The 288,358-nt window shown below is 42.0% G+C and overlaps 4 protein-coding genes, 2 long non-coding RNA genes and 1 other non-coding gene across 33 annotated transcripts; 4 read left to right on the top strand and 3 right to left on the bottom strand.

The window, feature by feature from the left end:
• Positions 1–13,354: 13,354 nt before the first annotated feature.
• LOC134807501 (uncharacterized) lies at positions 13,355–73,973 on the bottom strand. Its single transcript, XR_010148119.1, has 3 exons — positions 73,872–73,973; positions 25,248–25,345; positions 13,355–13,666 (listed from the first exon to the last, which is right to left on the bottom strand). It is a non-coding gene; the product is annotated as an uncharacterized LOC134807501 (long non-coding RNA).
• On the top strand, positions 36,085–36,185 carry LOC112205177 (small nucleolar RNA U13). Its single transcript, XR_002939024.1, has one exon. It is a non-coding gene; the product is annotated as a small nucleolar RNA U13 (small nucleolar RNA).
• A 308-nt stretch (positions 73,974–74,281) lies between the features above and the next one.
• On the top strand, positions 74,282–98,230 carry NUDT4 (nudix hydrolase 4). Of its 6 annotated transcripts, none has more exons than XM_001136251.7 (5): positions 74,282–74,853; positions 90,612–90,722; positions 91,489–91,533; positions 94,778–94,865; positions 95,130–98,230. In XM_001136251.7, the coding sequence occupies exons 1-5, from the start codon at positions 74,755–74,757 to the stop codon at positions 95,330–95,332; spliced, it is 546 nt and encodes a 181-aa protein (XP_001136251.2). In that variant the 5' UTR covers positions 74,282–74,754; the 3' UTR covers positions 95,333–98,230. The 6 variants fall into 6 exon arrangements, with proteins under 6 accessions (XP_001136251.2, XP_016779468.1, XP_009424269.1 ...); XM_016923979.4 differs by having other exon boundaries at positions 74,292–74,853; positions 94,781–94,865; XM_009425994.5 differs by lacking the exon at positions 74,282–74,853 and adding an exon at positions 74,930–75,125 and having other exon boundaries at positions 94,781–94,865.
• A 6,105-nt stretch (positions 98,231–104,335) lies between these two features.
• Positions 104,336–140,259, bottom strand: UBE2N (ubiquitin conjugating enzyme E2 N). Of its 3 annotated transcripts, none has more exons than XM_063785993.1 (5): positions 137,785–140,259; positions 120,185–120,305; positions 107,016–107,262; positions 106,697–106,837; positions 104,336–106,042 (listed from the first exon to the last, which is right to left on the bottom strand). In XM_063785993.1, the coding sequence occupies exons 1-5, from the start codon at positions 138,249–138,251 to the stop codon at positions 106,002–106,004; spliced, it is 1,017 nt and encodes a 338-aa protein (XP_063642063.1). In that variant the 5' UTR covers positions 138,252–140,259; the 3' UTR covers positions 104,336–106,001. The 3 variants fall into 3 exon arrangements, with proteins under 3 accessions (XP_063642063.1, XP_063642064.1, XP_001139171.1); XM_063785994.1 differs by lacking the exon at positions 120,185–120,305 and adding an exon at positions 110,590–110,688 and having other exon boundaries at positions 137,785–138,161; XM_001139171.7 differs by lacking the exon at positions 120,185–120,305 and having other exon boundaries at positions 137,785–138,206.
• A 21,304-nt stretch (positions 140,260–161,563) lies between these two features.
• On the bottom strand, positions 161,564–163,335 carry LOC129136674 (uncharacterized). The gene is made up of 3 exons (XR_008538552.2): positions 163,230–163,335; positions 162,877–162,977; positions 161,564–161,958 (listed from the first exon to the last, which is right to left on the bottom strand). It is a non-coding gene; the product is annotated as an uncharacterized LOC129136674 (long non-coding RNA).
• On the top strand, positions 163,335–212,488 carry MRPL42 (mitochondrial ribosomal protein L42). Of its 6 annotated transcripts, none has more exons than XR_673546.5 (7): positions 163,362–163,432; positions 165,063–165,229; positions 173,304–173,367; positions 175,730–175,814; positions 183,810–183,973; positions 197,501–197,636; positions 199,031–200,091. XR_673546.5 is itself a non-coding variant. In XM_509266.8 (6 exons), the coding sequence occupies exons 2-6, from the start codon at positions 165,160–165,162 to the stop codon at positions 197,544–197,546; spliced, it is 429 nt and encodes a 142-aa protein (XP_509266.2). In that variant the 5' UTR covers positions 163,335–163,432; positions 165,066–165,159; the 3' UTR covers positions 197,547–198,981. The 6 variants fall into 6 exon arrangements, 3 of the variants coding, with proteins under 3 accessions (XP_509266.2, XP_009424270.1, XP_054520580.1); XR_673545.5 differs by having other exon boundaries at positions 163,366–163,432; positions 165,066–165,229; XM_509266.8 differs by lacking the exon at positions 199,031–200,091 and having other exon boundaries at positions 163,335–163,432; positions 165,066–165,229; positions 197,501–198,981.
• A 53,361-nt stretch (positions 212,489–265,849) lies between these two features.
• SOCS2 (suppressor of cytokine signaling 2) lies at positions 265,850–282,221 on the top strand. Of its 15 annotated transcripts, none has more exons than XM_016923987.4 (4): positions 265,850–266,138; positions 268,627–268,978; positions 270,666–271,117; positions 271,448–272,141. In XM_016923987.4, exons 2-4 carry the CDS (start codon positions 268,840–268,842, stop codon positions 271,586–271,588), a joined length of 732 nt encoding a protein of 243 aa, XP_016779476.1. In that variant the 5' UTR covers positions 265,850–266,138; positions 268,627–268,839; the 3' UTR covers positions 271,589–272,141. The 15 variants fall into 15 exon arrangements, 10 of the variants coding, with proteins under 10 accessions (XP_016779476.1, XP_009424272.3, XP_016779480.1 ...); XM_009425997.4 differs by lacking the exon at positions 265,850–266,138 and adding an exon at positions 267,015–267,155; XM_016923991.4 differs by lacking the exon at positions 265,850–266,138 and adding an exon at positions 267,243–267,365.
• Positions 282,222–288,358: the final 6,137 nt, after the last annotated feature.

The following is a 288,358-nucleotide window of genomic DNA, read 5'->3' on the forward strand; positions in this document are numbered from 1 at the left end:
AAGTGGGATGACAAAGATACCTATCTTGTAGGCTTGTTGTGAGGATGAATTGAGTTAGCTTATGTAAAACGCTCAGAAAAACACATAGCATGTTGTAAGAAGGCAGAAGTGCCTGCGGCTACCATCAAAATCTCACAACCTTGGTAATACACATTTTTACATCTGAGGAAAACATCTGAGGCTTAGACCTAAACTTGCCCCAGGTAACTCATTAGAATGTGGCTGGGGCGGGGGACAGTGGTGAAGGTTCCAACCCAGGTGTGGCAGATTCCAGAGCCTGCGGTCTGAACCAGCCCCTGGTGACCTTTACCCCGAGAGCAGAAGAAAGGCAAACAGGCGGAAGCCCATAGCCGAGGCCATCGCGCTGCGCATGATCCGTGGCAACCGTCCTTCCTTGACCTTTGCCCACTGGAAAAGCCAATCCCAAGTCAGCCTGGGGTAAAGGGGCGGGGCCTTGTGGTTGGCATAGCAACAGACATGGGTCAAACTCACCTGGGGGTTAGGGCGGGGTTGTTTGTCACTAAGGAATCATTGCTGAATGACACTACAGTGGAGAACCAGAGCCCCGGGCTTTTCTAAACAAACAGCCCTGGTCACTGCTGAATTCAAAGTGTACCGCCGGAGCCGGGCGCAGTGGCTCACGCCTGTAATCCCAACACTTTGGGAGGCTGAGGCAGGCGGATCACGAGGTCAGGAGATAGAGACCATCCTGGCCAACATGGTGAAACCGAAACCCCGTCTCTACTAAAAATACAAAAATTAGCTGGGCATGATGGCGGACGCCTGTAATCCCAGCTACTCAGGAGGCTGAGGCAGGAGAATCACTTGAACCCAGGAAGCGGAGGTTACAGTGAGCCGAGATGGTGCCACTGAACTGCAGCCTGTCAACAGAGCAAGACTTGTCTAGAAAAAAAAAAAATGCGCACCGCCGGGCCCCCCTCCCTCAGCACCCAATGCTGGTCGGAGCCCTCGGGCAAACAAACTACCTCCTGCATCCGGGAACTTACCCTCCAGGCGGAAGGAAAGAATGCGGGGACAGAGACCTGTCCTGGGAGAAGCTCCTTAGGAGATGAAGGAGCACCGAAAGATGCCTGACGTTTTTACGACTCCTCTTTGATGTTTGTGTCCCATCTCTTCTCAGAAGAATTAGCCATGTTTTGTGAATTCCAGGTGCCATCTTCAAAAACACCCTTGGATTCTAGCCAATCACCAAAATGGCAGAGACGGCCACCTGAGACCAATTAGAATATCCACACCAGTGGAAGAGAGCTCCAGTGGTAAATTTCCTAGATGTACAACTATTGATTTCATGATGTATTGTTCCATAAGGTGACTTTAAAACAAGACAAAAGTCATGATTCGTATCTTTGTTTCATCTTGTCGTTAATATTATATCTGGTAATTTTCTTGAAAACATAAGCACTTATTTTACAAATTTGTATGCTTTCCTAAGTACTTCATTGTAACTTTAATAGTAAATAAACTTTGGCTTTATTAGGGTGTAGGAGAGAAAACCCTACAAACAGAAATAAAACAATTGTGATGAATCATTCATTAATCCCTGGGAGAAGCAGAGTGGGCATACTGTGGGCTTAGGCTCACTAAGAAGGACCTGGATTCACATCCTAGCTTTGTCCATTGTATGTGGCCTTGGGCAGGTCTCATAAGCCACACTCCTTTGCAAAATGAAGATAACAATATCTACTTCTGAGAGCTGTTTTCAGAGGATGAAAGTGCATAACAAGTGCCTTATCTTACACATGGCCCAGTCTTGGCTCAAAAATGTTACTTTTCTTTCTTGAATATCCCCACTTCCTCTTGAACAGCCTCCCCCAAGGCAGTTAGTTGCTCATCTTTCTCCCTAATCCCCAGATAATTTGTTCTGAGCAGAATAATTTTTATCCCGGTAGCTTAGAACAGTGGCCAGCCCACAACAAGTACTTGGTAAGTGTCTGTTTATCTGGACTTGGTTGTGCTGTAATTTATGTGCTGACTGAGAGCTCCCAGGGATAGGAACCACATCAGCTAGCATCTAGCATAGTACCTAGTACATAGTGCCTACTACATAGGCTATGCTCAGTAACATAGTTGTGTTACTATGCATTGCACTCCTCATTTTTGCAAGGTACACAAACATATCTGTCTTCAGCAGCCAGGCAGGTGAATTAAGATAAGAGCGATAAAGTCTGTGACAAACTGGAGGCATTCCCATTCAACTAAACAAAAAACACTTTTCTGGCCAAACACAACAATCTGTCCACAGGATTTACCCCTCTACCATAAAACTGCCACCATAAACAAAGCTTTGTAATTAACAAGTTCTTTTTCTTTTTTTTTTTTTTTTTTTTTGGGCAGGGTGTCAATCTGTCTCCCAGGCTGGAAGGCAGGAGTGAAGTGAAGTGGCATGTGGTTCACAGTAGCTTCAACCTCCTGGGCTCAAGTGATACTCTCATCTCAGCCTCCCAAGTAGCTGGGACCACAATCACATGCCACCATGCCGGGCTAGGTTTTTAATTTTTTGTAGAGATGAGGTTTTGCCATGTTACCCAGGCTGGTCTTGAACTCCTGGCCTCAAGCGATCCTCCCACTCCAGCCTCCCAAAGTATTGGGATTATAGGTGTGAGCCACCATGCCCAGCCCACAATTACTTTCTTATATGTTATCTCATTTGATACTTGAGCAATTTTCTGAAGAAAGTGTTTTTGAGTTCATTTTACAGGCATCTGATAGAGAAACTGAGGCTCAAATACAGAGATTTATCCAAATCAAACTAAGTTAATAGCCAGCCAGGGATTTGCATTCATGTCTTCTAACATCGACCCAGGACTCCCGCTTCTCTTTACACCATACTGTTCTTTATGTGCCGCTGTTTTTCTCTTTATAGTTTTTCTAGGACAAAAACCAAGCTCCATCAGAAGGTTAAACCTGTGTCAGGTTTACAGTTCAATGACCACCATGGGTCATAATCCATCTAGAGCTCTGAGACAGGTGCCTTTAGAAACAATGCCTTCTTTGCAACCAGAGGAGCGTGTTTTCCTCGAGTCATCAGCATAGAGAGTCCTGGCAGCAAGGTATGATGAGCATGATGAGTGGGCTGACAGGAAGAACTCTGCACCCAAATGGCAATGAGGAAGCAGGCTCCTTATATCAACATGAAGAATCTTTAAAGGAACTTGAGTTTGTAAAGAGAGCAAGAAAAACAAGATAGAGTCTTAGCAACTAGAGGAAACAAGCATCTCATTTCTGTAGGCCAGTGTTGTCCAACAGAAACAAAATGTGAGCTACATATAACTTTAAATCTTCTAAAGAGTAAAATTTAAAAAGTAAAAAGAAACAAAAGAAATTAATTTGAATAATACATTATATTTAATCTAATATATACAATATATTTTTAACATGTGACCAATATAAAAATTATTAATGAGCTATTTTATTTATTTATTTTTGAGACAGTCTCACTCTGTCGCCTAGGCTGTAGTGCAGTGGCTCAATCTTGGCTCAGTGCAACCTTGCCTCCCGGGTTCAAGTGATTCTCCTGCCTCAGCCACCTGAGTAGCTGGGATTAATTAGCATGTGCCACCATGTCCGGCTAATTTTTGTATTTAGTAGAGGCAGGATTTCACCATGTTGGCCAGGCTGGTTTTGAACTCCTGACCTCAAATGATCTGCCTTCCTCGACCTACCAAAGTGTTGGGATTACAGGCGTGAGCCACTGCGCATGTAATTCTTTTTTTAATTTATATTTCTTTTTTTTTTGGACAAAGTCTTTGACATCCAGTGTGCATTTTATATTTACACTCAGTGGCACTGGCCATATTTCAAGTATTCAGTAGCAGCTGGGCACAGTGGCTCACACCTATAATCCCAGCACTTTGGGAGACTGAGGTGGGCGGATCACCTGAGGTCAGGAGTTCGGGACCAGCCTGGCCAACGTCGTGAAACCTTGTCTCTACCACAAAAAAAAAAACAAAAAAATTAGCCAGGCATGGTGGTGGGCACCTGTAATCCCAGCTACTCGGGAGGCTGAGGCAGGAGAATCGCTTGAACCTGGGGCAGAGATTGCATTGAGCCAAGATCGCGCCACTGCACTCCAGCCTGGGCGACAGAGCGAGACTCTGTCAAAAAAAAAAAAAAAAAAGAAGTACTCAGTAGCCACACGTGGCTAGTGGCTGCCATCTTGGACAGCACAGATCTAAGCCAAAGAAATTCCTAAAGGTCTATATTTCTGGCATAGTAAAAATGAGTGACAATGGCTCTCTTCAAGGCCACTGAGAGGTCTCATTTCCAATCCTGCTAGTCCAGTTTGAAGACTGATCTTTTAGGGTCAACTTCAAACTTTGCCGCCATTTAGAGGGCAGCCGTGTCAATTTCCAGCCAGTTGCTCTGCAAAGCCAATCAGAGCCCATTATGTTTGGCTCCCTGTTTTTGCCTTGCAAGAGTGCAGTCCTCAGCATGTCCCCTTTCAAATACCTATTATTCTGGTGCTGTCTTCAGTGGTGCCATGACTGGCAGTGATTAGGGTGACATTTTTTATGTGCCTGAGTTCACAGAGCAAATTACATAGCGTGAGTGGCATGGTGATTAAGTGGCTATGTGTAAAGACTAGAATCGCTACATTTGCATGTCTCTGAATAATGAGATTCTTATCTCCATTATGTGGCAATGAGGTCGAAATTGATAGCGCTATTAACTGTTTACACAGTAAGCACAATTTTCTATTCTCTCTCTCTCTCACTGGTTTCAAAGCACCCAAAAGCTTTGAGCCCCCCAGCAACCCTCCCAAATAAGTTTTCCATAAAAAGAGATTTCCACAACCCCTCAATAAATTTTCTGGCTGCCTTCCAGAGCCCACAGATAATCCAATCCACCCTCTTGGTTTCACAGGGAAGAAGCTGCAGTGTAGAAAGGTGAGATTTGTCCAAGGTCACACAGAAAGAAAGAGGGCTGGAAAACAGAGGACTCCAACAATACCCATTCCTTCTCTGATTTGTGTCCTCTGGTACCCGGCTGCAGCTTTGGAATAATGAAGTCCCACCTTCCAGCCTACATACATATTGTGCATTCTGGTCACACACCCATTTTGCTGCTGAAGAGATGATGAAACTGGCTGAAATTATAATTTGATTCTCCAAACACAGAGACCTTTTCAGTTGACCCTAGAGATGAGCCCTAACTATACTTTGAATCAACAAATATCAATTTTCGCAGCAATGAAATAAATATATGGAGAGATAGTTATAGTTACAGTGGGTTATAAAACAGGGCAAGGGAAAGCTGTGACTATTTATTTGGCTCTGCTCCTAGCAATGAAGTATTTATCCATCAGCCATGTGGCAGTGACATTTTTTATATGAAGGGCAAGTTTGAATTAATAACTAAAGAGACCATTTTTAAAAATAGATCATCAGTGTAGCAACCCAAAAATGTATCCAATAAAGTGCTTCACTAGCAATATTGCAAAACATGAGGAGGAAAAAAACTCTCTCCAATTAAATTCTCACTCACCAGTGCTTTCGTGGTGGAACAACCACAACAGCATGAAGGTTAACTGCCTTGGCATAAAAGAGGAGACGGAGTAACAGGATTTGTCAAGTAGATCGTGGCATCAGCTTAACATTTGTGGGAGTTAAATGTATACATGAACAGTTGTAATGCTGAGTTCCATTAAAAAATATGATGGTGAAATGGCCTGGAGTGAAGCATTATTATTTATTATGAACTAAAACGGACTATTTGTTTGTGATATATCTTAAAAGTACTGAGTGCCTTGAAATCACTAGAAGGGTTCATTACCTCTGTGTCCCATCAATAACCAAAAATCTTGTCCTAGGAGTCAAAACTGAAGGAGATTCCAGATAGCATAAAGCACAAGAAAACTGGTTCCTATTTAGCAGTGGGTAAAGAAGTTGTGAAATCCTTCAGGACTCCACTTAAACTTTGTGGGGTTGAAAGAGGCCCTCCCTGGAACCCATAGCCTAAATTACACTTCTTTGGTATAAGTCACCATATTTCTTTTTTTTTTTTGAGATGGTGTTTCACTCTTGTTGCCCAGGCTGGAGTGCAATGGTGCAATCTTGGCTCACTGCAACCTCCGCCTCCCAGGTTCAAGTGATTCTCCTGCCCCAGCCTCCCAAGTAGATGAGATTACAGGCAAGTGCCACCATGCCTGGCTAATGTTGTATTTTTAGTAGCGACAGAGTTTCACCATGTTGGTCAGGCTGGTCTCCAACTCCAGACCTCAAGTGATCTGCCCTCCTCGGCCTCCCAAAGTGCTGGGATTACAGGTGTGAGCCACCATGCCCAGCTAAGTCACAATATTTCCACATGCGCTGTTTCATTTATTATATTTGTTACACGAAGGTACTTACTACCTGTCTTCTCCACAAAGTCTGTGAACTCTAGCAAGGCAGGTGCCTATGCACCTAACAGCATATTCATCCGTTCAAAATGTACCTACAGAGCACCTACTAAGAGTTAGCCAACACAATTCTGCCCTCATATGTTTACATCCAGATAGGGGGACATAGACCATAAACAATTAAACAAGCGAGTTGATTTGCTTTTTTTTTTTTTTTTTTTTTTAGGCAAGGTCTCACTCTATTGGCCAGGCTGAAGTACAGTGGCATGAACATAGTTCAGTGCAACCTCAAATGCCTGGGCTCAAGCAATTCTCCTGCCTCAGCTTTGCAAATACTTGAGACTACAGACTCACCATCACACCCAGCTAATTTTTTTCTTTTTTAGATGGAGTCTCACTCTGTCGCCAGGCTGGAGTTCAATGGCACGATCTCGGCTCACTGCAACCTCCACCTCCCGGATTCAAGTGATTCTCCTGCCTCAGCCTCCCAAGCATCTGGGACTACAAGTGCTTGCCACCACACCCAGCTAATTTTTGTATTTTTAGCAGAGACAGGGTTTCACCATGTTGGCCAGGATGGTCTTGATCTATTGACCTCGTGATCTGCCTGCTTCGGCCTCCCAAAGTACTGGAATTACAGGTGTGAGCCACCATGCCCAGCCACACCCAGCTAATTTTTATATTTTTTTGTAGAGACAGGGTCTCACTATGTTGCCCAGACTGGTCTCAAACTTCTGGCTTCAAACAATCCTCCTGCCTTGGCCTCCCAAAGCATTAGATTACATTTGTGGGCCACCACACCTGGCTTGATTTTAGATAATAATATGGGAGACTGATCAGAGAAGGTTTCCCTGAGGAAATGAGATTAAGGAAACCTGATACTGAAAGTTCTGGGCTGGACATAGCAGCTCACACCTGTAAGCCCAGCATTTTGGGAGACCAAGGTGGGCAGATCGCTTGAGCTCAGGAGTTCAAGACCAGCCCAGGCAACATGGCGAAACCCTGTCTCTACTAAAAATACAAAAATTAGCCAGGTGTGGTGTTGCATGTCTGTAGTCCCAGCTACTCGGGAGGCTGAGGTGGGAGGATGGCTTGAGCCTGGTAGGCGGAGGTTGTATTGAGCTAAGATCACACCGCTGCACTCCAGCCTTGACAACAGAGTGAGACCCCGTCTCAAAAAATAAAAATAAAAATAAGTTCTGGATAGATATGAGCTGAGAGGAGTGAAAAATAAAAATAAAAGAAAAACAATTTTTTAAAAAGAAGAAAGTTCTGGGTAAGGGGCATTCCAGGCAACCAGAAGAGCAGGTGGAAGGACCCCAAGGTGGAAATAAGTGGCTATGGCTGGACCCTAGTGGGTGAGGAGAAGATGAAGTCAAGGAGGCAGACTGGGGCTGGATTATGTGCTTGGCACAGAGTAGACACTCAGTAAACATATGTTTCATGAACAAGTGAGCCCATATCAGCTATAATTGCAGGCGGAATGTAATTCTTGCTACCCTGGGCAAGACTGCAGGTGACCAAAATACGAAAGTAAAGCGTAGATATTAAGTGTTGTCTCCACAAAAATAACTACATGATGTATATTGCGTTTGTTAATTAGCTAGATTTAACCATTCCATAGTGTATATACACTTCAAAACATCATGCTGTACACAAAAAATACATACAATTTTATCTGTCAATTTAAAGAAATAGTGGTTGTTCTAGGGTTTACAATGTTCATATTTTATGTATCATAGTCTCCCTTCAAAGAATATTACACTACTCCACATGTAGTTTAAGAACCTTATGATAGTATAGTTACAATTCCTCCACCCTTTGGTCTTTTAATCCTCACAATACACTTATTGTATATTTGTTTACACTGCTAAATATCATTGATTGGTTCTTTAAAAATCCTCTGTTAAAAAAAAAAAAAAGCTGGGAACAGTGTTTCTCATGTCTGTAATCCCTGTAATCCCAGAGTTTTGAGAGGCTGGGGCAAAAGGATTGCTTGAGCCCAGGAGTTCAAGGCTGCAGTGAGCTATGATCGCGCCATTGCACTCCAGCCTGGGCAACAGAGATAGGCTCTGTCTGTAAAAAAAAAAAAAAAAAAAAAAATAGAGAGAGAGAGAAAGGTAGAAGCTAGAAACTTGAAATTTCAAGAGAACCACAACAGGTAAATAAGATAAGTCCTGGGACTCAGAGAAAATGAAAATGAGATATTTGAGGCAGCCTATAATAAACCCCAAATTGCTGCAGAGGAAGTCAGGGCAAGGGAGCTAAATGCAGGCTGACATCATATGGGGCAGGTTCCTGAAGGCAGGATGTGAACTAGGCCTTGAATCACACACAGGAATTTATTGGGCAGAACAAATAAGGAAGGTAGGGCACTCCAGGAAAATCGGTCTTATCACATTATCCCAATGGAACTACCACATTTATTTCTAGGACGTTATGTAAATCCATACTATGCTCATTACACAGAGGGACAATTGATTATATGCATGGAGTATAGAAGTTGGATCAAATTTATTGGCCAGGCACCGTGGCTCACGCCTGTAATCCCAGCACTTTGGGAGACTGAGGCAGGCGAATCACCAGGTCAGGAGATCGAGACCATCCTGGCCAACATGGTGAAACCCCATCTCTACTAAAAATACAAAAATTAGCCGGGCATGGTGCCCGTAGTCCCAGCTACTCGGGAGGCTGAGGCAGGAGAATTGCTTGGCCCGGGAGGTGGAGGTTGCAGTGAGCAGAGATCGTGCCACTGCTTTCCAGCCTGGCGACACAGCGAGACTCTGTCAAAAAAAAAAAGAAGTTGGATCAAATTTGCTTTAAGTTTTAGGCTTAAATTGTCTCCCTTGAAATTCATAGACTCCTCATCTAGTGGAGAATTGCCTATCTTCAGCTCATGCATAGTGAAATTGATGAGTTATGGATCTATAAGGGATGTTCTAATTCTCTCATTTGCTGGAAACTCAGTAGCCTGCTATTCTTGTTGTAATGGTTTAGTTCTTTTTAGCACTTTGTTAATCAAACTGTGTTGGAGATTGTGCCAGGGTGATCCAACCTCCTATTATAAGGTCTGTGAGACATGAGTCACAGCACAACCAAGAGGCCTCACCAGAAACTAGGGTAGCATCCTTGATACCACCCTTTCTCTCATGACCCCCAGTCAATCTAACCAGTGAAGTGCTATCAATTCTACCTCTCAAGTAACTCTCAAATCTGTCGTTTTTGCTCCTTGCTTACCACACTGCCTTATTCAGCCCCTTAACATTTCTTACTAAATCCCACCCTTTAATTTCCACCTCACCTCCAGCTATTTTTAAACATTCCTTTCCAATCCCCATAACCTCCCTGTGACTGCTTGAACACTCACCATAATATACATACACACCCTTCACGATTTGCCTACTCTTTCATCCTCGTCTTACTTCATGCCTCCCAAACAGCCCGAGTTCAAGAAAACAGCCATTTATGGTTTCCCCAAAGCCACATGCTGCTGGTAGTCTCCACTCCTTTGTGCTTGCAATTTCCTCTGCCTAGAATTTCTTTGCCCAGCCCTGTGTGGTCTCTTTTATTCGTCCTTTAAGACTCAGCTTGGGCCAGGCATGGTGGCTCACGCCTGTAATCCCAGCATTTTGGGAGGCCGAGGCAGGTGGATCACCTGAGGTCGAGAGTTTGAGAGCAGCCTGGCCAATATTGTGAAACCCCAACTCTACTAAAAATACAAAATTAGCCAGGCGTGGTGGTGCATGCCTGCAGTCACAGCTACTCTAGAGGCTGATGCAGGAGAATCACTTGAACCTGGGAGGTGGAGGTTGCAGTGAGCCGAGATCATGCCACTGCTCTCCAGCCTAGACAACAGAGCAAGATTCCATCTGATTTCTATAAGCAAGATTAGGGGTTTTTCTTAATTTTTTTTTTTTATTTTCCGAGACAGCCTTGCTCTACTGCCCAGGCTGGAGTGCAGTGGCATGATCTTAGCTCACTGCAACCTCCGCCTCCTGGGTTCACACTGTTCTCCTGCCTCAGCCTCCTGAATAGCTGGGATTACAGGCGCCCGCCACCACGCCCGGCTAATTTTTGTATTTTTAGTACAGACGGGGTTTCACCATGTTGGCCAGACTGGTCTCAAACTCCTGACCTCGTGATCCACCCACCTCAGCCTCCCAAAGTGCTGGGATTACAGGCGTGAGCCGCTGTGCCTGGCCAAGATTAGGGGTTTTTCTTCTGTAGGTTCTGCAGCATCCTATTTTAGCATTCCTACATTGCTGTAATTAATACTAGGCATATCCGTCCCACCTGACATGGATAGGAACTATGTGCCAGCCATATTTTTATCCCTTTTTTTCTCTCTCTCTTTTTTAAGAGGCAAGACCTCGCTCTGTCACCCAGGCTGGAGTACAGTGGCATAATCATAACTCACTGCAGCCTTGAACTCCCATGCTCAAGGGATCTTCCTGCCTTAGCCACCTAAGTAGCTAGAACTACAGGTGCGTACCACCACACTCGGCTAATTTTTTTATTTTTGTGTAGAGACAAAGTCTCACTGTGTTCCTCAGACTGGTCTCAAACTCCTGGTCTCAAGCGGTCCTCCTGCGTTGGCCTCAAAGAACTCTGGGATTACAGGTGTAGGTCACCCTGCCCAGCCTATTCCCATTCATAGTACACCATCAGTAAATACTTGTCAAAGTAATGACCAAGTAAATGCATTTTTATATTTTTAGGACACTATTATACATGCCTAGTCCTTACAACTACTACTAGACCAGGGAATTATTGTTAGCATCCCAGGAAAGAAATAAAGTTAGAGTACAGGCTGGGTGCAGTGACCCACACCTGTAATCCCAGCAATTTGGGAAGCTGAGGCCGGAGGATCACTTGAGGCTAGGAATTCGAGACCAGCCTGGGCAACATAGGGAGACCCCTCTCTACAAAAAAATTTAAAAATTAGCTGGACATCATGGCGTGTGCCTCTGGTCCCAGCTATTCGGAAGGCTGAGGTAGGAGGATCACTTGATGCTAGGGGTTTGAGGCTGCAGTGAGCCGTGATCATGCCACTACACTACAGTCTGGATGACAGAGCAAGACTCCATCTCAAAAAAAAAAAAAAAATTAGAGTACAAAGAAGCCATCAACCCCACTTCCCGCTAAGAGACTACAAGCGCTGAGTTTCATTTGGAACCTTTGCCCCTTGGTTTATGGGGCACAAAAGATGGCCTGGCTCCCTTAAGCCTTCTTTGGCAGTGAATGAATGGTCCTGCTCATGACTATCCCAGCTCCTACAGCCACTGACCAAGAGGCAGTTCCTGACAGCCATCTGGACTTACACCTCACTCCGTGACTCACCTATTCATAAGTGTCTCGGGAACTTTCCTCCGAGTGTGTGTGGTATAGTAACACTCAAGAGAACATAATTCTGAGCACGTGTCATAAACTAACTAGAACAAATTCCTCCCTTTAATTAATTACTTTATTTATTTATTTATTTATTTTTGAGACAGAGTCTCACTCTGTCACCCAGGCTGGAGTGCAGTGGCACGATCTCGGCTCACTGCAACCTCCACCTCCCAGGTTCAAGCGATTCTCCTGCCTCAGCCTCCCGAGTAGTTGGGATTACAGGGGCCCACCACCACGCCTGGCTAATTTTTGTATTTTTAGTAGAGATAGGATTTTGCCATGTTGGTCAGGCTGGTCTCAAACACCTGACTTCGTGATCCACCTGCCTCAGCCTCCCAAAGTGCTGGGATTACAGGCATGAGCCACCGCACCAGGACAATGGGACACTTTTTTTTTTTTTGAGACGGAGTTTCACTCTCGTTGCCCAGGCTGGAATGCAATGGCACGATCTCGGCTCACTGCAACCTCTACGTCCCAGGTTCAAGCGATTCTCCTGCCTCAGCCTCCCTAGTAGCTGGGATTATAGGCATGTGCCACCATGCCTAGCTGATTTTGTATTTTTAGTAGAGGCAGGGTTTCTGCATGTTGGTCATGCCAGTCTCGAACTCCTGACCTCAGGTGATCTGCCCACCTTGGCCCCCCAAAGTGCTGAGATTACAGGCATGAGCCACCACGTCCGGCCAATGGGACACTTTTAAGAGAGTCTCAAAAGAATCTCTAAGATTTTGGCCAGACTCAGTGGCTCACGCCTGTAATCCCTGCACTTTGGGAGGCCAAGGCAGGTGGATGACCTGAGGTCAGGAGTTCAAGACCAGCCTAGCCTACATGATGAAACCCTGTCTCTACTAAAAATACAAAAAACTAACTGGGTGCGGTGGCGTGCGCCTGTAATCCCAGCTACCTGGGAGGCTGAGGCAGGAGAATCGCCTCAACTCGGGAGGCGGAGGTTGCAGTGAGCTGAGATCGTGCCACTGCACTCCAGCCTGGGCAACAAGACCAAAACTCCGTCTCAAAAAAAAAAAAAGAATCTATAGGATTTCATCAAAAATTGATGTCCCTGTGACATCTTCTCTCCCAACAAATTAAGAAGGCCCCTAGACTTCTCTAGCTAAACTAAGAGGCTCCAAGGACCAAGCCCGAATGACCTCTGAAGTTTTCCTTTCTCACTTTCCTAGCTCTCAGCCCAAATACTAGTTATCATGTGGTACCTGGGTAACTTTCGGAGATATTTTTTGTTTGTTTGTTTGTTTGTTTTTGAGATGGAGTCTCGCTCTGTCGCCCAGGCTGGAGTGCAGTGGCGCTATCTCGGCTCACTGCAAGCTCCGCCTCCCGGGTTCACGCCATTCTCTTGCCTCAGCCTCCCGAGTAGCTGGGACTACAACAGGTGCCTGCCACCACACCCGGCTAATTTTTTGTATTTTAGTAGAGACGGGGTTTCACCGTGTTAGTGCAGGATAGTCTCAATCTCCTGACCTTGTGATCCACCTGCCTCGGCCTCCCAAAGTACTGGGATTACAGGCGTGAGCCACCGCGCCTGGCTTTTTTTTTTTTTTTAAACTTTCAGAGATATTTAAAGTTTCTAAAGCAAGACTCTTGACACTGCTCTAAGATGAACTTAATCATGATGCACTATTAAAAACAATGTCTGGGTGTGGTCCAGCTTTGGGTTTATAAACATGCTATCTATTTTTCTTCATATTTTTATAAGTAATTCTGCATCATTGCTAAACCATGCAAACGAGCTTTTCATGATTCTTAATGAGCAGCCTCTCAATCACAGCACAAGACATCCTTCATGATAACAAATGTGGAAGGAACTTGTTTCCGTCTTGAATACAGATCTTTCTTCTGTCCTAAGGATAGAAAGTGGAAAATCAGAGAAACATGCCTTGTGTAATGTCCCATTTATTCTTCTTTCTGAAAGAGAGAAGGTAGGAACTACATTAGATGCATTCTGAGGTTTCCAATTCCGCAATACCAAACAAATGTTACAGGCTAAATTGTGTCACCCAAAATCCATATGTTGAAGTCCTAACCCCCAGTACTTCAGAGTGTGACATTATTTGGAGATACGGCCTTTAAACAGTTGATCAAGTTAAAATGACATCCTTCAGGGTGGGTCATAATCCAACCTTACTGCTGTCCTTATAAGAAGAGATCAGGACCCAAACTGGACACAAAGGGAAGACCATGTGAGGACACAGCCAGATGGTGGCAAGCCAAGGAGAGGGGCCTCAGCGGAAACCAGGCCTACAGACACCTTGACCTTCCATTCCAGCCTCCACAACCATCAGAAAATAAATTTCTATTGTTCAAGCTGACGAGCCTCTGGTATATTGTTATAGCAGCCTGTGGTATCTTGTTATGGCAGCCTGGCAAACTAATACAACAAATGATTTTTAAATGTTAGAGCAATTTTACAATCCTAGTGCATGATGCATTTTGTTTGTTTCTTTGGGTTTTTGTTTTTTGTTTTGTTTTGTTTTGTTGAAATAGGGTCTCATTCTGTTGCCCAGGCTGGAGTGTAGTGGCATGATTTCAGCTCACTGCAACCTCTGCCTCCCCAGCTCAGGCGATCCTCTTGCCTCAAGCCTCTTGAGGAGCTGGGACTACAGGTATGTGCCACCATGCTCAGCTACTTTTTAAATTTTTTGTAGCGATGAGGTCTCACTATATTGCCCAGGCCAATCTCAAACTCCTAAACTCAAGCGATCCTCCTGCCTCTGCCTCCCAAAATGCTGGGATTACAGAAGTGAGCCCAGCCATGATGTGTTTTATCTGCCATTTTGGCTAACAATGTTTTGGCTCAACATCTATAATACAAATATTTTAAGTAAAATAACACCATTACTAATTAATTTGGGTTAAGAAATAATTTTTGGTGTGAATGCCATTAAGCCAATTTAAATTTTTAGTCCATTTTCTATGGAGAACAATGAAACCATTTTCAGCTTTTTCCATTTTAGGTTTTATTCAGCCACAGTAACTGTCACTGAATCAATTTTTATGAATATACATTTCATGACAAAGATATGATTCATCAATGAATGTTTTGCTCAACTACAATTTGATCAATTGTGGCCTTTTATAATCTTTCTGCTGCAGTTAGTATTTATATTATATGGAAAAATTTATCAAATTTTTCAGGTCAAATTTTACAGGCAAAATTTTATTCTTTGGTCATTTCTTAAAAATAATAGTTGTATTGAGACATAATTCCCTAACCATAAAGTTTATCCTTTTAAAGTGTACAGCTAACTGTTTTTAAGTATATACAAAGGTTTATGCACCCATCACCACTATCAATTTCCAGAATATTTTCTTTTTTCTTTTTTTATTTTTTTTGAGACAGAGTCTTGCTCTGTTGCCCAGGTTGGAATGCAATGGCGTGATCTCGGCTCACTGCAACCTTCACCTGCTGGGTTCAAGCGATTCTTCTGCCTCAGCCTCCGGAGTAGCTGGGATTACAGGCACGCACCAGCACTCCTGGCTAATTTTTGTATTTTTAGTAGAGATGGGGTTTCACCATATTGGCCAGGCTAGTCTTGAACTCCTGACCTCAAGTGATCCACCCTCCTTGGACTCCCAAAGTGCTAGGATTACAGGCGTGAGCCACTGCACCTGGCCAAATTCCAGAACATTTTCATCATTCTTAAAACATACTTCCCATTTCTCCTTCCATGTCTCCTGGCCTCTGGCAACTACCAATCTACTCTCTATGGACTCACCTATTCTGGGCATTGCACATTCAGTCATGTGTTACTTAACAACAGGGATACCTTCAGAGAAATGTGTCGCCGGGTGGTTTTTGTTGTTGTGTGAACCTCATAGGTGCATTTATACAAACCTAGAAGGAATAGTCTACTGCTTACCTAGGCTATTGTAACACAATGGTAAGTATTTGTGTATCTAAACATAGAAAAGATATAGTGAAAATGGCCGGACATGGTGGCTCACGCCTGTAATCCCAGCACCTTGGGAGGCCAAGGCAGGTGGATCGCTTGAGGCCAGGAGTTCAAGACCAGCCTGGCCAACATGGCAAAACCCCATCTCTACTAAAAATACAAAAATTAGCTGGGCGTGGTGGCACACACCTGTAATCCCAGCTACTCGGGGGGCTGAGGCAGGAAAATTGCTTGAACCTGGGGGTCGGAGCTTGCAGTGAGCCGAGATTGCATCACTGCACTCCAACCTGGGTGACAGAGCAAGACTGTCACAAAAAAAAAAAAAAAAAAAGAATTTTTAAAATATTGATAGATTGTTGAAAAACTCAAAAGAGGCATAATATTTTTGTAATTCATGAAAATTATGTAAAATTCAAATTCACTAACTATAAATAAGGTTATATTGGAACATCACCACACTCAGCCACACCTACTCATCTAGGTACCATCTATTACTGCTTTCTCACTGCAATGACAGAGTTAAGTAGTTGTGACAGAAATCATTCGAGCCACAGAGCCTAAAATATTTACTAGCTGGTTCTTTACAGAAAAAGGTCTGTCATACGGCTGAACCAATTCATCTTTATCTTTCAGATCATATGGTATGATGGGCACTAACTGTCCAAATAGTTGGCAGAAAGAGCAAATGGAAGCTACCCAAAGTATGGGTCTCAGGCTGTTGCCAGTTGAACTGTTAGGATCATAATGAGATAAATACAAAAATTGAGAGTAAGCCTTAGAAAGTTATAGAAAATTGACAAAGTAATTTTATGTCTATTTGAATATAATACTTGAAAAATGAGGTTTAGGCCAGGCATGGTGGCTCACGCTTATAATCCCAGCACTTTGGGAGGCTGAGACGGGAGGATCTCTTGAGCTCAGGATTTCGAGACCAGCCTGGATAACATAGTCTCTACCAAAAATATAAAAAATGAACCAGGTATGATGGCATGTACCTGTAGTCCCAGCTACTCAGGAGGCTGAAGTGAGAGAATGGCTTGAGCCTGGGAGGCAGAGGTTGCAATGAGCTGAGATCACGCCATTGCACTCCAGCCTGGGTGACAGAGCAATACCCTGTAGAAAAAGAAAGAAAGACAGACAGAAAGACAGACAGACAGACAGAAAGAAAGAAAGAGAGAGAGAGAGAAAGAAAGAAAGGAAGGGAGAGAGAAAAAAAGAAAGAAAGAGAAAGAAAGAAAGAAAGAAGAAAGAAAGAAAGAAAGAGAAAGAAAGAAAGAGAGAAAGAAAAAGAAAGGGAAAAGTGAAGTTTCTATTTTGTATGTCTTTGGGATTTTTTAAATTTCATCTTTCTAGCCATTGATTTTTAGACTAATTGAATTTTTAAGACTGACCCTTTAATACAGTTTGAGACACACTGAAATAGAAGATCAGTATCTTTAGAATCAAAGAAGTGGATCTACTAGGACATGAGCATGCTGAGGGCAGGTGATTCATCTGCCTTGTGCACCTGTTTCCCCAGCACCTACGACAGTGCCTGGTACACTATAATAGGTGCTCAATAAACACTGGAAGAATGTACAGATCCAAAACAACTCACTTCTTAACTCTAGTATCATTGTCAAGGATTATCATTTTCTAGGTTTGTTTTTGTTTCTAATTTATTTTCAGATGTAATAGCATAGAAGCTAGCAGCAAGCCTGTGTTCATATCCCAGCTTATTTAATTAATTCATTCATTTATTTTCAAGATGGAGTTTCGCTCTTGCTGCCCAGGCTGGAGTGCAAGGGCACAATCTCATCTCACTGCAACCTCTTCCTCCCAGGTTCAAGCAATTCTCCTTCCTCAACTTCCCAAGGAGCTGGGAATACAGGCACCTGCCACCACACCTGGCTAATTTTTGTATTTTTGGTAGAGACAGGGTTTTACCATGTTGGCCAAGCTCATCTCGAACTCCTGACCTCAGGTGAGCCGCCTGCCTGGGCCTCCCAAAGTGCTGGGATTACAGGCATGAACCACCGTGCCCGGCCTGAGTCCTAGCCTTTTAAAACAGTCCCTCCAGGTTAAGATCACCAGATATTTTGGCAAATTGTAAGATATCTATTTGTATATGATTTTTCATGAATTCATAAAGTAGTTCTCGTAATTTTTTTTTTTTAAACGGAGCCTAGCACTGTTGCCCAGGCTGGAGTACAGTGGTGCCATCACAGCTCACTGCAACCTCGACCTCCTCGGCTCAAGCGATTCCACCATCTCAGCCTCCCGAGTAGCTGGGACTACAGTGTGAGCCACCACACCTGACTAATTTTTGTATTTTTTGGAGAGATAGGGTTTCACCTTGTTGCCCAGACTGGTTTTCAACTCCTGGGCTCAAGTGATCCACCTGCCTTGGCCTCCCAAATTGCTGGGATTACGGGCATGAGCCACCATACTCAGCCCATAAATTTGATCAATACAGTCCAAAGACCTAACTTCAGGTATATAAAGTACAGCTCATGAGTTGATGCAAGTAATGTGCAGAAGTTTCCATTCTGACATCCTGCACACAATTCCACCCCAATCCCAAACAACCTTTACAAAAAACAAAATTTTTTCAGAGTGAATCTCCCTAAGTCTGTGGTAGCCCTTTCTTAGGAAGGTCCCCAGGCATTGTGAGGGTGGCAGAAATACTGAGTGGCTGTCCGAGGAATGACCCTCTTTATTCTTACATACTAGCACAATATTCAGGGTTACTGGAAGACATAGCAGAACCAGAAAATGTCTGTGTCTCCATGAATCTTGCTGCCTTGTTGCCTGGCTGTGTTCTTCCTTGAGCCTGGAATAAATCTTTTTTTTTTTTTTTTTTTTGAGATGGGAGTCTCGCTCTGTCTCCCAGGCTGGAGTGCAATGGCACTATTTCGGCTCACTGCAACCTCCGCCTCCCAGGTTCAAGCGATTCTCCTGCCTCAGCCTCCCAAATAGCTGGGACCACAGGTGCACACCACCATGTCTGGCTAATTTTTGTGTTTTTAGTAGAGATGGGGTTTCGCCATGTTGGCCGGGCTAGTCTCCAACTCCTGGCCTCAAGGGATCCGCCCACCTCAGCCTCCCAAAGTGCTGGGATTACAGGCTTGAGCCACTGCAAGCCTGGAATAAACCTTCCCCCAGTCTCTGCCTACTGAGAACTAGACATCCTTCAAGAACATCTATGTCTTCACCTCACTTATTTATTTATAGTGTCACAGTCACTAAAGTTCCAGGAAGTCACAGAATCATAGCTATGAATGCTAGAAGGAACCATAGAGAGTCGAATCCAGGGGCTGCAAACTCAAAGGCCTATAGTAGCTGCACAGGTTATTTGATAGAAAGAAGACTGGCAGGTGGGGGCTGGGGAGAAGAGCAAAGAATAGAGCCATTTAGAGAGGGCAGATACTCAGCTCAAGTGGGCTGTTGCCAGCTGGTACATGTGGCCCAATATGCCAGATTTGTTTTAATATACTTTTTAAGTCGACTATTCAGGTTTTCATGAGTTACCACTCTTTATTTTAATTGTGGTAAAATATACATAACATAAAAACTTACCATGTAAGGATTTTTATGTGTCCAGCTGAGAAGTGTTAAATACACTCACATTGCTGTGCAACAATAATTCCCCTCTTCCCCGCCATCCCTGGCATCCACCATTCCATTTTCTGTTTCTGATTTTAACTATTCTAGGTACCTCATAAAAAATAAATCAGGTCAGGCACAATGGCTCATGCCTGTAATCCTAGCAGTTTGAGAGGCCGAGGTGGGAGGACCACTTGAGCCGAGGGGTTTGAGACCAGCTTGGGCAACACAGCAGACCCCATCTCTACAAAAAAATATATTAATAATAAATTAAAATTGGGTGTGGTGTCATGTGCCTATAGTCCTAACTGCTTTGGAGGCTAAGGCAGGAGGATGACTTGAGGCCAGGATATCAAAGGACATCAAAGCTGCTGCAGTGAGCCATAATCTTATCACAGCACTCCAGAAGAAAGGAAGTGGAATCATACAGAATTTGTCTTTTTATGACTGGCTTATTTCACTCTATGTAATGTCCTCAAGACTCATTCATGTTGTAGCATGTGTCTGAATTTCCTTTTTTTTTTTTTTTTTTTTTTTGAGACAGGGTCTCACTCTGTCACCCAGGCTGGAGTGCGCTGGCACAATCTCAACTCACTGCAGCCTCGACTTCTGGGGTTTTGACAATCCTCCCACCTCAGCCTCCCAAGTAGCTGGGACCATAGGTATGCTCCATCACTCCTGGCTAATTTTCATATTTTTGGTAGAGACGGTGTTTTGCCATGTTGCCTAGGTTGGTCTCCAACTCCTGACCTCAATTGATCCACCTGCCTCAGCCTCCCAAAGTGCTGGAGTTACAGGCATGAGCCACCATGCCCAGCCTCCATCTTTTTAAGGCTGAATAATATTTTATTGTATATATAGTCCACATTTTTTTCCATTCATCCATCAATAGACTCTTGGTTGCTTCTACCTTTGGCTATGTGAATGATGCTGCTACCAGCATGAGTATACAAATAATGTATCTTTTTTTTTTATTTTGAGACAGAGTTTCACTCTTATTGCCCAAGATGGAGTGCAATGGCACGATCTTGGCTCACAGCAACCTCCGCCTCCTGGGTTCAAGCGATTCTCCTGCCTCAGTCTCCCAAGTAGCTGGGATTATAGGCATGCGCCACCACACCTAGCTAATTTTGTATTTTTAGTAGAGACGGGGTTTCTCCATGTTGGTCAGGCTGGTCTCAAACTCCCAACCTCAGGTGATCCACCCACCTCAGCCTCCCAAAGTGCTAGGATTGCAGAAGTGAGCCACCATGCCTGGCGAAGTATACAAATAATATATCTTTTGAGTTCCTGCTTTCAATTCTTTTGGGCGTATATCCAGAAGCGGAATTGTTGGATCATGTGGTGATTCTATTTTTACTTTTTTTTAGGAACCACCATACTGTCTTCCATAGCAGCTGCACCATTTCACATTAATACTAACAGTACACAGCATTCCAATTTTTCCACATCCTCACCAGCATTTGTTGTTTTTTGTTCTTTTGATAATACCCATCCTAGTGGGTATGAGGCAGTAGTATCTCACTGTGGTTTTGATTTGTATTTCTCTAATGATTAGTGATGTCAAGCATATTTTGATGTGCTTGTTGGCCATTTTTTAAATTAGATTGTTTTACTATTGTTGAGTCCTTTTTTAAATGACGAACACTAGTTTAAATTTTATAAAAACAAAAACAAACAAAAAATGGCCAGGTGCAGTGGCTCACACCTGTAATCCTAGCACTTCGGGAGGCTGAAGTGGGCAGATCGTTTGAGTTCAGGAGTTTGAGACCAGCCTGAGTGACATGGGAAAACCTCATCTCTACAAAAAAATACAAAAATTAGCCAATTTAGTGGCATGCGCCTGTAGTCCCAGCTACTCAGGAGGCTGAGGTGGGAGGATCACTTGAGCCCAGGAGGCAGAGGTTGCAGTGAGCAGAGATCGTGCTACTGCACTCCAGCCTGGGTTACAGAGCAAGACCCTGTCTCAAACAACAACAAAAAACAAACTAACAAAAAAAACCGCCGTAACACCATATGGATAAAATACATGATTTCAGGCAGTATACGGCCCGGAGACCTCCATTTGGTGACCTCATCTAGGCCCAACAAACTCATCTTCCAAACAGGGAAACCAAAGCCTAGATCATAAAGCCAACAGTTGCACATGGCTATCTGATATCTGAGCCAGCATTAGAGCTGAGGTCCTCTAGTGTACAAGGCATTGAGACATTTCTTAGAACACTCACCAGAGCCAACGCGTCTGATTTGTAAGGAGTTGCAATTTGCTAAAAATTCGTAACTGGGCTTAATGACTTGTGGGTGAAAGTGCAAAAGTCAGGCAAGGCGCAGTGGCTCGTGCCTGTAGTCCCAGCACTTTGGGAAGTTGAGTGGGTGGATCACTTGAGCTCAGGAGTTTGAGACCAGCCTAGGCAACATGATGAAACCCCATCTCTACCAAAAATACAAAAAATTAGCTGGACATGATGGCACTTGCCCATAATCACAGCTACTCAGGATACTGAGGCAAGAGGATCACTTGAGCTCAGGAGGTCGAGGCTTCAGTGAGCCATGCTGGCGCCACTGCCCTCCAGCCTGGGAGACAGAGAGAGACCCTGTCTAAAGAAAAAAGAAAGAAAGAAGGAAAGAAAGTGCAAAAGGCAGCAGCACAAGACAGAGTCAGGAACTTTTTGAAAGGAACTCTCTCTGGCAGCTGCTTCAATCTTCTTTCTCTAGAGGTAGTAAGAGGGGGCTGGAGATCTATTCATTATCTTTTAACAATGGACAAAGAGAAGCCTGTCTGCTGCATTAGTCATTGCTTGGAGGTCCCCGACTTCTGCTTCCACTACTGCTCTCTACCCCCAAAGTGACTTCTCTTTGATGCTATTTATAAAATGGAATGTGACCCTCCAGCTAGGCAGGGCTGGGGGCATGGGGCGGGGGGACATGAGTGAGATATTAAAGCCGTATTTCTGCTTGGGTCTGGTATGTGGCTTCTCAAGAGTACATGAGGCAACGAGAAACTGGAATGATTGTTATTTGGGGTATAGCTCTCTAGGGAGGAAAACTGAGCAACTTTCTTGAGAAGGAATAGTGAACATGTGAAGGTGTCCAATTTAGAAAAGGGGATGGGCTTCCTCTTTCTGGGAAAGACTCACCCCTGACTTGTGGATTACTAAGGAACGGAGTATTTCTGCCTCTAACTTGCTGTGCATCCTAAAGTGAGATCCTGTACTTCCTTCTACCTCAATTTCTCTCTTCATAATATTGAGGAAAAGTTACATAAATGCAGGGTTTCCTGCCTTGCTGACTGTGGCACTTAATTACACTAAATAGACATAAGTCGCATATCCATGCCACCTGCCTTGACTGGTGTCTTCTGCTCAACTGGCCCCTTGACCAACTTCAGCTGCCTTTGGTAGTTCAAGAATTGAGAGCTTGAGGAGACATAAGAGCAACTGTAATAAACTGAGGGACCTCATTCAAACTCATTTGTTGCTAAAGACCATCTTAGAATTTCTGGTCACCTGGAGCAAGCCATCAGCCAGCAACTCCCAGATCTGATCATATTTGATGTCGCTGTGAGAAGTGCCACTCCCCACTTCCATCATGGCTGGAGGCTAGGAATGTGCAGGGGAATGTCTAAAGGGGTAGTTGATATTTGAAACTGCATTTGGGGGATCTGGGCCGGGCGCGGTAGCTCACGCCTGTAATCCCAGCACTTTGGGAGGCCAAGGTGGATGGATCACGAGGTCAGGAGTTCGAGACCAGCCTGGCCAACATGGTGAAACCCCGTCTCTACTAAAAATACAAAAATTAGCTGGGCGTAGAGGCGCGCGCCTGTAATCCCAGATACTCGGGAAGCTGAGGCAGGAGAATCGCTTGAACCCAGGAGGCGGAGGTTGCAGTGAGCCGAGATTGCGCCATTGCACTCCAGCCTGGCGATGGGGCAAGACTGTATCTCAAAAAAAAAAAAGAAAAAGAAAAAGAAAATGCATTTGGGGGATCCTCAGAAAAAGCTACTAATTACATCTAACAGCTGGCAACCAGCTGTGTTATCCACATTCTAGGGTTGAGTATCATGACACAACCATAGTTTAAGACCATCTGGGCTGGGCACAGTGCCTCACGCCTGTTCTCCCAGCATTTTGGGAGGCCAAGGCAGAAGGATCACTTAAATCTAGGAGCTGGAGACCAGCCTGAGCAATGTAGGGAGAGTCCAGCTCTACAAAAAATAAAAACAAATTAGCTGGGCATAGTGGCGTACGCCTGTAGTCCCAGTTACTCGGGAGGCCGAGATGAGTTTGAAGACCAGCCTGAGCAACATAGTGAGATCAAGATGGGATCATAGGCTGTACCTGTCATCGCACCACAGCACTCCAGCCTAGGCAACAGAGCAAGACGCTGTTTCAAGAAAAAAACAAGACCATTTGAATGATGCCTTTTATACCAGGGCTGGAACTTGTGATGCTCAGTTGTCTACTTCTTTAACCTCCAAATTCCATAGTATAAACTCAGGAGAGTAGGTTTAACAAATGTTTGACATAGGCAGTAAATGGCCCAGGGTGGAGCACCACTTATTGAAGAAGTGTGCCCAGGTTTGTGAGTGCATTAATATACATTGCCTGATAACATTATATGCTATCTGGATTTAGCCAAAAATGAGGCTTTATTATAATCTCCTATAATCCCCTTTTCAGGGCAAAGGCCATGTCTTACTCATTTTTATATTCCCAGCACGTATAATAGTACAAGGCCTGGCCCAGAGTAGAGCCTCTCAACCCCTGATTAACTCCTAATCATCCTGCAGTTTATTCACTCAAGTCTGAATGCTGATTGAGTACACATGTGTGCAAGGCAGTGTCCTCGGAACTGGGGGACAGCAGCACAGGACAGCGAGGTCCCTCCCTCAGGTCACTTGCAGCCTACAGGAACTTCACCTCCTGCAGGAAGGTTCCCTTTCCCCCCATCCCTCCTTGATGCTCCCCGAAGACCCTGCACCTATCCCAAAACCACACTAACTATACGGCACTATAATTACCTGTATGGATTTCATTAGTACAGGGCTGTGAATTATTAATCCTTGGAACCTCAGAGTCTAGAACGAAGCGCAGTTCTCTGTAGATGCTACTCAAATGCTCATTAATCACTGAATCCACACCTTCCTTCTGGCTTCCAAGACAGGAAAAGGAGGCTCAGAGTGGAATATGCAATGCTGCTGTCTTGACTTATTATTCCTCATGCTAATCAGCTGCTTCGTAACTGCCCGCTTACTAACCTGGTTGCCCCACTAGAGTGTAAGTTCTCCAAGATCGAGGGCCGTACCTTATTCACCATTGTATCCCAACATGCAGCACGAGCAGGCACTCCATAAATGTTTGTTAGATCATTGAATAAACAAGTGAATTATGAATAAAATGAAAGAGGCTTAGATATAAAAATGATGCCCAGTCATACTTACAATGATAGAGCCCTAAAGAGTAAAATAAGACTATTCTGTTTTTGTTTTTGTTTTTGTTTTTGTTTTTGAGACAGGGTCTTGCTCTGCAGCCAGGCTGGAGTGCAGTGGCACGATCATGACTCATTTCAGCCTCGATCTCCTGGGCTCAGGTGATCCTCTCATCTCAGCCTCCTGAGTAGCTGGGACTACAGACGTGCACTACCATGCCCAGCAAATTAATTTTTTTGGTAGAGATGGGATCTCACTGTGTAGCCCAGGCTGGTCTTGAACTGCCGGGCTTAATCCTCCTGCCTGTGACTCCCCAAATGCTGGGATTACAGACATGAGCCACCAAACCCAGTCTATTCTGATATTTCTAACCTGTTATTGGAGACCCATTAGGTTTGCTCCTTACTTAGAACAAAACCTAACCAACCAGGCGCGGTGGCTCACACTTGTAATCCCAGCAGTTTGGGAGGCTGAGGCGGGCAGATCACCTGAGGTCGGGAGTTCGAGACTAGCCTGACCAACACGGAGAAACCCCATCTCTACTAAAAATGCAAAATTAGCCTGGCGTGGTGGTACATACCTGTAATCCCAGCTACTCCGGAGGCTGAGGCAGGAGAATCGCTTGAACCCGGGAGGCAGAGGTTGCAGTGAGCTGAGATGGCACCATTGCACACCAGCCTAGGCAACAGGAGCAAAATTCCATCTCAGAACAAACAGACACACAAAACAGCCTAACCCAAGATAGACAGAAATCTGTGAACAGTTGAACTATTATGGTTTCTATTATCGGAGCATGCAGTGAAACACTTTAACCCTTCTTCACTTAACCAACTCACTCAATTAATATAGGTCTCTGTTTCCTCTCTAAAACACACTGACCTGTCACCAGACACCCACTGAAGGGATGCAGCGGGAAGGGTCTTGATTTGCATGTCTGAGTGCTTCTGTTCCTATCTGCTGAAATGTATGCTTTCCAGTTCCAGTGGAGATTGTGCCCACTCCCATTGATGTCCATTGTTATTATCATTTTACAATTTAATTAAATATTACATAAGTGCTGAAATAGGAATGCAAAACAAGAGTTGTTATTTTTGTAAAAATTAAGTTGAATGTTTTGGGGAAAGTTGATAGAATAAATCATTAAAAATATTGTCATACAGGTGCAAGCTAATCAACTCTAAAAGTTTAGGGCAGAAAAGCCTACTAAGATTCTGCCCTCAAAACCAGAAAATGTAAGTCGGGCACGGTGGCTCATGCCTGTAATCCCAGCACTTTGGGAGGTCAAGGTGGGCAGATCACTTGAGGTCAGGAGTTCAAGACCGGCCTGGCCAACATGGCAAAACCCCATCTCTACTAAAAATACAAAAATTAGCTGAGCATGGTGGTGGACACCTTTAATCCTAGCTACTCGGGAGGCTGAAGTGGGAGAGTCACGTAGAACCTGAGAGGCAGAGGTTGCAGTGAGCTCCAGCCTAGGTGATAAAGTGAGACTCAGTCTCAAAAAAAAAAAAATAAACAATAAAATAAATTTTTAAAAATTGGGAAATGTGGATAATATTTTATGAAAATAGTTTGTGCAAAAAAAGACAGAGTAGAACCTGAATCAGCAGGTCCATCTTGAAAGGAAAAGCCTTGAGGTCTAAACCAAAAATAGACAAATGAATCTATAGTATATGCTGTGAACTGTATAAAAATATTTAAGGCTTATAGGTATCATACCATATCTTTTTTTTTTTTTTTCTGTCTCACTCTGTCACCCAGGCTGGAGTGCAGTGGCACAATATCAGCTCACTGCAACCTCCACATCCTGGGCCCAAGTGATCCTCCCACCACAGCCTCCCAAGTAGCTGGGACTACAGGCATGCACCACCATGCCCAGCTAATTGTATGTGTGTGTGTGTGTGTGTGTAGAGATGGGGGTTTCACCATGCTGTCCAGGCTGGTCTTGAACTTCTGGACTGAAACAATCCTCCAGCCTGGCCTCCCAAAGTGCTGCAATTACAGGCATGAGCCACTGTGCCCGGCCTGTCATATCATTCTTTATGATTATAAACACTTCCAGAGTTTTTTTCAGTTTACTAATTTACTGGTTCCTGGTCTATGGATCTGGCAGATTTTCTACTGTACATTGGATTATTCAAAAGCTCTATCTGAAAGTGGTATCTCTCCAGGAAGGTCCCTGTAATTCCATCCTCCTGGCCCGCTACCCTACTAATTAGAGTGATATGGGATGGCCATAGCCACATTTCCATCTTGCCATTTTCTCTAACGTCACGTCCTGAATAAGGTAGGAGAGTCTAACCAACCGTAAGGCATTTAGATATCCATCATCATAATCTTTCTAAAAGGAAATTTTACTTTAACATTATAGTGAAAACAAGAAACTCTTTTCTGAAACAGAAGCCCTCTCTGGAGAGCTTATTTTCAGAATGGTAAAATGGGGAACTAACTTTAGTTAAGTATCTTCTGAGAGCAGATGCTTTCATATCTAATTTTCTGTAATCTTTGCAAACATTCTGTGAGTTCAAAATCACTGGCCCCATTTTATAGATGAGGAAACTGAGCTCCAGAGAGGTTAAGCAAGGTCACACACAGCCAGTACCAGAGAGGTGGCATGTGACCCATTGTGAGCCAATATACTTCCCAAGTCACCAAATTACATCTGATGATTTGCCCCAAATGTGACATCCCAGTTTTTTTCAGAAGTAAAGTAGTATGGTGGCTACGTATTATGTTTCTTAAGTTCCAGCTACTTCGAAGGGATTGCCCTTGTTTCATTATTGGCATGTGTCCAAACTGAGCAGCTCCCCTGCCCTCCTTCGACACTGGCTAAGGATGGATGCAGAGGCCCTATAAAAAGCCCTTTGCTACATGCTACGCTACGCTAAGCTATGCTGTGCTCCAGTTATTCTAGAAATTCTCCAGGCTATCCCCTACCCCTCTACTTTCAACTCTGTCTCTCTCTCTGTCCCTCTTTGTCCTTTCTCTCTCTGTTATGGGTTAGTTTCTCCCCAAAAGATATTGAAATCCTGTGACTATGACCTTATTTGGAAATAGGTCCTTGCAAGTGATCATGTTAAAATGTTAAAATGGGTCCTGGCCAGGTATGGTGGCTCATGCCTATAATCCCAGCACTTTGGGAGGCCGAGGTTGAGGGATCACTTGAGGTCAGGAGTTTGAGACCAGCCTGGCCAACTTGATGAAACGCCATCTCTACTAAAAATACACAAATTAGCCAGGCACGGTGGCACATGCCTGTAATCCTAGCTACTCGGGAGGCTGAGGTAAGAGGACAGCTTGAGCCTGGGAAGCAGAGGTTGCAGTGAGCCAAGATCGCGCCATTGCACTCCAGCCTGGGTGACAGAGTGAGACCCTGTTTCAAAGAGATAGGCAAGAGGGAAGATGATGTCAGGACACAGGGAAGGAGGATGCCACCTACAAGCCAAAGATACCAGAAGCCAGGATGGAAGCAAGGAAGAGATTCTCCCTCACAGCCCTTAGAAGGAACCAACCTCTGCAGACACCTCAATTTTGTACTTTTTTTTTTTTTTGGTGACGGGGTCTCGCTCTATTGCCCAGGCTGGAGTGCACTGGTGCGATCTTGGCTCACTGCAACCTCCACCTCCTGGGTTCAAGCGATTCTCCTGCCTCGGCCTCCCGAGTAGCCGGGATTACAGGCATGCACCGCCAGGCCCTGCTAATTTTTTGTATTTTTAATAGAGACGGGGTTTCACCATGTTGGCCAGGCTGGTTTTGAACTCCTGAACTCAAGTGATCCGCCCGCCTCGGCATCCCAAAGTGTTAGGATTACAGGCGTGAGCTACTGCGCCCAGCCAGGGAAGAGCACGTTAATGAATTTAATTTCCTTGGGAATCCCCAAATTTAATTGTGCCCTTATCAGTAATGTTCATTTTGTTAATGTAAAAGAAATATATACACCCTGCAGAAAATATAGAAATTAGAGGAGCTATAAAGAGTAAAAGGCCAGGCGAGGTGGCTCACACGTGTAATCCCAGAACTTCGGGAGGCCAAGGCGGGCAGATCATCTGAGGTCAGGAGTTCAAGACCAGCCTGGCCAACATGGCAAAACCCTGTCTCTACTAAAAATACAAAAATTAGCTAGGTGTGGTGGCACACGCCTATAAGCGCAGTTACTCGGGAAGCTGAAGTAGGAGAATCGCTTGAACCCAGGGCTCGTAGGTTGTAGTGAGCTGGGATCACACCACTGTACTCCAGCCTGGGCTACAGAGTGAGACTTCATCTCAAAAAGAAATAAAATAAAATAAAAGAGTAAAATTTAATGACAGTAAATCAATCATGTAGCGAGAACTATTGTGAATATTCTGGAGTATTTCCTTCTTGTCTTTTTTTCTATGAGCACACACACGCACACACACACACACACACACACACACACATAAATTCATATACTCAGCACCCTCTGCAGTGTCTGAAACATCTGTGTGCTCAATAAAGTTCAAAGAATAAATGAATGAAGAAAATTTTATTTTTGCACATAGTCAAACTTACGTACAGTAGGAAATTCATTTTTAAAAATCTTACTCAACACATTATGTGTATTTTTCTATGTATTATATAGATTTTTAAAGCATTTTTTATGAAAGCATAAGTGCTATAGAATAATGCTGACCTAAACGAACATCCAGTACATAACCCTACATTTGTATCTCTGAAGATTCCCTTTGGCTAAATTCTTTTTTTTTTTTTGGTGAGATGGAGATTTACTCTTGTTGCCCAGGCTGGAGTGCAATGGCACGATCTCAGCTCACAGCAACCTCCGCCTCCCAGGTTCAAGTGATTCTCCTGTCTCAGCCTCCCGAGTAGCTGGGATTACAGGCATATGCTACCATGCCCAGCTAATTTTGTATTTTTAGTAGAGATGGGATTTCACCGTGTTGCCCAGGCTGATCTCGAACTCCTGACCTCAGTTGATCCGCCCACCTCTGCCTCCCAAAGTGCTGGGATTACAGGCATGAGCCACTGCTCCCGGCCAATCCTTAGGCTAAATTCTTAGCCATGAAATTAATAGGTGAAAAAGAATAAACTATTTAAGGTCCTTGGTGTCATTCAATGTTCACAAACGTCCCGAATTGAAGTGATACTTCACATGAAAACCCAAGCAAGTCTTTGCAAGCTCCCTGGCAGCCCATAGGCACAGATTCTCCATCTGTGGGGTGATCCTCTTATATAGACTGTAGCTCCATTATCCCCTCAGACCAGGGATAACCCTCCTTCTCCAGCATCTTTAGGTCATCCCTGGAATGACCTCAGCTGGATTAAGATCCAGCTCAGCTGCCCTGGTCCTCCACAAAGGCTCAAAGGAGAGATCTAACTTTTGGTGTTACATTCCATTTATTTATTTATTTATTTATCAATTTATTTTTCTTTTTGAGATGAAGTCTTGCTCTGTTGCCCAGGCTGGAGTACAATAGCGTGATCTCAGCTCACTGCAACCTCCGCCTCCCGGCTTCAACCGACTGTCCTGCCTCAGCCTCCCGAGTAGCTAGGACTACAGGCACTCACCACCACACCCAACTAAATTTTGTATTTTTAGTAGAAATGAGGTTTCATCATGTTGGCCAGGCTGGTCATGAACTCCTGACCTCAGGTGATCCACCTGCCTCAGCCTCCCAAAGTGTTAGGATTATAGGCATAAGCCACAGTGCCCGGCCTTGCATTCCATTTAATTCTCACTTCAGCATGTCTTTAATATCTTTCTACTTTCTCTAACCATATCTATTGCAAGGAAATTCTGTGTCACGAGCTATTTCTTTTTTTATTAGGTTTTTTTTTTTTCATATTGTGTGCAGTGTGAGATGGAATGTAAGTGGGTGGCTTTGTCCTTCCTTGAAACATAACTTGTACCAAAAATAACATCATTTGAATTGTGTGTCTTTGGTAACAACATGACATATGCCACTGCAAGTAAATTCATCCAATATGTGCATGTTACAGGGCTATGCACTGCAAAGTCTTGTTTGCTTGTTTGTTTGTTTTTTGAGATGAAGTCTCGCTCTGTCGCCCAGGCTGGAGTGCAGTGGCGCAATCTCAGCTCACTGCAACCTCCGCCTCCCAGGTTCACGCCATTCTCCTGCCTCAGCCTCCTTAGCAGCTGGGACTACAGGCGTCCGCCATCACGCCTGGCTAATTTTTGTATTTTTAGTAGAGACGGGGTTTCACCATATTGACCAGGCTGGTCTCAAACTCCTGACCTTGTGGTCTGCCTGCCTCAGCCTCCCAAAGTGCTGGGATTACAGGTGTGAGCCACCGTGCCCAGCTTGTTTGTTTTTTAATAACTAAAACTCTGCCTTTCAGAATTCAGATTCACCATATAACATCTTCACCCAAATGTTACTCCCCTGGAAGCCTTTCCTGACCATCTTTTTTCCACTTGCAACGCCCTTTCCTCCTATGCTTAATTCTTTTCATAGCAGTTATCACCACCTCATCTACTATATATTTTACTCATTTGTCTTGCTAACTATTTTTCTCACCCACTAGAAGCATAACCATGACAGAACCGTTCATTCATTCGTTCACTGTGTATGTAGTGAACACCTACAGGTGCCCAGGAATGTGCTAAGCATGAGAGTACGGCTGCTTTCCAGCAGCTTACAATTAGAAATACCAAACAGCTAAACAAAGATCAGAGTGTAATCTTTTTTTTTTTTTTTTTTTTGACACAGCGTCTTGTTCTGTTGTCCAGGCTGGAATGCAGTGGCACAATCTCGGCTCACTGCAGCTTCAACCTTTCAAGCTCAAGTGATCCTCCCACCTCAGCCTCCCAAATAGATGGGACCACAGGGATGCGTCACTACACCCGGCTAATTGTTTATTTTTAGTAGAGATGAAGTCTCACTATGTTGCCCAGGCTGGTCTTGAACTCCTGGGCTCAAGGGATCCGCCCACCTTGGCCTCCCAAAGTGCTGGGATTACAGGTATGAGCCACTGCGCCTGGCCTCAGAGTGTAATCTTTCAACACTAAAATAAGTGGGGCAGGACAAGTTAGGTTTCCAGAAGAAGAGAAGAGCTCAGACTGTCTCAAATGAGGGTCAAGCTATAGGAAGTAGGTGAGAGTTAAAGGCAGGTCAGAACTTGATGGAGGAATTTGAGGTAGAAACATTTGGCTCATCCCATAAGCAGGGCAGATTTGTGAGCAGGAGAATGGCATGATAAAAATGATTTATTTAGATTAAGCCACAGTGGCTCACACCTGTAATCCCAGCACTTTGGAAGGCCGAGGCAGGCAGATCAATGGAGGCCAGGAGTTTGAGACCAGCCTGGCCAACATGGTGAAAACCCATCTCTACTAAAAATACAAAAATTAGCTGGGTGTGGTGGCACGTTCCTGCAATCCCAGCTACTTAGTAGGCTGAGGCAGGAGAATCGCTTGAACCCGGGAGGCGGAGGTTGCAGTGAGCTGAGATTGCGCCACTGCACTCTAGCCTGGGCAACAGAGCAAAACTCTGTCTCAAAAAAAAAACAAAAAACAAAAAAACAACAAAAAAGAGAATGGGTGAAACTCTAGTCTGAGAGTCAATTTGGCCCTGAGATGGGGAGACACTAAAGGAAGGTGATAAATAAGAATGGACAAAGAGGGTGGAGGCTAGCACTCAGTCAAAACACATTCACCTCAAAGCAGGCAGTTCTCAAAATAAGATGTTTAAGATCATCAACCATTAAAGAGGGCCTCGTTAGTGGGTTACAGGAGACTGAGTTTTGCTGCCTGAATTGGGAGAGAAGGAGTGAGAGAAACAAAAAAGCAGAGGGTAAAGTCAGCTCGGTTATTCTATGCAAAGTTAAACCCATTTAAAGAGCCCAGATGAAGAGGAAAAAAAAAATGAGAGGAGGGGAAAAAATGAGAATCGCTATTTTAGACAAATCCCATATGGGTTATACTCTTAATTTACTTAAGCCAGATGGCTAGGCTGGGGACCGACTAATTTATTACCATCCTGCCATTCAGAGCCAGAGCCTTCCTTAGGTTCCTAAGCAACTCTGAGGGGGAAATGTCAGATTGCATGAAATTTCCTGATTAGGTCACATGACCCAAGCACAGCCCACTGAAATGATTCGAATCCTCCAAATCGCATATTCCAGATCACAGCTGTCAGCTCTGCCCTCTCCTGCTTGCGGCAGATGCACGGGCCTTCCCCTCTTTGCAGGCAGTATGGTGGCAGTTCTAGGAATAAGAAACACCAAAATAAAGGCTGGGGGAGGACTGACAAAAAAAACTTTAGAATTTGGCATTTCAGATTCTCCCTTTGTACCATGTACATCCCAAAATTTTCTATAAAAGAAGGAAAGTAGCAAAGTGTTTTTAAAAGGAGCATTTAAACTACTGTGGCAATTAAGCAGCAATCTCTGAGTCAGCAAATCCCATCCAGCAAACTGAGTAACATTTGAGATAACATGAGAGGATTAAAAAAGTAGGGACACTAGCCGGGTGCAGCGGCTGAGGCTGGTAATCTCACCACTTTGAGAGGCTGAGGAAGGAGGATTGCTTGAGCCCCGGAGTTTGAGACCAGCCTGGGCAATATGGCAAAACCCTATCTCTACAAAAAATACAAAAAATTAGCTAGGCGTTGTGGTGTGCACCTGTAGTCCTAGCTACTCAGGAGGCTGAGGTAGAAGGATCATTTGAGCCCAGGACGTTGAGGCTGCAGTGAGCCAAGATCACACCACTGCACTCCAGCCTGGCCAACATAGTGATACACCATCTCTACTAAAACTACAAAAATTAGCTGGGTGTGGTGGCAGCTGCCTGTAATCCCAGCTACTCAGGAGGCTGAGGCAGGAAAATCGGTTGAACCCGGGAGGCAGACGTTGCAGTGAGCCAAGATCGTGCCATTGCTCTCCAGCCTGGGCAGCAAGAGCAAAACATCTTCTCAACAAAAAATTAAATAAAAAAATTGGGAAAAAATAAGCAGCTAGGCTGGTTTATAATCTGAAGAGGAAAGCATAATGATATAACAAAAGCAACAATGAACATGTTTTAAGATGGAGTCATTATGTACCAAGCCATGTAGAAACTATTGTTTCCCACATTTTATATTATGGATGAGAAAACTGAGGATTTCTAAAGGACTTAAGTTAGGTCTCACCGCTAGTAAGTACCACTGTTAGGGGTCAATTCTATTCATTCGTCAGAGAGTAAGAAAATGATTGGCCAGAAAAACTGAAGGGCAGGCCGGGCATGGTGGCTCACACCTGTAATCCCAGCACTTTGGGAGGCTGAGGTGGGTAGATCACCTGAGGTCAGGAGTTCAAGACCAGCCTGGTCAACATGACAAAACCCCGTCTCTACTAAAAATACAAAAATAAGCCGGACATGGTGGTGGGTACCTGTAATCCCAGCTACTCAGGAGGCTGAGGCAGAAGAATCGCTTGGGCCCGGGAGGCGGAGGTTGCAGTGAGTCAAGATCACGCCACTGCACTCCAGCCTGGGCAACTCTGTCTCAAAAAAAAAAAAAAAAAAGCGAAGGGCAGCAGGCTGCAAATGCCAAAATGAGAGCATAACTAGTGATTCCTGGGGCCTGTCTATGAGCAGAGGTGGCTAGAAAGCTAACAGAACAGTGACTGCCAAATGCGGAATGGAGCATGTGCCAAATTCAACGGGGATTGAATCCTGGAACAGAAAAAGGATATTAGTGAAATCTGAATAAAGTCTGGGGTTTAGTTAATAGTAATGTACCAATGTTGGCTTCTTGGTGGTGACAAATGTACCACTGTCATGTGAGATGCAGGTAAGGGACACAGGGGAACTCTCTGTACTCTCCTGCAACTTTTCTGTAAATCTAAAATTATTCTAAAATTAAAAGTTTTAAATAAATTTAAATGAAATTAAAAGTTTATTTTTAAATTATTTAAGAGAAGAGAGTATTGGTGACATGTTTACAAATATTCTTCAGAAGAGTAACATTTTAAATGGCAATGGCGAGGGTAACGCTGCATTTTTGTAGCCAGTCATATTTCTTGGCAGACAAGATGACTAATGACAATCACAAGGACTAACATTATTGAATACCTATAATATTTCAGCTTCCGCCCTAAGGATGTTACATGCATGCCCAAGCATCTTCAAGATTATATTCCCAATTTACAGATGAGAAAAGTTCTTAGAATAGTGCCTGGAATCTGGCAGGTGCTCAAAAATTAGATCTTTTTTTGTTTTTTTAACAGAGGCTAAGAAATGTACCCAGCTTTTGAACAAGAGTCACAATTCAAGTCCAAACCCTAAAAGGTTTTTTTTTTCCTTGTGATGGAGTCTCACTCTGTCACCCAGGCTGGAGTGCAATGACATGATCTCAGCTCCCTGCAACCTCTGCCTCCTGGGTTCAAGCGATTCTCCAGCCTCAGCCTCCTGAGTAGCTGGAACTACAGGCACCCACCACCACGCCCAGCTAACTTTTATATTTATATTTTTTAGTAGAGATGGGGTTTCACCATGTTGGCCAGGCTGGTCTCAATCTCCTGACCTCAAGTGATCCGCCCACCTCGTCCTCCCAAAGTCCTGGGATTACAAGTGTGAGCCACCGCGCCCAGTCCCTTCAAGGCTTTTAAATCTCAGCCTTGCCACTTACTAACTCTATGACCTTGGGCAAGTTTCAAAGCCAAAACAAAGCTAACTGATATCATAGAATGGATTTTAAAAGTATGTTGAAAGTTGCATAATATCAACCTAAATTTCTAAACAGACAAATTATTTATAAAATATTTCAAAATTGTCAAATTGAATAACTGGAAAATAATCAGGCTGTATCGTTCTGCATTGAAATCAATAAAAACAGGGCTCAAAATAACAGTTCTGAAGAATCCTTGGGCACACCTCTGGATATAAGAACCAAACAAGAGACAACTAAGGAAATTGTTAACTCCTGGTAACTACCAGAGCCTCGAGGAAAAACGTGTTTTCAGCTGTCCTCTGGGGTCAAATGACTACAGCTCACTGGGCCAGACAGGGTCCATGATGAGATTTTCTCAAGAGGGGAAGGTGGTAAGGGCAAATTATAAAGATACACCTTCTGGCTGGGTGCAGTGGCTCACACCTGTAATCCCAACACTTTGGGAGGCCAAGGGAGGCAGATCACTTGAGGTCAGGAGTTCAAAACCAGCCTGGCCAACATGGTGAAACCCCATCTCTACTAAACAATATAGAAATATAAAAATTAGCCAGGCATGGTGGCATACGCCTGTGATCCCAGCTACTCAGGAGGCTGAGGCGGGAGAATCTCTTGAACCCGGGAGGCAGAGGTTGCAGTGAGCCGAGATCATGCCACTGCACTCTAGCCTGGGCAACAGAACATGACTTTGCCTCAAAAAGTAAAATAAAATAAAGATAGGCCTTCTGATGACTGATGCTCAGTCATCTCTACTAAAAAATAAAAAAAAAAAAAATCCTCTCGTAGTTCACGAGCATGATGATTGTGTTCACACACATGTGTGAAACGTACCACCACAAATCTTATTACAACGTTGGTACATTACCTGCCCGGCATGAAAAAAAAAAAAAAAAAAAAGAGTGAGAGAGAAATCCCTGAGTCACACCTCTGTTCACACATCTGTTCATTTTAAACTAGATCTTGGCCTCAACTGTTGCAGCAAAAGGGAGGTCACAGCAGAAAAACTAAAGTTTTTTTTGGCTTCCAGGTAGGCAGAAATCCAGATTCAACCAATATAAAGACTATTGAGGGAGGGTTTCAAGAACTAACTTTAGAGGGCTACCACATCATTAACCATACCCATCCCTGCCAACCTAGGTACAAAGATGGGGGTGCTGAAGTCCAATTCATACCTTGCTGATACAAAGCTGCTTAGAGCCTGAGAAGGCTGAAGCCCTCTTCCAATACATCTGCCCAGATCTCCAGCCATTCTAACACAAAAGCAAGAAACATGCCTCACCCTTCCCCATCCCCATACCCCCCCTAAAATGTGACACCCTTGCACATCTTGATCCAAAATAGATTGCCCAAACAATAACAAAACCCTAAGCCTGGAGTCACATATTTATTTTTTTAACAAATACTTGTTCAGCCCCTGCCAAGACCAGCTTGGTCAGGGAGACCCTAACCCAGCAGCGCTAGAGGAATTAAAGACACACACACAGAAATATAGAGGTGTAAAGTGGGAAATCAGGGGTCTCACAGCCTTCAGAGCTGAGAGCCCCGAACAGAGATTTACCCACATATTTATTAACAGCAAACCAGTCATTAGCATTGTTTTTATAGATATTCGATTAACTAAAAGTACCCCTTATGGGAAATGGGATTAACTATAAGTATCCCTTATGGGAAACGAAGGGACAGGCCTAATTAAAGGAATAGGTTGGGCTAGTTAACTGCAGCAGGAGCATGTCCTTAAGGCACAGATCGCTTGTGCTATTGTCTGTGGCTTAAGAATGCCTTTCAGCAGTTTTCCGCCCTGGGCAGGCCAGGTATTCCTTGCTCTCATTCCGGTAAACTCACAATCTTCCAGTGCGGGCATTATGGCCATCATGAACATGTCACAGTGCTGCAGAGATTTTGTTTATGGCCAGTTTTGGGGCCAGTTTATGACCAGATTTTGGGGGGCTTGTCCCCAACAAGCCCCTACTCTGTGCCCTGGCCCATTTTCTTCTCCCTGGATCCCTGGGCTGCCTTTAATCTCCCTATTATACCCTTGCTTGCCCTGCAGGTCTCCAGTTCATAATCTATTTACTGTTCCTTCTCCAGGGCCCCACCTTCTGGTGTGCAGATCTGCCATCCCTTTTCTCCAGCATGGATTATTGTTCTACACTCTTCTCTGCCCCAGGCTTTACCTCTTTCCTCCTGGCTTAATTTCATCACCCTTAATCTCTTCACTGTTCAGCCCTTCTTGCAGCTCTTTCCCAGTCTCCTGCCACTAATATCTGATCTCAACCAACCCACACAACAGCCCCTGAATACAGCAAATGGGGCTGAAAGAACGTAATTCATTTGCCTGTGCTAATCCCACAAGTGAGTGGTCCCATTCAACAAATTCTGTAAATTAGTAATGGTAACAATAATAGCTGGCACTTGAAATTGAGCTGATGGACAGGTTGCAGTTATTAGTAATGATGAAGTCTAAGGATTGACTTTGGGTGTGAGTGGCATGAGGCATGGGAGGGTGCAAGGCCATTTGAAGAGGGGAAGCCTAAGAACACTAAGACTAGATACCGTATTGAAAAAAATCATCTGTAGGGATAAAACAATCATCAAAAAGGATGACAGAAACCACGTGGGTGAGAGGAAGCTTGAAGGAATGAGGGCGTGTGTGGGAAGGAGGAGGCGTTAGAGGACAGCAACACGGTGGGGTAGAGTTTGATGATGTGACAGTCAGAGGTGGTAGTGGGAGCTACAGAGTGGGAGGGAAAATGGCCTGGACGCAGGAACGAGAACACTCACCCCATTTGCAGGCCTGTGGTCTGAGGAGTGTGGGAGAGAAAACGGCCATCAACAGCAAGGGGAGCAATGTGCTCAAGAGAACCTGGTCTAGCAAGCAGGCAAAGAGAGCATTCAGATAAGTGAGGAAGTGAGGTTTTTGAAAGAATACAGCTGAGGTCCCTGTGGAAGAGTTGCAGAAGTTGGGGAGTGGGCCGGTGCAGTGGCTGATGCCTGTAATGCCAGCACTTTGGGAGGCTGAGGAAGGTGGATCAAATGAGATCAGGAGTTCGAGACCAGTCTGGCCAACATAGTGAAACCACGCCTCTACTAAAAATGCAAAAATTGGACAGGTGTGGTGGTGCGCACCTGTAGTCCCAGCTACTCGGGAGACTGAAGCAGGAGAATCATTTGAATGTGAGAGGTGGAGGTTGCAGTGAGCCGAGATCATGCCACTGCACTCTAGCCTGGGTGAGAGAGCAAGACTTTGTCTCAAAAAAATAAAAATTAAAAAAGTTTTTTTTAAAAAGAAGAAGTTGGAGAAGGGTAAGACATGGGATCAGAAAAGGGGATATCCAAGGCCATGTGGATATCAGAGCCTAAAGGATGAGTGATGACCTGGGAGACTGGGCTGACATAAACAGGGAGGAACAGGAAGGACATGATGGGATTAGTCCCAGGATCCCAGAGCAGATTGCAGTGGCACAGCTGTGAGTGCCGGGGGCAGGATAGTAAGGGTTGTCAGGAACATGAGGAGTTCTTGCCCGCTGCAAATTAATAATCTCTTGGGGGAGCCCCATATACATGACAGAACCATACATCCCAGATGCCTTTGGAAATTGCAGATATGGAAACCTACAGAAGAGGGACCCAAATCCAACAGGGAGGGCCATAAAAAACTTCGAGGGAGAGAGAGAGAATAACAGAATTCCATAAAATGATTGCAACCACTAGAAAAAAAAATTTTTTTTTTTTTTGAGATGGAGTCTCACTCTGTCGCCCAGGCTGGAGTGCAGTGGCATGATCTTGGCTCACTGCAACCTCCACCTCCCGGTTTCAAGCGATTCTCCTGCTTCAGCCTCCCAAGTAGCTGGGACTGCAGGCATGTGCCACTAAACCTGGCTAATTTTTTTTGTATTTTTAGTAGAGACAGGGTTTCACCATATTGGCCAGGCTGCTCTCGGACTCCTGACCTCGTGATCCACCGGCCTCGGCCTCCCAAAGTGCTGAGATTTCAGGCGTGAGCCACCGCGCCCAGCTGGAAAATAATTGAGATGCTTCTCCTATGGCAATGAGTCTTTGTATAAATGAACCATAAGTTGAAAAAAGTTGTATAATATTTTATATTCACATTATTTGAATAGTCTTTAGTCTTGTCAGAGTGAAATGTATTGCATTTGGCTAGAGAACTTTGCAAGATTTACACAGCACAAGATGAGTATATTACCTTTAAAGTAAGTTGTAAAATTCTAAATAGATGTAGGTTAGAGATTTTTTGAGTCTAAGATTCTAATTCTTTCCCTATCCCTTTATTACCTGAAATCTCTGAAATTACCTCCAGTATTTGGGGTGATGGCTAGAGACAGAAAATTAAATTGATGGAACCTTCCCTGACTCCCTTGTCTAAATTAGCTAAACTACCTTTATGTCAACATGTGTTGATTGCCTGAATGTATCTCATATAATCCTCATAACAACCAGCAAGGTAATAATTTCTATTTTATAAACAAGAAATCTAATGTTCAGAGAGCCAAGATAAGTTGCTCCCACAGCTAATGAACAGCTGAAGCGGGACTCATGATTGTCTGTTAACTGCCCTTTCCTGTAGACCATAATGCAATCACATTTTCAGTGTTGTTAAAATGCAAAAAAAAAAAAAAAAAAAAAAAAACCGATTGCGTTGTCCACGCTAGATGGTAATTCACTTACCTCTTCTAGTAGTTTCAAGGGAGAATACTAGTTGATTAGACCTTAAAGCCTTTTATATGGTCATTGATAACATAAAACAAATTAAAATAGAATGTGAAAGAATCCACCTAGGGAATTCTAAAGATTACAAGCTAGTTTTCCAAGAGGAAATTGGCTTGTGTTTAGTAGAAGCAATAGATTGGAGACAGACTGATAGATCTGGACAGCCAGAAAGTCCAAATGGGACCACTCATTATATCATAACCAGACAGGTAGTGTTGAAAGTGGGCTCAATCTACAGAGCATCCTCATTTCATTTCATTTTATTGTAAGGCAGAGTCTCACTCTGTCACCCAGACTGGAATGCAGTGGTGCAGTCATGGCTCACTGCAGCCTCAACCTCCTGGGCTCAAGCGATCCTCCCACCACAGCCTCCCAAGTAGCTGGCCCTCATTTTTAAAAACAGACAAAAAAGGCATCTGTCAACCCACATAGATGGACTACTATTCAAATGTAGAGCATTTACTCATCTTAAAACAAATCTGTGGCTGGTTGCAGTGGCTCACACCTGTAATCCCAGCACACAGGGAGGCTGTGGCAGGAAGATCGCCCAGGAGTTCAAGACCAACCTGAGCAACAAAGTGAGACACCAACTCTATAGAACATAAAAAAATCAGCCAGGCATGGTAGTGCACTCCTGCAGTCCCAGATACTCAGGAGGCTGAGGTGGGAGGATTGCTTTGGCCCATGAAGTCGAGGCTGCAGTGAGCAGTGATTATACCACTGCACTTCTAGGGCAACACTTTCTCAAAAAGTGAGACCCTGGCCAGGCGCAGTGGCTCATGCCTGTAATCCCAGCACTTTGGGAGACCGAGGCGGGCAGATCACGAGGTCGGGAGATCGAGACCATCCTGGCTAACGCAGTGAAACCCCGTCTCTACTAAAAATACAGAAAAATTAGCCGGACATGGTGGCAGGCATCTGCAGTCCCAGCTACTGGGGAGGCTGAGGCGGGAGAATGGCATGAACCAGGAGGCAGAGCTTGCAGTGAGCCGAATCGTGCCACTGCACTCCAGCCTGGGCGACAGAGCGAGACTCCGTCTCAAAAAAAAAAAAAAAAAAAAAAAAAAGTGAGACCCTTTCTCAAAAAAAAGAAAAAAAAGGAAAAGAAAAGAAAAAGAAATAGATTTAGATTCAGGATCAGAATCCTGGGTTTACCATTATTAGCTGTGCAACCTTGGGTTACCTAACCTTGGGTTCCTCATTACCTTACCTATAAATTGGGTATAATATTGGCACTCACCTCACAGGGGTGCTGTAAGAATTAAATGGATTAATGTTTGTAAGTTCTTAGCATAGGCCTGGCTCATAGTAAACCTTTCATAAATGTTCACTATTACAATTATCCCTGCTTCTTAGACTTTTTTTTTTTCTTTTTTCTTTGTTTCTTTTTTTTTTGAGACAGGCTCTTGCTATGTTGCCCAGGCTGGTCTTAAATGCCTGGGCTCAAACAATACTCCTGCCTCTCGGGCAGTATCCCAGTACTCCCAATGTACTGGGATTACAGGTTTGAGCCACCTCACTTAGCTGGTTCTTAGACTTTCAAACTTCCAAAATCAGTGTTTAAAAGAAGAATTAGGAAATCAATATGGGTTTGTCTTCTTTGCTTTTTTGTTTTTTTAACTTTTCCCAAATCAAAACAGTTTTTAAAAGCCAGTACTTTCTATAATAATCAATATTTCATAGAAAAAAATAATACTTTAATAACAAAATTTAGGCAGAAGATAATGTCAAAATAAATGACTTCTATTATTACATTTAGCTTTGAGAGAAACTTAAAATTTTTTTTTTTAGAGATGGGGTCTCATTCTGTCATCCAGGGTGGAGTGCAGTGGTACAATCCTAGCTCACTGCAGCCTCGAACTCCAGGGCTCAAGAGATCCTCTAGTGTCAGCCCCCCACGTAGCAGGGACTAGAGGCCGTGCCACTACACGTGGTAATGAGAGACATTTTTTATGCTATACATATTTTTCTCAGTTCTCCTTGGAATAGTAAGCATATTTTTTGTTCACTGTATTTGAGGATGACTTAGTCATATTTTCCAACACCCTTACATGTATAGTTTTTACTAATTAGTAGTTAAATGTTTTTAATTTTAAAAAAACTAATCATAGACTATAGACAGTAGTGTTTGTAAACGGTGAATGAAAGAACAGGATCATAAGGTCAGTTACTGGCTTTGCACATTGCAAATAACAGACAAAAAAAGAAATATTTTTCTGTAAGACACTGGAAAAAAATAAAAGTGGAGTTAAAACCTATTCTTTGGACAAGAAACTTGGCATTCCTACTTTTACTGTGATAGAGGAGTCCCTAAAAGCAGTTGAAGTGAAAATGAAATTCCCAAGCACCCACGTGCCAACTCATTTGTGGAAGAGCAAAGAATCTAATTAACTCGAAGCAAGACCTGAAAGGGGACAGAATGCTCAGGAAAGCCACATGAACTGCCCAAACTATTGATTGAGCAATTTGCAATCATTTCTAGTTTAAAAACAAATAGTTTGGGTAAATGAATGAATATTCCTATTGCATTATTTATTTAATATTGCTATTGCATTACTTCTTGCAAAGTTTTCCAAGGAATTTCCTAGTTGTCAGGCATATATATATACACATATATATACATATATGTGTATATATATATGTGTGTGTATATATATATATACATATATATATATTTTAAAGACAGAGTTTCACTCTTTTTGCCCACACTGGAGTATAATGGCACGATCTTGGCTAACTGCTACCTCCCCCTTTCAGGTTCAAGAGATTCTTCTGCCTCAGCCTCCCGAGTAGCTGGGATTACAGGCGCCAGCCACCACTCCCGGCTAATGTTTGTATTTTTAGTAGAGACAGGGTTTCACTATGTTGGTCAGGCTGGTCTTGAACTCCTGACCTCAGGTGATCCACCCGCCTTGGCCTCCCAAAGTGCTGGGATTACAGGCATGAGCCATGGCGCCCAGCCATCAGGCATATATTTAACAAGTATATAATAATAATAAAATTAAACTACCACTTGATGAGAGCTTACTATGTGCCTTGCCCTGTGCTGTTATCTCATTTCATCATCACAGCCATTCTTAGTGATAAGGGAGTATTGTTATAATGTCCATTTCAAAGATAAGGAAACTGAGACTTATGCAAGTTAAATAATCTGCTCAAAGTTTACACAGGTGGAACCAGAACAAAAACCCAGACTGGCTGACTCCAGAAGTCTTACTCTTTTGTTTGTTTGTTTGTTTGTCTGTTCGTTTTGAGACAGGGTCTGGCTCTGTCACCCAGGCTGGAGTGCAGTGGTGTGATCTCGGCTGGCTGCAACCTTCGCCTCTGGACTCAAGGGGTTCTCATCTCCCAAGTAGCTGAAACTACAGGTGGACACCACCACACCCGGCTAATTTTTTGTATTTTTTGTAGAACTGGAGCTTCACCATGTTGGCCAGGCTGGTCTCGAACTCCTGACCTCAAGTGATCCACATGCCTCAGCTTCCCAAAGTGCTGGAATTACAGGTGTGAGCCACCACACCTGGCCCACTAATTTACTCTTGACCAGTGTGCCACACTACCATCCTAGGCCCTATTTTATCATTTGTATTTTTTCTTTTATATATATATTTTTAAAAATTATAAATAGAGATGGGGGCTTCACCATGTTGGCCAGGCTGGTCTGGAACTCCTGACCTCAGGTGATCCACCCGCCTCAGCCTCCCAAAGTGGTGCTGGGATTACAGGCATAAGCCACCATACACAGCTGATATTTTATCTTTTTTTTTTTTTTTTTTTTTTGAGATGGAGTTCCGCTCTTGTTGCCCAGGCTGGAGTGCAATGGCATGATCTCGGCTCGCTGCAACCTCTGCCTCACAGGTTCAAGCGATTCTCCTGCCTCAGCCTCCTGAGTAGCTGGGATTACAGGCATATGCCACCACGACCAGCTAACTTTGTATTTTTAGTAGAGAGAGGGTTTCTCCATGTTAGTCAGGCTGGTCTTGAACTCCTGACCTCAGGTGATCCGCCCACCTCGGCCTCCCAAAGTGCTGGGATTACAGGCGTGAGCCACCGTGCCTGGCCAATATTTTACTATTTTTAAAAGTTAAGGAGAGGTCAGGTGTAGTGGCTCACACCTGTTATCCTGGTACTTTGGGAGGCTGAGGCAGGAGGATCGCTTGTGGCCAGCAGTTTGAGACCAGCCTGGGCAAGATAGAGAGACCCTGTCTCTACAAAAAAAAAAAAAAAAAAAAAAAGTTAAGGAGAAAACAGAATGCTTCAGCCAGGTGCGGTGGCTCACTCCTGTAATCCCAGCACCTTGGGAGGCTGAGGCTGGTGGATCACCTAAGGTCAGGAGTTCGAGACCAGCCTGGCCAACATGGTGAAACCCCGTCTCTACTAAAAATACAAAATTAGCCAGGTGTGGTGGGCGTGCCTGTAATCCCAGCTACTCAGGAGGCTGAGACAGGAGAATCACTTGAACCTGGGAGGCGGAGGTTGCAGGGAGCTGAGATCGTGCCATTGCACTCCTGCCTGGGCAAAAAGAGCAAAACTCCATCTCAAAAAAAAAAAAAAAAAAGACACCAGCCTGGGCAACATAGCAAGACCCTGTCTCAAAAAATAAAAAAAATAGATTGGGCAAAGTGGCTCACTCCTGTAATCCCAGCACTTTGGGAGGCTGAGGTGGACAGATCACTTAAGGTCAGGAGTTCGCGACCAGCCTGGCCAACATGGTGAAACCCTATCTCTACTAAAAATACAAAACTTAGCTGGGCATGATGGTGGGCACCTGTAATCCCAGCTACTCAGGTAGCTGAGGCAGGAGAATCGCTTGAACCCAGGAGGCAGAGGTTGCATCGCACCACTGCACTCCAGCCTGGGCAACACAGCAAGACCCTGTCTCAAAAATAAAATAAATAAATATTTTAAAAAAATTTTTTTAAAGAAAATATAATGCTTCTACCGAACAAGAAAAGAAAACATGATACGAGCCATCTTTAACAAGCATCTTGGAAGACACCTGAATTACAAGAAATCTTCCAGCCAGGCAAGGTGGTTCACACCTGTAATCCCAGCATTTTGGGAGACCGAGGCGGGTGGATCACCTGAGGTCAGGAATTCGAGACCAGCCTGGCCAGCATGGTGAAACCCTATCTCTACTAAAAATACAAAACTTAGCTGGGCATGATGGTGGGCACCTGTAATCCCAGCTACTCAGGTGGCTGAGGCAGTAGAATCGCTTGAACCCAGGAGGCAGAGGTTGCATCGCACTACTGCACTCCAGCCTAGGCAACAGGGCAAGACTCTGTCTCAAAAATAAAATAAAATAAATATTTTTAAAAAATTTTTTTGAAGAAAATATAATGCTTCTACCGAACAAGAAAAGAAAATATGATACGAGCCATCTTTAACAAGCATCTTGGAAGACACCTGAATTATAAGAAATCTTCTGGCCAGGCAAGGTGGTTCACACCTGTAATCCCAGCATTTTGGGAGACTGAGGCAGGTGGATCACCTGAGGTCAGGAATTCAAGACCAGCCTGGCCAACATGGTGAAACTCCGTCTCTACTAAAATTATAAAAAATTACCCGGGCGTGGTGGCGAGTGCCTATAATCCCAGCTACTTGGGAGGCTGAGGCAGGAGAATCCCTTGAACCCAGGAGGCAGAGGTTGCAGTGAGCAGAGATCGCGCCATTGCACTCCAATCTGGGCAACAAGAATGACACTCAAGAAAAAAAAAAAAGAAAGAAAGAAATCTTCCATTCCAGGCCAGGCTCCCAATTCACTCCATAGCCCTCAGCAGGTCCCAGCAGCCTTGGCTTGCTCATCTCTTTTTTTGAAATCGGCGATGTCTAGTTCTGGACAACCAAGGAATTTATAGGGATAAATTATTCCACTGATTTCTTCTTTTCTTAAAGAGTTGGCTTCTAGTCAACAACTTATTTATTTATTTAAATTACAACCTGTTTTTGTTTTTTTTTTTTTACTTTATAGCCAATAGTCAACAATTTAAATGGGATGGGGGTAGTGTGGAAAAGAAAGAAGACCCTACTTTTTACTGTTTTTTGTTGTTGTTGTTGTTTGTTTTTTTTGTTTTTTTGGTTGAGATGAGTCTTGCTCTGCCACCTAGGCTGGAATACAGTGGTGTGATCATCTCTCTGTAATCCTGAAAATCTCAAATTCCTGGGCTCAAGTGATTCTCTTGCCTCAGCTTCCCAAAGTGCTGGGAATTACAGGTGTGAGCCACCATGCCCAGCCTTTTTTTTGTTGTTGGGGGAGGGGGTTCCTAGCCACTAGACCATCAGGGAGGAATCTTAAGAATTATTATTTTAGAAGACTAGCAGTCACTTTTCTTTCTTTTACTAGTTATACATCTAGCAAGGCCATATTAGTTACAAGCACACATAAAGTTATATACCAGGATCTTGGAATATTCATTTTACCAAAAAAAGTCAGTAAAGTCAGTTGTGCTGCTACAGTTTTCGTATTTTCCACAGATTCCAATGAGCCAACACAAGTTCTACTAATAAAATCCACACAAAATAAAATGCAGTCAGTGGAAACACTATATGTACATTGTAGTCATTTATACTAAGACTGTTGAATACAATACTCCAGAGTAAAATGATCTCAATAACAGCTATGAGGCTTCTTTTTTTTTTTAAGAGATGGAGTTTCCCTACGTTTCCTAAGTTGGACTTGAACTCCTGGACTCAAGAGATCTGCCTGACATGGCCTCCCAAAATGCTGGGATTACAGGCATGAGCCATTGTGCTGGGCCTGTGAGGCTATTTTTAAAGTCTGAATCTTAATGTCTAGGTTGGATGATATTAAATTCCCATTTACTCATTCATTAGCTCTTCTGAGAGAGATTTTTCTTTCTTAGAACCAGTTTTCTTTTTTCTTTTTTCTTTTTTTGAGACGGAGTCTCACTCTGTCGCCCAGGCTGGAGTGCAGTGGCGCGATCTTGGCTCACTGCAACCTCTACCTCCTGGGTTCAAGCAATTCTCTGCCTCAGCCTCATGAGTAGCTGAGATTACTGGCACCCACCACCATGCCTGGCTAATTTTTTTGTATTTTTAGTAGAGATGAGGTTTCACCATCTTGGCCAGGCTGGTCACGAACTCCTGACCTCAGGTGATCCACCCGCCTCAGCCTCCCAAAGTGCTGAGATTACAGGCGTGAGCCACCGTGCCTAGCAGGACCAGTTTTCTTATAAGAATACCCAATTTTGGAATTATAAGATGTATACCCCTTGAATGGGAAATTAGATTTGCATTTTACAATCATCACACATAGTACTCTTGAAATAAAAGCTAAATATATTGTTCTTTTTATAGACCAAAATTATAAGCTCATACACATTTGCCCTATTGAATAAAATAATGGTGATTCCTAATTGCATCCAAATCAAACTAAATTTTGTGCATAGTACATTCATATTAAAATGGAATGAAATGGGATCTGTAAAATATGTAGTCATATACTAAGATATATTCCGTTGACACTCACATTCTTGTAGACTTATCACAGTCCAGCATTAAGCAATGTGCCTGGCACAGAGTAGATGCCCAATAGTTGTTGAATGAATGAATGAATGAATGAACAAATGTACACACTTCTCTGTAATTTACACCTTTTTAAGTCCATTTTCCCCAAGAAATACTGTTTCCTTTTCCTCTAATCCACCTTGCTCATGTAACTACACTAGACCCTTCTTCCCAATGGCTGACATGAGTTTGAATCTTCACAGAATCACTTTCTGATCATTAAAAGCTAATATAATGAGACTCAGAGATCTATGATCAGAAAACGCCTTTTAAGTATTTCTTTTTCTCTTGGTTGCTTTTAGGTAGTAGCCCCCAAATTGCAAAAATTAAAACAACCAACCCAGTTAAAATGGTTTTTATCCAAAACACAGGCAATAATGAACACTGGCAAAGATATAGAAAAAAAAGGGAACCCATAGACCAGGTGCGGTGGCTCAAGCCTGTAATCCCAGCACTTTGGGAGGCCAAGATGGGTGGATCATGAAGTCAGGAGTTTGAGACCAGCCTGGCCAATATGGTGAAACCCCGTCTCTACGAAAAATACAAAAATTAGCCAGGCGTGGTGGCATGTGCCTGTAGTCCCAGCTACGTGGGAGGCTGAGGTAGAAGAATTGCTTGAACCCGGGAGGCAGAAGTTGCAGTGAACTGAGATCACACCACTGCACTTCAGCCTGGGCGACACAGAGAGACTCCATCTCAAAAAAAAAGAAAGAAAGAAATGATAAATGCTTGAGGTGATGGATACCCCATTTACTCTAATGTGATTACTGGATTTTGTATGTCTGTATCAAAATATCTCACGTACACTTGGCCAGGTGCGGTGGCTCACGCCTGCAATCCTGGCACTTTGGGAGGCCGAGGTGGGCAGATCACTTGAGGTTGGGAGTTTGAGACCAGCCTGGTGAAACCCCGTTTCTACTAAGAATACAAAAATGAGGTGGGTGTGAGGTGCATGTGGTGGCACACACCTGTAATTCCAGCTACTCAGGAGGCTGAGGCAGGGGAATCACTTGAACCCGGGAGGTGGAGGCTACAGTGAGCTGAGATTGTGCCACTGCACTCTAGCCTGGGCAACAGAGCGAGACTCCGTCTGAAAAACAAAACAAAACAAACAAAATCTCAGGTACCCCATAAATACATATATCTACTACGTACCCATAAAAATTAAACATTTTTAAATAATAATAAAAATAAATAAGTTGACAGTCAAAAAAATAAAAATAAAACAACCAATGAAGCTTAAAAGCAAATAGTTCTGTTCCCCATATCTATGGGTTTATGGTTAAACTCCATGCCAAGTATTTTCCTTGTTTTTCCCCTAGATCCTTTGAATGTTACTTTAGCTAAGTCTTTTTTTTTCTTTTTTTTTTTTTTTTTTGAGATGGAGTCTCACTCTTGTTGCCCAGGCAGGAGTATGGTGGCATGATCTCAGCTCATTGCAAACTCCACCTCCCAGATTCAAGTGATCCTTGTGCCTCAGCCTCCTGAGTAGCTGGGATTACAGGTACATGCCACCAGGCCCAGCTAACTTTTGTATTTTTAGTAGAGACAGGGTTTCACCATGTTGACCAGGCTGGTCTCACACTCTTGACCTCAACCAATCCGCTCGCCTCAGCCTCCCAAAGCGCTGGGATTACAGGCGTGAGCCACTGTGCCTGGCCTAGCTAAATCTTTATAGTACCCATTTACTCCCACACTCCACCTCCATGCACCATTCACAAATTGATGCAGCATCAAAGGTTTGCTGCTTCAAAATGAGGACACACTGACTTTTCCCCAAATTCATTTCACACAAATAAAAAACAACCAAACACTGACCAAATGACATAAGAAAATGCAGCAAGACTGAAAACTGCACCACATATGTTGCTTGTATAAGTTTGTGTGGCAGACTGCAATATATCTGTGTTTTTATGGTTTTGAAAAAACAGCCCTAGGAAATGTGAAATATAATTATGTCTCCTAATTTCAATAAGGCTTGCTTTGGCAACTGGCTAGAAATAAACCCAAAATGTGATTGAAAGCCAATTTTTGCCATTTTAAAGGACGTAACATTCAATCAAATCAGAGGTTGGTTTCAAAAGAGATGTCATTCTCCTTCCTTGAATCTCATTTAAAAAAAAATACTAAAATATACCCACTGGAGAACACTTAACGAGAACTAGGCTCTAAATTAATTCAAGACTCTGTAGAAGATACAGTGGTGCACCTGAAAATAGTTTTTATTCTTTCCTTTGTGTGAAATTCAGTTACATAGAAAGCAAACAAATGGAGCAAACAGTGAAAATGACACATGGGTTTTTTTTTTCAATTACTATAAACTGTACTCTCTAAAACAAAAAGACCATTTATGCAGCAATTGCATCTAATGATGTGCATTGTTCTCCCATCAGGCTATTTCTGATTTTAAAAATGCTTTTGCTTAGAGCCTCATACCACTAAACCCAGTTATTAACTCCTTTAGAACAAGAAATTACCTCTCCCCATAAATGCAAACTAAATAATAATCTTGCTTTTGTCTTGATCTTTCTGTCAAAAAACTTAAAAACTTAGACAATATTAAGAAAGACTCAATAAGGTGTTTATGTCTATCTAGAAATATTTCACTGAGCCTACTGTGACCATTCCAAAGCAGGAAAAATGGAAACTATGGCATCTTTTTGCATTTACTTAACTACTACTAATATATTATTTTAGAACAAGAAAAAAAATCTACTATATTATACAGGTGTAAACCTAAAAATACTAAATCATACATCTACCAGATTGTCTTTGTTTTTCTTGCTGCTATAAGAGAACATCACAGATTGGGTAATTTATTGACTTATTTTATGTATTTATTGATTTATTTTGAAAGAGGGTCTTGCACTGTTGCTGAGGCTGGAGTGCAGAGGTGCAATCATGGCTCACTGCAACCTCAACCTCCCAAGCCCAGGTAATCCTTCCACAGAGTGGATGGAACCACAGGCTCAAGCCACCACACCTGGCTAATTTTTTCTAATTTTTGTAGAGACAGAGTCTCACTATATTGCCTAGGCTAGTCTTGAACTCCTGGGCGAGACCTCTCAAGAGGTCAAGGCTACAGTGAGTTGTGATCACATCACTGCACTCCAGCCTGGATGACAGGGTGAGACACTGTCTCAAAATAAATAAATAAATAAATAAAATAAAATAAAACACTAAAATTCTTCTTTTCATTTCTTAAAATAGCAATCTCTTATATTTAAAATACAACTCATAAACAATTAAAATTTGGCTCCACAGCTGGGTGCAGTGGCTTATATCTGTAATCTCAGCACTTTGGGAGGCCAAGGTGGAAGGATCATTTGAGGCCAGGAGTTCAAGACCAGCCTGGGCAACATAGCAAGACTCCATTTCTACAAGTAAAAATATTTCATATTAGTTGGGCACAGTGGCATGCACCTGTAGTTTCAGGTACTCAGGGGGCTGAGGGGAGAGGATCGCTTGACCCCAGGAGATTAAGGATGAAGTGAGGAATGATCATGCCGTTGCACTCCAGCCTGGGTGACAGAGCAAGACCCTGTCTGAAAATAAGCAAATAAGAGATAAAATTTAGCTCCAAAAGACAAAAAACAGATACTGTAACACATTTCTGTGAATAACACATGTCTAGGAGAATAATACCAAGAGAGGTTGTCTGAATTTAAAATACATTTATATAAATATATTACTAGTATATATATTATATATAGTGTGTATATATAGTATATACATATATTACTAGTATATCTGTGTGTATACATTATATTACTATATAATGTATACTGCATATTACTAGTATATATGTGTTTGTGGATAAACAAACATACATATACAGGTAATATATGTATATACTATAAATATACTACATATATGCATACACACACATACATGTACTAGTAATATATGTCTTACTAGCAGATACTAGCAAAAATCTGGGATGATTTCTACATTAAATGATTGGAAAGATGTTACAACCTTGCCCTGTGCCTTCCCACCCACCCCCCACCCCAACCCTGGAGCATAGATTCAAGTTGCACTTTGAATACACTCCCCCAATGTTTTTATTATTATTATTTTTATGTCTTTTATTTTATTCTATTTTATTTTTGAGACAAGGTCTGGCTCTATTGCCCAGGCTGGAGAGCAGTGGTGCCCCGTCTCAACTCGCTGCAACCTCAACCCCCTAGGCTCAAGCCATCCTCCCACCTCAGCCTCCTGAGTAGCTAGGACTACCGACACGCACCACTATGCCCTTCTGATTTTTGTATTTTTCGTACAGATGGGGTTTCATCGTGTCACCTAGGCTCATCTCGAATTTGTGAGCTCAAGCGACCCACCTTCCTGGGCCTCCCAAAGTGCTGGAATTACAGGCGTGAGCCACCTGGACTGTGCCCAGCCTCCCCCTCTTTCATTTAAACGTATATTTGATGTTTCATTTTAAAGTAATGGCTCCTAGGCCGGGCGCAGTGGCTCACGCCTGTAATCCCAGCACTTTGGGAGACTGAGGTGTGCAGATCTCCTGAGGTCAGGAGTTCGAGACCAGCCTAGCCAACATGGAGAAACCCTGTCTCTACTAAATATACAAAATTAGCTGGGCATGGTGGTGAATGCCTGTAATCCCAGCTCCTTGGGAGGCTGAGGCAGGAGAATCGCTTGAACTAGGGAGGTGGAGGTTTCGGTGAACCAAGATTGCCCATTGCACTCCAGCCTGGCTAACAAGAGCGAAACTCAGTCTCAAAAAAAAAAAAAAAAAAAAAAGTAATGGTTCCTCTGTAAGGCATCCAGGAATTCTACTGAGCCTTTCTTTCATGTTTACTCCAGGTGAAGCTGGAAGTTGCTATTCTCAGAGTACGAGTTGCGTTGCAAAGTTAGAATCACAAATAATGTGTATCACTATTGAGGCAGATTTTTAGTGCCTATCTGAACTCATCCTCCCGCCTTGGCCTCATAAAATGCTGGGATTACAGGCGTGAGCCACCGCGTCTGGCAGAACATCACTATAAGGTTGAGAATTGTCTTGTTCATGCATTCATGTATCCACTGAGTACACTTTTACTAAGCTCCTCACCTAGGGCCAGCAAGGAAGACAGACCCATACATAACCAACCATAATGCACACGTGCTATTGCTCCTAAGGAAGAGTGAAGGGAGGGCAGGAGATGACAATCGGCAAGGTCCCATATAAGAGGGGATGTTCCATGTTGAGGCACATATGGTCAGAGAGGGATTCTTGGAAGGAATGCAGAGGACTGTCAGGGCCACATACAAGTGGTTCATACAGGTCTCTCCACGAATAAGTAGTAAGGAGCAATTGCATCCCCTCTGGAGACTTGCAAAGTGGTGATCTCCATTGTCATTGTGGAAGGGACTCAGAAAGAGTGTGGTCTAAGAAGTGGGTGCATTCAGGCCACAAGGGGCTCCAGACTGGCTGGATCATCAGTGTGTAAGTAGTTTTAAGGACCACCTACTTGGGCTGGCCATAGTGGCTCACACCTGTAATCCCAGCATTTTACGAGGCCAAGGCAGGAGGATCACCTGAGGCTAGGAGTTTAAGACCAGCCTGGACAACATGGCAAGACCCATCTCTAAAAATAAAAATAAAAATAAAAATAGCTGGGCATGCTGGTGCACACCTGAAATCTAACTATTTGCGAGGCTGAGGCAGGATTGTTTCAGCACAGGCGTTTGAGGCTGCAATGATTTATGATGGTGCCATTTTATTCCAGCCTGGGCAATAGAGCAACACCTGTTTCTTAAAAACAAAACAAAACAAAAAACCTCACCAACTTGAGAGGGCAGTTTAGTTAGAAGCAAGAATCTGCAGGGAGAAGACAAAGTTCTCTGTTAATACATCCTTCCAGATGGGATGAGAAAATCAGATTTGTTGTATATTTGATAATCTAAATAACCACTGTAAAAGTTTCAAATATAAATTAGAATAGGTTAATGAATAATAAAGTGATGGCTGCTTCTGTTTGATTCTATATATTCCTTTTTTTTTTTTTTTTTTTTTTTTTTTTTTTTTTTTTGAGATGGAGTCTTGCTCTGTCGCCCAGGCTGCAGTGGTGCAATCTTGGCTCCCTGCAACCTCCGTCTCCCAGGTTCAAGCAATTCTCCTGCCTCAGCCTCCTGAGTAGCTGGGATTACATGCGCGCACCACCATGCCTGGCTAATTTTTGTATTTTTAGTAAAGACAGGGTTTCAACATATTGGCCAGGCTGGTCTCAAACTCCTGACCTCAAGTGATCTGCCTGCCTCGGCCTCCCAAAGTGCTGGGATTACAGGTGTGAGCCACCATGCCCGGACTGATTCTATATATTCCTGATTGTGTTGTTGATAACAACAATAATAGCAGCTACTACATATTGGGTATTTCCTATGTTTCAGGCAATTATTTCAGTGCTTTACATTAATTTTTTACAATAACCCTACAAAATAGACAGTGTTTGCAAATCTCCACTTTACAAATGAGCAAACAGAAACTGAAAGGTTAAATAACTAGCTAAAGGCCACACAGTAAGTAGTGAAGCTGGGTTTCAGACCCTGAACTGTCTATAACTCCTGAACCTGAATTCTACCCTATGGCCTACATGCTTATGGAATCTCTAAATGGCTCTATGGACATTCGAAAGAAGAACTCATCAAAGTGCTCTCTCCTTTTTACTAACTTCTATTATAATAAACATATTACTAACATTTACTAGAACAATGATAAATTTTTAAATCTTAAGAGTTTTAGGTCTCAAAGGGACCTTTGAGGTATTTAATCAATGCCCACAATTCTACAAATAAGGAACTGAGCTATCTCAAGTTCAACTGAGCTACAACTAAAACACCAACGATTCTCTTAAAAATGTTACACAATGGCCAGGCGCGGTGGCTCATGCCTGTAATCCCAGCACTTTGGGAGGCCGAGGCAGGCGGATCATGAGGCCAGGAGATCGAGACTATCCTGGCTAACACGGTGAAACCCCATCTCTACTAAAAATACAAAAAATTAGCCGGGCGTGGTGGCGGGTGCCTGTAGTCCCAGCTACTTGGGAGGCTGAGGCAGGAGAATGGGGTGAACCCGGGAGGCAGAGCTTGCAGTGAGCCAAGATGGCGCCACTGCACTCCAGCCTGGGCGACAGAGATTCCATCTTAAAAAAAAAAAAAAAAGTTACACAATATAGACCTCATTGTATGTATACATGTTGTTGATGATAACTACAGTTTGAAATTAAATGACCATGTACTAGGAAGATGGTATCAGCCTAGCCAAGGATTTGACACAAAAGACTGGAATGTTTTCAAACCTTACTTAGTAACTTTGTTGCTGGACTACAAGGCCAAAAGCAAGTGGCTGCTTGGACACTGGCTATTCAGCTCTCCTTTAATCTTTCTTAAAATATCAAAGGTATGTTTATTTTAAAGATGTCCTCAGTGGATGCATTTTTATTTAAAAACCTGGTCATCCAAAACTGAATTTACTTTTCCCCTAAAGCAAAAGCAAAACCTTTCTAGAAGTAATTGAAAATAAAAGCATTGCCTAAAAAACAAACACTATTCAAAAATCAAGATTATACAATAAGGCCATTGGCTAAAAATAACAGAGACAGAAAGTTCAGCTTGTGGTTTTTTACACTGTTTATTTTTTATCCTCCTATCCTTAATAGGATCAGTTTTTTTCCATGAACAGTTTATTGATCATTTGGTAAGTTTGTTTTTTTTAAATAAAAGACCATTTTTTCCACTGTAAAATGAGAAAATAAAATTTTCCTCAGAAGAAAAAATGTTCAACTTCATTAATAACCTGAGTGATACTGATTAAAATGAGATACCATGTTATAAACAATGAAATTGACTGAGATCAAAGACTCCCCCCACCCCACCCCAATTCACAATGTTGGTCATGGTGTGAGAAAACAAGCTTATATGGTGTTTTGATAATATTAAGAAATAAACTAAGGCAGTCTTTCTAGAGGCCATTTGGCAAAATCCCTTAAAAAGTGCATTTTTGGCTGGGTGCAGTGGCTCACACCTGTAAACCCAGCACTTTGGGAGGCTGAGGTGGATAGATCACCTGAGGTCAGGAGTTCGAGACCAGCCTGGCCAACAAGGTGAAACCCTGTCTCTACTGAAAATACAAAAATTAGCCTTAGCCAGGTGTGGTGGCACGTGCCTGTAATCTCAGCTACTCCGGAGGCTGAGGCAGGAGAATCGCTTGAACCCGGGAAATGGAGGTTGCAATGAGCCGAGATCACTGCACTCCAGCCTGGGTGACAGAGTGAAATTCCATCTCAAAGAAAAAAAAAAAAGTGCATTTTTTGGACATAGCAATTTCACTTCTACGAATGTAAACTACAAAAGCAATTAAGCTTTATGTGCAAAGGCTTACCTATAATGATATTAATAACAGGGTTATTTGTAATAAGATGGAAGGAAGGAAGGTTAGAGGGGGAGGGAGAGAATAAAGGAAATCAGAATTTCCATCAATAGGAACTGGTTAAATAAACAAATGTGGTACAGTGCATGCATCAAAAGCAGTATTATTTTTCCATTGAAAGTGATGCTGTGGATAAATATTATTGAAATGGGAATTGTTCACATAGGTTACTAGATTTAAAAAACAGATTACAAAACTCTATGTAACTGTATGTTTCTATTTATATGAAGGTCAAGATCAGGCAAAGCCAATCTGCAGTGATAGAAATCTAAACAATGGTGCAGGGAAACTGGGTAGAGCAGAGGCTGATTTGGAAAGAAGTAAAGGAACTTTCTGGAGTGACGGAAATGCTCTAAGATGATATTCTTGCCATATGGCTTGTGGAGGGGTGGGAAGTACGGAGTAGGTGGACATTTGTCAGAATTCATCAAAATGGTCAGTTAGCATCTATACATTTCATTTCATGTGAGTGATACCTCAATTTTAATAAGAAACAAAATCCTCAAATGTACAACATGATCTTAAGTTTATAATAAAAACAACAGTTTCTATTTGTACAGACAGAAAAGGATTTGGAGACTGTCTTAGTCCATTCTGTGCTACTATAACAGAATATCACAGAATGGGTAATTTACAATAAACAGAAATGTATTGGCTCACAGTTCTGCCAGTATCTGGCAAAGACCTTCTTGCTGCATCATAACACAGCAAAAGGCATCACATGGCAGAAAAGTGATAGAGAGAGAAGGGGTGTGGGGAGAGAGAGGGAGAATGAGCAAGACAGCAAGAGGAGACCAAACTCATCCTTTTATAAGGGACCCACTCATGCAATAATGTAATAATGGCTTTAATCTGTTTGTGATGGATCCACCCCCATGACTAAATTCCTCCATTAGGCCCCATCACCATCAAGTTTCTAACCCGTGGACTTTGGGGAACACATTTAAACTATAGCAGAAAGGATTTAGAGGTAGTGGGATTATGGGCATTTTTAAAGTCTTTTTTTTCCCCACTTGTCTCAACAAATGTTGTAATAATTTAATCATAACAATTAAACACAAAATGCAAATGTATCCAAATGTGTTTCAGTGAGCCTCTCTTGCTCTTAATCTGAATATTTCCTAACACCGCATTAAAGGGTACTGTGCAGATTACCCAGTGCATCACCGACTTGCTTGAAATTCCTTGGAAGGATACCAATGGCGTCCCACCCCTTGTGGAGGTCTTTCACCATAGGCACTTCGGCCATTTGTTTTACTCTTTCAAACAGCTCAAAATGCCAAAATTAAATCAAGAATTTTATCATTTAGAGGCATGCTTGAAGTAGATTTTATTTCTGGTGCCCAAACCCCTCTCAGGTCCAGAGTAAAAAGCTTCAAATTCCTGAAGGTAATGCAAATACTTTACGGGCTGAGAAGTAGCTGTTTCTTTGCATGTGTCCTGCCAAGCTTCTAAGAATGGTTTTGCCATTAGTTCCAAACCCACAAGCAGCCTGGTCTGAGCTCCACCACCTCCAGCAGGCTTATTACAGATAAGTCAGCTGGTCTTCATGTGACAGAGAAGCCTTCTGTGCCAGGTGTGCTCACAGCCAAGACTGGGTGTCTGCCACCTCATGCTGATGGCAGCTCATGTTCACATGCAGCCCACAGATCTCAGCACAGGCTGCTGGGTGGTTAACGATGCAGGCACAATTACCTCCTAACAATAATAGTGCAAACAACTATGGGCAGTTGGTTGAAGGATGGGAGAGAGGAGGAATAGTAAAAAGCAGATGAAACGTCATTACACTTCTCTAAACTCCTGCAGGATGCAGCCCAGCATGGTGGCTCACATCTGTAATACCAGCACTTTGGGGGGCCAAGGTGGGCGGATCACTTGAGTTCAGAAGTTTGAGACCAGCCTGGGCAACATGGCAAAACCCCATCTCTACTAAAAATACAAAAATTAGCCAGTCATGGTGGCGTGGGCCTGTAATCCCAGCTACTCGGGAGGCTGAGGCGGAAGAATAGTTTGAATCCGGGAGGCAGAGGTTGCAGTGAGCCAAGATCGTGCCACTGCACTCCAGCCTAGGTGACAGAGCGAGACTCCATCTCAAAATAATAATAATAATAATAATAATAATAATAATAAACTCCTGCAGGATGGATACAAATTGAGAACTGAAGTAGGTGGGAATAAGTGAGAACTGAAATCTAGTTTTTTCTTGGGATATAGCCAAAGAAACTAATGGACGAACAGTGCCAAAAGAAACTCACCTCCAACAACCTGGCCTGGATCTGGTGCAGAGAGGAAGACATATGTCCATGGATCTGTATCTCTAGTCTACTGGATAGCTAGACAAAAACGTCCCACAGGGCCATCACAATTACCTGGTCTAACATCCCTGAACTGAACTCAACATCCCTTCCTTGCCTCCAACCTGCTATGTCTTTTGCAAAGACATATAACAACCAGTGTATAACACAGGCTGCTGGGTGTGTAATAACCAGTGACCCCTTTACAAGAGCGAGAACTTACAAGCCCTTTAGACCTCCTCCTTCTTCATCTTCCACATATGATTAGTTCCAGTTCCTAGTTAGGACACTATCATCCTAATATCTTTCTGACTAGCCCTTCCTTCTTGTTGTGCTGCCAACTGTCACAAAATCTAATTTCCACCTCACTGCCTGAATGATCTGTCTACACTGCAAATCTGATCATGCCTCTGGCCTATGCCAGTCTTTCCACAGTTCTCCATTATCTACCCAGCATATTCTTGAGAAGATCTCAAATGCCTTCACTACCAGGCACTCAAATGTGTGAAGCCATGGGGTTTAATGTGGCCAAGAAGGAAGTTGTATGGACCTGGAGAAGATCTGTCCTACCTAAAGTTATTCAAATCAAAAATTATTTTAAAACAGCTGCACTGGCCTGGGAAAACTTTCTGAGGTCACTTTGATACTCTTGGTCTACAATAGAGTCAAATTCCTTAGCCTGTGATGTAGCTGAAGCCTGCTTCTCTAGCCTTGTCTTCACCTATTTTCAATTAAGCAGCCTGCATTTTCCTGACGGTTCTCTTTCACACAGTGATGCCTTTGAACGTGATCTTTTCTGCTTGGGTCTGTCTCCTTCTTTCCCCATCTTGCCTAGAAACTTATGTCAAGACCTCATCTGCCAGCCTTTGTGGAGCCCCGGGAAGAGTTATACCCTGGACATGCATCTGTTATTGTTGTTCTTTCCAAGCTTGCAAATATTTATTTTCCTTCTCTGCAAGTAGTACTTAGGGGGCCTGTCTTATAATGGCACAAATTGTATGTTACAAAATAAACGGCAAAGGCTAGAGACAGTTTTCCTCCCCAACATTTTAAATAAGATTGAGAAATTATTGTTTACATCACAAAATGTCATTTAAAAAAAAATTCAGAGTGTCCTTTAGGAGCTAATAGAGATTTTATGAGGACCTCCAAATGTGCCCTGTGTCCCTAGCTAGCCTTCACCAATAAACCTGTATTGAATGTGATAGTACAACAATCCTAGGCCAGAAAAACTGCTTCAGGCCTTGATCAGGTTCCCAAAATATTAGAGGTGATATTAATCATTATCATAAAATTTTAGTTGTTCAAAAAAAAAAAGAAAGAAAAAAGAAATGGTTACATGCTCCAGTGCATTTTTAAAAATCACTTAAAGAAATAAAAGAGAACTCAACTCCACTCCCACAACTGGGTCACAAGCTCCATTGGCTAAGGTAGTTGAGTTCCCAGCCACATGAAATAGTTCTATTTCTCAGAACTTGTCCAAAAGACCTCTCCTGCCTGCAGAGATAGAAGTAAGGAAAAGAGAATCTTTCCTACGCCTTTAAGTTTGACCTGCCTCATTTTTTTTCCCTCCCTTTCTGTCCATTGATTTAGGCCATCAAGGAACTGTAGAAGTAGAATAGGAAGTGGGAAAGGGAAGAGATAGTGAAGGATGAAGGGGTGGGCCAATCGTGGGGGGCTTTCAAGGGATCTATGTCTATAGTGGCTGAGGTTAAATGAAGTTAACCACAAAGCTAGAGTCACCTCACCACTTCCTACTTTGTAGACTAATAGGCTGAGCTCTGGTTTAACTTAAACTTGAGTGGTCTGGAGTGAACTCATTGGTTCTACACCAGTTCCTCAAAGAATATTATATATTTTTTATCATTATTATTGAGATTTTACGTGTTTTTATTCTTTCCTTTTTTTTTTTTTTTTTTTTTTTTTGAGACAGGGTCTTGCTCAGTTGCCCGGACTAGAGTGTAGTGGCGTGATCATGGCACACTGTAGCCCTGACCTTGACCTCCCAGGGTCAAGCAGTCCTCCAGCCTCAGCCTCCCAAGCAGTTGGGACTATAGGTGCACACCACAACACCCAGCTAATTTTTTTTCTTTTTTTTGAAGAGATGGGGTTTTGCCATGTTACCCAGGCTGGTTTCGAACTCCTGAGTTCAAATAATCTGCCTGCCTTGGCCTCCCAAAGTGCTGGGATTACTGGCGCGAGCCACCACACCTGACTGTTTTTATTCTTATTAACCAATCTGAAAGCAATTTACTTAATGTCTGGCTGAACACACACACACACACAGACGATATTCTAATACAAATGAACATGCACATGACATGATTTTGAGAAATACAGGAAAGCATAAGGAAAAAAAACTATAGTTAACCCAAAAATAAAAATTATTAACTATTTTGTCAATTCTGCTGTTAAGATCTTTATATAGTTGGGACTGTATTGTATTCACAACTTTTTTTTTTTTTTTTTTTTTTTTGAGACAGAATCTCATTCACTCTGTCACTCAGGCTGGAGTGCAGTGGCACAATCAGGCTCACTGCCTCCTGGGTTCAAGGGATCCTCCCACGTCAGCCTCCAGAGTAGCTGGGACTACAGGCATATGCCACCATGCCCACATAATTTTTGTATGTTTTTTTAGAGATGGGTTTTGGGTTTGGCCATGTTGCTCCAGGTGATACAACCTTTAATACTTAGAAATCTAACTTTGTAACAAGCTCTTGCCTTGCTTTTAGAAACTATGTAAGCATTGTTATTTATAGCTACATAGAACTCCTTGAAGTGTATATATTGTAATTTATATAACCATTTTTCTTTTTTCTTTTTTTCTTTTTTTTTTTTTTGAGACAGAGTCTTGCTCTGTCGCCCAGGCTGGAGTGCAGTGGCATGACCTTGGCTCACTGCAAGCTCCACCTCCCGGGTTCATGCCATTCTCCTGCCTCAGCCTCCTGAGTAGCTGGGACCACAGGCGCCCGCCACCATGCCCGGCTAATTTTTTATATTTTTAGTAGAGACGGGGTTTCACCATGTTAGCCAGGATGGTCTCAATCTCCTGACCTTGTGATCCGCCTGCCTCGGCCTCCCAAAGTGCTGGGATTACAGGCGTAAGCCACCATGCCTGGCCTACTTATATGACCATTTTTCTACTACTAGGCATTTAGTTTTTAACTAAACATATTTTGGAATAATAATATGGATTTCGACCTTTTAAAAGCTCTCACTACCAGCAATGAGAAAATAAGACCTCTTTAAAGAAGGTATAGGCAGCAGTAGTTTAAAAGTATTTTAGTCATTGGTTTCCTTCAGCCAAGAAAAACAGGTACAATATCACTGAATTATGGACAAAAGCAGGAAATACCCTGAAATTTTCCCAAGAATAATATATTTCTTAAACACATGCTGATGTGAAGGTTGGACTTGTTCTAGGAAGGCTTTAGGAAAGAAAGGAGTCTTGAATAGGAGAATAAATATACAAGAGGTGGTATAAAGACATGAAGTTGGGGGTAAGAGAAAAAACATGGCAAATGTCGTGAGGTGAAGAACTCAGGCTCTTAACGTGGTGCCTGGCAGAGTTCCTCTGCCATCATTGCCTTTGGTGGTGACTGGATTCTGGTAAGCTTACCACAAATCCTTAAATTCTAGGCAGAACACTTGCTTAAACAAAGAATTTAAACAACCATTTGCTAATGGTAATCTCCTGCCTACTCTAAGTGTCTTTTCACCAAATCGTTCCTCTTTTTCTACGCTATTTAGACTTTGCCAGCAATAGAGTGGGCAGCCAGATGTTATTTCACAGAATTCACACGGCTGGAATCGCTGCTGTGAGAATTCTTTTAAAGGGATGTAGAACTTATAGTCTTCCTAAAGCCCCATGTCTCTGAACTTTTGTAGCAATCTGGGGAAGATAGAATGCTGCATTATTATATTACATTTGATTTTCATTTAAATCAATTCTTTTCTTAGAAAGTTATCTAAAAATTTTGATTCATTCTACGTTTTGCCCAATATGTTTCCCATTATTTATCACAGTGTGTCTTCACAACACCCTGAGAGATGGGTAGGCCAGATGTTGCTACTTCCATTTTCTTCAAAGAGAAGAAAACCGATGAAGAGACTGAAGGCATTGCCACCAGAACCCAGGTGTCTCATCTTTTTGGCCCAGGGTGTGTTCCTCTGACACATTAAACTGTCACCGTGGCTTTGACAGATGGCATTGGCAGAGAGTCTGTAGAGACATGGGTTGTGTCTCTGCTATTGGATATCTCAGGGAAGTTTTATACTTCAGTTTTTCAAACCTGCCATAAACCCTGAGTATTTCTTTAAGCACATATCAAAGTAGTCTATCTTAAAGTATCTCCAAGTTTTTTCCAGATTTGGATTTTTTAATTTTTTAATTTATTTCATTTTATCTTATCTGAGACAGAGTCTCACTCTGTCACCCAGGCTGGAGTGCAGTGGCGTGATCTCAGCTCACTGTGACCTCTGCCTCCTGGGTTCAAGAAATTCTTGTGCCTCAGCCTTCTGAGTAGCTGGGATTACAGGTACACGCCACCACCAGGCCCAGGTGATTTTAAAAAATTTCTTATCTAATTAACCTACATAGGCCAAGCGAGGTGGTTCACACCTGTAATGCCAGCACTTTGGGAGGCCAAGGTAGGCAGATTGCCTGAGCTCAGGAGTTTGAGACCAGCCTGAGCAACACGGCAAAATCCCGTCTTTACAAAAAACACAAAAATTAGCTGGACTTTTGGAGGTTAGGGGTGGAGGGTGCTGAGGCAGGAGGATTGCTTGAGCCTGAGAGGTTGAGGCTGCAGTGAGCAGAGATCAAGCCACCGCACTCCAGCCTGGGTGATAGGGCAAGACCATGTCTCTTAAAAGGAAAAAAAAAAAACCTACATAGAAGTAGGAATAAAAGATGACTTTAGCATTCATTTTCCAAGTATATATAAGCAAAATTAAGATGAATATTTACATAAAGTAACATATTTGAAAATCTGTTGAGATTTAAATGACAAAATTAGGAAAAGCCAGTATCTCTTTTTTATTTTTTATTTATTTTTATTTTTTGAGATGGGGTTTCACTCTGTCACCCAGGCTGGAGTGCAGTGGCGCCATCTCGGCTCACTGCAAACTTCGCCTCCTGGGTTCAAGCAATTCTTCTGCCTCAGCCTCCCAAGTAGCTGGGACTACAGGCGCGTGCCACCACACCCACGTAATTTTTGTATTTTTTTTAGTAGATACGGGGTTTCGCCACGTTGGCCAGGCTGGTCTCAAAATCCTGACCTCAGGTGATCCACCCGCCTCAGCCTCCCAAAGTGCTGGGATTAGAGGCGTCACCCACCACGCTTGGCCTTTTTTTTTTTTTTTTTGAGACAGAATCTTGCTCTGTCACCCAGTGGCATGATGTTGGCTCACTGCAGCCTCCTGGGTTCAAGAAATTCTCCTGCCTCAGTGCCCCAAATAGCTGGGACTACAGGCATGCGCCACCACGCCCGACTAATTTTTTGTATTTTTAGTAGAGACCGTGTTTCACCGTGTTAGCCAGGATGGTCTCAATCTCCTGACCTCGTGATCCACCCTCCTCGGCCTCCCAAAGTGCTGGGATTACAGGCGTGAGCCACCGCGCCCAACCAGAACAATGCTTCTTTAAAAATGACTAAAAATACAAAGGGCTGGATGTGGTGGCTCATACCTGTAATCCCAGCACTTTGGGAGGCCAAGACAGGAGGACTGCTTGAGCCCAGGAGTTTGATACCAGCCTGGGCAACATGACAAAACCCTGTTTCTACAAAAAATACAAAAATTAGCCAGGCATGATGGTGTGTGGGTCTGTAATCCCAGTTACTTGGGAGGCTTAGGTGGGAGGATGGATAGAGCCCACGAGGTTGAGACTGCAGTGAGCTGTGATCACACTACTGTACTCCAGCTTGGGCAACAGAGTGAGACCCTATCTCAAAAAATATAAATAAATGAATAAATAAATAAAAATTTTAAAAAATTATATAGATAATTTTTTCAAGCTGAGCCTTATATAAAATGCATTTCTGTATGTAGGTCTCCCTTTGTAAATAATATGACTTTTCTATAAACCTATAATATAAAAGACTCTTGGAGAACATACAACAGAAAAAGGACATGTCCACTCTATATCATACTTGAAAGTATTATTGATTTTCTTTTTAAGATAGAAAGGAAAAGTCATATTAAAAGCTACTTTTGGCTGGGCACTGTGGCTCACGCCTATAATCCCAACACTTTGGGAGGCCGAGGCGGGTGGATCATGAGGTCAAGAGATTGAGACCATCCTGGCCAATACGGTGAAACGTCGTCTCTACTAAAAACACAACAATTAGCTGGGCGTGGTGGCGCACACCTGCTACTCGGGAGGCTGAGGCGGGAGAATCGCTTGAACCCAGGAGACAGAGGTTGCAGTGAGCCAAGATTGCGCCATTGCACTTCAGCCTGGTGACAAAGCGAGACCCGGTCTCAAAAAAAAAAAAAAAAAAAAGCTACTTTCACTTGGGATGTGTGTGTGCACACATGTGTTATTGTTGTCGAAGAGCAGTTTCCAAGAACCCTCAACTAGCCTGTGAACGTGGCTGCAAGTTGACACTTGACAATACTCAGTTCAAGACTACACCTGATACTGCCGTACTCCCTTATATTATTTCCTGTTTCCCCAAAAGATAGCAAGTGTCTTGAGGTTAATAACTGTCTTTTATGTCTGTTATGTCCTTCATAGTGTTTCCCATCATATTTGTGTTGAAATGAACATTCATCTGATGTTCCAGGAGACCCAGTCCCACTAATTTATCCAATCTTTGAAATAAATTGCTCTTATTCTCTGAACTGTAAAATTGAATGTTAATATTACTATTTTTTGGAATATCTTGACTCTACAATAATCTACATTTGTATGATATGGTTGCAAGCATTACTATCATGTGAAAAAGAATAGTTTTTTTGTGCTTATTCCCTAAAAATTTTGAAGCTTTGGACATAATTTTATCAATATAGTGAGTAAGTCTGTGTGCGCGCGCTCTCTCTCTCTCTCTGGCTCACTCCCACCTTCTCTTGCCTTCCCTCACCCTCCCTCCCTTTCCTTACCTCTCTCCCTTGCCTCTCCCTCTCTCTGGCTCACTCCCACCTTCTCTTGCCTTCCCTCACCCTCCCTCCCTTTCCTTACCTCTCTCCCTTGCCTCTCCCTCTCTCTTACCTCTCTTCCTTTCTCCCTCTCTCCTTCTCTCCCTGTCTTTCCCTCTCCCTCTCCTTCCTCTCTCCCTCTCTCCTTCTGTCCCTTTCTCCTTCTCCTTCTGCCATAAAATGAAAAATAAAAAAAGTAGTGAATAAGAGTAAGTAAATAATAGAAAAGCAAGAGCCCATCACTCCCTGAATCTCTTGTAGATTGTTTTTAAGGTATGAGGAAACCTCTTAGGTTTCTAGGTTTCTCTTAATTTCTCCCATTAGAATTCAACTGACCAGCATTAACATTAAAACAGAGATCTTGAGACTGACAAAACAGACTCTTCTGATAGAAGATACCAAATCTCAACCTGGCTGTATATACTGACTGTAGTATAGCATCACATGACAAATAGCAAGGCCTTAAAGAAATCCAAGTATTTTACCCCAAAATACATTTCTTTGACATATTTTGGAATGGCCCTGCAAAGCTGTCTCTTGTGAGGAAAATCTACCTTCTGTAGAAAATCTCCTTTCCTTTCCAAATCTTTTCTTCATCCAGGAGAGATTATCTGTCCCCCTAAAATGTATAACATCAAGCTGCAACCAACTACCTTGGGCACCTGTTCTCAGGACCTCTTGAGGCTGTCTTAAGCCCTAGTCACTCATATTTGGCTCAGAATAAACCTCTTCAAATATGTTACAGTGTTTGAATCTTTTCATTGACAATTTCAAGAGGTTCATGATCTTTCAGAGGCCCCTTATTTATTTATTTATTTTATTTTTACTGAAAAAGCATCTTGCCATGTTGCCCAGGCTGGTCTCAAACTTCTGGGTTCAAGTGATCCTCCCCCATCAGCTTCCCAAAGTGCTGGCATTACAGGTGTGAGCCACTGTGCCCAGACTAAAACTGTTTTTTAACATCATTTATTAATTAATTTATTTTCGAGACAGGGTCACACTCTGTCACCCAGGCTGGAGTGCAGTGGCACAATTACAGCTCACTGCAGCCTCGACTTCCCAGGCTCGAGATCCTCCTGCCTCAGCCTCCCAATTAGCTGAGACTATAGGCACATGACACCATGTCAAGCTAATTTTTTGTATTTTTTTGTAGGGATGGGGTTTCACCATGTTGTCCCACCTGGTCTTGAATTCCTGGGCTCAAACAATACACTCCACCTGCCTAGCCTCCCAAGTGCTGGAGTTACAGGGGTGAGCCACTGTGCCCAGCCCTCAGAGACCCCTTTTGAGGGATTCCTGCTGGTAGTAACCTACAGCATTTTTTATTTTTTTTTATTTTATTTTTTGAGACCAAGTCTTGCTCTGTCACCCAGGCTGGGGTGCAGTGGTATGATCTTGGATCTTGGCTTACTGCAACCTCCACTTCTCGGGTTCAAGCAATTCTCATTCCTCAGCCTCCCGAGCAGCTGGGACTATAGTTGTCTGCCACCACCCTGACTAATTTTTGTATTTTTAATAGAGAAGGTGTTTCACCATGTTGGTCAGACTGGTCTCGAATTCCTGACCTCAAGTGATCCGCCCACCTCGGCTTCCCAAAGTGCTGGAATTACAGGCGTGAGCCACTGTGCCTGGTGATAGTATTTTTTAAAACTACAAAAAAAAAATGCACATATGTTTCAGAAAATCCTCAAATTGTGTTTTTCTTCTGCTCTGACACAACAGTCATAAATACAGAAGACTTCTGTGACCAAATATTGGGGCTTCTCCTCACCACCAATTCTGCAGTAGATACCAGCTGGGTGTCCTCGAATTCAATTCTGGGGTTATCTACCTAGAGATACTGTGAGATCCCACAGTTGAGGGCTCAGCCCCTAAGGCTGGACCCCATCCCCCACCAGTCACAAGGTCAGGACTCTGGAACTTCTGACTGACCAGCTTCAAGTTGGGGTTTCCATGACCCTCTCTTTGGGTTCGATTAATTTGCTGGGGGCAGATCACAGAATTCAGGGAAACACTTACATTTACTGGTTTATTATGAAGGATATTAGAAAGGATACAGACAAAGAGATGCCGGGAGCAGTGCCCAGGGAAGGAGCACAGAGCTTCCGTGCCCTCTCTGGGTACACCACCCTCTAAGAACCTCCCTGTGTTCAGCTATCTGGAAGCTCTCTGAACCCAGTGTGTTTACGGAATCTTCATAGTGTTAGCATTCCTTCCCCCAGGGTATGGGGCGGAACCCTCTCTGGAATGAGGGTCTTAGGAATCACAATCGGAAAGGTGGAGAAAGATTACAGTCCTACCTTGGAGCAGGTGAAAGGAGGGAGAAGGTCAAAGAGTTTCTGTTTCCTGAGGTTGGCCAGGCCCAACATAGCAACAAAATGACTGTAACATAATCTAGGATTTTTTTTTTTATACCTGCCAGTGAAGATGTTCCTTTCAGTTTTGGGGGGTTTTTGTTGTTGTTCTTGTTGTTGTTGTTTGTTTGTTTGTTTTTTTGAGACGGAGTCTCCCTCTGTCACCCAGGCTGGAGTGCAGTGGCACGATCTCAGCTCACTGCAACCTCCACCTCCTGGGTTCAGGCAATTCCCCTGCCTCAGCCTCCCGAGTAGCTGGGATTACAGGCGCCCGCCACCAGGCCCAGCTAATTTTTGTATTTTTAGTAGAGATGGGTTTCACCGTGTTGGCCAGGTTGATCTGGAACTCCTGACCTCAGGTGATCCATCCGCCTCTGCCTCCCAGAGTGCTGGGATTACAGGCGTGAACCACTGCGCCTGGCTGTCCTTTCATCTTTTAGATAGAAAGGAGAAAGAGGTCAACTCAGATATCCAGAACCAAACTAATGAAGTTATATTGTTCTTTTCTATTTCTGATCAAATACGTTTCTAAACAGCCATTCCAGGCTCTACTATAACAAGTGTAACACAACTTGTATTCTAGCAGTGTGGGGATTCATGTCCATGTCTACAAAACATTCTTCCTCTCCCCAATTTTCCTAATGGCTTACAACTTAATATTTTAAACACTTATAGAAAATTTCAAAAAATGCAAAAAAAAAAAAAAAAAAGAATGCAACCATATCTCAACTATGACAATAATCAACTAATTGCCAATCTAGCTTCCTTCACACTCCTATACTCATTTTCCTTGCCCCCAACAACCTAGATTTTTCTCCATCATAGTACTGCAGCTGCAAATATTTTTGTACATATGCTTAAAAGATAAGGACTCCTTTTTTGAACATCATCACACTGCCCCAAAAGCAACAATAGATGCTTAATATCATCACATATTCAGTGTTCACATTCCCTAATTGTCCTTATAAATGTCCTCTTAAAAATCTTTGCTTGCCTATTGGGAAAAATTAGTCATATTAAAAAATTGTTTGAAAGTTTGTTGTTTGGGGCTGGGTGTGGTGGCTCACACCTGTAATCCCAGCACTTTGGGAGGCTGAGGCAGGAGAATCGCTTGAACCTGGGAGGCAGAGGTTGCGGTGAGCCGAGATCATGCCATTGCACTCCAGCCTGGGTAACACAGTGAGACTCTGTCTCAAAAAAAAAAAGGTGTGTTTGAATCTGCATCAAAACAAGGTCCCAGGTGGGCATAGTGGCTCACACCTGTAATCCCAGAACTTTGGGAGCCTGAGGCAGGAGGACCACTAGAGCCCAGGAGTTTGAGACCAGCTTGGGCAACATGGCGAAACCCCATCTCTACCAAAAATACAAAAATTAGCCAGGCAGGCTGGTGCATGCCTGTAGTCCCAGCTACCTGGAGGCTGAGATGGAAGGATTGCTTGAGCCTGGGAGGCAAAGGTTGCAGTGAGGCATGATCAAGACTATTGCTCCATCCAGCCTGGGCAACAGAGTGAGACCCTGTCTCAAAAACAAACACACAAGGGCAGGGTGTAGTGGCTCACGCTTGTAATCTCAACACTTTGGGAGGCCGAGGTGGGTGGACCACCTGAGGTCAGGAGTTCGAGACCAGCCTGGCCAACATGGTGAAACCCCCATCTCTACTAAAAAAAATAAAAAATAAATTAGCCAGGCATGGTGGTGGGCACCGGTAATCCCAGCTACTCAGGAGGCTGAGGCAGGAGAATCGCTTGAACCCAGGAGCTGGAGGTTGCAGAGAGCTGAGATCGTACCATTGCACTCCAGCCTGGGCAACAAGAGTGAAACTCCGTCTCAAACAAACAAACAAACAAACCTCCAAAAAACCAATGTCAATTTATTGTGATAATTAACATGTCTCTTATGGGCAACATTGTCCTTTTTTAGCCTTTGCCCTCAAATAAAAAAATTGTTATGTAGCAAAAACAACCATTTCCAGATGATGCAAGAGTTCAAAATGCTGGCCTGAAGAAGTCTATGAAAATGTCAAGTCATGCCTTTGCGAGGAGATAACTACTCGGCATATACCTTTCCCTGAATGATAAAGAAGGAAAGAAAAAATGTACTTCCAGTAAACATATTCATTAGCCACAGAGAGCTGCATATAAACATGATGCTTGTAAAACAAATGCTCTGCAGTAAATGGGAATTGAGAAAATAGGTAATAAGTTGCAAATCTGAAAATCATTTCTTTATTTCAATGTAAGATAAGTTTATAAACAGTCGGACCAAAAGGTCTGCTTTTAAAGTTTTGCAAATGCTGGTCAGATTGATTAGTCCTTTTTTGAATTTTTAATCCTAAAGCTTTTTAATTTAAGGCTTTTTAATTTTCAGTTTGCTTACTCCATTCTTTTGTAAAAGAAAAAAATCACTTTAGATTAAATGAAATTGTAATTAAGGCTTCTACTTCCATTTCTCACCTTACGAGCTTATCTTCTGGATCCCCCACTTAAAAAACAAAGTTCCCTTTTCATTTAAAAATTAAAGAAACTCCTGGGTTAGTACCTAACACAAACAAACTAATAATTACCATGTAATAGAAGCAACAGGACAAGCTCACAGTAATATTACAATGCAGGAGGTAAAAACTTGGGCAACATAGAAAGAAGGCTCCGTTTCTTAGTCTGTAAATGGGGACAATAAATAGCTGCCTCATAAGGCTGATGCTGGGATCAGTCAAATGAGATCATGCAAAGCACCCAGCACTGGCTAACACTCAATAAAGAATAGCCATTATGATCATTAGGAAGATATAGGAAGAGACTTTTGTCATTGTCACAGTTTAATCTTGAAAAGGAACTTACTGTATGGTAGCATTCTGAGTCAGTTACAAGAGAAAGCAACAAGTGACCTGCATTGCTGAGGATCCTGCCCCCTCCAAGCTACCCTGCTACATTGTTAAAACACCCTGGGGGAGAAAAGTATCCTATTCAGCCAATGTTAAACTGTTTCCTTTTCTGAAAGTTAGAAATAGATGAAAATAGCATAAGAAATAACTCCATATATAGTAAGTTCTGGGTAAGACAATATTGTGGTAAGTGAACTAAACAAAGATGAATCTGAAATTGGACTCTGATCCCCAAGTGAACCAGCCGGTGTAGCCCAGTCTTTACTGGACCTGAGGAGGAAAAACAAGCCTGTGTCTATCTCAAGCGTGATCTGGCTAGATATGATCTAAACTTTGAAAAGTGCCTAAGCGTGTTTCAGATGCATATTATGTGTTAAATACTAAGCAGGGAGCTCTGAGCTGGGGCAGTGCACCCTGATACTGAGGAACTGACATAGGAAAATGAACACCTAGCATTGTAATTTGGCCTTTTGCTATTCTTTTATTTATTTATTTATTTATTTATTTATTTAGAGATGGAGTCTCTCTCTGTGGCCCAGGTTAGAGTGCAGCGGTGCAATCTCGGCTCACTGCAACCTCCGGCTCCTGGTTCGAGCGATTCTCCTGCTTCAGCCTCCTCAGTACCTGGGATTACAGGCACACGCCCCCACGCCCAGCTGATTTTTGTATTTTTAGTAGAGATGGGGTTTCACCATGTTGGCCAGGCTGGTCTCGAACTCCTGACCTGGGGTGATCCACCTGCCTCGGCCTCCCAAATTGCTGAGATTACAGGCATGAGCCACCATGCCCAGCCTATTCTCTCATTTTAGTCAGACAAGTTTTCTTTTTCTGTTAGATCTCTCCCCAATAATTGTAAAAACCAACCAAACAAATAAGTATGGGAGAGAGGTGGTTATTTATATTATGAAAGCATTCTTCAGTTTAATTCATTGCAGAATCTAAGATCCTTTCCCCCACAGTGTTAAAATCCATAGCCCTCTCAATTACTCTTCCACGCTTTGAGGAAAAGGAAGAGAGGGAGGAGAGATCTCCAATGGAAATTTCCTTGTTAATAACATCTTACGTGTCTCTAAATGTTTTACAGTTTCAAAGCACTTTCAGACTCACTCTGGTATGTTAGTTAAGCCTTGTGCAAGATACCATAAATCATATTATACTCAATTAAGAGGTGAGAAAAGACAAGGCTCAGAGGTGAAGCAAATATAAATAGTAGTAATTAGTTATATATATATATATAACTAATATATATAACATACATATATATATATATAGAGAGAGAGAGAGAGAGAGAGAAAGGGTGCAATTGGTACATGTGAGACCTGAAGCCAAGATTTTTAAACTAAGTCCAGTGGCCAAGAAGCTGAAGTAAGTAGCTCACACTCACTGCCTTGGTGCTGCTGTTTTTCCTCCCTTCCGTGATTTGGTTCTAAGCATCTTCCCTTTTTTTTTCTCAGTTAATTCTGATTCATGACTTCCCTCATGTAATTAATAAATGGGAAAGACTTGAGTGAACAAATATTCAGCCAACTAGTATTTATTGAGCAACAACTAGAAACCAGAACTTTGAAGGGTTTTAAACAAAGGAAATGGAATCTCTTTGTCATTTAAAAAGACCACAATAAAACAAATAAAAATAAAAAAGACCACAGTGAGGACGGTGCAGTGGCTCACGCCTGTAATCCCAGCACGTTGGGCGGCTGAGGTGGGCAGATCGCCTGAGCTCAGGAGTTCGAGACCAGCCTGGGCAACATGGTGAAACTCCATCTCTACTAAAAAATCCACAAATTAACCAGACATGGTGGCATGCAACTGTGGTGGTTACAGGTACTCAGGAGGCTGAGGCAGGAGAATCCCTTGAGCCTGGGAGATGGAGGCTGCAGTGAGCTGAAACAGCGCCATTGCACTCTAGCCTGTGCAACCAAGCTAGGATTAATAACTTTATTGATGTGAACCAATTATCCAAAAATAATAATCACATATTAGCCATAGCAGACTCCCCAGCTAGATGTTTTCTGCCTGTGTTTGTAAATCCTGGACATAGTTAAATTTCAAGTGCCTTCAATAAGAAATCAATGGCTTGGAAAACATCTCTGCGCAGTCTTGATAAGATTTCTAATTGTGGTGAAGCCTCATTCCTTAAATTATTTATTCAACACTAACCCATTCCACAAACTTACATCTTCTGGGCTCTGGAAGTAACAAGATGAGTTAGATGCAGCAGTCCCAAATCTAAAGGAGGTTGGAGACTAGAAAGACCAGTGCCTGCTCTGAGCTCTCCAGTCGTCCCCAGCCTCTCAGTCAGGCCTCACAGGCCCCTCTGCCAGAGGCGGAACCAGCTTCCCTCCGCTCTGCAGCCACACTGGCCTTTTCTTTCATTTCTGAGAACTCTCCTCACTCCCTCCCACTTTGGGCTCTGCAGAAATCCCAGTTCCCTTTGCCTTGAAAGCTCTTGGTCAATTTAGCTCCTCCTCCTTCAGCCCTCAGCTCCTGCCTTGCTGCCCCAATAACCTTTTTCTGACTGCAGATCTGGTCAAATCTTTGTCTGAAACCTTAGAGCCCATTACATTTGTAGTTTTACGTGTACACGTGTGATCATTTAATATTTGACGGTTTGCTCTCAGGTGCCTACGCTCCTGGAGAGGCAGGGGCTGACTGGTTTTGTTAGATGCCAGTGCCTGACACACAATAGGCCCTCAAGGGGTGAAAAACCAACCAACCAAGTCAGGACCCAAGCAACCTGGGCCTCTGTGGAAGGGCAGAATGGCCTGAGTTTGGGTTTCTCGAGCTACCTCAAGATCAGGCCTCCTGGCTCCTATCTTAGCCCTTCTAACACTCTGAAGTGTAGAGGTTGTTTGTTCCAAGTCCCCAAGGTACTGTAAGCTCCCAGATAGCAGAAATCCCATTATATTTTAGTGCTGGGGCCCCAGCATCCAGCTGTGCTGTTACTTAGCATGAGATCCACATGAAAACCATTTCGCAACTATTAGCCATTGCCAGTATTAATACTTTCCGGAAGGTGGCACAAAGTGGGGGATGTTACAGACAGCTTCAAAGAAATGTTTAAGCTAGAGTTGACTCTTTAAAAAATACAAGCCATCCCCAACCAAAGATTAAAAATTTAAATACAAAAAAAAAAAAAAGGAAATTTGCCTACCCCCCATTTGTGAAAACAAAGAAAAAAAAAAAAAAACACTTAACGTCTTAACTTTTCTAGGCCTTCACTCTCGCCTCTCCCCGCGCTACACGGGCGAACTCTGGACGTATCTACACAGTCACCGCGGAGTCTGCAATCGCCGCGACGTCCCCTGGCATTTCTTGGCCAGGCTGCAACTTTGGTGACGGTGTATGTAGTTACATCCCCTGTAGTGCAGCTGGTATTTAGGGTCCTCATTGGCAAAGTTGAGGGTATAAGCAGGGAGGGAGGGGACCTTGGCTTCTTTCCATTCACTGGCACGTTTTCGGGGCACGGTCATCCCACGCTGGGCTCCAGCGCCAGTCCCAAGGCCTCGCCGAACTCCAGCCCGGGAGTGCGCGCGGCCCCGCCCACCAGGCGGCCGAGGTCCCGCCCCTACCTCCCCCGCCGCACCTACCCACCCACCCCATTGCAACGGTCTCTGCACGCAGGCGCAGTGGCGCGCGGGGGAGGCGGGGCGCGTGTGGGCTTCACTTAAACAGAGCAGAGGGGGCGGCGCGCGGTCGCCGCGGTGCTGCTGCTCAGTGGGAGCGGGTCTTCGCAACTGTCTACGCGTGGCGCGCGCCTCTAGCCGCCCTTCCCCTGGCGGCTACGGCCGGAGGGAGCGGAGGCGAGCGGGAGTCGGGCTCCATGGAGAGCGGCGGACAACTGGGCAGAGGCGGAGCTTTCATCTCGGCACCCTGGTTCCAGTGACCCGCGCTAGCGTCCCGTCCCGCCCGCGTCGGAGCGGCCGCCGGCCCCGGGACTGACCGGCCTCGCCGCACCTCCCGCACCGAGTAGCGCTCCCGGGCGCCCCTGCGCCCGACTCGCCCTCGCCCCCACTCCCCGGCGGGGTGGCGGCGGCCGGGCCCCCACGGCGGCGGCCGGAGCAGCAGCAGCAGCAGGAGCCCGCCTCTATGATGAAGTTCAAGCCCAACCAGACGCGGACCTACGACCGCGAGGGCTTCAAGAAGCGGGCGGCGTGCCTGTGCTTCCGGAGCGAGCAGGAGGACGAGGTAGGGCGCCCGGCGCCGCACGCTGCCCTCCGGGGCGCCGGGGTCTAGGGCCCGGGTGCTTCCCCTCGCTCCCCGCCCCTGCGCAGGCTGCGGGGCTGGGAGGGATTAGCCCTCTTCCTCCCTCCCTCCTTTCCTCCCTCACTCCTTTCCTCCCTCACTTCTTCCTTCCTTTCTCTGGGCTGATAGATGAGACAAAGGGGGCTCGCCCAGCCCCAGTTTCTCCATCTGGGCACTCGAGAAGGCTCCTGGTCCCCGGGAAGGTCCCGGGCCGTGTAAGTCTCGCCTAGCGGGAGTCACCATCTTAACGTGCGAATTGAGTTGAAAGCCGGATAAACCTCGAGTGCTCAGCGAGAGGAGGGTGGAAATGGCGTGAGTGTTGCAGCAGAGCCCTTGTGCCTCTTTTACATATTTTCCTTCCATGTTACAGCCGTTTGCGGTCTCGGATTCGATCTAAGCATGTTTGTGGAGTAACAGACAGTCCTCGTGCTTGGAATTGAGTGTAGTCTTGGTAATTCTTGTGGGTCCATGAACCCGCAAGCTGTTGGCATAATTATGCCTCATTTTTAAAACGGCCTTCCCTTCTTAAAGTTTTCTGACTGCAGAAAAATGGTTAGTGAAAAATGTGGAATAATGCCAAAAGGGAGACGATGGACTAGAGATGGGCAAAGCTGCCATTTTCAGACAGTAATCTCCAGCTCTCAGCTTATGTGTAAAGGGTTCTTTGCGTCTGGCTTGACATCTGGAAAGGAGTAGCCTTTCTCGTTCTAAGAGCAGTCGTTCTTGGATAATTTACCCATCTGCATTGGGCTGAGAATGAGACCCTTGGGGTTTCCCTGGAGAGCGATTTTTACTTAATTCAGTCGTATTTATTTAAAATGGCTAACTGTTGAAGTTTGCTTAGAGCAATAGCAGCCTTTTGGTATTGCCACTCTTAAGATAAATTACATAGGTGAAAAAAATTAACATTCTGAGTTCTGCTTTCATAACCAACCGTGTATAAAATACTAGGCTAAGGCTGGAGATGGGAATTTAATGGCTTCCTTACTGCTAGTCCCTGTAGTTGTGATGAGTATGACACAGAATACACTCAGCGGCTTAGTTCTTGTTATGTTAACGAAAAGTTCTCGAAATTTGCCCTTCAGACCCTTGTTTTGCCTTCATTTTTTTTGAAAAGAAACCAAGCCCTTTAAATGGGTTGTTCTGTGCTCACTCATAACCTTTACGTATCAGACTTGAATCCCAAACGAGTGTGCAGAGAAATACGGCCCCAGCCTTTGAGATGGGTCTGCTTAGGAGAGCTAGAAACTGCAAAGGGAAAGGTTATTAACTTTTACAAAATGAACAAGTCAACAAGCATTAAGTGTGTTCTGTAAAAAAGATAAAGCCTTAGCGGAAAGGGGCCATGTTGAGGCAAAGTAGTAAACTTTAAATATAAAAGAAATGATAGCCAAAAGGGATCAAGATAGATCAAGTATCTTGTCTGGTTTCCTCAATATTGTGTAATGATATTCTTAATTGAGTGCTTACAATGTGCCAGGCGCTGCCAGAAGAAAACTTGTTATACATTTAATCCTTTTAACACTGGGAGGTAGTGAAGTTACTCCCATTTTATAGGTGAGGAGACAGTTGCAGAGCATAAGTACCTTCCCAAATGACACAATTAGGAAGTGGTAGAGTCAGGATTCAGGGTCCAGTCCTTACTCCTGATGTTGGGCTCTGTTTGTTGAATGAGTGAGATTTTTGTGAGGCTAAGTTTGGAAGCCTTTCTGAAAGTGGTGACTGAAGTGTTGCCATAATGTGAACTTGGAATTCAGGCTTTGTAAAAATGCTAGACTCTAGGGGAAAATATGAGTGATGGAAATTGAAATGATGATCTATATTGTGCTTATGGTAAAGCAAAGACTGATAGAAGCTTTAGGAATTACTTTAGCAATAAAAATAAATGATTATTTTTATGCTTGGATATTATTTCTACTGAAATAAATACTAAATTCATAGCCTCTAGTTGAGTCAAGAGACCAGTGTCATTAGGTAAGGTGAAGTAGGGAGCAAGTTTTGGAGAATGTATTAGAAAAATCCATTGTATAAAACTTTGTAAATCTGATAACCTGTAGGTTGAGAATCGAAGAGAGTGAGTCATATTGTTAGAGGATATGATCTGAGGGAAGACTCTAGAATTCTCCTTAAGTGAAATGCACAGCCAATTTTAACATCTGGTTTAGCTCTTCAGAATTTTCATTTCTGTGATTGTGTGTAGTTGAGGCTATATCTATTACATGATGATTACAGAATAAACTGTTAGCTTTCCTGGAGATTCTATTGTTTCTCTATGAATTTGCCTTCACTCTGTTGAAATTGCATTGCCAGACTTCCCAGGACAGTCTAGAAAACCAGCTTGAGCCCACCTCTCTAGTTAATAGGTGAGAAATGTTTCCCTCTACTGGATGAAAAACACCTAGATCCTGGTTAGAAGATTTAAATGTATGTTTTGTTTGAGGATGAAATGTTTATATAGAGTACAAATGGAAGTAAAAGAGTAATTGCAATTTGACCCCAAAAAAGCCACGTGGCGCTCCCATCTGGCTGTTCCTGTACTGAAGTTCTCAGTAAGTTTCTACTTTAAAACAGATTGTTCTAGGAAAGAAGGTTGTTCTAAGAGCAGAGTTATTCTTTTAAGGTGGCTTTATATATTAAATATTTTCCATTTTACCTTTTTCTGTTCTGTAGGGTAAATAAGTATTAGTATTTGTTTAGGAAGAAATTAGGTAGCAGAAGTAACCTATCCCAAGGTCACAGAAGCTGGCAGATCCTTTTGAGCTCTGGTCCTTTGTTTCTAAATGTTTTGTTTATTTGACCTACCTCCCCAGCTAGTTATTTCTGTGGGGAAGCACCCTCAGTTTTGGCAGCTGGGCTTCTAGACAGGCCCACAGCTAATTGCCCTGTAGAGTAGCTGGGTACTGTGCTTGTACAGTGAAAGATGACAATGCTTTTACAAATAGGTAATCAGAAATGGATTCTGTTGAATGTATTTGCATATATGATAGTTTAAAAGGGGATGAAGAGATGAGGTCTTAGCTCCTAAGAAACATTCTGTAGGGAAAGGTTGGACAAGGGATCAATGGAAAGGGAAATAAAGTAAGGGAAAAGTGCGGTCGTGTATTCTGGGGTTCAGATCCAATGTGAGTCATTTGGAGTTGGATGTGGGTGACTGGGGGAGGAGGGACCAGGCGTCCCAAATAGAGCAAGACTTGGGGCTGTGATAGATTTGGCTGCAGCTTAGGGATAGCATAGAATCAGTAATAGTTGAAAAATTTGCAACACTTCAAATGTAAGGTTGAGAAGTTGCTACGCAAGAACAAAGTTTTGTTTTGAACTTAGTTTTGAACAAAGAACATTTAGATATTAGATGTGTTCAAGCTTGAGAGTGATCTGGCAGCAAAATAGGTTTAGACTGCTAAGGGGAGAAGTAGAATGACTTGATCCTGGGTGAAATCCAGACATAGTTGCAAGAGAGGCATTAACAAATCAGTCTGAAGGACTAACCACTACAGGCCAGGCGGGTGGCTCACACCTGTCATCCCAGCACTTTGGGAGGCGGAGGTGGGTGGATCACCTGAAGTCAAGTGTTTGAGACCAGCCTGGCCAACATGGCGAAACCCTGTCTCTACTAAAAATACAAAATACAAAAAGCAGCCGGGCGTGGTGGCATGTGCCTGTAATCCCAGCTACTCAGGAGGCTGAGGCATGAGAATCCCTTGAATCTGGGAGGCAGAGGCTGCAGTGAGCCGAGATCATGCCATTGCACTCCAGCCTGGGCAACAGAGCAAGACCCTGCCTGCAAAAACAACAACAACAAAAAAAACCACTACTCTTCCATAGGACTTGCTGCCCTAATTAGCTTTTAAGCTCTATGAGCCAGGGGCTGTCTTCTACAGATGGTCTGCTATAATGCTGAATATGTATTCCTGAAAAATCTTGAGCTGCACAAAATCATGCAGTAAAGCTTCGGTGGGAAAGGTCGAGTCTGAAAACCTAAAACCAGAGCTCCGATGAGCAACAATACTAATTCAAAATATTACTAGAGTTAAATCTCAACTAGCATTTTTATACTTAGAATCAACAGTCAGTCCACCCTTTTCACACATACTCTGGGGCTCATAGTTCTTCAGAGTTAAGTCCTTGAAGGTATTTCTTTCAAATGGAGACCACTTTCATCAAAAATAAGTACTATCCAAAGGTAGCCCTTTTTTTTTTTTTTTTTTGGAGACAGAGTCTCGCTCTGTCCTCCAGGCTGGAGTGCAGTGACGCGATGTCAGCTCACTGCAAGCTCCGCCTTCCAGGTTCACGCCATTCTCAAGTAGCTGGGACTACTGGCGGCCGCCACCATACCTGGCTAATTTTTTGTATTTTTAGTAGAGAAGGGGTTTCACTGTGTTAGCCAGGATGGTCTTGATCTCCTGACCTCGTGATTTACCCGCCTCAGCCTCCCAAAGTGCTGGGATTACAGGCATGAGCCACCGCGCCCGGCTTGGAAGCCTTTTTTAAACACAGGGAAGTGTCACCAACTTCTTCATCTGTGCCTCCAGCTCTCCCAGAAGGTTTCCCGTCATTAAACCAGGCATTAACGTAGAATTTGCATTGGATTGTTTTCTTTTTTTTTTTCTTAGGGTCTTGGTATAGCTCAAGCCTTTCTCTAATTGAAAAAAAGCTTATACCCCGTCACTTTAAAACATTGACCTGCTAGGTAAAAAATCCATGGTCAACCTGACTTACCACATTATTGATAATACTTATCTACCAATCCCATATAAGTTAGAGCTAAACATAGTTTAGAAGAAAGAACTGTTATTTCTGGTCTACTCTGCCTCTGTGGTCCAAAAAGAAGTACTAATTTTCTTAATAGTAGGTAGCTGTTTAGCATGTATCAAACCATTTTCATAACCTATGTTCTTTTAAAATGTCTATGTGCATAGTGGGTGTTTCTAATAACACGGCTGGCCTAATTTTGGCTAAATTTTGGTTAAGTGTAGTAGAATTAGGTTAACATGTAGTTTCAACCATTCATGATACCCTGATTTATGATAATTTGGAAAGAAAGAACAGCAACCTCGAAACAGTTTCTGAGTAGGCCAGGTGCAGTGGCTCACGCCTGTAATCCCAGCCCTTTGGGAGGCCAAGGTGGGTGGATCACCTGAGGTCAGGGGTTCAAGACCAGCCTGGGCAACATGGCAAAACCTCGTCTCTACTAAAAATACAATAATTAGCCAGGCGTGGTGGTGTGTGCCTGTAGTGCTGGCTACTCCGGAGGCTGAGGTAGGAGAATCCCTTGAACCCAGGAGGCGGGGCTTTCAGTGAGCTGAGATTGCGCCACTGCACTCCAGCCTGGGCGACAGAGTGAGACAGCGTCTCAGAAACAGCAACAACAACAAACAGTTTCTGAATAGCTACAATTTTCATAATAAACCTCTTCATTCTTAGGGGTCACTTGAGGTTCTCTGGATGGCTCCTCCGCTCCCCTTCCCGGGAACAGAAGTGGTATCTATAGTGGTTGGAGTTCCTAGAGCCAAGCCATGACAATTGCATCTTTAAGGGTAAAAGCTGAAACACAAATGGGAATTCGAGGCCCAGGGACCTACAGCCTCTGAAGGCATAAATGCATTACATAGCCCTTGAACAGCACCCTTTTATACATCACCAGCGAGGAGGACCTGTCAGGTGATAAAGGGTATAGATTCTATAAAATAGATCAGGGGTGCCCAAGCTTTTTTTTTTTTCTCGCTCTGTCACCAGGCTGGAGTGCAGTGGTGCAATCTCAGCTCACTGCAAACTCTGCCTCCTGGATTCAAGCGATTCTCCTGCCTCAGCCTGCCGAGTAGCTGAGACTACAGGCATGTGCTACCACGCCCAGCTAATTTTTTGTATTTTTAGTAGAGACGGTGTTTCACTATGTTGGCCAGGATGGTCTTGATCTCCTGACCTCGTGATCTGCCCACCTCAGCCTCCCAAAGTGCTGGGATTACAGGCGTGAGCCACCGTGCCTGGCCTGGGGTGTCCTATCTTATAGCTTCACTGGGCCTCATTGGAAGAATTGTCTTGGGCCACACATAAAATACACTAACATTAATGATAGCTGGTAAGCTAAAAAAGTAATAATTGCAAAAATATTTTATAATCTTTTAAGAAAGTTTACAAATTTGTGTTTGTCTGCATTCAAAACCATCTTGGGCTGCATGCAGTCCACGGGCCACAGGTTGAGCAGGCTTGCAATAGATCATTCTAATTCACAGACTTTTATCCAATAAGATTTAGGGTTGGTTTCCTGTTGACTACTGTCAATACACTATTCTTTTTTTTTTTTAAGAGTCTCACTGTGTCACCCAGGCTGGAGTGCAGTGGCGTGACCTCAGCTCACTGCAACCTCCGCCTCCCAGGTTCAAGCCATTCTCCTGCCTCAGCCTTCCAAGTAGCTGGGATTACAGGCGCATGCCATCACGCCTGGCTAATTTTTGTATTTTTAGTTGAATTTTGTATTTAAATTTTAGTTAAGTTTTGTATTTTTAGTCACCATGTTGGCCAAGCTGGTCTCTTACTCCTGACCTCGGCCTCCCAAAGTGCTGGGATTACAGGCGTGAGCCACCATGGCCGGCCAATACACTATTCTTAAAGTAGTGATAAATGCTTCTCTCCAAATGCTTAAAACCTTAGGTATCTAGGAAAAGACAAAATAACTCTTCAACAGTGCCAGGTGAGTGGTGTTTTTTTCTGGTAATTATCTAATACATGGGAAGAGGGAGTAAGATTTAGTAGTGTAGTAGGAAGAATGCTTATGCGAAGATAGGTTGAATAGAGTAGGAAGAGATGTCTTCACTTTTCACCACACTAATAGCGTTGGCTTTGGGGTCTGAGTGTGCTCCAGGTCTGGCTCTGCAACCTGGTAGAATGAGTAGCCTCCTTTTCGTAAATCTTTCATATGGTCACAGCTCTGATTTATCTGGAAGGTTGAATGCATCTTCCTTCATCTCTGTCATCGCTAATGTAACAGACCAGCATCTTGATGGATACAGAAAATCTAGTCTACTCAAGAGAAGGGAATTTCAGACCTATGAATGACCATGTGTGGCTCTGTCAACTGTTGGTGTGTCTTTGTAGAATGAGCTTTTATAACCCATCTTTAGAGCATTAATTAGCATGCTAACTATACTAGTAGATTTGGGGGTGTGATAGAAATGTGTAGATGGCTGTTGTGTGCGTTTAGAGTGAGTGTTGAAGAATAATGCATTGTAATAGGGTTCTAGAGATTGAGATTCTTCCACTTTTGTAGGAGGGGCTTAGGAGCAGCTGCCTATTATTTGAAATCAATATTATTGCAAGAAAAGCAACCATTATGGTTATGTTGCTGTGATTCAGCAAATGGCGCCCCCAAAACAAGCCAAAAAAAAAATAACCTTACAATAAATTGTGCTGAAATTTGATTTTAGATTTCTGCATGTATAGATTTTATATATATATAGTAAATCTTTTAAAATATATATATATATATATACACATAATTTTTTTTTTCTTTTTGAGACAGAATCTCACTTCTGTTACCCAGGCTGGAGTGCAGTGGCACAATCATGGCTCACTGCAGCCTTGACTTCCCAGGCTCAGATGATTCTCCCACCTCAGCCCCCCGAGTAGCTTGGACTACAGGTACATGCCACCATGCCTGGCTAATTTATTGAGTTTTTTGTAGAGACAGGGTCTTCCTATGTTGCCTAGGCTGGTCTTGAGCTCCTAGACTCAGTCCGCCTGCCTTGGCTTCCCAAAGCACCGGGATTACAGGTGTGAGCCATTGTGCCTGGCCTATAGAAGATATTAATAGTTCAGGCTGGGCACAGTGGCTCACACCTGTAATCTCAGCACTTTGGGAGGCCGAGGTGGGTGGATCATTTGAGGTCAGGAGTTCAAAACCAGCCTGGCCAACATGGTGAAACTCAGTCTCCACTAAAAATACAAAAAAAATGAGCCGAGCATGGTGGTGTGTACCTGTAATCCCAGCTACTCAGGAGGCTTACGCACGAGAATTGCTTGAACCCAGGAGGCAAAGGTTGCAGTGAGCCGAGATCACGCCATTGCACTCCAACCTGGGTGACAGAGTGAGACCCTGTTTCAAAAAAAAAAAAAAAAGCTATTAATAGTTGAGTTTTCCCACAGAGTTTTAGTAGAAAAGATATAATGAAGCTGAAAAATGTGAGTATATAACTAGTAAAAACATGGACTGTTCAGAACTAGTATCTCCAAAATTTATGTAAGAAACAAAATTTCCATTATTGACTATACTAGATATTTTCATCATTCTCAAATTTTTGTGGAACACTTAAAATTTGTATTAGCAGATATGTCAAATCTTTTGTCTAGGTTGGAAAACTCTTAACTGGAAGAACATAGCTAAATCTTTGATAATGAAAGTACACCTTCTTATTAATTTTGGCCTCTGGAAAACAATACTGAATGAACTCTGATTTTTATTATTATTTTTGAGACAGTCTCACTGTGTTGCCCAGGCTGGAATGCAGTTGCGCTATCTCAGCTCACTGCAAACTGCCTCCTGGATTCAAGTGATTCTCCTGCCTCAGCCTCCCGAGTAGCTGGGATTACAGGCGTGCACCACCATGCCCAGCTACTTTTTATGTTTTTGGTAGAGATGAGGTTTCACCATGTTGGCCAGGCTGGTCTCGAACTCCTGACCTCAAGTGATCCTCTTGCCTCGGCCTCCCAAAGTGCTGGGATTACAGGTATGAGCCACTGCACCCGGCTAGACTGTTTTATTTGCATGCTCTTTACAAAACGTGTTTTTTCAAGCTGAATTGCTTTAGTAGTTCCATAAAAATGTAGTCCAGAAAAATCTACATTGATGATTTTCATCTTCAACAGATTCCAAGTGAATTCAACAGAAAAGCTGTAATTCTTGAGTTCCTGGTAGTTCTGGAGTGACAATACTCCACTACGGTGCAACTCCTCACCACCATCCCCAGTTTCTCTTTTGTAATCTCAGGCTTTTTAACTTGGTGAAATGTTTTTCTGGAAACAGAAATGGTCATATAGCACTGAACAATAGAGCAGGTGTGGCGGTTCTTAGGAAACACTGAGTTATGTTTTCATCTTAATCTCAACCCCTTGCCTAAAAAGTTGTGAGTGTCCTCTGTTGTCTGCCTAATTAAAATATAAACATGCTCCAATGTGATACCAACTTTTTTTCATCTGTACTGGTCTAGATCTAGTGCTGGGGACCGCTTCCAAGTGCATGACAGACCCCAGGTGATCACAGGATGGCCTAGCTATCACACTAGTTGGCCTTAAGTTAAAAAACTTTTCACTGTTAGTGGGGTTGGGGGCAGGCAGGGGACTGTTTTAATTGTCCTTCTCTCTACTAATGCTGTTCATATTTCTCCACCCTGGCAGACATACGCCATCATCCAGTCTATTCTCTTATCTGGAGTGTATCCCTCAGTTCTTGCTCACTCTTAGTCACTGCCTTCTCGCCACCACCCCCCCCCCAGATGTGGCCTTGCCCTCATTTGAACACCCAAATGAACTATTCAAGATGAGTAGACAAGTACTTAATGAAACAGACAGACTTTCAAATCTGTCACCATGACATCTGTGTGAGACCTCTTTTCATAAGCTAGTTGTTTAGATGGCCAGTCATTTCTATATCACAGATATTAAGTACTCATTTAAAGCGATCATTTTATGGAAAGATAATTTGAAGTTATTGGTCTGACCAAATTTATTCTTCCTGAGATGTCAAGGGACTCTTGGATGATAAGTTACTGGATTAGGCTAAATCGTTTGTCCACAATTTATAATGATATAGATTTATATAGATGTATGTGTTCTTGCAGTTTTTAGACACAAAATATTGAGCATTCTATGTGACTTTATTCCAGCCCCACCTCCAAGAATATAAGCTCTTTGAGGGAAAGATGTATATTCAGTATCTTTTCATCACATACAATTCTTGTTGAGTATCACACAATTAGTAGATAAGGAACAAAATCAGCAACTTCTTTCTCCACAGTGCTTCTCTTTAAGGTGGAGAACTTGTGCTGAATTGTCACTTTTTGACAGGAGTCAGTCTGTTCTCTATCCTTCTAGAGGCTGAAGATTGTAAAGACAAAAGTGAATGGATTTAGTTTGGATACCATGTGCATGATGCTTCTTTCCTGCTAGCCCATTTTCATGATGCTGATTTTCTTTCGAAAAGCGTTTTAAAGTGGTAAGGTTTTGCATGAAAATTGAAGTGGATAAATAACAGTTACATATTTTACCTGTTCTGTAAAGGATATACCATTAATTGGCTGTAGCTGTCCAATATGTGACCCTTGAGATGAGCACTTGAAATATGACTGGACTAAGGAATTGCATTTTAAATTTTATTTAATCTTAAATTTAGCCATATGATGCTAGTGGTGACTGTGTTAGCTGTAGACCCTCAAAAGCATGAAAGCTTCAAAAGTAGCAGAGTTTAGGACAGACTGGAATTAATTGGCAGATCAAGGGCCCAGAGGAGCCCAATTCTATCTGCAGGTTTGTCAATTTAGATGAGTAGACAAGTGCTTAATGAAACATGCTGGATTTCAAAACTACCATCACCAAAAGCTGGATATTAGCAAATCTGCCTTAAGCTAGTAGTTTAGATGTGAATCATTTCTGGACCATAGATAATTACTCATTTAAATTTATCAGCTTTTTTTTTTGAAAGATACATTTGGCTGGGTGTGGTGGCTCATGCCTGTAATCCCAGCAGTTTGAGAGGCTGAGGTGGGCAGATCACCTGAGGTCTGGAGTTCAAGACAGCCTGACCAGCATGGAGAAACCCCGTCTCTACTAAAAATACAAAATTAGCTGGGCGTGGTGGCGCATGTCTGTAATCCCAGCTACTTGGGAGGCTGAGGCAGGAGAATCGCTTGAACCGGGGAGGCGGAGGTTGCAGTGAGCCGAGATTCTTATATCATAAATTACTGGATTGTGCCAAATCACTTATCAAATTTATATACTATTTTCATGAGGCTTTCTAAAAAGTAATTTATGAAAGAGAGATGTTGAGACACAAGGGTTCCATATTACTCATTTTTGGAAGAAAAGTTTAGTCATGCTGATGTCTTGTAGATGCAGGATTGGTTTTAAATCTGAAGCATAGACCGGGCACGGTGGCTGACACCTGTAACCCCAGCACTTTGGGAGGCTGAGGCAGGTGGATCACGAGGTCAGGAGTTCAAGACCAGCCTGGCCAAGATGGTGAAACCCCATCTCTACTAAAAGTACCAAAATGAGCTGGGCGTGGTGGTGGGAGCCTGTAATCCCAGCTACTCGGGAGGCTGAGGGAGGGAATTGCTTGAACCAAGGAGGCGGAGGTTGCAGTGAGCCGAGATGGCACCACTAGACTCAAGTCTGAATGACAGAGCAAGATTCTGTCTCAAAAAAAAAAAAAAATCTGAAGCATAAAATGTTTCTTCAGAAAAGCAGACACATCTTATACTAATGGTTTTTCAACATTATTAATCTCCTGTAATTTAGCTCTGTCTTGGAGAACTGGAAACAGTTCTATGGAAACATCATAGTCAATGACCTAGATACATGAGACTTTGCATTTCATTTATTCAGGACTGCAACATTTTGAATATGGATGATTTTGAATTCCCTATTTACTATTTACTAAGTGATGATGTACTTTTCAGGCGGCTAGCCACCTGCGTTATGTCCCATTATTAACGTAATCCAGGAAGTTGCTTAGAGAGCATAGAATTGTGTAACAAGAATTTCATCTAGGCAATAGAAACCAGTTTATTCCTAACCCATACCTAGTGACCAGAAAAAGAGGCCTGTAACTCTGCAGTCCGGACCAGTAGTTGCTGTTTACTTTTCCAGTGATGCGAGACAAACTCTTAACATTTTTATTTAACTTAAAAACTAACATTCACTTGCCAGTCTTGATAGAGGGCCAGTGCCTTTGGTTGCCATAGATCCTCTGTAAGCCTCCAATTTTGAATAAAATACAAAGGTTTTGAAATCTGATTTGTAGTTTCTCTGTTTAAAGTAGAATTTGAACTTAGAGACCCTTGCATGCACTTTTGGATTTTTAATTTTCTTTTTCTAATTTTCTATAAAGTCTCATCTGGGTATAATTTGATAATGTAATAACCCCCCCCCCCCCCTTTTTTTTTGAGACAGTCTCATTCCGTCGCCCAGGCTGGAGTGCAGTGGCATGATCACAGCTCACTGTAGCCTCGACCTCCTGGGCTCAGGTGATCCTTTCCACCACAGCCTCCTGAGTAGCTGGTATTATGGGCACATGTCACCATGCATGGCTGATTTCTGTATTTTTTTGTAGAGGGAGTTTTGCCATGTTGCCCAGGCTGTTCTCAAACCTGCCCGCCTTGGCCTCCCAAAGTGCTGGGATGGGATTACAGGTGTGAGCCACCATGCCTGGCCTGGAATGCTGCTTTTCTAAGAGGGGGTTCTATGCCTAAATAGATATTCTCTTTTAACTCAGCATTTTGGGGGCTTGAGAGAAAGGTGGGAGTTGCTGAATTGTCAGCTTGAAACTTTCCAATTTGGAAAAGTTCCTGGTAACTTAGTCAAATGAGAGAGGACTCCTGTGCTGGCTGTGACCTCTTAAAGGCCAGCAGCTCCTGGCAGCAGGGAGGGAGCAGGGCAGATAGAAGTGCTGGCATGCATTTAAAAGAAAAAGAAATCAGTCATGGCTCTTGCCTGTAATCCCAGTTGGGAGGCCAAGGTGAGAAGATCACTTGAGCCCATGGTTTTGAGACCTGTCTAGGCAACATGGCAAGACCCCACCTCTACAAAATAATACAAAAATCAGACTGGGCATGGTGGCTTACTCCTGTAATCCCAGCACTTTGGGAGGCCAAGGCAGGCAGATCACTTGAAGTCAGGAGTTTGAGATCAGTCTGGCCAACATGGCGAAACCCCGTCTCTACTCAAAATACAAAAATTAGCTGGTCGTGGTGGCAGGTGCCTGTGATCCCAGCTACTTTGGAGGCTGAGGTGGGAGAATCACTTGAACCCAGGAGGCAGAGGTTGCTGTGAGCCAAGACCATGCCACTGCCCTCCAGCCTGGATGATAGGACGAGACTCCATTTCAAAAAAAAAAAAAGTACAAAAACTGGCCAGGCCTGGTGGTGGGTGCCTGTACTCCCAACTGCTCGGGAAGCTGGAGTGAGAGGATCACTTGAGCCCGGGAAGTGAAGGCTGCAGTCAGCAGAGGTTGTGTCACTGCACTCCAACGTGGATGTCCAAGTGAGACCCTGTCTTAGTTATCATCATCATCTCTATCCACACTGGGAATTAAACTTCGTGATAAACCCTATGTGTTTTCGAGGGAGAACTGTTTAAATTTACTTGAAGGTAGTATACTAAGATAATTTTGTGGACACTTTTGTTCAAATTGACTTATTTATTTTTATTTTTTATTTTTTTGAGACAGAGTCTCACTCTGTTGCCCAGGCTGAAGTGCAGTGGTGCAGTCTCGGCTCACTGCAACCTTCGCTTCCTGAATTCAAACAATTCTTGTGCCTCAGCCTCCTGAGTAGCTGGGACTACAGGAATGTGCTACCACACCCAGCTAATTTTTGTATTTTTAGTAGAGATGAGGTTTCACCATGTTGGCCAGGCTGGTCTTGAACCCCTGACCTCAGATGTCCACCCACTTCAGCCTCCCAAAGTGCTGGGATTATAGGCGTCAGCCACCACGCTCACCTCGAGTTGATTTTAACTTAAGTGAAGTTCAACCTAAGCTAGCCCACAAATATTCCTTTTTTTTTTTTTCCTTTTTTTGAGACAGAATCTAGCTCTGTTGCCCAGGCTGGAGTGTAGTGGCATGATCTCGGCTCACTGCAACCTCTGCCTCCCAGGTTCAAGTGATTCTCCTGCCACAGCCTCCTAAGTAGCTGGGATTACAGGTGCCTTCCACCACGCCCGGCTAATTTTTTGTAATTTTAGTAGAGATGGGGTTTCACCATGTTGGCCAGGCTGGTCTTGAACTCCTGACCTCAGGTGATCTGCCCACCTCAGCCTCCCAAAGTGCTAGGATTACAGGCATGAGCCACTGCACCCGGCCAGATATTCATTTAAAAGATGGGTATGTAATACCTGTTACCTGTTAAATAAAATCTAGGATACTTGTCTAAGGTAATATAGGGTATTTTTGTAACAATTTGTAGATTTCAGTCTTTTTTTTTTTTTCCGAGATGGAGTCTTGCTCTGTTGCCCAGGCTGGAGTGCAGTGGTGCAATCTCTGCTCACTGCAACCTCCGCCTCCCAGGTTCAAGTGATTCTCATGCCTCAGTCTCCCGATTAGCTGGGATTACAGGCATGCACCACCACGCCTGGCTAATTTTTGTATTTTTAGTAAAGATGGGGTTTCACCATGTTTTGTCCAGGCTGGTCTGGAACTCCTGACCTCAGGTGATCGCCCACCTCGGCCTCCTGAAGTGCTGGGATTATAGATGTGAGCCACCATGCCCGGCCACATTTCAATCTTAATGCTATTCTTGGTAAGGGGTCCATAGACTTTTCCAAATTAAGGGCCAGACAAACATTTTAAGTTTTGAGGGCCACACAGTCTCTGTCACAGCTGCTTTGACTCTGCTGTTGCATCATTAAAACAACCATAGACAATATGTAAAAATGAGTAAGTGACTCGATTCTAATAATTCCATCTGTGGACACTGAAATTTGAATTTCACATAATTTTAAAATGTAAAAATACTTCTGGCTCACAGACTGTACAGGTGGTGAACTGCAGACTGCCAGTCCTGTTCTAGATCATAAATGATAGCTGCCTGTTAGAAGAATGAAGTGACTTTTGCCCATGTATGCAGGTTTAAAATATGAAGGATGCTTCTTGCCACCTAATCATAACAGTAACAAGCACTCTGTATCAAGAATCGGCTTTATGTGCATTTCCCTATTTCTTTCTCACACATCTGTTATCTTCTTAGTATTCTTATTTTTTAGGTGAGGAAACAAGGTAACCTACCTATGGTCATTTCCTTAAATTTGGAATATTCCATAACTAAATAAACTTATGTGACCATAGACCTCAGTGCATACAACTCTGGCTAATAAGCCAAGTTTCTGTTTTTTGTTTTTTTGAGATGGAGTCTCTGTCACCCATGCTGGAGTACGGTGGCACGATCTTGGTTCACTGCAACCTCCACCTCCTGGGTTCAAGCGATTCTTCTGCTTCAGCCTCCCAAGTAGCTGGGACTATAGGCGCCCGCCACCACGCCTGGCTAATTTTTTTAGTAGAGACGGGGTTTGGGGTTTCACCGTGTTAGCCAGGATGATCTCGATCTCCTGACCTTTTGATCCACCCGCCTCGGCCTCCCAGAGTGCTGGGATTACAGGCATGAGCCACCGCGCCCGGCCAAGTTTCTGTTTTTATCCTTTGTTATTATCCAATAATTTGAGAGTTTTACCAGTTGAATCTGGTAATGTAAATTATTTTATTAGATACAGGTGATTTGGTAGTGTGACCATGTTAATGTTAATTCTGATTTCAGAAAGATGGTGTTTAGCAAAGGTTGTCAATTGCATTTTTGTGGTATAATGCGTACCCCCTAATTTTAATTAAATTTTAAAATAGATTAATCTAGAATAGAGTTACAACCTTGCAGAGGTTTGAGAATGTTGTTTATATACGAAGTGCTTCTCAGGCTGGAAGTATACAGTTACGGTTCACCTTACAGGTGCTGCTGGTGAGTAGCAGCCGGTACCCAGACCAGTGGATTGTCCCAGGAGGAGGAATGGAACCCGAGGAGGAACCTGGCGGTGCTGCCGTGAGGGAAGTTTATGAGGAGGTGAGATGTTCTTTCACACAAATTCTGTTTCGGAGTAAAAACAAGGCCCTTTGCTACATAACACTAAGACAGCAAGACGGGTCCAGGAGTGCTTTTTGCCTGATGCAACTTTATTTTTAATTTTAATTTTTTTTTTTTTTTTTGAGATGGAGTCTCGCTCTGTTGCCAGGCCTGGAGTACAGTGGAGCGATCTTGGCTCACTGCCACCTCCGCCTCCCAGGTTCAAGTGATTCTCCAGCTTCAGCCTCCCGAGTAGCTGGGATTACAGGCACGTGCCACCGCGTCTGGCTAGTTTTTGTATTTTTAGTAGAGACAGGGTTTCACCATGTTGGCCAGACTGGTCTCGAACCCCTGACCTCAGGTGATCTGCCAGCCTCAGCCTCCCAAAGTGCTGGGATTACAGGCGTGAGCCACTACACCTGGCCTTAATTTTTGTATTTTTAGTAGGGACAGGGTTTCACCATGTTGGCCAGGCTGGTCTCGAACTCCTGACCTCAAGTGATCCTTCTGCCTCGGCCTCCCAAAGTGCTGGGATTACAGGCGTGAGCCACAGCGCCCAGCCAGAAATACTAATTTTTGATCAGTCCTTGCCGCTTATGAAGTAAATGACAATAAAAACTTCACAGAAGCAGGAAGATAGTGAGTTGGTATGGGGAGGGGTATTGTATTTAATTAGATTTAAGTAAATAGCCAGAGTGTAACTTGTATTTATATACATTTTGTTATAAAAAGGTAAACATTTTATATTTCATCTTTTTTTTAATAGGCTGGAGTCAAAGGAAAACTAGGCAGACTTCTGGGCATATTTGAGGTGAGTTAAAAAGTAATCTTCACTTTGCTGATAATAGAATTAATGATTTCTTCCTAACCAACCAAATAATGTGGCAGCAGCCTGAACCAGACATTTCTCTCAGACTAGCAGTAGGCAGTCAGTCCAGGATTAGGTAGGGAGGGAAGTAAAAGCCACTTTTTCATATGCCACCACTTTTATTTATTTTATTTATTTTTAATTAATTTTTTTTAAGACAGAGTCTCGCTCTGTCGCCAGGCTGGAGTGCAGTGGTGCAATCTTGGCTCACTACAACCTCTGCCTCCCGGATTCAAGCAATTCTCCTGCCTCATCCTCCCAAGTAGCTGGGACTACAGGCACGCGCCACCACGCCCAGCGAAGTTTTGTATTTTTAATAGAGATGGGGTTTCACCATGTTGGCCAGGATGGTCTCCATCTCTTGACCTAGTGATCTGCCCACCTCGGCCTCCCAAAGTGCTGGGATTACAGGCGTGAGCCACCGTGCCCGGCTGCCATCACTTTTATACAGCATTATTATGGTAGTGATTACTTCTGTTTGACAATACAGTGGAGCTGATACTGAAATGTTTATCTTAATCCACTGTAGACTGTTTAGGGTATAGATCTTTTAGGAGGTACAATATTTTTAGTATGACCTAAGAGCTTAGGTCTCATGTATTTTATCTGGAAATGTCCCCATTGCCCTTAGCAAATAATATTAGATGATATACCTAGTGACTTAAAGGATTGTACGAAGATATAAATCTCAGGTACATAGAACAGATGCTAAAAGAATAGAATTCTCTTTCATATATTCTCTTATTACTGAAGGCAGAATAGAATTTTCAGGGAGGGAATTTGAATGTGATAGGCACTCTCTGGAAGCCAGGGAGAAAGGAGGTCCAGATGTATCTTCATCCAAGATTCAGACCTAGATACACAGTATACCAGAAACATGGTCACTTTCCTTTTTTCAGGGTGCTGTTTATAGGTTAGTACAGCCTTTTATAGTAGAACCATATAAATTTTATTTTTAAGCCTTAGGAATTCAGAAAAAATCCTGATTTTGTAGCACTTGGTAGAATTGATGATGACTTTTACCGGAATACAGTAATTAAGAGTAAAGTTGGCCGGGCGTGGTGGCTCATGCCTGTAATCCCAGAACTTTGGGTTGGCCAAGGCAGGAGGATCACGAGGTCAGGAATTCAAGACCAGCTTGGCCAATATGGTGAAACCCTGTCTCTACTAAAAATATAAAAATTAACCGGGCGTGGTGACGCACGCCTGTAGTCCCAGCTACTTGGGAGGCTGAGGCAGAATGGCTTGAACCCGGGAGGTGGAGGTTGCAGAGCGACACTCCATCTCAAAAAAAACAAAAAAAGAGAAAAGTCGTTCAAGTAGAATTCAGTCTTTTCCAGAATTCAGCAGTTGCTTCACCCAGTTAAATAGCACCATCTCCTGGTTAAACTGAAAAACATACTGAGGTTTTTACAAATAACACATTTGTCAATATGCTGACAAGGTGTTTGAAGAAAATGTCTCACATTATAAATAAAGCTTAAATAATATGGGAAGGTAACAGTATTAAGTGCTTTACAAATACTGTTTAACAGCACATGTCAATCAAAAAATACCTTTCCCCTTAGAAAATATAAGGGAAAATTGGATTGCCCTGCCCATTCATCCCAGTGATTTTTATGAATTTGTGAATATAGCATAATAAATGTATTGATTTGTGAGACATAGAAATAAAACAACTGATTCTTAAAAATAATGAATGATGTGTTAAGTGACAGTTGCCTCTAATTTATTGTTGTTTTTATTCCTTCTCAGGTGTAAAAAGATAATCCTTCTCAGCTGTAAAAACCCACTGTTTTGAGTAGATTATTCAGGTTGGTTGTGGCCAAAATCAGGACAATTATCTAAAGTCGTGGACTATGGCAAAGAAGGCTAACTTTAATCAGGATGAAGGAAGGCCAACTTGTTTAAATTTTAACCCAGAAACAAGCTCAGTTGCCTGTTTTATTTAATTTATGTGTTTTTTTTTAGATGGGGTATCATTCTGTCATCCAGGCTTTAGTGCAGTGGCATGATCTGGGCTCATTGCCACGTCCGCCTCCTGGGCTCAAGCGATCCTTCACTTCAGCCTCCCAAGTAGCTGAATTACAGGCATACAACCACGCCCGGCTAATATTTTCGTATTTTTAGTAGAGACGGGGTTTCACCATGTTGGACAGGCTGGGCTCGAACTCCTGACCTCAAGTGATCTGCCCGCCTTGGCCTCCCAAAGTACTGGGATTACAGACGTGAGCTTCTGCTCCAGGCCATGGGCTATTCTTTATGTGCACCTTGATAGGCCTGCAGGAGGAGTGCTTAAAGGAACTGGTGCTGTTTGCTCTTACAAAGGTCCTAAAGGAAGCAGTTTTCCATGTCATTGAAAGGTTGTCAGGATTAGCCCCAGGGAAGAGGGGATAGGATAAAAACTATGGGAATGCAAGTCTATTATTTTAATAAGATTCTATTCAACTCTTAAGATTTTCTTTATGAAAATAACATCAGATAGGCCAGGTAAGGTGGCTCACACCTGTAATCCCAGCACTTTGGGAGGCCAAGGCGGGTGGATCATGAGGTCAGGGTTTAAGACCATCCTGACCAACATGGTGAAACCCCATCTGTACTAAAAATACAAAAATTAGCCAGGCGTGGTGGCGCACACCTGTAATTCCAGCTACTCGGGAGGCTGAGGCAGGAGAATCACTTGAACCTGGGAGGCAGAGATTGTGGGGAGCTGAGATCATGCCACTGTACTCCTGGGCGACAAAGCGAGACTCCCTGTCTGAAAAAAAAAAAAAAAAAAGAAAATAACATCAGATATATAGAAATAGGTGTTAAAAGTTTAGTACTGGAGGCTGGGTCCTCATACTTGTAAGCTCAGTTTTTGGGAAGGCCAAAGCAGGAGGTTCCCTTGAGGGCAGGAGTGGACCAGCCTGGGCAACATCTCCAGACTTCTACAAAAAAAGTAGTATTGAGAGCCAATTTCACCACCAGTAATGATGAAGCTCTAGTTCTAGTCTTCTGTTTAACTTCTAAATGTTTTGTCTTATATAAAGTCACTTTTGTGTTGGACTGTACAACTGAATATACTTGCCTGTGCTGGGAAATATGCTATGCTAATCAGCAGTATGCCAGACTAATTTTTTTCCCTTGGAAAATGTGTCCATGGCTAGCTCCTGTAGATTAAAATGCATTTCTTTTTATATTCAAGCAGAACCAAGACCGAAAGCACAGAACATATGTTTATGTTCTAACAGTCACTGAAATATTAGAAGATTGGGAAGATTCTGTTAATATTGGTAAGTTCCCTTTTGTTATCTGAATACTCTTAAATATATGCTTATATTCCTGTGTCCAGTTTCCATCTTAGTTTTTTTTTTTTTTTTTGGTCACTTTTCATTTAGAGCAGGGAAGATAATTCAAATGTAGAGATGCATATTCATCTTAATTCTTCCCCAACATATTGTTGTCTAAGTCATTTATTGGGGAGTAAGGGGACATTACTTATATGGCTTACTTTTTAAAATGGACTGTCTTGTAACCAATGTCATTCTTTTCTCTAGGAAGGAAGAGAGAGTGGTTCAAAGTAGAAGATGCTATCAAAGTTCTCCAGTGTCATAAACCTGTACATGCAGAGTATCTGGAAAAGCTAAAGCTGGGTTGTTCCCCAGCCAATGGAAATTCTACAGTCCCTTCCCTTCCAGATAATAATGCCTTGTTTGTAACCGCTGCACAGACCTCTGGGTTGCCATCTAGTGTAAGATAGAGAGAACTGGGTAGGCCTCTCCCACCATGTGCAGTCTCATGGGGAGAGGCTTCTTTCGTTTCCTCGTCAAACATCTGATTGACGCTTGCAAACTGTCTGAATTTGCCATGCAAGGTTTTCAAACAATTTGCATGTTTTTCAGATGCTTTCAAATCTTTTTTTAAAAAAATAGTGTAAAATATTTTAATAAGCCAAAGCCATGTGGAATTTTTGTTTAGATGCCTTAACTGTGCCACACCCCACAACCCCCTATATTATTTTGGTTGTCTATTTCTCACAGCATATTTTCAGTTTTTTGTCCATTTGACATCAGTCTGTGGTTTATTTTGTCATCAGATTACTTGTGGGTATACCTCCCCCAAAATTGTTTTCTCATTCACAGCATTAGTATATTCAGCAAATCCATCTGTGGTGGGAATTAAAAAATTATTGGTATTAAAGAAATCCGTTCACCCCAAACTTGTTTTACAGAATTACAATTTTAATTCAAAATTTCCAGATTTGGGCTATTTCTGTATGATCCAATAACTTATTTTGTCACAGGGCTTAATTTGCCATTTTTGGGGATTTGTCGACTCATTTGTCTGAATTTTCACAACTGGTATTATGTCACTAGCTACCTGATATGGCTATTTCCCTTATAACTCAATAGTACCTTAACACAAAGTATAACTCTGTAGAGTTGGTGAATATTTTAGGGAAATATTAGCAAAATGCATGTAGTAAAGACATCTTATCAAAACTGTATTCATGGAATTTGATTTAGCATGCTCAGTTGCCAGTTCCCATTATCGATACTCTTTCTATGCAGAATACCTTAGAACCGTTATTTCCCTCAGTGTAGATTGCTCTTAAAATGTATTCAGTTATTTAGTGGCCCCCACAGGAGTGGAGTCTTGAAATCTAATTCTAAATGCCAGTCAGTGATGATCGCATCACAGTTGAGTGAAATGGCCTTCCTGTTCAGCTGTTAGAGACTGAAGATTGTTAGGGCACCTTAGAATGTCTCATCTTTTCTAGGTTGTCAACAGGTACTATTTGTCACATAACTAACTTTCGAGGCACTGGAACATACCTGAACTAAGAATTAAATCTTTTACTTTATACTCACTTAAAATCAAGAATCCCATCTAAAACACATAGGTACCTTATCTGAAACTCTTGCACTTCCCCAACCAGGGCAGAAATGAGGTGGGAGAAGTTTGACTAAAATGAGGGATGGGGGAAAGTAAAAGATTTTTTTTTTTTTTTTTTTGAGACTCGCTTTGTCACCCAGGCTGGAGTGCAATGGCACAATCTCAACTCACCGCAACCTCCGCCTCCCGGGTTCAAGCGATTCTCCTGCCTCAGCCTCCCGAGTAGTTGGGATTACAGGCGCCTGCCTCCATGCCTGGCTAATTTTGTATTTTTAGTAGAGACAGGGTTTCTTCATGTTGGTCAGGCTGGTCTCAAACTCCTAACCTCGTGATCCGCCCGCCTCGACCTCGCAAAGTGCTGGGATTACAGGCATGAGCCACCATGCCCAGCCAAAGATCATTTTTTTATATAGACTTCAGCCCTTTGTAAATATTGTAACTGGGGAGTATAGAGTAGAAAAAAGTATAGTTAAAACATTTGTTCTACAAATTAACCTTTAAAAATATAATTACTGCTAAAAATAGAGTGCTGTTACACTTAAGGAAAATTAGTGCCATTTTGAAAATGAGATCTTGTGCCATAAATACAGCTGAACTGAATATAAATGTTCACAAATTAATGCTGTCAAAGGAATGAGTAAAGCAGAAAAACTTTTAACCAGCAACATTTCAAGTACGTAGTGTGATCAAACATGATCATCCAGAATTTTTATATTTTTTTCTTTGTACAGAGGTTACATATTCTGGGTGTTCTTTTATAAAGGAAACATTTTAAATCCCACAAATTGACACTTTCTATCTTCAATGGACTAAGATTTTTTTGGTCAGTAATCTCTGAAATTTCCTTAAATTATATACTTAACATAGCAGAGAAACTGGATTGTTTTTGTATATAAGACTGCTTCCACCTGAAATGCTGTCATAAGTACTGGGGGGTGGGGGAGTGCCTATCTTGTACATGATATTCTTAGAGGTAATAAGGTAATGATGCATGAATTTATTTTATAAACTCTTGGACTATGTATTTGACATGTAAAATATGTACAGTATTAATGTCAACCATCTCTTTAAAGTTAGCCTATAAATATTGTTGTATAATTTTCTTTGGTCAGAAACACTTGGACTGAATAGTGACACTCGGTAAGGATTTTCAGTGCCATTTAGCAAAACGTCTTTAGTCTATGCAACTAGCAAAAATCTGCATAATGCAACAATACAGTTTTCACACTTCAAATTTTACATGAGGGGTTCTTCACGATTCTCCTGGAACCCAGTCTAGCAGAATGAGAGGAAAGGCCCTAGGGAGATTTATTTCTGTTAAATAGTTAACTCTACTGAGTATAACAAATAGTGTCTACTATCTCAACCCTCCAAAATTTGCAGAGTGTTGGGACTGTCATTTGTGATTTTTTTTTTTTTTTTTTTTGGTGGGGTAGTTGAATAAAATTGGGCAGCTAAATTTTTCAGTTCCATGTGCCTCCCAAATAAAAAACAGAAAATAAGTAGTTTTTGTGAATTGACTTGCAGACGAAGTAGAAACTGTGCTGCATGATGTTATTTTATAAACAGATGACATTTTCCAACCAGGCACATGCCATCCAATTTTCTGTCAATCACACTGTTGTATAAAGCAGCAGAACTGAAGGGGAAAAATGATTGTTGTATACACTGAATTGCTTTGCATGGTCTCATTTGAGATAATTGATGTAAGAATCCTGACTTTTTTATATTTGGAAACATCAAATAAAAATGGAAAAAATGATCATGGCTTTAAAAAAACACACACACACACATGAACTCAGATTTGCAAACCAGATTTCTGAAACTTTGGGTAAGGTGTATGCTTTTAACTTTGAAATGTATAAACACCCAGCGGAAACGTATACCTTTCAGTGCATAGTGCATTGTGTGCTCACCATGGGTTGTTTAAACTGTGTTCAAATATTCCCCCTCCAAGTGAAAGCCTGTCGGGAATTCCACAGTAACACCTTTACTGTTCTCCCATTGATGATCATATACGTTACCTCTTCCTAGCGGTACATTTGTATGATCCTTACTACTGGAATTACTGGGTTAAAAGGAAATGCTTACCACTAAGATGTCAGTATTCTCCTCATGGATATTTTCAATCTCCATGTTGCCAGTCTAATAGTATAGTATGTGGTTGCTTTACTGCTGTTCTCCCCACCCCCATGGAGTTGTGTCATTATTTTAATGAATGTGAGCTCTTGACTTACTCTAGAATTCTAATACAGATACTTTCTGCACTAGTATCACTTTTTTTATTGCAATTCCATTTAAAAGCATAACTGGCTAAGGCACCTCCCCCCCCCCACCGCCATTACATTTCCTAAAACATACTGCTGCCGAAGACCAACTGTAGAATCCTTAAGTCCTGTTCAAGTGTCATTTCATTTTTTATTAGGGATTTATTAGTTGGAGGGGATGAGAAACTTGGCCCTTTCCAATGTTGTCTTCACATTGGAGTATAAGAATTCTCTACAGGACTCTTTAATTTTTTTTTTTGGTAGAGATGGGGTCTTGCTGTGTTGCCCAGGCTGGTCTCAAACTCCTAGGCTTAAGCAATCCTCCAGCCTCAGCTTTCTCAAAGTGCTAGGATGATTGGCATGAGCCACCTCGTCTGGCCTGCAGGTCTTTTTAAGCATTTGCTGTTCAATAACAAGCATCTTCTTTATGCCTAGTATTTGTGATAAGAGCACAAAACAATTTTCTAATCTCAAAGAGCTTATATTGTAGTGGGGTAGAGATAAGTGATTTATCTTGGTGTAGTTTTGGCTTTTTTGTTTGTTTTTTTTGAGACAGCGTCTCACACTGTCGCCCAGGCTGGAGTGCAGTGGTGCAATCTCAGCTTACTGTAACCTCCGCCTCCCAGGTTCAAGCGATTCTCCTGCCTCATCCTCCCGAGTAGCTGGGATCACAGGCGCCTGCCACCATGCCCGGCTAATTTTTTTGTATTTTTAGTAGAGACGGGGTTTCACCATATTGGCCAGGCTGGTCTCAAACTCCTGACCTCGTGATCCGCCTGCCTCGGCCTCCCTAAGTGCTGGGATTATGGGCGTGAACCACCGCACCTGGCCTATCTTGGTGTTTTTACATCCTTCAGTATTTTTCAAGGTTTTACAGCTTTTTTATCTATAGACTTATACCATCTTCAAAAGCAATACGATTTTATTTGTAGATGTGATTTCCCCCACCAAATGCACATTTTATGGAGCTCTAGGACAAAAGTCAGGATGAAAAGCAATCTATCGCTGGTGCTACTTTAATACCTTCCTGACTGGTGCCACTGGCTAAATTCTAGCAGTACGATGAGAGGGCCATTAAGGCCTATCTTAGCAAGCAAGACATTATAGCAAAGACCTAAACACTCAAAGGTTCAACGTCTTCTAGCCAGGGAACTATTCTCTAATTCTTTCACCTTGATATGATTTCAGCAAATTCTGATAACCCGGTATTACTCTTAATGCATTTTTGTAACATTTGACAAACATCTCCCAATATGTAGACTGCCACTCTCCTGATGCTAATCAGTATCAGACAATGGAAGTAAATTTTCCTGCTTTTCTCAACTTTTCCTCAAATTCATTCCTTAAGTTAGTGAAGTACTTTCACTTGGCCATCATTATTTATCAACCTTAAGAAACATGCCTATTGACGAAGTAAATACACTAGGATTTCAACTTATCTACGGGAATGTGGACAAAGACTTATATACCAAGACAAGGCACTAGAGTGGAAAGCCATTAAAATAAAATGCTCAGCAGCAAAGGATTTGTAATGGTTAACTTACAATATATCCATATAGTGTAATATTACAGTCATTAGAAATGACATTTGCGTAAGGATCTGAGTGTGGAAACTGATACAGCCTGTCGGAGAGCTACTGAGTAGTATTTATCACAGCTGCATACATACCCTTTCACCCAACAGTTCCACTTCTGGGAGTCTAGTCAACAAATGGACAAGTTGCACAACCAAGCTATGGTCAAATATGTGTGTTGTAGGATTTATGAAACTGGTACCAATTTAATATTCAAATGTGATTAAGTCATGGCAATCTATTTACTGGATACTTTGTGGTTACCAAAGAGCTATGTGCTGCCACAGGGAGTCCTTTCAATAGTGATTGAAAAAGGCAAGAACACTACTAGACAGAACTACCTGTTTTATGCACGTATTGGCATACACTGAAAAAGCTTAGTCACTTAAAATGAGGTTGTACAGATTGTAGATTTTGTTTTTAAACGCCTGTATGGTTTAAAAAATGTTTTGGGAAATAGACATGAGCAGGGCAGAGAACTACAACCTACAGGCCAAACCCCACCCCACTGCCTGTTTGTACGACCAACAAGTTTAAATTTTTTTTAATGTTTTAGGGTTTTTTTTTTTTTTTAATACTATGCCCATTTGTTTACAAATCGTCTGTGGGTGCTTTCTCACTACAATGGCAGAATTCAGTAGTTGAGACAGACCTATGGTCCACAAAGGCCGAAATATTTACTGTTTTAGGAGAAAAAAACAACATGAATTGTAATAACTTGGACCTACTTGGTTGCTCAGTCCTGATGTGTCCTGTTAAAACCTAAGAGAAACAGCACCAAGTTCAATCTAGTGCAATCAACCTATCACATCTAAGCTGCTTTTGCCAGATCTGATATCTACTCCTGACCTTAAGCCAGGAGACTTTGTAAACTTTTACTAGGTTATAATAAAACTTAAGAACTATCGATATTTACTAATCTACATCATGGAACTATTTCAAAAGCAGTCATATGGTAAGATGGATCAGGAGTCTTTAAAAATAAAACTGAGAAAGAAAAATCATGTGATCAATTCAGTAGTAGAGACAGAGCTTGGTATCAAGTCTATGTTCATACACTTACCAGTGCCACCCAGCAGGGCCATACAAGACACATGAAACGAGATCAGCTCAAGGGTTGACAAGATGAAACTGGGAGAGGGCCGGGGAGACCCGAACTCTTAATATTGGATTCCACACAACAGGAAAAATTTCAGTCCAGCTCCCAGCATGGCAGCTAATGGCAAGTTACTCAGTACCATAAAGCCAACTCTTGGAATATACCTGATTTCCATGATAAAATGGAGATGAGTGCAGGGGTGAGTGTATAGTTAAGAAAACAAACAATATATTACTAGTCCAGGTGGTAGATTACAGATTTTTATTATTTACACTTCTCTCAAATTATTACATTCAGCATGTTTTGCTTTTTATGTTATTTAAAGTATAAACCCTCATATAATTCCCTAAGATGGGTGGCATGCCAAGTAGCTAAATGAAATATCATCCCAGCCCAAAAGTACTTATTCAAATGAAATATTACATTTTTCTTAAATAAAGCAATAAATTAGGTACCCTATTATCATGGTATTTTCTTTTTTGGCCAGCTTTTCTAGATAAGGTTGTATTGCTACTGCAACTAACAAAAAAGATGTGGCAGGGCCGGGCGCGGTGGCTCACGCCTGTAATCCCAGCACTCTGGGAGGCCGAGGCGGGCAGATCACGAGGTCAGGAGATGGAGACCATCCTGGCCCAACATGGTGAAACCCCGTCTCTACTAAAAATACAAAAAATTAGCCAGGCGTGGTGGCAGGTGTCTGTAGTCCCAGCTACTCAGGAGGCTGAGGCAGGAGAATCACTTGAACGCGGGAGGCAGAACCTGCAGTGAGCCGAGATCATGCCACAGCACTCCAGCCTAAACTACAGAGCTAGACTGCCTCGGAAAAAAAAAAAAGTGGCTAGAGCGCCAAAAAAAAAAAAAAAAGGTTCCTGAACCATTCAACAGAAAAATGAGGCCTATTCCTATCATTTCCACGATCCAATTTAGTTCCACTTAGGTCACTGTGTTTATAATGTCTTTTAGGACAGATTTCCTTCCCCATTCTCCATAAAACAACCATAGCACCTGTGACTTTTATCTGTTGGTTTGTATTTAATCTTATTTTTAAGTGCTTCTTTGAAATTGTTTTACAAGTACATTCTTGGTCTAGAGTAAGGTTCTATATAGTTGGCCCTCCATATCCATGGGTTCCACTTCCATGGATTCAAACAACCAGACAAAATATTCCAAAAAACATTGTGTCTGTAGTCAACATGTATATTTTTGTCATTATTCCTTAAACAATAGTGTAACTATTTACATAGCACTTACATTATAATAGGTATTATAAGTAATCTAAATATTAACATAAGCGGGAGGATTTGTGTAGATTGTATGCATATACAACATCATTTTATTCCAGAGACTTAAGCATCTGCGAATTTGGATATCCAAAGGAAGTCCTAGAACCAGTTCCCGACAAATACCAAGAGATGACTTTACTTTAGACCTAAGATCTTGCTAGACAGCCTTTGAGAGGACGAAGGATAACTAGAGCAGAAGCAAATCGCAGCGAAGTAGACTACAACAATCAAGTCAAAAAACATAAAGCTCCTATCAACACCTCAAGATTTTAGAAAAGCCTCTTAACGGGCAATTTTCTTTTAAATAGAGACTGGGTCCCACTATGTTAGCCAGGCTGGTCACAAACTCCTGGACTCAAGTGATCCTCCTGCCTTGGCCTCCTAAAGTGCTGGGATTACAGGCATGAGCCACTGTGCCCGGACTGGGCAGTCGATTTTCAGGAAGCCACTTAATGTTCAGATTCTTTTCTTCTCTCCCAGGACTTTGCAGATGCTGCTGTTCCCTCTGCCTGGAGATGTTCATCTGGCCTGAATCCAAAAGTCTATCCAAGTTACTTCTCTTTTCCATGACAGAGTTACAACTATTTGTCTGTCCCCCTTCCCCATTAGAGTATATGGCCCCCAAAGGAAAGCTCCATGCCATTCACTCACCACCTAATCATCCCCAACAACTAGTGGGCAAACATGAAACACTTTTGTTGAATAATTTGTTTCCTTTAGCCCAGGGATTACAAAGTCAAAGGCTTACAAGGGGGAAGGACTAGCAGGTGTGCTCGGAGGGGACTCTAGCCAACTGGAGAGTAACTGGTGAGAAGACAATGACATACTCTTAGGGTGTTTGCTACTCAGATCCTCTCAGTAAGTCCCGTGCACAAAGGTGGGTCAGGTCTACTGTTGCCAGATCTTCAGATCATTCAAAAGTTACCAGAATTCTGGATTTTCATGCAAATCTCTCAATTTTTAAAAATGTTGGCATCAAATTCAGAATGTTTTAACCAGCCACACTGTGTGGGCCAGGGAAAACAGGCCCAAAGGCCAGGTGAAGCTGCAGTTTTCAACTGCTGCCTTGGCCTCTCCCAGAGCCCCTTAAGTCCTAAGAAGGCTCAGTCAACACACTGGCACTCGTTTCATCCCACTGGTTGAGAAGGCAAGTCTTAGCAAAGTAATGGGGGAGTCTTACCAAAACTGCAAAGGAAAAAAATATGATACCATGAAATTAGAAATTCACTGCATTTGAAATGAAAATGACTTATTTCTGTACTTCTATAACTCACAAATTTAGCAGATATCATTTAGGCATATTTTTGTAGTGCAACAGATTTAAATCTGGAATTTCATGGTTTGTAAATCACTATGTGATACTAGCTATAACCATGAGCAATATTACGGGCAGTAAATGTTGATCTCTATTTCGTTTCTTGAAGTTTTGTGTGGTTCATTTTTAAAGTGAGATTCGATTTCCTTAGCTATAGTCAAATGTACCCTTTAAACAGCCCAAGAATTGTTATAAATGACAGCTGCTGTTATCAGTTTTCAAATTTTACAATATTAGGGTTGTTAACTATTTTATTCTGAATTAAGCTAACATTTGTTACCAAGCAATGCATTTATTTGGAAGGATACCAGTTACCAATAATCAAAAGCTTTTGTATGTTGAAAATGTAATTTTAATAGTTAATTCTTCATCTTACATAGGAGCACAATAAAATACACCACAATCTGAAGAAACTCCAGAATTACGAGAATAAGAGTGAAGAAAATTCAAATGGGCTACAATATCCATTACCTTAAACTGCAAGAGACAAGGTTGCAACCCGAAGGTTAACATTTATGTATTTATGACTGGCTACATTTATGACTTAAAAATAACAAGAATCAGGAATTAGATATGGAGAGAGGTGGGAAAGAACAGTTTTGTGAGGGGAGGAATTCTGTCAATAAAGAAGAAAAATTACTGAATTCCAAATTAAAGAATAAAACGAGCTCCCACAGCAAATACTGGAGGGATGAAAGCAAGAATCATTAATTGAGGACTTGATACTCTCAAAGGGATAAACCTTTCTGATGACACGCAAGCTGGATACTTGAGATCTGCTCATCAGGTTTATAAGGAAGACTCACAAATGCCTCAGCAAATCCCAAATGATTATCAGATCAGTGTTTCTTAACACACATGAAAGGTTACAGATGAAATTTTCAGACAAGAACCAAGAAAAATGTCATAACCCAAATTTTAGGCAAAAATGTGGCACAACTGTGAAAGTCCTACATGTCAGTCACAACTGCTATCTTTGCTGTGACTTTCCTGTACAGTGATTTTTAAACATTGTGGCAAGACACCAATGATCATCTAATCAGACAACACAAACACATTTATTTCAAATTCCTAGAAGGTTAAAAAAAGGTCAGATACTGATGCTTTATGCATGCTCAGGGCCAGTTTATAAATACTCCATTCAGTACTATCTTAACACAAATCTGCATCAGTGAAAAGAAACTGGCAAAATCCACCTCTTGCCATTCAATTTGTCAGATGGTGAAGACCAAGAAAGAATGTTCCATCAGTTTCAATTTTAAAATACGATTGTCAAATTGGGAAAATGAAATAAACACAGTAAAATAAACTGTACAAAGGCAAAGTAGAATAACAAAAAATATTTTACTAAAACATAAGATTTACAGAAGTTTCCAGACAAGCCATACAAAATGGTCACAAGCTTTTTTTGAAGGGGGGAATCTACACTTGACAGCAATATTAGTGAGGGCTGTGATGTTTGTTTAATGTTCCCATTTTGGTTCCAACAATCAAGCTTGTCCATCTACAGCGTCTAAATAAAGTTAGACTTGGCTAGAGCATATTCTAAAGACCTGGTTAGCTGCTTTTAACCAATGCAATTAGATCACCAAAAAAGGGGGAAAGGAGCCCATAAAATTAAACTACCTCCCCCCCTCAAAAATAAAATAAAATAAAAACACCCACACCCCTGCAGCTAACCTGACAACTACCTTCATTCACAGTGCTTTATACTTAAACCAGGATGGGGGAAATGAATAAAAGCAGGGAGGGGCCACTGCTTTTAAACGTTTCACAACAATCCAGATGATACTTCTAGCCTCTGCTCATGCTTTATGACAGTGAATCAGGACAAGACATAGATTTGCTAATGTGCATTTAATCACCAAAGGACTGAAGATGTCTGGGCTTTTTTATTCTGTAATGTTTCTAAGACTGTGTCCATTAAATGCAAACAAAAAGGAAGAAGTCTTGGCAGAACAGGAGAAGTGATGCACACTTGATGATCGGATCAATTTAAATATTATTCATGGCATATAGCCTAGTCCATGCTCTAGCTGTAGACAGAAACAAACATACAATTATTATTTTACTTAGTTCAATATGTTACTTTCCAAACTATAAATGACAAACAACCACTATTAATTATGGAAATGTCATGCTGTAATCTCTTAAATTCACGCCTTTTTCTATAAATTGGATCACGGCTGAAAGATTTTGTAAATGTCCAATTACCAAAACACTACAATAAAATTAAGAAGTTCTAGAAAATTCAAGAGGATGAATCAAGTTGTCCATTTCTAGATACACAATTCTCCCCACTAATTTTCTTAAAATTTGTAGCAGAAGCTTCTTGACTCCAAATTCCGTAGCCATAAACAGCTGAATACTTTAATCAAATGGGTTACAAAAACAGTTCAAGTTTTCCAGTATTCTTTACATATAACTAGATAAATGGTACGCACTCAGTATTTGTTAAACCAGGTGTAGTTACAAGAGACTCCAAGATCTTTCAATTACAGGTTGTCTTTAAATTTGGGGGGTCCCATAACAGGCCATTTTGTTAAGAGGTATTTATATACTATAAGCAGGATCTCACTTATTATACTTTTTTCTATTTCTTTTCCTTGCCAAGAGCTTTAGAAAAGTTTAAGTGGTAATACAAATTTGTAAAAGTGGAAGTGGTGTGAAGGAGAATGAATATTAGATACCTGTTTCTATGGCTTGGGCTTCGTTGGTCTTCCACTGCTCCGCTACATCATTTGCTAATGGATCATCTGGATTGGGAGCACTTAACAAGGCCTGGATCGATAGCAGAACTGTGCGGATCTGCAGTGCTGGGGACCACTTATCTATGAAGGCAACAGGCCCAGTATGATAAAGCATGAAAAAAACAGGCCCAGAACTGCTTCACTTCCCTCCCACAGACCTCTCTGATCTTTGTATAATGTTTACATTCTAAACATGGAATGCTTAAGAGAAAAAGGAGAAAGCTTAATAATAGCATACGCTGATAAAGATAACACTTACCTTTCAAAATATCTAAACATATTCTTCCCAACTTGTCTACATTAGGATGATAAATTTTGGTCATGAAACGTACTTTAGGGGCTGCCATTGGGTATTCTTCTGGAAGGAATAGTTCAAGTTTAAAAGTCCCTCCCTCAAAGGGGGAATCCTGAGGGCCAGCAATGACCACATGAAAATAACGGGCGTTGCTCTCATCTGGTTCGGCTTTGATGCCAGGAACTGGTTCTGCCAGCAAACGCTGGGTTTCCTATGACAGAAAAACAAACACATTTGTGAAACAAATGTCATTTTGCTAGACACCAAAAGTAAAATTAGAAAGTTCATCTCTTAGAACTACGCATAATAGAACATCTCCAATCTCCCAACAGGATTTATTTAGCTTATAAAATGCAAAATTCAAAAAAATACCATTTAAATAATTACAACCAGCTGAATGAAACTGCAAGCGAATACCAATGATGTTATCATACATTTTGGCTACAAATGTCTACAAATATGTTAATAAAATTAGCTTAATAAAACTGATTTTTTACTCAAGTGAAATAAAGTAACACTAGGATTACATAAGTAAGGCAACTTGCTCTAAACTCAACCAAAACCAAGCTATTTAAAAAGTAAAATTAGCTTTTTTGGTGGTTTTTTTTTTTGGTTTGTTTTTGAGACAAGGTCTCACTCTGTCACTCACGCTGGAGTGCAGTGGCAAGATCTTGGCTCACTGCAGCCTCGACCTCCCTGGGCCCAGGTGATCCTCCCAACTCGGCCTCCTGAGTAGCTGGGATTACAGGTGTGCACCACCACACCTAGCTAATTTTTGTATTTTTAGTAGAGACGGTATCACCCTGTTGGCCAGGCTGGTCTTGAACTCCTGGCCTCAAGTGATTTGCTTGCCTTGGCTTCCCAAAGTGCTGAGATTACAGGTATGGGCCAACACACTCGGCCAAAAATTAGTTTTTAAACCCACTGAAAACCTCCCCTCTGAAAAATGTAATGGACTAAAGAAAGGAGATAAGAAGAGGCCCAGGTACCTGAACAGGACTAAAGAAATATATTTAACAATGCTGATTACTCTAAAATTGACAATTAACTTCAGAGGAACCCTTAATACTCCCAACAATCATACCATTAGTTCTCTTTTTCATCATTCTCCCTCTCCCCTAAATAATTGTATTATTATTCTTTCTCTTCTCTCTTCAAACCTCCAGCATCTCCATCCCCATCCTCACTTGTGGCTGATGTCCTGCTTCCTATATCATGACAAGTTAGATACTTCCATCAGTTCCCACTGTAGCATTTGGACATTTCCCTGCATCTGCGCCCATACACTCTGGCTTTTCTCCTGTATAGATGAAATGTCACGTACTCTTGGCTGGGGCCAATTGGTCTTGAGCACTAGATCTCTGTTTGAAATGTTTGTTCTTTGGTGCCATAAAGAAATAGCTCTTGAACATAAATTTAATTTATTTAGTAAAGCCATTTTTACTCCCTGCAGAAAGGGTACACTCGCCAGGAGTTTTGCCACAAGAGTATACTGAACAAAGGAGACAGGGTCATTTATAACCTGACGCGTCCACCCTACTGCTGTGTCCGGTTTCCACTGGCTGGAACGGGACCTCACATTCTGTATTTGTCCTGATTGGCTAGCAACTTAGAACTTTTTAAAAGAGGTAAAGGTAGAGGGGAACAAAGGAAGGAGGAAGTAACTTGTGGAATGCTGAGAAAGGTAAAAACACTTTTAAATAAGGAAGAGGAACAGGCTATGACCTAATGCTTGCTTGGACCAGTATAAGCATGCCAGGGCAAATACTTAGGCTAAATTGTGGGAGCTAAGAATATAAAGTATATTGATTTCTTTATTATGGCTAGCAAATATTTAAGAATGTTTGCACAGGTCTTCGAATAAATTTTGCTTCTAAGAGAAGTTACTATTTATTCCTAATTAGATGGGGAGGAAAGTCTTTGAAGAGGAACCTCTACTTTGCTTGTCTCCAATTTCTCTCCTCCTCTTCTGTCTTGAACATACCCTCCAATCAAGCTGTAGTTATCGCTAACTTGTTTGTTAAGGTCACCAATGATTTCCACAAGGTTAAATCAAATGTCCAGTGCTTAATCTTTATCTTACCTAAATGCGACATCTTATCCAGCTGGTCTCCTCCCTCTTTGCAAAGCTTTATCTAACTTCCTATAAACATTCTCATGGCTCTCTTCCTCCTTGTCTGGCAGCAGCTTCCTTTAGTTTCCTTGTTGGTTTCTTCCATCTCCCAACATCGCAACACTGAAGTGCACTGGGGCTCTATTCTAGGGCTTCCTCTCTGTTTATACATTTCCACAGTGATCTCATGTAATGCAATGAATTTAAATACTAAATACACTCTATAAGCTGAAGCCTCCCCTAATTCATATCTAGCCCAGAACTCTCCCCTCATCGTGCCTCTTGCCTCTATAACTACCTGCTTGATATACGCTCTTGAATGTCTAATAAGCATCCCAAACTTAACATGACCTCCCTATCCCCAACCTTTGCTCCTCCCATAAAGTCTTCCCCACGTCAGTTACTGGCAAACCCATCTTTCCAAATGATCCACCTTTTCCTTCATATGCCACACACACCTAGCCTGATTGGCAAATTGGTTTTTTTAATACTTCAAATTCTACTCATGATTGGACTGTTTCTCACCATTCCACTGCTACACCTCTGATCCAAGCAACCATCAGCTCTGACCTGGCATACTACAACAGCCTCCTAACCTGTTCTTCCTGCCTCTGACCTCACTACCTTCCTCGCAGGTCTATTATCCACAGACCCTTTAAAAGTCATAGTCCTGAGCCGGGTGCGGTGGCTCATGCCTGTAATCCCAGCACTTTGGGAGGCTGAGGCGGGTGGATCGCCTCAAGTCAGGAGTTCGAGACCAGCCTGATCAACATGGAGAAATCCCATCTCTACTAAAAATACAAAATCAGCCGGGCATGGTGGCACGTGCCTGTAATCCCAGCTACTGGGGAGGCCGAGGCAGGAGAATCATTTGAAGCCAGGAGGCGGAGGTTGCAGTGAGCTGAGATCGTGCCATTGCACTCCAGCCTGGGTGACAGGGCGAGACTCCATCTCAAAAAAAGTCTGGGCATGGTGGCTCACACCTATAATCCCAGCAATTTGGGAGGCCGAGGCGGGTGGATCGGCTCAGGTCAGGAGTTCGAGACCAGCCTGATCAACATGGAGAAATCCCACCTCTACTAAAAATATAAAATTAGCCAGGCATGGTGGCACATGCCTGTAATCCCAGCTACTTGGGAGGCTGAGGCAGGAGAATCGCTTGAACCCGGGAGGTGGAGGTTGCGGTGAGCCCAGATCATGCCACTGCACTCCAGCCTAGGCAAAAGAGCGAAACTCTGTCTCAAAAAAAAAAAAAAAAGTCATAGTCCTTGTAATGGGCCCCCAAAAGACGCTCTATATGATGCCCTCACTCCACCTACCTCTCTGACTTATCTTCAGCTATTCTCTCTCCATCCCCTAACCTTCTCTGTTCCAGACAAAAATTAGCTTCCTTGTAGTTCTTCAACGTGCCAGGCATCCGCTCACCTCAAGGGCTTTGCACTTCCTCTTCTTCCGCAAGATATCCATATGGCTTGCTCCCTCAGCTCCTAAGATCTTCATGTTTTCTCAGTGAAGCCATCATAACTGAAATTGCAAACCCCATTCAACCCTACCCTGCACACTCCCTATCCCCACTCCCTGGCTTTATCTCCACAGCACTACTAACAAATCTCATTTCTACTTATTTTGTTCAGAATTTAAGCTCCATGAGAGGATGGATTTGAGTCTATTTTATGGACTGCTATATCCTCAGCATTTGGAACACTGCCTGGCACAATAGATATTCAATTAATATTTACTGAATTCTGAATCTATTTGATGTTATGAAAAGAGGGAAATAAACGATCAGAATTTCATCGTTAACATCAAGGCAGGGTTATTTTCAAGGCAGGATGTGCACATTATGGAAGGAAAACAAAAGGAGCCACTCAGGTATGGGGAAAAATAGTCTAACTTCTACTCATATTTATTTTTAACCAGAAAAATGTTCATATTTAAATAAGCTTTTAGGTATGAAAAACAATAAATGAGAACATTTTATTTACACTGCCTTCACCTAAAAAAAAAAATACATCATAAACTGTTTCATTCCACAAGCTATAGGGCATGCGTTAAAAACAACAACAACAACAAATAACTTCTTTCTCAGCACAGTAATATACTGAAATAGTCATAAGATGTAAATACAAATCAAATGCTTCCCCAAAATGTGTTAATTAAACCCATGGCCATTTTAGGTAATGTCTCTGGTATTTTAAGACTAGTTTTTTGTTTTGATCTGGCGATGTAAGAGCAAGTGAGAAACTGACATGTTCTTTAGGTTCAAACTAAAACACTTGTAGAGTATTAAAAAGCTCAAGAGGCAATAATGAAGCCTCTGACCTTGGGAAGTCCTTTAACATGTGACCAGAACAAAAGAGGCTGGTCTTCATTTTTTAGGAAAAAAGTTAAGACATTAGGGATGAATAGCAGGAGTAGAAAAATGAGAAAATAACTGGATGGTAAAATTCCTTGAATTCTGGGCTCTCCTCACCTCCATCCTTTAATTTTACCCCAGGTCTTCATGTTTTTAGAAAGCCATAAATTGGGTGACTGGAAAAAAAAGAAAGCCAGGGCCCAAGAGTCCCAATCCACCACTCACCAGTTACACAAAGTAGTAGCAGCTCTGTATCTACTATAAAAAGCTACAGAAAGGCCTCCAAAAGCGTATCCCAAAATAGCTTCAAAATCACTCTCAATACACAGTGGCAGAGATAGGTATGGCATTTACTTTCTCATCTTCAGTTCACCCTCAAAATCAGATATTCTTTGTAAAGAATGTACATATTAAGCACATCCTGTGACCTGATCAAGCCTAGATTTAATTGGAACACATTCTAAAATAAGCTTTCGTGTGTAGAAAACATTTTGAAATAGTCCTTATAATATATGCTGCTCTCAAGTTCTAATGGACTGACACAAAAACATGCATAATTATTTCACTAAACTGTGTTGGTTTCCCTAACAAACCCACAGCATAAACTGTGGGAGGGGAAAAAAGGAATAAAATCCAAACTAAATGAAACAAGTCTGAAATGGCAGCATCTGAAAAAGTCTCAACCACAGAAACTGATGTCAACTTTTTTCCTAAAAAGGCAAAAACTGGCTAGGAAATAAAATCTTTCCGGCCACTATTCAACACATGACTAACTAAAATACCTTCTGGTTTTACACTATTCTTTGGTGGAAAGACAGAGTACAGTATGATTTCTTTAAGTGAAGAAGTAAAGGGCTAAAATTCCTACTGTTTCACTTATCTTTTTTTTTTTTTTGAGACAAGTCTCGCTCTCTTGCCCAGGCTGCAGTGCAGTGGCACGATCTCGGCTCACTGCAACCTCTGCCTCCTGGGTCCAAGTGAGCACCTGGCTAATTTTTGTACTTTTAGCAGAGACAGGGTTTCACCATGTTAGCCAGGCAGGTCTCGAACTCCTGACTTAAAGTGATCTGCCCGCCTCAGCCTCCCAAAGTCCTGGGATTGTTAGCGTGAGGCACCACGCCCGGCCTTATCTATCTTTTGGCACAAGTAATTTACATTGCAGGTGGGATGCCATGGTTCACACCTGTAATCTCTGCACTTTGGGAAGCTGAGGCAGGCAGGGGAATCACTTGAGGCTAGGAGTTCCAGACCAAGCTGGGCAAGCATAGTGAGACCCCATCACTACCAAAAAAAAAAAAAAAAAAAAAAAAAAAAAAAGGTTGACAAATGAAATCACATAGGAAGGCCATAGTTGTTTACAGAAAAACAGAATAACCCTTAAATGCATTTTGTGATTCTATTATGTTTAAAAGCAGTCCAAGGATTGAATCCCAAACAGAAGTGAGTTTAGGGCCATGCATAATAGAAAGCACTGTAGACTACGTTCAGGAAATTAGTTACTAAAATAGACAGGGAAGTTGGTAAAGGAATAGGGTATGGATTTAAATGTCGACAAAATTAAGTCTAAAGGAAGGAATCTCATCTTATAGAACGCATACAATAGTTAATGATACAAATATTTTTAAAAGGAATCAAATATCACATCAAATTGATCTAATTATCAATAGATCTACTGGGACTTGAAGAGCAAACCCTAGACTCACACTACAGTAAACTATACTGTAGTTAGTAAATTATAACAACTGACATTCTGTCAACCTATCTCTATTAACCAGGACTCTTATTTTTAAGTTGAAAAATAATTTGTGCTCAGTACGAAGCAATGCCAGGTCTTAGATGCTCTTCTGCAAGGCAATGATTGAAGTATGTACAGTAAAATTTTGGGGTAATAAACAGTATTCTTAGAAAGAGTGCTAATTTGTGTGTGAGAAAAGTTGGTCCAGTTAGTAACTATCTATATCCCAGTGCATCCTGTCTACAGTGATTAGGTTTTTTAGAATATTCTTTGAAACACAAAATTGCAATATATGACCAGTAATATTAACTGTAGATCTTTTAGCTCATCTCAAACAAGAGCTGTCTGATAACTCAATAACTGCCAATTTCATTACTGAAAAATAAGTGTTAAAAAACTGAGTGATGCTTCAATGATACCTACTCTGTAAACTCCAACCTGTCACTACATCTTTAAGCGATTCTAAAATATTAACAAACAGGGTTCTGGACAAAGTTGTGTGTTATAGAAAAAAAATTTAAATAAAGAAAAAAATTATGAAAAATTTGTAAGATAAAACAAACGGGCTCCTTTTTTGGGATCACTAATAAAGCAAGTCAATTCTTCATTATGTACACAACTGTAAATTACTTATGAGAATCTGCAAGTTCACCCTCTATATATATAAGTGGGCATTTTTATTTATCACATTTTTGTAGAGATGGGTTTCTCTATGTTGCCCAGGCTGGTCTCCTGCCTCAAGCAATCTTCCCGCCCTGGCCTCCCAAAGCAATGGGATGACAGACGTGAGCCACCACACTTGGCCCCATAAGTGAGCATTTAAAAAATGTTACCACCAGCCTGGGCAACATAGCAAGACCCCATCTCTCCAAACCAAAAAACTAAAAAAATTAGCTGGGCATGCTGGCATATGACTATAGTCCTAGCGTACTTGGGAGGTTGAGGTGGGAGTACTGCCTGAGCCCAGGAGTTCAAGGTTACAGTTAGCTGTGATCATACCACTGCACCCCAGCCTGGGCGATAGTGAGACCTTGTCTCTTAAAAACAAAACAAAACAAAACAAAACAAAAAGTTAATTATCATCAATGGACATTTTCAAGTGCATACCCCTTGCTTCATTTTATCTGTAAGGCCTGTGAATTTTACTACATGATTTTGTATAACATAACATTCTTAGGAACATATAATGTCTCATTATAGTAAAACTGACTGCCTATTTTCTAGCTGGGAGTAGAAATAGAACCAAAGTTTTGCTCAAGCTCCCCACTACACTACTTCCTTACAAATCATAAGGCCACCTAGAGATACACTAAGATAAAAATGGCTGATGAGTACTTTTCTCCACAGCACTGCTGTCCAACAGAAATATAATACAAGCCACATAAGTATTTTAAAATTTTCTAGTAGCCAAATAAAAAAGTAAAAAGAAACAAGTAAAATTAATTTTAATATATTTTATCTAAAAATGTATTCAAAATATTATTTCAACATGAAATCAGTATGAAATTAATGATGTATTTTATCTTTTATCATAGCCTTCAATGCCCACTGTGCAAATTACACTTGTAGCACATGTTAATTTAAACTATTCATATTTCAACTACTTAACAGCCACATGGAATGATTAGTGGCTCCCAAATTAGTCTGGAGAGTGAAACACAAGACAATCATGTTATAATGTTACTGCCTAGTCATTATGAATAATTTAATTTATTTCATATAATAGGTAAAATTTTGTACAGAAACTTAAAAGCATCACTATTTTCCCCTCAAAAAATTCTATACAAAAAGTAATGTCAGGCCGGGCGTGGTGGCTCATGCCTATAATCCCAGCACTTTGGGAGGCCGAGGCGGGCAGATCACCTGAGGTCAGGAGTTCGAGACCAACATGGAGAAACCCTGTCTCTACTAAAAATATAAAATTAGCCGGGCCTCGTGCTGCATGCCTGTAATCCCAGCTACTCGGGAGGCTGAGGCAGGAGAATCACTTGACCTGGGAGACGGAGGTTGCAGTGAGCCGAGATCGTGCCACTGCACTTCAGCCTGGGCAACAAGAGTGAAACTCCGTCTCAAAAAAAAAAAAAAAGTAATGTCAGAACATTTGACATCACTAATAACAGGAATGCATGTAACAAGAGTTGCTGTTTGCTACAGTCACAAGATTGTGTTTGAAAAAAATTTATGGCAATTTCAAAACACATTAAATAAACAAAAATTAATTCAAACAAGCTAACTGCATGATGAAGTACAGTTCACTGAGGAACTATTTTAATTTTTACAGTACACACTACCCCCTAGTGGACATAAGACATCATCTACTTATTTCACCACCTTTCCTTCGCAAATGAAAAAACTGATGCTCTTAAAAGTTACTGTACCCAAGTTTGCTAAGCTTTTTAAACTTACATTATATGATCACTCCTTGCTTTGGTAAAACCAAACCAAAGTTAGCACCCACCTAAACACGTCCTTGAAAAAGACCTATAGATTCCAACAGTAAATAAAATGAAAATAGCTGAAGAAAACTAATAAAAGCAAACCAAGCAAAGCTAAGACAATTTTGTATTCCCTTTATGCTTTCACCTCTCGTGCCTATCTTGCTCCTAACCACTTAGACTCCCCCAGATAAGCTAACTGGGTCCATGAGAATTTCCTGAAAATGCCTATCCTAAAGTCAAATGGAGAATAATGATTCTCAAGACACACCCCTCCCTTGTTCTTTCTTTTCCCTTCTACTCCCACAAATTTAAATCTCACAATTTCTTAGGTGGCAGATTCAGAGAAGGAAAAACGGAAGAAAAATCTATTTCTAAGATTCTGCGTACCAAAGACTAAATCTCAGAGTACTTTAGACCAGAGCATTCCTTTTTTGGGAAAAGCTTTATTTATGGGTTGATAGGTAACAAATAGGTAAGTACTCTCTATTCCACTTGAAGTAATAATGAACAGATGGGGCCAGATGACTTGGGCTAGAAATCTCTACATCCTAATTTTTTCCCTCAAACCTAGACCAGATCAATATTTCTGTGAAGCTCAGTGAAAAGGAATGGAGACTTGGGAGCTGGAGGGACTTCTGAAAGGCAAAGTATATATAATCTGAGATACATCAGAATGTATCTCAGGTCTGAATTGGTCTAAAAGTTTCTCCCTTGTACTTCCAGTTTCCTGTTCATTACCACCTCTCCACTTACTGTAACTACGCACAATAACTGGTGGTTTACTTCTCAGACCCTAAACTATTTGAAGAGAGGAACCCCAGCTAGTAAATGGTGGTAAATTCTAAATAAATGCTTGCTCGGTGAACGAACATCTGCAATGCTTAGGTACCACCCAGAGCTGATGAGGAATACTGTATCTGCTGTGTTCATTGGTAAATTCCATCTCAGGAACAGCATTTAAGATTATTCCAATCACTGACAATGACAATGGACAAAAATCAGAATAATCCTACTAACAAATTGTCCCACCAAGAAGAAAAACTGTTAAGCTGAATTCCTTTATTTCTTGTCTATCTTGCCTCCCCAATTCTTCTGCCCACTAAACACATCAGGTTGTATTATAGTCTGTGTATATTTTCCTCCCCACCAGTCTGTAAGCCCCATAAAAGCAGGGACCACATGCAATTATCAAGCACTGCTCCCAGATATACAGAGAATCAATAAAAGAAAATCTCGGGTAACAGTTAAGAACAAACTATGCCAAATACTGACTTAAGTGCTACATATGTATTAGCTCATTTAATCCTCATACTCATTTTACAACTGAGAAACAAAGAGTAATCAACCAAAGCTAGTGAATGACAGAGCGAAGATTCAAATCCAAGCTGTTGGGCTCTATTCAGTCTGGTTTCAGGGTGTGTTTCTTAATCTTTTTCTTTTGGAGGGGGGTGCGGATTCTCACTCTGTCACCCAGGCTGGAGTGCAGTGATACAATCTCGGCTCACTGCAAGCTCCACCTCCCGGGTTCACACCATTCTCCTGCCTCAGCCTCCAGAGTAGCTGGGACTACAGGCACCCACCACCTCGCCCAGCTAATTTTTTGTATTTTTAGTAGAGACGGAGTTTCACCGTGTTAGCCAGGATGGTCTCGATCTCCTGACCTCGTGATCTGCCGGGCCCGGCCCATGTTTCCTAATCTTGATGGTATACAATAAAGACAATTAACTACATAAGCAGTAAATGTCTAATGTTTGGCAGGGACAGTAAACAGCACGGTAGTTAAAAGGGCTATTTTCAACCCTTCATAATCGTGAAGTGGTGCTTCATGAAAAAGGTAAATTTAAGCCATAATGTCATAAATTTTTTTTTCTTTTTGAACTGGTAACCAGAAAAGTATAGTCTTATTAAGATAAAAATAGGGAAAAAACTGCTTTATTTGATTGAAAAATTGGTATATACTATTTTGACTTGGAATTATCAGATGGTAAACCATTTTGCCTATCTTTGATAGTGCATGAAATCAACATGCTCTAAAATGTTTCGTGACTCTGAAATACAAATTTACTTACAAATGTTTACTCATTGCTATTTTGTTCATGGCATTGTGGTATTAAATAACTGGAAGGAAGAGTAAAACTTCTTGGCATCCAGCAGTTTATTTCATTGTGAGCAGTCAAGGTCTTAAGGTACAGGAGGTGTGAGTTAGGATACTATTAATATATGAAGAGCAGAACCAGATTACAGGGCTGTTATGTTCTTGTTTATTTCTAAAGACATTTTTAAAGTTTTCTGGAAAGATTAAAAACCTCGTCTCCATCTTTTTTCCCTCTTTGTTTTTTCAAAGATTTCCAAATATTGGCATCACAGCTAAAGATGGTGTCAACTATTCCTTCATTAAAAACTCATGAAGTTCTTGGTGGTAAAAATGACCTTTGAATATTCAGCACTATAATTAGTAGACTCATGGCAGTCAAGCATCTCCATTTTCTATGGTTCCTGATTTGATGAATGACATAACACTTCATTGCCTGAACTTTTAGCACCAGCTCAAAAAATAAAAATAAGACTTTAGTGATTTAAATAATGTAGCTGTCTATCTTAATGAACTCTGTATCTCAGGAATGATTTGACAGAGATGTCTCAGAATGCTGAATGAAAAGAAAGGACCTAGCTTAGTAACACAGTTCATTGGGACTGCTGTGTGCCATGGTCCTCAAGGCACTATTAACAAACCTATTGCATATTTTAGGTTCTGGGAGTGGGTATATAACTTAGTAGGTGAGGTAGGAAATGTTCTTCTGTATTCATCTTGAATTAAAATTAGGGAAACTTTTTAAAAGCCTGTTTTATGTGGTGAACACTAAAATCATAAGATTTATTAGCAAAAACCAGTGAACTTGGTTTTTTTCTTTGATCCAGCTTTTATGTAAAAAATGATGTCGATTGTGGGTTCTTTCATAAAATTTTACTTTTTTTTTCAAGTTGGTAATTCATTTCAGGCCCTTATGTGTAATTTTAGTCATTTGTCTACGTTAACTATTAAACAATGTTAAAAATTCCCCCACTCATTCATATGTTCCTTTAGCTCCCACTCTTTAGTATAATGTTGGAGCTGGGAGATAAGAAAATTGTAAAAATTTTAAGTAACTTGTAGAAAAAGAAAAACTTACCCGTGGTCACACAAAAGGACTGCCTGGAAGCATTTAGGGCAAAATGAGGTTGGTAGTATGTATCCAGCACTTCTTGCGCATCACAAACAAAGAAATAACCCATTCTGTAGAGAACTGCAGTAGTTACCACTAAGATAGCAGCAGAGTTCTAGTGGTAACATTCTGCGCTTGACATCAATAATCACACCGCACACACTGTAGAATGTGTTGCACACAGTGTGAGCACTGAAATCATCGTGATGTGATTCTGAAGTTTGTTCCTGGCTCCCTCTTTTCTTTGGCCCTCCTGAAGAATGTGTGAGGTAACTAATAACTCTTAATATCATTTCTGCTTAAACTAGCCAAAGCTGGCTTCTGTTGGTTGCTAAAATAAAGTCTAAACTCAATAGGAAAGGAAGTGAAGAAAAGGTTAAGAGTTAGCAGACCAAGGCAGGAGGGGGTTGGGGGCTGGTAAATACGTTAAGAAGCTAAATATCTCTTTGGGATTAAATGAAGTCAAAAGAGGAGAGCATACAAGTCAACCAATCTCTTTATCAAAGAACTTCTACTTAAAACCTTTTAAAGGAGGAGCTAATTTCACATTAGACAGTTAAATTCAACTAAGCAGCCTGGTGTACCTAGCGTGGGGAGGGGGAAGAGGCTCAAGAGTTAGCACATCTGAATTTAATTCCAATTTTAATTGTACCAATGTGATATGTGACCACAGACAAATCATTTACCTCTCCAGCCTTCTAAAATGTCCCTTGAACATTTAAAAGGTTCTCTATAGCACCAAAATTGTCTGAACACTTTATTATTATTAGAATGAGTTGAATCTTATTGCTATATGCTTCTTTCTACTGGAAGGTCCCCTTTTGTAATAACATTCTTTAGGCCTATAATTACTGTTTTAGTCTTCCCTGCTGAAGGAGAAGGATATTATGAACTGTAATCCTGGTATTTAGGCCAACGTTCAATATCTAAATAAAGAGAAAATTTGTTGCTAAGGGCACCTGCTTTTTTCCCAAGTTTTTTTCACTTGCTCATTAAAGAAATACATAAAATTAATCTAAATAAAATTAGCCATTCTCCTAATAACCAAAATCCAATTAACATTCTAGAATGTTTTTTTTTGTTGTTGTTCTGATAAAGACAAAAGCCCTTAAAAACAGTTTAATATGTTTACATTTTTTCACTCCTGTGTCACTGCAGCCACTTTCCTCAAGGCTGGTTGATTTACAGACAAATCAATATTCTTTAAAAACCATATGGCATAAACAGGTACTTTTCCTGGCCTACAAGCTAGTGACTATACTAGTATAGCTACCATGTATTTACTTACTCGACCCTTTTTCTTCAGGTTCTTTCTGGTTTCAAATGCAGCAATCACAACAAAATTTAATGCCTGAGGACTCCATAATAGGTAAGGCAAGACAAGAACAGATGGAAGCAGAGCAGTTGAACTTTTCAGCGAAGCAAACAAAAAAACAAGTTACATTTCGCTCAGATTTGCATTCTCAATCCAATTGTACCAGTAACACAATTTTGTATAAAATCCAAACCATCAGGAAAGAAAAATTAAAACAGTCTTTCACACTCTGCATACTAACTCTGAGATAAATTAGGAAACATGAAGGCATGCAGATATTGGAGGGTTGTCTCCCACCCAGTAAGCATCCTCTCTCAGGGCTAACCATACCGCACAGCTTCAGGAGAGGACCATTCATATGACAGTCTGCATAAATGGCGCCTCTTGAAGTTATACAGTGAAATACTTTGGATTAAAAAATAAAACTTCAATTTAGCAGTTGCAAAGATCAACTTTATTACCTAACCCATGGAAAATGGATTACACATATGACAATTTTAATTAAATCAAAATGTTATTTACCCAAAACATCCCATTTTGCTATCCACTGTCAGTAAATGAACATTCATTGTGCTTTCACAAAATCTATGCCTCACTTCAGAGTTATATTTAATGTTATCTATTTTGTGAAACAAATACATAAATGAACTTTGTTTCATTTATGAAACAAATGAGCAAACCATTTTCCCACACACTAGGAAGACATTCAATCTTTATGTTTATGGTGAAGCAGCATCTTTGCAAAGTCAGAAAACAGTAATAACCAACACTATATAAGGCTCAGTATTATGTTAGGGTCTGTTCTTTACACTCTAATCCTTCCAATTACCATAGAGCTAGATTAGTATATTAAGCAGATAAAGAAGCAGAGAGGTCAAATGAGGTTGCCCAAGCTAATATTTGGCAGAGCTAGAAATCAAACTCAAGAGTCTGGCCTCAGATTCTTTGTTCCTGCCATACATAAACATACATTTCATATTCCCTAAATCAGTGTTTTGCTCTAGAGAATTAGGAAGTAAGGCTCTCTGAGCCATAAAACATTATTTTAGTCATGAAAAGCAGCATTTCTACCATCTTGAAAGTCAATTGTCAATTAAGAGGTCAGCAAAAGACTACAGTAGGAATGAACCTTCTGTAAGCCATCCCTTACACACTTTGCTACCTTACTGTCTCTCCAACTAAACTAGTTCCTAGAGATCAAGGCCTGTGTCTAACATTTGCAGACCCAATGCTGGACACCAGTGTGTCTTGCATTTCTTACTGGTTAATGAACAGATCAACTGCAGAACTACCTGAGACCAACCCCACAGAGTAAGGAAAACCACTGACTGGGTTAAAAGGAAATTCAAGAACTTCCAAAAATAGTAGGCCTAGCCAAGCAGTGACTGCAAAGAGCAGGAGTATGCAGAAAAAAAGACTTGCAAGACTCCAAACCGAATCTTTACAAACTATTTCACACGTCTGTCCAAAAGCCTTAGCTTTGACACTATTCCTACAGGTCATACACTTAAATGGACCAATTACGAAGCACCAGAGATACCAGCCTTATCACTTCTTTTGCCCCTCTAGGCAGCTTCAACAATCTAATAAGCATTTTCCTCAATTTAAAAAAGTGATCATTGCCTCAATAATCACAAGTTGACATATTAAAGATGATTCTTCCCCCTACCTCAAGGTTTTGGGAAGAATCTGAAATGAAACAGCTTGGTTAGAGAATTTAATATTTCACAGATTATCAATTAGGTCTGAAATTTGAACAGTCTTAAGAGATCCAGCTGGAGTAAATAACTCAGCAGATTTTTTACTCTTCTGTGATTTCAGATTATCTCGTCCTGCACTACTAAGCCAGAGGAGGAAATGATCCAGACAACTCAGATTTTAATGTAACTGAAATAAGCACAGACTTACACACTAGGGCTGATGTATTACAATAGAGTACGATGGACAATAATACTGGGTCAAATTCATCTACTTCATGTGGACAGCTTGAGTCTCCGAAAGAATGCGACAATACATTCAAAGAACATAAATGCTGGAATCAGTTCTTGCTAGCAACACGAGCCAGCAATGTATTATGTGAAACTGCATCCAAAAAAAAAAAAAAAGCTACAAAGTCATAAAAATAGCCCTGAGAATAACTAATTTGAATAGTATTAAGTAAACAGTTTTCTTGAGGAAGGAAATCGGGTGGCTGGAACACAGGTAGGAGACACCCTGCAAGTCAAACAAGCTTAATCAAAACAAGAGCAAAAAACCCTATAAAACCCCTAATCCGACAAGTCTGAAGTCAAGCCACATACTGCCACATCTCAAGGGCTTCTTACCCATCCCTATCTATCCTGGGCTGGGCCAGGCCAGGCAGTTTTCTAAAAAAATCTCTGCCTTAGGAAACTAGTAAGTCAGATATAAAGTCAATCAATGTCTCTCACTTTCCTTCTACACTTTTGTGATTCTGGAGGTAGGACTCTGCCAGGGGCTCCTAGTTTAAGTCTGCAGATAAGGGGGTGTTAAGGGAAAACTGCGAGAGAGGACAGTGCTGTCTCCCCTCTCATGGGTGCATCAGCAGATTTTTTTTTTTAAGCTCATCGGCTATCATTAGTGTTAGTGTATTTTATGTGTGGCCTAAGACAATTCTTTTTTTTTTTTTCTTTTGTCGCCCAGACTGGAGTGCAGTGGCACGACCTCGGCTCACTGCAGCCTCTGCTTCCCAGGTTGAAGCAATTCTCCCACCTCAGCCTCCCAAGTAGCTGGGATTACAGGCGTGTGCCACCACACCCAACTAATTTTTGTATTTTTAGTAGAGACAGGGTTTCACCATGTTGGCCAGGCTGGTCTCGAGCTCCTGACCTCAAGGGATCGGCCTGCCTCGGCCTCCCAAAGGGCTGGGATTACAGGTGTGAGCCACCGTGCCCAGCCACGAGACAATTCTTATTCCAATGTGGCCCAGGGAAGCCAAAAGGTTGGAAACCCCTGTTCTAAAGCAATGCAGGCTTCACATGTGACTAGTTTTATGAGAGCCAATACAGATTACCTATCTCCTAAAAATTCTACCTTGCTTCCCTTCAGCACTATCACTTTTTAAAAGGTTTTATTTAGAAAACACTTCAGCTAAAATATTTACAAACGAATGAAGTACTAATACATGCTACAATATACATGAACCTTGAAAACATGCTAAATGAAAGAAGCCAGAAAGAAAAGGCCACATATTGTATAATTCCATTTATATGAAGTGTGTACAATAGGAAAATCCATAGAATTGGAAAGCAGATAAATGGTTGCCTGGGGTTGAAGGTAGAGTGACTGCTAATGAGCACAGGGTTTTTCTTTTTGGGGTGACAAAAATCTTCTGGAATTAGCAAGTGATGATGTTGTACTACTTTGTGAATATATGAAAAAACCACTAAACTGTACACTTTGAGTGGGTGAATTTTATGGTATGAGAATTATCCCTCAAAAAAATAAATGAAGCATTTGAGTTTTCCTTCAATATTCAGTGAGATTTTGGAATCTTACCGATGAATTAGAGATTGGAATAGTAAAAGTAAGTGAAGGGAAAATAAATATCTATTACTTGACTATTTAGTATATAACATATTCACAGCATGTTAACAGAGTTTTCAGTTTTTTGAGATAGGATCTTGCTCTGTCGCCCAGGCTAGAGTATAGTGACACAATCTTGGCTCACTGCCGCCTCAACCTCCCAGGCTCAAGTGATCTTCCCATTTCACCCTCCCAACTAGTAGCTGGGACTACAGACATGTGCCACCACAACTGGCTAATTTTTGTATTTTTTTGTAGACATGGGGCTTCTTCATGTTGCCCAGGCTGTTCTCGAATTCTTGGGCTCAAGCAACCTACTTGCTTCAGCCTCCCAAAGTGCTGGGATCACAGACATGAGCCACTGCACCCAGCCAACAGAAATTTTAGTAATGAATATATATTCATGGACTACAACTTCTGAAGAAAAGAAACTTCAAGTTAAAAGATTACTTTTGAAGCTAAGTATCTGTGATCCAAGCATAGACATGCTGATTCAAGTTACACAGTCTTAGTTGAAATATCTCCTGGGTCTGATATGTCGACATTCTACTCCCCCTTTTCTACTTATGCTTCAAAATTCAGCTCAAATATCATCCTCTAAAAACCTTTCCCTAAACCAACCTTGAGGGTTTTCCAGGCCAGTCTGTCACTTCTTTGGTGTTCCCATTGATGCCTTTGTATTCAATATACAAAGCAGTGCTAGCTGTATGATTTTACTTTTGTCTCCCATTCTACCCATCTTTGCATTGAAGCCAAGAACACATATGACCAGTGTTTCTGCAAAGTGTACACTAAAATCATAAGCAGCTCTTAAAACAACAAAAATATGTTGTGCTGGCAATGTTAAATTTACAAACTTCCCCAGATAATTCCAATGTATAACCATGAACTAAGTACTCAGACTAGAAACAAGTGTTCAGAGAAAATAGCCCATAGATTCTTGTCTTGGCATCCTTGCCAATACATCAGCAGCCCTGCCAATTAAACTAGGAGAAGAAATAGGCAAGGTCTGGCCAAGTACTTCTCTAATCACAGTCAGTGCTGGCCCCTGAACAGAACTTGCAGCACTTTTAGTTTAACCCTTACCTGAACCACAACAATAAAGACAGGGTCCTGGACAGTGTGCTTTATTTGAAAAAGTGTAGGCTAGGCACAGTGGCTCATGCCTGTAATCCCAGCACTTTCGGAGGCTGAGGCAGGCGGATCACGAGGTCAGGAGTTCAAGACCAGCCTGACCAACATGGTGAAACCCCGTCTCTACTAAAAATACCAAAATTAGCTGGGCGTGGTGGTGCACGCCTGTAGTCCCAGCTACTCAGGAGGCTGAGGAAGTAGAGCTGCTTGAACCCAGGAGGCGGAGGTTGCAGTGAGCCAAGATCATGCCATTGCACTCCAGCCTGGGCGACAGAGGGAGACTCTGTCTCAAAAAAAAAACAAAGAAAAAAAAAAAGAAAAAAAGAAAAAGAAAACACAAAACTCAACTTGATATATAAATGAATGCAAGATAACTCTTAACATATTTTTAGGCTTACTGAGAAAAAAATTCTTGTTTAAAATTAGTCTGATTCAGTGGTACTTTAAATACAGTCATGCGCTGTATGAGTTTCAGTCAATGATCAACTGCACAAAAGACAGTGGTCCCACAACATTATAATGGAACTGAAAAATTCCTATTGCCTAGTATTTACTATACTATACTTTCATTGATTATTTTAGAGTGTATTCCTTCTGCTTGTTAAAAAAAAAAAGTTGACTGTAAAACAGGTTCAGGCAGGTCCTTCAGGAGGTATTCCAGAAGGCATTGTTGTCATAGGAGATGACAGCTCCATGTGTGTTACTGCCCCTGAAGACCTTCGAGTAGGACAAGAGGAGCTGGAAGACAGTGATACTGATGATCCTGAATAGGCCTAATATGTGTGTGTATGTCTTAGTTTTTCACAAAAAGTTTTTTTAAAAAAGATTGTAACAGAGAAAAAAGCTTATAGAATATAAAGAAAATATATTTTTGCACAGCTGTATGATGTGTGTTTTAAGCTAAATGTTAATACAAAAAAATCAAAAGTTTAAAAATATAAACTTATAAAATATAAAAGTTACAGTAAGCCAAGGCTTATTATTGAAGAAACATTTTAAAAAATAATTTTTTGGTGTAGCCTAAGTGTACAATGCTTATAAAGTCTATCGTAGTGCACAGTAATGTCCTAGCCCTTCAAATCCACTCACCACTCACCCAGGGCAACTTCCAGTCCTGCAAGCTTCCTTCATGGTAAGTGCCCTATACAGGTATACCATTTTTTATCTTTTATACTAGATTTTTACTGTACCTTTCCTATTTTGATACACACATACTTACCACTGCATTAAACTGCCTACAGTATTAAGTACAGTAACATACTAAACAGGTTTGTAGCCTAGGATCAACAGACTATACAACATAGCCTAGGTGTGTAGCATGCTACACTATCTAGGTTTGTATAAATATATTCTATGATGTTCACACAATGATGAAATTGCCTATGGTGCATTTCTCAGAAAGTAACTCCATCGTTAAGTGATTCAAGACTGTATATTTTGCTGGTAAGAAAGAGCAGCAAAGAGTCCCTTCTCACCAGAACCACAAAATTCCTCAAATCCAGGACTGGCTGGGTGGGGAGGGGGAGGAAAAGAATATGCTATCCAGACCAGAGGCATTCCATCTTAAGGTGAACTATGTTACTAAACAGGGTCTCATGTTTGTAAGAAAGCCTCTAATTAAATTACAATAAACAGACTTCTGATTAAAAAAAACCAAGAAAAGCGGCAGGCTCAGTGGCTCATGCCTGTAATCCCAACACTGTGGGAGGCTGAGACAGGAGGATCACTTGAGCCCAGGAGTTCAAAACCAGCCTGAGCAACATAGGGAGACCCTGTCTCTATGTAACATATATTATATATGTATATATATTTTATATTGTACATAATATATATTTTATATATATATAAAAAATTTTTTTAAATTAGTTGGGGATGGTAGTGCATGCCTGTGATCCCAGCTACTCGGGACGCTGAGGCTGCAGTGAGCCATGATCGTGCCTGGGCAACACAGTGAGACCCTATCTTAAAAAAAAAACACGGCCAGGCGCAGTGGCTCATGCCTGTAATCCCAGCACTTTGGGAGGCCAAGGCGGGCGAATCACAAGGTCAGGAGTTCGAGACCAGCCTGGCCAACATGGTGAAACCCCGTCTCTACTAAAAATACAAAAATTAGCCGGGTGTGGTGGCGGGCACCTGTAATCCCAGCTACTCACAAGGCTGAGGCAGGAGAATTGCTTGAACCTGGGAGGCGGAGATTGCAGTGAGCCGAGATCGTGCCACTGCACTCCCAGCCTGGGCAACAAGAGCAAAACTCCGTCTCAAAAAAAGCCAACCAACCAAACAAACAAAACACAACCCAAAACAAGTAAGCTAAGCACTTAGATCCTGTTCTTAAACATGTTTCCACTTCAGATGTCCAAATGATACAGTATAAAAATACATGCACTGCCAGTTATTATCTAGGAATAGATATGTTCTTCAGTACCCACAGTCTACAGAATCAGACCACCTGGGTTCAAATCATAGCTCTACAAACTAATAAATCCCTCTGTGCAGGTTCCCATAGCTATAAAATAGGAATGATACTAATATCCACACATCATAAAACTGCAATTAGAATTAAGTAAATTAATGCACGTAACATGCTTAGAACAGTGCCTGGTACACAATGCCAATGAAAGATGTCTATTTTTACATAATAAAAACTATATGACCAACCTCACTTCAGGAACAGCTGCCACACTGCATGCTGGTGAATAGTTCACAGACTAAATATGAATTTCATAATTAGAAACACTTTGTTTGCCTAACAATTCTTGATGCCAACTCTTTGAACACAGTCATTAAACAGTAATAATTATTTTTGATGAGACCCTGATTCTATTATCCATCACATACTATATTTCTAGATGATGCCATGCTTTCTGTCTCTCCTTCCAGCTTTCATATCTGCTGCCCCATGTGCCAAAAACTCACTCACACTCCCTCCTTCTCTTGGCCCGGCAAACTCTTACTCTTCAAGTTTAAAAACACTTCCTCGGCTGGGCGCGGTGGCTCCTGCCTGTAATCCCAGCACTCTGGGAGGCTGAGGCGGGCGGATCACGAGGTCAGGAGTTTGAGACCAGCCTGACCAACATGGTGAAACCCTGTCTCTACTAAAAATACCAAAATTAGCCGGGTGTGGTGGCGTGCACCTGTAATCCCAGCTACTCAGGAGGCTGAGGCAGGAGAATTGCTTGAACCCGGGAGGCGGAGGTTGCAGTGAGCCAAGATCGCGTCACTGCATTCCAGCCTGGGCCACAGAAATTTCTTGTTTCATGACTGTGTTTTCCATTACACAGGGATGCCTTTCCTGTTCACCTGGCTTACTGGTAAATGCATATTATGCATTCAATGAATGTACAATTAATTGAACTGAAAAAAAATCTCATGAATGGATAATAAAGAGACATACAAATCACAAGGTTACAGAAAACTGAAATTTGGCCTTGGGATCAGCCTATGTTACTAAAACCACTTTGTCCCTGCCTCATAGTAAGATGGTAATCTAGTTGTCTTTAAGAGTCACACACACACACACAAAAAAAACAGCTACTTACTAACATTCTGAGTATAAGCTATAAAGTAATCTTAAGAAAGTTACAGAGCAATAAAAAAATCACCAACGGTTTCATGATATAAATTTGTTAGTTCTTTCTAGTGTTTCCTTAACTACAATGCCTTCAATCCCTAGAACTGTAAAGACTTTCAAAATATAAATTCATTTGCCCAAAATTAACCAAACTGACAGAGACATAATGTGAAGGTATTGAAAACTAAAAAAAAATTTGAAAATCTAAAGACAACATAGCCAATTGTTTTAATGCAAAATATGTCAACCTTAGATTCTGAAACCAGTATCTAAAATTACTTTAAATTACAGTAGAATCCTAATTATTCAGAAGCATCTCAGTTACTGGCCAATTCAAAACCAAAAATGTCTGTGCCTAAGTACTCAAGAAATTTTAGAATAGCTTCATCCAGGATTTTTTTTTTTTTTGAGACGGAGTCTTGCTCTGTTGCCCAGGCTGGAGTGCAGTGGGGTGATCTCCGCTCACTGCAAGCTCTGCCGCTCCTGGGTTCACGCCATTCTCCTGCCTCAGCCTCCCGACTAGCTGGGACTACAGGCGCCCACCACCACGCCCAGCTAATTTTTTTGTATTTTTAGTAGAGACGGGGTTTCACCGTGTTAGCCAGGATGGTCTCGATCTCCTGACCGTGTGATCCTCCTGCCTCGGCCTCCCAAAGTGCTGGGATTACAGGCGTGAGCCACCGCGCCTGGCTAGGATTTTTAAAAAATATAACATGCCCCCAATGGTGTCACGTAGCCCTTGAAAGAACGAATAATAATGAAGTATTTCTGTTGATTCTGAGGGCTCTTAACCAATTATCCAGTTCTTCCAACCACACAGTCATGTTTCTGCCACAGAAGACCCTAGGGCCATCAGTCACTTCACTTGGGAAGAAATTTTAAAAGCTGCTAAGATTTTAGCTGAAGTTAAAAGATTCCCTATTATTTCATTGCCTAATTGGTATATCCACATTGATTCCTTCATATATTACATTTGCAAAGAAAATTTCAACTCTATAATGAAACAACAGTCCAACTCGTTTTTCGCATACGCACATAAGAATTCTTTTTCTTGATATAATATTATTACATATACTATGCCTCTCAGATTTATTTTGTTTTTAGAAAGCAGCACTGTATAAGATACGAATTTGGCACCTAAATCAGAACTATGATTACTATAATTGTGATGTCAAAAGCCCCTGCTGGATGCTGCTGTCCTCATTTCCTTGTTTCTAGTATTTATTTCTATAGCACATATGCATCCATAGTTCATTATAACAGAAAATATAATGTGTGTTCAGAATCCATACAACTTGAATCTGTAGCATATTTTCTTCTTAAATCAATTTACACAGGTAAACTATCCTATAAGGTATAGGGAAAAAAGAAGAAGAACCGAATTGTACATCAGGAATCTGGTCATCCAACTTCTTTGGCCTACAAATTCCTCACCAGAGAAAGAAAAGGACAGAACAGATGTTCTCTAATGTGTAAAACTCTGGTGGCTCACTCCCGTAGTCCCAGCACTTTAGGAGGCCGAGGTGGGTGGATCACGAGGTCAGGAGATTGAAGCCATCCTGGCCAACATGGTGAAACCCGTCTCTACTAAAAAAAAAAAAAAAAATAGCTGGGTGTGGTGGCGCGTGCCTGTAATTCCAGCTACTCGGGAGGCTGAGGCAGGAGAATCGCCTAAACCTGGGAGGTGGAGATTGCAGTAAGCCGAGTTCATGCCACTGCACTCCAGTCTGGCGACAGAGCGAGACTCTGTCTCAACAAAAAAAACTCTGGTTTTAAGAGTGGTCATTAACACGTGTGGAAAAAATTCCAAACTTCAGCAAAGCAAATGCATAACATTTCCAGTCACAGTCATTTAGCACAGTGAATACTAAAGTACTTGATAATTTGACACAACTTAATTTCACTTGTGCAGGAGTTGATCAATCTGGACTAAAGGAACTGCTTGACACAGAGGAGCTTAAAAAAGAATACTGAACTGACTGCTATTTTTAACTTTCAGTTATGCTCACATTTCATAATCAAAACATTAGATAGTATATTAAAACAGTATCTTTAGAGCCTGAAAGTTTAATCACTATCAAAAGCAGTCCAGGGATTCTTAACATGGAGCACATGGAGACCTAGGGAATCCACAAATAAACTTGGCAAGAATCTGAATCCCCAGAAGTCATACGTTAAAAAAAATAGCTTTTTTTCCTAGGAAGAGGTCAGAAAATTCTTAAGTGAGACAACTGAAAGAACTAAAGAACCACTGTTCCTGGTCAAATTTTTTACAAGTTTTTTTTAAAATTCCAAAGGTGATTTTAATTACAACTTATAACAAATCTGTCTTCATCATAATGAGTTTTTATTTATTTATTTATTTACTTAAGAGACAGGGTCTTGCCTCTATTACCCAGGCTGGGGTGCAGTGGTGCCACTAATAGCTCACTGCAGCCTCGGCCTCCTGGATTCAAGGGATCTTCCTGCCTCAGTCTTCTGTTAGGATTACTGCATGAACCACCATACCTGGCTAAGTTTCCCTGCCCCCACCTGGAGGTACATATATTTCTGAAACATCATGGTAACTTTTCCATGCCTTTTTTTAGTTGGAAAAAAACATTATCAGACAAGTATTTTCAGAGCTTAAAACAACAGGTAGGACAGGCGCGGTGACTCACACCTGTAGTTCCAGCACTTTGGGAGGCCGAGGTGGGCAGATCACCAAAGGTCAGGAGTTCGAGACCAGCCTGACCAACATGGTGAAACCCTGCCTCTACTAAAAATACAAAAATCAGCTGGGCGTGGTGGCATACACCTGTAGTCCCAGCTACTAGGGAGGCTGAGGCAGGAGAATCGCTTGAACCCAGGGGGCAGAGGTTGCAGTGAGCCGAGATCACGCCATTGCACTCCAGCCTGGGCAACAAAAGCAAAACTTCATCTCAAAAAAAGAAAAAAAAAAAATGTCCAAGGCAGAGAGTAAAGCTACTCCAGTGGCTGAGGCAGGAGAACTGCTTGAACCTGGGAGGCAGAGGTTGCAGTAAGCCGAGATTGTGCCATTGCACTCCAGGCTGGGCAACAAAGCAAGACTCCCGTCTCAAATAAATAAAAGGTGAGTTTTCTAAATCACTTTTCTTACAAAAAAAAAATATCTTATGCACTAGAATACCTATCAAATGAGTGGCTTTTAAACAGTAATAGGAAAAAATAATGTGTGTACTTCAAAAAATCCTATTAAAAAAGTAAACTCAAGTCTCAATGTAAAATCAGACTGTATCTGATTTTTAAGAATTTGAGGCTAAATCACACCAAATAGAAGAGTAAATTTTTCCACTGCACTTCAGCCTGGGTGACAGAGACCCTGTCTCAAAAAATTTAATTAAATGTATTTTTTTAAGTAAATTTTTCAGCACCATAGACAAGGGACCAGTGGGGAAGGGAGACATAAAGTAAATTCTGCGAAAGACTGGTAAAATTCTAATTCCAGAAGGTTGACTCACTAGGTTTTAATCAAATAAGTCAACCCTTAGGGTAAGTTAACTACTTTTTCCCAAGACTGTATTTTATCATTTTCATTATTATCATTATTACTATTTTGAGACAGGGTTTCACTCTGTCGCCCAGGCTGGAGTGCAGTGGCGCGATCTAGGCTCACTGCAGCCTCAACTTCCTGGGCCAAACCAATCCTCCCACCTGTCTCCTGAGTAGCTGGGACTACAGATGTGTGCCACAACACCTGGCTAATTTTCATTTTATTTTTTTGTAGAGACAAGGTCTCATTATGTTGTACAGCCCAGTCTTGAAACCTTGGGCTCAAGGGATCCTCCCGCCTCAGCCTCCCAAAGTACTGAGATTATACGCATGAGCCACAGTGCTCAGCCCTCATGATTAATTCTGAAAAGACCATTAAAGGAATGTCAGTCACTGTATCAATGTAACATGTAAAGCTGAAACAGATTTGGTTTTGACCAAGGCCATAACTATAGATCTCACTTATCGGTTCCCGAAAGTGATTCTTCTTTATGACAGGATTATGCAGAACCTCTCATTTGAGGGACATTTTAGGTACCTCTTAACCTTTATGACTTTAAGCTTTAACTGCTCACTTTTTTTTTGGTGGAGATGGAGATCTCACTATGTTCCTCAGGCTGGTCTCAACTCCTGGCTTCAAGCAGTCCTTGGGCCTCAGTCTCCCAAAGAGCTGTTATTACAGGTGTGAACCACCATGCCCAGCTTCAGTCACTTTTATTGGCTAAAAGAGCTTTGGTCCAGAAGATAAGGCAGAAAAACGAAACTAAAGATTCTAGCTTAAAACAGAACTACTAAGACTCAATATCACTCACACTTGTGCAAAATGCCATACATACAAAACTTCGTTACAGCATTTTTTATATAGTACAATTTAGGAAACATTCTGAAAGTTATGAATAAGCAATTAGTTACAATAAAGTCTAGGCCAGGCACGGTGGTTCATGCCTGTTAACCCTAGCACTTTGGGAGGCCGAGGTGGAAGAATCACTTGAGCCTAGCCTAGGAGCTCGAGAACAGCCTAGGCAACATGGCAAGACCCCATCTCTACTGAAAAAGTATTACATTTCCAATATTTGAAAAAATAAAATAAAGTCTAACCATAAGGTTCCATTAAACAGCCCTTTGAGAAAAAAAAAGAGCCAAAGCGGAACACTATGATGCATGCCTGTAATCCCAGATACTGGAGGCTGAAGGTAGAGATCACCTGATATTAGGAATCTGAGGCTGTATGTATATAGTGTACTATGATCACGCCTGTGAAAAGCCACTGCACTCCAGCCTGGGTAACAAAGCAGCAGTCTGTCTCTTTAAAAAAAAAAAAAAAAAAAGTCAACTTGAAGATACATAGGTGGTTAGAGGGGAAGAGAAGGGAATCAAGGTATTTGCATGAGAAGGAGAAGACGCCTAACTTATAGCAGAAAGTTGCTCTGGTCTTCTTGTAAGGATACACAATAAAAATAGTGGTTGAAGTCGGGTGCAGTGGCTCACACCTGTAATCCTAGCACTTTGGGAGGCTGAGGCAGGTGGATCACTTGAGAAGAGGAGTTTGAGACCAGCATGGCCAACATGGTGAAACCCCATCTCTACTAAAAATTAGCCAGGTGTGGTGGCACGTGCCTGCAGTCTCAGCTACTTAAGAGACTGAGGCAGGAGAATCACTTGAATCTGGGAGGTGGAGTTTGCAGTGAGCCAAAATTGCACCACTGCACTCCAGCCTGGGCAACAGGGGGAGACTCCGTCTCAACAAACAAACAAACAAACAAAAACAGTGGTTTTCTAAGCAGGGGAACTGGAATGCTGAAGGACAGATGAGGGATTCTCTATGTATCCTTCAGAGCCTTTCAAATGTGCTCTACGTGTGCATTTCCTAGTTAATAAAAAAAGATACATAAGCAGAGTAGGCACACAAAAAAGAAATAATGCAGAAGATTGATGTCCTTTTTAAGTGAGCTTATGGGTGGAAAACGAGACTAGCTTTAACTTTTAGCTCAGACATTGGTTCAGACAGAATATACCAAGGAGTAACAATGTCAAATTATTGCTCATTGAGATTAAGGCTCATCTATTCAGTTAGTCTATTAATATTTCAGTACCTACTATGTGCCGAGGATTGGTCTAGGCACGAATGAGCAATGCCCGGGATATCCAAGAGTCCCTAACTTCATGAAGGTTTAATGGGGAATAGAGAGAAATAAACAGTAAATAACATAACTTCGAACAGTAATAAGCACTTATACAGAAGAAAGGGAGATAGGAGGATAAAATTGTGGGGGAGGAAAAAGGGAAACTGGTTTATACGGGACAGGTTAGGTAGAGGGTATGACATATGAGCTAAGAACGGAACAACTGGACAAAGCAAGCAACGCAACAAACTGGAGGAAAGTCCTGTGACTGGAATAAGCTCAACCACTTATTGTTCAGGGTACAGCAAAGCAACAGTGTGGCTACAGTGGAGTGACCCAAAGAGAGAAGTGCAGATGCGCTCAGAAGTAGGCATCCCAGATGAATGTAGGGCCTTATAGCTAAGGGGGGGAAAAGGCAAGATTCTAACGTAAGTGTGATGGAGAACCTCTACAGTTTTTAGCAGGGGGGTAACATGGTCTATATTTTAAGAAGATAACACTAGCTGCTGCTCCAAAGTAGGCTAATACAGGAGGCCAGGCAGTAAATGATGGAAGTGAACAGAGGTTTGAAAGACAGGGGGGAAAGTGTCTGATTTAGTACATATATTGAAAGCAGAACCTACAGAATTTGCTACTGGATTAGATACAGGAATCTAAATGAGATAGCAACTGGGTGAATAGTAGTCCAGAAAATCATCTTGTATTTGTAGTTAGTCATTTTACAGTAACAAGAGACAGGGGAATGTTACACTAATCAAGATCCAAATTCTGCCTCTTACCAGCTTTACCTTAGGAAAGTCATTTAAGTCAGTTTCTAGACTGCAAAATATATTGTCTAGTTCACAAAAATGTCTGTAAGAATCAAATGGTTAAGAAATCTACAAATGTAAATAGTGATCATTGTAAGTTAGAAAGCATCATATTAACAGTCATGCAAATCAAGCCACCTTATTTTAACATTTTCATTAGATGAGAATGCTAACACTGATGTTATATCAACACTAAATTTCATCCTTTCAAAGTCAAAGGTCAGGCGGGGCACAGTGGCTCACGCCTGTGATCCCAGCACTGTGGGAGGCTGAAATGGGTGGACTGTGTGAGGTCAAGAGTTTGAGACCAGCCTGGGCAACATGGCGAAACCCAGTCCCTACAAAAATTAGCTGGGTGTGGTGGCATGCACCTTGCAGTCCCAGCTATTCAAGAGGCTTAAGTGGGAGGATCATCTAAGACCAGGAGATCAAGGCTGTGGTAAGCCATGATCCTGCCACTGCACTGCAGCCTGGAAGCGGAGTGAGACGAGTCTCAAGAAAAGAAAACAAAAAGAAAAGAAGAAAGTCAAAGATCACCCAGAAATAAAACAAATTAACAGTCCAATCAACAAAGTCATGTCCCTATTGCCTCAGGACAATACCGTTACCCCCATCCACCACACAGAAGTTTGTATAGTGATTGACAGAAAAGAGGCAACTTTTAAAAATAAATTCTGATTTTTTTTTTAAAGCATTGTCACTGATTATGGAACAACCTACATAACACAAGCATGGACACTTTTAAAAATCTAGTCTTTTAGTCTTCTGTTTAAGGATTAGAGAAAACCATCCTTTTAAGCTATAAATGACATTAAACTAATAAGATAAAACCCAAATCAAGGTGCCATTCATTAGATAGATGTTGTCAACAAGATACCGTAAAATTAAGATTATATATCACAGTATGAGTTACTACTGTCTTAGTTTGAACAGCAAAATGTAAATGCCCAGTGTAAATTAAATTACTGTGTGCCAAATGAATTGAATCATGAGGACTTCAACTTATTGCCTTAAACCATTTCTGTAAATTTATAAACAAGGTTCCACAGAATTTATTTTTTCATCCAAGACTTTCATATTACCGGGCATATCTTCATAATCAAAAATAGAAAAATGCGTGTTAAATGTTTAGTTCACTATGTATTTCAGAGAATCATCATGAATGTCAACTTGCATTATGTACTTGGTCAATAACCTAAGTAACAACGAAAACAAGGATATTTGATGTATGGCTCTATCACTCCCTATTCATTTTTCAACTGGGGCCTCAATAAACATGATCTTTGGGGACCATGTGACTGCATTATAACTAAAACCACGTTGTAAGGACCTGCCAATACATATGACAATTAAAACTCCTTGGACGGAATCCTAGATAAATCCACACACAACAAATTTCGTACTATGAAGATTCACATTGTTAGACTCCAGTGCTCCCTGACAATCTGTTCTACTTCTCTCATTTCTAAGAATTTCTACCATACAAAAACGTCTTATTTCTCTACATCAGCACCCTTAGGTCAGTGACATCTCCCTCATCTCAGATATATTTAAATGCAATTGGATGAAGCAGTATACAGTACATCATCCTCGAAGCCTAACAGGTCTTCCACTTAGTATGCATCTCCCCATAGATTTCACAAGAATGAACAAGATTAACATACACGTTCACCAGGTTATATCAAGCAAAATGATGCTGCAATTGAGTCACTTTAACTGGCGCATTTAGTCACATAAATGTGCAACTAATTTCCTTCATAAAAACCGACACAAAAATTTAAGGTTTAGTTGTTGTGATGACAAGGAATATCTCACGTCTGAAGACTTGTCGGTATTTCCTTAAGACTTTACAAAATCAAAGAATCGAAAATGTCATGGTTCCATATATACTTGTCAAAACACAGTATTCATAAACAGCCAATTAATAATTAAAACGCACAAAATTGAGGGGCAAAAGATTTCACGAGATCCCCCACAGAGGCCAAGGTAGGAAGATCTCTGAAGCCAGGAGTTTTGGAATCCGCCTGGGCACTATAGCGAGGCCTCATATCTACGAAAAAGAGAGGAGAGGAGAGAGAGAAAAGAGGAGAGAGAAAGAGAATCCCCCATAACTGCGGCCCTCCCCCAGCCTTGTGTTAAAACTATTTCCTCGGAACAGGTCTGAGTTTGCCAACCAGAGTAAAATCACTTCGCAGAGATAAACGAGCGGAAACGTATTCAGAAGAGAGAGATCGCGGAAGCAAGGGCAGCGGGGCGCGGGGCCCCCACGTCCCGGGACCCAGGCAGCCGCGGCAACCAGGGGCGAGCATGTGCTGACCGCGGCAGGACGCGCGGGCCTCCCAGAGCCACTTCCCGGGGCGCAGGGCCCCGCCCGGCCTGACCCTCCCGGTTCATTCATTCTGCACCCGCGGCTGCCGCACCTCCGCGACCCCGTCGGGGCGGAGAAGAGGGGCTCGGCTGCCGAGGGACCTTGTCGGGCACAATCCCCACCAGGAGCCCGAGCCCCGCCACGATTCCCGCGCGCCCGCGGCCTCCGGCGGGGGGTGGTCTCAGAAGCTATGGAGGCCCGCGCCCAAGCCCAGAGACCCGCAGCCTTGCCGCCCCACCCTCCGCCGGGGCGTGGGACAGCACTCCCTAGCCCGCCGGGCAGCCGCCTGGAAGCCCCGGGTCCCCGCTGTCCGGCTGCCCCGCCGCGGCCGGAAGTCTCCCCGGCGCCCCCTCCTCAGCACCCGACTTCCCTCGCCGCCGCGGCCAACCCCTCTCCGCGCCGCCTCGGGCCTCCCAGAGCGGGCCGCGGGCCGAAGGAGGCGAGAGGCCGCGCTGCCTGCCCAGCTGAGCCGACGAGAGCAGAGCGAAGAGCTGGAGGCCGGCCTGGGCGGTTACCTTGATGATCCTGCGGGGCAGCCCGGCCATCTTGTCAGAACCCGAGTTCGGCCTCTGGTCTCGTCTCCGGCTCCTCTCGCCTCACGCACGAGTGGAAGTCCCGGGCTCCACTTCCGGGGGACGTTGCCGCGCCCGTCGCCGCAGCCGCCGCCGAGGCCCCTCGGGAAATGTAGTCCCTGTTCAGGCGCGGGCTCGGGCACGGGCGGGCTTCCCTCCGACCTGGCCCCCTCCCCCGTGCGCCCCGCCCCAACCGCGGCCGGGGATGGCGGAAGTGACGCTCTGCGGCGGGGCAGGGACTTGGGAGAGGCCGCGAGGGGAGGCGCGGGGCTCTGGCGCTCGTGGCCGAGCCTGCCTGCGACGGTGGTACGGCACGGCCCGCGCCCGACCGCGCGCGCGTCTCTCTTAACCGTGGCCACGCCCGCGCCGGTGGACGACGTAACAGAGGCCTGGCCTACGACGTATCCCATTCATTCATTCACGCGTTCGTTCTTTCAGTTCAGCCTGCATTGCGCGCGTTCCCTGCTGGCTCTGCAGTGAACTACTGAGGTGGGGCTCATCGTCTTGCTCCTTCCTCAAAGGGAGGGCAAGACCGAAACTCGGTGGCAAAGCTCTGACTGGGGGTCTCTCCAGTTATTCACACGCTGTTGGGGGAGTTTTGATGTTTAAATTGTATAAATCGGACCTCTGACACACCCCTAGGCCCAGGGTAGGCTGAAGGAAAAGGGTTTGGAGCGAGTTGGAGGCGGGAAGAATGGTTCTGAACGCCTAGACCTAAAGGTTGAGACTCAGAATTGTTAACAGGACGAATGACCAAGGAGAGGTTTAAAGAACCCAGAGTAATCCGTAAACCAGAGATTACCTATAGAGTGCGAGGTCCTATGAGAGAATTAGAGTGGGGGTGCCCGAAAATTGAATTCTTGGGGAAGCATTTTATCCTGATGACGGATGGTTTGCTGTGTGATGGACTGTTTGCAAGCACTTTACTTCATCTTCACAGCAATCGTGAGGAGGTGTTGTTTCCATTTTACAAATGAGGCTTAGATAGTTAATCTTTTCCAAGGAGCTGTTTTGTCCCCAGGCAGATCCGCCAAGACCTGGCCCTTAACTACTTAACCACAGTGTTTCCTAGCACACTAACAGACAGTAGATGGTGAATAAATGAAGACAAGACTGACCATGCTTTCCAGGAACTTAGATTCCAATGGAGAAGAGAGACCAGTAAACAATTAGTTACAATCCAATGTGTTAAGGGCTGTCTGTAATACAGGTTCCTCCAAGGTGCTATTTTAGCAGAGAGGCATTAACTGCTTGAGAACTCAGGGAAGCCTTCTTAAATAAGTGAAGTCCTAAATGATGAGTAAGAACCTACCTGACCTTGTAGGGAAGAGTATGCCAAGCATAGGAAATGGCCTGTGAAATGGCATTGAGCTATGAGAGAGAAAAAATAGTGCACTAAAGAACTCTGAATACAAGAAACCTACTAAGAACAATAAGAAATATTTTGTGCTGGCACGATGCTAAATGGTTAATAAATTTAATACATCATTCAATTATGAAACAGATGAAGTAGTCTCTATTATTAACAGAACGTTTTAGATGAGAAGCCAAGGTTCAGAGGTAATAATGAGAATTTCAAATAACCAGAAGTCTGCAATAGGTGGTTCTGTGACTAGAAGAATCTGCAAAAGTAAATGAAACTGGACAAAGATACTTTTCAGAATATTTTATAGAGGACCCAGGATAATTCATGCTGGTAGGCAGAAAGGCAGAGTGGTATTGTGTTGGGAGTGTGTAGGTCTGCAGTCTGGGCAGGGCTTGGCAGGAAGGCACACTCTGCTTGTGCTGCATCAGCCTGTGCAACCAGAAGATTGGCTTCCATGATGGTTCACAAGGCGGGCAAGTTGGTGCTGGCTGTTAGTTTCACTCCAAATGGGCCTCTCCCTGGGGCATCTTGGGCTTCCCCATTGCATGGTGGCTGGGCTCCAAGAGTAAGTGTTCTAGCAAGCTGAAATGGACACTAAATCGCCTTTTTTGACCCAGCCGTGGAAATCACATGGCCTCGTGGAAGTCACATGGCATCACAATAACCATAATCCATCAGTCAATCAGCCACAAAACCCACACTGTCTCAAGGGCAGGGAACATGGACACCACCTCTTGAAAGGGGAGCTGCAAGACTCTAGGAACTAGCAGCATATATGTAATGGAAAGTATGGTTGTGGCCAATTTTGGGAAAGAAACTGCCACATGTATAATATTTGTCAGAGTATGCTTACCAGCCACCCGCCTTGGAATCATCTAGGGCACTGTTTTCTGTTTTTTGTTTTTTGTTTTTAAAAAAGCATTCCTGCAGCTTGAGCCCTTCCCCCAGGGATTCTAATTCTCTAGGTCAGTGCTGAGACCTGGGAATCTGCATTTAAACATCAGGGGTAATTTTGATGGATACTAACACTTGAAGACAAAAAATTCTGAACAAACGAGAACAAAAAAAAACAATAAGCAAAACAAAAAGAGGTGCCAGGTGCTTTTTTTTTTTTATGTTTTTGAGACAGGGTCTCTCACTGTCACCCAGGCTGGAGTGCAGTGACATGATCTCAGCTCACTGCAACCTCTCCCTCTGAGATTCAAGCAGTTCTTCTGCCTCAGCCTCCAGAGTAGCTGAGATTACAGGCGTGTGCCACCGCCCCCTGCTAATTTTTGTATTTTTAGTAGAGATGGAGTTTCACCATGTTGGCTAAGCTGGTCTTCAATTCCTGGCCTCAAGTGATCCGCCTGCCTCGGCCTTCCAAAATTCTGGGATTACAGGTGTGAGCCACTCCACCTGGCCTCCTTTTGTCTATTTTCTATCAGAACAGACAATAAGTATCATTTAGGTTAAGAGTGAGAGCTCTGGAGCTCCCAGTCTGGGTTTGAAAACACACTTTGCTTAATTTCTCTGTCCTTTGTTTTCTTCACCTATTAAATATACTTACCTTCATGTGCTTGTTGGGAAGTTTAAATGATGTAATTTGTATAAGGTACTTAGAACAGTACACAGCACTTAGCAATCACTTATTTTTTGTAATTTGATAGAACCATGTGTAGTTTTCTTTAGGAAACCAGATTTTTAAAACTTGATAGTATAACCTTGTTTGGTAGAGATTGGTCTGATGGCATAAAATTCTCTGAGAGTATTAACACTTTAACATATACATTTTTCCTGTCTCTCCAAATTGTTTTTTCTGTTTTTTTCCCCTCTTGAGGACAGCTCGCACTAAACTCATCTGGAAACGAAAATCTGAACTTCCGATTCATATAAATCCTGTGGAACAGGATATACTCTAGAACAGGTTGTCACAGGGCTGAGATACAGTTCTCAAATTAGAGGGCTAGTTAAGAATCCTATTTACTATATCTAATACAGAGATAGACAACAAAACAGTGGTTACCCGGAGCAGGTTGTGGGGTGGAGTGATGGAGAATCAGAGATGTAGATCAGAGGGTACAAAGTAGCAGATATTTAGGACAAGTCTAGAGAGCTAATGTACATGAGAACAAGCCTAGAGAGCTAATGTATATGAGAGCTATAGGTAATAAGTTTACGCTATGTATGAGATTCATGCTAAATAAGTAGATTTTAGCTACTGTTGTCACAAAAACATAGGTAACTATGTGAGACGATGGATATGTTAATTTGTTTCACAATAGTAACCTATTTACTATTGATACGACATATTCCATAACATCATGTTGTATACCTTCAATATAAACAATAAAATAATTTTGTTTGGCCACGCACAGTAGCTCACCCCTATAATTCCAGCACTTTGGGAGGCTGAGGCAGGTGGATCACTCGAGGTCAGGAGTTCGAGACCAGCCTGACCAACACGGTGAAACCCTGTCTCTACTAAAAATACAAAATTAGCTGGGTGTGGTGGTGCATGCCTGTAATCTCAGCTACTTGGGAGACTGAGACAGGAGAATCACTTAAACCCAGGAGGCAGAGTTTGCAGTTAGCCGAGATGGCACCATTGCACTCCAGCCTGGACAACAAGAGCTAAACTAGGTCTCAAAAAATAAATAAAATAAAATAAAATGTTTTGAGGCAAGGTCTCACTTGTTGCCCAGTCTGGAGTGCAGTGGTACAAACATGGCTTACTGCAGCCTCAGCCTCAACCTCCTGGGCTCAAGTGGGCCTCAGCCTCCTGAGAAGCTGGGACTACAGATGCACACCACCATGCCTGGCTAATTTTTAAATTTTTTAGAAACAGGGTTTCACCATGTTGCCTAGGATGGTCTCGAACTCCTGGGCTTAAGCGACCCCTCCCACCTCAGCCTCCTGAAGTGCTGGATTACAAGTGTGAGCCACCATTCCTGGCCAAAACTTATTTTTAAAAATCCTATTTACTATACCCATAAAATATGGATAAAATAGGATATCTAAAAAACTGATCATGTACCTCATAAATATATATACCTACTATGTACCCACAAAACATTTTTTTAACAAACTAACTGGATTCCTTCAGAGGTGGGATATTGAGCAGCTAGAGAACAAATGTAAAAGGGAGGCTTTTTACTGTGTACTCTTATACTTTTTGAATTACGAACCACGTGAATGTTTTACCTATTCAAAATGTGAAATATGTATTCAGTTCACTAATTTCAATAGACTGCTCAAGAGGTATTCAAAGCTCTAACAGTGCTGATCAGGAATTATATAATACACTCAAAACTCAGCAAAAAGATGCTGGTCCAGGTCCATGGTACTGAATAAATGATGACAGTGGCCAGATAGCTTCACTAAGCTGAGCAGTGCTAGCCATAACTCTTTTTTTTTTTTTAAGAGACAGGGTCTTGCTCTGTTGCCCCAGACTGAAGTGCAGTGGCGCAATCATAATTCAATGTAGTTTCCAACTCCTCCCCACTCAGCCTCCACCATGCCTGGGTAATTTTTAATTTTTTTGTAGAGACTGGGTCTGGCTATGTTGTGCAGGCTGGTCTCAAGCTCCTGGCCTCGAGAAATTCTCCTGCCTCTGCCTCCCAAAATGCTGGACTTACAGGTGTGAGCCACCATGCCTGGCCCAGAACTCTTTTTTCTTTCTTTTTTTCTGTTTTTTTCTTTTTTGAGATAGAGTCTCTCGCTTTGTTGCCCAGGCTGGAGTGCAGTGGTGCGATCACAGCTCACTGCAACCTCCGCCTCTCGGGTTCAAGCAATTCTTCTGCCTCAGCCTTCTGAGTAGCTGGGACTAGAGGCACACATCACCACACTCGGCTAATTTTTGTATTTTTTAGTATAGACGGGATTTCGCCATGTTGGTCAGGCTGGTCTCGAACTCATGACCTCAGGTGATCCACCCACCTCAGCCTCCCAAAATGCTGAGATTACAGACATGAGCCACCACGCCCAGACCAGAACTCTTAGCTAATTAGTCTTTTTTTGGTTCTTTGTCAGGCCGCACTCTTCTTGTTTTTTTCCAGTCTCTGCTCCTTCTGGGACTGAAAGTGCAAGTGCCTTTGCATTATCTTACAGGGCACAAGCAAATAAGAATGAATGCTATGTTGGAGGCATTAGAGGAGTCCCAACTCCCCCAAACAATATTTTACTGCCCCTTGCTGCTTCCTCATTACCCACCCCCAAATATTCCAGGTTTTCTACTTTGGTCTCGTAATGGCAGAGACCTAAGTACTATTTACCCTATAGACAATAACTTAGGACATATGTGCCTGATCTTCTCAGAGTCAGGGATCTTCTCTGTCTTGGTTACCACTGTATCTTGGGCCCAAGTGCAGGGACTGCTACATATATGCTCTCAAAAAATACTTGTCAAGGGAATAAATCAATCGGTGCAGGCTGAATATAAACACCTGTTTGAGAATGGTTGCCATAGATTCATGATCCGTAAGTGAACACTTACAGAAAGCACAGGATGTTTACGTCAATCTCTAAACCTTTCAACTTGACCTTCTGGAGAGCAACAGAGTTTTTCTACAAACTAATGCTTTGCAGAAAAAGAATAGAGTAGTTCAGTTTGGAAAATGGTATATCAGTCACCTTTAACAGAGGTCCTATTTCAATTCATATACAATTGTCATCAGGCAGAAGTATTTGTTTGCAAGTTCCCTTATTGTTTCTTGCAGCGTAGGGAAACTGTTTCGTGGGTGATCAAGACAGAAGAATCTGTGAGAGGAAGGTTCATGAACACTGACTCAAACAGGCAGTGGGTGGGGTAGGGGTGTGGGAAGAAAAGACTGCTCACTGATTTTAAAAAAGGAAGAAAAATTGCATGGTGGCTTATATTCATGCCTTCATCATAAGACATTGAGCACTTACAAACTCTTAACCAGCACAAGACCAGCCTGTAAGAAGGACCTGAGTGGGATCTTCCAGGGTCATAGGCAGTCCCTAAGGAGTGCTGTCTCACATGGAAGACCCTGGGAAACATGAGACCCAGGAGAATCAGAGTAATACAGCTTTGCTTTGTTTAGTGTTTTATGCTTTACAAAGTGTTTGTGAATGTTATCTCACCTAGCGACAGCTTTAAGTACCTTTAAGTGCATGCACCACTAGAGTGATTTTGTAGGATCCATCATTGATTCTGCAATGTTCCTATAAAAGTAAATGGAGCCGGGTGGGGTGGCTCATGCCTGTAATCCCAGCACTTTGGAGGCCGAGGTGGGCGGATCACTTGAGGTCAGGAGTTCGAGACCAGCCTGGTCAACATGGTGAAACCCCATCTCTACTAAAAATACAAAAAAAAAAAAAAAAATTAGCTGGGCGTAGTAGTACGTGCCTGTAATCCCAGCTACTTGGGAGGCTGAGGCAGGAGAATCGCTTGAACCCAGGAGGTGGAGGTTGCAGTGAGCCGAGATTGCGCCATTGCATTCCAGCCTAGGTGACAGAGCAAGACTCTGTCTCAAATAAATAAATAAATAAATAAATAAAAGTGGATGGAGGAGGGTGTTCCACACGTATATTCGTCTCCTTTGTCTGGGCCAGTTCCCAGTGGAAACAGGATTCCAGAGGTTGGTGACTCAAGACGTTTGGCCAGAAGCCTGGCTGGAACAGGAACTCTGCAAAGCAGGGCTCACTTCTCCGCCTGTGTGCCACCCTTTCAGGGTCCCAGGAGAACTATTTGCTTTCCACGTCCCTGGGCTTCAGTCACTTCGTAACTCTGCCAGTGATTGCATACTCAGCCCCTACCCAGCCTAAACTGTTCTCCCACTTCCTCCCACCTGGTGTGCCCCACCCAAGTTTCTTTTTAATTCACTCCCATCACCTTTCTTCCTCCTTCACCATCACCTGTCTGTCTCAAGTCTGATTGATTTCTCCCATGTTTCTCTATTATGTCACTTGCTATCTGCAAAAAAAAAAAAAAAAAAAAAAATTCATCTGCTTCTAGTATGATTAGAAATGTTTTTGAAATTGTTATTTTTCTTCTGAGTGCATTGATTTGGGATCCGATATACCCTGGAACAGATGTTTTCAAACTTTAGACTGCTTGCTCACCTTAGAGACTAGTTGAACATACCAGTGAAGGGGCCCTGCCCAAGGTCTTCTGAGTTCAAGTCATAGTCCTCATGTCTCTGTGTTTTTAACAAGCTCCCTAGGGGCCACTGAAGGGTCTAAAGCTTGAGAGTCAATGTCATATAATGTGATCTTTTCAAGAAAAGCAAAACAGTTGCAACAGGAACCTTGACTTATAATTTACTTACTCCTGCTTTTCTAAACTCTTCTGACCCAATACCTATATCTTTCCTGCTGCCTGTTCAAATTCTTTTGGTCCAAGTGTGAGATATTTCAGATTGTTCAAGTTTAAGTTGGCCCCAGGTGTTCAGTATTCCAGGTTGTTGGGTTTTGGGTGTTCAGCATTGTTCACCTCTTTCCACTCCTGAATTTTTTTTTTTCTTTTGAGACAGTCTCGCTCTGTGGCCCAGGCTGGAGTGCATTGGTGCGATCTCAGCTCACTGCACCCTCCGCCTCCCCAGTTCAAGCAATTCTCCTGCCTCAGCCTCCCGAGTAGCTGGGACTACAGGCGTGCACCACCACGCCCAGCTAATTTTTGTATTTTCAGTAGAGACGGGGTTTCACCATGTTGGCCAAGATGGTCTTGACTTCCTGACCTCGTGATCTGCCCACCTTGGCCTCCCAAAGTGCTGGGATTACAGGCGTGAGCCACCATACCTGGCGTTCCACTCCTGAAATTATGACCAGTTGAAAAACACAACAGACAGAAATTAAAATATTGCTTTCATTATCAATAAATCTGATTGGAGAATATAGCTCTAAATCAGCAGTCAGTTGGGCTTACTAATGTTCCCCCATTAGCCCCATAATTGCAATTATAGCTACATAGTCACTTAGCACAGCTAGACAACTGCAAGCTCCTTAACCCAAGACAGCAAATGGGAATGCATGAGGCCAGAGGCAGGGACAAAAAAAAAAAAAAATAGGAGAGAGAAAAAATGGGAGGAGGGAAAGATAAAAGGCTGAGCAGACTGAGTTCATTAGTATGAAATTCACCAATCAGAAAACTTATTCCTCTTGTAATCACAAAATCACAAAACCACTTGACTTTTTCTTTTTCTTTTTTTTTTTTTTTTTTTTGAGAAGGAGTCTCGCTCTGTCTCCCAGGCTGGAGTGCAGTGGCGCAATCTCAGCTCACTGCAAGCTCTGCCTCCCGGGGTCACGCCATTCTCCTGCCTCAGCCTCCCGAGTAGCTGGGACTGTAGGCGCCCGCCACCATGCCTGGCTAATTTTTTGTATTTTTAGTAGAGATGGGGTTTCACCATGTTAGCCAGCATGGTCTCGACCTCCTAACCTCGTGATCCGCCCGTCTCAGCCTCCCAAAATGCTGGGATTACAGGCGTGAGCCACTGCGCCCGGCCCCAACTTTTTCTTATGCTTCTGCTTACTTCTTGTTGTTGTTGTTGTTAATAGAGATGCTGTTGTAACATCCCTATTAACAACAACAACAAAAAGTAAGCAGAAGCATAAGAAAGATGTTATGTGTTCAAGACCAGGCTAGGCAACATGTTGTTAATAGAGAACATGTTGCCTCACCTGGTCTTGAACTCCTGGCCTTAAGTGATCCTCCCGCCTCCGCCACCCAAAGTGCTGGAATTATAGGCATGAGCCACCACGCCAGGCCCCGACTGCTTACTTTCTATGACAACTCCCTGAAAGCAACCCCAGATCACATCCTGGGCAATCTCTTCATTGTTTTGAATGTCCTATAATGGGCCATACTTGCACTCCCTCTAACACCATAATTTTCACATCTGGTTGCCTTTTCACAAGTGGTTCTCCACCCCATCTGCCTGATGGTTTCTTGCCCTCCTCCATGAATGTTATATGTAAAATGTTTATTTAAAAACAGAATGCTTGTTCCTTGGTACCACAAGGAAAAATTAGTATTCAGACAAAAAGTTCTCTCAACAAGGCAATTTTACTTTCTGCAGAAAGGGTGCTCCTCGCAGATGGAACAATGGTGATAGCACATCTGAACAAAGGAGGGAAGCAATTTTTATTCCTTACGCAGCTTGTCCTTGCTACTGTGTCCTGTCTCCATTGGCTGGAGGCAGACCTCACAGTCTAAACTGCACCCGATTGGTAACAGCTTAAAAACTTTTAAAAATAGGTAAAAGCAATGGAGAACAGAGGAAAAGAGGAAGTTGCTTACCAAAGGACTTAGAAAAGTAATAATATTCCCAAATAAGGAAGGGGCATAGGCTGCGAGCTGGGACATGCCTGTGAGCACGTCCAGCACAAATATCTTGGTTAAAGTACAAGGACATAGAAAGTACTATGTGCCTGTGAGCATGTCTAACAGCTACATAGGATAGGGCTTAACAGAGAGTTATTTGCACAAAGCAAGGAGGCTTAAAGGAAGTTAGTCTTTAAAAGAAATTATTATTTCTAACACTTGTGATTTATTCTTTAACAAGAAGGGAAACTTTGAAGAGGAAACTTTTTACTTTCTACAGTGAAGTTTTCTCCATGTTCTCCAAAACACCTTGTTCATCATGTTCTAACAACGGTCACTTGTAATAATCTGTTTACCTGTCTCCTTCACCATATTGTGCACCCCTTTAAGGCAGGGAACACCATATTCTTCTTTGTTATGTGTTCAGCAGTAACATAATGGCTGCACACATTCCCTCCTTCCTGCCTTCACTCATTCTCTGCCTATGATGTATTATACTAGACCATCTATAGGAACTTTTTTTTTTTTTTGAGACAGGGTCTTACTCTGCTGCCCAGGCTGGAGGGCAGTGGTGTCATCATGGTTCAGTGCAACCCTGACTTCTTGGGTTCAAGCTATCCTCCCATCTCAGCCTCCTGAATAGCTGAAACCATAGGCACATACCACCATGACTGGCTAATTTTTGTATTTTTTTTTGAGCCACCAGCCACCACACCTGGTTTAGGAACTAAATTTTTTTTTAATTTTTTTTTTTTTAAAGATGGAGATGGGGTCTTACTATGTTGCCCAGGCTGGTCTCGAACTCCTAAGCTCAAGCGATCCTCTGGCCTTGGCCTCCCAAAGTGCTGGGTTCACAGGCATAAGCCACCATGCCTGGTCTAGGAAGTAAATTTTTTTTTAATGAACAAGGTAGGATCTCTGATCTTGAATTTGCATTTTTTTTTTTTTTTTTGAGATGGAGTTTTGCCCTTGTTGCCCAGGCTGGAGTGCGATAGTGCGATCGCGGCTCACTGCAACCTCCGCCTCCCAGGCTCAAGCAATTCTCCTGCCTTAGCCTCCCAAGTAGCTGGGATTATAGGCATGCGCCACCACACCTGGCTAATTTTGTATTTTTAGTAGAGATGGGGTTGCACCATGTTGGTCAGGCTGGTCTGAAACTCCTGACCTCAGGTGATCCACCCGCCTCAGCCTCCCAAAGTGCTGGGATTACAGGCATGAGCCACCGCACCTGGCTTGAGCTTACATTCTAATAGGGGAAACAGACATTAAAAACTAATACAATTTGATGTGACAAGTTGTTAAACTGAGATATAGAAGATGCAATGAGGAGTATATAGAAGACACAGAGAAGGCTTCTTCATCCATCCAACATTTATCCCAGGCTCGGTGGCTCACACCTGTAACCCCAGCACTTTGGGAGGCCGAGGCAGGTGGATCACCTAAGTTCAGGAGTTCGAGACCAGCCTGACCAACATAGTGAAACCCCATTTCTACCAAAAATACAAAAATTAGTCAGGTGTGGTGGCAGGCACCTGTAATCCCAGCCACTCAGGAGGCTGAGACAGGAGAATTGCTTGACTCCAGGAGGGGGAGGTTGCAGTAAGCTGAGATCACGCCATTGCACTCTGGCTTAGGTGACAGAGCGAGACTCTGTCTCAAAAAAACAAAACAAAAACAAAACAAAAACAAAAACATTTATTTGGTTAGTGCCCACTAAGTGCCAGACACTATAGTAGACTCTGCAAGTAAAATTATGAGCAAAATCAGATGAAGAACTACTCTTATGGGGCCAGGCACGGTGGCTCACGCCTGTAATCCCAGCACTTTGGGAGGCCGAGACGGGTGAATTACTTTAAGTCAGGAGTTCAAGACCAGTCTGGCCAACACAGTGAAACCCCATCTCTACTTAAAATACAAAAACGAGCTGGCCACGTCCCTGTAATCCCAGCTACTCAGGAGGCTGAGGCACGAGAATCGCTTGAACCCGGGAGGCAGAGGTTGCAGGAAAAAAAACTACCCTTATGGGCTTACGGGGAATGGAAACATAATAGAATTGTCACCGAGTAAGTGCAAAATATTATGTTAGTCAGGGTTCTTGGTTACAGGCATGGAAACTGACTCAGGCTGACTTAAACAGAAAAGGAATTCACTGGGAGGACATGGGGTGGTTCACACGATCACAGGAAAGGCTGCAGACCAGGCTCAAAAAACAGACCTGGCATTCCTCCTCCCAAGTTTTCTTTTTTCTTTTTTTCCTTTGTTTGGAGACAGGGTCTTGCTCTGTCACCCAGGCTGGAATGCAGTGGTAAGATCATAGCTCATTGAACCCTCAAACTCCTGGGCTTAAGCAATCCTGCAACCTCAGCTTCAGCCTCCTGAGTAGCTGGGACTACAGATGCACCACCACAGCCGGCTAATTTTTCTTTTTCTTTTTTGTACAGATGGCACCTCGCTATGCTACCCAGGCTAGTATCTAACTCCTGGCCTCAAACAATCCTCTCGCTTGGACCTCCAAAGTGTTGGTATTACAGGCATGAACCACCATCCCAGCCACCTCCCCAGTTTTCCATTGGGCTCTTCTCCTCTGCCCTCTTCTAGGTATAACTTTCCTAAATCCAGAATCTTTGGGATTTGTATTTCCATTTCCAACTGGGGTAGGCTGTTAGATATGGGAGTCTGAGGTCTAATTGTGCTTCATGCTGATTTTCAAATATTCCATCACTTTTCAGCCCCCTCATCCCTCCTGCCTTCCTAAATACTTGATGCCACCAATTCCTGAGCCTTGGTGCAACTTGCATGCTTGACGTTGCTCTACCAAGTCAGGTATTCCAGTTTCTGTCGGCTTCCATTTTTGTTCTCATTGTTGTTTGGATGTGATTTTTGAGAGATGAGGGCAAAAACAACTTTGAGTTGATGTATTTTGTTGTCTTTGAGGCACAAGATTATTCACATAATTTTTTTTTTGAGATGGGGGTCTCACTCTGTCACCCAGGCTGGAGTGCAGTGGCACAGTCTCGGCTCACTGCAACCTCCGCCTCCCAGGTTCCCAGTTTGAAACGATTCTCCTGCCTCAGCCTCCTGAGTAGCTGGGATTACAGGCACCTGCCACCATGCCAGGCTGATTTTTGTATTTTTTAGTAGAGATGGGGTTTCACCATATTGGCCAGGCTGGTCTGGAACTCCCAACCTCAAATGATCCACCTCCCTTGGCCTCCCAAAGTGCTGGGATTATAGGCATGAGCCACTGTGCCTGCTCTAATTTTTATATTTTTAGTAGAGATGGGGTTTCACCATGTTGGCCAGGTTGGTCTTGAACTTTTGACCTCAGGTGATCTGCCTGCCTCGGCCTCCCAAAGTGCTGGGATTACAGGCGTGAGCCACCATGCCTGGTCATTTACAGATTTTTAAAAAATTAACATTAAATTGATTGAAGTAACAGTAAAGTATAGTTTTTCCTCAAGTCTTCAAGTTTGATTTATAGTTCTTATTATTCTTTTTTTTTTTTTTAATTTAAGTTCTGGTATATATGTGTAGAACGCGCAGGTTTGTTACATAGGAATACATGTGCCATGGTGGTTTGCGGCACCTATCAACTGGTCATCTGGGTTTTAAACCCCACATGCATTAGGTATTTTTCCTAATGCTCTCCCTCCCCTTGCCCCCCACCCCCGACAGGCCCTGGTGTGTGATGTTCCCCTCTCTGTGTCCATGTGTTCTCAATGTCCAGCTCCCACTTATGAGTGAGAACATGAGGTGTTTGGTTTTCTGTTCCTGTGTTAGTTTGCTGAGAATGATGGCTTCCAGCTTCATCTATGTACCTGCAAAGGACATGAACTCATTCTTTTTGATGACTGCAATAGTTCTTATTATTCTATTTGTAGACTAGCAGCTAAAATAATACTTGAGTAAGTTAAATACATTTAAATATTAATTTTTTTTCTTTTTTCTAAGACAGGGTCTCATCATGTTGCCTAGGCTGGTCATGAACTCCTGGGATCAAGTGATCCTCCTGTGTCAGCCTCCCAATGTGCTGGGATTATAGGCATGAGTCACCATGCCTGGCCATTTAAACATTTTAAATTGCATTCATAAATCTAGCGTATATGATTTTCTTTTCCAGCCCTTCAATTTTCTGACTGATAAATATTCTCAAGTACTAAAATAATTCTCATAAATTAAAAAAATCTAAATATGGCAACTCACCTGTGAAATACTCTAATAGTGCTTCCAAACCTAATACAATTTTTTACACCCTCCAACATAGACTTATAAGTCTAAATTGGCTACCTAAAGATAAATTTTTAAAATTTATTTAAAATTTAATTTAGTTTTAGATTCAAGGAGTACATGTGTATGCCTGCTACATGACTGTATTTCACACTGGTGGGGATGGATTGGGGTTCTAGTGTATCCCTTATCCAAATAGTGAACATCGTACCTGATAGGTAATTTTTCAACCCTAGTCCCCCTGCAAACTTCCTCCCTTTGGGTGTCTATTATTTCCATCTTTATGTCCATGTATGCCATTGTCAAGCTACCACTTCTAAGTGAGAGCACATGGTATTTGATTTCCTGTTTCTGAATTAGATCACTTAGAATAATAGCCTCCAGCCCTATCCACGTTGCTGCAAAGGACATGATTTCATTCTTTTTTATGGCTGCATAGTGTTCCATGAGATATCTATCTGTCTGTCTGTCTATCTATCTATCTATCTATCTATCTCACATTTTCTTTATGCAGCCAACTGTTGATGGGCACTTAGGTTGGTTTCATGACTTTGCTATTGTGACTAGTGCTGTGATAAACGTATGAGTGCAATTGTCCTTTTTAATATAATGATTTCTAAGGAAATCATTTTTTTAAAAAATTGGGATCACAAATTACAGAAGACACAAAGGACCTGGGAACATGTTAAAGTTTGCCCCAAGGATGCACTCAGCAAAGTCCAGACTGTGAGAATCTTTTCAGGGCAAACAACCCGGTTTATTTGACAAATAAATGCAAGGAAAAAAAAAAGAGAGAGAGAGAGGAATTGAGGAGGAACGTGTAAATTAAAGAAACTTAAAAGTGATCTCAAACAGTTAAAATGCATGCATCTAATTTGGATTCTGATTCAAACAAGCAAAGCAAATTTAAAATATGACATTTATGAACCATCTGGAAAGCTGTATATTCACTGGATATTCGAGAATGTTAAATAATCCTTGTCAATTTTTAAAAATTGTATAATGACATATGGTTACGTTAGAAGAAAGGAGTTCTTACCTATTAGTGTTTCTTACTGAGATAGTTATAGATGAAATTACAGGCTACGTGTGATTCGCTTCAAAATAATATAGGAGAAGGTACAAGGTGGGAGTACAGATGAAATAAAATTGGCCATGAGTTATCATTGTTGAAGCTGAATGAGAGGTACCTAGTGGTTTATTGTACTATTCTTCCTAATTTTTTATATGTTTGAAATTTTCTGTAATAAGAAGTCTTTAAAAATTAGAATCATAGGTCAGGCACGGTGGCTCATACCTGTACTTTCAGCATTTGAGGAGAATAAGGTGGGAGGATGGCTTGAGCCCAGGAGTTTGAGACAAGCCTGAGCAACATGGTGAGACCCCCCCATCTCCACATTAAAAAAAAAATAGCTGGGCATGGTGGCACACCTGTAGTTCCAGCTACTTGGGAGGCTGAGGTGGGGGGATCACTTGAGTCCAGGATGTCAAGGCTGCAGTGAGCCGTGATAGTACTACTGCCCTCCAGCCTGGGTGACAGAGTGAGACCCCATGTAAGAAAAAAATTAGAATTACAAAGATAAACTAATAGGCCACAAGGTGAATATAATACATTCTAAGGACTTACATATAGAATACATGCACACAAATCACATATATAGTAATATATGATGTGTATATATGTACACACCATATATATGATGTGTACACACATATACACACACAGACAAATATACACACATATATATATCTGTAATGAAATAAACCAGATCCACCTACAGTGCTATTTTCCAGTATACACACACACCATACACACACACACACACACACACACACATACAGGCATGTCTACATCACAGATTGACATCTGCAGTGGTAGAGGGCAGTCTTGTGTCTTATGAGACTGGGCCCTTAACCCATGGGAGGTGGGAAGAATGGAGAGGTCAGGGTAATTATTACTCTGGGTTACTCCTTCAAGGTCACCTCAGGCTGGCTATGCCCTTCAGTTGAAGGTTACTTCCCCTCTCAAGGTAGCTGCTGCAGGACTCTCTTTTTCTGGGCTCTGATAACTGCTCCCTCTCTTTGTACCTTCAGGCCTGGAGGGGCATGAAGGAACAGCCAGTTTTACTAAGCCCAAATTCTTCTTCTACTACTACTACTGCTACTACTATTACTACTACTACCTGTGATTCTGTGATTCCCTACATACAACTCACACTTCTGTGAAGATACTTTCTGTAAACAAACCCTCATGAAACCATCCCGATTTGAGTAAGTCATCTGTTCTCTTCTGGGACCCTAACAGATATACCAACCTTTTTGTTTTTATTTTTGTTTAGACAGAGTCTCCCTCTATTGCCCAGGCTGGAGTGCAGTGGCATGATCTTGGCTCATTGCAACCTCCACTTCCTGGATTCAAGCGATTCTTCTGCTTCAGCCTCCCAAGTAGCTGGGACTACAGGTGCGTGCCATCACACCCAGCTAATTTTTGTATTTTTAGTAGAGATGGGATTTTGCCATGTTGGCCAGGCTGGTCTCGAACTCCTGATCTCAGGTGATCCACCCACCTCAGCCTCCCAAAGTGCTGAAATTACAGGCATGAGCCACTGCGCCTGGCCATTATTGTTCATTTTAGACCAGATTTATTTTTTCATTTTTAGTTACATTTATTAGATTATTCCTGGTAGTCAAAAGGGACGGCTTTTATTTCTTTTCTTAATGCCTAAGAAATAAGTCATCTCCTTGGTATAGATTTTCACAAATAATTATTAGACAAGATTTTGTTAAGCATCTATAAGATATGATTATGGTTAGCATTGATTGAGTGCTTACTACCTGCGAGGTACTTTGCTAAGCTTTTTGCTCACTTTCTGTTATTTATTCCACTCAACAATTCTATAGATTACAGGTGTGAGCCACCGCACCCAGCCAGAAAACATATTATCTTACTTTTACAAAGGATAAACTGAGACTCAAAAATATTAAGTAGTTAAATTACCCCAAATAACATAGTTAAGAAGCAAGGGGAGATTCAAATTTAGGCAGCTAGATTCTCAGACTCCATTTCTTAACCTCTACACTCTACTGCCTACCTAACATTATGCTGGACCTCCAGGAGCTATAAAGAAATAATTAAGATGGTCCTGGCTAGGCACAGTGACTCATGCCTGTAATCCAAGCACTTTGAGAGGCTGAGGTGGGTGGATCACTTGAGGCCAGGAGTTCGAGACCAGCCTGGGCAACATGACGAAACTGTCTTTACAAAAAATAACAAAAAATTAGCCGGGGGTAGTGGTTTGTGCCTGTAGTCCCAGTCACTAGGGAGGCTGAGGCGGGAGGATTGCTTAGGCATGGGAAGCAGAGGTTGCAGCGAGCTGAGATCACACCAATGCATTCCAGCCTGGGTGACAGCACAGGACCCTGTCTCGAAAATGAAAATAAATAAATAAATAAATAAATAAATAAATAAATAAATAAATTTCTATTTAAAAAAAGAAATAAGATGGTCCTACACATGGGGAGCCCTTTAAGATGTTAAGGATAGAGAAGATATTAAGTGTAAAATTCATTTTGAATGGTCATAAGAAAACTTTTGAAGGAAAAGCAGTTTATAACTCGTGATCTGTATTGTACTCAGTAGAATAGAGGACCTTATATTTTTATCAATACTAATCCTTTATAGATATTTTTCTTGAATTATTTCTGATTTGAATTATTTTGATTTTGTCATTTCAGATAGGATTAGTTTCCACTGTTAGTAAAAGACAAAGTATTAGGTTGTTGCACAGCAGCCTAATACTTTGTCTTTTACTAACAGAGCAGCAGTTTGTCTTCACAGATTATATGGCAAATTCAATTCACTTCCTCAGGAAAGCCTCTCCTGTCCTGAGTACACTAGTCAGATGTTCCTGATATGTGCTCCATGACATCCCTTTCCTCTGAGACACTCAACATAATTGTCATAAAATAATTAATCCCATCATTATATATTTAATATCTGTCACGCTCTGACTATATAATCTGTGAAGACTGCTGCTCTGGTGTCTGGCAAAAATTGGTGCAATTACTTTTGCACTAACTTTTGCCATTACTGTAAATGGCAAAAACTGCAATTACTATAACAGCAGATTAAACAAGATAAAAGTCTACTTCTCTCTTTTGTAAAAATCTGTAGTAGGAAGTCTCAGGAACCTTGTCTACAAAGCCATCAAAAATCCAGACTCTTTCCAGCTGACTGCTCCATCATTCCAAGGTCAAGGCCATCCTGGGATTCTACAATAATGATCATTAAATCCACATGCCAAGAGGAAGGATGAAGTAGGAAGCAAAGAGGGTGCATACCAGTTGGCTTTAAGGAAGTCACATGACCACACCTAGGATTGCAAGGGAAGCTGAAAAATGTAAATTTTTTTTTTTTTTTTTTTTTTGAGACAGGCTCTCGGTCTGTCATCTGGGCTGGAGTGCAGTGGCACAATCTTGGCTCACTGCAATGTCTGCCTCGCAGGTTCAGGTGGTTCTCGTGCCTCAGCCTCCTGAGTAGCTGGGATTACAGGCACATGCCACCGTGCCAGGCTAGTTTTTTGTAAAAAAAAAAAAAAAAAGTGTGAATTGTATAATTGTGAGTAACCATATACCCCTGAATTAGGGGTTCTGTTAATACAGAGAAAGAGAAGAAACATCTGTTAGGGGATAGCTTGCAGTTTCTGCTATAGATTTCTCAGTTTCTGGTGGGGACATTTATTCCTATGATTTAAGGTATAACATTTATCTTAACAAGGCAAAGCAAACACTTCTTAAAGAGAACAGTTAGTGCTTACTAGAAAAACAGGGTCTTGATTTTTGGTTAAGTTTGAAATAATGTGGTCTCCTAGAAAGCTTTATTTGTTAATTTTTTTTTAGGCCAGTCAAGTGAAGCAGCGGGAGTGGAGAAGGAACAAAGAAATCTGTAACTGGTTATGATCAATGAGTTGTAAACACTGCTGCACTTGAACCAGCCAGTTTTTGGCTGTCAGGAATAACATTAAAATAAATCTGCCTTTTCCATCAGCCTCATTGCTTTTGCTAGCACCCTATATTCTAGTCACACAGGCCTCATTTATTTATTTATTTAGAGACAGGGTCTTGCTATGCTTCCCAGGCTGGTCTTGAACTCCTGGCCTCAAGTGATCCTCCTGCCTCACCACGCCCCCAGCCCTACCACCAGTTGCTGGGATTATAGGCTGAGCTACTACACTGTCTCTTTTGTTTCTTAAAAGAATCATACTACTTCCTATTTTAGCGCCTTCACACCGGCTGTTCCCTCCGGCCCTCTTCCTCTACCTAACTTCTACTCTTCCTTCACGTTTCTGCTTAAATTCGCTTCCTCAGGAAAGCCTTTCCTGTCCTGAGCACACTAGTCAGATGTTCCTGGTATGTGCTCCATGACATCCCTTTCCTCTGAGAAACTGTCATACAGTAATTAATCCCATCAGTATATATTTAGTATCTGTCACCCTCTGATGATATAATCTGTGAAGACAAACTGCTGCTCTGGTGTCTGGTACATATAATAGGTCCTCAATAAATATTTATTGGATAAGTAAATAAATTAGAATAAATTAAAAATCTAGGAGTTGCAGGAAAGCACCTAATAATGAATTAACTTTAAAATGAAAAATATCATCTTGAGAGGCTGAGGAAGGAGAATCGCTTGAGCCCAGGAGTTTGAGTCCAGGCTGGACAAAACAACAAGATCCCATCTCAGAAAAAAAGATGAAAGCTATATTGTAAGGATTTCTCTCTCTCTCTCTTTTTTTTCTCTTTTTTTTTTTTTGAGACAGGGTCTTGCTATGTCACCCAAGCTGGAGTGCAGTGGCGCAACCATGACTCACTGCAGCCTCAACCTTCTGGGCTCAAGTGATCCTCCCACGTCAGCCTCCTGAGTAGGTGGGACTAGAGGCATATGCCATCACACCTGGCTAATTTTTTTTATTTTTTGTAGAAACAGGGGTCTCACTATGTCACCCAGGCTGGTCTCAAACTCCTGGGCTCAAGTAATTCTCCTGACTTGGCCTCCCAAAGTGCTGGGATTATAGGTGTGAGCCACCATGCCCAGACTTCATTTTTTTTTTTTTTGAGACGGAGTCTCACCCTGTTGCCCAGGCTGGAGTGCAATGGCACAATCTCGGCTCACTGCAACCTCCACCTCCCGGCTTCAAATGATTCTCCTGCCTCAGCCTCCCGAGTAGCTGGGATTACAGGCACCCACCACCACGCCCAGCTAATTTTGTATTTTTAGTAGAGACGGGGTTTCACCATGTTGGCCAGGCTGGTCTTGAACTCCTGACCTCATGATCTGCCTGCCTTGGGCTCCCAAAGTGCTGGGATTACAGGCATGAGCCACTGCACCTGGCCCCAGACTTCATTTTTAAAAAACAAAATTTAAAATTTTTTGTACAGATGGGGTCTCACTATGTGGCCCAGGCTGGTCTTAAACTCCTGGGCTCAATAGATCCTCCTGCCTTGGCCTCTGATAGTGCTGGGATTACAGGCATGAGCCACCATACCCAATGTAAAGATCTTTAATAATCAAAATAACCCTTTAAGTCCTGATGATCTCTAGGAGGCTTGTGGTTCTACACTGACAATTTTAGGGTGTTCATAGGAAAAAATATGTGCATACGTGTATATGTATATTTATATATGCATATTAACAGTAATAGGAGAAAACCTAAAAATAATATGTTTGTGTGAAAGAAAGGGAGATTGAAGGAGAATCGGGCTATCTAGTTCCTATCTCAGCTCCACTTGCCATAGAACTTTAGAATAGTACACATAATGTGCTCAATAAATGTTAGCTATTATCATAATATAGATATAAGAAGAGAGCCGGGTGCTGTGGCTCAAGCCTGTAATCCCAATTACTCAGGAGGATGAGGCAGAAGGATTGCCTGAGGCCAGGAGTTTGAGACCAACCTGGGCACTATAGCAAGACCCTGTCTCAAAGAAAAAAAAGAAAAGAAATGTAAAGTGAAAAGTTATATATCAAAATGTTAGCAGTGATTATCTCTTGGGTTTTTAAAATCTGCATTCATTTTTTAAAAATCTGTTTTATTTGTTGTTGAGATGGGATCTTGCTGTGTTGCTCAGGCTGGTTTTGAACTCATTGGCTCAGTCAATCCTCCTCACTCAGTCTCTTGAGTAGCAGGGATTACAGGTGCACTCCACAGCACCTAGTCTAATCTATATTTTGTATTTTGAAATATACACACACAGTGTATATTTCACTAGCACAGTGGTTAAGTTCACGAGCACTGGTAATAGTAGTTCCTGGGTTCAAAGCACAGTAACTTGTGTGACTTTGAACAAGTTGTTAACCTCTCTGTGCCTCTGTTACTTCTGTTTGTAAAATGACAGTAACAATAATTGTTTAAGTGTTTAGAAAGATCATTCCTTTTTTTTTTTTTCCTGAGACAGAGTTTTACTCTGTCGCCCAGGCTGGAGTGCAGTGGTGTGATCTTGGTTCACTGCAACCTCTGCCTCCCGGGTACAAGTGATTCTCCTGCCTCAGCCTACTGAGTAGCTGGAATTACAGGCGTGTGCCACCACGCCCGGCTAATTTTTGTATTTTTAGTAGAGACGGGGTTTCACCGTGTTGGTCAGGCTGGTCTGGAACTCCTGACCTCGTGATCCGCCTGCCTTGGCCTCCCAAAGTGTTGAGATTACAGGCGTGAGCCACCGTGCCCCGCCAGAAAGATCATTCCTAATAGTTTGGTCGTAAGATTGCTCTGGAGTCTTTGCTCTCTGATTGATACAAAGAATGACTTTTTTTCTGGGAAGTTACAGAAGAAAAGGCAATCCTCTTTTAAATGGAAGCCATTTGATGCCAATTCCAAAGTTCTAGAATTTTGTCTGTTTGTCATTTTACTAGCATGAATTTAAAGCATTTGTAGCTGAGCACAATGGCTCATGCCTATAATCCCAGCACTTTGGGAGGGTGAAGTGTGCGGATCACTTGAGGTGGGCGGATCACTTGAGGTCAGGAGATCGAGACCAGTCTGGCCAACATGGTGAAACTCCGTCTCTACTAAAAATACAAAAATTAGCTGCGCATTGTGGTGGGCACCTGTAATCCCAGCTACTCAGGAGGCTGAGGCGGGAGAATCACTCGTACCCAGGAGGTGGAGGTTGCAGTGAGCCGAGATCACATCACTGTACTCCAGCCTGGGTGACAGAGCAAGACTCCGTCTTAAATAAATAAATAAATAAAATAAAATAAAGCACTTTTATGTAGGCCAATATAAGTTATTTGCTGGTATTTCAAGTTTGTATTTTTGGAAATTATACTTTTTAAGTTGCTAGCACTGACCTCTTAAGTTAGGAACACTTTGTGACATGGCCTCTCTTAACTACTCTTACATCACAGTATTTGTTTTCCTTCTACCTTTCCCACTGCCACTCGTGGGAGGCCCTTGCTAAAGGTTATCCTCCTCCATCTGATTTCTAAGCCTTCGAATTCCCTGGGGCCAGCTTCTAGGCCCTTTATCTTTTTTTTTCTATACCTAGTCCAACCTCTACTTTCCAAACACACCTCTTCAAGTACCTGTTTTTTGTTTTTTTGGAGATGGGGCTCTCACTCTGTTACTCAGGCTGGAGTGCAGTGGCATGACCATAGCTCACTGCAGCCTCAACCTCCAGGGCTCAAACGATCCTCCTACCTCAGCCTCCTTAGTAGCTGGGATCACAGGTGTGCACCATCAACCTGACTAATTCTGTTTATTTTTTGTAGAGACAAGGCCTCACTCACTATATTGCCCAGGCTGCTGACTTGTTTTGTATCTCCACTGGAGTGTCTCAGAGCCATCTCAAACTCAACAACTCCCAAACGGAAGTATGCATTTCCACCCTCATCAGACTCCCCAAACCTGTTCCTCTTTCAGTCTTCCTTGTCTTATGAAGGGCGCCACTGTCAACTAGTCATCAAAGCATCACCTGAAGTATCTTCCTCCCTCTCAATCAATCCATCAGCAAGTTAAGTCATCACTTCCAATTTCAAAATACATCTGGACTCTTCCTGTCTCTCCATCTCCACTGCCACCACCCTCCATCACATGATTTCTTGACTGCAGTACTGCAGTAGCTTCCTTGCTAGACTTGCCTGCGGTCTTGCCACTCTCCAAACCACTCCTCCCAGGGCAGCCAGAGTAACCTTTTAAAAATAGAAATCAAATTATGTCACTTCTTTCATGTAAAAATCTCAAGAGACAGGGCTCACTCTGTCACCCAGGCTGGAGTGCACGGCACGATCATAGCTTACTACCGCCTTGACCTCCTGGGCTCAAGCAATCCTCCCACTTCAGCCTCCCATTCCCAGGGTAACTAGGACTACAGGCACACAGCACCACCTACTCTATTTAATCTCTACATATGTCCTGTGTCCTAACTCCATGTTAACCCCTCCAAGGCTTATGAAGCCCAACATGACCTGGCTCCAAATCTCATCTCCTGCCGCTCTCATCCACACTATCCACCCTACTCCAGTATATGGTAAGCTATTTCCACCACATTAAACCTTTGTGTAAGTTGTTCCCTCACTCAGCGTAAACCTGTCTCTCCCCTCTCTTCCCCCAAAAATGTTGGTTTCTTTTCTGGTCTCAGCTTTGTGAGACCTTCCCTGGTCCCACTAAGTGAGTCTCCCTGTTGGGGACTGGTCCCACTCTGCTCACAGCCATCAAGACTCGACATCTGGAATTATCTTTGATCCATTCTTCTTACACTTTACGCAGGGAATGTTCAACCAGTCCAGTTGACTGCTCATTCAAATCTGTTTCTCCTCTCTGTCCCTTCCTATTGCACAGTCCAGAAAGACATCATGGGTGGCTTTGGAGGATGGACACGACTGGAAAGGACACAGATGGGCCCTCTGTGGGCTTCTATAAGAGCAAAGATTAGCCTCCTGATATTCCGTGGGAAATGAGGAGACACACTACACAGCCCGTATTTAGTTTTCTTTACTATGTGATGTGTGTTCACTTACTTTCAATACTAGTCACTTCAGGAATATGGTTCTTAACTTGTTGAGGGGTTTATCAATTCCCTGGAATACATAATAAAAGCTATAGATTCTTTCTTAGAAAAATATACAAAAGCAAAATTTTGCAAATCATGGGAGAAGGGAATTTCTAGGCGACCGCTTCTGCTTTACCAGCCAATCATCTACTGTCTTGGATACTTGCAGCGTTATCTAGTCTTTTCATTCATTCAGCAAACACTTCCTGGAGACCTATAATGAGACCAAGCACAGTCTGAGATGCTGGGTTTGCATACAGTGAAGAACAAGATAGACATATGTCTCTGTCTTCATGGAGCTTACATTATCCAGCATGAGAGACATTAAACGAGGTTGGGTGTGGTGGCTCACGCCTGTAATCCTAGCCCTTTGAGAGGCCGAGGTGGGCAGATCACCTGAGGTAAGGAGTTTGAGATCAGCCTGGCAAACATGGCGAAACCCCATCTCTACTAAAAATACATAAATTAGCTGGGCGTGGTGGTGGCCACCTGTAATCCCAGCTAATTAGGAGGCTGAGGCAGGAGAATCGCTTGAAGCTGAGAGGCGGAGGTTGCAGTGAGCTGAGATCATGCCACTGCACTCCGACCTGGGCGATAGAGCAAGACTCCGTCTCAAAAAAAAAAAAAAAAAAAAAAAAAAAGAAAGAGACATTAAACGAGCAAACAATCAATATAAAGTCAGGTAATGGTAAATATTCTGAAGGAAAATAAAGCGGGGCATGGAATAAGGGTGGGTGAGGCTATTTTAATGGTGTGGTCCTTTCTAAGATGATATTTGAGAAAGACCTGTAAGGTCATGAGAAGAGGTCAGAGAAGCACATTGCTGGCAATGGGAACAGAGAGTGCAAAGGCCCAGAGGTCTTTCCTTCCTCCTAAGATGGAAAGCGAGGTCCAGGATTCTGCATATTTACTTCCTCCCATAATAGGTAGCCAGCACAGTTCTGAGGGCACAGTGCCAGGTTTTCCGAGTGGAGGTTCTCTTTAGGTTCTGATTTCAAACGTCCAAATCCTAGCCTCCACATTTCAGGGCTTCTCTGGAATGTCTCTTCCCCTGGGAAACTTTAACTCATCTACTAAAGAGCAATCTACGATTTCTCTGAATATTAACATAATTTTTTAAAAAAGTACTTACAGGTTTGCATGGTGGCTCATGCCTGTAATTCCAGCACTTTGGGACGCCGAGGCGGGAGGATTGCTTGACACAAGCCTGGGCAACATAGCGAGACCTCGTCTCTACAAAAATATTAAAAAATTAGCTGGGTGTGGTGGTGTGCGCCTGTAGTACCAGCTACTCAGGAGGCTGAGGTTGGAGGCTCTCTTGGGCCCAGGAGGTAGAGGCTGCAGTGAGCCGTGAGGGAGCCATTGCACTCCAGTCTGGGTGACAGAATGAGACTGCCTCACAAAAAAAAAAAAAAAAAAAAAAAAAAAAGCTTGTTACTTTCTAAGGGTGTGTGTTTGGGGCAGTGATTTTGTTTTTCTGGGCACCTTAGTAACACTGCGGCCACGCTTCCGCAACTAAAGGCGAAAGTCCATAGCAACGATCCTCCCTTTCTCTCTGCACCCGGGCCGCTTTCCCGCGGAGACTACATTTCCCAGAATGCCCCGTGGGCCGGGACGGCGCGCGCAGCGCTGTTTCGTGGGACCAGGATTGAAACAAGATGGCGGGCTCGTGGTGAGAAGCCGTCAAGGTAACCGCTTCCCTCTACTCCTCCTGTCGAGGACTTCCTCGAAACTGGGCAGTCCCACAGTGTTTGTCGACAGTTGTCGAGGTCTCCCGCCTGTCGTTCCCGGCAGGGCGAGGTTGCCTGCATCCCCAGCCTTTCTCCTTCCTGCAGAAGAGCCGGCATGTGGCTGCGCGCTTCCTATAGCGCCCCCTTTGTTCCCTGGCGGACGCCCGTTGGGGAGGTGATGCAGCTTGTGGCTCTAGGGACTCCTTTAGGTCGAAGAGTTCCGGTGCTCCTGGTACCCTGTTCCTCAAACCTCTGGCCCTCAGAGGCTCTGTAGCTTTTGTTTTGGGGTTGAATTCCGGGCTAAGGGACTTGACCTCTGAAATGATCTTCCTGGGGTGAATAATCTGACTCCCAGCAGGGCGTGCTTTTCTCTGGGCTTCGGACAGAGGGGACCTAATTTCCCCCAAGATGTTTTATTCGTGGTCAGAGGTCATGGGTTTACGTCCCACGGATGTATTAAGCAGCGATATACTGAGCAAGTAATCGATTGACCTCTCTGAGCCTTTGTTCTTAATCTGAAATGGAGTTGCCTGCTTCACACACTTGTGAAAGTCAGAGCACATATTGTATATGAAAGTGGGTTGTAAACTAAAAAGCACACCTATGAGCTCAGGGTTAACGGTGTTAATGTACTGGCAGTGCAAGGTATCAGTGTGAGTGGTTTAGACTAGCAAATAAGAGGGCCTGTATCCTAATTCTCTTTTATCACTATTGGGGGAAGGCAACGGATACTCATTGAAGACTATTAAAAACAAGGTTTAACAATGGTTATTTGTCATTTATTCACAACAGGCCATGAAGATTGTGGTTTTCCCCATTTTGTCATTGGAGAAACTGAGGATCGTTTAGTTAATGACTTGTTTAAAGTTTCCCAATTTGGCAGTGACTGACTCTAAAGTCCTTGGAAGCAAGACGTTTAAATTTTGTACTTTAGTTTCTTCATGAATCAGAATAAAGATACCTCACATGATTAATACGAGAGCAAAATGAAATGGTGGTGAAAGTACGTTAGAAAGTTAAAGACTTTATACACATATAAAATGGTGAAATTTTATCTGGGACTTGAGGGCATTTATGAGTTCCTCCAATTGAGTAATAGGCTAAGGATAGGCCTTGTTTGATATTTGTTTATTATTATTATTATTAATGGCTCAGGGCAGACAAATATTTCATTTAATCAGAAACAGGATAGTACTGTAAATGATGTAGTATCTTGTGTATGGAACCTTGGAGGTTGTACACAGCCACACTAGCATTAAAAGAATGAATACTCTGTACCATTTGTGAGTGACTGTTTCAAGAGTAATTACACATTTACTGAGTATTCATTAAGTGGAAGGAGCTGCACTGGGTCCTGCAGAGAAGTTTGCATCTAAGATAAATAGTAATGGACATAGTTCCAGTGGTTCTGATCTTATATTCTGTCCATGTTGCTCTTCGTCCTGTTGTTCAATCATGTGGAATTGCCAAGTTGTTTAAAAGCATTGCTTCAGTTGACTTCTAGGCAGTGATTCTTACCTTGTTCTTGTGGTGTTTAATATAACTTAAATTTACCATAGGTAGCACTGATTTTTCTTTATCTCTTCAGCAGGAGTAGAAATTGGTATTTTTAGAAGCAGATTCTAAAAGCAGTTTCTCTTCGAAACATCTTTTTTCATACCACTTGATAAGCATCTTGAAACACCATGGCTGTAACTGCAGTAAAATGGGTGATGTCAAAGAGAACTATCTTGAAACATTTATTTCCAGTCCAAAGTAAGTGAAATTTTTTTTAATGTTTAAAAGGTTTTAAACTTTTAAGAATTAAGAAAATTTAAAGCATTTAGTTATTGTATATGCCTGTAATTTGCAGGAGTGTTTGCAACAATGGAAAGTGGGAGAAAACCTAAATGTCAGTCAGAAGGGGAATGGATAGGTCAGATGTGGTGTCTCATGCCTGTAATCCCAGCACTTTGGGAGGCTGAGGTGGGAGGATTGCTTGAGGCCAGGGGTTTGAGACCAGCCTGGGCAACATAGCAAGACCCCCATCTCTAAAAAAAAAAATGTGGGTCGGGGAGGGGAATGGATAAATTATGGTACATCTGAACTGTGACTGTCATGTAGCTGTTACTGACATGGAAAGATCTCCAAATAGAAACAAAAAAAGCATGTCAGAACCACATCTATATATATCTATCATATGATCTTATTTGTATGTTTAAAAGATGATCCATCATATGCATATGTGCATATGCATAAATGCAGAGGTAAAAGGTCTGGACCAAACAGTGGTTATCTGTGTAGCCCACTCTTGGGATTTGGCTGAGGGCAGGAGTAAGGGACTGGTCAAGGGTAACTTTCTCTTGTTCGATTACATGTATTACTTTTTTAGTATATCTCTTTTTTTTTTTTTTTGACGGAGTCTGGCTCTGTCGCCCAGGCTGGAGTGCAGTGGCATGATTACTTTTTTAGTATTTCTTAAAATGTGCGAATAAAGGGTAAATTCACAGTCCCATCTTCCAAAGATAATCATTGTTAATATTTTGGTGGATTGTCATTGTGTTTTTTCTATGTACTTAGCCATTTTAAAAAAAATGAAATGTAATTTCTGCCTTTCTTTTCTAAAGAACTGTATATAGTTAGTATTTTCTCGAAAGCTTGTTAATACATGTTTGACAGTCAAAGCATGGACCCAAATAAGTAAATAGAGTATTAAAGTCTTTTTTCTCAGCCAACTGTGCTTTCTTTTTCCTTTTCCTGTCTGTAAACAGAGTTTATAGCTCTTATAAACAGCTCTTATAGGAAGCTTTCCATTTCTAAAGTAGACATGTATAGAAGGCTACAGTAGGTTTGCCTTTTTATATTAAACTATGTCAGCCAACTTTTTATTTTTATTTTTTATTTTAGATTCGGGGGTACATGTGCAGGTTTGTTACGTGGATGTATTACATATACTGAGGTTTGGGCTTCAACTGAACCCGTCACCCAAATAGTGAACATAGTACCCAATAGGTAGTTTTTCAACTCTTCCCTCCATCCCTCCATTCTGTTTTGAGTCCCCAGTGTTTATTGTTCCCATCTTTGTGTCCATATGTACCCAATGTTTACCTCCTACTTGTAAGTTAGAACATGTAGTATTGGCTGTTTTTGCATTAATTCACTTAGGATAATGGCCTCCAGCTGCATCTGTGTTGCTGTAAAGGACATGATTTTATTTGTTTTAATGTCTGTGTAATAATCCATGGTATGCATATACACCACATATTCTTCCAGTCCACCATTGATGGGCTTGTTTCCATGTCTTCGCTATTGTGAATAGTGCTCTGATAAACATGCAAGTGCAGCTGACTTTTTAAATACAACTCTGCTTGACCTTGACCTTTGTCTCTTCTTTCTTATTTCCTATTTACCACCATTTGTAATTGAAAGTTTGCTTATTGAATTAGGGAGAAAAGAGCTATTTGAAGAATGGAGTAAAAGTAAAGTAATAAATAGGCAATTTGTTATGCTTGAGACGAGGAAAATATTTTACTCAGTAAACACCTTTGTTGAATAGAATGCTCAAAAGTTTGCCAGATCCTACTCTATTTTATTTTATTTTATTTTTTGAGACTGGATCTTGCTCCATTGTTCAGGCTGGAGTGCAGAGGCATGATCTTGGCACACTGCAACTTCTGCCTCCCAGGTTCAAGTGATTCTCCTGCCTCAGCCTCCCGAGTAGCTGGGATTATAGGCACCTACCACCAGGCCTGGTTAATATTTGTATTTTTAGTAGAGGTAAAGTTTCACCATGTTGGCCAGGCTGGTCTCAAACTCCCAACCTTAAATGATCCTCCTGCCTTGGCCTCCCGAAGTGCTGAGATTACAGGTGTGAGCCATTGCGCCTGGCCTAATTTTTGTATTTTTAGTAGGGGAGGGGTTTCACCATGTTGGCCAAAACTGGTCTCAAACTCCTGACCTCAAGTGATCTGCCCACCTCAGCCTCCCAGAGTGCTGGGATTATAGGCATGAGCCACCGCACCTGGCCACCAAATCCTGCTCTTATAGGAAGCTTTCCATCCCTGCTTCTTTGCTTGCCCCACTCTCCCATTTTTTAGGGCCCTAAACATAGAAACATTTATTACATTATATTCAAAGTAAAATCAACTTAGAATTCAGTAAATAGAACAGGACATTGCTTAAGAGACTTTGGATATAAACCAAAATAAGTCACAACAAAACTACAATCAGCTTTTGATTATCTAGGAGCATTTTTGTTGTTGAGAATTGGGAGAAAGACCCTTACTCTTACTTCTTAGATTCCTCTTTGCCTTGCAGGAACCCAGCTCCTAGGCTAATGAGAAGTCACATCCAATCAGTTTTTACATAGACTATGTTTTGAAACAATTAGTCCTCACACAGGCCCATCAGAAAACCAATTAATGTGTCCCTGAATAATTGAAAATTATTTATATATCTTTTTCCCCACTGGATTTCCCACTAAGTTTGTACTGTATCTAATTCATTTTGGTGTCCCTGGGGCCTCTCATTCATGATAGGAGATCTATCAGTGTTTGTTCAAGTAATCTGAATGGTTTAGAGTTAACTCTCAAAATATCTAGTTAACTAAGAATTAGGTTACCCTAGAAAATCATTCCGTTATCAGTTATCCTAATACTCAGTGACCTAACTTCTTATATCCTAAAAGTCCCTTATACTGCAAAGTTCCTGTTGCTACTATTACTGAAAGTAAAGGGCTGGGCAGGGTGGCTCACACCTGTAATACCAGCACTTTGGGAGGCTGAGGCAGGCTCTGAAGTTTGAGACCAGGCTGGGCAACATACGAAACCTCATTTCTACAAAAGTTACAAAAATTAGCTGGGCGAGGTGGTACACGCCTGTGGTCCCAGGAGGGAGCCAGCTTACTCAGGAGGCTGAGATAGGAAGATTGCTTGAGCCCAGGAGTTCGAGGCTGTGATTGTGCCATTGTACTCCAGCCTGGGAGACAGAGTGAGACCCTGTCTCAAAAATAAAAAATTAAAATTAAAGAAAGTTTCATTACTGTTATTATTGATGTTTAATAAAAAAGGGAAGGACAGTAAGATTGGAGGCAAAGCGAAATCATGATTAAGGAAGAAAGTTCAGTGAGCAAAAATAAAAAGCCTTCCTTATATCCTAGAAGGAATATTTTAAAATTTCCCAAATGGTCAGTCAGCCCGGGAATGTAGAACACTTCACAGTTTTCAAAGCATGTTAAGCCATTTGATCCTTATAACAGCTTTGATTTTGGTAGCCCATGTAGTATTATCCTCTTTATGAAGGTAAAGAAACTTGAGTTCTGTGGCCCTCATAAGTTCACCCAGGGTCACATATTTGGTAAACAAAAACTGTGACCAAAATCTGGATCTCCCCACCTTACTTTGTCCTGTATACTTTCTACTGTACTTCCTTTTCTGTAGCAAGGTAAAATACTGAGCATTTGAAGATGGGACAACTTTTAGCTTTCATAGCTCTTTCAAAATGCAATTAGATATATATATGTAACAAGAATAACTCATAAATTACAGAAATTATTGTTAATTGAAATTCTTTTGGCACATTGAGCTTAATTGCTGTTAACTTTGGCATTGGTCCTAATTATATATTTAGAGCTTCTGCTACTTCTATATCCAGAATTACTTCCATTGGTAAAATATCAGGTAATGAATGTTTCCTTATTTTTTTTTCAAGGTGAAGTCTCACTCTGTTGCCCAGGCTGGAGTGCAGTGGTGCAGTCTTGGCCCACTGCAGCTTCGACCTCCCTGGGCTCAGGTGATCCTGCTATCTCAGTCTCCCAAGTAAGCAAGACTACAGATATGTACTACCATGTCTGGTTATTTATTTATTTATTTATTTTTCAGATGGAGTTTCACTCTTGTTGCCCAGGCTGGAGTGCAATGGCATGATCTTGGCCCACTGCAACCTCCGCCTCCCAGATTCAAGTGATTTTCCTACCTCAGCCTCCCAAGTAGCTGGGATTATAGGCATGTACCACCATGCCCGGCTAATTTTGTATTTTTAGTAGAGACGGGGTTCCACCATGTTGATCAGGCTGGTCTCGATCTCCTGACCTCAGGTGATCTACCCACCTCAGCCTCCCAAAGTGCTGGGATTACAGACGTGAGCCACTACGCTTGGCCTATGTTTTGTATTTCTTTGTAGAGATGGAGTTTTGCCATGTTGCCCAGGCTGGTCTTGAACTCCTGGGTTCAAGTGATCCACCTGCCTCAGCCTCCCAAAGTTCTGGTATTACAGGCGTGAGCCACCATGCCCAGTCCTTATGAATTTTTCAAACTTCAGTTATGCAGAAACATTTGAGAGGCAGTTCGGCAATCACTTTTTAATGTGTAGGCACTATAGGGGACACAGTAATGAACAAGGTGCAGTTCCTGGCCTTAAGGAACTTATTTAGACTTGTAGGTGAAACAGACATCTAGCAACACTAAGAATGCCCAGAATATGAGGCAGAATGTGATAAGTGTGTCATGAGGGCACAAACAAATGTCTGTGTAAACACAGAGTAGAAATTTTACTGAGTTTCTTGTTAACTAAAATACTGTTGTCTTGAGTTTTCTTGTCTGCATATTTCAGAACACTTAATTCTGTCACCCAGTCATGTTTCTTTCAGTGAAAATGTATATCATCTAGTTGGTTTATATTCAGAGATACAAAATTGTATTTTTTTAATTTAAATTTTTTATTATTAATTTTTTTTTAATAGAGATGGGGTCTCACTATATGACCCAACTATGTTGCCCAGGCTGGTCTTGAACTGCTGGATCAAGCGATCCTGCTGCCTTGGCCTCACAAAGCACTGAGATTACAGGAGTGAGCCACCACACCCCACCAGTTTTAATTTTTTTAGAAACGATTTTGCTCTGTTGCCCAGGCTAGAATTCAGTGGCACAATCATAGTTCATTGCAGCCTCACCCTCCTAGGTTCAAGTGATCCTTCAGCTTCAGCCACCTGAGTAGCTGGGATTATAGGTGCATGCCACCATGCCCAGCTAATTTTTAAAAATATTTTTTAAAGATAATATCTCACTGTGTTGCCCAGGCTGGTCTCAAACTCCTGGCCTTGAGCAGTGTTGGCCTCCCAAAGTGTTGAGATTACAGGCGTGAGCTACCATGCCTAGCTTTATAATCTTCTTTTAATATTAACCCAATCCATGCATAATTAGGAAGGTCCCAGTGATGTCAAACAAGAAAATAAAATATGGCCAGGTGCAGTGGCTCACACTGGTAATCGCAGCACTTTGGGAGGCCAAGGCGGGCTGATCACCCAAGGTCAGGAGTTCAGGACCAGCCTGGCCAATATGGTGAAACCCCGTCTCTACCAAAAATACAAAAATTAGCCGGACATGGTGGGCGCCTGTAATCTCAGCTACTCGAGGGGCTGAGGTAGGAGAATTGCTTGAACATGGGAGGCGGAGGTTGCAATGAGCTGAGATCGTGCCACTGCACTCCAGCCTGGGCGACAGAGCGAGGCTCTGTCTCAAAAAAAAAATAAAATAAAAAAATAATAAAATGGTATAAATGATTTGTCTTACGGAATGCTCCTGTTTATAAGCACAGATAATTGAGAATTAATCTTTTCAGAGATGAAATTAAGTTTTGAATTTGTATTTTATCTTGTATCAATGGAATTTTGGGGCTCACATTTTGCTGAATAGTCTTTTTTATGATAATCATGGATTTAATAGCAGCTTAACCTCTCTAGGGCAAAAAAAAATAATGAATTTAGTTAAGGGACTTTTTAATGCCTTGGGGTAAGGATTTAGAGCATATGTATATGCAGTTATTGGGGAGAGGAGATGTGTACAAAGGTGGAAAACACAGATACATGTAAATAATGCAAAACAAAAAATGACTATAAAGAAGGTATATCAATGTCATATGAGGCACCGATTGTGGGACATGTAAAATAGACAACTCTTTCTTCTGTGGAGAACCTTAGGGGCAGGGAGAGTAAAAAGGATTTCATGGAAGAAGAGTGTTTGACCTTTTTTTTTTTGAGATGAAGTCTCACTCTCGCCCAGGCTGGAGTGCAATGGCACGATCTTGTCTCACGGCAACTTCTGCCTCCCGGGTTCAAGTGATTCTCCTGTCTTAGCCTCCCGAGTAGCTGGGATTACAGGCATGCACCACCACACCCGGCTAATTTTTTGTATTTTTAATAGAGAGGGGGTTTCACCATGTTGGCCAGGCTGGTCTTGAACTCCTGACCTCAAGTGATCCACCTGCCCTGGCCTCCCAAAGTGCTGGGATTACAGGCATGAGCCACTGCGCCTGGCGAATATTTGACTTTTAAGGATGAGGGGTATTTGAACAAAATGGGGCTGGAATTCCATACTGAGGACGTGGTAAAGGCATGGAGATAGGGAAGGCAGGATAGGTTACAGTTCTATATCACAGGAACAAGAGGCTCTGTTGAGACTTTGATTCTTGGCATTGACCAAGGTGCATTCAAAACTTGCTTTTAACTATATTGAGCTACTTTTAAATTTTTTTCTTTATATTAAAAGAATACCCTTTTTTGAACATAGGAGAATCTTTCACAAGCTTTTAAAAAAGCAATTATAGCTGAGCACGGTGGCTCACACCTGTAATCCCAGCACTTTGGGAGGCCGAGGCAGGTGGATCACGAGGTCAGGAGATCGAGACCATCCTGGCTAACACGGCGAACCCCGTCTCTACTAAAAATACAAAAAAATTAGCCAGGCGTGGTGGGGGCCTGTAGTCCCAGCTACTTGGGAGGCTGAGGCAGGAGAATGGCGTGAACCTGGGAGGCGGAGCTTGCAGTGAGCAGAGATCGCACCACTGCACTCCAGCCTGGGAGACAGAGCAAGACTCCGTCTCAAAAACAAAACAAAACAACAACAACAAAAAAAGAAAAACAATTTTGGCTCTTGAATTTGCAGGTATTCTAAAAAAGGAAAATATGCTTTAAAATGTAAGCATTTTGATTAAGAAAAGTTAATTTTAAACAAATCATTTCATATTTCATCACTTCACCACCACCACCCCCCCTTTATAAACTATGCACCTTGGAAAACCCAAATACTTTATTTTTATTTATTTTTTTGAGACAGAGTTTCGCTTTTGCACAGGCTGGAGTGCAATAGCATGATCTCAGCTCACTGCAAACTCCGCCTCCCGGGTTCGAGCAATTCTCCTGCCTCAGTCTCCCGAGTAGCTGACCATGCCTGGCTAATTTTGTATTTTTAGTAGAGACAAAGTTTCACCATGTTAGTCAGGCTGGTCTCGAACTCCTTGACCTCAGGTGATCTGCCCACCTTGGCCTCCCAAAGTGTTGGGATTACAGGCGTGAGCCACTGTGCCTGGCCCCAGATACTTCAAGTTCTTTCTTGGAAAGGCTGGAGTACCCAAACACTTTTATTTTTTTTCTTACCTGGAGTCCTTGTGCCTGTTACTCACTCTGCTAGAAACATTGTTTTCATCTCTTATCAATCCTTACTTATTTTCTCATTCTTCAGAGCACCTTGGACATCATCTCCACTGAAAAGGCTTTCTTGAACCTGCACAATTTGTTTGGTAGCCTTTCTGTGTGGCCCATCTTTGCCAATGTTTACCATTCCTAACAGTGCTTATCCTCTATGTTGTAATTGTTTGTCTGTCTCTCTCACAAGCAGACTATACCCTTTTGAGGGTAGGGACTGAGTCTTGTTTGTTGTTGAATCCCTAGCCCCTAGCACAGGCCTGTTTCATACTAAACAGTAATGTTGGTTGAATGAGTAAAACTAGCTTTAAATTTATGGAGAAAATATGCTCAAATTAACCAAATCTGTTTTACTGTTTGGGGTTTTTGCAGATGGAGCTTTATATTGTGTTTGTCGTAAATCTACGTATTCTCCTCTACCAGATGACTATAATTGGTATGTATTAAAATTCAATTGAAGAAATAATAGTCTTAGCTATAGCTGAAATGATTTAATTTTATTTCTTGTTTTGATGTCTGATGCTTTCTTTTCTCATTATTCTTTCCTTAATTTTGTTTTTAAAAATTATTTTAATGATTTTATTTACCCAGTATCTGGGCTTATAAACATTTTAAATAAAAATCATTGTCATTGTGTTTCATTGAATATTTAATTTGTTATAAGACAGACATGCTGTTTAGAACTGCTATCTTTTCTTCCTAAAGCATGCTTTAGCTTTTTGGAAAAGTTAATTAGTTTTTATAGGGTTCATATCTATTAGCTTAATCCATTATTATCTTTTCTTTTGTTTGATATTGAATAATCCTAAATTATACATACTTAATTTAGCCACCATTTATTTGGTACTTATTCAATTTAGTCACTATGATAAGAACTAGGAATAACATATGACATTGTCTTTTTTCTCTGCAGCAGAGTCTGATATGCAGAAACTGCAACCTATTTTCTTAATCTATGTTGTTTTTATTACAAATTATAATAAAAATATTTTTTCTTCTCTCTTGACACTAGTTTTATTTTTATTTTGTTTTCGAGATGGGGTCTTGTTCTCTCGCTCAGGCTGGAGAGCAGTGGTGTGATCTTGGCTCACTGCAACCTGAGATGGGGTCTTGTTCTGTCACCCAGGCTGGAGAGCAGTGGTGTGATCTTGGCTCACTGCAACCTCCACCTCCTGTGTTCAGGAGATTTTCCAGCCTCAGCCTCCTGAGTAGCTGAGACTACAGGCGCATGCCACCATGCCTGGCTAATTTTTGTATTTTTAGTAGAGATGGGGTTTCACCATGTTAGCCAGGCTGGTCTCAAACTCCTGACCTCAGGTAATCTGCCCACCTGGGCCTCCCAAAATGCTGGAATTACAGGCATGAGGCACTGCACCTGACCTTTTATTTTTGTGAGACAGAGACTCACTTTGTCACCCAGGCTGGAATGCAGTGGCACAATCTCAGCTCACTGCAGCCTCAACTTCTGAGGTTCAAGTAATACTCTTGCCTCAGCCCCCCAAGTAGCTGGGACTATAGGCGTGTGCCACCACACCCAGCTAATTGTGTATTTTTTGTAGAAACGGGGTTTCACCATGTTGCCCAGGCTGGTCTTAAACTCCTGAGCTCAAGCAATCTGCCTCCCTCGGCCTCCCAGCGTACAAGGATTACAGGTGTGAGCCATCATGGTTGGCCTTTTATTTTTGAGACAGGGTCTCGCTTTGTCACCCAGACTGGAGTGCAGTGGCACTATGTCAGCTCATTGCAGCCTCAGCCTCCCAGGTTCAAGCTGTCCTCCTGCCTCAGTCTGCCCAAGTAACTGGAACTACAGGTGTGTGCCACCACACCTGGCTAATTTTTTTAATTTTTTGTAGAGACAGGATTTTTCCATGTTACCCAGGCTGGTCTCAAACTCCTGAGCTCAAGTGATCCGCCTTGGCCTCCCAAAGTGTAAGGATTACAGATGTGAGCTACCACGCCTGGCCTTGATACTAGTTTTAATTGTACATCTAATGAGTACTATAATAGCGATGAAATTGGAATAGGTAACAGTTTTTGAACCTGGAAAGACTGAGTCGTATAAGTGTTTTGCATTATATAAAACTATCTTCTCGTGAAGAAATCGTTTGACAGATTAAATGTTCATTGTAGCCATGTTATGGTATTCAATCTTGAAACCACGGTGAAACAATCTAATGCCTATTCTTTGTTAGCTACAAATGTATTTTGTTGTGGTATTTAAGCTGACATATTCTGTGGGATGGTCTTCATTTGTCTCCTGTGTTATGGGTACCAGGTTTGCCAATCCAGTGATGTAGTATCTTCAGCAATTTGTGATTAATTTTAGCTTTTATTTATTTATTTATTTATTTATTTTGAGATGGAGTCTCATTCTTTTGCCCAGGCTGGAGTGCAGTGGCGTGATCTTGACTTCCTTCAGCCTCTGCCTCCTGGGTTCAAGTGATTCTCCTGCCTCAGCCTCCTGAGTAGCTGGGACTACAGGTGTGTGCCACCACACCTGGCTAATATTTGTATTTTTAGTAGAGACGGGGTTTTGCCAGGCTGGTCTTGAACTCCTGACCTCAAGCAATCTGCCCACCTCGGCCTTACAAAGTGCTGGGATTACAGGCATGAGCCACCACGCTGGGCCCAGAATGATTATTAGGCCGGGCACTAATTTTAGCTTTAGGCTGGAGTGCCCACTGCACTCCAGCCTGGGTGACATAGTGAGAGTCCATCTCAAAAAAAAAAAAAAAAAAGGTAATCATTTTGCCTTGAATACAGTATAACTTTATTTCTAAAACATTCTTTTTTTTTAGCAACGTAGAGCTTGCTCTGACTTCTGATGGCAGGACAATAGTATGCTACCACCCTTCTGTGGACATTCCATATGAACACACAAAAGTATGTATGAGAAAATTTCTTGCAGTTTTTAATTTGCTGTTAGAAATGTTTGCACTTCTTTATAGTATCCAAAAAGAAGGGAGTCATCTGATTTTCTTTGTTTTAGATTTTCTTTTGGCTTTTTAATTTTACTATTTTGATTTTTCTCTTATTTATTTTTCATCTGCTTTCTTTACAGTCTTTTTTCAGAATACAAAATGAACCATTTAAACACAATTATGGCATCAGTTTTCTGGTCTAAAAAATTTGGTAGATTTCTGGTTAAGGATCAAATACATCTAGTATAAAATTATAAAATGCGTTATCCCATACTACCCCATATTATAATCTAGACAATTATGAAAAAGTTGTATTTTAGAGTGCTGGGATTACAGCTACTTTTTTACTATTGGTTCTGACAGTTTTTTTTTTTTTTTTAACATTTGGTGAATTTCTTTATTTTTATGTTTTAATGGGCCAACATAGGTATATATTTTGAATGGCCCAGTTAGATTTTTTTCCCTATTTTTTAAAAAGCCAAGTACTAGATAGAAGAGGATTTTGTATTTTTTTAATATAATTTATTTTTAGTTTGACCCAAGTCTTTTTATTGTTTTGTATTTGAAATGCTTTTTCCTATTTCTTTAAGCCTCCTTCTACTAGGTAATGTTTGATTAGTTTTTTTTTGAGACAGGGTCTCACTCTGTCACCCAGGCAGGAGTGCAGTGGCGTGATCCGGCTCACTGCAACCTCCACCTCCTGGGTTCAAGCTATTCTCCTGTCTCAGCCTCCCGAGTACCTGGGACTACAGGCACCTGCCACCACGCCCGGCTAATTTTTGTATTTTTAGTAGAGACGGCGTTTCACCATGTTGCCCAGGCTGATCTCGAACTCCTAAGCTCAGGTGATCCGCCTGCCTCGGCCTCCCAAAGTGCCGGGATTACAGGCATGAGCCACCGTGCCCGGCCTTGATTTGCTTTTTGAGGAGAAAATTAGATGGTTTAAGTCATCACATGATGTATTTAGTGGTACTTATTTTGAAAAATCATCATTAGGGTCAGGGTGCTGGTTGATTTGACAAATAATTTCTTTTTTTTTTTTTTTGAGACCGAGTCTCACTCTGTTGCCCAGGCTGGAGTGCAATGGCGCAATCTCGGCTCACAGCAGCCTCTGCCTCCTGGGTTCAAGCGATTCTCCTGTCTCAGCCTCCCAAGTAGCTGGGACTACAGGCGTGCACTACCACACCCGGCTAATTTTTGTATTTTTAGTAGAGACAGGGTTTCACCATGTTGGGCAGGATGGTCTCGATCTCTTGACCTCATGATCCGCCTGCCTCAGCCTCCCAAAGCGCTGGGATTACAGGTATGAGCCACCGCGCCCGACAAATAATTTCTATATTCCTTTTTAAACTCACCATTTTGTCTCCCTGCTTTGTTAGGAAACAAAAGCCAGGTATCATAGGTACTAATTCAGTGCCTCTTTTTTATCACTTATTTGGGCAACGTTTAGAAAAATAGGCCTACATCACTGAGTTTTGGCCTATAAACCCTCCAGGTCACACTATGTTGTGCCTTTGTCCATTGTTATTTTGTTAAATATCTTCGGTTTATTTGCCGTGTTTTAGCAATTATACTAAGAATGCCAGGTCATTTCATAGCATCCAGACTCTTATCCCCAAATGGCTCTTTATATCTCTGAATCTGACCCTCCTCAACTGTCAAAACTTTCCCACTGTACTTGTAGAACTTACCACCCTTGGCAAAATCTCTTACAATCTTAGCCTATTCCAGAATGTTGCCTTCACCTTCTGACTCTAATAGAAACCTGCCTGTACCCTGGAGACGTTACTTCCCCAGCAGTTCTTTTAAGTAGTTGCTGTTTTCTCTCCCATACTCTTTTACCACTGGGTCTAAAGATGGGGAAGGTATCTCTGTAGCTCTTCACTGTCAAATCTAGATCATTTCTCTTCCTTCCTAACAATTTCTAGCTTTGTAGCTTGTATCATTAAACTGCATCATTTACTATCTTTTTTTGTTGCTGTTATCTACCAACTGCCAGGTTATTTCTCCTCCTCCACCACTCTGCACTTCCTTGAATATTCTAAGCTTGCTGTCACACTTTCTCCAATACTGTTTTACCCTCATTCTTTTACTTCAGTATCCATGTAGGTGATCTAATACCGTGGTGTCTCACTTCTTGATCTCTCTCTACATCAGCTACCCACTTCCATGGGAGGATTCCCTATGATTCCCTAGAGATATTCTAATTACCAATAATTGCTACTCCTCTTTCCCAGTCTAAATTTTAAGAAATCCAATAGTTAACTACCAGTCCCTCTTGGTCTCCCAGCTCCAAGAATTATTCATTCCCTCTTTGTAACCTACATCGATTGATCCAACCACTTTTTCACAGTCCCTCATGTATCTCACACATTCTCACTCCCTACTTAACCCAGCACAGACTGATATCATGGTTTATCATTATCATCATTCCTCTGTACACATGACCACCTCCCCTGCATCCTCTTTCTTTGTTGTGTTTCCTTTGTTTTGACAATTATCTTCTCTGCCACATCATCAATATTCATCTCTCTAGTTTAGGTAAGTAATCACTCCTACAAGTTTTCAAGTAATCACTCCACTGCCACCATACTGACCACAACCCCAGCTGTTCTTCAGCTGTATTAGGTGAGCTCTCCACTCAGAGCTTTTGTATTTCCTGCTTCCGTTGCCTGGAATGCTTTTACTTCATAGTTTACTCTCTTTCCTTAAGGTCTTTTTCCTTATTTGTTATCTTGTGTGGCCTTCCTTGGCTACTGCATTTAAAGTTGTACCTCTGCTCCTGCACTCCTTGTTGTCCTTTGATTTACTTTTCTCAATAGCATTTATCATTTCTAGCATACTGGATGTTTTCTGGCTATCTCCCATCACTAAAATGTAAGCTTGATGAGGACAGGGCCTTGTGTGTTTTTTTCCCCTGCTTGGTCTTCAGCACCTGGAATAACGCTTTGAACTTGGTAGGTGCACAATAAATATTTTTCTATTAAGTGAATGAAGTTGTTCCTTCCTCTTCATGCTTCAGGGTTTTTTGTTTTAGGGCTAAGAGACATTCACATCAGAAAGCATGGAAAGTTTTTGTTTGTCAAGCAATAAATTGTAGATTGGGCTGCAAAATAAGAAACACTCTTGAGAACATGTTACTATTAGTAGAATAATAGTAACATGGGCTCAAGCAATCCTCCCACTTTAGCCTCATGAGTAGCTCGGACTATAGGCACACACCACCATGCCCAGCTAATTTTTTAAATTTTTGTAGAGACAGGGTCTCACTATGTTGTCCAAACTGATCTTGAATTCCTGGACTCAAGCAGTCCTCTCACCTTGGCTTCTCAAAGTGCTGGGCTTACAAGCATGAACCACTGTACCTTGCCCAATCTGGTTCTTTTTTTTTTTTTTTGAGACAGAGTCTCGCTCTGTCAACCAGGCTAGAATGCAGTGGTGTGATCTTGTCTCATTGCAACCTCCATGCCTCCCCAGGTTCAAGCGATTCTTATGCCTCAGCCACCCAAATAGCTGGGATTACAGGCACTCGTGACCACGCCTGGCTAATTTTTGTATTTTCAGTGGAGAGGGGGTTTCGCCATGTTGGCCAGGCTGGTGTCTAACTCCTGGCCTCAAGTGATCTGCCTGCCTTGGCCTCCCAAAGTGCTGGGATTACCAGGCATGAGCCACCACACCTGGCCCCATTCTGGTTTTTGTGACAAGGCTCTGGCTTGTCTCCCTTTCTACTTTTCACTGATATCTTTGTTACTTTGCATTTCTGTAGTACAGTCATGCATTGCTTACTGATGGGGATATGTTCTGAGAAATGCATCGTTAGGCAATTTCATTGTTACGTGAACATCATAGAGTGTCACTTACGCAAACCTAGATGGTGTAGCCTACTACACACCCAGACTTTATGGTATAGCCTATTGCTCCCAGGCTGCAAACGTATACAGCATATTACTGTAGTGAATACTATAGGCAATTGTAACACAATGGTCAATATTTATGTATCTAAACGTATTTAAACATAGAAAAGGCACAATAAAAATGTGCTATAAAAGATAAAATGTAATATACCTGTATAGGGTACTTAACCAAAAATGGAGCTTATAGGACTGGAAGTTGCCCTGGGTGAGTCAGTGAGTGTAAAGGCCTAGTCCATTATTGTACACTGCTGTATACTTTATAAACACTGTATGCTTAGGCTACACCAAATTTTTAAAAAAATATTTTTCTTTCTTTAATAATAAATTAACCTTAGGTTACTGTCACTGTTAAACTTAATAAACTTAAAAAAAATTTTAATACTTTTTTACTCTTTTGTAATAACACTTAGCTTAAAATATCGTGTACAGCTATACAAAAATATTTTCTTTATATCCTTATTCTATAAGCTTTTTTGTATTAAAATTTTTGTTTGCACTTTTTAAACTTTTTTTGTGAGAACTAAGACACAAACACAGTCTAGGCCCACACAGGGTCAGGATGATCAATATTACTGTCTTCTACCTCCACATTTTGTCCCACTGGAAGGTCTTCAGGTACAGTAACATGCCTGGAGCTGTCATCTCCTATGATAACAGTGTCTTCTTCTGGAATACCTCCTGAAGGGCTTGCCTGAGGCTGTTTTACAATTGACTTTTTTTAACAAGTAGGAGTACGCTCTAAAATAATGATACAAAGTATATAGTATAGTAAATGCATAAACCAGTTGCCTAGTCATTTATTATTATTTTTATTATTTAATTATTTTGGTTGAGACGGGGTCTCACTACATGTTACTCTGGCTGGTTTTGAACTCCTGAGCTCAAGCCTCACAAAGTGCTGGAATTACAGCCATGAGCCACTGTAGCCTGCCGTTATTTATTATTATTATCAAGTATTATGTGCTATACATAATTGTATGTGCTATACTTTTATACAGCTGGCAGTGCAGTTGGTTTGTTTACATTGGCACCACCACAAACATGTAAGCAATGCATTGCACTATGGCGTTCTGCACCATCACTAGGTGACAGGAATTTTTTTAGCTTCATGATAATCTTATGGGACCACTGTAGTATACACTGTCCTTCATCACTGTACATTATTGACTAAAACATTGTTATTTCAGGCAGAATCTTGCCCTGTCACCCAGGGTGGAATGCGGTGGCATGATCTCAGCTCACTGAAACCTCTGCCTCCTGGGTTCAAACGATTCTTCTGCCTCAGCCTCCTGAGTAGCTGAGGTTACAGGCATGCACCACCACACCTGGCTAATTTTTTGTATTTTCAGTAGAGACAGAGTTTCAACATGTTGGCCAGGCTGGTCATGAACTCTTGACCTCATGTGATCCGCCCACCGTGGCCTCCCAAAGTGCTGGGATTACAGGCGTGAGTCACTGCGCCCGGCCTCAAAACATTCTTATGCAGCCCATGACTTTACTTAATTGTGCCACCTCCATTGCTTTTTAAAAAACACACACACATATATATATATATATATATATATAAACAGAGATGGGGGGTCTTACCATGGTGCCTAGGCTGGTCTCGAACTCCTAGGCTCAAGCATTCCTTTGCCACTTTGACCTTCCTAAGTGCTGGGATTACAGGTGTGAGCCACTGCACGTGGCCCACATTGCCTTTTTTTTTTTTTTTAATTGACACAGGGTCTGTCTGTGTCACCAAGACTGGAATGCAGTGGCGCGATCTTGGCTCACTGCAGCCTCCGCTTCCCAGGCTTAAGTGATCCTCCCATTTCAGCCTCCTGAGTAGCCGGGACTGCAGGTGTGAGCTACCATGCCTGGCTAATTTTTTGTATTTTTTGTAGAGACAGCGTCTCCAACTCCTGAGCTCAAAGTGATCTGCCTGTCTCAGCCTCCCAAAGTGCTAGGATTAACACATGTGAGCCACCGCACCTGGCCACATTGCCTTTTAAAGTGGTCTTGTTTCATGTGCATAAACTAGATATAAATATATGCTATAATATTTAATACAGTGGTAGAATGTAGTTGTCACTAATAGCGTATGAATGTAAAGAAAATATCTGTGTTTGAATTGTTTCTTACTGGTTGTAAATTCAGATTTTCATTGTATTATAATACATACATATTGTTATTTTAAAGCAAGGCAGTGTTACAATCTTGTTACATATATATTATTATTATTGAATATGTTACTTTCATTATGATAGCGTTATATAGTATTGAATGTTACAATCTTTGTTACATACCTTAATATCACTTAATATTTAAAATATAGGTAACTTGACCCTCCAAGATAGTGATTCCTTTTGTTTTCCATTTTGTTTTGTTTTGATAGAGGGTCTCACTCTTGCTCAGGCAGGAGGGTACTGTGCAGTCATGGCTCACTGCAGCCTTGAACTCCTGGGCTCAAAGGATCATCCTGCCTCAGACCCCAAGTAGCTGGGACTGCAGCCATGCACCACCACACCTGGCTAATTTATTTTTTGTTTTTAAATTTTTTGTAGAGATGAGGTTTTTAAATTTTTTGTAGAGATGTTGCCCAGGCTGGTCTCAAACTCCTGGGCTCAAGTGGTTCTGCCACCTTGACCTCCGAAAGTGCTGGGATTACAGATGTGAGCCACATGGCTGGCCAAGACACTGATTCTTAAAGTCTTTAGTGAGTCACTATTACTGGTGGAATATGTTGTATATCATTCATGTGTGTTGAGGAGATAAGATTTTTAGTAATCATTAACTTTGGGGGAAAGCTATTTAAATTACAATAAAGCACTGTTTGGTGGCATTTTAGTCACCTGAAATGAAAATGTTGAAAATTTTTCTGCTTCCATTGGATGTAAGAAATGTCATTTTCTTTCTTTTTTTTTTTTTTGAGACAGTCTTGCTCTTTCGCCCAGGCTGGAGTGCAATGGTGCAATCTTGGCTCACTGCAACCTCTGCCTCCTGGGCTACAGCGATTCTCCTTCCTCAGCCTCCTGAGTAGCTGGGATTACAGGCATGCGCTACCGCACCAAGCTAATTTTTAAGTAGAGATGGGGTTTCACCATGTTGGCCAGGCTAGTCTTGAACTCCTGACCTCAGGTGATCCACCTGCCTTGGCCTCCCAAAGTGCTGGGATTACAGGTGTAAGCCACCGCACCCGGCCAAAAAATGTCATTTTCAATGAAAAGTTTTTAATTGTTTCTCATCTTAATGATATAAAAGGTAAATGGTAAACTTTTAAGTTAAAAAATAATAATAGGCATAATTTATACCTTTGAGAAACAGAAACTAAAGTAATAAGTACTTTATTACTGCAGAAAATAAGAACATTAAATGAGGGCTTTCTTTTTTTCTTTTTTTTTATTTGTAGTAGAGACACGGTCTCGCTGTGTTGCCCAGGCTGGTCTTGAACTCTTGAACTGAAGTGATCCTCCCACCTTGGCCTCCCAAAGTGCTGGAATTACAGGCATGAGCCACCACACCCGGCGTTTCTATTTTTCTTTCTCTTTTTTGAGACAGGGTTTCACTCTCTCACCCAGGCTGGAGCGCAGTAGTGTGATCACAGGTAGCCTCGACCTCCTGGTCTCAAGTGATCCTCCCACTTCAGCCTCTTGAGTAGCTGGGACTGCAGGTGCATGCCATCACACCTAGATAGTTTTAAAATTTTTTTTGTCTGACCATGTTGTCCAAGCTGGTCCCATGCTTTGGAACTCCTGGGCTCAAGTGATTCTCCTGCCTTGGTTTCCCAAAGTGCTGGGATTACAGGCATGAGCCACTCACTGCACCTGGCCTAAATAAGAACTTTATTATTGGAAAAGAAACCTAAAATTTGCTGTGAGAAGAAAAATATTTCTGACTAATGAATAATGCAACTAAGTGAAACTTTGTTTTGATAACTTATTTGCCCACCCTAAAGTACTATAGTGAATTACTGAATATGGTAATTGTTTTATTGTAATCTCAAACAAATGCTGGCTAACATTCCCACATCTTCATGATGTTTGTTACTGATTATTTTGTAGCCTATCCCTCGGCCAGATCCTGTGCATAATAATGAAGAAACACATGATCAAGTGCTGAAAACCAGATTGGAAGAAAAAGTTGAACACCTTGAGGAAGGACCTATGATAGAACAACTTAGCAAAATGTTCTTTACTACTAAGCACCGTTGGTATCCTCATGGACGGTAAGTTTTCTTTTCTTTTCTTCAATCTCTACTACATAGAGTAAAGGAACACATGGATTTTCTTGCAATAACAAACTTCTGAAGTGGTGTTTTGCATGAGGAAATTAACCCCAAGTAGAATCACCTACTATGTTGTACTTTTTTTTTCTTTCCTGAGACAGGATCTCGCTGTGTCACCCAGGCTGGAGTGCAGTGCCACAGTCTCAGCTCACTGCAGCCTCAACTTCCAGTGCTCAAGTGATCTTCACACTTTAGCCTTCCGAGTAGCTAGTACTACAGGCATGTGCCACCACACCTGGCTAATTTTGTTCTTTTTTGTTTTTTGAGACAAAGAGTCTTGCTCTGTCACCCAGGCTGGAGTGCAGTGGCGCGATCTCGTTTCACTGCAACCTCCACCTCCCAGGTTCAAGCGATTCTCCTGCCTCAGCCTCCTGAGTAGCTGGGACTACAGGCGCATGCCAGTATGCCCGGCTAATTTTTTGTATTTTCATTAGAGGCGGGGTTTTACCGTGTTAGCCAGGTCTCGAACTCCTGACCTTGTGATCCACCCACCTTGGCCTCCCAAAGTGCTGGGATTACAGGCGTGAGCCACCGAGCCTGGCTCTTTTTTTTTCTTTTGTAGAGGCAAGGTCTCACTCACTGTGTTGCGCAGGCTGATTTTAAACTCCTGGACTCAAGTGATCCTCCTCCCTCAGCTGGGATTGTAAGAATGAGCCACTGCCACTGTACTTTTAAATTTACATATAATTTAGCTAAAATGAAATAGTACTTCTTTTTTTCTTTATTTTAATGGGGGAATTTAACCAGAGCTTTCAGTGAATTTTGTAAGAGTTCTTGAAAATTTTTACATTCTATGAGGTATTCATTTAATATGTTGTTTTTGTTCATTTTCCTGTTAAGTAATTGATTGTGTCTTCAGCCCTTTATCAATTTCTTTATCATATTTTGAGTTATCGAAAAAAACATTGGGGTACAGAAAATGATTGGGCAGCGTATGTTGTTCTCAGTTCCCTTGGAAACTAATTGCCCTGATGTTTGCAAATACTCACATTTTCCATCGATTCTTACCTGCCATTTGACTCTGGCATTAATTAGTTTTCCTCTTTTGGATTTTTTTCTTTTGTATCTATCTTCTTCCATACCAAACTATAAGATGTTTTTGTTGTTTATATTTGAACAAACTTTTTTTCTTTTTTTTTTTTTTGTGAGAAGGAGGTCTCATTATGTTACCCAGGCTGATCTTGAACTCGTGGGCTCAAGCAATCCTCCTTCCTCAGCCTCCTAAGTAGCTGGGATTACAGGCACACTCTGCCACGCCCAGCTAGTTTGAACAAAACTTTGTTCTTACTTGTTTAACTCAGTAACTAGCACTGGCTGGCATATTTATGGCAGGGTACATTTATAGAATTAATGAATATACATTTATCAAGTGGCTCTAAGTGCTGGTTAATGTAAAACATAATCCCCACTTACAAATTGTTTATAGTCAAGGAGGGAAGATAGTAGAGTAAATAAACGGTTAAATCAAGTGTGATAGAGCCTTGAAGGAGGGTTAGGAGTTAACCCATGGAGAATGAAGGGTAAACTTCACAGGCAGAGGAAACAGCATTTCGGATAAAGTGTGTGGGGGAAATTACTAATAGGTCGGATTATGGCACCCAGAATATTAATTTATTATAACAAAACATAGCCCATCGTTTCCTGTCTTAAGAAGCCCCTTTCTTAATAATCTCTATAATAAAAGTGATTTTTTTGTATCATTTTCCCAAGGAAAAATATTGATTTTTTGGGGGGGCAGGCAACATAGTCTTTCAATTCCTGCTTCTCTTTTGTATCTCCTTCCTTGATTTTTCCTTCTTATTTATTTTATTTTATTTATTTATTTATTGAGACATAGTCTTGCTCTGTCACCTAGGCTGGAGTGCGGTGGTGTGATCTCAGCTCACTGCAACTTCCGCCTCCCAGGTTCGAGTGATTCTCCTGCCTCAGCCTCCCAAGTAACTGGGACTACAAGCATGTTGCCACCATACCTGGCTAATTTTTTGTATTTTTAGTAGAGACAAGGTTTCACCATGTTGGCCAGGCTGGTCTCGAACTCCTGACCTCAGGTGATCTGCCCACCTTGGCCTCCCAAAGTGCTGGGATTACAGGCATGAGCCACTGCTCCCGGCCTTCCTTCTTATTTAATACCCACTTTGTTTATGCATGCTATCTGGATTTTTCTCTATATTTTTAATTGTAAGGTTAGGATATGTGCAAACAAATTAGGAAACCATCTCATAGCCCTGTGTCTTAAATCATTAAATCTCATTATATTCTGAGATTTCTTTTTATGATTCTTAACATCTCAGGTTTATTTTTGATTTATATCACATTATCCAGGTATTTGAGTTCAAACCTTGTTTCAACTTCTTCTGTAATGGCTTTCAGTACCTGTTTCTTTCCTGCATGTTCCATATTGCTACAATCTGTTTTAAGCATTCATAACCAAATCACTCTAAAGGTATGTAACTTGACGGAGACAAGACTGAAGACAGGGAGACTAGGAGTCTTAAAACCGAGCATGTTGTCTTTAGACATTTGTGTCTAGTACCCTATGTTTAATCTTATTTACTTAATCTTACTGCTAATCAGCTTTTGACTGCTAGTTAATTTAATCTCCTGATATTTTTTCCCATCAAAATTACTAGGCGTTTTTTAATTGTAAAGTGACTTTAATTAGATTATCCCAATATATATCCTAATAAAGAGCTTGGCAGAAAAACCCCAGAGACTAGTTTATGTGTATAAAGAGAAATTTTATCTGTAGGCCTTGTCCTTGTAGATGTATCATCTTGCTGAATTTTAAATATGCCTATGTGTAATCACTTATCATTCAACACATATTTATTTGATATCTACATATGTATTTTGGATTAATGTGAGTCATTTTCAAGTGTTGGTTTCTGGATGTCAGTGGCCATTTCTTTCTTTTTGTCTATCTATCTGTCCGTCTGTCCATTCATCCATTGATTCATTCATTCATTCTCAGCTTGTTTTCCCTAGTCAGACCATTTCATTTTAAACCTCATTTAGTATATAGAAGGATGATTTACTAAATATTTCACAGTTCTTAAGTTACAGCAGTCAAAAGAACGGGACTCATTATGAATTTAATAACTGGGGGTATATAACTTCTTCTTAAATAAGTTTTTATTAAAAGGTATAAAACACATTTTATTTTTATTTTTATTTTTTATTTTTCTGAGACAGAGTCTTGCTGTGTCGCCCAGGCTGGAGTGCAGTGGTGCCATCTCGGCTCACTGCAACCTCCGCCTCCCGGATTCAAGCGATTCTAGTGCCTCAGCCTCCCAAGTAACTGGGACTACAGGTGCACATCACCATGCCTGGCTGTTTTTTGTATTTTTAGTAGAGACGGGGTTTCACCATGTTGGCCAGGCTGGTCTCAAACTCCAGACTTCAAGTGATCCCACTGCCTTGGGCTCCCAAAGTGCTGGGATTACAGGTGTGAGCCACCATGCCTGGCCAAAACACACATTTTTAAAAAGTATTTTTAAACTATGCAGAAGTATTTAAAATATAAAATAGAAGTGTTCTCTATTTCTATGTTCTCCATAGGGAATTGGGTATAATATGAGGTAGGACTATTCATAGAGGTAGAGGTTAACCTACCTAGATGTTGAACATCTTTTCATGTGCTTATTGGCCATTCATATGTTTGGGTTTTGGTTTTTGTTTGTTTTCAGTTAAGTATCTGTAGAAATATTTTGCCTATTTTTTAAAAAGCAAATTGGTTGTCTTACTAAGGTATAAAACTTACAGACCAAAGTGCTATATGAGCTATATGCTTTGTAAATTTTTTTATCTAAGCTTGCCTTTCACTATGTATATATGTATGTATGTATTTTAATAGATGCTGTCTTAGATGTGGTTTCCTAGGAGACCCTAAGATAAGGATTTTTTGGTTGTTGTTTTATTTCAATTTTTAGCTTCAGAGGGTACACAAGGGTATATTGTGTGATGCTGAGGTTTGGAGTATGATTGAACCCATCACCCAGGCAGTGAGGTAGTGCCCAATAGGTAGTTCTTCAGCTTTCTCTCACCTCTTTCCCTCCTGTCTGTTGTCCCCAGTGTTTTTTGTTTCCATCTTTGTGTCCGTGTGTACCCAGTGTTTGGCTCCCACTTACACGTGAGAACGTGTGGTATTTGGTTTTCTGTTTCTGTGTTAATTCGCTTAGGATAATGGCTTCCAGCTGCATCTGTGCTGCTGCAAAGGACATGATTTTGTTCTTTTTTTATGTCTGTATAGTATTCCATGGTGTATGTGTACCACATTTTCTTTATCCAGTTCACCATTGACAGGCACCTGGATTGATTCCATGTCTTTGCTGTTGTGAGTAGTGCTACAGTGAACATACAATTACATGTGTCTTTTTGGTGGAACAGTTTCTGTTCCTTTGGGTATTTACCTAGTAATGGGATTGATGGGTCGAATGGGAGTTCTGTTTTTAGTTCTTTGAGAAATCTCCAAATTGCTTTCCACAGTGGCTGAACTAATTTACATTCCCACCAATAGTATGTAAGCATTTGCTTTTCTTTGCAGCCTTGCCAACATTTATTATTTTTATCTGTTTTTAATAATAGCCATTCTAACTAGTATCAGCTGGTATCACACTGTGATTTTTTTTAAAATTTGCATTTCTCTGATGATTAGTGATGTTGAGCATTTTTTCATATGTTTGTTGGCTGCTTGTATGTCTTCTTTTGAGAAGTGTCTGTTCATGTTCCCTAGCCCACTTTTTAATGGAATTACTTATTTTTGCTTGTTGATTTAAGTTCCTTACAGATTCTGGTTCTAGAAGGGGTTTGGGAAGTCATTAACCTCTTGAAATTATTTGTAAAAATTTTGAATAGGTGTTTTTCTGGGCAGTGCATTCAAAACTTTTATCAGACTCTCAATGAAGTATGAGACCTTCAGAATGCTAAGAACTATCCATTAAAAGTGTCATTCAGCATACACTGTTCAACTATATTTACTACTCAAGACTGAAAATGTTTGAGACTCTGATAGCCATAAACTGAACAAAGTCAAGTTCTAAAATATGCTCAATAAATGTCAAATAGCATTTACACATATCTTATCATGCATGATTTTTAATGTGCACTACAATCACTAGCCAAAAGCAAGCACCTTAATTTTACGATGACCTTATTCTATCATCCAGATTGGGAACCTTGCAGACACTATTAATTAATATAAGAGTTAAATTGAGATTGCTCCTGGCAAACCAAGTTATATTGTTACACTTCTTAGATTACACAATGACTCAGTGACATCTGGAACACTGGTCTACAGCTCTTAACCCAGAAAACTTTTACCTCCTGGTTCATACTAAGCTAGGTAATCAAATCTGTTTCCTACTGATGGAAGTAGCTAATTTTTGTTGTCTCCATGGGAAAATATTAAAGTAGTTTCTTAAATAAAGTGGTACTATTATTCATGCATTTGTAAGATTGCCCTATATTTCAGAAATTTAGAATTATTTTCTCCTTCCTGCCTGCCTGCCTGCCTCCCTCCCTCCCCCCACCCCCTCTCTTTTTCTCTCCTCCTTTCTTTCTTAGAGTCACGGTCTTGCTCTAACACCCAGGATGGAGTGTAATGACACAATCATAGCTCATTGCACCCTCAAGCTCCTGGGCTCAAGTGATCCTCCCATCTCAGTCTTCTGAGTAGGTAGGACTACAGGCATGCACCACCATGCCCAGCTAATTTCTAAAAATCGTGGGGGCTGGGCACAGTGGCTCATCCCTGTAATTCCAGCACTCTGGTAGGCCAAGGTGGGCAGATCAACTGAGCCCAGGAGTTTGAGACCAGCCTGGGCAACATGGTGAAACCGCATCTCTACAAAAAATTTAAAAAGTAGCCAGGCATGGTGGTATGCATCTGTAGTCCCAGCTACTCAGGAGGCTGAGGCAGGAGAATCTCTTGAACCTGGGAGGTGAAGGTTGTAGTGAGCCGAGATCAGGTCACTGCATTCCAGTTTGGGTGACAGGGCAAGACCCTGTCTCAAAAGAAAAAAAAAAAAAGTTATTATGAGAATCAGAATCATTTATCCATTTTAAAATGTGTGAGCACCTACTATGTGTAGATCCTAATGATTCTGTAGTACACAAAACAAGATAAAAATCCCGACTTTCATGGATCTTACATTCCAATACAGGAGATAGGAAAATAAGATGAATAAGCTGGTCAGGGAAGCCTTCATTGAGTAAAAACCTGAAGGAAGGAAGAGAGCTAGCTTTACTGATAACTGTGAGAAAGAGTGTTCTATGCAGACAAACAGCAAGTATAAAAGCCCTGAGGTGGAGGGAAGGACATGTTCAAAAGCAAAAAAGAGGCCATGTAGCCAGAATACATGAACAAGGAAAAGACAGTAGGGCATGAGAGCAGAGAGGTAATGCAGGACCAAATCATGTAGGCAGTTGTAGGCCTAGAGTGTTTCTGAGTGAGATAGGAAGCTGTTTGAGGATTTTCAACAGAAAAATTACAAGAACCAAGGGAGGTGTTAACAGTAGGTTACTCTGGCTGCTACGCTACAAACAGACTGCAGCAAAGCAAAGGAAGCAGCTGGGAGACCAGTTAGGAAGTTATTTCAACAAAACAGGCAAGAGTGGTGATTTGGACTAGGATAGCGGCAGAGGGAATGGTGACAAGTGGTCAAATCTAGATACATTTTGGAGATAGAGCTAACAAGATTCGCTAATAGACCAGATGTTGAGTATGAGACAGAGAGAGGAGTCAAGAGTGGTACCAAGGTTTTTGGCCCAAGCACCTAGAAGAATAGAACTGGCATTAACTGAGAGAGCAGGCTGCAGGAGAAGCTGGTTTGTGGAGGACCATCAGAAGCGCAGTTAGACACATACCAAGTTAAGGATACCTACTACACATGTCAAGTAGGCAGTTGGATATGTAAGTCTAGAGGTCAAGGGACAGGTCTTGACCACAGATGGATTTGGAAGTCATCATCACACAGATGGTATTTAATGCCATGGGACTGGACGAGATTCCTGTCCTAGAGAATGGAACAGAAAAGTGGAGAGGTCCAAGGACTGATTCTTGGGGCACTCCAAAATCTAGAGACAAGGGAGATGAAAAGGAAGCACCAAGATAAATCAAGATAGTATATTAACTTTAGATATGTAAAAAGAATTTCAACCGTTACTAAGGTCGAATTATTGAGAAAAGTAACAGACACACCATCAGGAACTCTATAGAGATATAGTGATACAGGGGTCCCCAGAGAAACTCCGACCAGCTTGTGCACTGGGAAAATGGGGTGGAGCTTCATGAAGTTCGCGCTGTTTGCAGGGAAAAGGAGCCTGGCCTCTGTGATCTGGTGTGGTAACCTGGGGATTCAATCTGTGAGATGTGGGCCTGTTAACAGGAACCTCTCTTGCTTTGCTGAGTTTTTTCCTTTTCACCCAATAAACCCTGTCCTTCCTCACCCTTCAAATTGTCTGTGAGCCTAATTTTTTGTGGTTATGTGTCTTTAGCTGACCTAAGAAAAAAGTCCTACAATAATAATATTGCTCAAATGATGTGTTCTAGGAAGATTATATTAGAAGGAATACTTTATGACTTGATTTTTTTTCATGCCAACTAAGGAAGACTAAAGACTCAGCCTCCTAAGTAGCTGGGACTACAGAAGCATACTACCATACCTGGCTGATTTTTTTGTTGTTGTTTGTATTTTTTGGAGAGATAGGGTTTGCCATGTTGCCCATGCTGGTCTCCAACTGCTGGGCTCAAGCAATCTGTCCACCTTGGCCTCCCAAAGTGCTGGGATTACAAGCTTGTAATCCTGGCCCACACATTTAATAGTAAACACTTCAGATTTTCAGACATGAGATAATCTAATCAACGATACTTATTAGCCACTGGCCTATTCAGCATTGATTCTTTAGAGTCATACAACTTACACTCCCAGTTCACCCACCTTGGGTGAGGCCAATAATTAGACTCAGGTAGCTTCAAAACTGAATGAAGTGGGGCAACACTTCTGGATCATTAAGGATCTGCTGACCTTGATTAAGAATCTGATAATGAGGAACATCTTAACCCACCTGTGACCCACCTAGATAAAATGGATAAACCCATGTAACCTGGTAGCTGAACTCTGGAAATAAAACTTCCAAGAATCACTGGGAAATTTACCAGTGCATCCTCAAAACTTCCATAAAGTACCATTTCAAAGAGGAACTGAACACCTTAAAGAAGCTGTGAAGACAATTAGGTGAGATAGTATTCCATCAGACAATCATTTAATACCCATACATTGTATTAAGGATACTGTGTTAGAATTATTGTGGAAAATTACAAAACAGATGTTTGGGTTTTTTGTTTTTGTTTTTGTTTGACACGGAGTCTTGCTTTGTCACCTAGGCTGGAGCGCAGTTGCACAATCTCAGCTAACTGCAGCCACGACCTCCTGAGTTCAAGCAATTCTCCTGCCTCAGCCTCCCGAGTACCTGGGATTACAGGCAGTTACCACCACACCCGGCTAATTTTTGTATTTTTAGTAAAGGCAGGATTTCGCCATGTTGGCCAGGCTGGTCTTGAACTCCTGACCTCAAGCGATCCACCCACCTCGGGCTCCCAAAGTGCTAAGATTACAAGCATGAGCCACCACGCCCAGACAACATCCTTAACAAAGAGAAAATACTCCAGAGAAGATTTAACCAAAAAAAGTCACCTAAAAATGTAAATATAACATTAACAGATACCTAATAAACTATAATTATATGCAGTTGTGCTAAGAGGGACAGTAGATACTCAAAGTGAATATAAAAAAGTAAAATGTCATGAAGAAAGTAAGATAAGAGCAAATAGCAGAGGAAGAGTAAAAGTGCTGAAAACTGAGGGATAAAGCATTTGAAATAGCTTGATGTTGAAATGAGATAGGGCACTGAGGTCAGATTAGGTAAAAAAAAAAAAAAAAAAAAAAGGCAAGCTCCAACTATATGCTGCCTATAAGAAATCCACTTTAAAAATAAAGACAGCCAGGTTAAAAGTAATACAGAAATGACAAAGGTGACATCACAACCAATCCCAGAGAAATACAACAGATTCTCAGAGACTATTTTTTTGGGGGGGGGTTTGGGGGCGGGTGGGGACGGAGTTCTGCTCTTGTCCCCCAGCCTGGAGTGCAATGGCACAATCTAGGCTCACTGTAACCTCCGTCTCCCAGGTTCAAGTGATTCCTCAGAGACTATTATTAGGAACACTTCAAGCACACAACTAGAAAATCTAGAGGCAATGGACAAATTCCTGAAGACATACAACCTCGCATGTTTGAATCAGGAAGAAACTGAAACCCTGAACAGATGAATAATGAATTCTGAAACTGAATCAGTAATAAAAAAACAACAACCAAAAAGCTCTGGACCAGACAGATCCACAGCTGAATTCTACCAGATGTGCAAAGAGCCAGTACCAATCCTACTGAAACTATTCCCCCAACAACAACAACAACAAAAAATCGAGGAGGAAGGACTCCTCCCCAACTCATTCTACAAAAACGGCATCATCCTGATACCCAAATCTGACAGAGACATAACAAAAAAACAAAACTATGGGCCAGTATCCCTGATAAACATGGATGCTAAAATCCTCAACAAAATACGAGCAAACCAAATCTAGCAGCACATCAAAAAATTAATTCACCATGATCAAGCAGGCTTTCTGCCTGAGATGCAAGGCTGATTCAAGATACGCAAATAAATAAATGTGATACATCACATAAACAGAATTAAAAACAAAAAACATATGATCATTTCAGTAAACACAGAAAAAAACTTTCAATAAAATCCAACATCCCTTCATGATGAAAATCCTCAACAAACTAGGCATTGAGGGAACATACTCCAAAATAATAAGAGCCATTTATGACAAACCCACAGCCAACATACTGAACAAGCAAAAGCTGAGATCATTTCCTTTAAGAACAGAAACAAGACAAGGATGCCCACTCTCACTACTCCTATTCAACATAGTACTGGGGAAGTCCTAGCCAGAGCAATCAGGCAAGAAAAAAAAAAAAAAGGCGTCCACTCAGGAAAAGAAAAAGTCAAATAATCTCTCTTCACTGGTTCTTGTAATTTTTCTGTTGAAAATCCTCAAATAACTTCCTATCTCACTCAGAAACACTCTAGGCCTACAACTACCTACATGATTTGGTCCTGCATTACTTCTCTGCTCTCATGCCCTACTGTCTTTTCCTTGTTCATGTATTCTGGCTACATGGCCTCTTTTTTGCTTTTGAACATGTCCTTCCCTCCACCTCAGGGCTTTTATACTTGCTGTTTGTCTGCATAGAACACTCTTTCTCACAGTTATCAGTAAAGCTAGCTCTCTTCCTTCCTTCAGGTTTTTACTCAATGAAGGCTTCCCTGACCAGCTTATTCATCTTATTTTCCTATCTCCTGTATTGGAATGTAAGATCCATGAAAGTCGGGATTTTTATCTTGTTTTGTGTACTACAGAATCATTAGGATCTACACATAGTAGGTGCTCACACATTTTAAAATGGATAAATGATTCTGATTCTCATAATAACTTTTTTTTTTTTTTTTTTTTCTTTTGAGACAGGGTCTTGCCCTGTCACCCAAACTGGAATGCAGTGACCTGATCTCGGCTCACTACAACCTTCGCCTCCCAGGTTCAAGAGATTCTCCTGCCTCAGCCTCCTGAGTAGCTGGGACTACAGATGCATACCACCATGCCTGGCTACTTTTTAAATTTTTTGTAGAGATGCGGTTTCACCATGTTGCCCAGGCTGGTCTCAAACTCCTGGGCTCAATTGATCTGCCCACCTTGGCCTACCAGAGTGCTGGAATTACAGGGATGAGCCACTGTGCCCAGCCCCCACGATTTTTAGAAATTAGCTGGGCATGGTGGTGCATGCCTGTAGTCCTACCTACTCAGAAGACTGAGATGGGAGGATCACTTGAGCCCAGGAGCTTGAGGGTGCAATGAGCTATGATTGTGTCATTACACTCCATCCTGGGTGTTAGAGCAAGACCGTGACTCTAAGAAAGAAAGGAGGAGAGAAAAAGAGAGGGGGTGGGGGGAGGGAGGGAGGCAGGCAGGCAGGCAGGAAGGAGAAAATAATTCTAAATTTCTGAAATATAGGGCAATCTTACAAATGCATGAATAATAGTACCACTTTATTTAAGAAACTACTTTAATATTTTCCCATGGAGACAACAAAAATTAGCTACTTCCATCAGTAGGAAACAGATTTGATTACCTAGCTTAGTATGAACCAGGAGGTAAAAGTTTTCTGGGTTAAGAGCTGTAGACCAGTGTTCCAGATGTCACTGAGTCATTGTGTAATCTAAGAAGTGTAACAATATAACTTGGTTTGCCAGGAGCAATCTCAATTTAACTCTTATATTAATTAATAGTGTCTGCAAGGTTCCCAATCTGGATGATAGAATAAGGTCATCGTAAAATTAAGGTGCTTGCTTTTGGCTAGTGATTGTAGTGCACATTAAAAATCATGCATGATAAGATATGTGTAAATGCTATTTGACATTTATTGAGCATATTTTAGAACTTGACTTTGTTCAGTTTATGGCTATCAGAGTCTCAAACATTTTCAGTCTTGAGTAGTAAATATAGTTGAACAGTGTATGCTGAATGACACTTTTAATGGATAGTTCTTAGCATTCTGAAGGTCTCATACTTCATTGAGAGTCTGATAAAAGTTTTGAATGCACTGCCCAGAAAAACACCTATTCAAAATTTTTACAAATAATTTCAAGAGGTTAGTGACTTCCCAAACTCCTTCTAGAACCGCTATTCTGATGACCGTTCTCCCTGCTTTGAGAGAATGCCTTTCAGAGACACTATTGTACTAGTACAACCTTGATTATCTGGTATGTCAATGGAACCTTTTAGAAAAAAACAGAATTTTCTCTATGCCAACATAAGTACATGTAGAAATGTTTATGCAGATGGTATTTTACTGTGTGTATTTTTTGACAGCTTACTGTTCCATGTTAGTATAGACAGCTGTACTTCATTCATTTCAACTTAATTCCTGTATTTTGCAAATTTTCAAAAATAAAATCAGTGTATCAGGAAGTTGCCTATATGAAACCTGAAGCAAAAAAATGCTTTAGATATCTTAATCACAACAACTAAAGATCACAGGGTACATGTCTTACCATTTATAGTATAAAACTGAATTTCCACATTAGCAAAAAATTGAAAACAAAAATTAACTTGTGACCAACTTGCCAAAATCTGACCAGAAGGAAATTTTTGAAGGTAACTCATCACAAAAACACATGTACTCTGTGCAGAAATGTTTCTTAAATCAGTAAAGAAAATAAGGAAATGCAGAGGAGCAAAAAGAATTCTCCATGGTGAAATCTCTCAAAAACTATCACTGCTGACAATGCATTTCATTTCTCTATATCTATACATAAGTTTTGTTAGTTTGCCTATTTTTACATGGTTATCATCATACTGTATATGTAAATTTTCTCCTGTGTTCTTCCTTAATATTTTAACTACTTTTTCTATATTCCTTTGGGACAGAGTGCTAGAAGAGGAATTATTAGGTCAAAAATTATGAATATTTCTTGATACATCTTACCATACTGCTTTTCAAAAGTATTTTGAAGTAAAAGTTTATACTTTTAACCAGTCGGGTCTCATACTGCTAATTTCACCACACCTGTGCTTGGATTGGGCATTATGATTTTTAACATGTTTGTGATCTCAAAAACAAAAGGTTCCTCACTGTTCTGATTTGCAGTCCCTCCATTTTGCATGACATTACACATTTTTCCACAGACATATTACTAGTTTTATTTTATATTAAAACATGATTTTGCATTTATAGAGACCTCCATTTAGAGGACAATAGCCCCTTGTAAATAAAACTTTTAACAGAACACGTTCATGTTCACGATGTGATGTTTCTTTATGTTTTGGAAGCCTAAATGTCACCAGATGTGATATTTCTTCACTACTAAGACAAAAAACCATTAGTTTTTATCAAAATCAGTCATCTGGGTTACCATGTTGAAATTATCCTCAAGATATGAAAGAAAACTGTTTCAAATGCTTAATTTAATTAATAGTCAACAACTTAGCCACGTGTGGTGGTGTGCCTGTAGTCCCAGCTACTAGGCAGGGTAAGGTAGGAGGAGCCCTTGTGCCAGGAGTTTGAGGCTGTAGTACACTATTATTGAGCTTATGAATAACCTCTGCACTTCAGCCTGGGCAATAAAGCAAGACCCAGTCTCTAGAAAAAAAAAATGATTAGGTAAAGAAAAGAAAACAAATTTTCACAATGGGAGAATGTGGTTTATTACTAAGAAATGACTGATACGTAGTTTCATTGATTTTTTAAAAAAATAGTTCCAATAGCAAAATAATCATAGAAGTTAGATTTTTATCAGGAATAATTTTTATTAAAATCATCTTATTCCAAGTATTTTCTTCTTTTCAAGGTATCACAGATGTCGTAAGAATCTGAATCCCCCAAAAGACAGATGATGCGGAGGTTCCTGGGGGAATCAAAGAGAAATGTGCCTCATTTGCCATTTGAGAAAATGCAGTCTGGTGTATTCAGTAATATATAGTAAAGTAATAATGATAAAATATCTTTTCATATATTAGAATGTGTACTTTTATATAAAGTAATTCTGGATTTGACATTCTCATTTAGAGAAACCTATTTTCTTTCTTCTTTTTCGATTTTAGTGTTTCATTTATGTGCGGTCTCCAATTTAGGACTTTTCCATAGTGCCAAAGCCATACATATTCAGTAGAACATCAATAAATTACATCAGAAATTCAACACTTTATTATAAAACGGGCTTCGTGTTAGATAATTTTGCTAAACAGTAGGCTACTGTAAGTGTTCTGAGCATATTTAAGACAGGCTAGCATTTTCAATTTACAATATTTTCAACTGATAGTAGGTTTATTGGGATGTAACCCTACGATAAGTTGAGAAACATCTCTTTTTGTGTGTCTACTGTGATTTAAGTATTTTTAATCATCAGCCAAGCATTGTTAGTAGTATAAATATGATTAATAAAAATGTGCATGGCTTTCCTGAAGGAGATTTTTTAATTGCCTTTGAGAATAAACTCGTAAGGTCTACCAAGAAAATAAATGTTATGATGTTTCAGTTGGCTTCTAGGAAATAATTAAATTAGTGATATTTTAATCAGGTTTTACTATCTGCTAGGCCCCTTCCATCGATTCTTATTAAATTCTCAAAATAATCCTTTGAAAAGGGAGTATAATTACATTTTACAGTGACTCGAACCTTACCCAAACAAGTGGGAGAGCCAGGAGCCAAACTATCAGGCTCCAAAGCTTTTTTTCAGTGCATCACAATGACAAAGGGGTGGTTTTCTTTCACCCAAGAATGTGCTTTCCTGGAAATTTTTCTAGATAGAATATTATGTAATTTGTTTTGAAGGTTTTTTTTCCTGACTGTCTTAAAGATTATGCTAGCTTTAGAACACATGCAAACAGCTGCAGCTCTGTGATTAAAATGTTAAGGTCACTAGAATAGTGTTAGGAAAATGTTAATAGATAATTCTGCTGCCTCTATTAGCTTATGTATGATCCTTAATAGCGTTGCTTCCCCTTCAGTTTCTATTTAGGAGGTGAAGAATCTTTTAATAAGGTAGAAAGTTGCTTTATTTAAATTTGTACTGTAGAATGTTTGTGATACAGTATTTGTAAAATTGATATGAAAAATAATTTCTCAAAGTCTATTGTTTGATCTAGTTATTTTAATGAAGGAACTCTAGAAGTTTCAAGTGGCCAGTGAAGTGTGAGGAATAGAGAGTAAAGGAAATAATTAATAATGGTGACCCTCTGTTAAGTGGTTTACTTTTTCCATTAATATAAATTTCATTTGGAAAGATTAAAAAAACAAGTTTGATTGAACTTGATAAATCAGAAATATTTACCAGCTTTGTCGATGGTGTATTCTTGAAAAATGTTTGGTTTTCTTTCAGGTTGACTTATATCCAAAATTCTACAAATTCTTAGCTATGTTATAAATGTAGAAAGAAGAGAAAAATCAAAATATGATGATGAAGATTTTCTTCCGAGTACAAAGCTCTGCTAAATAAGGATTTACCCAAGATGCCCACATCCACATACTTATGTGTCAGTGCTTTGGAGAATTAACTTTGACTTTATTCTACTGGAAGTATAGATTAACACTGTGCTTTCTGGGATTTTGCTTTTCATGGGTTGCTGATTTTTAATTTTGCTAAATAAGCACATAGTCCATCACCAGCATCACCTGCCCTCTGTTCCTCCCCCGTCCCCCAGGGATAAGAACCTGTTATCCACCATCAGTAACATTTTATGAAAGATCTACTTATTTGTCTGTTTTGCAGACATTTTAAAATTCGTAAAGTGGGATGCTTCTTTAATTTAAATACATTTAGCTTCATGAAAAACTCACTACACAGTTCTTGTTCAAGCATTATTGGGAAACCACCAGAGGGCACTCTCACCCAGGGCTTAATTTGAACATCTCGCCCAAGAGTGAGTTTTAAAAGCACTTAATTAGCAGAGAATTTGGATGTTCATTAGTTGAGAATGACTAGTAGAATAAATGGTAATAGTGAAATTAAGTGCTGGAATATTCTGAGTAGACCAATAGCAAAAACTGATTTTTTTTTTTTTTTTTTTTAAAGAAAAGGTCTTGCTGTGTCGCCCAGGATGGAGTGCAGTGGCACAATCACATTGCACTGCAACCTCAATATCCTGGGCTCAAGCAATCCTCCCACCGCAGCCTCCCGAATTGCTGAGACTACACATGTGTGCTACCATGCCTGGCTAATTGTTTTAATTTTTTTTATAGAGACGGGGTTTCGCCATGTTGCCCAGGCTGGTCTTGAACTCCTGGGCTCAAAGCGATCCACCCACCTTGGCCTCCAAAAGTATGGGATTACAGGTGTGAGCCACTGTGCCCAGCCTTATTTTTTTTTTTAAGATAATATTGTTAACATTTTGTATTTCTCTGCATAAATATATTTCAAAAATAAAAATAGAGCTCATAATATATGCTGTTTTGTAATGCTTTTTTCACTTAATAGGAATTTTTTCCGTATCATTAAGTACTCTGATTTAATGGGTGCATATTGTTCTATAATCTGGCTTGTCATAATTTAATTAACTCCCTGCTGTTAGACAAAATCATTGTTTCTGTTTGTTCCATCTTGTAAATAATGCTGTTATTAACATCCTGGTGGATTATTACCATTTTCTTTTTTTATTTTTTTTTAAAATTTATTTCTTCTTTTTTTTTCTTATAATTTCATCAGAAGCTGGCAAGATCATTACTATTTTCTTAGATTTGTTTCTGTAAGTGCAATCGTTGAATCACCATGTCCGGCATCCATGTTTATGTACATTTTTAAAGTCAGTGGTTTAAACTGTATACTTTTTGGGTTTTGGAGATGGAGGTTTGCTCTGCCCAAGCTGGAATGCAATGGTGCGATCTTGGCTCACTGCAGCCTCCACCTCCCGGGTTCAAGTGATTCTCCTGCCTCAGCCTCCTTAAGTAGTTGGGATTACAAGTGTGCACCACTATACTCAAGTAATTTTGCATTTTTAGTAGAGACAGGGTTTCACCATGTTGGTCAGGCTGGTCTCGAACTCCTGACCTCAAGTGTCCACCCACCTTGGCCTCCCAAAGTGCTGGGTGGGATTATAGGTGTGAGCCTCCATGCCTGGCCTAAACTGCATACTCCTAACATCAGTATATGGAAATATTTTCTCTTTAGTTCTACTAAAATTTTAAAAAGTCTTTATCAATTTAGTAGGCAAAGACTGGAAAATGTTTTAATTTGATCAGCCACTTTAATATATGTCTCATTTCAAAGCATATAAAGTATACAAGTTTCAGGTCCTAGCTTAAACCTATAAGAGGCCTTATTATGGGCTTATTTCCTTGCAGCCCTTTACCATAATGTGTTTCTTCTACCTCCCCTGCACAACATTGTTTATATGCCCCCTAAAATGTAACTTCTTTAGATTCTATTGTTACGTGCAACACTGTATATCTCTCCATAGCACTTAATCAGAGTTTGTAATTAGGCATCTTTTTGTGTGATTATTTGGTAAATGTCCATATCCCCTACTAGCCTATAAGCTCCATGACTTCTAGGGACCCTGACTACGTGTATCACTGTTCCTACCGCCTAACATTGCCTAGCACATTCATTGCTTCACAGGCATCTGAATATGGTTTTATAAAATACATTGCTCTAGTGCACAGGATTTTAAGCTAAGGATTTCATGAATGGGATTTGGGGTAGGGGCATCTATGAAATTCCTGAAATTGTGTAGAATTTTGAGAATATGTGTTTTCCTGGGGATAGAGTATGTAGTTTCTCAGCAACTCATTACAGTCTGTCACATCATGCCCTAATTCTACTTGCCTGTAGCTAAACACCTAATAGCATTAGAACTGAAATGATAGTGATATGCAAGATAGCACGTGTGGTTTCCACATATTCTAAGAGGCATCTTCAATTAGATTCCAAAAATTTTTAAGAAAAAAACAAAGATATAATGTGCCATCATTTTGGATGGTTCTGGGCACTTCAGGTAAACCCTTACTCAAAGAATACTTTTTCAGTTTCAATGTGTATTTTTAAAATTTCCAGAAGATAAGTTGAATATCAGCCCACAAACACTGGTAGTAAGCAAACTATTTTATTTGCTAAAGGCATAAATAAATGTCTCCTTTGCTTTTAGGCAAAGGGAATGCTTCTTCAGATTTTTTTTTTCCCCAGAAGTTCAAAATAACTTGCTCATAGTCTTCCCAAAATAATTTTCAAACATTCTAACACCAAAGAAAGATACTCCCAATTGAGCTCAGCCATCAGCCTCCTACTATTTTTTAATGTGCTGTTTAACCTTGTGAATGTGAGAATATTTTGAATGCACTGGGAAGGAATACTCAGGAACAATATGTAATGTGCTTTCTAGTTTTGCACAAAGGCATTCATTTTGATTTAGTAACAACCTCATACTTATATAGCATATCCTTCTGCAGAAATGCTTCACAGCCATGACTGCTTGAATTCTTGTCATGTTGTTTGTAAATGAGCTCCTGTTTTTAGATGGAGAAATGGAGGCAGAGTCTCACAATTACATGTGAGAATAGCAAGTAGAACCTTATGATTACTTCTGAGTCTTTTTTTTTTTTTTTTTTTTTGAGATGGAGTTTCACTTTTGTCACCCAGGCTGGAGTGCAGTACAGTGGCCAGTGGCATGATCTCAGCCCACTGCAACCTCCGCCTCATAGGCTCAAGCGATTCTCCTGCCTCAGCCTCCCGAGTAGCTGGGATTATAAGCATGCACCAGCATGCCTGGCTGATTTTTTGTATTTTCAGTAGAGATGGGGTTTCACCACGTTGGCCAGGCTGGTCTTGAACTCCTGACCTCAGGTGATCTGCCCACCTTGGCCCCCCAAAATACTGGGATTACAAGGGTAAGCCACTGTGCCCAGCCTCTTCTGAGTCTTCAATTCAGCAAGAATGTCTCTCTTTTTTTTTTTTGGGACAGAGTCTTGCTCTTGTTTCCTTGGCTGGAGTGTAGTGGCACATTCTCAGCTCACTGCAACCTCCACCTCCCGGGTTCAAGCGATTCTCCTGTCTCAGCCTCCCAAGTAGCTGGGACTATAGGCATGCAACACCATGTCCAGCTAATTTTTTGTATTTAGTAGAGATGGGGTTTCTCCATGTTGGTCAGGCTGGTCTCAAACTCCTGACCTCAGGTGATCCACCCGCTTTGGCCTCCTGAAGTGCTGGGATTACAGGCATGAGCCACCACGCCCGGCCAAGAATGTCTTTTCTTTATAATGTTGTCTCTAAGCATGTAATCTTTTCGGCAAATTTTATTAAGCACCTATAGAGTTCAAGCCACTGTGGGTTCAAAGATAGCCCTCATTCCTGATTGACAAAGTATCTTGCTATGACCATCCCTTCTTTCCCCTCTAGTCAAAATTAGTCTCTTCTTCACTCATAATGCAAAGTACATTGGATTACTATTATGCCACTTACTTGAATAATTGTCTTGATGAGTAATATATGTAGTCAGTAACATGGTTAAGTGTGGCAATTTGGATTGATCCCATTGGACTTTTCAATTGCTGCATCCAGGTGTAATTACCATAAGAGCATAGAAGATAGAATCATAAAGCTGAAAGACATCTTTAAGATGATTTTTGGGGACTGATTTGGGAAACAGATCCAAAGAGACTAATTGACTTGCCCAAGATCACAGATTGTGGCAGAACCAACCAATGTCTTTTTTTAAACATTAAGGACATCTTATATGTATATTTATGCATATACATACTGATGAAATGTGCCTTTAGCAATAGATGTGTCCAGTGATGTACTAATGAAGATTTAACAACTGGTTCTAACTTGTAATGTTTGCCAGTTTCCATGACTGGGTCTTTACAAGTTGTTGTGCACTGACTCCATCATTCCACTGGATGTGCCCCTGAAATCATATATTTACTACTAAAACCATTAGATTGTTTCCTTGTTCTAGTTATGCATTCAGAGACACTCCACCTTATTTTCTGATTACATTTGCAGGGAGAAATAACTCCTTACTTGTCAGTTTCAGCCTTCACTTTTAGTTTCTTTTTCTTTTCCTTTTTCCAACCCAGTATACCTTAGAAACTTTCAGTTTCTTTTAAGGATTTAATAACTTGCTTATAAGTGTTTAAAATGACTTAATGGGTTCTATCTTTTAAGGGAACTTTGGATGAATCCTTGAATATCAGTTATCTATTGCCAATTAACAAATCACCCCAAAGCTCATTGGCTTAAAACAACAATCTTTCATTAGTTTGCGTTCTTCCAGGTAATTCTTATAGTCTGGATCCAGCTCAGCTTATCTTGGCTGGACTTGCCCATGCAGCTGAGGTCACTAGTTGGGTTGTTGAGGCTGGCTAGTCCTAGATGGTGTCACTCATATGTCTGGTATTGAGTGACTGTCACCTGGGGCATTAGGGGGACTGTGTCTCTCATCATCCAGCAAGCTAGGCCTGGATTATTCACATGGCTTTAGGATTTCAAGAGTACAAGATTGGGGCTGGGCATGATGACTCACACCTGTAATCCCAGCACTTTGGGAGGCCAAGGTTGGGGGATTGCTTGAGCCCAGGAGTTCAAGACCAGCCTGGGCAACATAGTGAGAGCCCATCTGTAAAAAAAAAAAATTTTTGAGATGGAGTTTCGCCCTTGTTGCCCAGGCTGGAGTGCAATGGCGCAATCTCAGCTCACCAGAACCTTCGCCTCTTGGGTTCAAGCGATTCTCCTGCCTCAGTCTCCTGAGTAGCTGAGATTACAGGCATGAGTCACCACGCCCAGCTAATTTTGTATTTTTAGTAGAGATGGGTTTCTCCGTGTTGGTCAGGCTGGTCTTGAATTCCCCACCTCAGGTGATCCGCCTGCCTCAGCCTCCCAAAGTGCTGGGATTACAGGTGTGAGCCACCACGCCTGGTCTTCTACAAAAAAATTTTAAAAAATTAGCTGGGGGTGGGGAGGGTGGGGTGGTGGTGCTGCATGCCTGTAGTCCCAGCTATTTGGGAGGCTGAGATGGGAGGATTGCTTGAGCCCATGAGATTGAGGCTGTAGTGAGCCATGATTGTGCCACTGCACTCTAGGCTGGGCAACAGAACAAGCACCTGTATCAAAACAAAAAAGTGCAAGATTGGAAGCTTCAAGGCTTCTTGAGGCCTAGTCTCAGAACTGACACAATATCACTTCATAAGGCTATCTCAGATTCAAGGGAGTGAGAGGAGAGATGCTACCTATTAAAAGGAGAAGCAGCAAATACTATGGCCATTCTCTTCACAATAGTTGTCACCAAAACGTAATCGATTTGTTTATGGGTTTACATTGTCATGTCTCCACAGGACAATGCACATGGTATGTTTGTCAGAACCCAGTTGGAGTTTTGTTTCCCAGCATCCAAAGGAAATCCCTAACTTTCATTTTTTCTTCCCGTAAGCAGCCCCGAACACTTTTACTTACAAGCCATCTCTACCTGAATTAGCAATCATGGATAAGCTCAACAACTGATCATTTCCTTATCAGTTTAAACCATATATATTTTAACACTGTCCCTTTTTCACACACACTAGTTAGCTAAGAATGAGCTGGGGGGCTGGGCGTGGTAGCTCACACCTGTAATCCCAGCACTTTAGGAGGCGGAGGTGGGCGGATCACTTGAGGTCTGGAGTTTGAGACCAGCCTAGCTAACATGGTGAAACTCCGTCTCTACTAAAAATGCAAAAATTAGCTGGGTGTGGTGGCAGGCATCTGTAATCCTAGCTACTCAGGAGGCTGAGGCAGGAGAATCCCTTGAACCCAGGAGGCAGAGGTTGCAGTGGGCCAAGATCACACCACTGCACTCCAGTCTGGGTGACAAAACGAGATTCCGTCTCAAAAAAAAAAAAAAAAAAAAAAAACTGCCAAACCGCTTTTTGCAAAGTGGTTGTACCATTTTATATTCTCACCACCATGAATGAAAGTTCCAATTGCTATATTCTTGCCCTCATTTGATAATATTTTTAGTTTTAGCCATTCTAATGGATATATAGTAATAATTTGATGGTTTTAATTTGCATTTCTCTGATGATCAATAACATTAAGTTTTGATTCAGGTACTTGTTGGGCACTCATATCTTTGGTGAAATATCTGTTCAAATCATTTGCTCTTTTTTTTTTCTTAGCACTTAAAAAAGACTTTTTGCCAGGCACAGTGGCACATGCCTGTAGACCTAGCTACTCAGGAGGCTAAGACAGGAGGATCACTTGAGTCCAGAAGTTCTGGGTTGTAGTGAGCTATGTCAATCAGGTGTTTGCACTAAGTTCAGCATAAATGTAGTGACCTCCTGGGTCACTGGGACCCAGGGTTGCCTAAGGAGTGTCAGAAGTGGAGCAGGTCAAAACTCCTGTGCTGATCAGTAGTGAGATCACACCTGTGAATAGCCACTGCACTCCAGCCTGGGCAACATAGATCCTCATCTCCTGAAAAAAAAAAAAAAAAAAAAACTTTAGTTTTTAAAAGTAGTTTTAGGTTCTGAGCAAAATTGAGAGGAGGGTACAGAAATAACTTATATATCCTCAGTGCTCCCCTCCCCCATGCCTCCCTCATCACCATACCCCAGCAGAGTGGCACATTCGTTACAATTGATAAACCTACACTGACACATCATTATCACCCAAAGCCTATTGTTTCCATTAGGGTTCACTCTTGTTGCTGTACAATCTATGGGTTTGAACAAAGGTATAATGACATGTATCCCTCTTTATAGTCATGCAGAGTCTACACTGTCCTAAAAACCCTTGGCTCTGCCTCTTCGTCGTGTCCTCCCCACTAACCCCCGGCTACCACTGGTCTTTTCACTGTCTCCGTAAGTTTTTCCTTTTTCAGAACACCATATAGTTGGAATCATAAAGTATATAGCCTTTTCACATTGGTTTCTTTCACTGGATAATATGCATTTGTTTCCTCTATGTCTTTTCACAGTTTGATAGCTCATTTCTTTTTAGCATCGAGTAATACTCCATTGTCTGGGTGTACAACAGTTTATCCATTCACCTGCTGAAGGACATCTTGGTTGATTGCTTCCAAGTTTTGGCAATTATGAATAAAATTGCTATAGATATCCATGTGTAGGTTTTTGTGTCCATTTAAGCTTTCAACTCCTTTGGGTAAATACCAAAGAGCACAATTGTTGGATTGAATGGTAAGAGAATGTTTCGTTTTGTAAAAAACCACCAAACCGTCCTACAGAGAGGCTGTACCATTTTGCATTCCCACCAGCAGTGAATAAGGGTTCCTATTGCTCAACATCCCTGTCAGCACTTGGTGTTAGTGTTCTGAATTTTGGCCATTCTAAAAGGTGTGTAGTGGTGTCTCACTTGTTTTGTGTTTTTCTCTGCTCAGACAGCTCATCCACATCACATTTATTTTAATTTGCATTTCCCTGATAATATGTGATATGGAACATCTATTTACTCATTATTTTTTCTTCTTATGATTGAAGTTATAATATTTCTTTAAATATTTTGGATAAATCTTTTGTCAGATATATGCACTGGAAATATTTTTATGGGGGACCAGTGTTAAGATTAGATCTGTTTAAAGAGAAAGGAGAGAAAGCTTCAGGCAGGGAATGCAATCGATGTGAAGGTTTGGGGTAATTTGTTTCATTTATCTTTAACACCATGTTATGGATGGCAAAATAACTTCACTGGCTTTTCTTATCAAGAAAAGACTTACCTTTTCTGAATGCAACAGTATTAGTAAACCTAATGGTGACAATAAAAGCGATTCTGAATAAATGAAAACCAAGAGATTGTTCTAGTTTTACTCATAAATATAATTCTTCATATACTGAGTTCAGTTTTTTAGCCATAAATGAAGACATGGGAAAACCATAACATGTTATTTGCTGAGAAGTTCTGGCAAATGAAGCAATAAAATAATCAAAACTAAATCAACATTTAAATACAGAACATAAAGAGATAAGTCCAAAACCAGAAGATCTCTTTGAAAGAAAAACCTAAGTAATTAAAAAACTGAAAGCACAGATATTCATTATTTCACAAATAAACGTTAATGCTTTTTAGACATCTTATAAGTAAGCAACTTTAGATTGCTAAAACTAAAAAATGCAATTAAGACAATAATCTTATATATAGACAATAATTGTCTTAATAATAATCAGCATCAAAGATTCTTAGAAATGTTGGGAGACTGTGTGGCAAAGAAAGTACTTCAATTACCAGTTACCAACACACAACAATTTGAAATATCCAGGAAGATCAACCCATAGAACAAAGAAAGCTAATAAATTACCTTTTCTTGCAATTGGTTTGATGTACCATTAATATATAGATATTACTAATATGGCAATTAGTTTATATGCTATTTGAATATGATAGTAATATGAAGGAAGATTCTCTTTTTTCCACTTCATTGCCAACAAACAGCTAACTCTAAACAACAGTAAAGTGTGGAATAAATTACTTTGTTAATAAATGTGGTTTGAAGCTTTGTGTAGGAATACAATTGGATGGATAGCAGCAGTGGTAAGAGAACATTCCGGAATAATTACCTAAATTAAGGAGCTTGCCCTAGAATGTAAATCAACCTACTATATCTTTATTTGAAAAAGTCTTGGTAGAAAAAGCATATCAACTGAACTGTACAGTGTGTTCAGTGACTTAGTAAAGACCATAACTTGTGTAAAGGCTAATGCAATAAGTTTGAGATTGTTCTCTTTATGTAATAGTTTGGAAAACAAACAACTGTGATTACATTTAGAGATACGATGATTATCTAGAGGGAAAGTTCTGTTGAGCATATTTGAACATTTAATTATTGCTGCAAGAAGCCAGTTTGGTCCCAGCTTTATAAAGATATACATTGGGCTGGGTGCGGTGGCTCATGCCTGTAATCCCAGCACTTTGGGAGGCCGAGGCAGGCGGATCACCTGAGGTCAGAGGTTCAAGACCAGCCTGGCCAACATGGTGAAACCCCATCTCTACTAAAAATACAAAAATTAGCTGGGCGTGGTGGCACACACTTGTATTCCTTGCTACTCGGGAGGCTAAGGCAGGAGAATCGCTTGAACCCAGGAAGCAGAGGTTGCAGTGAGCCAAGATTGTGCCACTGCACACCAGCCTGGATGAAAAGAGTGAAACTCTGCCTCAAAATAAAATAATAAAATGAAATAAAGATATAAATTGGCCAGCTAGAGTTACCATCAGTTATCTGAAGATAGTCTGATAGCTTCAGAATTCTTTCATACAAGGCAGGAATGCAACTTGTTTTTTAACGGCAGATAAAATCAAAGAGCAAAAGCAAAAGGTAGAAGCTTGAAAGACCAGAGTTGCTACAGATTGTTATTACATGTTCCATAATTTAACAATTGTCATTGAAGTTGGTGATTATCTTGATATTGCACATCTGTAAGAAGTAATCAAACTATTGTGAACTTGATAGAATGCTTTTAAGTTTTATTTTCCAACAAAAGAATGTCTACATACGGCAGATTCATAGATCTGGAATCCATTTATGTCATCAAAAGAGGATTTAAATTTAATTATAAGCTTATACATTGTTCTAACTGGCAACTAATGAAGGATTAAAAATGAATTTTGAAAATACCACACCACTTGCTTCATTTTGGATAAAAGTTAAAAGTGAATATTCTGAGTATGCTGAAATTAGTTTAAAAACTTTTTTTTCCCATTCCGACCATTATCCCTTTGTAAATCTGGTTTCATCTTATGAATAATATTTTTTTAAAAACCATGGAAACAGTTTAGATATACATCAATCCATGAAAGTAGCATTATTGTCAATCTACCCTGTATTACATATTTCAACGAGAAAGAAACCAGCTCATTTGTGACATTTAGAACTTTTTTTTTTTTTGAGAGAGAGAGGGTCTCATTCATTTTATTGCCCAGGCTGGAGTGCGGTGGTGCAATCGTAGCTCACTGTAACCTTGAACTTCTGGGCTCAAGCAATCCTCCCACCTCAGCCTGCAGCTGGAGCTTCAGGTGTCTGCCATCACGCCTGGCAAATTTATTTTTTGTAGAGACCAAGTCTCCCTGTGTTACCCAGGTTGGTATCAAACTCCTGGTCTCAAGTGATCCTCCCATCTCGGCCCCCACAAGTGTTGAGATTACAGGTGTGAGCCACCTCGCTTGACCTAAAAACTTTTAAATATTAATATGCATTGTGTTTATTCAAAGTATATCTAATGGTCTAATAAACAGAATCACTACTTCAATTATAATCTTCAGTTATAATTGAAGAATGACAAAAAATTGTTACAGAAATCTCTATATTAATCTTAAATTCACATTTTCAGTGAAAGTTTTTAAATAATTTTTTCTCTTTCCCTTTTATGTGTGTTCCAATTCTATTTATTGAAATTTAATTTTATATCCATTAACATAATTAAAAATTGGGGCTTTAAAAAAATGTTTCTTTTCATTCTACTAGTTTCATTTTATAATTTATAAAAGTACTAGACCACAATGGATTAAAGAACTATCCTTTCGTCACAGATAGTTCAATGACTCCTGGTTTTTTTTAGACTGAGTCTTGCTCTGTCACCCCAGCTGGAGTGCAGTGGTACGATCTTGGCTCACTGCAACCTCCGCCTCCCAGGTTCAAGCGATTCTCCTGCCTCAGCCTTCCGAGTAGCTGGGACTACAGGTGCCCACCACCACACCGGGCTAATTTTTGTATTTTTAGTAGAGACGGGGTTTCACCGTGTTGGTCAGGCTAGTCTTGAACTCCTGACCTCATGATCTGCCTGCCTCAGCCTCCCAAAGTGCTAGGATTACAGGCGTGAGCCACCATGCCCAGCCAACTCCTGTTTTATAGTGTACTTTCTGGAATATTATTCAGCTTTCTCTTGAATTCTTTTAGTAACTAGGAGTTCACTATGTTTCCATGGACCTAACTCCATTATTAGACAGTTTTCTCTCTCTGCTTTTTTTTTTTTTTGAGATCGTGTCTCCTCTGTCGATCTCGGTTCATTGCAACCTCCGCCTCCCAAGCTCAAGCGATTCTTGTGCCTCAGCCTCCTGAGTAGCTGGGATTACAGGCACCCACCACCACACCTGGCTAATTTTTTTTTGGTAGAGACAGGGTTTCACCATGTTGACCAGGCTGGTCTTGAACTCCCGACCTCAGGTGATCTGGCTGCCTTGGCCTCCCAAAGTGCTGACATTACAGGCGTGAGCCACTGCACCTGGCCATTATTGGACAGTTTTAATGGAAAGTGTTTCCTTATATTGAGTGGAAATCAGTCTGCTTATGGTTTATAATCCTCAGACTTGATTCTCCCCCTGAATCTATATGAAATAAATTTACTCCTATTTGAAAATATTTGTCATATTCCTTCTTATTTTTCTTTAAGCTTTATTTTTTCTTATTATCCATATGACATGTTTCCAGAACTCTCCCTTATCCTGGTTGTCCTCCTTTAGACACATGCTTTTAATGATATATTTCTTAAAATGTATTACCCAGGACAACATTTTTTTTTACTGTGGACAGTATACTTTTACGAATGGTGCCAATAATGCATTACATTTTTTAGCAGTCATGTCATCCTGTTGATTTGCATTGAGTCATCATTTCTTAAGAGGGAATCAGGATATCAAAATAGTCTCCAAACTCAGCTGATTCCTTCTGCAGATACACTCTCCACCCTTCTTGATTCCTTTTCGGGAGAAAAGAGAAAAGTTTATTTTCATTGCTAACCTCACTGATTTTTAATTTTACCATTTAAATGTTAGTAACACAGCTGGTAATGTAACCAAAGAAGATTTTTGGCAGGGGATGATGCATTCAGAGCCTTCACTCTGGCTACAGGGAGACCATGGAGGATGGGCTGGAACGGAAGCACGATGGCCTGCTGGGCACACCGTTAAGTGACTGATGGAGTCATTCAGCTGACAAATGATAATGGCCTGGATTAAGGAAGGAGAAGAGGGGACCAAGAGATGCCAGAGATACATAGGAAGTAAAAATTAATAGGCCTTGGCAACTATTTTTTTTTTTTTTTGAGACAGAGTCTTGCTGTGTTGCCCAGGCTGGAGTGCAGTGGTGTGATCTCGGCTCACTGCAACCTCTGCCTCCTGGATTCAAGCAGTCCTCGTGCCTCAACCTCCTGAGTAGCTGGGACTACAGGTGTGCATCACCACTCCCAGGTAATTTTGGTATTTTTAGTAGAGATGGAGTTTCGCCATTCTGGCCAGGCTGGTCTCGAGCTCCTGACCTCAAGTGATTCACCCGCGTCGGCCTCCCAAAGGGCTGGGATTACAGACGTCAGCCACTGCACCTGGGTTGGCAACTAATTTACACGGAATGGCAGAGAGTGATTAATGAAAAAGCGGGGAGAAAAGCTGCTCTTGACATCTGAAAGCTGACTTGGCATTCACAGCTAGGCTATGTTATTTTCCTGTTGGGCATAAGTCTCACAGAATACCAACATTAAACAAGATGACTCTGAAACCTTAATAAAGTGAGAAAAAACAAGTCCACTTTGTAATTTTGTCTAAGCACAGGCAAAAAGAGGGTCATGGTGCCATCCAGAAAATACCAAAAATCACCCTCTCAGCTAAAATGAGCAACTGCTACTTTACCAGTGACAGCTTTGTCCCAGCTCTAGTCTGCCTTCCCTATAGAGAAGATGTATTGAGATAATCATGAAATTCTCCTTCTTTCTGATAGTATCCAATCTGGAGCAAACCCGTTTCCTTAGACCCTCTCCCAATCCCAAATTCTATACTAGGTTCTTCTAAACACTCTCATACTGAGACACCCCATGGTTCCCTATGTTGTGTGTTCTTCTTTGCTGCAATGAGTAATAAACTCAACTTGTTTAACTAGAGGTGTGTTCCTGGTGGTCTCTGGTTAAAGAGCATTGACGTTAAGAATAATTTCAGAGTTTCTTGCTTGGACAGTCAGGTGTGAGTAGTGCCAGTAATAGAAATAAAGAATACTGGAGAAGAAGAAAATGTCTTCAGTTTTTAACAAGTTACCTTTGAGATATTAGTAGGTTACTCCAAGTGGAGATATCCAAGAAGTAATTGGATGGATTTATGACTCTGGAGCTCAAGAGAGATGTCTGTGCTGAATCTATCTGTCATCCATGTACCTACCTACCTACCTGTAGCTACACATAATATACTCAGAAATGTATATATTTGAGAGCTTTTTTTTTTTTTTTTTTTTTTTTTTTTTTTTTTTTTAAGGCAGGATCTCACTCTGTTGCTCAGGCTGGAGTGCAGTGGCTCAATCTGGCCTCACTGCAGCCTTGACCTCCTGGGCCCAAGCAATCCTCCCACCTCAGCCTCCCAAGTAGCTGGGACTACAGGTACATACCACCACACCTCACTAATTTTTGTGTTTTTAGTAGAGACGGGGTTTCACCATGTTGCCCAGGCTGGTCTCGAACCCCTGGGCTCAAGCGATCTGCCTGCCTCGACCTCCCAAAGTGTTGGGATTACAGGTGTGAGCCGCTGTGCCTGGCCCATTGTGTGTATAATAGCTGAAGCTGTAGGATTGGCAAAGAGCCCCCAGAGAAGGAAAACAATGAGAAAAGAAAAGGGCTGAGGACACGGCAGCAAGGAATATCCCATATACTTATGGGATGAGCAGAAAATGAGATACAGAAAATGAGAAAAGACTCTTAGAAGGAGCTGTCATGAGGAAAGATAATCAGAAGCAGAAGACCAGATGTTAGAGGAGAGAGTTTCAAGGAGGATGAGATTAGTAGTTTAATAGGCTGCTAAAAAGTCAAGTAAGATAAAGTGCCCTTCAAGCTATTTGATATATATCCCCATCATTTTTCGAGCACCTCTGTTTTTTGGCACAATAAGATGTTCAGGCTCCTCTTATACTTTCCTGTCCTAGCCCTGGAATCAGCCATTTCTCTAAGGAGTCCTGTATCCTTTTAGTGGAGACTGGTATCTAGAAACCAAGATCTGGTGTAGTATTCCTTTCAAGAAGCTTGTCTGTGAAGGGTTATGGCTGTATGATCACACGTGGGACTGGAAGTACAGAGGGGATACCTGGCTCAGGTAAAGATGAACAAAACATTGCTGGGCATGGTGGCTCATGCCTGTACTCCCAGCACTTTGGGAGGCCAAGGTGGGAGGATTGCTTCAGCCCAGGTGTTTGAGACCAGCCTGGGCAACAGAGAGAGACCTTGTCTCTACAAAAAATAAAGTAGCCAGGCATGGTGGCAGGCATCTGTAGTCCCAGCTACTCAGGAGGCCGAGGTGGGAGGATCCCTTCAGCCTGGGAGGTTGAGGTTGCTGTGATCCGTGAGTGTGCCACTACACTCATCCGGGGCAACAGAGTGAAACCCTGTCTCAAAAAAAAAAAAAACAAAAAACCGCGAAGCAGAGATAGTATGATCAGAACTGAAGCTTAAGGCCAGGTGTGGTGGCTCACACCTATAATCTTAACACTTTGGGAGGCCGAATTGGATCACCTGAGGTCATGAGTTCAAAACCAGCCTGGCCGACATGGTGAAACCCCTTCTCTACTAAAAATATAAAACTTAGCCTGGCATGGTGGTGCACGCCTCTAATCCCAGCTACTCGGGAGGCTGAGGCATGAGAATCGCTTGAGCCTGGGAGGCGAAGGTTGCAGTGAGCCAAGACTGTGCCACTGCACTCCAGCCTGGGCAACAGAGCGAGATTCTGTCTCAAAAACAACAACAACAAACTGAAGCTTAAGGTCAGAAGCAGGTTTGAAGATGATTTGACCTTGAGTCCCAGATAGCGAATAGAGCTCCTAAGGTTGGGATTCATTTTTTAAGAAATGTGGGTGAAGCTCTGCTTCTCAATAGACATGAAGTGATCTCAGCTGAGGAAAGAGGCCATCTGCCCAGGCTGGGCACCAAGCAAAACCTGAAACCACCTTTGAAATGTTTGGGAAAGCTACCTGTGCCAAGAATTTTATCCTGGTGTAAAAGCTTTGTATAAACAAAGCAATTATAACTTTGTTTATTAAAGTGAGAATTATTATTATTGTTATTATTTTTCTTTTGAGACCGAGTCTCGCTCTGTCGCCCAGGCTGGAGGGCAGTGGCGCAATCTCAGCTCACTGCAGGCTCCGCCCCCCGGGTTCACGCCATTCTCCTGCCTCAGCCTCATGAGTAGCTGGGACTACAGGCGCCTGCCACCTCACCCGGCTAATTTTTTGTATTTTTAGTAGAGACGGAGTTTCACCATGTTAGCCAGGATGGTCTCGATCTCCTGACCTCGTGATCAGCCCGCCTTGGCCTCCCAAAGTGCTGGGATTGCAGGCGTGAGCCACCGTGCCCAGCCGAGAATTATTTTTATTGACTTTAATATTTTTCATTATTAAGGAAATAATGGAATGTTTTAGTTCCATTATTTGAATTAAAATCTTCCAAAGAAGATTGAAGCTGTACTTCAATCTTGATCCCAACTTGATCCCAACCTTTTTTATTCTGGAAAATGCCCATTTTCCTACTGCAAATGCATCTCAAGGGGATTCCCTCCTCCTGGCCATAGTAGATTGGACTCGAGGTGAGTAACTATATTAAGTAGGGCTGACCCATTTATGGTGTTTTGTTTCTTGGTAAGCACATGACTCACTCTAGGCCAGTGAGGGTCATTTCTCAGGATTTGAAAAACCAGAGCTGGCCCAAGAGGCTTATTCGTTTTCTAGGACCAACAGAGACGGGGGACATTAGGTTTGTTTGTGGCGTAGTTCCTAGGAAGAAGCCAGTGCAAGAGAAACAAGAGATGAAGAGAGAAGATTCCAGGCCGTGTCTGAATCTCTGATTCCTGGTCTGTGAGCCCCGGGTGTGCTCTTGCCATCTCAGAATCATGTGAACCTCTCTTCCAACACAGATTCCTTTTGGCCTCTGCTAGTTTGACTTTACGTTTCAACCACATTTCACCAAAAAAGAGAGACCTTGCTCATAAAGTGACTTCAAATAAACTTGGTTTTAATTTACATTGTCAAAAGCTAACCTCCTTTTGATAAGTATCTCCAGTATCCCACCTAAAATGCCAAGAAATAAAGTGACCACAAATGGCTGATGTGTTTTTCCTAATAAAAGCAGCAATTGTTCAAAATAATTTTTTTCTATGTATACCTAATATTAGAACATTTATGCAGGCAACCCCCCAAGGATCTCTTTCTTGTGAATCACATTAGTCTAAATTGTATTTCCACTTCTCTCCTTCCTATCACATGATTGCATTGAATGTATATTATCACTTCATTCAAATACTTTCTTCTCTAAAGCAACAAGAAGTAAATCATTTGTAAGAAAAAGTACATATACATTCTTATTTTCTTCCCTTAAGTTACATATAATTTCCCAGATGCCTACTCAAACTTATAGTATCTCTAACCACGACTTATTTTAATAGGTTGGACTGTCCCTATTTGCTCTTTTAGATTTCCAGGTCCTTAAGGTTAAGCAGAAACCCTAATCCTTGTGTTTATCCAGGCAAATGCTAATTTCAAAGACAGCTATCTAATCTGGTTAGCGGTTTTGTTCTTTGAAAATAATCCTGGGTTTGCTTATAATAGCAGGGTTAATCATTGCACCGATAGTTTTTGGTTTGTTTTTGTTTTTGTTTTGTCTATACCTTCATAGAGAATCAGTCTCCTATTTTGTTCTGGGATTCACCCTTTCCCCATTTCCAGTCTGAGATCTCAGTGGTACTCTGACCCCCTGCATTAGGAATAGAGTCATGGCCCAGGGCCAAGAAAACCTGCACATGTGTTCCTGAAGTGGGCACATGACCTAAACCAGTACAATTAGGGGACATTTCCAGACTTTCATGAATGCCACCAACAGATAAGTTTTTTCTCTCTACTGGACATGACCTTGAGGGACTATGAGGCTGGCATTTCTGCAGCCATCTTATGATCATGAAAAGATTATCTGAGAATGAAGTCAGCCCAAAAGGCTTCTGAGAGATGGAGAAAAGGAAAACAGGTCCTAATTATTTGCTAATTACCTAAGCCAAAAAAGTGACTTTTTTGCTAAAACTCATTCAAATGGATCTTTGTTACTTACAACCAAAATATTCTTAACTGATATTATACTTATCATGTGAAATTCAATTGAGTAAGAAGAAAAAGTGGGTAAATACATGTGTATCTGATTTTTTTAAAAAAGAATAAGATGTGAGAAATGAATGAAAACTCAGAATCTATTGGCCGTTATCAGCTTATACCTATATGTTTGCCACAATTATTTATCTGGAAAGAGAAACAAGGCTCTGAGCATTTTCTTCTAAGACATTCAGTCAGTGTCTTGGGACATCCAGAGTTGGAGAGATTTAACCCAGTCCCTTACAATCTCTATGGCAACAATCTACTGCAATAAAACAGTTGTTCTGAATAGTGACCTTGAGATGCACTAAAGCCAGTCGTCAGAAAAAGATGCATAGTCTTACAGAATTTTAGATCACCTACTGCTTAGTAATGCCATTTTCAACAGTATAGATTGAAATACATATGTAGGGCTGAAACTTTAAATAACTAAAAGATTAAATATATGAAAACAATGGTTTTTCCAATGCCTTCCTTTCTTGATGAAAATCCCTTCTTTATAAAAACTACTACACAAGAGAGTTTTTACCATGGCTGGGCCTTCTTAGGTCTTGGAGAACATAGAAAACTAATAAACACTACCTCTCTTTCCCCATCCTATAACTCCTATGCTAGGACTGGAAGATAAACAAATCTTTTTATTTTTTGAAGCAATCTTTAAGAAATGTGATACATTTTCTTTCAAATTACCCAGAAGGAAGCATATGGAGTAGAAAATGGAAGAAATTTACAATTAGCAGATTCATCTGAATTCTATCCCTGTCCATAACTGGAAGAACTACTAGATGTAGTTCTAAGTTAGACGTAGGGTAAGCCCCACTGGGGTATGGCCCAGATCTGTCTTAATTCATTGACATACAACCAATGCCAAGCACAGTGTCTGGCACATATACTAGGTGCTCAATAAATTTTCTTTAAATAAACTCATATATGGACTTTGCATGAGTTTCTTATCCTTTCTTAGTGAGGTTAACTGCTGCAACAACCACCAAAACCGCAGTGCCTTGATACAGTAAATGTTTACTTCTCACCTTTGTTACAGTCTAACTCTGGCCAGTGAATGGGGAGAAATGTGTATGCTCCACAGTGCCATTCAGGGATACAGCCTCCTTCCAAGTGGTAGTGGTGGCTTCCCCATTCCTTGGGGCCGTGGGCTCCTCTACTGGATTGAGGGCACCCAGCCAGCTGGCAAGGAAAAAAGAATGTGGAAAACAGAGGATCATGCGCTAGCTTTCAATGGCCAGCCCTGGAGGGGACTCAAATCACTTCCACTCACATCCCATTGGTCAGAACAAAGTTTTATGCAAGCCCACCGCTGCAACTGCAAGACAGCTGGGAACTATGCTCTAGCGGTGTGCCCTGGAAGAAGAGAAACTCAAACACTGGTGAATGTTAGCTTGCTTGGCCTCACTCTCTGAGCCCCAACTTCTTTTGAAAGTGGAATTAATAATTGCTATTTGCCAGCACTTTATGAAGATTAAATGAGGCAATAAATGTGGAAGCACTTGATAAAGTGCCAATTAAATCTTAGCTATAAATATTCCTGGGTAATTTGCTTGGTTACATTACCTCTGCACATCATCTGTGAAATGTGTAGGCTGAAATGTACTCTAGGAGTCCTTTCCAGCTCTAAAATGCTTAGATTCTGTGTTTCTTTTAAACTTTCAGCAAGTATCTTTGAAATTTTGTCGACCCTTTAGGATCCTACATGTGATTCTACAAGCTAACCCTCCTGCCCTCAAATCCTCTTTCATTGCTATAATTTTGCCTGTGATCTTTTTGAGACATAACCTGACCCTGTTTTACCTCATTTTAATTCTGTTATTTCCAACTATAGATTAAAGATAATCTTTGCCTTCCTATTACATTAGCCAGTTTCAGTCTGTTAGACTTTTTTTTTTTTTTTTTTTTTTTTTTTTTTTTTTTTTTTCGAGACAGTCTCACTCTGTGGACCAGGCTGGAGTGCAGTGGTATGATACTGGTTCACTGCAACCTCTGCCTCCTGGGTTCAAGCGATTCTTGTACCTCAGCCTCCGAATAGCTAGGATTATAGGGGTGCACTACCACGTCTGGCTAATTTTTTTTGTATTTTTAGTAGAGATAGGGTTTCACCATGTTGGCCAGGTTGGTCTCAAACTCCTGACCTCAAGTGATCTGCCTGCCTTGGCCTCCCAAAGTGCTGGGATTATAAGGGTGAGCCACTGTGCCCAGCCTGGTCTGCTAGATTTCTTAATTTCAGAAGGAAATTGTAGCTGTGAGGAAAAGAACCCAAGGAGATATTTGACAGATTTGAAATATTAAAAACAAATATGATTAATCCTGCCTTGAAAGAGTCTATATAATAAAAGTTTGGTTCAATCTGTCTTTTTTTCCTGTGGCTTCCTTAGTTGTCTTACCCCAGCTTCCCAGCCTTTTTTCTCCAGCTAAATGCCCCTGTCCATTGACAGCTGTTTTGAATGGTTCCTAGGGGAGTCAGCCAGGTGAAGTCTGAAATCTTCTATATTAAATTCAGGCGAGGGGCTGACATTCATTAATGCTCAAGGGTATACTGGCTCCTAGGTCATTCACATAAAGGAGAGAAACGTCTATCCACTTCCATTCTAGCCCTTTCTAATCTTTCTCTAGACCAAAATCAGGGTGCTCTTTTTGCAGTGCAAATCTGGTGTCATTTCTGTGCTTTCAACACTTTAGCATGTGTATTTAACTTTTTAAAAACTTTTTAATATAGACAAATAATAAAATGCACAGATCTTCAGTACAGTTTGATGAGTTTTGATATACCTGTGAAACCACCACCCTAAACAAGATAATAGACTATACCATCATCTCAGAAAGTTCCCTTGCTCCCCATTTCCTGCCATTTCACCCTCTTCTTACCTGCTACCCAAAGAGGAAACCAGTTTCTGATTTTTGTCACCATAGATTTGTTTTGTCTATTTTTGGATTTCATACAGTCATACAACATAGACTTTTTTGTGTCAGGTTAATTTTACTGCACATAATCTTTCTGAAATTTTCCTGTGGTGGCGTGTGATCAGTAGTCTGTTTAATTTATTTATTTATATGGAGTTTTGCTGTTGTTGCCTAGGCTGGAATGCAGTGGCGCAAGCTCACCACAACCTCCGCCTCCTGGGTTCAAGTGATTCTCCTGGCTCAGCCTTCCAAGTAGCTGAGATTACAGGCATGTGCCACCAAGCCTGGCTAATTTTGTATTTTTAGCGGAGACGGGGTTTCTCCATGTTGGTCAGGCTGGTCTCAAACTCCTAACCTCAGGTGATCCACCCACCTTGGTCTCCCAAAATGCTGGGATTACAGGCGTGAGCTATTGCGCCTGGCTAAGTCTATTCCTTTTAAATGCTGAGTGTGAATGCTCTATATGAATATATAGCTTTTTTTTTTTTTTTTTTTTTTTTTGAGACAGAGTCTTGCTGTGACACCCAGGCTGGAGTGCAGTGGCATGGTCTGGGCTCACTGCAACCTCCTCGTCCTGGGTTCAAGTGAATTATCCTGCCCCCAGCCTCCCTAGTAGCTGGGACAACAGGCACGTGTCACCATGCCTGGCTAATTTTTGTATTTTTAGTAGAGACGGGGTTTCACCATATTGGCAGGCTGGTCTCAAACTCCTGACCTCAGGTGATCCACCCACCTCAGTCTCCCAAGGTGCTGGGATTTCAGGGGTGAGCCACTGTGCCCAGCCTATGGCAATTTATTTATCCACTCTCCTGTTGATTGACATTTGGGTTGGTTCTAGCTTGGAGCTATTTTAAGCCTGCTATGAATATTTGTCTTCAAGTCCTTTGTGGATATAAGTTTTCGTTTCTCTCAGGTAAATACTCACCAAATCATAGGGCCTTTGATAGTCTAAAGACCCATTGTTTTTAGGATGAAGACCCAAATCTAAGGCCCCGCATGGTCCTGACCACTTCTCTGGAGGCGTCCTGCACACTTGCCCCTTCCCTTAACTCTGAATTTCAGCCTCTATGTATATGTTCTTCCCTCTGCCCGGAACATTCTTCCTTCCCTCTCTTCCTGTTAACCTTGACTCATCCTTCAGATCTAAACGCTGGCAACATTAAGGTAAAGCCCCTTATCACAGTCATTCCCAGCTCTGTGTTCTTGATGTCCTAGCACTTACCAAGACTGTGGCTTTATATTGACATGTATGAGTATTTGTTTAATGTTTGCTTCTCGTGCAACAGCAAGCGTCACTAGGGCAGATGTTGTGTTTGTTTTATTCACGCAGTGCCTAGCCTAGCTTCTGGCACATACTAATCACTCAACAAACCATTGTGGGATGCATGAATGATTACTGCCCTATACCCCATGGCGAATTTTTTTCTCTACTTTGGTGAAGTCTCATTTGGTCACCCAGAGAAGAAACCCTCTGTGCCCTCATCATGGATTTCTTCATGACCTGGACACAGCAAGAGGGGAAAAGACCAGGCAATCAGTTACGTTCAGGCTACCTGGCTTCCAGGAAAGAGAAAAGCTTAAACTTCAATCTTGATCATTCTTGTCCTAAACCATTATGTAAACCAAATTCCTGCTAAACGGGCTTCCAATCCAAGTAAGACAACAAGGCAATGCAGTTAGCAAATATTTCACCTTGAAGGAGGCCAAGAGATTTGCTCCTGGTGTTTTTTCCCCTTGATTTGTCTTCTGGAACAACCGGGTACTGGGGGCATTCTCAAGATGGCACTGCGTTTCTTAGAAAGTGGGACTGTTTCTTGGTAGAAGTTGTTCCAGAGGCTGGGTGCAATGGCTCACGCCTGTAATCCCAGCAATTTGGGAGGCCGAGGCAGGCGGATCACCTGAGGTCAGGAGTTTGAGACCAGCCTGGCCAACATGGTGAAACCCAGTCTCTACTAAAACTACAAAAAAAATTAGCCAGGTGTGGTGGCGGGTGCCTGTAATCCCAGCTACTCCGGAGGTTGAGGCAGGAGAATCACCTGAACCTGAGAGGCAGAGGTTGCAGTGAGCCGAGAATGTGCCATTGTATCCAGCCTGGGCGATAAGAGTAAAACTCCATCTCAAAAAAAAAAAAAAAAGAAAGAAAAGAAAAAAAAATTAGGGGCCATAATGTTCTTCCATCAATAAAATTTGTTTCCCACGTGGAAATGCACAACCATGGGGCATTTTTACTGTCTGAGTGGCCACAGTGGGGGTGCTGAGTCGAAAGGCACATTTAACAACGTGTTGTTATTGTGAGCAAGGCTATTCAGGGATGCGTTTTGCTATGCATCCCCCCAAAATCCCAATACATGCAGTAATGAAGATGATTAATATAATCTTACATACCTTCACATGACTCTGTCTTTTTCATGGAGAATTTCCTCCCCAGGTGGGCGTTTTGTCTGTCTCGAATGATAATAATGAGTAGACAAGTGTGTGGATACTGTCTCTTCTTTAGATGTTTTGCCTTTGCAAAAAGAATGCAAATCAAAGTGATCCTACAGATGAGCTGTAAGTGTTAAAGAAAACAACATTAGTTTGTATCACCACCAGACTACTTTTATTGCCACCAGAAAATGAAAGTGTTTTAGGAAACAGCAAATCCCTATAAAAGGAATAGAATGATGTCCGCCAGTCTTGAAATAGGGATGGGTGATTCTTGAAGAGGATTTGAGGAAGTCAATGGTGATAATACACGTTAGAAAGTTTTGGGGGGTACAGGTGATGGATTGCTTTTTATTTTAAAATATTTATTATTATTCTTTTGTACTTGATCTTAGCCAAAAGGCCGAGGAGCAATTATTATTATTTTTTGAGACAGGGACTCGCTCTGTCACTCAGGCTGGTGTGCAGTGGTGCTCACTGCAACCTCAACCTCCCAGGCTCAAAGGATCCTCCTGCTTCAGCCTCCTGAGTGCGTGCCACTGTGCCTGGCTAATTTTTTTATTTTTTTGTAGAGATGGTGTCCCACTGTGTTGCCCAGGTTGGCCTCAAACTCCTGGGTTTAAGCTATCCTCCTGACTCGACCTCCTAAAGTGCTGGCATTACAGGCGTGAGCCACTGCACCCGGCCTGGATTGCTTTTATAATTAGAACAGAAAATGATTTAAAAATCTAGCAGAGAAATGAAGGTTAACATAAAATAACAACAACAACAACATAGATGATATTAACACTCCTGGAAAAGCATTGAATGGAAGAAGGAAAGATGAAAACAACTCCTTCTCCTCCCCCAAAATAAACAACAAAAAACTTGATCTTGAATATGGGTCCATGGAAGAAACTCTCCTTCAGGACATTTTAGATGGAAATAGAGTCCATATCCAGTAATGGGTGTGCTTTCATCTAAAATGAGCTTCTGTTAATAATAGTTCTAGAGCACTTTGTGTGTGCTAAAATTTTTTTCTCAGATTTTGGTTTGAGGATCTTTCCTAATTTAAGAGAATTTTATCCGTTCACTGTTTTGTTAGGTGAAGAGTTGGAAATATTTCTGTCTCATTAAACAGCCTCGATTCAAAGACAGACCACCTGCCTGATTTCCTACTCTTGTCCTCTAAAATAAAGACAGGCAACTGTGGGCATTCCTGAAAATTGTTTGCCTTGTCCATTCAAGCTCATTTTTAAAGAATGACTCACGGCCAATCTGCACTCCAGCCTTTGATACTTAAGAGTGTGTGTGTGTGTATGTGTGTGTGTGTGTGTGCACGCAGAGGAATGGTGGAGAGAGGTATAAAAAGAAAATGAACAAAGAAGTGTGGGTTAGAAGCCATACTCTGAGCTAAGGGCTGCACTTAATTGGAAATTAGGGGCCAACCTACAACTACAATGCTATAAAACTAAGATCAGGACAAAGCCATCAAAGTCCAAGGTTACTCTGGGGGATAGAGACATGAGTCTGAAGCAAATGACACTGTGCCTCAGTGTGTGGGCAGACCTAGCTTTGAGGAGACTGGGGAAATGTTATAATTTTGGAAAGCCTCTTGAATAAAGAATACAATTTTAGGTACAAATACAGATGCTCCTCAACTTAGATGGAATTGCATCCTGATATACCTACCATAAATTGAAAATATCCTAAGTCAGAAATATAGCCAGGTATGGTGGCTCATGCCTGTAATCCCAGCATTTTGAGATGCCAAGGTGGGAGGATTGCTTGAGCCCAGGAGTTCTAGATCAGCCTGGGCAACATAATGAGACCCTGTCTCTATAAAAAAATTTAAAAATTAGCCAAGCGTGGTGGCACGTGCCTGTAGTCCTAGCTACTTGGGAGATGGAGGTGGGAGGATCGCTTGAGCCTGGGAAGTAGAGACTGCAGTGAGCTATGATGGCATGACTGCACTCCAGCCTGGGCAACAAAGTGAGACCCTGTCTCTCAAAAAAAAAAAAAAAAAAAAAGAGGGAACAAAAAGGAAATGCACCTAACCTACTGAATATCATAGCTCAGCCCAGCCCACCTTAACTGTGCTCAGGACACTTACATGAGCCTACAGTTGGACAAAATCATCGAACACAAGCGTGTTTTATAATAAAGTGTAGAACATCTCATGTAACGTACTGAATACAGTACATTGTAGAGTACAGTATCAGTTGTTTACCCTCCTGATCTCATGGCTGGCTGGCAGCTGCGGTTGATACCACTGCTCAGCATCTTGAGAGTACTATTGAATATTGCTAGCCCAGGAAAAGATCCCAATTCAAAATGCCAAGTATGATTTCTACTGAGTGTGTACCACTTTTGCACCATTGTAAAGTCAAAAAAATCATAAGTTGGGGACCATCTGTACAATAACAAGACGACATGGCAGTGATTACTAAACACATACACACATCCACTACACCCGACTTCGTGTATCCCTAAGCCAGATTCCATAGTGTCCAGGGGCACTCCAGAGTTCTCTGACACAAGGAAGATTGTGATGGAAGAAAAGTCAGAGAGAAAGGACTTATTTGTTAAAATGCATGATCAGGTGCGGTGGCTCATGTCTGTAATCCCAGCACTTTGGGAGGCAGAGGTAGGTGGATCACCTGAGGTCAGGAGTTAAAATAAAGGCCAGGCGCAGTGGCTCATGCCTGTAATACTAGTACTTTGGGAGGCTGAGGTGGGCAGATTGCCTGAGCTCAGGAGTTCAAGAGCAGCCTGGGCAACATGGTAAAACCCCATCTCAACTAAAATACACACACACACACACACACACACACACACACACACACACACACACACAAAACAGCCAGGTGTGGCAGTGGGCACCTGTAGTCCCAACTATCCAGGAGGCGGAGGCAGGAGAATCACTTGAACCGGGAGGTGGAGGTTGCAGTGAGCTGAGATCACACCACTGCACTCCAGCCTGGGTGACAGAGCAAGACTCCATCTCAAAAAAAAAAAAAAAAGAGAGAGAAAAAAAAAAGAATTTTATTTTTATTTCTCAAAAGGTATACGCACTTTCCATTTTGATACTGTCAAAATGACCTCAGAAAAGTTGATGTCTGTGGGCCCACAATGGTACACAAGTGTCCTCTTATCCCTTAACAAAACTGAGTGAGATTCTTTTTTAATCCCTGTAAACCTGCTGGGTAAAAAATAGCTTATTGTCAATCATACTTGCTATTTTTATTATTAGCTTGATGGCTAATTTTATGTGTGAATTTGGCTAGGCTCTGGTACCCAGTTTTTGGTCAAACACCAGTCTAGACATTGCTGTGATGGTATCTTTTTAGATGCGACTAATATTTAGGCTGGGTATGGTGGATCATGCCTGTAATCCCAGCACTTTGGGAGGCCTAGGGGAGAGGATCACTTGAGCCCAGAAGTTGAAGACCAGCCTGGGCGACATGACAAAACCTTGTCTCTATAAAAAAAGGAAAGAAAAGAAAATTAGCCAGGCTTGGTGATGTGTACCTGTAGTCCCAGCTACTTGGGAAGCTGAGGTGGGAGGATCAATTGCACCTTGGAGGTTGAGTCTGCAGTGAGCCATAACTGCGCTACTGCATTCTGGTCTGGGCAACACAATGAGACCCTGTCTCAAACAAAACAAAACAATATTTAAATCAGTAGACTTTGAGTAAAGCAGATTACCTCCATAATATGGGTAGGTTTTGTGCTCCTTATGAGAATCTAATACCTGATGATCTGAGGTGGAACAGTTTCATCCCGAAACCATCCCCCCCGACCCCTGGTCTATAGAAAAATTGTCTTTCATGAAACTGGCCCCTGGTGCCCAAAAGGCTGGGGACCCCTGTCCTAGAAGAACTCATGTTGGCATTAAGAGTGTATCTGCCATCATCCATGTGTCCTTCACCTGAGGGATGCCCTTTTGCTCCTCCACTACCTTTTCTTCCACATCTCAGACATCTTGGAGAGCCTCTGTTTCTCAAAGGAGGTGGTGGTCTCCACCTAACACCACTTTCAAAAGATGGTTCGTTGGCTTGCTGTACTTGAATTGCTTTTCCATCCAAAGACTTTCCATTCATATCGTTGGCAGCATTCTTAGCATCTGCAGGGCTCTCAAAAGTAATCAATGCAAAGTCTCTGGACTTGATTTCCCCATCCTTCGTCAAAAGAACTTCTGCTATGTGGCCATATTTCCCAAATACTGCTTAAAGAGCCTTTTCATTAGGTTCTGTATTAAGGCCACCTATGAACAGCTTGCCAGGTGGATCTGCTTCCACAATTTTGCTCCTTTTCCAGATTTTCTGAGATCTCACCTTTATGCTTCCCTGGGTGATCATTAGCTAAACTAATCTAAATGTCTCTTTATATATAATTACACATGCACACATACATATACATACACACACACACACCCATCCTATGGGTTCTGCTTCTCTGGAGAACCTTGTCTAATACAATTAGTGAGGTTACCTAGGTCAAATGTTTATTGGTATCTGTATTTCATTTCTTCTTATTCCCTTCCCCCTTCCCTTTCCTCCTTTCCTCTTCCTCCTCCTTTCCCTCTCTTTCTTTTTGTTCTTTCCCCAGATCTTTTTTAGATCCTCTGTGTGAACAGGGGTCCCCCAAAGTGAGGGCCTCTGGCCTATGTTCCCTAATTTGCTGGGAGTGAAAAGCCTTTTTGACTAGGGACTTGTACTACCAGTGAGATTGTGCAAATAAATACATTAAATAAATAAAGCTAAGTAATGGAGAAGGCTGCTTAGTTATGGGAACTTACTTTCAAAACCAGTTCCTCCTTCATTCAGTTAACAGCTGAATGCAGAATTTCCTGTTGTTTCTTTTTTTTTCCCTTTCCTTCATAGCAAGTGATATCATCACAGCTACCTAGAAGAACGATTTCCCACAGTGACGGAGGTTCTGTGATGTCATTGGGATTACAAAAGCCAGGAAAGAAATTTGCTATCGGTATTTGTTGCCAGAAATTACGAAGCAAATTAATTTCAAGCTTTCTGGGAAAGAAACCCTTCAGTGAAAGTAAACATTTAAGAAATTATTATTATACAAGGAAAGTCTGTCCTTAATCTGCCAGAGAGAGAATGCCTGCAACCTCAAGGTACTAAATAAACAGGCCTGGTATAAGAGAGAGTTCTATTTTGGGGATATTTAGTGGGCTAAGTATCTGTGCCAGCGGTCCCCAACCTTTTTGGCACCAGGGACCTATATCATGGAAGATCATTTTTCCACAGACTGGGGTTGGGGATGGTTTGGGGATGAAATTGTTTCACCTCAGATCATCACACATTAGATTCTCATAAGGAGCGGGCAACCTAGATCCCTCACATGTTCAGTTCACAATAGGGTTCGTGCTCCCGTGAGAATGTAGTGGCGCCACTGATCTGATAGGAAGCCACGCTCAGGTGGTAATGATCGCTCACCGGCCGCTCAATTCCTGCTGTGTGGTCTGGTTTCTAGCAGGCCATGGACGGGTACTGGTCCACAGCCGGGGGGTTGGGGGCCCCTGATCTGTGCCAAAACGCTAACTATCTTCAGATTGGCTAGGCTGGTAACTGGACTATTTTTCAAGCAACCGGACCTGTCCTGATGAAGCTTTGAAGTGTCTCGCTTTCTCTATCCTAGGTCAGATCTCCTGAACACGGTCTCCCTTCCCTTTAATGGAAGTAGAGGTGCTAGTTTTCTGTGACTGCTGTAACAAATTACCACAAACCGTAGCCCAAAACCCCAGAAATTTATTCTCTCACAGTTCTGAGGCCAAAAGTCCAAACTCAAGGCGTCGGCAGGACTGGCTTCCTCTGCAGGGTGCAGGGAGAGTCCGTTCCACGCCTGGCTCCTGTCTTCTGGAGGCTGCCGCCATCCTTGGCGTTCCTTAGCTCATAGGCGCATCCCTCTGATCTCTACCTCCATCTGCACAGCCCCTTCTCCATGTGTCCTCTCCCTTCTCTTCAAGTTTTTTTTTCTTTTTTTTTTTTTTTTTGAGTCCGGGTGCTCTGTTGCCCAGGCTGGAGTGCAGTGGCCCTATCATGGCTTACTGTAGCCTTGACTTCCAAGGCTCAGACGATCCTCCTGCCTCAGCCCCCCAAGTAGCTAGGACCACAGGCATGTGCCACAACGCCTGGCTGAATTTTCAATTTTTAGTAGAGATTGGGGGTCTCACTATGTTACCCAGGCTCGTTTTGAACTCCTGGGCTAAAGCAATCCTCCTGCCTTGGCCTCCCAAAGTGCTGGGGTTACAGGTGTGAGCTACTATGCCTGGTCATGTCTCTTTTATGGTGATACTTACCACTGGATTTAGGGCCCACTCTAACCAGGATGTTAGGTCATATTCTCAGGTGAAAGGGGTTAGGGCATGGACATATCTTTTTATGTCTTTTTATGCCACAATTTAACCCACTGCAGTGGATGAGGGTTTATGACCGCCTGGCCCCATCTTCTCCCGGAGGTGATGGTGACTCTTGAGAGCTGACTCTTTCAAGTGGTGGCATGTGAAATCTTCATAGGTTCATTCATTCATTACTGTAATGGGCTGAATTGTGTTCTCCTGCTGCTCTCAAAGTCATATCTTGAAGTCCTAACTCAACACCCAGTACCTCAGAATGTGACTGTATTTAGAGGTGGGGTCTGTATTAGTCCATTTTTATGCTGCTGATAAAGACATACCTAAGACTGGGTAATTTATAAAGAAAAAGAGGTTTAGTGGACTCACAGTTCCACGTGGCTGGGGAAGGCCTCACAATCACGGAGGAAGGCGAAAGGCACATCTTACATCACAGCAGACAAGACAGAATGAGAACCAAGCGAAAGGGGTTCCCCCTTATAAAACCACCAGATCTCGTGAGACTTATTCAATACCATGAGAACAGTATGGGGGAAACTCCCCCCATGATTCAATTATCTCCCATGGGGCCCGTCTCACAACAGGTGGGAATTATGGGAGCTACAATTCAAGATGAGATTTGGGTGGGGACACAGCTGAGCCGTATCAGGGTCTTTAAATTGGTATTAAGGTTAAATGAGGTCATGGGGGTGGGCTCCGATGCAACATGACTGGTGTCCTTGTAAGAAGGGGAGATGAGGACACGGGAGAAGGCAGCCATCTGCAAACCAAGGAGAGAGAACTCAGAAGAAATCAATGCTGCCAACAACTCGATCTCAGACTTCTAGCCTCCAGGACTATGACAAAGTATTTTTCTGTTGTTGAAGCCACTCAATCTGTGGTACTTTGTTACAGCAGCCCTTGGGAACTAGTGCAGTTACTAAGAACCCACTCTCTGCCACATCTTCCACAAGGCAGAGGCACATCCTCTGGGACTGGCTGTGAGTCTGGAGATAGTTACCATTTTAGTCCAGATAGTTAGCCCACCAACTACCCCCAGAGCAGGACTATTTGTCTCTTACTAACATCTCACTGATATGGTTTATTATTCTAAAGATTTGGGTGTAAACAAGAGTTTATTATGTCTTCAAATATAAAAAGCTACAGTAAACAGCTGATTTTTGAAAGTATAATGAGGAAGATGCCATAGAAACTGTGAAAGAGGTCAGTGAAACTAGAGGAGTCCACCCGGGCTTAGATGATGTGATGTTTAAGCTGGGATCAAAAATGAATACATCACAGGTGAACGAGGAGGAACGTTCCAGTCAGGGAAAAGTAAAAGTCTAAAGAAAGCCTGAGCAACATGGTGAAACCTGTCTCTAGGAAAAATAAAAAAAAGTAGCTGGGTGTGGTGGCGCACCTGTTGTTCCAGCCACTCAGGAGGCTGAAGTGGGAGGATTGTTTAAGACCGGGAGGTGGGGAGTGCACTGAGCTGTGATTGCACCACTGCACTCCATCCTGGGTGACAGAGTGAGACCCAGTCTCAAAAAAACAGTCTAAAGCAGAAAAATATTCGAAAAACTGGAGAAAGCTGGGGAGATAGGCTGGGCCATACTGTGAAAGGACAATGAGAAGACCCCAAAGTGTTTTGGGCAGGGATGTTCTTATTGGAAAGATCACTCTGACTGCAGCATGGACCCAGAGTTAGATAGGAGAAGACTAGAACCAGGAGACTCAGTTAGGAGGCCGTCCCAGGGGTCTGCAAAGGGGGATGGTGGATGGGGTGAGAGATTGAGTGCAGATAGAGAGAAATGGAAGGATTAGATATTTAGGAAGTTGAAGAAAACACATTTCCTCATTAGTTCAGTGTAGAAGGGGTGAGGAGGAGGAAGGAGTTAAGTATGATTTGGATAATTTGATGGGTAATGAGTCATTTACTTTGGGGAATATTGGGGATGCTTATGGGGAAAGGGATTATATTTATCAGGACTTCCATGATTGCAAGTGACAGAAACTGAATTCAAATAATTTAAGGATATAGGACCGATGTGAAGAAACAGAGCTACTCTACCCGCTTCATTTCTCTCTTTTTAAAATTTTCACTTCTCTTGGTGTGTTGGCCTCATTCTTTCCTATTGCAGACTTGCTTCCTCCAGGCAATGGAGAGAAGGTGGTATTGTTGCAACTTGACATTTACGTCTTCCTAGCTCAGGGACTCCAGAGAGAGAGCTTTTTTCTCCCAGCATCTTAGTTTGAATTTCACTGTGCAAGGTTTAGCCCCACCCAATTTTAACCTTTCTGAAATCGGAAGCGTCTTTTAATAGGTGTCATCTTCCTTTTTTGTTGTTCCAATTGGCAGTATTATTTCTTAGTGATGGATAAAATAATAGTGTTTCTTACTGTAATGGAGTCTTAGATGTAATGAAATCCGTATAAAATTTTAGAGAAGGGCTCTGACTGGTTTGGTGTGTGTCATTGACTGCCACTGGGCCAATCATGGTGACCCAAGAGATAGGGGAGTAGATGATCAGTACTGGGATACAGGCCCATCCCTGTGGCCAGTGCCATAGGGTGCTATGATTGCAAATCCCATCTGAACTACACTTAGTAGGGAGTGGCAGTTGCTGCAAATAACAGAAATACTGCTGGGAACACATGAAGCTTGTCAGGCGCAAAAACATGATGAAGAGTGCTTGAGAAAACAGTGAGTTCAATGTAGACTGGTGGCTAAACTGGCTGGTGAGATACTGTATTAGTCTGTTCTCGCACTGCCATAAAGAACAACCTGAGACTGGGTTATTTATTTATTTAGAGACAGAGTCTAACTCTATCACTGAGGCTGGAGTGCAGTGGCACAATCTCGGCTCACTGCAGCCTCCACCACTCGGGTTCAAGCAATTCTTGTGCCTCAGCCTCCAGAGCAGCTGGGACTACAGGCGTGCGCCACCATGCCCAGCTAATTTTTGTATTTTTAGTAGAGACAGGGTCTCACCATGTTGGCCAGGCTGGTCTTGAACTCCTGACCTCAGGTGATCCACCCACCTCGGCCTCCCAAAGTGCTGAGATGACAGGCATGAGCCACCGCACCCAGCCGAGACTGGGTACTTTATAAAGAAAAAGAGGTTTAATTGACTCATGGTCCCCAGGATGTACAGGAAGCATGGCTGGGGAGGCCTCAGGAAGCTTACAATCATGGTAGAAGGTGAAGGAGAAGCAGGCATGTCTTTCATGGCCAGAGAAGGAGGAGGAGATAGAGAAAGGGGAGGTGCTACACACTTTTTTTTTGTTTTTGTTTGTTTGTTTGTTTGTTTGAGACAGAGTCTCCGTCTATCGCCAGGCTGGAGTGCAGTGGCGCGATCTTGGCTCACTGCAAGCTCCGACACCCTGGTTCAAGCAATTCTCCTGCTTCAGCCTCCCAAGTAGCTGGGAATACAGGCACACACCCAGCTAATTTTTGTATTTTTAGTAGAGACGGCGTTTCACCATGTTGGCCTGGCTGGTCTCGAACTCCTGACTTCAGGTGATCCACCTGCCTCGGCCTCCCAAAATGCTGGCATTACAGGCATGAGTCACAGCGCCCGACTGCTACACACTTTTATAAACAACCAGACCTTGTGAGAACTTACTCATGGGAACAGCAAGGGGGAAATCTGCCCTCATGATTCAATCACCTCCCATCAGGCCCCCCTTCCAATGTTGAGTATTAAAATTCGATATGAGATTTGGACAGGGACACAGACCCAAATCATATCAGATACCCAAATGATGATGTCCCCTGCCCATTAAATTTGGCAGCAAATTTGTCACCTTCAACTTCACTGAGAACATTTTCAATAGAGTGCAGGGCAGGAGGCCAGCTAAAGGGAGTTGAGGAATGAATGAGAATTGAGGAAAATGAGATAGGGTGGTCAGAAGCCAAAGAGAATTAAGGTTTGTTTGGGGACATTCTCTGCATTGAGGACAGAAGTGCTCATGCAGCCCTTCAGGATCCAAGGCAATGCCCTAGAGCAGTAGTTCTCAAAGACCATCAGGAGCCACCACCTGGGATTTACTAGAAAAGCAAATTTTCGGGACCCACCCAAGACCTACTGAGTTAGAAACTCCAAGGTGGGGTCCTGTGATCTGCATTTTAACAAGCACTCCAGGTGATTTGGATGCAGGCTAAAGTTTGAGAACTAGGGCCTTAGAAGCCTACAGCAACAGGCTTTTATGGAGCTGAACTATGATATTATCTGTCTCAGGGAGGCAAATGTGTGTTGTTAACATGTTTACTTCAGCTGGGTTTGCTGGAAGCAAAGAATCTGGTTTGAGTTGGGGCTAAGGGGGGTAAGGGCACAGATTTCTATAAAGCAATCAAATGAGAAAAAGGACTGTTGCCTTCCCAGGGCAGGATCCCTGCTGTATGAAATCCACCTATTTGGGTTTTTCAAGCAGATGAGCAATTTGACATCTTTCCACTCCTCTGAGCAACACAGTGTTAAGTGGATCTCTTGAAGGATGAGCCTGGTGCTTGGCTGAAGCTGTCACAAAGTGGCATTTCTCACAGTATTTGCAGAGGCCCTGAGAAATGTTAACCAGAGACTCAGTTTGCTCTTTGATTTCAGTCTTCATGGTTGAAAACCTTTCTTAAATGCATCTGTCTTTTTGCCACTTTAGAGGCTAGAATAAAAACCAAAAGAGCAAAGTCTGTGAAAGATTGTTTTATCTTTACAAATCAGAATGGGTTTAAGATGTAGCTCTCTAATGTCACTCTTACTCACTTGCATTCTGATTTGCTTTCTTGAGAGAAAGAGATTGGGATGCCTGGAGTTCCTGCTGGCTGCTGGGATTTGCATGTGATCCCCGACATAGACTATCTGTGACACACGCTGGTATGTGTGTCTGTAGCTGATGTCCTATTAATAGCTGATACATGAATGTCATTTGTTGGTTGGGCAGACACAGGAAGTGTGGCATGATGTAAATTCTGTGAAGACAGGGCTGGTTGATTCAATGTTTTATCCCCGATACCTAGAACAGCACTCAATAAACATGTTGAATGAATGAAAAAAGTGATAATTATAATTGAATCCTGGATCACTCAGAAACCTACAGATTCAGGGTCACCAGTCTGAGCATTAATTCTCACCATCTGGGATCCTAAATATAGCATGTGTAGGCAGCACTGGCTGCATAATTTGTTGGGGCCAGTGCAGAATAAAAATGCAGAGCTTCTTGTTCAAAAATTAATAACTGTGAGACAGCATTAGCAGAGTATTCAGCCAAGCATGCAGCTCTTCTGAGTGTGGAGTCCTGTGCTCCTGCACAAGTCACACCCACGATGCCAGCCCAGCAGGTAAGGAATGGGACAAAATTTTACCAATTCTGGTAATTTTCTGGAAATGGCTTTACAATTTTTTCCAGAAATCCTTGAAATGACTTTTTAATTTAATTTTATTTTATTTTAAGATGGAATCTCACTCTGTTGCCCAAGCTGGAGTGCAGTGGCATGATCTCAGCTCACTGCAACCTCTGCCTCCCGGGTTCAAGTGATTCTCCTGCCTCAGTCCCCTGGGTAGCTGGGATTACAGGCACCCACCATGATGCCCAGCTATTATTATTATTATTTTTTTTTTTTAGTGGAGATGAGATTTCACTAAACCCCGTTGGCCAGGCTGGTCTCGAACTCCTGACCTCAGGTGATCCACCTGCCTCGGCCTCCCAAAGTTCTAGGATTACAGGCATGAGCCACCGCGCCCGGCCATGACCTTTTTATGTAGTTATTTTCCATGAAAAAGAAAGTAACATTAAAAATGAAGGTTGTCTGTGATAGGACTGGATTATCCCAATTCTTTTCTTCCTCCTTGGAATGTATCCTTTCTTTGCTATGTTGCTCTACAATGCCTCCTACAGGAGAGATTAGAGTCTGTTTCCCCACTTCCTCATGTCAGGCTGGATCGTGAGGCTTGCTTTGGCCAATGGAATGTTAGTGGGCATGATCAGAGGCTTTAAATGTGCTCATGAGGTTTGGCTTTGCTTCTCAGGCTCTGTCCTTTACCATGAGAACTGTCCTGGGTAAGCTGTTGGCTCAAGCAAATGACAGAAATATGGGGTAGACTTGATCCCAATCAGCTGCCCCAGCTAACCTGCAGACCTACATAGAAAGATGGAAAAGAAATGCTTTTGGTAAGCCAACAACGTTTTGGAGTCTTTTGTTACACAGAATTTACATAACAGAAACCTAAGAAGGCATCCTTCAGGAGGATCCTAATAAATGAATATCAACTGTGTTTTTTTTAAATTTTGAGGATGCTGAAAAAGAACGACAAAAGAGACTAGAAAAAGAATCAAAATTAATGCTGAATATTGGTATACAATCCTGCTCAGAAGATGGTTTAACCTGATGCTCAAATCAAGTCATTAAGTCCTAAAAAAACTCAGTGCTAAGCACTTTGCAAACTTTAATTCGAGTAATCCTCCCAGTACCACTATGAGTGAAGTTGCTAATATCATTGTCGTTTTCAGCTGTGGAAGCAAAAAATCAGAGAGATGTAAGTAACTCAGTTAAGGCCACATAGCTTGGAAGTAGTGAAGCCAGGATCCTAACCCAGGTGGGATGGATCCAGAGCTGCACACTTAATCACCACGCCTTGCTACATTGCCATCTAGAAAGCAAAGGCCAGTGGCTCATGCCTGTAATCCCAGCACTTTGGGAGGCCAAGGTGGGCAGATCACTTGAGGCCAGGAGTTTGAGACCAGCCTGGGCAACGTGATGAAACCCCGTCTCTACAAAAAATTCAAAAATTAGCCAAGCCTGGTGGCTTGCACCTGCGGTCCCAGCTACTTGGGAGGCTGAGGCTGGAGAATCACTTGAGCCCGGGAAGAAGAGGTTGCAGTGAGCCGAGATCGCACCGCTGCACTCCAGCCTGAGCAGGAGTGAGAGCCTGTCTCAAAAATAAAAAATAAGGAAGGTCCTGGGGAAATTCAAGGTACTTTTATCTCTGTCCTGAACTTGACTTGACTTCAGACCACTTCTCCTTCTGCCTCCTCCTTGATGATCAACTCAAATACCTGTTTCTTTGCTCTTGCCTTCACCCACACCTTGAGTTTGATGCCCGAGTGGATGATGCTCCCAGCTCCCAGCAGCCCAAACTCCACTCTCCTTACCTAGCATGATGTGTCTGAGGAAACTGAGCCAATAACCCACTTGTTTGCATAGCCTAGGGCTCTTTCTCCCAGGATGTAGCTACCATTCCCGACCTTAGAATTGGGCCCACAAGAAGACCTTGAGATTCAAAAGCTTTCAAGGTATGTGGGAAGGGTTTGCAAAAGGGGAATCAGGTTTATGGCTAAATGTCAATAAGAACGTATGCCCCTGCCTTTCTACACTTCTCTGAATGCCCTTCAGCCAGGCTTCTTGGTGACTGTGTGGTGGCTGAGGCCATTCCTATAGCATGAATATATTAAAACATGGTATAATCCAGACATTTGTCATTCTCCCTCCAGGTCATTACATATGAGCGGGTCTCTTTGACAATGCTGTAATATGCCCTCAAGGAGGCTTCATTTATTTAGAGCTGCATACAGATTTCGAAGAGAATGTATTTAAGACAAGTAGAAAAAGAATCTTTCATCCTTATTAGAGATTATGTAAACTCCTTGCCAGATTCTAATCTTCTTGCTGATCCCAAACTTGCCAAGAAAGCTTTTTTTTGGACATCATTAAATAGATCTTATTCTAGTTGTCTTTGTTTGTTTTTTAGAGATTGCAAGTACTCCATAGGATCTCCTTAAAGAAGCAGCAGGAGGAAGAGGCCTCATTTTTAAGAAAGCTTGTCTTATGCTTGGGCAAAGGTGGACACATCAGCTACTGGTGCATGGGCCGGCAGTGGAGAGGAAGGATATTCACAAGACTTAACAGCTAGTCCAGAAAGAGTTCTGATCAATCAGGGAGAAGCCCTGTTCCTGACCCATCTGCCAAGCAGATGGGCTGTGATCAGACCGGTCATCAGAAGGGGAGCATCTCTTTCCCAAGAATCCCAGTCCAAGTTCCAAGCCTGTGCTGGGAGCCACCGTTGTTGGGTTGAACTGATCCAGAATATACGGTCTGAGAGTAGAAAGGGAAGGTTCCCTGCAGTAGGCAGAATAATGTCCCCAAACCCACCCCAAAGAGGCCTATGTGTGAATCCCCAGAATCTAGGAATATGTTACATAGCAAAGGGAAATTAAGGTTGCCAATCCATTGACCGTAACATAGGGATATTACCCTGGGTTTTCCAGGTAGGCACAATGTAATCCCAAGGATCTTTAAGAGGAGAAGAAGGAAGTGGAAGAGGAACCACCAAAGAGAAGGCAGCATAAGAGGGATCTGGCCTGGCATTGCTGGCTTTGAGGTTGGAGGAAGGGACTACCAGCCAAGGAAAAAAGAAGCTGAAAAAGGGAATGAGACAGATTCTCCCTAGGGCCTCCAGAAAGAACACAGCCCAGTTAACACTGTGATTTTAGCCCAGAGAGATCTATTTTGGACTTCTGATCTCCAGAACTATAAGATAACAAATTTGTGTTGTTTTAAGCCACTAAATTTATGGTCATTTGTTGTGGCAACAATAGAAAAGAAATACATTCCCCAACAGGAAATTAGGGCGCTCTTACAAAAAGGAGGAGGAAGATGCTGGGCAGGCCAACAAAAATATCAGAACAGATGTGTACTGCAGATGAGATCTCTGGGAGTGTTTGTTCTATAGCTCCCTGGATGGGTATTTTCCCAGGGGAGACAGAATATACTTTCAAAGTATCAATAGTGGTATGGACCTGTTCCACAAAGCAAAAGCTAAGCTCATAGCACCTGTCAGCAAGACCAGAAGAGCTGGAGTTAGGAGTGTGGCCTCTGAAGGCGCTCCACACAGATTGGAAACCTGGTTCCCTCATTCACCAGTTGGGTAACTCTGGGCAAGTTACTTAGACTCTCTGTGCTTCAGTAAAATGAGGATGATAAATATCTGACAGCATTTTCATAAGAATCGATGACATTTATACACATAAAGAATTAAGAATCACTTCTGGCATATGGTTAAGGCTCAATGAATGTTAAGGGTTGCTCTTATGACTAATACTATAACCTAGCTCTGGAGCCAGACTACCTGGGTTCAAAGCCCAGCTCTGCCACTTAGAACTTCTATGCTTGGGCAAGTTACTTAGCATCTCTGAGCCCCAGGTTTTTTCATGTGTAAAATGGGGATATTAAAGGTACTTACCTCATAGAGTTGTGATGAGGATTAAAACATTAATTTATGTAAAGTACTAGAAAAATGCCTGATATACACGATACATGTTATCTAGCATCATCATCGTTAGTACTAGTATGAGGTCACTGTCACTCTGGAGGACTAGTAACTAAAACACCACCACCGTGATGATGCAGTGGCATCTTATGTGATCATTAAGACCTTTTAGGTTGGGAAGAACCATGGTTCCCAAACTGTAGGGACCTCTGGGAGCAACATTCTCTATCTTCCTATCAGAAATTCAAACCATGGAAGCACCCCAGTGAGATGGCTATATAATATATGAAAAGAAAAGAAAGTAGAAAAATTCATCATCAGAAACACACTGTAAGACTCCTGAAAGGGATGTAGAGAGAACCCACTTGTGTCTCCTATTTCTCTGCTCTGCAGTTCTACAGGGTTGCATTTGACTGATGCTTTTGATTTAGTGTTTTTACACTATGTAACATAGTGAGAACGTTAGGTTAAGGAAGCTTGCCATTTCCCTTTTCAGAGCAGTCCTTTCAACAATACCAAGAATTCGCACTTTGGTAGATAATGACAAGAAATACGACAGCCCAGCCGTTAGTAAACAAGCAAATCATCTAATGGCAAAGGCTGATTTAATCAAAACATTCTGGTTCTCCCTCATCTGAACCCACACAAGGAATGAACCAATCCAATTGGAAAAAAATATTTGTTTTATCTTTGCCACATTTATTTACTCTTAAGGACTGTTTAACTTGATGGGGCAGAGAAGTTGGAAAGAACAAAAATACTCAAGGCAGTGAACAGCCTCCCAGGTCTCTGGCAGCAGGCAGGAATGCCAGTGGCCTGGAGGTATTTCCACAGGGGCCTGTTTGTGAGCAGTTTCTGAAGTTGTTTGCCCTCATCTTGAGGGGTGGAGAAATCACCTGCTTATGTGGCAGATTTGCAGGGCAGGGGGTGCAGAATAAGAACTAGAGAAAATAAGCCAGGAATTTAACCCCTGCTCTGTAAATGATTCCAAAATATGAAATACTTATTCCAAAAACTCTACTGAGCATTCTATATGTGCAAGACATTGAGACAGGTGTTACAGGAGGCTAAGATAAAGTAGACATAGATTCGAGCTCAAGAAACTCTGTCAAATAGGGCACGAGAAAGAAACACAGATACCTACGGGATGTAGAAAGCTCCAGGTGTGTTTTATTTTATTTTTTACTTTTTTTAGACAGAGTCTTCTTTTGTTGCTCAGGCTGTGGTACAGTGGTGTGATCTTGGCTCACTGTAACCTCCACCTCCTGGGTTCAAGTGATTCTCCTGTCTCAGCCTCCCGAGTAGCTGGGATTACAGGCATGTGCCACCATGCCCAGCTAATGTTTGCATTTTTAGTAGAGATGGGGTTTTGCCATGTTGGCCAGGCTGGTCTCGAACTCCTGACCTCAAGTGCTTCACTTGCCTCAGCCTCCCAAAGTATTGGGATTACAGGCATGAGCTACTATGCCCAGCCTCTAGGTGTGTTAAATTGGAAGCCCTAGAAACAGGACTGGAGATGGGGCTTGTGTACAGGTGCTTACTGTTGTAAATTGTTTTTATTTTTTTAGAGACAGGATCTCATTCTGTTGCCCAAGATGGGTGCAGTGGCATGATCTTAGTTCACTGCAGCCTCGACCTCCTGGGCTCAAGCCATCTTCCTGCCACAGCCTCCTGAGTAGCTGAGACTAGAGACGTGCACCACCACACCTGGTTAATTTTTTTATTTTTTATAGAGACGGGGCCTCACTAAGTTGCCCAGGCTGGTCTTGAACTCCTGGCCTCAAGCCATCCTCCTACCTTGGCCTCCCAAAGTGCTAGGATTATAGGCATAAGCCAATGTGTCTGGCTTTATAGGTGCTTTCTTGTAGAAGAGCTCTTGGGTGGAACCTTTAAGGATGCAAGTGAAACAGAATAGGGCAGGGGAGAAGCTGGGCAAAGAGGTGACTGCAGCCCCAGCCTGAAGCCATTCTTAGATCTGGAGGGTGATTGGTACCTGTGGTAAAATACAAAATATATATTTACTCTTGGTCCCTGGTTCCCAGCATAGAGCTCCTAACACCCTTGGAAATTACTCCTTTGCTAATGAGAAGACTCTTGTTGGGCAGAGGGGGCCTAGGTAGCTTTAGGATGGGGCCTGGACACAGGAAAAACCAACCATGTACTGAGAAGGTTAGAACTTCCAGCCTTGCTCTTCCACCTCTGAGAGCAGGAGAGGGGCTAGAGATTGAGTTCAATCACCAATGGCCAATGATTTAATCAATCATGTGTACTTACTGAAACTGCCATAAAAAATCCCTACACAATGGGGCTTGGAGAGCTTCTGAGTTGGTGAACACATCCAGGAGAGTGGCTCATCCCAACTCCCCAGGGACAGAGCCTCCTGCATTCAGATGCTTCCTCAGTACCCCTCCATCTGGCTGCTCGTGTGTGTCCATCATAATAAAGTGTAATAGTAGGTATGGCATTTTCCTGAGTTCTGTGAGGATTCTAGTGAATTATCAAAGCTGGGTAGGGAAAGTCACAGAACCCTTGAATTTATAGTCCACTGGGCAGAAGTGTGGGTCACCTGGGGACCCCATTTGTGGCTGGTGTCTGAAGTCTTGTGGAGCTGAGCCCTTTAATCTGTGGGATCTGGGCTTGGTAAAGTGAATCTGGGCATGACACAACAGCATTTACTACAAGGTAATGTTACTGAAACACCAGGGTTCCAGTCTAGGTTCTGCTGCTTGTTACACAGAATGCCAATCACTGAGACAGTAACTATTGCCAGGGAAGAAAGCTTTAACGGGGTGTTGCAGCCAAGGAGAACAGGAGATAAAGTCTCAAATGTGTTTGTCTGACCGACTAAAATTGGGGGTTTTGTATAGCAGGAAAGGTGGGAAAATAGGAATTAAGGAGGAGTATAGAAGCAATCATGATGGATGAGGGGTCTGGCGTCTCTGTCTGGATACAGTGATCTGATGAGTTTTAGGTTTTTGTTTTTGCCTGAGTGTCTGTTTTTTGAGGAAGGAATTCAGATGAGATAAATGTAAGTTTTAAATTTTAAAAACAGGAAGGTTAATTTTTATGTTTCTTTTAAAAACCGTAATATCATTTCTATGGGACAATTGGGCTGGTTTTAATCCCCTTTTTCTATTCATCAATTATTCGATCATGGGGAATATGGTTGTCTGCCTTTTTGGCTACTTAATGCTAAGGGTGCATTGTGGGATAATGATGGGAAATGCAAACATCACCCCTGAATCTGAAGTGCTCAGGAGTACCTGACTGGCATCCCGCTTGTTGGAGCATCATGATTAAAAAAAAAAAATACCCAAGAATTAAAGTGGATCCCTTAAGGAATCCAAGAGAACAATCCTAAGCCTATTAAAAAGTATTTCTGATTCATGGCTGGGTGCAGTGGCTCACACCTGCAATCCTAGCACTCTGGGAGGCTGAGGCAGATGTGGCTCACTTGAGGTCAGGAGTTCAAGACCAGCCTGAGCAACGTAGTGAAACCCTGTATCTATTAAAAATACAAAAATTACCTGGGCATGGTGGTGCACACCTGTAGTCCTAGCTACTTGGGAGGCTGAAGCATGAGAATTGCTTGAACCTGAGAGGTGGAGGTTGCAGTGAGCTGAGATTATACCACTGCACTCCAGCCTGAGTGACAGAGTGAGACTCTGTCTCAAAAAAAAAAAAAAAATACTAACAACTATTTCTGATTCATTACATCCTGCATGCAAGAAGGGTTTTGGGGAGAATAATACCAACCTGAAAAGCACATGTTCCCTTTATGACTTCTTATTTAGGGTCTTTGGCTGGGCATTGAATATTAACTTAAGGCCATCTTAGGGTTCACAAAAGCATGCCTGTTTTTTTCTGGAGGGATCCCAGAGGGACAGGTTTTATCTGAGCATGGTGAATCCATGGCTTAACACTGGCTAACCTGGCAGATGAGTGGGTAGTCAGCAGCATCTCAAAAGGGCTGACCCATTGTAGTTGCAGCTGGTTTGCAGCCTGCTGGGATTTCCAGGTCTTCAGCATAACTTGGTTTCTCAGCTTCAAAGAGAAAAGAGGCACATCTGTAGGACACTGGAGCCTGTTGGAAGCAAGCTCAGAAAGACTAGTTAATATATTTTTAAAACACAAAGTTAATATTCCCATCATTATAAAGCCAGTTCCCAATGGCTTGCATATGAAGCATATTGGTTGCTTCCTCTGGGGTGTTCCACTTAATATTGATAAGTGGAGTTGGGCAGTCCACCTCTCAGGGTAAATAGATCTTATAGTGGTTTTATCCAGTTCACCAGGCTGGCTGTTCTCTCAGGAATAGCCTCCTGTGTGTCTGAATTATATATACCGATCTGTGATTGTTCAGTAGTGAGCTGCAGGTCTTGTATTAACCAAAACATACTCTTTCATTTTGCAGCATTTAAAACCAAAGACATTCCTCTCAAATTAGTTATTTTTACAATTCATTTTAGAAGAGGTTTTTTGGGAAGCTGATGATACCAATTGGTATACCAACACAAGATGGAACAATCCCTTTGCATCATATCCTCTGGTTTTAATAGTTATTTGGTGTTGCATTTTCTCCCACTTTGACTACCTTCTTGGAAACCACAGGTGTGAGAGGTACTTTCTGGTGTACTGGCATAGTTTTTCTTTTGTGGGTAGCCTTGAGGCTAGTGATCTGAGCTTAGACAGACCCACATCTGAGCTTGGTCCAGCCTTAAGGCCCAACTCAGTGGTTTTAAATTTTTAATTTTAGCTATTATAGATAGTGATAACCAAGGGATTGAATATTTCACTTTTTCCTTATTGGTTCACATTAAAATAGATGTATATTTAGTGAACCAATTTCCCTGGGAGTTGAATTCATTTTTATTTTACTTTTATTTATTATTATTATTTTGAGACAGCATCTCGCTCTGTCACTAAGGCTGGAGTGCAGTGGCATGACCATAGCTCCACAGCCTTGACCTCCTGGGCTCAAATGATCCTCCTGCTTCCACTTACTGAGTTGCTGGGACTACAGGCACATGCCACCATGCCAGACTAGTTTTTTTTTTAAACTTTTTGTAGAAACAGGGTCTTGCTATGTTTCCCAGGCTGGTCTCAAACTCCTGGCCTCAAGCAACCCTTCTTGCCTCAGCTTCCCAAAATGCTGGGATTACAAGTGTGAGCCACCATATGTGGGTGAATTCATTTTAATTTTTTTTCTGGTAATTTTTACCTTTAACAATTGAATGCAGCACAGATGCACCTCCATACCACAGAGGTCCGCTATTAGTTTAGTCTGTGCAATTAACTCTTGTTTTGCTTTATACTGGGTTAGCATTCCTTATGTACACATCAGCCTTTTAATTGCAGTCCTGGAAGTTTTTTTCTAGTTCAATGGCACAATGTCTAAAGTTACCAGAAACCTACATTCAAGAGTCTTTTTATGAATTTTCCTAAAGAAGGATCCTTTGGATTGTAACTGATTCTAAGCCACTTTTTGAGAAGAATCAAAGTAAAATAATAACTATAGATGACAAAAATTTTAGGACAGCCATAAAGACACAATTTGGTTATTTTGTGGCATATAATAACTTAATGTAATAATCATAATAATTACAGAAAACATACACTGACATATTAGAATTTTAGAAATTTTGTGATCTGGGAATACATATTAACAATATATTTATATAGCTATAACTCAGAATGGGTGGACATGTACCCTAGAACTTAAAGTATAATAAAAAATAAATAAATAAATAAATAAAACTCAAGAAAGTTACACATAATTTTATATTTGACATATAAAATATGCTTTCTGTATAATTCTAAAATACCAAATAAGCATAATATGTCTCTCTTGGACTTTTGGAGACCCTAATATCTTAAAAGTTAGTTTGAGGTCAAAAAGACTGAATTTTGAATTTGACATTTTTGCTTTGGGAAAGTTTGTCAAATATCAAAGGTTTAAAACACTTGATATCACAAAATAGAATCACAGGTCATTTATTTAGCCAAAACAATAATTTAAAGATTTAAAAAAACAAAAGCCTTTATTCTTTGATAAAGGGGGTACTCAGTTTCCCAAACAGTAAGACCAAATCAAGGCACAATTGAGACCAACTAAATCTGTCTCTCTCTCTCCTCTTTTCCCTGCAGTTTATTCAAAAGGTAAAATTTTTAAAAATTATTTTTTATTAATTGTACATGAAAATTTTGTTCAAAAAGAGAAAAATAAATTTTACTTTTGTATAGTATATTATTAATTTTGAAGCTAATTTTAATAAAATCCTATTAAAAAAGTATCTAATTTTAAGCAGTTTGACCATAAGTTAAGATTTTTATAACCTTTCATAGGTTTTTACAATTTGTTACTAAAGAGTGGATCAATATTCTAAGAAGAGCCTGTTATTCTGACACGGGGGCCCAGATGCTGGCCTTGCAGCAGTGTGCTTTTGATATTAACGTTTAGTTTACAGAAAAGCTCTGAACTATTGTTATGTCTCAAAATCGGCCCTTACAATCTCACGTGCCCACCTCTTCAGCAATAGTCCCCAGGGCTAGAGGGATTGAATAGTTTTAATTTCTGGTCCTGTGTCTCATAAAAGCAGTTTATTTTGATTGTTGCCTTTTCCTGGGTCTGAAGATGAGGCTTTGACTAGTGCCAATGTTCAAGATTTAGCAGGAGTCAGTGAGTGTCTGTCTTTCTTTTCCTCCCTCCCTTCCGTCCTTCCTTCCTTCCTTCCTTCCTTCCTTCCTTCCTTCCTTCCTTCCTTCCTTCCTTCCTTCCTTCCTTCCTTCCTTCTTAGGTAGGGTCTTGCTCTGTTGCTCAGGCTGGAATATAGTGGCATGATTACAGCTCACTGCAGCCTCAACCTCCTGGGCTCAGGTGATCCTCCCACCTTAGCTTCACAAGTAGCTGGAACTACAAGCACGCACCACCACACTGGCTCATTTTTTAATTTTTTGTAGAGATGGGGTCTTTCTATGTTGCCCAGGCTTGTCTCAAACTCCTGGACTTAAGCTATCCTCCCACCTTGGCCTCCCAAAGTATTGGGATTACAGGTGTGAGCCACTGAGCCAGGGCTAGAATTCTTATTCTTAATAACCTTAAATTTTAGTGAAAAACCTCGGAAGCAAGAAATCCTAAACTGTCTATCAGATATTAGCACTTTATTAGAACCTTCCACAATTTTTTTAAAAATGTTTATTTTTATTACAACGCTCCACATTTGTTAAGAGCCTTTCACAATTAAAAAAAAGTTTCTCCATATCACAACCTTCTTAAAATTGGCCAAACATCTAACGAGTATCCTAAATTATTTTAAGATTTTAAATTACACAGAAGTTTATTTATAGTATTTATTCCATTAACGTTATTCATTTTTAGCAGTTTATCTAAATGACTTATGAGAACTGAGATATTAGACAAAGCTAGTCATTATTTCCTTGTTAATCATTTTTACAACCTGTGCATATTAGGTGTTCACCTAAGTAAGAAACTTAAATACATGGATATTTTCACCAATAACTCAGAAGATTCGGCTATTTGCATTAAACCGACAATATTAAATTGTTCTTATTTATCAAAAAATCATACAAACAAAGATTATTTTGTTTTTTGGCTGGGTTTACAGTATTGTAACCTATTGTGCTAAACCCTGATACCTTAAAATATCTAGCAGAGACAAACATAAAACCCAGACAAAAATGTATGCTAGCCGGCACCTGAGCTGAGATCATGCCACTGCACTCCAGCCTGGGCAACTGAGCAAGACTTCGTCTCAGAAAAAAAGAAAAAAGAAAAAGAATATGCAGAGGCCTCATCCTAGGGTGGGGAAGTCAATTTCCCCTTCCCACTGGCTCAGTGCCCCAGTCCATAGCAGACAGGCCATCATGCCCACCAATGCTAATTGCAGCCTCACACCAGGACATGCTCAGCACCTGGATCAGGGATGGGAAGAAGCCCCCGATAAGTAGCCCATGGATTGAGCTGGTGCTGCCATCCTAGAGTGGGGACAGCTGCTGCCTGGCCCTGGCCTGGGCACCATGCAGTGTGCATGCAACCCCGATCCTCTCTGTGTTTGTGCCCAGGCCCCCACCAGGGGCAGAGGGCAATGGCAAACACAAGCCTCCTCTCATCAACACAAGCTGGCTGCCACCTCGAGTGGAGGGTGGCAGTGGTCATTGGGCAGGGTGGGAGACCAAGTAGGGAGGATGGGGTGCAGGTGCTGAGAACCCAGGGTGGAAAGGGGAAGCGGGATGTGAGCCAAGTCTCCAAACCCCCATGCTTGCTCCATTGTCCAACTGGACTTAGGAAACACAAATTAGAAGGTAAAATTAAACTTCAGATTCGAGGCTCTGTGTGGCTACACTAGTTGCACACCCATGAATTCAACTCTGGCCAGATAATATTTACATTTCCAGCAGGTTCCCAGGTGACCCTGAGAAGCACTTGATCTTTCCTTTCTTTTCTTTTCTTTTCTTTTTATTTATTTCTTTTTTTTTTTTTCAAGACTGCCCAGGCTGGGACTATATGTCCCTTCTTTTTTTTTTTTTTTCCTTTGAGACGGAGTTTTGCTCTTGTCACCCAGGCTGCAGTGCAATGGTGCAACCTCGGCTTACTGCAACCTCTGCCTCCCAGGTTCAAGCAATTCTCCTGACTCAGCCTCCCGAGTAGCTGGGATTACAGGCACTCACCACCATGCCCGGCTAATTTTTGTATTTTTAGTAGAGACAGGGTTTCACCAGGTTGACCAGGCTGGTCTCGAACTCCTGACCTCAAGCAATCCATCCACTTTGGCCTCCCAAAGTGCTGGGATTACAGGTGTGAGCCACCACGCCCAGCCAGTCCTTTCTTTTGAAAAGGTGCAAAGCATTGCTCCACAGTGTGACTTTCCTCTTTTCCTCAGTAAAATGGTGATGCTATTTCCCGCATTTCCTGCCTCATAGGCTTTGGTGAGAGGACAAAGGGAAGGATGCCTGAAAGTGCCTGGAACAGTGGTTAGAACAAAGCACGCACTCGGGAAATGTCAGCAGCAGCACTAATAGTAATAGTCATAATTATTCTTGCTGCCATCACTTCCACTTTTGTTCGGGCTGTTGTCTCTGATGACTTTCTATTGCTCCCTATTTACCCTCTGCTGTCTTCAGAAAAGGAACTAGAGAAGTACAGGGGCAGAGCAGGGCTAGGGAGGGACACCTCAGGTCAGAGCCAGTTATTGCCAAAAGTCAAATCATGAAGAGATATGTAAGGATGCTGAGATTTGCCAGAACAAACTGAAAACTCAGATCCTCTGAAACTGGCCCTGGAGGAAGAAATCTGAGTGTGAGGAGAATATAGGCAGACCATTGCACCCCATTGTTCCCTGGAGATTGAGTGCCCAGTCTGTAAAAGACACATAAATATCTCTAAGGGGTGGAAAGCTCCAGGTGTCCTTCAGAGGAGGACAGATCAAGTCCCAGAGATAAAGATCCAACTCCCACAGCCACCCCCTCCTGTCCTTTCAGGAGTGAGTGGGGAGGTACCACTTTCCCTTCAACGTTTAGACCAGGTTATGACGTCCAGAGCACAAGAACCCTGCACAGCCAGCCACAGAGGCAGGCTTCTCCCCACAGGGCTTTACCACATTCTAGATTACATGGTCTTGCTTGCTCTCTAGGGCTCACCCATCCCATCTCACATGGCAGACATCCACTGTTCTCAAACTCCAGGCCAGGAGACCACGGCCAGAGAAAGAGAACAAGCCTGAGTGCCTCTGCAGTGGGTCTTGACTGTGGAATCTTCCAGGATGCTTAAAAAATACCGATGCCTGGGTCCCTCCCCCAGGAATTCTGATTTAATTAATTTACGGTACATTCTATGTATCAGTGTTTTGAAAACTCAGCAGGGGTTACTACTGTGCACTTGAGGCTGGGAGCCACTGCCGTCCTGCCCACTCAGTTGTGGGCTATTCTCTGAGGATCCTTCTCTGAGTGGCTGACAGGCAGGGTGAACAACCCCCTCAGAGGCACCTCCATTAATCAGATGCATGAACTTGCCTTAGTAGCTATCCAGGAAGGTCTTCAGGAACCGCACTGCATGACCACAAGAGAGAGCCAGCCACTGCAGGCGAGGTGAGGATGGCCTGTGCACACGGAATTATTTTGGGAAGAAGTGGGAGGATCACCAGGTCAGCACAGGGTCGATTGTAGGGCTGTGTCTAGGGCATATTCCCTGGAAATAAAATAGCTTCTTGGAGCTGTACTGAGAGCAGCTTTCGACCATGCTAAATTCCTATTAGTAGTTTTTTTTTAAATGAACCAATTTGCTATTAATATGTATTCTTTGGTGAAACTGTCCAAATATTTTGACCATCTTTTATTTTATTATTATTATTATTATTTTTGAGACGGAGTCTTGCTCCATCACCCAGGCTGGAGTGCAGTGGCATGATCTCGGCTCACTGCAACCTCCACCTCCTGGGTTCAAGTGATTCTCCTGCCTCAGCCTCCTGAGTAGCTGGGATTACAGGCGCCTGCCACCATGCCCGGCTAATTTTAGCATTTTTATTAGAGATAGGGTTTCCCCATGTTGGCCACGCTGGTCTCGAACTCTTGACCTCAGGTGATCTGCCCCCCTCGGCCTCCCAGAGTGCTGAGATTACAGGTGTGAGCCACTGCCCCCAATCAGTTCAATTTTTAAAAAATATTTTTTATTGGCCTGGCACGGTGGCTCACGCCTGTAATCCCAGCACTCTGGGAGGCCAAGGCAGATGGATCACCTGAGGTCAGGAGTTTGAGACCAGCCTGACCAACGTGGTGAAACCCAATCTCTACTAAAAATGCAAAAATTAGCCAAGCGTGGTGGTGGGTGCCTGTAATCCAAGCTACTCGGGAGGCTGAAGCAGGAGAATCACTTGAACTTGGGAGGTGGGGGTTGCAGTGAGCTGAGATTGCACCACTGCACTCCAGCCTGGGTGACAGAGCAAGAATCCCTGTCAAAAAAAAAAAATTATTATTGAGCTGTAAAAGTTTTTTTTAAATTAAACTTTTTTTTTTTTTGTAGAGTTGGAGTCTCGCCACATTGCCCAGGCTGTCCTTGAACTCCTGGGCTCAAGCAATCCTCCCACCTCGGCCTCCCAAAGTGCTAGGATTACAGGTGTGAGCCACCATGTCCAGACCAAAAGTTCTTTATATGTTCTGGGTACAAACTGTCAGATATAGAAGCCTTCTTCTGGCTCCAAGCAGTTGTGCTAGAGAGTGTTCACCAAAGCCTGGTATAGGTGCCCCGTGTTTATGAGCATTTGGCCTGGTCTGCCCTCTCTTCTCTGCCAGGCAGCACTGCCAGCTCAGGTACAACCTGCTCACATCAGATCAATTCCACAAACATTTACTGAACATCTATTCCCTGACAGGATCATGCTAGGAACCAGGGAGAATGAAATAAATAGCTCTTGTTTATTAATATTCTTTGTAGAATGTTGACCTCGAGCAAATTACTTGCTTCTCGATATTTCAGTTTCCTGATCTGTAAAATGTGACTGTGAAAGGGCCCACCCTGAAAGGTTGTAGTAAAGTCTAAGTGAGTTAATACATCAAAATACTCAGTAGGATGTCTGGCATATATTAAGTACCTAATAAATGTTAGCCAATGTTGTCATTATTTTTAAAATTCTCATTATTTGTCATGGCCTGAATGTTTGTGTCCCTCCCCCCAAATTTTTATTTACATATATATATATATATATATATATTTTTTTTTTTTTTGAGACACAGTTTTACTGTTTCCCAGGCTGGAGTTCAGTGGCACAATCTCAGCTCACTCCAACCTCTGCCTCCCAGGTTCAGGCGATTCTCGCGCCTCAGCCTCCTGAGTAGCTGGGATTACAGGCGTGTGCCACCATGCCTGGTTAATTTTTTGTGTGTTATTAGTAAAGATGGGGTTTTGATATGTTGGTCAGGCCGGTCTTGAACTCCTGACCTCAGTTGATCTGCCTGCCTCGGCCTCCTGAAGTGCTGGGATTACAGGTGTGAGCCACTGCGCCCAGCCTCCAATGCAATATTATTAAGAGGTGGAGCCTTTTGGAACTTATTAGGTCATGAGGCAGAGCCCTCATCTATGGGATTAATGCTCTTATGAAAGAGGCCTGAGGTAGCTTGTTCATCCCCACTGTCATATGAGTATGCAGCCAGAAGGCACCGTCTTTGAAGCAGAGTGCAGCCCTCACCAGCAACTGACTCTGCTGGCGCTTTGATCTTGGACTTCCCAGCCTCCAGAACTATGAGGAATACATTTCTGTTGTTTATAAGTTGCCCAGTCTAAGGTATTTTGTTATAGCAGCCTGAATGGACTAAGACATTATGACAACTGCTACCATGGTGAGACGGAACTTAGAGGGTAATGGGGAAAACAAGCAATTATAATAGAGTGGTAGGTACTAATATACCTGGAAGCAGAGGTGCCATGGGAATAGTCTGGAAGGGCCCCTATACAGGATTGGGGGTTATTGAAGGTTTCCTGAAGAAAACAATGGCTTAGCTGAGAACAAGAAATGATCAAGACATTTCCAGGTGTGGGAAGGACTGTGTATTAGTCCATTTTCACGCTGCTGTTAAAGACATACCCGAGACTGGGTAAGTTACAAAGTAAAAGAGGCTTAATGGACTCACAGCTCCACGTGCCTGGGGAGGCCTCACAATCATGGCGGAAGGCAAGAGAGAGAATGAGAGTCAAGTGAAAGGGGTTTCCCCTCATAAAACCATCAGATCTCATGAGACTTATTCACTACCATGAGAACAGTATGGGAGAAACCACCCCCATGATTCAATTATCTCCCACCGGTCCCTCCCACAACACATGGAAATTATGGGAGCTACAATTCAAGATGAGATTTGGCTGGGGACACAGCCAAATCATATCAGACTGTGAGGAGGAAGAACATTCCAGGCAGAGGCACTAGCAATGTACAGTCTGCAGATGAGAGAGGAATGGCTTGTTGGAGAAGTTGTGGGGTGCTGAGAGGAAGAAGGGACACAGCGGTGAGGTCATCCAGGCCTGATAAACCATGATAAGGAGTTTGGACTTGATCTAAAGATGGAGAAGTCATAGATCCTGCCCTTTGAGTAGCTCCAAGTTAAACAGGAGAGGTGGACATAAAACACATCGTTTATTAATTATGTCATAGTTTAATATAATGTGAGATGACAGAGGAGAGACCCCAAACCCTGACTATGGCAGAGAAGTGCTTCTGGAAAAAAGCAAGATGAAATGCCCAGATCAACATGGACAGGTATCACAAGGGAACACTTCCTCTTCCCAAGCATGCCGTCTTGCCCTCTTCCCAGAGTCTTTTGGTGTAACATCATCCTCCACCAAGTCAGAAACCTTAATGTGACCCCCCTTGCTACTTTTTCCCTCATCCCTCCCTCACATTCGACCAATGGCCGAGTCCCACTGAGTTGTTGCCTCTAACTCTGTTACTCCCAATTTCCCTAGGCAAGGGCTTCAGCATCTGTTCAAGGGATGCTTTCAGCAACTGGGTCTATCTATCTGGATTTGCCCTGATCAAATTCCCTTTCCACACGGTGACTGCCAGAGTGTCTTCCAGCACTTCCAACATGTCAATCCAGTCATGTCTCTCTCATGGGCAAAACTATTTAGTTCCACAACATCTTGCTGTGTCTGAATTTCTACGCATCCATAGATCTATTGAGAGCTAAGAATGAATGTGTGTAAAATATCTTTACCTCCTCTGGGGAACTGTAAGAGACCTCTTTTTAATCCTATTTTTAGTATTAAAGATATGTCAATATCTTTTCTTATGTGTCATTTCACTAAACCTGAACTATCCTTTCTTGAAAAACCTGAATTAAGGTTGGAAGGTGTGTCTAGACCTTCTGGTAGTAGGGATTAAAAAAAATAAATATATAAATATGAATTCTTAACTTCCTTATTTGTTTTCCCAGGGTGAGCACCATATAAATGCTAAATTATTGGTTAGTAGGAAGGAAGGTTATTCCGTGATGGAGTCCTCCATATACACTGACCTCTTAGCCTGAATAATGTAAGATTTCAACATTTTCCCCCTTCTTTGTTCTTCTCTAAGGTGGTTCTTTTCTACTTTTGCTTTTGCTTTTAAGAGTCAGGTTTATTAGAGACTAATTTTAATAAAATTTACCACTGTACAGTACATAATTCAGTAAGTATTGTTGATTGTCTACAGTCATATATCTTTGTGAAGATATAGAATACTTCCATCAACTCCAGAAATCCTCTCATGCATCTTTGCAGTTGATCTCCTCATCCACCCCCATTTCCTGGCAATAGCTGATCTGTTTTCCAGAATGTAACATTAATGAAATCATATAAAATATAGTCTTTTGTTTCTGGTTGCTAATAGTATATTGGTTTTGAGAATAATTAATATTGTTGCATGAATCAGTAGTTTGTTTTTTTTCATTGCTGACTATTATTCCATGGTCTGAGTGTAGTGGAATTTGTTTATCCGTTTCCCTGTTGATGGACATTTGGGCTGTTTCCAGTCTTTAGCTATTATGAATAAAATTGTAATTGTAATGTGAATACAGGCCTTTGTGTAGACATGTGAATTCATTTCTCTTGCATAAATCCCTGAGAGTGGTATTGCTGGATTATATAGTAAATGTGTATTTAATTTTATAAAAACTGCCAAACTCTTTTAAAGTGGTTTTATCATTTTTCATTCCCACCATCAGTGTAAGAGAGTTTCAGTTACTCCACATGCTTGTCAATGTTTGATAATGTCACTCCTTGTAATTTTAGACATTCTAGTGGGTGTGCAATGGTACTTTGTCATATCTTAATTTACGTTCCCCAAAATTCAAATTAGCATCTTTTAATGAACAGATTTTCCATTTATATATATATTTGTTGGTGAAAGTGTCTGTTCAAATATTTTGATCATTTTTTAGTTCAATTTAAAAAATATTTTTATTTTTCAGCTGTCAAAATTCTTTATATATTCTGGATACAAGTTATCAGATATAGAATTTTATAAAATTTTTCTGTCTGTGGCTTTAAATTTTTTTCTTATCTTTTTGCCCAGGCATGGTAATCCCAGCACTTTGGGAGGTTGAGGTGGGTGGATCACTTGAAGTCAGGAGTTTGAGACCAGCCTGGCCAACATGGCAAAACCCCTTCTCTACTTAAAATACAAAAATTAGCTGGGTATGGTGGCACATGCCTGTAATCCCAGCTACTCTGGAGGCTGAGGCAAGAGAATTGCTTGAACTTGGAAGATGAAGGTTGCAGTGAGTGGATATTGTGACATTGCATTCCAGCTTGGTCAACAGAGTAAGACCCTGTCTTAAAAAAAAAAAAAAAAAAGAAAAGAAAGAAAGAAAAGAAAAGAAAAAAAGTTTATCTTTTTATAGCAGCTTTATTGAGATACATTCATATGACATCTTTTGAAGAGTAGAACATTTTAATTTTGATGAGGTCCAATGTATCAGATTTTTCTTATATGGTTTGAGATGTTTGTGTCCTTTCTGAGAAAGCTTTGCCTAATTCAAGATCATATAATTTTATCCTATGTTTTCTCAGAAGTTTTATAATTTTGACTTACATGTAGGTCTATAATCCATTTCAAGTTAATTTTTGTATATGGTATGAAGTAATGATCAAAGTTCATTTGTTTTGATGTATGAATGTCCAATTGTTATAGCATCATTTGTTGAAGAGCTATCCTTTCTCTATTGAATTACCTTGGCACTTTTGTTGAAAATCAATTGACTCTATATTTGTGGTCTATTTCTGGATTCCCTTGTCTGTTCCTTTGGTCTATATGTCTATTCTTACACCAGTATTGCACTGTCTTGATTCCTGTAGCTTTAGAATAAATCTTAAAATCAAATAGTATGACTCTTCCAACTTTGTTATTCTTTTTCAAAATCATCTTTAGGTCCTTTGCATTTTTATATAATTTGTTAATTTTTACCTCCAAAAAAGGCTGTTGAGGTTTTGTTTAGGTTATGTTGAATCTAAGACTAATTTGGGGAGAACTGACATTTTAGCAATGTTGACTCTTCCAAGCCATGAGCATAGTCTGTCTCTTTATTTGTTCTACCATAATTTCTCTCAGTATTTAAAAACATTACTTCAATGTAGAGGGCTTACATTACTAATTATTTCACGTTTTAAAAATTATTATAAATTGTGTTTTTAACATTTTAAATTTCCAATTGTTTCTTGCTAGTAAATAGAAAAACTATTTTTTATATTGACTTTTTCATATCTTGAAGCCTAACTAAATTTACATATTTTATTTTTCTAGCATTGGCTAGAACCTTAGGGGGGAAGCATTTGATTTTTTACCATTAAAAATGATGCTAACTGTAGGTTGTTTATAAATAAGATTTATCAGATTGAGGAAGTTTCTTTCTATTCCTAGTTTGCTGAAATTTTTTTATGAGGAATGTATGTTGAATTTTATAAACACTTTTTTTGCATGTATTGAGATAATTATATAATTGTACTATTTTAGTACATTGAGATCAAGAGTTTCACTGATTGACTTTTAATGTTGAACTAACCTTGCCTTCCTAGAATATGCCCAAGTATGTCCTTTTAAAATATTTCTGGATTCAGTTTGCTAATATTTTGTGACTATGTTCATGAGAGATATTGGTTGCTAGCATCATGATGACAGGATCAAATTCACACATAATAACATTAACCTTAAATGTAAATTGGCTAAATGTCCCAATTAAAGACATAGAATGGCAAGCTGGATAAAGAGTCAAGAGCCATCAGTATGCTGTATTCAAGAGACCCATCTCATGTGCAAAGACACACTTAGGCTCAAAATAAAGGAATGGAGGAAAATTTACCAAGAAAATGGAAAGCAGAAAAAAGCAGGGGTTGCAATCCTAGTTTCTGACAAAACAGATTTTAAACCAACAAAGATGAAAACAGACAAAGAAGAGCATTACATAATGGTAAAGTGCTCAATTCAATAAGAAGAGCTAACTATCCTAAATATATATGCACCCAATACAGGAGCAACCAGATTCATAAAACAAGTTCTTAGAGATGTACAAAGAGACTTAGACTCCCACACAATAATAGTGGGAGGCCTTAACACCCCACTGTCAATATTAGACAGATTATCAAGATGGAAAATTTAAAATGATATTCAGAACTTGAATTTAGCTCTGTAGCAAGTGGACCTGATAGATATCTACAGAACTCTCCACCCAAAAATAACAAATATATATTCTTCTCAGTGCCACATGGTGCTTACTCTAAAACTGATCACATAATTAGAAGTAAAACACTTCTCAGCAAATGCAAAAGAACTGAAATAATAACAAACAGTCTCTCAGACCACAGTGCAATCAAATTAGAACTCAAGATTAAGAAACCCATTCAAAACCACACAACTATGTGGAAATTGAACAACCTGCTCCTGAATGACTCCTGGATAAATAATGAAATTAAGGCAGAAATCAAGAAGTTTTTTGAAACCAGTGAGAACAAAGAGACAACATACACCCCAGAATCTCTGGGATGCAGCTAAAGCAGTGTTAAGAGGGAAATTCATAGCACTAAATGCCCACAACACAAAGCTAGAAGGATCTGAAATTGACATCCTAACATCACAACTAAAAGAACTAGAGAACTAAGAGCAAACAAAGTCCAAAGCTAGAAGAAGACAAGAAATAACCAAGATTGGAGCAGAACTGAAGGAGACAGAGACACAAAAAACCCTTCAAAAACTCAACAAATCCAGGAGCTGGGTTTTTGAGAAAATTAATAAAATAGGTAGACTGCCAGCTGGACTAATAAAGAAGAAAAGAGAGAGGAATCAAATAGACACAATAAAAAATGATAAAGTGGATGTTACCACTGACCTTACAGAAATACAAACAACCATCAGAGAATACTATAAACACCTCTATGCAAATAAACTAGAAAATCTAGAAGAAATAGATAAATTCCTGGACACATACACCCTCCCAAGACTAACCAGGAAGAAGTTGAATCCCTGAACAGACTAACAAGTTCTGAAATTGAGGCATTAATAAATAGCCTACCAACCAAAAAAAGCCCAGAACCAGGTGGATTTAGAGCTGAATTCTTCCAGACGTACAAAGAGGAGCTGGCAGCATTTCTTCTGAAACTATTCCAAACAATTGAAAAGGAGGGACTACTCCCTAACTCATTTCATGAGACCAGCATCATTCTGATACCAAAACCTGGCAGAGATGCAACAACTAAAGAGAACTTCAGGCCAACATCCCTGATGAACATTGATGCAAAAATCCTCAATAAAATAATGGCAAACCAAATCCAGCAGCACATCAAAAAACTTATCCACCACAATCAAGTTGGCTTCATCCCAGGATGCAAGGCTCGTTCAACATATGCAAATCAATAAACATAATTCATCACATAAACAGAACTAAAGGCAAAAACCACATGATTATCTCAATAGACACAGAAAAGGCTTTTGATAAAATTCAACAACCTTCATTTAAAAAAATCTCAATAAACTAGGTATTGATGGAACATACCTCAAAATAATAAGGGCCATTTATGACACACTCACAGCCAATATCATACTGAATGTACAAAAGCTGGAAGCATTCCCCTTGAAAACCTGCACAAGACAAAGATGCCCTCTCTTACCATTCCTATTCAACATAGTATTAGAAGTTCTGGCCAGGGCAATCAGGCAAGAGAAAGAAATAAAAGGTATTCAAATTGAAAGAGAGGAAGTCAAACTATCTCTTTTGGCAGATCACATGATCCTATATCTAGAAAACCCCATCATCTCAGCCCAAAAGCTTCTTAAGGTAATAAGCAACTTCAGCAGTCTCAGGATACAAAATCAATGTGCAAAAATCACTAGCATTCCTAGACACAAACAATAGACAAGCAGAGAGCCAAATCATGAATGAACTCTCATTCACGACTGCTACAAAGAGAATAAAATACCTGGGAGTACAGCTAACAAGCAAAGTGAAGGACCTCTTCAAGGAGAACTACAAACCACTGCTCAAGGAAATCAGAGAGGACACAAACAAATGCAAAAACACTCCATACTCATGGATAGGAAGAATCAATATCATGAAAATGGCCATAATGCCCAAAATAATTTATAGATTCAATGCTATTCCCATTAAACTACCATTGACATTCTTCACAGAGTTAGAAAAAACTACTTTAAAATTCATATGGAACCAAAAAAAGAGCCCCTGTAGCCAAGACAATCCTAAGCAAAAAGAGCAAAGCTGGAAGCATAATGCTACCCAACTTCAAACTATACTACAAGGCTATGATAACCAAAACAGCATGGTACTGGTGCAAAAACAGACACATAGACCAGTGGAATGGAATAGAGAACTCAGAAATAAGACTGCACATCTACAAGCACCTGATCTTCTTCGAATCTGACAAAAACAAGCAATGGGGAAAGGACTCCCTACTTAATAAATGATGCTGGGAGAATTGGCTAGCCATATGCAGAAAATGGAAACTGAACTCCTTCCTTACACCTTATACAAAATTAACTCAAGATGGATTAAAGACTTAAATGTAAAACCCAAAACTGTAAGAACTCTAGAAGAAATCTAGACAATACCATTCAGGACATAGGCATGGGCAAAGATTTTATGACAAAAATATCAAAAGCAATTGCAACAAAAGCAAAAATTGACAAACAGGATCTAATTAAAGTAAAGAGTTTCTGTACAGCAAAATAAACTATCTTCAGAGTGAAGAGAAAACCTTCAGAATGGGAGAAAATTTTTGCAATCTATCCATCTCACAAAGGCTTAATATCCAGAATCTACAAGGAACTTAAACAAATTTACAAGAAAAAAAACCAAACAACTCCATTAAAAAGTGAGGAAAGGACATGAACAGATGCTTCTCAAAAGAAGACATTTATGCAGCCAACAAACATATGGAAAAAAGCTCAACATCACTGATCATTAGAGAAATGCAAATCAAAACCACAATGAGATACCATCTCATGCCAGTCAGAATGGTGATTATTAAAAAGTCAAGAAACAACAGATGCTGGCGAGGCTGTGGAGAAATAGGAATGCTTTTACACTGTTGGTGGGAATGTAAATTAGTTCAACCATTGTGGAAGACAGTATGGCAATTCCTCAAAGACCTAGAACCAGAAATACCATTTGACCCAGCAATCCCGTTACTGGGTCCCAAAGGAATATAAATCATTCTATAAAGATACATGCATGCATATGTTCACTGCAGCATTATTCACAATAGCAAAGACATGGAACCAACACAAATGCCCATCAATGATAGACTGGATAAAGACAATGTGGTATATATACACCATGGAATACTATGCAGCCATAAAAGGAAAGAGATCATGACTTTTGCAGGGACATGGATGGAGCTGGAAGCCATTATCCTCAGCAAACTAACGCAGGAATAGAAAATCAAACACCACATGTTCTCACTTATAAGTGGGAGGTGAACAATGAGAAAACATGAACACACGGAGGGGAACAACACACACTGGGGCCTGTAGGGGTGATGGGGGAGGTGGGAGCAAGAGCATCAGGAAAAATAACTAATGCGTGTGGGGCTTAATACCTAGGTGATGGGTTGATAGGTGCAGCAAGCCACCATGGCACAGATTTACCTATGTAACAAACCTGCATGTCCTGCACATGTACCCCAGAACTTAAAATTTAAAAAAAATTTAAAAATGAGAGATGCTGGCTTATACTTTTCTCTTCTGTCTTGCCTGTCCTTGGTATGACAGACTACATAATGTTGGCCTCCTAATACAAGTTGTTAAATGTTCTCACATCTCCGATTTATTTTTTTTTTTAAGTTTATGTAGGGTGGATATTATTTTTCCATGAAATGTTTGGTATAATTCATCAATGAAGGCTTCTGAACCTGGAGACTTTATTTCATTAATATAAATAGGGCTATAAAATTAGCCACTTGTTTATTGTTTGTTTGTTTATTTATTTATTCTGAAGGTACATCAGCAATCTACTTCTTCTTGAATAAGCTTTGGTAGTTTGTGTTTCATTTTGTGGTGGTCTTTGTGTGGGATGTTGGCATATAACTATCTTCTGACTTCCCAGTGCTACAGTGATCATCTATATATTTATTCATATCATCTTATGCTATTGTTATTTTTGTCCATTCAATGGCTGGAATCAATAGATCACAATATAATCTGTTGTCAATGAAGATGTGGCAGGGGGAACTTTGTGGTTGTGGCAAAGTAGACGGCATTGTAGATCTTGGGCTAAAAATATAAGAAAGACAAGGATTTGCCTGACGGCTTTGTCAGACAAATTTGCCTCTTTTAATTAGTATGGGTTTTAAAAATGGGAGAAAAATTTAGAAAAGAGTAACTGGCTCAGAGAAACTTGTAATAAAAAAACACTCCTTCCCTGCAAGCATTGGAAAAGCCAGAGAAAAGCCAGATAAATTGGCAGGACTTACTAGCATGATGCTTTCTCTCTCTCTCTTTTTATTTATTATTATTTTTTGGCATTGTATAAGAAACAAGACTTGACTTTAGTATGTATTTTAGAATTGTTGGCACATACTGAAATGTAACTTTTTTTCGATTGGGAGTTTTTGATAACAAAACAGACAAAAAAACCAATTTTCCTCAATTCTTTATCCCTGTCCTATGTTTAAATATTGTAAATCACATTTGAGAATATTATAGTTACATTTGTTGGAATAGTACACAGTGATTTGAATCACCTATTTTAAAAGCAACTTACTTGCCAAGCTACTTTTTCACTTAAAATGTTACTTTCATTTATACTAAACCCTATATATACTGTTTTTCTAAGGACAATTTGTTTACAAGTACAGAATAACCTACTTAATGTACTTTGGTTTAATTTACTTACATGTGAGGTAAGTATTTTTTTCTACCATCATCAAAGGGTTGCTACAAGAATAAAATCAGGCATATGCTGTAATATGTTGGTGAAGAGAGATTAAAACCATAAGTAAAGGCAAAGTGATAAAGGCAAACTGACATTATTATATCACATTCCTTTACGGTGGGACATGATAATTATGATTGTAAATTTAACACAATAGGATAGCAGAAAAGGCCTATATGTGTGATCCGCTGGCCTTTCCAGGTGGAATGTATATAGAAGTTGTCCTGTGGTTTGAGGAAGCAGCTACTATTTGCAGAGCCTCCCTCATGTGGTTCTGCCACAAGCCTTGGCTAAAGGTAGCCTCACCCGTGATTGCCAGCCTGCAGGTTGGTTCACTGGGTGCTGCTGCTTCTCAGAATTCCGTGACTAAGCCAGGAGTGGTGTTTGTTCTTTACTGATAGGTATTCTTCTGCCTGCTCTGCTTACCACATCATCACACCAGGCCTTGACCTTTGTGAACCTCTCTGGAAAGTCAAACATACCTAGAGGCTGACCAGGCTTAGGTCTAATAACACCATCAACTGTTCTTTGCAAGGTCATGGAAAAGAGGTTGGAAGTGATTCAAATGAGAAGGAAACTTAATAGCTCATCCAGTCCAAATTTCTCATGACATGGATGGGAAAACAAAAATTCAGAGACGTTAGGGGGCTCCATCCGGGTCCCCTCTACTGTGATGCCTTTCTGGACATCCCAGGGTGATTGCAGTGGTGCTTCTGGCTGTTTGCAAAACCATTCTGTGCACTCTCCCATGACTTCTCACCCTTTGTTAGAATTATCTGTTGATGGTTTCTCTCTCACTAGAACTAGACCTCTTTAAGAGGAAGGCTGAGTCCCCCTAGTGGGTTCTACGAGGCCTGGAACATTGTAAGTACTCATGCATGTTTGTTGACTTGATGAATCTCTCTCATGCTACTAGGTACTATTGTTTTGGGGCCAGGCTCATGGAGATTAAGCAGGAACTTCAAGAAAGCCAAGCTCTTCTTGGTAGCAGACCAGAGTCTGAAGGGTAAGCCAAAGAGTAAGCTGGGAAGCACATCCAAGTAGGGGAAGATTAAAAAAAGTGGATCCAGGGCAGAAAGAAGGTGGCAAAAGTGTTTCGGTTCCCTCACTTACAGACGTATTAGATTCATTTATTTATTTATTCATTCAATAACTTTATATTGGGCCAGAAGCTGTTATAGGCACTGAGGATATAGGGGTGAATATAACAAAGTCCCTGCTTATATCACAGTGGGAAGAAAGGCAGTAAACAAATAAATGAGTAACCATTATATGGTCAGAGAATAGTAAAGTGTTAGGATAAAAAAATAAAGCAGGAGGAAGAAATGGTCACTGGTGGGGCTTCTATTTTACATAAAGTGGGGAGGGAAAGCCACTCAGAGCAAAGACATGAATGGAGTGAGGCAGCAGCGACATGGGACTACTGGGGAAAGAGCATTTCAAAGAGAACAACAGGTACAAAGGCCCTGAGGCAGGATTGTTGTGTTTGGGAAATAAGGAAGCCAGAAGGTTAGAGCACCATGGCTCTAACGAGTAAAATAGTGTCCTTCCCAGCGCCAAAGTCTTATTGATTGATGATCCTCTGACTATACAAACCAATTCCAATAAAGAGAGTCCCAGCCAGGTGCAGTGGCTCACACTTGTAATCCTAACACTTTGGGAAGCTGAGGTGGGAGGATCACTTGAGCGGGGGAGTTTGACACCAACCTGAGCAATAAAAGGAGATCCTGTCTCTACAAAAGTACAAAAATTAGCCAGGTGTTGTGGTGCACACCTGTGGTCCCACCAACTAGGGAGGCTGAAGTGGGAAAACTGCTTGAGCCCAGGAGTTTGAGGTTGCAATGAGCCGAGATTGTGCCACTGCACCCCAGCCTGGGTGACAGAGACAGTGTCTCAAAACAAAAACAAACAAACAAAAAAGAGTCCCATACAATGCTGAAGGCAGACTTTTATTTCTCAGGGTTATCTTAATAAAGACCTTCCACTCCCTTAGAACAAGTGTTCTCACCTGAGGTCAACAGACCCATGCGGATTTAGAGTGAGGTGTCAGGTTGTCAATCAAGCCCCCAAATCTGTGCATCTAGAACATTTTTCTGCAGAGAAAGTCTTAGATGTAGCCTGCCAATAAATGCCTGCAGAGCTAGGTGGGAATATAGAAGAATGAAATACATCACGTGTGAGAACCCAGTCTCTTAAACACGGAGGAATATTATTTTCTTCCACAGAGAAATATGCCTTCTCCCTTTTATTCTGACATATTCAGCCTTCTGGGTCTGTCTTTTATTTCGTCACTTCTGGTAGAGACTTGGGTCCAAATAAATATCTCTCCACCATAAGAAACAGTAATGCAAGGGTGATGACAAAAGGCAAGCAATGCTCAGTGTTGGGGAGACCTTGGGGCAGGTGAGGATTGGGCAAACGGGAGGGCACATGCCTTCTAAGGCAGGCACTCACTCCTCTGCTTCAGTTGATCACTGCCTTGAGGAAATGGGACCCAGTATTGACAGACCTTATGGCTGGTTAAGAGAAAGCAGAAATTTGGTTCTCTTTGGAGATGAAATCTCAATTTAGTTCACATTTTCTTTAGAGAATCCTGGCATACCAACCAGAACACTCTGAGTGAGTCAAATATGGTCCCGATAGGCAGGTGGTTTGTGACCTCTGGTCTCTAGATTCTACTGGAATTTCTGATTGATTCGTGTCTTAAATACGATTGATGACTGCTGTCCTAGAACATGTTTCCCCTCCATTCTGTGGGCGGAAAGACAGACGGCATGGACATTTACCATGTTCTTGGGTCCCAGAAGTCCAGGAGAAAGCCATCTGCCTCACTGCTCCCTGCCCCATCCTGGGCCCAGAGCACTAATGCCAGTGGCATCAGCTCTGCTCTTCTCCCTCTTCCTTTGTCTACCAGTGAGTGTCCTCCATTATGGAGATGGAGCAAGCAGTATATTGTAAAAGGGACTTAGTGCTGAGAAGCACCAGAGGAAAAGTAGGAGATGCTCATTAAAGTGGAAGGCAGCTCTCTTCTTCCCCTTCTCAATTCTGCATTCTGCTCTCTCCCCTAAATGCCCCCCACCCAACCCCCAAACTCTGGAGAATGCCCAAATCCAACCAGGTCAGGAAAAAATAAACTCACTGGCTCCTGTATTGAGAAGTCCAAATGTGGTGCGGCTTCCGGCATGTGGGATTCAAGCACTCAGGCATTTCTCCCTCTCACCCAACCTCAGCTCTGCTCTCTTCTCTGTTGCCTTTGTTCTTTGACAGGCTCCCTCCAAGTGGTGGAAAAGTTGACCTGTATGGTCATTATCACTCATCATTTCAGAAGGGGAGAGCCTGCTTCTCTTGTAGCATTTCCATCAAATCCTGAAAATAAAAATAATCTGGTTGGTTCTACTGGACTTGTGATACTGGACAAACCTCTATGTCCAAGAGCTCGAGTCATTCCCATTGGCTCACCTGGGCCACACACTCTTCGTTTAGTGCATCCCAGGATCACAGGGAGTCTTGAGGGTGCTGTGTGTGGTGGTGGTGGTAGGGAGATGGCAAATTCTAAAAGGAAGAGATGGTGGATACTTAAAGCCTACCTTCTGCCCACAGGTGTGTCAGACACAATCTCCAAAGGCCATCCTATTGTTACCCTATCCCCCAAACAAACACTGAAAAACTCTCCTGGCAATTTGGCAGTAGCTCAGTGTGGAGCATTTGTTAATTCCAGTACTAGAACGTCTGCATTGCAAAACCAGAAATGTCCAGTTCTGGTTTGGCACACAGAAGAGATTTTCAAGCCTTGGCAACTCCTCAGTGCAGGCAGTGGAGGAAATGCTCCAGCTTTGTGAAAATCTCCCTTCGCTCCTCATGGAGAATAACCGTTCATCACTGCAGCCATGAATCTGCCACACTGAATAGATGTGGTCTGAAAATCTAGGGACAAATGGAATCACTTTGGAAACCTGTAAATTTTAAAGCCGAAAGGGCGCTCCAGGGAACCAACTACATGAAGTTCTCTGGAAGCCACAGGATGGGAGGTTTGGTGGGGGTGGAGGTGACCATTGAATTTTACATAGGCAAATGTAAGACAATCTTATCCATAGACAGAAAAATCCAAACTCACCGAGAGTAAAAGGATGATAGTTGAAATAACAGCTAATTGTTATTAAGTATTTGCTAAGTTCCAAAGCACTTTTCATAGATTAGCTCAATTAATTCTCACAACAGGCCTGTAAGGTAGGGACCATGATCATCTCCAGAAGAGGCTAAATAAATTGCCAAAGATCACATATGTAGCAAGTGGTGGCAGAGTGAGGATTCATACCTAGACAGCTTAACTTTAAAGCCATGGTGCTAATGCATTCATTCATTCATTCATCCATCCATTCATTCAATGATTATATTGGATGCCTACTACATGCTAAGAACTATATTCAAGGTGCTGAACTACAGCTGTGAACAATGCAAGTACAAATACATGAAGCAGAGTTGGGGAGAAAGTAAGTTGGAGAAATAAGACATAAACTAGGTTAGATGGTGATCATGATTAAGGAAAAAACTAGAGCAGGGAGGAAAGAGAAATGTGCAGGGGGAGGGTCAATTCTGAGTGAGTCAACAGGCAAGGTCTCACTAAGAAGGTGGCATTAAATAAAGATTTGAGGAAGTGAGGGAGTAAACCTTGCAGCTATCTAAAAGAAGAGCATGAGAGGTAGAGGAGACAGCAAATACAAAGACCCTGAAGCAGGGGCAAGTCTAATGAGTTCTAGAATTAGCAAGGAGTCCAGCGTAACTTGAACAGAGTGATCAAAGAACAGAGCAGGAGGAAATGAGGTCAGAGAGGTAAACAGGCTGGAGTGCAGTGGCACCGTCTCGGCTCACTGCAACCTCCACCTCCCGGGTTCAAGCGATTCTCCTGCCTCAGTCTCCCTAGTAGCTGGGATTACAGGCATGCATCACCACACCCGGCTAATTTTTGTATTTTTAGTAAAGACGGGGTTTCACCATGTTGGCCAGGCTGGTCTTGAACTCCTGACCTCAAGTGATCCACCCGACTCGACCTCCCAAAGTGCTGGGATTACAGGCATGAGCCACCGCGCCCGGCCAGGATTCTTTTAATCAAGTATGATGCAGCCATCGGGGTTGGAGCATTCTAGGAAGAGGGAACAGCATGCACCAAGGCAACAGGAAAGCACATAAAAAAGGAGTTGCTGGAAGATTCATTTCAACCCACTATCAAGTAGATATTAAACTTACTGTATAAAAATGTTAGGGCCAGGAGGGGTGGCTCACGCCTGTAAACCCGGCACTTTGAGAGGCCGAGGCGGGAGGATCGGTTGAACCCAGGAGTTCGAGACCAGCCTGACCAACAGGGCGAAACCCCGTCTCTACTAAAAATACAAAAACTAGCCGGGCATGGTGGTGGGCGCCTGTAATCCCAGCTTCTCGGGAGGCTGAGGCAGGAGAATTGCTTGAACCTGGGAGGCGGAGGTTGCAGTGAGCTGAGATCACGCCCTGCACTCCAGCCTGGGCAACAGAGGGAGACTTGGTCATGCTCCCTCCCCCGCCTCCGCCAGTTTTAGGAATAAATACCTTTTTATTTAAGCTAAAGTGTGGGTACACCCTTCCTCTAGGATTCTCCATCAAGGAATAAGAAGCCATATTAGGACAATTTAGAGGGCAGTTAACCCTAGTAGACATAGTGGTTCTTAAAAGGCTTGGGGCCTCAGACTGTACACAGGCTTCACATGGAATCTGATTTGTTCCTTTATCCCAGTCCCTCACCCAGAACCCGAATCTAGCCCTTCATGTTATAAAAAGGGCCAGAGGTCCAAAGAGGGTAAGTGCCTTGTGCAAAATTATTCAACTACTTTGTAGAGGATTTTAACTAGGGTTCAGTTAGCTCCGCCCACAATATAAAAGGCTCTTTCTAAAAAACGAAACATGATTAAGGGCACACGGCTCCAGCGTTAACAAAGCTCTTTGTTAGCTGGGAAATGCCCCCCTCCCCGACTCATCTGCTTATCATCTGCATAGAATTATGTACTCAAAAGCAGGAAAATTATTGAGAAAACCGTTGGTCCCCGGCTGCAGACCCCAAGGTTGGGAGCTGGTTCCCGTTTCCTCCCAGAGCCGGCAGGGGGGGCACCAGGCAAGGTTTGCAAGACGCGCCTCCCTCCCACCCCTCCCCCTTCCTCTCCCAACTTCCCATAGCCGCGGCCTCAACTAAAAGTGGCCATTGACCTTTTAAGCTTTCGAGCAGTGATGCAATAGAATAGTATTTCAAAGAAAAATGCTTATCGAAATTTTGGATCCGGTTTTCCCGTGATTGTTAAGGGTTTCTTTTAAAAAGTAGGTCACATTTCAAGTAGGTCATATTTCGGGGGCGGGTGCGCAGACAAGGAGATGAGTTTCCACTAAGGCCAGGGGGCCTCCAACGGGGTTGGAGGTGAGAATCCCAGGTAGGGTAGAGGTGCCGAGATCCTTCCGAATCCCAGCCCTGGGGCGTCAGCCCTGCAGGGAATGGCAGAGACGCTCTCCGGACTGAGGGAACCGAGGCCAGTCACCCAGCCCCTTCCGGGCGCGCAGGTAAGGGCGCCCCCTTAGCAGCCGGCGCAGGTGACCCGGGCGGGCCGCCGGGTCTACCGGAGACGTTGGAGCAGAGGGGAGGAGGAAGGGAGGAGCCAGGTGGGTGCGGGTGACAGGGAGCCGGAGCGCCAGGGGGAGGGGACTAAGGACGGCCGGCGCCGCTTAAGGAGGCGCTGCTCTCCCGCTCGCTGCCTTCCAGGACCTGATCAAGGGGACCGCCTCCGGTCCCCGGCCGTGGGCACCGGGACGAGCACGGCGTCCCCACGCCATCAATGTGTCTTAGAGCCGGAGAGTCTGGTTTCCGAGGACCCACAGTCGCTCCTGCACGCCCACCCCCCGCAAATGTGCGGCCAGGAGGGTCGCATCGAGGGGGCGCCGCCGGGATGTTTAGAGGAACCCACCCCCGTGGCAGGCCAAGGGCCAAGGATCGCTATCCTTCCCTGAACCCGGGCCCTCAGCTGGCCCGGGTAGGGGGCAGGCTCCGGCCGCCGAAACGGGGTTGGCTGTGGCCGGTGGCCGGGGACATCTCTAGCTTGCGCCCGAGCACCCCGGGGTGTGGGGCCAGAGGCAGGCCGACCCCGGCGTGCACACCGCCCGCTCTGCACCCGAGCGCTCTCACCCGGTCTTCCCTGAAGCCTGTGTATTGCGACCGAGCCTCTTTAAAGCAGTAGCGGGGCCCGCGGTCACGTGAGGCCGATTCCTGGAAAGTTCCTGGAAAGCCGCCTCCGCAGCAGCCGGGCGGGGCGCGAGCGGAGCGCTGACTGGGGAGGGAGGCGGGGAGCAAGGGAGGCGCGTCGGTCTGGGAAGTCGCGCGCACTCGCTGCTCCTGGGACCGACGTTTAACTCTTGCCAAGTCTCGTCGCAGCCGCCGCGGCTGGCGGGCCTTGGGCTTCCCCTGAAGCATGAGCCCTCTCGCCCGCAGCCACCCTCACCGCGTGGCCCGCGGACAGTGCGCGCCGGGGTCCCGGTGCACAGCCTCAGGATACCCCGTGCCCGCAGCTCGGGCGCCCGCGGCAGGTACCGGTAGGGGGGGAAGCCCGAAGGCTCCGCCCCGAGGAGAGTTGCCGGGGAGGGCGGCGAGGCGCGGCCGCGTGCGCCGGGGAGCGGCGGACGGCCTGGGCTTCCGCAGCTCGGAGCGCCGGGGAAGAGAGAGTCCGAACCGCGGCTCTGTCCCGCGGCCTGGCGTTGCTGCCTGCTTTCTCCAGCCCCTTCTCGGCGTCTGGAAGTGTCTGGAGTTTCTTTTTTTTATTTCCCCTAAACTGCCATTCAAATTAATAATCCTCCTAATAACCTGATCTCCCGCTTCTCCCCACCGGCCTGCCTCCCGCCCTCGCTCCTTCCTCCCTCCCTCCCTCTCTCCTTCCCACCTCCAGGGTCGCAGCCGGAGGGAAACCAGGCAGCAGTCCGAGGGTGGAGGTGTCCCAGCCCGTAGGGGGCGTCGCCGCGCGGTGGGGGATGGGGTCGAGGCAATGATCCTCAAGGCTTTTGTGTGCCCTCTGCGCACGGAACTCCGGCCGCCGCCTCCGAGCGCGGGGCTGGTTGCATCCCCGGGCATCTCGTTCCCAAATTAAACGTTAACGGGGGAAACAAGGGCAGACGCCCCTCCTCTCCCGGGCCCCTCCCGCCTCCCCTTTCCCCCCCACCCCCCCCCCGCCCCATGTCCGCTGAGGAGGCTGCCTGGTGCGGAGGCGGCGGCGGCGGCCGCGGCCGAGGTCGAGGTAAGAGTGCGGCGTTGGTGGTTTGCACTTTCCGCAGCGCTCGCGACCGCCCGCTCGGCCCCGGCCTCGCCTCGGAGCCCCGCGAGGGCTGCGCGCTCGGGCCGATTCCTCGACAGCGCCCGCGGCGGCGAGAACCACCGCAGCCATCCTGGTCCGGGAGCGACCGCCGCGGCACCCCCAACCCCGCCAGAGCGGGCACCAGGAAGCGGGGGGAGGGGAGCGAGGAGCCTCCCGGGCGGAGATGCGGCAGCTCCCGCACCTCCGCACCCCGGGTTGGTGCCTCGGGGCCCCGCAGCGCTTTAGGGCGGAGAACCAAGTTTGTGTGGGTGCTTCTTCCTGGGGGCCCTCGGGCTGCGCCAGGTGTGAGACCAGAATGCCAATTTGGGGAATCTCTCCTGTTCTTTCCTTTTTAATTTTTTCTACTTGTCCTTGACAAGGGCCTATTCCCACTGGATCTGCAGGTGACTATTTGCTCTTCCTAGGTCGCCAGTCTTTGATTTCAGCTAGTGACCCTGGGCGGGAAGACACCCTGTTCACCCTCATCCTGACCTCCGCCCCCCACCTCTTCAGCCAACTTTATCTTGGATCTCTGCTCTCTTTATCTTTTCTCTAGAGCTGGGCCAGGGCGCTAGCTGGAAGCTTGGGGTTAAATGGTGCAGGAACGTAGAGGCGGAGGAGTCCCTGGGATTTTCCACGTCTATTTCCCCACCCCCACCCCAGCCGCAGGGGTCCAGTTTGGACTGACCCAACCTCCCGCTTTCTCTTTGTAGGCGATCAGTGGGTGACCGCGGCTGCGAGGGACTTTGTCATCCGTCCTCCAGGATCTGGGGAGAAAGAGCCCCATCCCTTCTCTCTCTGCCACCATTTCGGACACCCCGCAGGGACTCGTTTTGGGATTCGCACTGACTTCAAGGAAGGACGCGAACCCTTCTCTGACCCCAGCTCGGGCGGCCACCTGTCTTTGCCGCGGTGACCCTTCTCTCATGACCCTGCGGTGCCTTGAGCCCTCCGGGAATGGCGGGGAAGGGACGCGGAGCCAGTGGGGGACCGCGGGGTCGGCGGAGGAGCCATCCCCGGAGGCGGCGCGTCTGGCGAAGGCCCTGCGGGAGCTCGGTCAGACAGGTAGGGAGCCGATCGGCCGCGACGCGTGCGGGAGGGGGCGCCTCCCCAAGGACGCAGCTAGGAAGCGGGGTCGAGGTGGGAAGCAAAGAATAAGATGGAAATACGTCCCTTGCTTCCAAGGGACCGCGGAGAGCACGCTCGCAGGGTCCTGGGTCCTTGGGAATGCGTAAGGAAAGTGGTTCTCCAGGGACTCAGGCCTGGCGGAACGCAGAGCGCGGGAAGGGCTTCTTGGAAATAGCTTCTTAGCACGCTGGAAGATTTACTGTTTTCCGCAGCTGCTCAGGGTTAGGCGCCCGGGCTCGAACCCCGGCCGGGGAAAGCGTCGGGCGCCTCCCTTTGCACGGGGTGCAATCAGCAAGTCGGTGCCGCGGGCCCCGCAGGCCCAGCAGCATCTGGCTCCCGGGCGGAGCTGCGGCTGCAGCCCAGGATCTTGGCGGCCAAGTTCAGGGACTGACACTGCCGCGAGGGCGGCTGCCCGGGCGTCGAGAGTAGGCTGCGAAGCCCCCGCCAAGCGCGGCTTCCATGGTCGGCGCGCCCAGGGTACTGCCGCTTTCAAGTACAGTCAGGCAATTCGCGCGGCACGCTGTCTCTAGGCATCTGAAAAAAGAAAAAAAGTAAAGTATCTGGCAAATCATTCTGGCTTTCCAAATCCGTATCCTAAAAGCTTACAGTTGTGGCACAGTTGAAATTTTGGTAGCAACAGGGGGAGGGAGAGGGAAAAGTTCTCTCGCTTGCGATTCCGGTCTTTCCGTGTGGGCCACGGGCTTTCCCTCCCGGGGAGGCACCGGCAGATTGCAAGTATCCCGGTAATTGTGGGGGTGGGGGGAGCACAAATGTTCAGACTTCTTAAATACGGACGGTCTTTGAGCCTTCTTAGAAAGCAGGGTGGGCCGGGGAGATGGTGCAGGCAGATGAAATCAAGAATGCAGGGGAGACGGATGGTTGTGATTGGGTTTGGATTAGGGCAAAGTTCAAAAGAGTTTAGGGAAGATTGTAAACTTGAAGTAGTAATTATCACTTGGGAATTCCCATTTCTTAGTGACTGGTAAGGTAGTCATAAAGCAGCGAACAGAAGCTATTGTACTAGAGCTGTGCTTTTACAACAAGTACATAGCAGTGCTTTCTACATAGAAGGCTGTTCATAGCAGGCTTTGCAGATTCTTTTTTTTTTTTTTTTTTTTTTTTTTTTTTTTTTTGGTGGGGGGCACACCAACCATCCAAAAAAGTTGCTTCTGTTTTTACTGTAGTTCAATTACAGGAGTTGGGTTTTCCACTTTTTAAAGGGCATGGCTTTTATTTCTAACTTCTGATTTTTTTCTAATTTACCTAAATCTTTATTTTACTTAAATAATGTTAAAAGTGTCATGCTTCATCAGCCAGTGTGTCATGCTGCAGATGTTCTTTTGGTTCATTAGAAGAAAATCTTAAGAAGAGCTTCAGAAAGTTAATTTTTTAAAAAAGAAAGAAAACTGGCTCGCCGTTTGTGTTCATAAAATGGACCCAAATTTTTATTAAATTCCTACTGAAAGTATTTGTGGTGGCCCTGGTAAACTTTCGCTCACACACCACCTTTTTTTTTTCTTTTTTAGAGCTAAAAAAATTATTGCCAATTACTTGCTCTGTTCTAAGAATTCTTATAATAACTGTTTTACCCTCTTTTCTTTTTCTTTTTGAACAAAAACCCCAGGATGGTACTGGGGAAGTATGACTGTTAATGAAGCCAAAGAGAAATTAAAAGAGGCACCAGAAGGAACTTTCTTGATTAGAGATAGCTCGCATTCAGACTACCTACTAACAATATCTGTTAAAACATCAGCTGGACCAACTAATCTTCGAATCGAATACCAAGACGGAAAATTCAGATTGGACTCTATCATATGTGTCAAATCCAAGCTTAAACAATTTGACAGTGTGGTTCATCTGATCGACTACTATGTTCAGATGTGCAAGGATAAGCGGACAGGTCCAGAAGCCCCCCGGAACGGCACTGTTCACCTTTATCTGACCAAACCGCTCTACACGTCAGCACCATCTCTGCAGCATCTCTGTAGGCTCACCATTAACAAATGTACCGGTGCCATCTGGGGACTGCCTTTACCAACAAGACTAAAAGATTACTTGGAAGAATATAAATTCCAGGTATAAATGTTTCTCTTTTTTTAAACATGTCTCACATAGAGTATCTCCGAATGCAGCTATGTAAAAGAGAACCAAAACTTGAGTGCTCTGGATAACTATATGGAATGCTTTCTAAGAACAGCTGAAGCTAATCTAATTTAAATGCTTGAAGAGGTAGCTAGGTGTTTAAAGTTCCTCCAGATACTTTTACCTGAGTGATGCTTCCCTTCCTAAGGCTGACCAAGACCTGTTGATCCTTTTAGATTAAAAATAAAATGTCGCATGTAAAGGCTGAAGGCGCGTTTTATCAGAATGCCTTGCCTTCTTAGGTTCTTTTCCATTATGTCAAAGGTCCAGGCTCCAGTAGGAGAGAAAGAACTCCTCATAGGAATACTGAAGAAGTGGGAAGGAACCAAGCTGACACAGGCCTCACTGCAATTTGATATGCCTGCTGATCAGAGTCTCTTGGGCATTTTATATTTTGCATTCTGATGTACCTAGGAGTTTTGTTAAACAAATGATGTATGTGAGTATTTATCCCATTTTATGCAATTAACCAAATCAACCAAAAAAAGTGACCATGAAGTCCTGTATTTGTCTTTTTACTACATGTATGAACTCTCATGTGAATGAGTACTGTAGTAATCCATTTTATGGGAGCCTTATTTCAGAAATATTTCAAACTGGTGCAAATGGAAAAGACTTTCTCTTTTCCTTTAAGGCTAAAGACAAGAATATCATGCTATACAGGTGCAACTCAATCCCCGTTAATAAAAACCAATGTAGGTATAGGCATTCTACCCTTTGAAATAGCTGTGTCCCAACCTGTTGCCATTGATTTTTTGGAAATGGCTTTAGAAATATCCAAGTTGTCCTTGAATTGTCTAACCATGGACATAAACAGTTGTCTCCCTTCTACTGTGTAGAATACTTTGACTTAATTTTCTTCCAGATACAGGGGGATACCTGCCTGTTTTTCAAAGTGTTTATTTACTGCTGTTACTATTTGATTAGAATGTATTAAATAAAAAAAACCTGATTTCTACAAGTTGCACTTATTGAGTTCTAGAGAACGTACACTTTCATGGCAATAGAGGATTGCCATAAAAACTTCTGTCAAGTGAAATAAGCCAATTATTCAACAAGAGGTAGAACATTACTTGCCATTCTGTAAAGTTATGGGCTGTACCTGCCCCCTTTGCAATTTAGAAAGCATGGTTTAGAAACTGCAGGAATTGCCAAGTGGCCGGGTCTTTTATAATTTGAATAGGCATAACACTGATGTCCTCTGTGTTTCCAAAAACATGGTTTAGAAACTACAAACATTATGACATGGCCAGTCTTTTACAAGTTGAGTAGGCATAATACTAAAGAAAAATACAAAGTTTTATGGCCACTTATTTTTTGCTATGTTAGTCTGCATAACTGTTATAAATGTACCATCTTTTCTAGAGTCCAGACATTATTCATTTTATGGCTGTAAAATTTTCCTGCATAGCTACAATCCTATGGTGTGTCACCATAAAGGTGGACCCTGTGTGAATGAGAAAATTCAGTTATAAATTGTAATAAAACCTGCTTATTGCATATCTTACCTTATTTTCATGAAGAAGTTGAAAAATGGTTTTGTGCCTGGCAGGAAACATACTATGTATATCCAAACAGCAGAGCCAAACACAAAAGACTGCTAGGTGTGCCTCAGAAAGAGTTTATTTGTGGCCTAAAACTTCAAGAAAAGCTAGACATGTGGGGTCGGATCTATGATGGGGCCATAACCGTTTGATGAGGATGCTTAGAATCTGTGCTTCATTCACCGTTTTTCTCCCACTGACAACACCTGTTTAGTGTTGGATGTTTGATTTTTCTGGCAAAACTTCTATATGATCAGTGCCAAGGGGCTTTGTGGAATTTCTTTAAAGGTCTTTTGCATTTCTATTGTCACTGTTTTGAACACTCTATTTCTCAGTTACTGGGAGTGGGGAGGCAGTTGTGAGGCATGAGTACCTGTGAAATTGGAAAAAGTTCTGAGTTACTGCTCGCAAGTGACTAATTATGAGAAGGCTGGAGGACAGCACAAACATCTCTGGAGTGTGCCATGAAACCTATTGCCTTATATTTCAATCTTCCATATTGCAAGTAAGTTGATAAACATCAGGAGGCAATTATTTTTGGTTTTGTTTTGTTTTTTTACGATAACTGACGTCATTTATTTATTGAGTTTATTGTGAACCAGGTTCTCACTCAGCACTTGTATTATCTCATTTAATTTTCCCAAGAACGAAATGAGCAAAGTACAATGATGATAGGAGGTTCCCCTCCTGATTTGTGAGTCAAGAGGCATTCCAGGAATATCCTAGCTCTTTTTTTTTTTTTTCCTGGGAGAGGAATTGGGAAGAGCAAATTGCTGCTGAAAATTTCTACATTGATCCAGACAAACAAGTTAGAGCAGGCTGAAAAAGAACCCTTGGTGTTTTTACTGCTGTTCAACCAGATCAACTGGAAAAGTATAGATACCTTAATTAGCACTGTGCTCTGTGGGATTCTGGTCAGCCTGGCCCAGTGGTTTTTTCCCCCTGAACACACCTGAAAGGGGAGCTCATAATGACTGCTGTGCAGGTGGGCGGGGAGGGGGCTTCCTATTTGATTTAGTGGCTGATCAATGCCAGTTACCAATTATTGGTGCCCCAATTATACATGGTGGAAAAAAAGTACACTTGTCTAAATTATCCTCACCAAAGCCTGGAAAAATATCCAGTGTTTTCTCCCAATGTAGGGCAATTTAGGGCATTTGTGAGGATATTTATTATTGTTGTTGTTGAAGAATATGGTATACAAGACTTATATATCCCCAAACTCTGAAAATATTTTGACCTCAGTTTCTGTTCTGGGCAGAGATGAGGCAGTGCAGTTTTTCATGACCATTACAGTGAGCAGTGGTGATTGCTTTTTAGGGACTTGGAGATTTTTTGGAACTTTGGGTAGTGGAGAAAAAGGCAGTTCAGCTTATGAGATGAGAGGTCTTTTTTGGTGTGTCAGTAAGAAAGTCTTGACTTCATAATAATTATGTAATCCAAATAGGTAACAGAATGGGACAGTTGTTTGGGAGTGTTTATTTTCTTGGGAAGGATTTTCTCTGCTTTTAGAAAAGTGTACCCTGTTAGGAGGGTAGGAGACAGAGACGTCATCTTCGTCAAATAATCCAAAGGATGGAATGTCCTGAGACCAGGCTGTGCCCTTCTCAGTTGTGAGTTTAGGCACGGGGTAGGTGGGGTTTGAGTGGCTGTGGTTATGTCTAACAGCTGGGCTGAAGTCTCCGTCTTTAAGTGGTCCTTTCTATCCTTTAGAGCAAAACAATGTTCTTGCAGGCCTTTCATTTACTTAAGAGGTCTTCTGTATTCTCCTTTCCCAGTTTTTTTTAACTTCTTAGAATTTTAAAGCTTGAAACCACTTTTTAGATCACATATTATGGATTTTATGGAAGACTTTCAGATCCAGAGGGGCTGGGAGAGTTGCATGCTCACACACACACACACACACACACACACACACACAGGCACACAACCCAGCCAATCAATGACAGAGTCAGGATTCAAACGCAGATATTTTAGTTTTAGGATTACTATTTGTAAAAGTTGCACGCTCCTACCCTTTGATAAAATTGCCGAGACTCTTCTTTGCTTTCCTGCAAGCCCTACAGTTCTCTTAACATCATATATTTCTTCCGCTGGGATTCAGAAGCCAGGCCTGTGGAATACCCTGTGGGATAATTACAGTTCTTGGCCTCCTCTACCCGATTCTGAAAAATCTGCCTCTGCTGGATTTCATGATGTCTTGATCCACATTAGTTTTTTGTTAATTTTAACTCCTTAACATTTCTAATCTGTTTGCTGTTTTAAAATCCAAAACCTCCCATCCATGCTGTTTGATGATCTCATTTCTACCTCCACCAGATGTGATACACACCCAGCCACAATGCCCGGGCGACTGCCCACCCTCCCATCCTTACCAGCAGGACCCATTCTTGCTTTTGCCCATTCATGGGCATAAGGGATAGTTAATTCCTGCCTTACTTTCTCCCTTTCCTATCATAAAGTTGCCCTCTTGCCTTAATCTAACACAGCCTTTCTGGCCGCATGATACTCCAGGGAAAGAGGATAATTATACTCTCCTTGAGTTGGGTAATTGAATGATTTGGACTACCTTAAGATTAAATCTCTTTGTATCTCTTTTTGGTTCCATTCAGGTTGTGAAGCAAGTAGCCAGCCCCAGATGCCACACTTTTGTTATGGGCATTTTTTTTTTTTAATCTACTTATTTTTTAAATATGGCAGGCTTCTTTTTCAGTGTTAAGTTAAACTTCATTTGCACGGAATAAAAATGCCCTCCATTCCTTTGCTTCTGCTGCTGTATGTCTATAAGTAAGAATGATTCTGTGAGAGTTTTGTTTCATTTCTTCATATGCGTGGTTCTTATATTCTCATCTTCACATATTTTTGATTTTTCTAACTTTTCCTCTGCGTGGCTTGAGTTCAGGTGACTTTATTACTAAGGTAATAAAGGTAACAACTATTGTTAGAGTGGCCTCTGAAAGTCCTGGAGTCCCCAGTGTCTGAAGTCATGGAGCAGAGCTGGCTTTTCCTATCTACCCCTTCCTGAGCTTTGTCAGCAAAGGAGGCTGGATCAGCTAAGTGTGCCACAGAGAATAGGACTTACTTCAATAAACATGTATTTGTAAAGATAAAACTAACTGCTTTTACAGACAACTCTCACTTTGACCCACATCCTTAACTTATAGGCATTCTGACTTGCCCTAGATCAGAAGTGCATTTTGTGATGTATTATTCACGTGGCTTTGCCTCTCTTAGAGAAAGGCTTGCCAGAGTCCTAGTGAGAGAAAAGGAAATATCGCCAGCTGCCTTCTCCTGTCTCAGCATAAATGCCACCCAAGGAGCCCCCTTGCCATGGTGGGGTGAGACTTTTTCGCCAGTTAAACCATCACACAACTTCATAAAATTTTCCTACATCTCCCCAGTTTCCAGTTTCCTACAGTGTTAAAGATAAAAACTTGTTTGTTTGTTTGTTTTTGCTAAGCTTTTTTTCCCTTCTGTTAGTTTGGTATCCTTTTTCCTGTTTAGTGTTTGGTCCAGAATGCTGCTGTGATCTTTAACATTCAGAAAAAATCCATGTTAGCCAGGCACGGTGGCTCATGCCTGTAATCCCAGCACTTTGGGAGGCCAAGGTGGACGGATCACTTGAGGTCAGGAGTTCGAGCCGGCCTGGCCAACATGGCGAAACCACATCTCTACTAAAAATACAAAAATTAGCCAGGTGTGGTGGCGCACACCTATAGTCCCAGCTACTTGGGAGGCTGAGGCAGGAGAATTGCTTGAACCTGGGATGCAGAGGTTGCTGTGAGCGGCAATCTTACCACTGCACTCCAGCCTGGGCAACAGAGTGAGACTGTCTCAAAAAAAAAAAAAAAAAAAGAAAAGGAAAAGAAAAAGAGGCCATGTTATTTCTACCCAGAGAAAGTTGTTTGACTTCCCATTTTAACATTCCCCCTTGCCATCTTGATGAACTTGACCCATCTTAGGTTTCCAGCATAGCTTGTTTCTCTTCATTTTTATTTCTAGGTTGTGGCCATCAATTCTGTATTTGGTCAGAAAGTGTCTTTGTATTTTGCATATTGGATTAGAGCATCTGCTCTTAATTATCTGTAGGAATAAGAGGCAGAGAGACTGGGGAATAGTAGAAGCCCATAAACACATCTAGCCAATAGTTTCAACTTCCTCCCCATTCTATCTCCTTTGCTAGAACCACTGACAGAAAAATCAGCTGCTTCTCTGTTCTCTCATTTTATTTTCCTTGTCCATCATGTGATAGGGATGTTAATATGCAACAAACTGGCTAAAAAAATATCAAGAGAGAAAAGTAAGGGAGATGGAGCATCAGTAGTGTGTGGAGGCTCCTGAGAGTCAATTACTAAAAACTGAGAGATTTTGTGAGCTCAATCATTATGCATAAATTATTGATAGATTGAATCAGCCATGGTGGGAGTATTACACCACAGAAATAGGCAGATGCTATAAATTAAGACTCTCCGCCACCAGATAGCTGATTTAACAACATAGCACTGATCTAGGTATTATGTCCTCCTCAATAATTGAGACCTCATTAGGGTAAGATCAGTTTATTTGTAGCCTCTTTTATACCAAGCCCAGTGCTTAGAGCAGAATAGGAGTGAACAATTCAAGGAATGATTTTTTTTTTTAGTGTGTGTCAATCTTATATTGGGTTACATTGTCTTCTACTATGGATCAGGCCATCTCCTGATTCTGTGTCTTTTTCTAGTTACTCTGGGGTATCTGTAGCTACCTTTTCAATTTCTTAGTAGGAAGGTGTTAGGCAATCTCAGCATCATGTGATCATTGTTTACAACGACTCAGCTCTAATAGATCAGGGCCTCTTTTTTCCTTCTAGCTTCGTTCATTTATCTCATTAGTTTTCTCTTTTTTTTCCTTCCTCCCTCCCTTCTCACCTGCTTTCTCCCTCCTTCTCTCCTTTCTGCCAACGTTTATTGAATGTCTACTGTATTACTCAACAGTAGGAAGTGTTCTTTCGTTGAGGGAGCTCTTACAGACTATGGGAAAGGATGGAGAGGATGGGGACTAACATTTATTAAACAGTCTAATATATCCCATACCCTGCTTAGCCATTGCATTTCATCTTCACAACAACCTGATGAGGTATGTATGACCCTCATTTATTCCAAATGAAACAGAAACTTAGGTCAAATATCCTGCCCAGTCAAGTAGGGAAGTCATGAATCAAACCCAGGTTCTGCATCTCAGGATACCATATTGTATAGGAGCTGTAATTACATGAATAACTTATTGTAAAATGCACTGTTAAAGGCAGCGTAGTTACTTTGCGGACAGGGTGCCATTGACCTGCTTTGAGGGTTTATGAAGACAAGCCCCCAGAGGAAGGTATCTTGTGTCTGAGTGTTAATAGGCTGGAAGGAGTCCTCAGACCTGCTGAGTGGGGAAGATCTTTTGGCTGAAAGGTTGAAGAAGAGGGTAGAGATGAGGCTTCTGGGAGGTGCTGTCTGAGGGTGACTTGGGGCAGATCTTGCAGGCCTGGCTGAAAACCTTGGAATTTATCCTGAGGGCAGTAGGGAGCAGATGTCAGCTTTTTAAATGGAGGGGAAAACAACAGAACTAAGTTTGTGTTTTATATCATCCCTCTGGAGGTCCTTTGGAAAAATGGCTTGGAACAAAGCAAGGGCGGAGTGAGGGAGACCGGTTAGGTGTTAGGTAGGAGGGAGGTAGTCCTTGTGAGAAGATTGGAGAGAGAGTCAGAGGTTGACTCTTTCCTTCCTTGGCTGCAGGCTCAGATTTGCCCTGGAGTATGGGGCTTTGAGTCACACAGATTGCACGCTTCCCTTTGAGGAGCGGCTTCCACTTTGGGCAAGTTGGGGTAACTGGCACAGATTCTATTCTCAGGAAAGCAAGAGGTCGCGGTGCAGCAGGCACAACCCTGAACTAGGAATTGGAAAACTTGGGGTCCACTCTGGTTCTCTGACCTTGGGCCAAACATTGAATCTCTGTTATCTGTAAATTGAAGAGCCTGGAGCCTTCAGGATTTTTGGTCCCTTCCAAGAAGGTCCCCATCTGCCCAGATGTGATAGTACATTGGGGTGGGAGTGCTCAGAGGAGAGGCGGGCTCCACCTATCAGTGGAGTCTCAGTTTCTACGTAGATTGTAGTATAGATTTTACCTCTATGCCATAATATATTCTCATTTATTTTGAAAATATACTTCCTTCTTAACTCTGGGTTTTTTTTTTTTTTTTTCACAGCCAGCTGTTTTTTATCCTGGTTAGAAGAATTTTGTGTTTTCTTTTAGCTATGGATCTTTGAACATTACCCTATCATTGAAGAGATTTGACTTGGGTTTTTAGTTGTTGGTTGTCATGGAGAAACAGGAATCTGGTGTATGCCAGCCATCATCATCATCATCATAACCCTTTGGATGAATTTTCATTATCAAGGGATCTGGAGGGCTGTCTTCGCTCTGCTCCCCAGCTAACAAACAGATGTGTTCCCAGAAGATGATGGGCATAGGGTGTGTTTTTGCAAGTCATTTTTCCCATTTATGTAGATTATTCTTATTTCCAATTGATCCTCAATAGATAAGAGTGCCATTGAGCTTTATTTTCATCTGTCAAGCAATTAAGAAAAAAGTAAAGGAAACAAAAAAGCTATAATATACTAAGGAAATTCTTAGATTCTTTGGTAAAATTAAAAGAATCTTGGTGCATGAATGATCCGGCCCCAATCTATCCATCTTGCACATTTGGGTTTTCCTGGATCTCTCTTAAAGTGGGGCACATCTCTGGTCTTGATAGTCAAGGAGGAGGGTTGGGGTAATCAGATGTCTCAAGCAGAGGTGCATCATTGAGCCTGGGTAATGGCTCAAAGTCTCCCAGATATCCAGTTTGAAGCTGCGTTGGGCAGGCCATGGGATTTATTACGTCCAAGGCGTGACAGGCAACCATTCTATAACAGACCAACTCTTGGGCTTCCAGAAGACTGAAAAAAGCTAGAACATTTACTAATGCCAGGTGTTGCATTTGACACTTTACAAGTATGACCTCACTGAAAGTTCCCAACAAACATCTGAAGTAGATTCTGCTTTTATCACCACTTCAGAGACAAGGAGATTGACACTTACACAGATTAAATGATTTAATAGTGTCGAAAGACAAAATCACAACAAATTCTCTTAAAGATCTTAATTACCTTTATTTGCAATTCCAGAATTGGGTAACACTTCATTCCATAAAATAGAGTAAGTGTTCCAATGAGCTAAGCAGAAGAGGTTGGTTTTACAGCCAGAGAGGAGTAGAAGAAAGCAAAAAACAGAACCCAGAGTGGATTGGTCCTTTCAAAGTTAAGTTCCTTGTAAGGTGGGGACAGGGAGACAGAACAATAGAAAAGTAACTGATTGGTTAACATCAGGTTACTCCAGGTTACTTTTTTGTAAGGATTACAGTAGAGGGAACTTAATTATCATGCCGATTGAAACTAGCCTGCTTGGGAAATTAGGCTGTTACCTCTCTCCCGATTTCTCAGGGGGTCAGATAACAACCTAGTTTCAGTTTGGTAAAAACCTCAGCTTGAGTGACTCCATTTTGATTAGATTAGATTTTTGGGGTCTAGTGCAAGACCTTAGTCCAAAACAATGACTTTCTATAATTTTTATTTAACAGGAGGGAAACTTGAGATTTGAATTCAAGCCATTCTGACTCAAAAGCCATGATTTTCTCACTCTTTTATTCATTTTCTCAATAAGCTTACAAATGCTTTTAACCTCTGATGCCTGCAGCCAGCATGTACCTCAATATTGTCTGCTAGTCACATGTAGGTAATATTTCATCATGTGGTTAATACTAAGAGGGCTATGACCTCTTAATAATGATGCATCTTAATAATGATGCTATTATTGGGACTTTGATTTCATAAGTAATGCAAGATCTGCCTAAATCCTAATTATCCAGCTTGGAAGAGTCCCTGACATCTGAATTTACACCTTTTCTTCCCTTCTTTTTTTTTGAGACGGAGTTTCGCTTTTGTTGCCTAGGCTGGAGTGCAATGGCATGATCTCAGCTCACTGCAACCTCTGCCTCCCAGGTTCAAGTGATTCTCTCGCCTCAGCCTCCCGAGTAGCTGGGATTACAGGTGCCTGCCACCATGCCCAACTAATTTTTGTATTTTTTGTAGAGACAGGGTTTCACCATGTTGGCCAGGCTAGTCTCAAACTCCTGACCTCAGGTGATTCACCTGCCTCGGCCTCCCAAAGTGCTGGGATTACAGGCGTGAGCCACCACGCCTGGCCATTCCTCCCTTCTTTTAATCTCCTTTAGGTGTCTATCCAGTGCAACCATATACCACAAGCTCTTCCCTATCACTCCTTTCCTTTCTCTGGAGGTAAATTTTATAAATGATGTGTCCATCATAATAGCCATTTTATGTTGCAGAACAAACAACCCCAAACTCTCGGTGGCTTAAAACAATAAAGATTTCTACATCTATACACATTTGTCATAATCACCAGGGAGGCTCTTTTAGCCACTCAGAACCAGGCTGATGAAGCAGCTGCAGCACCTCCTCAAACAGCTGGTCTGAGGTGCTGAGCTGATGGGCAAGGAGAATCAGAGGATCTCTTAGTGGTGTTTAAATGCCCTGTCACTTCTGCTCCTGACAGATTGGCCAGAACTCTGTAAAATAGTGCCACCCAACCATAAGGGGGCCAGGAAGCACAGTTCTCCCCTGTGCCAAGGAGGAGAGAAACAGAAATGTTTGGTGAGCGGCATGGTGTAACCACCACATATACCATGCCATATATATCCTGCTTCCTTCTTTTTTTCTGCCTAGCTTGGCAAATGTGACTTCACGTAAACTTTATAGAACATGTATAGCCTCTTTAATTCCATTTCTCTTTCGCCTTTGTCTTCCAAAAGTTTTTCAGGTACTGCAAAACAGTGTCTCTCCTTCGTGTAAGCCAAAAGGAAAGATCTCAAGCCTTGAAGTGAAATATACATAATTCATCCCTCAGTATCTTCAGGGATTGATCCCAGGACTCCCGCCCCTGCCCCCCCAAAAGCCCTGCCAAGGATACCAAAATCTGAAGATGCTTAAATCTCTTATATGAAACGGTATAGTATTTGCATATAACCTGCATACACCCTCACATATACCTTAAATCATCTCTAAATTACTTAATAATACCTAATACATGTAAATACTATGTAAATAGTTGTTATACTATATTTTAAAGGTTTGTATTATTTATTAGTATTGTATTGTTATTTTTTATTGCTTTTTTTCCCCTCCCCCAAATATTTTCGTTCTGTGGTTGGTTGGATCCGTGGATGGGAAACCCACGGGTACAGAGGACTGACCATATTAAAGAGCTAGGGCTACTAACCTCAAAAAGTTTCCGAATGACCGGAAGTTCTTCTGATCTTCACAAACATCTCTTGGGCTTCCTCACTTGCTAAAATTAAACCTGTCTTTTCTCCAGTGTCAATATTCAAGATAAATAAATTATGTTCACATTCACTCCTATTGTTTACTGTTTTGCTTAATTGGCTATATTTCAATAATATTAAATGGTATTATTTTCTACCAGTTTTTAATCAGACTTGAAGCTTTTCAGGCACATTAGAGAGTAAATGGACTTTTGTGTGATAAATTGGGTACCTAATCACCAATTTTAATTTACTTCTGAGGAAAATTCTATTGTAAATTCCAGACAACTGGTTTGCAAACCCTGCTTTAGAATGCAACCTCTTTCTAGGATGAGGCCTTTTTCTGTAGCAAATTTCTGTATAACGAAAATACCAGAATAAATGCTGTGTTTTAATGGACAGTTATGCTCTACTACATTCATGGATCACTATCTCTGAAAAAATTAGAATATGAAAAATGTACTTAATTTACAACTCTACTGAACACAATTCAGTTTTTTCCTTCGTTCAGTTTTTTTTCATTTCAGTTTTTCTACTCTAACCCAGATTGAAACTTTGCATTATCTTTAACTTCTCTGTCTTTATATTTATTTCCTTCATTTATTTAGTTATTCATTTTTTCAATCATTCATTCACTCACTCATTCAGTAAATATTTACTGAGCATCTACTTGTAGTCATGAAGCAAGGTTCTGAGGAATGTTAAAAAACACAGTCCCTGGCCGGGCACAGTGGCTCACACCTGTAATCCCAGCACTTTGGGAGGCCGACACGGGTGGATCACTTGAGGCCAGGAGTTCAAGACCAGCCTGGCCAACATGGCAAAACCCTGTTTCTACTAAAATTACAAAAATTCGCCAGGTGTGATGGCGTGCGCCTGTAGTCTCAGCTACTCTGGAGGCTGAGGCACGAGAATCACTTGAACCCAGGAGGCAGAGGTTGCAGTGGGCTGAGATGTCACCACTGCACTCCTGCCTGGCTGACAGAGTGAGACTGTCTTAAAGAAAAAACAAAAACAAAAAACACAGTCCCCGACCTCAAGGAGATTCTGTATAGCAGAGAAACACACAAGCCAGCATGCCATGATACATGGTACAATAAGATAATGGCTGCAACGGAGGTCTCTGCAAAGAGCAGCTGAGCAGAGAAGACCTATCTGGATCTGTTTGAAGGAGTCAAGAAAGAAATCAGAAAGGAGGCAGCTTTTCATCTGAGACTTAAAAAATCAGTTGGTGGCTGGGCACAGTGGCTCACGCCTGTAATCCTAGCACTTTGGGAGGCGGAGGTGGGCAGATCACGAGGTCAGGAGATCGAGACCATCCTGGCTAACACAGTGAAACCCCGTCTCTACTAAAAATACAAAAAAGTAGCCGGGCGTGGTGGCACGTGCCTGTAGTCCCAGCTACTTGGGAGGCTGAGGCGGGAGAATCGCTTGAACCTGGGAGGCAGAGGTTGCAGTGAGCTGAGATTGCGCCACTGCACTGCAGCCTGGGTGACAGAGCGAGACTCTGTCTAAAAAAAAAAAAAAAAAGGTTGGCTTGGCCAAAAAGCCAGGCAAGGCAGTTCCAAGTAGAGCAGACCACACGAAGGTGTGAGAGAACACAGTTTGTTCCCATAAGTTCTACCACTGTGGGTGGAGCTTCAAATGCAAAAGAGGAAACCAACTAGGAGATAACCCTAAGTTGGTGGGCAGGGAACTGAGCACTCAGGGCTTTGCCTGCCTCTCAAAAGAGTTTGTATTGTATGTGGGAAGTGAAGGAGCTATCGAAGGCTTTTGAACAACAGAGTGACCACATCAGATTTGGTGGCAATATGGAGGCTGCTCTGGAGGGACGTGACCTGAGATCAGGGCTTCTGAACTTTATCCCTAGACTTGCAAGGGACCCATGGATAAGATGTCTGGGATCTGTGAACTTGGATTGGAAAAAAGCGTTATACTGTCATTTTCACTATCCTCTAAACTGAAATTTAGCATTTCCTTCAAATAAGAATCTAGGCAACGGATCACAGTAGAATTAACAGAAGATGTGAGTTTATCACCAGTAGAAATGTTCTGATCGCATATTACAGTTGTTGTAGGTATTTCAAAATATCTTTTACACTTATCACTAAACTGAAATTATTATAGATATTAGACTCACTGCCATAAATTGTTACTTAATGAATTAATAAAGGAGCACATATATAACTGTGTGACAAATATAAAAAATAATTTGATATTTACATTTTAATATAATGTATCTTTTGTTTTTATTTTATGATTTAAGCGCAGTATTCTGAGAAGGGGTCCATAAAAAAAGTCAAAACTCAACACACCAGAGGATCTGAGTCAAAACTCACATCACCAAAGGAACGTGATCGTTGAGGAGGTCAATGCAGCCTAAGGCAGCAATGGGGAAAAGGAGGAAGAGGAGTTGGAAGAATTTGTGAGAAATTCTGGAGACAGTGAATTTTTTTTTTTTTTTTTTTTTGAGCCAGAGTCTCGCTCTGTTGCCCAGAGGCTAGACTGCAATGGCATGTTCTTGGCTCACTGCAATCTCCACCTCCCAGGTTCAAGCAATTCTCCTGTCTCAGCCTTCCAAGTATCTGGGACTACAGGCATGCACCACCAAGCCTAGCTAATTTTTTTTTTTATTTTTAGTGGAGAAGGGGTTTTGCCATGTTGGCCAGGCTGGTCTTGAACTCCTGACCTCAGGTGATCCACCTGCCTCGGCCTCCCAAAGTGCTGGGATTACAGGCGTGAGCCACCGCGCCTGGCCTGACAGAGTGAATTTGTTGATAGATCAGGGACATAAAGCAGGGGTAGGGGTACGCATAGACCCCATTTCCTCCAGCAGTTTTCTGGCTGGAGCAGAATGCTTATGCTTGTCACATGTGTTCCTTTCTTCCCAATGCTATCATTATTTACCGTACAGCATGGTCTAAAACACGGAAAACATCCATCCTTTGCTTCCCTCCTCTGTGCCTGCCAGTCCTACACCTTTCTCAACTCTTTTAGTGTTATCTTCTCCAGCTAGACTGCAGATTCTGGGCAGGCAGTGCCTTGCAGTCTGCAACCCCATCATATATTTTTCACAGTAGATGTTGAATACATGACTGATAGATTTCAAAGGCATTTCCTGTTTTGAGGTCACCATGTACACCATATTCTAGTTACAGAAATTATACCAACCTTGACATTCTGGGAATTTTTTTTTTTAATTCCCATGGGTTCTATCATTTGTCTTCTCATAAAATAATACAAAATGTGCAAATAAAAAAATCCATATGCTTGGGCTTCCTGATTGTTTTTATTAAAGTGAGTTTAGTGATGGTGGGTTAAATAATGCTGTAATCTTAAGCCAGAAATTGAGAATATGGATTTGAAATGTCCCCATTCCCTTTTTTTGTTTGTTTTTGTTTTGTTTTTTTGCTGTTGCATGTTCTTGGCAGCAGTGGTTGATGTCAGTATTGCTGCCCATGTTGTAGACTGCAGATGTTGCAGTGTAGCTGAGTACTTTGGTTCGCTTGCTGAAATTCCTCACTATGCTTCTTATGAGGTCCAGGAACGTATAGATTTGCAGTCTGATGTATTTTGATGATTGCCAGATAAAACTGATGTCTGGCACTTTTTCTAGGAGAAACACATGTAGACGTTTCTAAGTTGATTTGTAGGGACTTAGTGTTATTAGAACTTTGTGGCAAAACTTTTTCTCAAGTGGCAGAAGAAATAAAGGAACTTCAGTTTTGAGGAAGTGCTGTTAACAGCACTTCCATTAGTGCCAAAGCTGAGATGGTTGACAAAGTACTGGATTGTTGAGATGGACCTTCCAGGCCGGGTGTGGTGGCTCACGCCTGTAATCCCAGCACTTTGGGAGGCCAAGGTGAGCGGATCATGAGGTCAGGAGTTCGAGACCAGCCTGACCAACATGATGAAACCCCATCTCTACTAAAAATACAAAAATTGGCCAGGTGTGGTGGTGCGCGCCTATAATCTCAGCTACTCAGGAGGCTTGAACCCGGTAGGTGGAGGTTGTAGTAAGCCGAGATCGCGCCACTGCACTCCAGACTGGGTGACAGAGTGAGACCCAGTCTCAAAAAAAAAAGAATAAGCAAGTACTGTATTTGGACTTTTAAGCATTACTGATACAGTAAAATACAGTTTTAGCTACCGATGCAAGACTAGCACCCAAGATTTTAGAAAAAGGCACTTTTTCCCTTTTGTTTTCCAATAACATTCCTCAATCTGGTAACCAGAGAGACTACTCTGGGGTTAACTTGAGTTTGATTGCTGTTTACTGTTCTAACAAGAACAGTTTTTTTGGAGAGGAGAGCAGAGTTTAGGAGAAACGAACTATTAAAAGTTAGCTTCCCGTATGGGCGCGGTGGCTCAGGCCTGTAATCCCAGCACTTTGGGAGGCCGAAGTGGGCGGATCACGAGGTCAGGAGATCGAGACCATCCTGGCCAACATGGTGAAACCTGTCTCTACTAAAAATACAAAAATTAGCTGGGCGTGGTGGCACGTGCCTGTAATCCCAGCTACTCCGGAGGCTGAGGCAGAAAGAATCGCTTGAACCCGGCAGGCAGAGCCGAGATGGCGCCACTGCACTCCAGCCTGGGCGACAGAGCAAGACTCCGCCTCAAAAAAAAAAAAAAAAAAAAAAAGTTAGCTCCCCAGTGTACACATGAAAAGTACAATCCTTTTCTTCATTTATATTATAATTATTTGAAGAGCAAATTAGGTATTGTTAGTGAAGAAATGAGAGTGATTACCTGGTAATATGATGAGTTACTTTTTCTTTAAACTTACTGGCTTTTCCCTTAACACTAATGGTCTGAATAACAAGTTTTTACTTGTTGGCAGTGCAGTTTAGCCTCCGAATACTCTTGGAACAAAATGACTAATTTTTTTTAACGCTTTATTGAAATATAAATTTTAGGAGAGTAAACATTTTCGATTTGGAAGAAGTAGTTACGTTACAGACCTTCAAATCCAGCTTGTTCGGGAGACTTGACATTTAATCACTAGGCTAATGAAGCGCCAGAAGAGAGAGCTTTTATGGTTAGAAAAGGAGGTGTTTTTTTTTTTTTTTTTTAAACAAACGAACAAACAAAAAAACAAGGCTCAGCCCGAGATACTGGAAGCGACTTGACCTTGATTTACATATACAAGGAACGGAAATGAATTAGCCCGGCTAGATATTTCTAGGAACTAGTTAAGGGAGAATGAACAAGATGGGAGCGAGGAGAAAGCGTGTGTGCGTTCGTGTGTGGCTGTCTGTCTGTCTGTCTGCGGCAAGAGGAATCTCAGAGTTTCGGTTATTTCTCCTTGAAGAATTTTCAAACGGAGTTCCTGCAGGGGCTGACTCTAGCGTCTACGATGTGCACACACTGTCTCTCAAGAGGGAAGTGATCCTGGCGCCACGGGGTGATGCAGCAGAAGTTCTTTTTGTCTGTGGCCAGGGTAGAGTGCGGAGCCCCACGGAGCTGTGGCGTGGCAGCTCCTCCCAGACGCGTCCGGGGCGCCGCTCGGGTCTCCCAGGACCTTATGTAACCCAGCGTCGGCAGCAAGGAGCCGGTCACAGGCTGACCAACGTCAAGGCGTTTCACTTTGGAAGCGCACCAGATGAGTGTGGTATTGAGAGCAGACGGCTGGGTGCAATGTTTTTGCCGCATATCTCATGGGTTATTTTAATCTTTTCACGTAGTCTTAAGGGTCTCACTAGACCGTATATGAGAATGTGGCCAGGGATGTGGCTTCCATAGATTGTCCCAGATAACAGCATCCCTTTTGTTTTTGTTAATGCAGGGTAAATACAACCTCTTCTTAGGAGCTAGTTTTTCAATTATTCTAAAAGTGATAACATGCTCATGGTTCAAAATTTAGTCAGTTCAGAAGTGCACAAAATGAAAAAATTGTCCAACTCCCGTCCCACTCCCCAGAGGTAACTATTATTCAAAGCTTCCTTTTTATTGTTCCAGAATTTTTTTAATGTAGTCGAAGCCTCTATTTAAATCATGTTTTAAAGCACACACAAATATTATTGTACTATACTTTCTGCTCTGCAATTTGCTTTTAAAATTTAATATTTGGACTCTCTATAGCTACCTTTCTCTCTATATATCTATTTATATCTTCATGGCAACATAAGGCTTTGCCTCATTCTTTTCAACAGCTGCACAATATTCCATGATATGAATGTACCATTACTGATTGAATCAGTCTCCTGCTAGTGGATATACAGGTTG

The sequence above is a fragment of the Pan troglodytes genome, chromosome 10 (assembly GCF_028858775.2).
Source record: "Pan troglodytes isolate AG18354 chromosome 10, NHGRI_mPanTro3-v2.0_pri, whole genome shotgun sequence".
Classification (NCBI taxonomy): Eukaryota; Metazoa; Chordata; class Mammalia; order Primates; family Hominidae; genus Pan; species Pan troglodytes.

Bases quoted from the DNA above. Each gene is read 5' to 3' on its own strand.
- NUDT4 (XM_001136251.7), top strand. From the start codon at position 74,755: ATGATGAAGTTCAAGCCCAACCAGACGCGGACCTACGACCGCGAGGGC. The intron at 90,723-91,488 runs GTGAGATGTTCT...TTTTTTTAATAG, and splicing joins TGAGGGAAGTTTATGAGGAG to GCTGGAGTCAAAGGAAAACT. The intron at 94,866-95,129 runs GTAAGTTCCCTT...TCTTTTCTCTAG, and splicing joins GGAAGATTCTGTTAATATTG to GAAGGAAGAGAGAGTGGTTC.
- UBE2N (XM_063785993.1), bottom strand. From the start codon at position 138,251: ATGGGATACGTCGTAGGCCAGGCCTCTGTTACGTCGTCCACCGGCGCG. The intron at 107,263-120,184 runs GTAAGTAAATAC...TTTCTGTCATAG, and splicing joins ACCTGAAGAAAAAGGGTCGA to GAAACCCAGCGTTTGCTGGC. The intron at 106,043-106,696 runs GTATCTAATATT...TTCTGTCTACAG, and splicing joins AGCCCAAGCCATAGAAACAG to CTAGAGCATGGACTAGGCTA.
- MRPL42 (XM_509266.8), top strand. From the start codon at position 165,160: ATGGCTGTAACTGCAGTAAAATGGGTGATGTCAAAGAGAACTATCTTG. The intron at 173,368-175,729 runs GTATGTATTAAA...CTTTTTTTTTAG, and splicing joins CTACCAGATGACTATAATTG to CAACGTAGAGCTTGCTCTGA. The intron at 183,974-197,500 runs GTAAGTTTTCTT...CTTCTTTTCAAG, and splicing joins CGTTGGTATCCTCATGGACG to GTATCACAGATGTCGTAAGA.
- SOCS2 (XM_016923987.4), top strand. From the start codon at position 268,840: ATGACCCTGCGGTGCCTTGAGCCCTCCGGGAATGGCGGGGAAGGGACG. The intron at 268,979-270,665 runs GTAGGGAGCCGA...CAAAAACCCCAG, and splicing joins GCGGGAGCTCGGTCAGACAG to GATGGTACTGGGGAAGTATG. The intron at 271,118-271,447 runs GTATAAATGTTT...ATTATGTCAAAG, and splicing joins TGGAAGAATATAAATTCCAG to GTCCAGGCTCCAGTAGGAGA.